General features: G+C 44.1%; 3 protein-coding genes, 1 long non-coding RNA gene and 1 other non-coding gene across 8 annotated transcripts; 1 reads left to right on the plus strand and 4 right to left on the minus strand.

The window, feature by feature from the left end:
• Nucleotides 1–9,928: 9,928 nt before the first annotated feature.
• MAPK1 (mitogen-activated protein kinase 1) lies at nucleotides 9,929–116,668 on the minus strand. The gene is made up of 9 exons (XM_019437396.2): nucleotides 116,327–116,668; nucleotides 51,557–51,739; nucleotides 49,679–49,868; nucleotides 38,674–38,790; nucleotides 32,338–32,452; nucleotides 31,902–32,033; nucleotides 19,369–19,478; nucleotides 16,959–17,084; nucleotides 9,929–11,607 (listed from the first exon to the last, which is right to left on the minus strand). Exons 1-8 carry the CDS (start codon nucleotides 116,443–116,445, stop codon nucleotides 16,968–16,970), a joined length of 1,083 nt encoding a protein of 360 aa, XP_019292941.1. The 5' UTR covers nucleotides 116,446–116,668; the 3' UTR covers nucleotides 9,929–11,607; nucleotides 16,959–16,967.
• LOC128777045 (uncharacterized) lies at nucleotides 112,243–116,315 on the minus strand. The gene is made up of 2 exons (XR_008422197.1): nucleotides 114,126–116,315; nucleotides 112,243–114,045 (listed from the first exon to the last, which is right to left on the minus strand). It is a non-coding gene; the product is annotated as an uncharacterized LOC128777045 (long non-coding RNA).
• A 35,354-nt stretch (nucleotides 116,669–152,022) lies between the features above and the next one.
• PPM1F (protein phosphatase, Mg2+/Mn2+ dependent 1F) lies at nucleotides 152,023–175,442 on the minus strand. The gene is made up of 8 exons (XM_019437431.2): nucleotides 175,248–175,442; nucleotides 173,407–173,653; nucleotides 169,025–169,173; nucleotides 163,675–163,877; nucleotides 162,822–163,010; nucleotides 159,707–159,850; nucleotides 155,415–155,508; nucleotides 152,023–154,241 (listed from the first exon to the last, which is right to left on the minus strand). The coding sequence occupies exons 2-8, from the start codon at nucleotides 173,601–173,603 to the stop codon at nucleotides 153,889–153,891; spliced, it is 1,329 nt and encodes a 442-aa protein (XP_019292976.1). The 5' UTR covers nucleotides 173,604–173,653; nucleotides 175,248–175,442; the 3' UTR covers nucleotides 152,023–153,888.
• Nucleotides 175,443–185,330: 9,888 nt separating this feature from the next.
• Nucleotides 185,331–207,173, minus strand: TOP3B (DNA topoisomerase III beta). Of its 4 annotated transcripts, XM_053902333.1 has the most exons (19): nucleotides 206,847–206,865; nucleotides 202,386–202,575; nucleotides 202,207–202,295; nucleotides 201,082–201,213; nucleotides 199,450–199,556; nucleotides 198,780–198,854; nucleotides 197,180–197,376; nucleotides 196,522–196,678; nucleotides 195,634–195,747; nucleotides 194,056–194,146; nucleotides 192,415–192,569; nucleotides 192,186–192,291; nucleotides 191,311–191,457; nucleotides 190,992–191,165; nucleotides 189,651–189,779; nucleotides 188,693–188,842; nucleotides 187,973–188,073; nucleotides 186,933–187,134; nucleotides 185,331–185,894 (listed from the first exon to the last, which is right to left on the minus strand). In XM_053902333.1, the coding sequence occupies exons 4-19, from the start codon at nucleotides 201,206–201,208 to the stop codon at nucleotides 185,413–185,415; spliced, it is 2,514 nt and encodes an 837-aa protein (XP_053758308.1). In that variant the 5' UTR covers nucleotides 201,209–201,213; nucleotides 202,207–202,295; nucleotides 202,386–202,575; nucleotides 206,847–206,865; the 3' UTR covers nucleotides 185,331–185,412. The 4 variants fall into 4 exon arrangements, with proteins under 4 accessions (XP_053758308.1, XP_019292979.1, XP_019292980.1 ...); XM_019437434.2 differs by lacking the exons at nucleotides 202,207–202,295; nucleotides 206,847–206,865 and adding an exon at nucleotides 207,114–207,173; XM_019437435.2 differs by lacking the exon at nucleotides 202,207–202,295.
• On the plus strand, nucleotides 202,820–202,892 carry TRNAK-CUU (transfer RNA lysine (anticodon CUU)). Its single transcript has one exon. It is a non-coding gene; the product is annotated as a tRNA-Lys (tRNA).
• Nucleotides 207,174–288,358: the final 81,185 nt, after the last annotated feature.

The raw sequence follows: 288,358 nt of genomic DNA on the forward strand, positions 1-288,358 counted from the left end.
ACTGAGACACTCATCCGCCCCAATTTTTTTTTAAGTAACCTCTATATCCAACGTGGGGCTCAAACTCATGACCCTGAGATCAAAAGTAGCATGCTCTACTGGCAGCCAGTCTGATGCCCTGAATTCCTTTAGCTTTTGCCTAAGAAAGTATTTCTCTATTTTTGAAGGATACTTTCACTAGATACAAAATTCTAGATTGGTGTTTTTTTTTCTCTTTCAATATGTTTAATAGGAGTAGTGTGAGGAGACACCCTTGCCTTGTGCTTGGGGACACATGTAGCTTCTCATCATTAACAATGTTACCTATAGGTTTTGTTGTTCTTGTTGATCATTTAATTGAAGTATAGTAGACACATACCTACAGGTTTTTTGTAGATATTCTTTGTCAAGTTGGGAAAGGTCCCCTTTATTCCTACTTTGCTGAGTCTTTATGATGAAAGGTGTTGGATTTTGTTAAATGTTTCTTCTGCATCTATTGATATGATCATGTGATTTTTCTTTTTTAGCTTGTTGATATGATGGATTACATTAATTGATTTACTAATGTTGAACCAGCCTTGCATGCCTGAAATATATCCCACCTGGTCATGAGTATGCAATTCTTTTTTTTTAAGATTTATTAAAATTTTTCTTCATGTTTATTTTGAGGGAGGGAGGGAGGGAGGGAGAGAGAGAGAGAGAGAATGAATGAGTGGGGAAAGGGCAGAGAAAGAGGGAGAGAATCCCAAGCAGGCCCCATGCCGTCAGCGCAGAGCCCAGCATAGGGCTCCAACCCATGAACTGTGACATCATGACCTGAGCTGAAACCAAGAGTTGGATGCTTACCCGATTGAACTGCTCAGCTGCTCCTATTTTTTAATTTAGAGACAGACAGAGCATGAACAGGGGTAAGGGGCAAAAGGAGAGAGAGAGGGAGGGGCACCTAGGTGGCTCAGTTGGTTAAGCGTCTGACTTCGGCTCAGGTCATGATCTCAGTTTGTGAGTTCGAGCCCTGCCTCGGGCTCTGTGCTGACAGCTCAGAGCCTGGAGCCTGCTTCAGATTCTGTGTCTCACTCTCTCTCTGCCCCTCCCCTGCTCATGCTCTCTCTCTGTCTCAAAAAAAAAAAAAAAAAAAAAAAAAAAAAAAAAGGAGAGAGAGAGAGAGAGAGGGAATCGCAAGCAGGCTCCACACTTATCATGGAGCCTGACATGGGGCTTGATCCCATGACCCTGGGATCATGGCCTGAGTCAAAATCAAGACTCGGACGTTCAACTGACTGAGCCACCCAGGTGCCTTTAAATATTTTATTTTTATAATTTTTTTAATGTTTATTTTTGAAAGAGAGAGAGAGACAGAGTGTGAGCAGGGGAGGGCAGAGGGGGAGACACAGAACCCGAAGCAGGCCCAAGGCTCCAAGCTGTCAGCAGAGCCCAACGTGGAGCTTGAACCCACAAACCATGAGATCGTGATCTAGAGCCGAAGTCTGACACTTTCCGATTGAGCCACCCAGGCACTCCTTAAAGATTTTAAGTCATCTCTATACCCAACGTGGGACTTGAACTCACAACCCTGAGATCAAGAGTTGCATTCTCCACCAAGCCAGCTTGGCGACCCTATAATATTGTAGGATTTGATCTAATATTTTGTTGAATATTTCTGCATCTATGGCCATGGAAGATATTGGTTTGTAGTTTCTTCTTTTGCAGTATCTTTATCTGATTTTGGTACATTAGGATAATGCTGGCCTCAATAGAATCAGGTGCATTCCCTCTATTTTCTGAAGAGACTGTAATAGAGAATTCCTATCATTTCTTCCTTAAAATATGTGTCTGGTGCAATCATACACCACTGGATAGGTACTATCCAAATGAGTTGCAACTTATGTCCACACAAAACCCTGCACATGACATTTTATAGCAACTTTATTCATAGTTGCCCCAAACGGGAAGCAACCAAGATGCTCTTCATAGGTGAATGGGCAAACTATGGTATATCCATACAATGGAATATTATTTGGTGATGAAAAGAAATGTGCTGTTGTAAACAGGACAGTGGTGGTTACCAAGGGCTAGGAGGTGAGAGAAATGGGGAGATGCTCGTCAAAAGGTACAAGCCCTCACTTATAAGATGAAGGAGCTCCGGGGATGTAGTACACAGCATGATGACTATAGTTACTCTGTTGTATACTTGAGACTAAGAGTAGATTTTAAGTGTTTCCATCACACACACACACACACACACACACACACACACACACAAATTTTGCCAATTAAATCTCAATAAAGCTGGAGGAAGAATGAGCTATCAAGCCATAAACAGACATTAAGTGGACTTAAATGCACATTGCTAAATGAAAGAGGCCAATTCTTTATATTTTCAATTACATGATATTCTGGAAAAAGCAGAACTATGGAGATTACACAGCAAAAAGATCTGTGGTTGCCAGCAGTGAGGGGGAGGGGAAAGGGGAATAGGTATACTGAAGGGAGAGAGGGTACATGGAGCTGTGTGTGCTAGCTACAGTTATTCTGTCCATCCAAAACGAATAAAAACAATAAAGTCTACTAAAAAAAAAAATAAGGAAAAGAGCAAGAGGGACTGAGTGGCCAGATTTGAAGGAGACAAGCTCTCAGGAGATGCAGGGGTCAGGAAGTGACTAAGCTGGTTTGAGAACCATCAGCGAGAGATACAGGTGCCCCATGACCCAAGAGGATTCTGGCAGTGGTAAATTAACTGCTTTCCAGATTTAATGCATGGATTAGAGTCCTGGGGAGCAAAATGCAGTTGTAAATAAAGCCCAAGTTCTACTTTTTGCACAGAGTAAACATAAGTAAGCAGCACTGTCTGCAGCCTTCCCAGTCATGGATATGGCATCTTCCACGCAATGTTTTCTAATTGTAATGGTTGCCCTTCTCCAGCTGCCAGAGTAACACAAAGTATTAAACCTCTTGAGACCTGTCAACTGCATTTTAGAAATTCCTCTATGTACCAGGAGTGCTACGTGAATCTGGTGGACAGGACTATCAGCCTGAGTGGTGAGATGCTTTACGGGAAGGACTTCACGTCTCTGCTGTGAGGCCTTGGGCCTGTGGTCTCAGGCCTTTCCTCTATCCTCCAGTTTGTAATAACACCAGGTGGGCACACACAGCAAATTCACCCTTGGGGCTGGGTGCAGAGGGCCGAGCCTGGAAGGGTGTGGGGTCAGTGGGCTGGAGCAGTTCGCAGGGAGCAAGATCAGGGCCTTCTGCACAAGGGAGATCACTGTGACCGGATTCCTGAGGCCTATGGCTTCTGTCAAGGTGTGATGGAGGCAGGGACATGGTATCAAGGACCAGAGTGGAGGGGGCTCCCTTAGGGGCCTGGTGAGGCCCCCCAGAACCAGAAATGGATACCTGTTACCTCCAAGGAAAAACAAACCCAAAGCCCAACCAACAAAAAAGGAAAAGGGGAAGGAGAGCACTGGTGCAGAACCTGCTGCAGGCACAGGACACCTGAGTCCTGGGAGTCACTGGGAGGCAGGTGCTGCCACCCCAGTTCTACCAGCAGAGACTGAGAGCCCACATGGCTTTGCCTGAAGCCCCTTGGCTACCCAGCAGTGGGGTTGAGTTCAGGGCATTTCTGATAGCGGCCACTTGGGTGGTGGTAGGCACATCTGCCTTCCTTTGGGGAGCTCCTTTTGCTGGGGGAGACCTGTATTCTCCCATCTCAGGTGGGGCATGCCACTTTGATGACAGCATGCACTTACATTCAGACAGGGGAGCTTTCACACACATGCAGCCTCATCTATAGCACATGGGAAACACAGGGGGGTGTGAGGGGGTGTTTGGGCTGGCTTGGTGGGCTCCCTGCAGCCCCAGGCCAGTGCAGCCGCACACCACACTTGGGGAGGGAGTCAGCTATCAAATGGCGTCTCCACTGTCTGCTGAGTCTCATGGCCACATCTGAGAAAGGGGAAGACATGCTTGGAGTCTGACTTGTTCTTACAGACAAAATTAAATTGGGGGCACCTGGGTGGCTCAGTTGGTTAAGGAACTGACTCCTGGTTTTGGCTCAGGTCATGATCTCATGGTTCATGAGTTTGAGCCCTGGGTGGGGCTCTGTTCTGGCAGCGAAGAGCCTGCTTGGGATTCTCTGCCCCTTCCCCCACTTGTGCATATGCACACACACACATTCTCTCCCAAAATAAACAAACATTAAAAAAAAATCTTAAATTGGATAGAATTCAACCAGGGGTGGCCCCTGCCCCTCCCTTGCAGAGTTCTGGTTCACAGTCCTGGGAGTAGCCCCAGAAATGAATGCACATGTGCCCGTGTTCACCTTTGAGAGAAAACAGTACAGAACAGGGGCTGAGGCATCCTGTTTCCTCTTCTGTCATGACATCATCTGCCTTTTTTGTCCTTCTGATTTCACTAAAATACTTGGCCTCACTCATCTGCATATTGCTGGCAGTAGCTACTTGTCTTTTTGGGGACTAAACTCTGGCAGCCTGGGTCCTCCTGTGACTCCTCCTGGTCCTGTGCTCCCCGCCAGGCACCGTCCTGGCCTTCCAGGGGCCCAAAGGGGAAACACTGTCCCCGTGGTACTATTCTAAGGCAAGTAATCACTGATGTGCGACTCCCTCCTTTTTGAAACCTGCTTTGGTCCAGCATCTCCCTTCTAACCAAGACATATTAAGAGCCAACGCAGCTCATTACAGCTTTAGGGACTTTTCCATCTAGCAATAATAGTGCCTCTTCTAATGCTGCGCGACTTGGCGCCTCTCATTCTTGTTTGCTCTCCTTTAAGCACTTGGCACGTTTGTAGTTTTTACTTTAGAAATAATTTAATGCCTGTCTTCACTGCCATGGGATGGGCACCATGAGGGCAGCTCTGCTTGTTTTGTTCTCTGCAATACTCACTGCGCGCAGTGAGTGCCTGACACTCGCCCGAGCTGAGCCCAGCACCAGCCCTGGCTTTGTTCCCTGCTGCCTTACAAGCTCATCTTTCTTATCTACTGCCCCACCCCAACCTTATTTGTACTTCCACCGTGATCTTAATTTTCCTACACTTCCAAACCAGGGTAGTCTTACCGAACCCACCTGCTGGACACTTCTGCTGGAAACTCTTAAGCTGTGGGTCCACCCCTGACCACTGTGACGTGCTGTCACCCAGGGCCTTGTTCTATTTCTTTGGTTCCGGCCTTTTGCAGTACTTGCTCCATTTTTGAATCCTCTAGGGCAGAAGCATGATGCTACTCATGGCAGGGTGACAGGTAAGGTGCTGGGTAGCCCCACCCTTGCTTACTTATAGGCGAATTGTACTGATTTCACAAAATGGCTCTGGTGATTAAGATATTTGAAACTCACTGCTGTGTGGGATGTGTGCACACAGCAAAAATTCAAAAGCAATTAAAAAACCAATCCCCATTCCCATCCCTGCCTTGCTTGCACTAGTGCCCTTCCCCCCCCCCCCCCCCCCCCCGGTAGTTGGTTCAATCTCAGAAACTCCACATTTTCTAGGCTATAGAGCCAGCTGGCTCCCCAAGGAATGGGAATACTTTAGTGTGGAAGTAGTGGCAAAGAAGGAAGTAAAGGCACTGTCTGGGGTTTAGAAGGGAAAAAAGGGGAGCAGAGATTTCTGGGGGTGGCAATGGGGCCACTGGTCTCTGACTCTCCAAGGCAGTTTGTCATCCTGGTGGCCCTCTGCGAGCAGACAGTCAGCTTATGTGCCCATGCTGCAAGTCTGCAGCAGAACTCCCACCAGTGCTTGGGCCCCAAACCTTTGGCCTTGGTGTTCCATGTGCCCCAGGGCCCCTGCACATCTCCTTGTCCCTCCTTCCCACCTGAGATGTGCCCTCCCAGTCCTCCCACCATTTCCACAGCTGATAAGAGGCTTTGTCACCTTTTGGTCTTACTAAAAAAGGGGCGATGGCTTCCCTGCTCCTCTGGCCAAGAAATGAAAAGAGAAAAGCATCTTTATACCCAACACGTGATGCATCTTGTGTTCCTATCACCTCCTTGGGCCTCTGTTTTGCCCAACCCTGCAAACCCAGCTAACGACACCACTGCACAGGGAAGAACATCCAAGCCCCATGGATCGGTACTTCACGACAGACTTATGGGCATCATCTCAATCAGGGCCTCGCAGAGATAGGCATTCTGCTCATTTCCACTTCTCATGCTGGCTCTCCTTTATTCTTGGCAGAGACCGTTTCCTACTTTACCTGAAAAAGACCTGTGGGGCACAACCTCATTACATTTCCTCCTCTCTACCTTTTCTTCAAAGGACTTTTGTCTTCAGCTTTTGTTGTGCCAGGCTCAGAGAAAGAGCCCCTTGTGCTGTGTCCTACTTGACCCACCCCTTACCTGGCTCTCAGCCCTGTGAAGTCCAGCAACATTGTCTGTCTATCCCTCCTCAGACTCAAATATGGTCAAGCCCGTCACCTATGAAAACCCTTCTCCTCACACTCCCCTGTGGACACACCCAATCCCTCTCCCTCCTGAACACTTGAGGTTTCAGGTGGGTCTGCACCTGCCTCCACCTGCTCTGTAACTCTGACCTGAGCTTGGCTTCTGCTCTTCTCAGAGAGCTGCTTGCTCTGTGGCCACTGGTCAGCTCTAAATGCTCTGGTTCTGATTAAATACAGAGAACCAACCAAGATGTAAGTCTGTGCTGCCAACTGGAATGGCTGCACTACTGTTAAGGTAAGGAGCTCATCATAATTAATGCGGAAAAAAACATGATTATTAATAACGTGCTGAATAAGAAAGATGATAATAATTGATTTCTGTAGGATGTGGACAACAACAAAGGGTGTTAATCTCTCAAAGGCAAAATGAATGTGACAATTCTATAAGCGTTTCAAATACCTATCAATTTAGGTGAGATCAGCTCACTTCCCTGAAGAAAATTTCAGACAGGTGATCCCCTCTCAGGTGAATAGAAAGCAGTTAGTTTGGTTAGCAGACATCTTAGTGCTACCTTACAACAAACAAACAAACAAACAAACAAACAAACACACAATTAAATAAATAAAGCATTTAGGAAGATCTTCCATTTACTGTTTGTTTTGAGGTACTGGGCTAGAAACTTAAAATATATTTGTATAATCTTTACAACATGCAAGGTTCCACTTTACAGTCAAAGGTCTGAGCATACAGGCTGAAGCACAGAGCAGCACAATGACTGGCCCAAAGTCAGCTGCAGTTATAAGCAGAGGGCAGGTTTTGAACCCAGATTTACGGGCCCAAAGCCTGTGTTCCTTCTATACCACCAATCCAGAAAAATTTCCAGTGTTTCTGTCCTGTAAATAAGTCACTGTATGATGCCCCAAATTGAGAAGAACCAAATGTCCGAGAGTCCCTAATACACTCATGACATCTTGATCTGAAAAAAGAGGCTGTCAAGGACACCTGCCGTGGCGGCAGTGGCTGAAGTGCAGGAAGACGAGAAGAGATGCACATGGGTGCTGTGTCAGGACTCCCAGCACTGCCTTCTTACCCCCTCTATAGCCAAGTGTCTGAAGAAGAATCTGGAAAACCCGATACAGTGCTAAAATCCCACTGACCTCCAGAGCACCAGCTTATGGTTCTATCACTGATTACTGTAAGCAAAGTCAAAATATGAACACACTTACTTGGGAGGCATTGTAATAAAGGCCTAGACGACTTCATATTTTCACACATGAAATTCCAAGTAAACTATACATGCACAGTACTATGTTATTTTGGTAACACAGGGACAAATTTAATGATTCTAATTTTTTTTGTAGTTTTTTTTTTTTTACAAGTCAGGTGCCATAAACATTCAAATAATCCATCTTTTAAAAAGTACGTTTACAACATCAAAAGAATTAAGATGAAATATAAACCTTTCTACTTACAATTTTTATACAGATTAACCAAATCACAAATACCACAAATAAATGTTAAACTGTAACAATATAATGAATAAACATTCAGATTCTTAATAAAATCTTCCTTTAACATTTTTTTTTAACTTACCATTATACTAAATAATCTATGCAGAGTTTTGGGGTACAATACCAAGAAGGCACCAACAGTACAAAGCAGATACAAAGCAGTTTCAGAACTTTCTCGAGTGCTCTACACGCATAAACAGCACAAAAAAGGCAACGAGCTTCAGGTAAACCTGGTGCAACCCCAGAGAATTCCTTCTGGATTCTCAGTCGTTTCCAATCCATGATGCTGAGCTGGATTACAGTGAGAGAAACCACATATCTACTGTTACATGCTTCTCATCCGCACTATAGGAGTTATCATATTTCAAACACCAGCAGGACAATTTTAAAGCATAAATGCTTTAAAAATGTATAAGCAAAAGGATTACTCAGATTTTCAAAACCACTACATTTACAAAAATATTTCCCTTAAACTTGGGATTGCTCCAAAACATTGATTTACAAATATAAAAGTATTATGGAAGGACCCAAAGCATGTGTGCATATGTATGTGTGTATTAACATACCGTTTACCATACTATATAAAAGTTACCAATTTAAAAACCATATTAACATATAAGCAAATAAAGGTAAAACAGTCTCCTCTGAATGGTCTGAACATTATGTGGCATGTGGTGTGGGCAGTATACCTGGGTGACTCCTTACGTAGATCGAACCACTGACGAGCCATGTGGGGCTCCAAAAGCTGACAGGACCCTACACGCCCATCACCTATGCCTGCAGCAGCAGAACTGTGGACATACCACACACTGTGTACTGCACACAAACACCACGATATTCTTCTACCCATGCATCAAAATGGTCTGCATGTCTCCATTAGCTCTGAAGACGTGTCAGCGGAGTCATGAGTTCCCTCAAATTCATTCCACTGGCTTAGTTATTTTGTTTCCTACTAAATGAAAAGATTGGAATGTTTCAACAGGAATTTTTTGCTTGCTTTTTAGACACCAAAAAAAAGCCCTAAGTCTGAAAGTTTATTTGAGCTTACTAAGAATGGAGGCATTCAGTGTCACCAGTATGAATTTGGATACCTAATCAGGACATTTTTAGAGATGTTAAGAGGATCCAAATGATGAGCCTATCACACATAATAGCTAGTACTTTTCACAGGTACCTTGATTAGGACAATTTTCTGACCTGTTAAGCCAAGCTTGGCATGATTAAAAAAGCACACAACTTACGGCTACAGTGTTGCTGGAACGCAGTTAGTGGTTTCATGCCAATATGACTCCACAGTACCGTGGAGGGGATGGGAAAGCCCACAGTCCTCAAGTATTAGTAACCAAGGCTATGGCTTTCTGGTTAGAGGACTGCAGATTTACCTCCTAAAAATATTAACATTCCATTTAAAAAGTACAAAGAAAAAGAGTAGGAAAACTGTCAATGCTCCTTTTAAAATGGAAACTGACTCATCAATGTCTCAAGTAACAGTCAAACCTCTATCCTCTCAGTGCCCTGCAGACCTTTCCATGGCAGCTCTGAGCATGAAGTGAAAAACCACGTACTTTTGGGCAAGAATCTAGATGCGGTTCTGATCTCTGAGGCGGAGTCTGCCATCCTTCGTTAGCCCGTGAGGTGTGAGCACCAGCACCCTGGGCCAGGTGGTGTGGGCCAAGTGACACCGGGCAAAGCTTCCCAGCACCCGGCTGTGCCCAGCTGGAGGCTTGGGGCACACAGGCAGGCCCTCTTTAGAAAGAACCAGAGATTCCAAACTGAGATGTCTGGGCTTCTTCATCAGAGTTTGACAGTATTTTAGACCTATGATTTGAGTAAAGAAACATGTCAGAGTTGATTCTCTGCTGTGCAAAGGGAAACTAGGACCCTACAGAAATGCCTTCTAAATCATTTTATGTAAACCAGTGTCGGGGCAGTGCCCGCATGGGAAGGGGAGGCCCACAAGCATTTCTGCTCCAAGCACAAACTGAAGCTGACTGTCCATTTGGACACGCTGATCCAGAGGAAATCAACACTGAATCTTAACATGAATATGAAGATCGAAGATGTACATTTATTTCCATGAATTACAAGTGCATTTCTGTTCATATTAGCAGGCAGTCTTTATATAACCCATTCTCCATTGCTGTCAAAAATCAAACAAGAAAAAAAGGACAGCTGAGAAATAAGAAGCTAAAAATAGAATTAGTTTTCCTAAGTGATCTGCTGGATAGCATTTTCCGTGGAACACAAACTCAGAGGTAACAATAAATTTTTCGTTTCAATCATAGGCATGTGGCACTTGGACAGTCATCTCTGCACAGAAAGCTGTAACAGTCATGCGAGGGTACAGTAATTATTGAACAAGGCAAATTTCTCACCACAGAGAGCAGTGGGGGAGTCAAGAGGAGGCACCGCACTGGGACAGAACACCAAGTCAACGCCACAGTGTGCAGTGGCAGGAACAAATACTTAAAGAGATCAATATAATATGGGATAGAGCTCCAAACATGATTTAGTGCTAGCTTTTTCTCATGGTCTTAGCTCAGCAGTATCAGAAACATTTGAGAGTACTTGATGACAGAACAGTGCTTCACATCATGAGCTCATGAAGGCTTTATTACAAATTGTTATATCGTAGGTTGAAAAATGAACTTGAGATGCTGACATGCTGTAGGAGGAAAAAGAATTGTACACTTTCTCATTTAAAGACGCAGGGCTCCTCTCTAAATCCTGAGGCATTGAATGTGGTTACACTGGATGTGGCACACCACTTGACGTAGCTTGGGGTATACGTACACCTGTGTGTGGAGCTCTGCCCCGTGACAGAGACTGGTGTGGCCTGCTGGCTGCTTCTCCAGACACTTTCCTTAGCACCCTGCTGTGACCTGTGTACATCTCTCACTAAATCCTGAGTGCAGCTGCCACTTTAAATCGTTCTGCATAAACCTTGGAAACAGTACTGCAGATAACACATTTTGGCAAGTGTTATACCTCTGTAAATGGTACAAGTAACCACAATAAATCTACAGAGTGAGGCAACTGGATGCAGTACTTCTTTCTTTAATTTAGAAAAATGATTGAGTTTCCTAAAAGCTGGGCAAATAGCACAGACCTTAAATATGTTAGCGACTAACATGATATGAGAAAAGACACGGGCAAGCGCCCCCAAAGATTCCCGAGACGGGAGCACTCACCGCAGGCTGCAACGTCATCCCAGGTGTTTCCACACATTCCTGCTCTGGGGACACGCTTACGGTGAAAAGTGCAAATAAGGGGCTGTCACTGACTTAAAGTGCCCTAGGTAGTAGCCTTCCCTATCATAAAGTGAGATGCCAGTGACGAGAGCCAATTTGGAAAGAACTATCTCTGGTGTGACTGCATGGGTCAGCAGGGCGTCACCTAGGAAGGATTCAGAAGAGGGAGGAACCACTGCATCTTTCAAACCAGAAAGCGATTAGTGACTAAAGCAACGGTAAGCAGTAGGTGCACTGAAAGTACATACTGCCACAGGTCACCGGTGGGTGACACACACAGGGATGCCAGGAACAGTTCTCTGGACTGAAGGAATTCTTTGAAAGCATAAAAGCCACAACTACCAGAAACCGCCCCTCCGAACGGCTCAAAGGAGTCAAGGTGGATAAGCCAAGACGGGCTGGAGACAGGACCGGGGTCAAGAACTGGGAAGAACAACACCGATGTCTGAGCACATCCAGTCCTCTGAGCCCTTGTCCTGTTGAAAAACAAACAAGCAAGTCTATGAGTTAAGAATGACTCACATTAAAACAACATTAGCAGCAGCATTAGGAAAATGGAGAAGTGAAAAGAATGAACCAACATCATTACAAAAACTGGAAAAGTGAAGAAAAAGAAAAAGAAAAAAAAAAAAAGCAAAGGAAAAAGCACTCCTGCAATAAGGTCGTTTCACCTGGAACCACTCAGCCTATGCACCACAGGGCAGCTCCTAAAGGGCAGGCTCTGCCTTCAGTCTGTGGGCGTCTCTTCTCGGACACTTCAGAGGACGTTTCTGTGACACTCACAGGGAACACACACGCATCCACCCCATGTTCCCAAGATGCCTTTTATTAACATGATACCCACCACTCCTATGGTCAAAACCAGAATCTGAAGATCTTTTTAAAGAACACACATTTATGCAAAATGCTTGTCTGCTGCCTCCTATTCTATTTTTTTTTTTTTAAAGTAATCTCTATGCCTAAAGTGGGACTCAAACTCACAACTGTGAGATCAAGAGTTAAGTGCTTCACTGACTAAGCCAGCCAGGCACGCCTGCTGCCTCCTATTCTTACCAAGTTTCTTTTCCTCTCTAGATGACCAACCAGGTAGGACAGAATCAACCACACAGCGTCAAGTGTGTTGTTTTAATGCTCAAGTTTCCGCTGACTGTTGACAAAACAAGACTAAAATGAAGTGCTGGTTGAAGTATGAAAGTTGGCGGGCCTAAATGCCGGTGAGGCAGGGAACTGTGGCTTGGTTCCCACGGGCAAGAGATGGTTCTCATTGCCCAGGTCAGAGATGATCTGACAGCTATTTCCCCACCAGGTCTCCAGGACAGCACCCTGAAAGGCAGCAGGTGGCACCTGAAGATAGCCTTAGCTCATTTACTACACTTGACAGGGCCCACCTGGCTCGCCAGATGTCTGCATATGGGTCTCCTGCAAGAGGTCCACTAGGATCGTCACACCATCAAAGTGCAAGTAGCACGCATCTGCCCTCATTATTGTGGTATCTCTATTTTCCTTGAAGAGGTCACATTACAAATCAAACCTACCTTAACCCTTTATAGACTAGCAGTTCTCAAGGGTGAGCATCAGGATCCTCTGCAGAGCTTGTTAAAATACAGATTGCTAGGGGGTAGGGCACAGATGGGCCACACTTTTGAGAACCACTGCCTAAGACATCCATATGTAATGAATTAAGTTCATCCCCAGGTCTCCATTAGTTTTGTATCACCCCAGGGAGAAGTGAAAATATTACCACCCCAGTCATGTTCTGTGCTCTTGGTTCTGATGAAGCAGCCTGCTTGAGATGGCTGGGAAGGTAACTAAGTGTGTCAAAAGGCAAACAAAATATACCTTTTCTTTGGAGAGACCCTTGTTGTTGTGAAATGTTTGCTAGTATGATCCAGCAGAATGTCACTTTGGTATTTCACAAAGCACTTTTGGACAAGATGGCTTTTACCTACCATTCAAGAGTCAGGGCAGGAAGGATGGGTCTTATAACCCAAATCTGTGATGGGGAGACGGGCTCAGAGATGGGAAATGACCCCTCTCTAGAGGTACGCTGTTCTGAACTGCAGCCAAACCTATCGGCTGGGAGAAAATTAATCAATCTACCTGAGAAAATTCACCAACAGGCAGATGAGGGAGAAAGGCAGGTACCAGCCTCTGAGAACAGGAGGCCTGTCACAAAGTTAACCACATACACATTCTTAACTTTAGTGGACACATTTCTAAAACTGACCCACTTCAACAAAATATAATGAACATACTTTGATTCTTTAAGACCACTCAGGGCATCAGTAAAGCCTGTGAGCTTTATCCAGCAAGCAGGGGCTTCCTCTGGAGTAGTCTTTGTCATCCCCGCCCCCATAGGGGTCCCTATGGCTGTGCTCTGAGGTCCTGTGTGGGCATGTTTTTCAGCTCTTTCCTACGTAGCTGGGCAGTCAACATCACCCTTCTCTAATGTTCCTGTATGCTCCCAACACCTGCATCTCCCTGACTCTCCAGTTTGTAGCTTCTCATCTCAGTGTTATAGGCTGGGAACTCAGTGACACTGCTGCACAGTATTATGAACGAGTGCCTTGACCTTTTCCAGGGCACAGAACTACCCCAAGGCAGTGTGGAACGCTTATAAGAAAATGGGATTCTTGGTCCAAAAGACCTGGGCCTAATTTTGCCACCAGGATACAATCTTCAGGAAAATGCTTAAACATGTACATCTTCGGTTTCCTCGATCATAAACATGGGCTGTATGCTGACTTGCTACTGTAATCGAGAAAGCATGCACAGCAAAGTGTTAATCACAGAATCTAGGTGGTGGGAATGTGGGTTTTTATTGTAAAACTCAAATTTTCAGAATAAAAATTGTAATTTAAAAAACAGTGGAAGTAATGTATAAAAATCAAATTATGCTTACACCTGAAGTTAAAGATTGTTATGTCAATTATAATTCAGTAACAAAAAGTTGGGGGAAAAATTAGGCTATAAAGCAAACTAAACACACAGTGACTGTCTTTGCCACCCCTTTCCCTGGTAACAAGTCCCAGTCCTGGGCTTGTAGAACTGGGGTGGACCTTGGCAGCTGCCTGAACCTCAGCCTGTTAATTTGGACTTCAGGAGGCAACAGGCTAGCACCCATGCCCTGAAGCTCCAGGAGCATCCTTGCCTTTGTCTTGGCCCCCCGCCCGTGGCTGTTGCACTGCCCTTTTCCTCCAGTAGCTGGGCCGGTGATCCCAAGAGTGCTTGTTTTCTGAGGTCGCCCAACATCCTTACTGCCCTAGAGTCACCTGCCCTGATGCTTTATGACAGGAAGCAGCCTGGGAGAGGAGGGCTCCTTCGCAAGCCTGGGCTTCAGTCTCCCATGCGGGCTTGACTCCCTGGCCCCACACTGCTGAGTGCCTCCCCACGCAGCAGAGTATTCCCTTCCCAGCACCCTGATGCTGGCCCTCCTCAATCTCTGGGGCCCACACCTATCCTGGTACAGCACCCACAACACTGTGTCTGACTCCTTGTTGTCTACCTGTGTCCTGCCATCAAGCTGCTAGAAAGCAAAGCCTGGGTCTTACTCATCTTTGCTGTCTTCCTACCTGGAACTAGGAATGCTCAATGGTGAGCAAATGAATGATGAAAAACTGCTAACTATGTCAGTCCTGGGTACTCTTTTACACTAAAAACACGCATGGCAGTTCTGTGTGTCTTTGTTCCTTACTAGACTGTGTGGCCTTTGAGGCCGGTTTCAGGTTTGTTTGTTCTGCTCACCCATGCGCCTGGCTCAGAGGAAGCATGCGGTATGTGTGAACTCAAACAAGAACAAGATGGGTAAAAACAGAGGCCATCAAGAGGCTATTTCAGGAACACGAGCTGTTAAAGGGATTGTGAAGGAAGAAAAGCAACTGAATGAAGCAGCTCAGCTCAATATTCTAGGTCAGGGGTCAGCGAACCTCTTCATGTAAAGGGCCTGATAAAACTTTATCTACCAAACCTGGAGGCAGATGATCTGACCTTGTGCAGACACAGGGAAAGGAGAGCAGGCTCTGGGAGAGGGAAGATCGTTTCCACCGTGAGCAAAGAGACTAGGAAGGAGACTCAAGGGGTAAAAATGGCTGGGTCCTGGGGATGGATTTCTGTCAATGAGTACCCTTGCAGATTGTTGTACATAACAAATACTTTAACAGACGGTCATGCCATGAGGTATGGAAGGATAAATGAATCCAACCCTTGCAAGACTCTGTCCTCCTTAGCTCCCTGCTAAGACCTTCCCACCTTCCCTCTCTCCTTCAGACACTTCCCCAAGGGCTTGTTTACCAGCACGCTCCTAATGTCCTGTGAGCACATGCTCCTTCCACACTTCACTTACTTTGAGTTTGTTTTTTAGGACACGTCCAGTGCTAGGCTAAGCTCCCCTGACCCCTGGATGCTAGGGTTAGGAAATGTGAAGTCTTTCAGATTTTGTGTTCCCTCCATTTTCCTGAATGCACTGTTTCTTGCCTCCACAGCCCTCATCCAAGCCTCTAGCCCTCGGTCTGGAAGCTTACAGATCTGTTTTGAACTCATCTCCCACCCAGTCTTCTCCAACACTCCCTGTCAGACTTCTTCTGAAAACCACATTTTCTGTCCCCCACACTTCAGAAGAGTGTACCCCCTACTGGTTCCCAACCCTTACTCTGCCTGGCTTCCACAGCTCTCTGAGGCTGATCTGGCCACGTCTGTTCTCAGATCCATTCTACCTTTCCCCTGTCCTCTGTTCTTAATGACAGGGCTGGAGCTTGTGAACTGCACTGCTGAACTTCATTGGAGACTGGCTTCTGATGAGATTCTGCCAATAGCTGGCACACAGGAAAAGCCAGGTTTCCTTTTTTCTGCTTCTTAGTGACACAGGACTTTTTAGGAGGAGGAGGGCTCCTGGCTTCAGAGGCAATGGATGGTGATGGTGGCTTCAGGCTCCAGAGATCCCCCACATCAGTGGCAGTAGAGGCTCCTGACCCCTCTTCAGTGAGGGTGATGCTCTAACAGCTGCAGTTAAAGCAGGTGCCCAGCACCCTCATTGTGTGACGATCAAGGACCCTGGCTAACACGGTTTTTCTTTTGCTCCTTTAGGTGGAGACTAGGAACGACTTCCTGCTGTTTAATCTGCAGGTAACTCCACCTGCTTTGCTCTCTAGACCTTCTAATGCCCTCTGATCAGTCATATGTCCTCTTGTGAAACACCCCAAGTAGCTTCTGCTTTTGAGCCTTGTACTGCCAACTCTCAGCCTGAACCATCATCTCCAGATCCCAATACATGAAAACAGAATGGACAGAGCAGAGAAGAATGGAGCAGAGAAAGCAGTTATACTAGACTGTCACAGAACCCACTCTTCCCTACGTGCCCCCAGAAAGCCTCCAGTTCTGGTGCAAGCGCAGCAGCCCCATGGCCACTAGTAGGAATACTGCACATGACACAGGTGCCTGTAGAAAAACACCTCCAGCCCCTCCCATGCTGGTCCGTCCAAAGCATTTCCCCAGCAAATGCTTCAGGCCCTGGGTCATAATTCTTTACTTTATTGCTCATTTCTACAGGGTTCAACACAATTCTCACTCCTCTGCGCACTCCGGAGTTCTCACACAATTCCTTCTCTTCTTTCTGTATGTTCTCTAAAAGCAAGTTCTGTGTTTCCTTTTTTCTTGGAACACCCAGTTTTTAAAAACCTATTGATATCACTACATTGTCCACCACCCTTTCTGTTAAGCACATGAAGCTGCCACGTGGAGCTCAAGGAAATTCCTTTTTCTTTTTAGTAATACTTAATTTATATTCTCTCTCCATAGCCAGGGTTTATCATATGGCTAAAGCTCTAGGTACCTGACAAGTTTAAGACCTGTATCCCGGCTGGAACCTGGCCGTCTCTTCGAAGATGAGCTCTTTGAGCTTTTCCTTGGGCAGGTCGTCTAGCTCCATGTCAAACTTGAACGGTGCCTCAGCGACGGGCTGCAGGAGAGCACAGGACACGAGGTAGGCAGGAGTGGCTACGGTTGACGTAGTCATGCACTGACTCATAAACGGCTGTGGCTTAGACTCTGAAATGCATACAGTGGCGCTGACATCTATGAAAACCCAGGAGCTTCGACAGGCACCTATGTACAGTGTCCTGCCTACGTGCTCCATGAGGCGCACTTCATAGGAGCATGCAGTAAATCGAAGGGGAGCAACTAAACCCACTTTGAGCACTCTTCTGAAATTATCACTAATCCCAGAACCATTTTCAAACTTTTAAGGCACTAAGTGTCGAAAAATAATAGAAGTTTACTGTTGTGGGGGTGGTGGTGGTACATTTATACAATCAAAACTGATGATACTCAAATAAATGTACTTGATTAAATACATCATAGTATCTTCATATGAAGAAATATTATGGAGCCATTAAAAATGAAGCTGTAAGGAAGATTAATATCATGGGGAAATACGCATGTTTGTTAAACAAAATGAACCCTATTTTTAAAAAAAAATTTAGATACAGAAATATAAGACTGGGAAGAAAATACTCCAAAATCTTAGTAACTGTCACAAGACTACAAAGTGATCTGTGCTGTAGTTTCCTTTAAGTTTTCATTTTTCAGCACACCCTATAAATAATCAGAAGGCTACTTAAGTACATATTTAAAATGTCTATATCAAAGAATCCCCATACATAATGATGAAAAGGGAAATTAGTCAATTGATATTATTTAAATTTTGATTTTTAAGTACCCCCAAACTAATGCCACGTTAACAGAACTAATCTGATGAGGATACCAGCTGTCACCAGGCACTCCTAGATTTTTATCCACGTGATCCTCACACCAGGCCTTTAGGGTAGGGAAACATGGACCCCAAATTCTGCACTAAGCTTTGTTCTCTTGAAAGGGGGGAAAGGATTCATGTCCATTAGAAAAAAACAAGTAGAGGGGGGCCTGGGTGGCTCAGTTGGTTAAGCATCTGACGTTGGCTCAGGTCATGATCTCACAGTTTGTGAGTTTGAGCCCTGTGTCAGGCTGTGTGCTGACAGCTCAGAGCCTGGAGCCTGCTTCAGATTCTGTGTCTCCCTTTCTCTCTAACCCCTCCCCCACTGGTATTCTCTCCCTCCCCAAAATAAGTAAACCTTAAAAAAAAAAAAACAAAAAATCAAGTAGCTAGCCCTCTCTGAAGGACAGCTCTATGTGTGGGGTCACACTGGTGTCCTATATATGTCCTGCTGGGTTTGGGGTACTGCCCAGGGTCACAATTAGGACATGGGGGGCTCAAAGGGCTAGTCAGAACCCAAGCCTTACACTCTCACCTATTTCCCTGTTATTTACTATGTTGTAGGTATCTTTGCAAGCTGCCTCCATTATTTCTGAGGGGAGGGGACAGAGATGGAAGGGGGCTGATTGAGAAATACTCTCTTTTTGGTTTCTCCTTTCTCTCTCATTTATCAGCTTTTAACTTTTATACTTTTTCCCTTTCTTCTTCCATTTTCCCCTTTAATATTAACACATTCTGCTTGGTTCTCCCCCATACCCCCCATTTAAAACAAGTGTGCAGAGTCTTGTTTATGTATGATTCTCAACTAGAAAGATCCAAAGGTTAGTTCATATTGCATTTTTCTTCATTACTGCCCAGAAAATAAAGTTAAAACTGAAGCCCCAGAAGAATCAAAGAAACCAAGGAACTGGGACTTTCCTGGAGAGAACATGATACATTACCTGGATGTCCAACATGCTATAGAGGCTTGCCACATCCACCTCCAGACTCACCACAGCAGGTTCTTGTGTGCCCATCCCAAGGAGGCACACCAGACATGATGTCATCAAGCCACAGTGGGAACTGTCCAAGCTGACCTCCTCACTTTGCAAAGCCCCTCCCCAAGCAGACAGCTGACCTCCTTTCCACCCTCAGGGCAGGCACTTTGATTCAGGTGGCTCTTCCTGCCACAGACCACTACAATGGTCTCTAGTCTTTGGACCCCTTCTTTATCCATGCTCCCCATTATCCATCCATTTCCCCTGCCCCACCCCTGCTGTAGGTGGCCTGGAGGAAGTTTTCTAAGATAGAAGAGGCTTGGGGGTGGGGAAGGGTTTCAAGCTGTGCCGACAACAGCACTAGACCTCAAAACAGACAATATGGGCTGTTGAGAAGACGAAGTGTGGTACCATGCACCTCTCAGGACAATCTAAGTATGACATCTGGGCCCTTCCTGGTTGGGCCTGCTGCTGGCTGATATTCCTGCAGGAGCAACCAGGAGCACGGGTCTTACCTCATCACTTGGGTCGTAATACTGCTCCAGATATGGATGGGCCAGAGCCTGTTCTACTTCAATCCTCTTGTGAGGGTTGAACGTCAACATTTTGTCCAGTAAATCCAGAGCTACAAAGAGAAGGGTTTTGCAGTGGTGAGATGGCAAAGAACAGTCACTGCATTACTTTCCATTTTCTGTTTAAGTAAACTGACCCACAAAACAATAGAGCTAAGCATCACCATGGGGAGAAGATATGATACACTGGGTGCCTATCATCTCTCTGACCTTCTTGAGACGGACCATCTGACAATCGCAGACCCAGACGCAGAAAGGTAATGGGATAGTTAAAGGCTGAAAGCAGAACACCAGGGTTCAAACCCAAGTCTGCCTAAAAAACCTGGACTTTTCCTAAATTACTACTCTGCTTTGCAGGCATCTGAAACAAAGGTGTTGTATATGTACTTCTCTTAAGTCGACTCCAAAGTCAGCTCTGCAATGATCAATTTATTTTTCAACACATAGAGAAGGCCTCCAAGGTCACAGAAGAAGACAACAGTCATTTGTCCTGTGTGGTTTCCAGGTCCTGGGTGAGATCCACGTGTGAAGCACAGGCCCTCTGGCTCAATGTGCAGCTTGGCATCTTTCTCCAAGGCCTAAAACAAAGCATTCTCTCTTTTTTAAAAAAAAGTTATCATGCCCACAAGGTACTCTGTGGATATCCCCTTGGACAAAACTGTTGTCAATAAGGATGTCTTCAGAGACCCTGCTCTTAAATGCAAGGCCCGACAAGAGGCCAAGGTCAAGTTCGAGGAGAGGTACAAGACCGGTAAGAACAAATGGTTCTTCTAGAAGCTGCGGTTTTAAATCTGTTTTGTTTCAGTCATTAAAAATACCAAAAAAACACAAAAAACAAAAAACAAAACCAACCCACATACACACACACACAAACACACACACACACACACACACACACACACACACACACACACACACACACATTTATTTAAGTAATCTCTATACCCAATGTGGGGCACAAACTCACAACCCCTATATCAAAAGTCACAAGCTCTCCCAACTGAGCCAGCCAGGTACCCCATAAGTATTCTCTTGATCTGGCCAGTAGTCAGCACCTGAACATTTCTTTCATGTGGAGAGTGCAGGAATAGAAAATAGAATAGAATAGAAAATAGAAAATAGAGTGTGGGATCAACAGGACCAAGATGGAGGGACAGCTAATGAATAGCTGTCCCTAGTGGCCTCCATGGCTAGTATCCAGGCACCACTTCAAGCCATGAGGAAAGCCAAAGGTCATGGCTGACAGCAACTGGAACACAGGTTAAGGGAAATGTGACCAAACAGTTCCTGCACTTACTATCAGGAGCAGGTTTCAATGAGAAAGAACACATGCTAGAAAAGACATTATTGCTCTGGTAAAGTAGCAGCAAAGGGGGCTTTAAAAAAATGTCTTTTATTTAATGATGCTTAGAACAGCGTTTCCAATTTATGTAGCAGGTCCTTTTCTCAAATTAAAGCTCCTGAGAGGGAGTAGGTAAGGAGCTACCCAGCTCTCTTAAGTCTTAGCTCATAGCCCTGTGGAAACCCTGAAAAATTCAAGGACTCCATGGAACAAGTCTGATAATTTACTCCAAGTCTGAAATACTATTAGGCAATATAAAGAACGCTGTTTTGGAGAATGTAGTGATCAATAAACAAAACCAAAAATAAAAACACTGCCATCTACTCAATGAAGCCTTGTTTCTTAGTGATAACTGATTAGTTCAACCTCATCTATCTGCAAATTAGCATACATCACTAAGTCATGAGAGAATGGTAAAAGAAAACCATTTTAGTCATTTACTCACTAAAAAAATGTGTTCAACCCTTGAGAGCAGCAGGCCAGTACACAGTCTGAATGTGAAATGACCAACTGCTTATGTGCCAGGAAGTCAGCCTTGAGAGAGCACATGGAGGCTGGGGAAGCACTTAGAGCTGGAGGTGACTGAAAGGGTAAGTATGAGAGTATGTGTATGTACATGCACGCATGCGGGTGCATGCCTGTGTGTGCATGCTCAGCTCTGGCTCCTACTTGTGACTTCTCTTGTTGCATGTTACCCGCCCTTTATCTTCAAGGCAACTGGGAGATAATAAATGTGGTAAACCACATACCAGATGTCATGAGAAATTTCACATAATACAGAACTTTTCTCATGTCCACAAGGTTGCATTTCTACAAACAGTACATTTTCAAATTTATTTCTGCCTCTATAATCTTTTCAATACACACAAGGGTACCTTAGGAAATTAGGAAACTAACATTTTGCTTTATAGGTTAGAAAACTTTTTGGAGCAGAGGAGGCTCTTAGGAATTTAGAGTGTTGGCTTTTGACTAAAGCACTGTCTGGGCAGGACAGGTATTCACTCCTGAGGCTGTGGACATGGGTTTCAGGGGCCCATGAATGGGCTAGGTTTCAGAGGCAACTCTCTCATGGGTCAGGACAGTACAGTATAATGGTCAAGAACTCAGGCATCTCTGGCCCCAATGCAAGTCCCACAGAACACCAGGTAGATGTGGGAACACATGACACACCACTTACTAGGCATTAGAGTCTAACTATCTGTAATACAAGTAACAAATCTATCCATTTACCATTCCCAACCACCACCTGCTCCCCCTCACCACTGCAAAAGAACTCATAGACATTTCCGCAAGAAGTTTCTTTTTAAAAAATTTTTTTTAATGTTTATTTTTGAGACAGAGAGAGACAGAGCATGAACGGGGGAGGGTCAGAGAGAGAGGGAGACACAGAATCCAAAGCAGGCTCTAGGCTCTGAGCACAGAGCCCAACGCGGGGCTTGAACTCACAGACCGTGAGATCATGACCTGAGCCAAAGTTGGGCGCTTAACCGACTGAGCCACCCAGGTGCCCCTCTGCAAGAAGTTTCTTGAGCGATTAGAAGTCATTTGGCCTTTTGCCCAATTAGACATTGTCTGTCAGGAAAAGTCCAGGAGGGTCTGGCCACAGATTCTAACAGCATTATTTCTAAGCTGTTGGGGGATACTTTTCCCCTCCAAACCCTGCTGGTACTAAGCTGGGAGTGCTTCAAGGCAGCTGGTATTTGGCAGCTTAAGCAGCTCTAAAATAAACCTTTTATAGTTCCTTCAAGTTATATTCTAGGCCCTTAAACCTACAGGCAAAAATCACAAAGTAGCTTTTTTTGCTACTTGAAAAATAACTGGATCTCCAGCTTTCTTTTATTGCTAGTGCTATTTCTGCATTATTCACAGCTACAGAAGGGGAAAAGGAGAGAAACGGGAAGCAGCTGGCAGGTCTGATCCCACAGTCAGAGTGCGTGGCCTCCCTTCTCCCACGCCACACAGAAATCCAGTGGCACCCCTCAGATGGCATGAATCACTATGCCTGTGCATATGCTTCCCTGGATGCAGGTTTTATTTCCCCTAAAAGACTGAAGTCCTTTCGAGGCTGGGATTGATTACATCTGACCACGATCCCTGACTCTCCCTGGTATCCTCTTAGAACCCCATACCTTCTCTTTAATTTCAGTGGGTACATAGCAACATGACCCTGCCCTTCTGGTCCCTCAGCCTTTTTTCCTTTCCTCCTTGGCCCAGACTCTGGGGTGAGTCATGCGACTGAGTGAGACATGCACCACTGAGGGTCCATCTCACCTACCCAACAAAACTCTCATTCGAGATCAAGGCTGCAACCTGTCACATCCATCCTTAACTAGAATTTCTGAGCAAGGCCAGAGAAAAAGATCTAGCTGCTCAAACTGTGCAACTGCAACAATGCTTCTCACACTTTTTTTTTTTTAAGTTTATTTATTTTGAAAGAGTGAATGGGGGGTGGGGCAGAGAGAGGGGGAGACAGAGAAAATCTCAAGCAGAGTTTGCACTGCCAGTGTGGAGGCTGATGCAGGGCTCGAACTCACGAACCGTGAAATCATCATGACCTGAGCCGAAATCAAGAGTCAGATGCTTAACTGACCGAGCCACCCAGGTGCCCCTCAGAACCTTAATCTTAAAACCAACTGATGATTGATCTTAAAAAGCAGTTAATTCAGCCATAGTTCAAACTATACAAGCACTTTTCTTTGAGAAAAAAACCCTTCAGTATGTGGCAGACAGGCTCTATGTATCTATATTTTCATTCTGTCATGGAGAATATGGAAAAGACATGTGTGCAGGGTGGGATATAACAAAGCAAGTACTTTTAACTGCTCCACCAGAGACATTCTTATGTGCACTCGGCATTGGTTTTTAGCTGTGAGGGCACGGCTCTGCCACTGCCTTATCCTGGGCCAAGGTGCTAGCCATCTTGCTCACCAGCAGTTGTGTACCAAGAGTGCACAGGGCAGCACAGAGAAAGTGTGAGAAGACTTTAGTGTTACTATGAAAATAGTTTTAACCCCATGGACACCCTGAAAGGACTTTTGGGACCTCAGAAGTCTAAGGAGCACACTATTGAGAACTGTTGTACCACAAAAACTCAAGATTTTTTTTTAAAGTGTATTTATTGGGGGGGAAGGAAGGGAGGAGGGGAAGGGAGAGGGGAGGGGTAGAGAGAGGGAGAGAGAGAATCCCAAGCAGGCTCTGTGCTGTCATCACAAAACCTGACATGGGGATTGATCTCCCGAACCGTGAGATCATGACCTATGACAAGATCAAGACTTGGACGCTCAACCAAGCCACCCAGGTACCCCAAAACTCAAGATTTTTAATCTCATCAAAGCCCCTAAAAGTTCTGGGAAATCTATGCTCGGTTGCTGCTCTAGTCTAAGATTCTTCTCAACTCACACAGCTTTAATCATGCCCTTCCTGCCAACTGAGCCTTACTACTCTGTGCAGGTCTAAGGGTGCTACCGAGAAAACTGAGGCCCCCAGGATCGACCTTCCTGAGCAAAGACACCCTCTCCCTGTTCAAAGCCAAACCTCCACAATGTGTGGCCACACCCAGCTCCCCCTCATCTGGACCAGTTGTTTCTGTCTGCATGTTCCATTTCAAACTTCCTATTCACACTCAGTGCTTCAACTATACTTATGTGGTCACTAATGACCGCTTAATTGGAAGCCTGTCTGTTCCATGGAGACTGCTGAACAGAACATGTCTATTTTCTTATGATGCCACCTCCTGCTTCTGTGAAATAGGCACTAGTTATTTTTTGTCCATTCTTTACAGTTTTCAAGAGTTTCTACTCCTGTTCCACTGGCCATTGAAGGTTTGTGTTATTTAGCTCTGACACAGGTCATTCTTCTTACCATCTCAACCTCCTGCATGATTTCAATGCCATTTGTGAAAAAATTGCTAAATCTTTCTTTAGCCTTGAGCACTGACCCAAACTTTAGAATGATAAATACAACTCTCTGTAGGCAATAAAAAAGTATATAGCTTATGACTCCATTTACAGTTAATATATGTATTTATAGGAGTAACTACAGAGTCTGGAAGCTTTTCAAACAACAGGTTATCTGGGAAATGGAGACAGACTTCTTACAGGAATTGTACTTTTCTTAATTAAAAAAAAATAAAAGCAGGAAGAAAAGAACTGTTGGTTTTCCTGCCAGTGTCCACTGCCCCTCTAATCCCATGACGCTGTGCTTGCCATGGGGGAGTTCTCAGACCACCCACACCCCTGGTTGTGCCATGGGAATGGTGACACTGGCCTAGCCACATTCACCTGGATTCCCTTAGCCACAGAGACTGGTCAGGGATGGGGACAAAGGAGCAATGAGCCCCACAGTAGGGTTGAAGCTATCAAGAAACAGGTCAGTGTGACCTGGAGTTGCTGGTGGCCATCTTGTCACCACAAGACAAGAGCTAATTAATATGAAAAGCACAGAGGAAGGCAACACTGAACAACAAAGAGGTCCAGATTCTGTGCCCTGGAATCCAAACACTACTGGACTTGTTCGCTATGAGAGCCAGTACAGTCCTTCTTCAGGCCTAACCTGTTGGCAGTAGGATCTCATGAGGTGGAACCAAGAAAGCCTCAAACAGCTGACCCTCTAGTCTGTGTGAATGACTCACCTAAGATCCCACCTCTCACCCCAGCAACACAACCCCCTCATTCAATGTAACCACTACTAATTTTTTGACCTATCTTGTAGAATTTTTCCCTGCATTTTCTTTTATGTGATTGAGATATTATATATATGAAAAATGCTGTATGACTTCCCCAGTAAATATTGCTATTAGTATTCTCCCATGCTATAAAAACTTTGTAAAAATCACTTTTAGTGACTTTATGACACTCTTTTTAAATAGAAGCATTAGTTTCCTTAACCATTCAATTAACATTTAGCATTTAGGTTGTTTCTGAATGGGTGTCCTTAAATTTATTATGCCCAAACTAAAGTCTCAATTGTCACTCCCCAAAATATTCTTCCTTCTTTTCCTCATCTATTTCTCCATGTAAATTGTGTGTTCTTATCCTTTGCTCATTTATTTATCCACTGAGGTCTTAGATTTCTCTCTGTTCTTTACACACTAATAATATATTAATCACGAGTCTAACACTAATAAACTAATAATTCATGTAAGTCTCCAAACAACCCTATGAAGTGGGAAATACAATTTGTTCCAATTTTGAGATGAGGAAATTGTGAATCAGACAGGTTAAATAATTTGTCCAAAGTCAAAGATCTGAGGAGGTGGGGCCCATCTGAATTCAGGAGGCTGATTCTGAAGCACACAGCCTAAACCATGGTGCTATGTTGCCTTAACATAATAGTTAAGAAAGGGATCCTTCAAATGTTATTCAATTTGGAACATTTTATACCTATTGCTTACACTTCTAGTTTATTTTAAGTTTTAAATTTTTATGTGATAAAATCTATCTTTCTTTTGTTTGTTTTCTTGGTTTGTTTTTACAGCTTAGGAAGATAGTTTTTCTCCACGCAGATCAGAAAAATACTGAACACTCCATCGTTTTTAAAAAAAAAATTTTTTTTGTGTTTATTTTTGAGAGTGAGAGAGAGCATGAGTGGGAGAGGGGCAAAGAGAGAGTGAGACACAGAATTCGAAGCAGGCTCCAGGCTCTAGGTGTCAGCACAGAGCCCAATGCGGGGCTCGAACTCATGGACTATGAGATCATGACCTAAGCCAAAGTTGAATGCTCAACTGACTGAGCCACCCAGGTGCCCCAAAATATTGCTGGGTTTTAATGGTGTGATTTTTTTTTTTTTTTTTGAGAGAGAGAGAGAGAGAGAGAGAGCGAGCGAGCGCGTGTGTGTGTGTGTGAGGGAGCACACGTCTGAGCATGGAGAGAGGGAGAGAGAATCTTAAGCAGGCTCTATGCTCAGTGAGGAGGCCAATGCCGGGCTCAGTCCCACAACCTGGGGATCATGACCTGAGCCAAAATCAAGAGTTGGATGCTCAACCAATGGAGACATCTAGGTGCCCCCTAGTATGATTTTTTAAAATGTATTTAATTATCAATTTTTTGAATTCACTTTGAAGTGTGAGTAATGATTTAAACTGATTTTCTTCCAAATAGTTATTCAACTAGCCCAGCACCATCTGCTGAATAATAATCATTTCTTCCCCCTAACTGGAGTAATTTTGGAGAGAATCCTAAGCTAGACTCCTTTAAAGAAAAATCTACAATACTACTGGTTCAAAGGATTCAGATTTCAGAAATCTCCAACAAACATGTGAAAAATATTCTATCTCAAACTTTTTTTTTTTCTCCTTAAAGTAAGCTCTATGTCCACTGTGGGGCTTGAACTAACCACCTTGAGATCAAGAGTCACATGGCTCTATTGACTGAACCAGCCAGGTGCCCCCATCAGTCTAATTAAAGAAAAACAAATTAAAATGCCACTTCTCCCCCATTTGCTTGGCAGATCCAAAAGTTCAACACCCAAAATTGCTGGAACAAAAGATGTGTGACAGAACTGCCAAACTGCCCTCCAGAGAGACTCAACCAATTTACACACCATTAGCTGTCTCTGAACAAACATTCATTTGCCCCACAGCCTTGACCACATGGTGGATCATCAAACTTTTAATGCTTTCTACTGTTATGAGTGGGGAAAAAGAAAATAATTACTGATCTTTCAAACTATTAGCTCCCTGCAGGCAGGTAATCAGTCTGATGGCTGTTCTAAGTCCAGGGCCATAGAACCCTTGATGGCACAGTACACGCAGATCTATTTGTTAAATAAATGAATTTATGTACATTACAGTAGAATACTAGAAACAGGCAGGTGGCAGATTAACTATGGCCACAAATTATTTGCAGTTCCTCACATCAATGGGTGGATTTATTTCTCGACCACCTGAATCTGGGCTGACCTTGCAATTTGCTTCGACCAATAGATTGTGGCAGAAGTGTCTCCTATTTTGTGACTGTGCAGCTTTTCTGTTGTTTATCTTTTGGAATATTTCTGTCATCCTAAGAAGCCCAGTCTGGTCTACTGTAGGATGATAGGCAATGGCACAAAGGAGAACCAACTGTAAGATGTGGTGAGGTCACCTTAGACCATGCTACTTGTGGGACCCACAAAAGCAGACCCACGGAGCTGCATCCAGTCCAATGGACTTATGAACAAATACGTGGTGGTCGTTACAAGGCCCCAAACTGTGGAGTGGTTGTTATGCAGCAACAGATAAGTGAAGTGCACTTCAATGTCCAATACATGACTGGTTAAAGACACTCTGGGTCATCCCTACAAAGGAATAATAAATACTATGTAGCCACCCTTCATAACTATAGATACGGAAATATCTCCAAGATGTATAAATGAAAAAAATTCAGTCTTGAGATCTCAGAATCCAGACCTACAAATGCCAGTGATCTGGACTTGCATACAACCCTGTGATGCATGTACTATTACTAACTCTATTTTATAAATGGGAAAAATGAGATAAGGCTCAGAGAGGTTAAGTAGTTTGTCTGAGATTTAGTAAGTGGCTGAAAACAGGAGGTCTGGCTGGAAAGTGCATGTTCCTAACACATGATACTATCCTGCTTGCTCCAGCACTACCAACTCCCATTTTTCCATTTTATTTATTCTGTTTGTAGTCCTTCCTGCTTCATTATTTTCATCCAAAGTTTACCTTTCAAAATTAACTTTCTGGATTTTAGTAATGTTAATTGTTATCTAAATGAATCAATCTCAAAGTTCATAGCTTTAACCTAGGGACAATAAGCTAAATAAAAACCTCACATAATTTGATATAAATCACAACTAACAATAAAAAAGAATGAAGAAATAAATAGGAGGGAAGCCTGGAGGTCTAGATATTATAAAGTCTTAATTATGCAGTTTTGGCAACTTAGAATATAAGATTTAGGTAAGATGCTTGGGACATTCCAGTATACAAACCCATTCTAGTATACAAACCAAATCTCATCAGTAACATACACAATGTTTATGAGGGTATAATTTTAAAAACATCTTATACTTACAATAACATTATAATATATAATTACATATATAATTATATAATTACAAATAAATAAGTAAAAGCTATGCACACACTGGCGCAGCAAAATAAAAGTTATTTTGGGATTCTGGTAATTAAGAGCATTTCTTCTTCTCTTACCTATTCTTTCTTTTTTTCCTATATTACTAAACTGTCTCCCAGGATAACATACTACTTTTATATCAGAAAATTTAAAAGACAGTTCCTCCTACATCCAAAAAGAATTCAATTTTAAACCACCAAATGTTTCTGAACCTTAACTCAGGTCAGTATATAATAACAAATTCAACATCTAAGTTGACAGTTATTAAACTAAACACACAAAGATATACACACACAAAAGAACAAAAGTCAGAAAAAGCTGAATTTGTAAGAGAAGACTGGATGAGATGTTTTAAAATCATTAAAGACAAGTCAGTTCTATGCACTGACATGGAAAGATACTCAGACACAATTACATTAACGTGACCTTTAGGGAATAATTACAAAAGAATTTCACCTTTTTAGATGAATATTCCCAAGACTTTTGAATTTTTACCAAAAATGTTAGCTTATATTAATAATAATTTATAAAAAGTAAATTTTAGGTAAAAATATGTATATGTATGGAGATAAAGCTATGGAAGAACAAGCACCAAGGTGCTGGCAACCTGTTCTCTCTCTCTGGTTTCCTATTCTGATTCCTTCTTCCACTTTTAAGGATCCTTGTGATTACAGTGGGCTCACTAAGATAATCCACAATTATCTCCCCGTCTTAAAATCAGGTGATGAGCAACCTCAATTCCATCTGCAACCTTAATTCCTCTTTGTCATGTCACCTAACAAGTTCATAGATCCTGGGGATTAGGATGTGGACATCTTTGGCAATGGGGTCATTATCTTGCCTACCACAATTCTATAATAGTATGAAAATTTTAAAAACATCTACCTATTAAAAAACAAGCAAAGAAATTAGCCACCTAATATATTTAACAGATACACAGTACATGGGAATAAAGGATAACATAATTGTTAAACAAAGTTAACTTAAAATACAAAAGGGCAAAATGAAATCTATCACCTTTTTTCTTTTATGGATGAGTGCTCTTGGTGTTTTATCTAAGAAATCTTTGCCTAACCTAGGGTCATGAAGGTTCTGTTCTGTTTTCTTCTCAAAGTTTTATAGTTTTAGGCCTTATGTTTAGGGCTATGCTCCATTTTTAGGTTTCTATTGGGGGGGGGGCATACAAATGTCTAATTATTCCAACACCATTGGATGAAGAGATTGATACAAGCAATAATGCTGATAACTCTCGAATGCATTACGCTGAGTGGAAGAATCCAGACATAAGAAGCTATATAACCGGATGACTACATTTCTATGACACACTAGAAAAGGCAAAACTATAGGGAGAGAAATGAGATCGGGATTGCCAGGGACTAGGGAAGAGAAATGAGTACAAAGGGGCATGAGGGAACTTCTGGGGACAATGAGAATACTCCATCATATCTTGACTGTGGTGGCACTTAATGTGACTACATACATTTGTTAAAATTCAAAGACCCACACAACTAAAAAGGGTGAATTTTACTCTGTAAATTATTCTTCAAAAAAACCTGATTTGAAAAATTATTAAATGACAAGATGAAAAATGTGTAATCTGTTTTGCAGGCTCCTCAACTTTCTGAATTCTAAAAATGTGAACTTTATCCAAGTTAAAAAGTAGCAAAGAGTGGGTGCCTGGATGGCTCAGTCAGGTTAAGCATCTGACTTCAGCTCAGGTCATAAACTCGTGATTCATGAGTTTGAGCCTGGGGCTACCTGCTGTCAGCACAGAGCCCACTTCGAATCCTTTGTCCCCTTCTCTCTCTGTGCCCCTCTGGTCACATACTCTTTCTCCAAAAAAAAAAAAGACAAAGAGGGGGGTTAGGGGATATGCAAAATGGGTGAAGAGGATTAAGAGGTACAAACTTCCAGTTCTAAATAAGTAAGTCACGGGAATGAAAAGCACAGTATAGGGAATATGGTCAATAATACTGTAATGCATTTATTGTGGTGAGCATTTTATAATGTATATAATTATGGAATCACTATGTTGTATACCTGAAACTAATTTATTATTACATGTCAACTACAATTAAAAATCAGGGGGACCTGGGTGGCTCAGTCGGTTAAGTATTGAATTCTTGATTTCAGCTCAGGTCATGATCTTGCAGTTCATGAGATCAAGTCCCGTGTCAGGCTTTGTGTTGACAGTGCAGAGCTTGCTTGGGATTCTTGCTCTTTTTCTCTTGCTCTCTGTCCCTCCCCCACTCGCACACATGTGCCCTCTCTCTCAAAATAAATAAGTAAACATAAGAGCATGCAACTCTTGATCTCAGGGTGGTAAGTTCGAGTCCCACATTGGGCATAGAGCCTACTTAAAAAAATAAAGTAAGGGGGGCGGTGCCTGGGTGGCTCAGTCGGCTAAGTGTCCCACTTCAGCTCAGGTCATAATCTCACAGTTAGTGAGTTCAAGCCCCACGTTGGGCTCTGTGCTGACAGCTTGGAGCCTGCTTTGGATTCTGTGTCTCCCTCTCTCTCTGCCCCTCCCCCACTCACACTCTGTCTCTCAAGAAATAAAAAAAACATTAAAAAAAATTTTTTTTATATTTAAAAAATAATAAATAAAGTAAGGGGCACCTGGGTGGCTCAGTCTGTTAAGCAGCCGACGTCCACTTTAGGTCAGGATCTTGCAGTTTGTTAGCTGGAGCTTCACATCGGGCTCTCTGCTGTCAGCACCGAATCTACTTTGGATCCTCTGTCCCTTTGCTCTCTGCCCCTCCCCCACTTGTGCTTTTTCTCTTTCTCAAAAATAAATAAGCATTAAAAAAATAAATAAAAAATAAAAAAGCAAAGAAATGAAAAGGTGGAAAACTAGACGGTCATTCCCACACTCCCTTACCCTACCGCCACTGCTTGAAAATAAAAGGAAAAAAGCAACAGAATGAGCACTAAATAAGGCATTATCCAATTGCCACAGGCTAACTTTTCAGGCTAGTGACCTAACAATTTAACCAATAAAACAAAGAAATAAACAAAAAGTGAAGTCTAAGAAAAATAATCAATAAAATAATATTTACCTTTGGAATCAGCATTTGGGAACAGCCTGTTCCATGGCACCTTATTTTTGTGTGGAAGAGAAAGCAAGTAGTTTCTAGCTTTTAAATTTATTATACAATTCAGGTCTTCCTGTGATGGGGATCCAAGAATACCTAACAGATAAAATAATTAGCTGTTAATTATCAAGACCCACAGAGGCTGATCACACACTATTAGGTATGGGGCAGAATAGATCCTACTAATTGTTTCCTCACCACGTCCCCCCATGCTTACCATTCTATTTTACAAGTTTTTATAAGGATCCTTAACATTTGAAGTCAAGCAAGATTTAAAACTCATATCTATCTTGGATTAAAGAGTTGTCAAAACTATTCTTCGTTTCCTGATGTGCCTCTGATGTAAACGAGGGCAGGTGAACACAGTAAATCTAGCCCCTAAAATGTTCAGTAATCTTACCCAGAATGTGGTTCAGCTGGTCGAGATAATGCTTCCCCGGGAAGATGGGCCTGTTGGACAGCATCTCTGCCAGAATGCAGCCTACAGACCAAATATCAATGGACTTGGTATAGCCCTGCAGTGGGAAGAGAGAAAAGACTAAGAAGGATATGTAATGTTACATGACAAGTGAGATCCTCCAACAGCACAGGTACATGGCTCATGGGAATTTTACCTTCTCCTTTGGTTCTATAATTCAGAAATAAAAGAGAGCATGCAGATACAAACAGTAATCTAGCTTTCTTATAAGCTGTTGAACAACCAAGATTACTTGATTTTATTACTCTCTTCAAAGTTGATTAACTTATTATTAGGTGAGAATTTCCAAAGTATATTTCATTCCTTTTTTCAAATAATTTGAGAGGAACAATCCTTGTAAGTTAAAGCTGGAAAAAGGAAAAAGCAGTAACATCCCTTGCTTTAGGACATCTATGGCCCATTTATTCATTTTGAAAACCTGGAAACCAACTCAAAAGAAGAGTCACTGCTACACCTCCAGAATATTTTTATACATTTTCAAGTGACTGCTACAAAATCATTTTCAAAAAAGTCAGGCTGAAAACCCTTGACCTCTGTTGGGGGGTGGGTGGGTGGAGTATGTGCTGGTTCCATCATATTTTACCAATCCGTATTTCTTGTTTTATTTTTCTATTCAATTTTCAGGTATAATTTTTTTTAAGTTTATTCATTTTGAGAGAGAGAGGGAGAGAGAGGGAGAGAGAGGGAGAGAGAGGGAGGGAGAGGGAGGGAGAGGGAGAGGGAGAGCGAGCAGAGGAGGGGCAGAGAGAGAGAATCCCAAGCAGGCTCTGCACTGCCAGCACAGAGCTCGATGTAGGGCTCGATGTCACAAACCATGAAATCATGACCTGAGCCAAAACCAAGAGTTGAACCCTTAACCAACTGAGCCACCCAGGTGCCCCAGGTATAAATTTTCTTTTAAAGGAACTCTGTAAAAAGACTTGGAATAATTATGTCTAAATCATACAACAGTGCAAAAAAGATAGCTTGGTATAGTGGTAAATGAATAGAGAAAAAAACTTTCCGAAAATCAAACAATGGTCAGATCTACAGCTATGATAAAATGGGGTTGAATTTCAAGGTCATTATTCCCAAAATTCTTGTAATCCAAAATAACTTTTGCTTTGGGCCAAAACTAAATGAAGAGGAACACTTAAAAACTTACAAAAAATAAGCAACTAAAAGGAACCAGGGCTCCCTGGAGAAATGGCTACTCCAAGTCTGGGACAGAGAAAGTACTAGGAGGTAAGCCTGGAGCATCTAGTGCCAAAAAACAAAGCAAGGAAATGCTCAACATTAGTGGGACCATGTCAAAGTGACTCCCATTAGAAAATCTGGGACAATTTAAACATCAAATACAGAATGGCAACTATGGAATAGCCACTGAATAATATAAACATGAATTAATAAATGGAAAGAACTAAAACAAAGGAAGAATGATAGAGCTACAAAATCATCAATGGATGGTAAAAACTAGTGGTTACAAGTATGATGAAGAGAACTTACACAACTTACAGTATTCCCCACAAATTCCTATTGACCTAATAATAATTGTCATAATTAGCCACAATTATCACCATTATATGGTGGAGAACGAGAGGATACCATTTAACCAAAAGATCAACATGAACTTCACCAATACAGACATAAACCAGATATGCCTCCTGATACGATACACTGAGAACAAAACACTGTTTTCTGAGGTATTCGTGCCCGGAATACATGACACAAAATTGGGGTGCATCTACAAAACAGTCAACCAACCTGTACCCTTCAAAAGGCTTCAAAAAAGGCTGAGGAACTATTATAGATTAAAAGAAACTAGAGAGGGGTGCTTGAGTGGCTCAGTTGGTTGAGCATCCAGGGTCATGGGAGCCTGTGTCAGGCTCTGCACTAAGTGTGGAGCCTGTGTGAGATTCTCTCTCTCCCTCCCTCTCCCCCTCCTCTGCTTGTGCATGTGCGCGCGCTCTCTCTCTCTCTCTCTCTCTAAAAAAAAACAAACACCACACACAACAACAACAAAAAAACATTAAAAAATAAAAGAGACTAGAGAAACAATGCAATGTGTGAGCCTACAGTAGGGGGAGAAAAGCTATAAAGGTGATTATTGAGACAATATCCAAAATTTGAATATATACAGTGCAGTAGATATTGGACCAGTGTTAAATTTCCCATTAAAAAAAAAAATTTCTCACTTTTGATCATTATACTATGGTCATATTAGGGAACATCCTTCTATGGCAGGGTTTCTCAACCTTGGCACTACTGACACTTTAGGCTGGATAAGCCTTTGCTGTGAGGGCTGTCCTGCACACTGCAGGATGTTTAACAGCATCTCTCACCTCTAACTAGTTGATGGACAGTAGGTAGCATTCTTCTCCCAGTTGTGACAACCGAAAATGTCTCCAAACACTGCCAAATGTCCTCAGGAACATGAGAATTGCTGTTCTAAGGAAATACACACTGAAATGCTTAGGGGTAAAGGTGCACATCTACAACTTACTCTCAAATGACTCAGAGGGGAAAAAACACACATGTATAGAGAGAGAATGAGAAAACAAATGGGACAAAGGGTAAAGAACTGGTGAGTCTGAATCTGAGGTGGATCTGAAGTATTACAGAAGTTTATCCAGTTCTCGCAAGTGGCCTGGGTTCCATGTGGCTTCCCTCTAAGGATCTGAAGAGTGACGTTATTTTGTACTTCTAAGGTGTTTTCCTTTTCATTCATTCTCTCACAAGTGTACAAAAAATTTTTCCAGATGCTACATGACATGAGAGGATACCATTCACGAAATAGGACATCTGGAAGATCTGGATAACCCAGTGAACTAGTATTTTCCAAATGCTTGATTCCAAAGCATGCATCAGTGAGTGTAAGGTAGACCAATGGATTTTAGTAAGACAGTACAAAAAGTTCGGTGGCATGGTTTTAGATTCCACAATTAACTTTTCATTTTGTTGAGTTTCAGTGTAGTATCAAAAAGGAACAGCCACAGCAGCTGAAAAGACTAACATACATACCCCCTTTCCCAACTACATATCTGTGTGAAGCCTCTTCTTCTTGGACTTAAACCAAATCAACCTACTGGACAGATAGAGTGCAGAACCAGGTGAGATTCCAGCAATGGTCTATTAGGCCACATGAAATTTGCAAAAATGAAAAGAACGCCCCTCTTCTAACTAAAATGTTTTTGTGGTGGAAAGTAAACACACTTTTTATAAATAAAACTTATGTTAACAAGCAGTAGGTTTATTATTATTTAGAAATTAATACTTTTTAAAAGTCTTAGTGTTAATTTCTATATAGCACATACTGATGGAGAGACTCCACATAGACAAATCTTGCTTAGGATCTTTGACACTTTTTAAGAAAGTGAAGGGGTCTTGGGGCTTGAATGTTTGAGAACTACTGCCTTATACTTTTCTTGCAAGTGGGAAACTATGAAAATAAAATGTTACACACACACACACACACACACAGAGCACTCTAGCCTGTCAAAATGGAGACGATAGAAGTATAAAAATAAAAAGGTGATAATGGACAGCACATATTTCATGAATCCATAATAATGGCTTTTTTAAAAGTTTATTTTGAGAGAGACTGAGTGACTGTGAGAGAAAGAGGGAGAATCTCAAGTAGGCTCCAAACTCACAAAACTGCGAGATCATGACCTGAGCTGAAATCAAGAGTCAGACGCTTGACTGAGCCACCCACCCAGGTGCCCCTATAATAATGTTTTAAAAACAAAGGTGGGAGACATAGGAAGAGAAAGAAAAAAAGAGAAAGCTCTTCAAAGAAAAATGGCAGCAAATTAGTGTAGAAGGAACAATACATTTGGAAAATTACCATTTTGCCACCCCCAATATGATAAGTGATAGAGACCAGGAGTCACCAAGGGAAACACCACCCTGGTAAGCCTGCTGGGAAACATGAGCTCCAAGAACCTGCGGGGTTCTCGCCAGAAAAGTGTGACCTAAACTGAATCATAAGGAACCAGTCTGTACTCTGCAAAGCATTGAAGTTCATGAAGAAGACAGAAAGGGTGGGAGGAATGTTCTAGAGTGAGCACAACGCACAAAACTTGACTAGATCACAGAGTGAAAATAAGACAAAAACAGCTGTAAAGAACTTTTGGGTGGGATAACTGGGATATCACTGAATTAATGCTGGTTGTCTCAGTGTGCTAGGGGTACTATGACTGTGGGGAAAGAACACTCTCCCCCTTTAATGAGTATCAGTATGTCCCACAGGGTCTAGTAGTAAAGTAGTTTATGTTGTGAAGTGCCAAAAAGTTGACAAAGGAAACAGAGAAGAAGGGAGGGAGGCAGGCAGAGACAAAAGCTAGCAAGGGAGTAGTAAGATGTTAATAGCTGGTGAACCTAGGGAAGGGGTATATGGGTGTTCACTGTACTCTCAATTCTTGTAAGGGTTTGAAAATTGTTCTAAATTAATAATAATAAAAAAATGAATACAGCACTAGAAGTAACATTCTCAGTCTAGAGGTGCTATAAATAAAAAATAATTCACACTCAGTTTTGATTATAGTTAACTCTACAAGCAGGAAGTGCATGCTGGGCACCTTGTGGAACAGAGGCCACATTGTTTGGTTATTTCCCTCTGGAGGGTGAAGACAGTAGAGTCATCTCAAGTTGGAATGGAGGCTGCAAGACCATGAAGGCACCAGAATAAAAAGTACACCAACAGCTCTCCCTTACAACCAGCAGGCACTGCACATGTGCATGCAAATGCTTCTGGTTTGGAATGGCTGTCACATGGCCAGTCCAAAGAAAAAACCTACTATTTGGGATTATGTGTAATACAGAATTATAAGAATCAACACGACATTTTCTTCTCTGAAACATCTGTTACACTAAATCTTTCTTTATAATGGAATTTATTTTAATGCAATTTTACTTTTATAACTTAACTGAACAAATGTATATCAAGAATAACTAACTGCTTTAAACAAATTCCATTTCCTCACAAAGCAACTTAGTGTTCATCTCAAGCCCTTCTATTTATAAACGATGGAGGAAGACAGTAAACCCCATGGGCTAATTTAATTAATTCCCTTTAAGCTTCCTGGGTGGATTTCTGGTTCCTAGAGCTGAAACACAAGGCCCAATGTCTACTTTTATTGCTTTTTTTCATGTATCTTAACATTACATTAACGGTAGACGGTGCTGAAGGAGGTCATCAAGACAATGTGACTAACAGCTGACCCTTGAGCTGAAACCTGGACAACAGGAGGCTCCTCGCTCCCTCCCCTATCCTTGGGATACATGCTCTGCCCACTGTTACCACAGTGGCGCCATTTTCAAGGATGTAGCTGGGAGAGAATAGCTATTGTTCGGACCATCTGGGCAGCATATGTGACACAGCCAGTTAAGGCCTGGACATAAACTTTTAAGTTTTGGTAGGTGAGTGCGGAGATCTATTCACCTTGCAGCTAGCTGCCCAAGACAAGACTTGTAATAAGTTCCTTTACTTCTTAAAACTGCCATGACCAATTTGGAGTGCTCTGCCTCTTCAGTTTCTCCTTGCCCACCTTGTACTGGGGCAGTTTGCAAACCAATGGAGGAATTAAGTTCAAAATCTCCTAATTTGAAGTATTGGATGTAGAAGTATGTTGGGCCCACTTACTTTCTCAAATCTGATACTTCATTCATATATTATTTGCAAATGATATATTAAAAATACTGAATCTCAATCTCCACAGCAGCCTTCAATGCTTGCCACCTGGTTTATAAACCTAACAAAGATATACTTCACTTTTTCTTACTTTTTTAAGAATCCATAGTAGTTCCTATTCTTTCCACACCTTTCTTCAAACTATGGTATAATTTTGCTGAAGAGACATTCTTCGTTAGACAAATCTGACCTGTACAGGACAGCACTGGTCCACCTTCGGAAAACTACATACTATAGGAGAACCTCTAACATAGCCAGCCTAGCCTGTACTCAGCAGTGGCAGGAGCAACTGTAAAAGCTGCCATAGGGAGGACTTCAGGAGAGCTGACCAAAGGCTAGGACAAAGATCATTTATTGTTAACAGTGACCAGACAGGCACACACACCTTCCAACTCTCTAACACATCAGCACTACTTCAGCTGAGGTAGAGAGGTCAAAATCCAGGGCCCAGAAGTTCAATGCTGACCTAGAGATTAAGACAGCACCTTCATTCTGGGCCAGACAGGCCAAGCCTCAACCTAAGTAGACACAGGCTTCCAAAATTCTTTTGCTTCCTGGTTTTCTTTCTATGCAAACCTGATCCTTACCTTGGAATTCAACATAATTTCTGGAGCCCGGTACCAACGTGTGGCTACGTACTCCGTCAGGAACCCTGTGTGATCATGGTCTGGATCTGCAACGCGGGCCAAACCAAAGTCACAGATCTAAGAGAGAAAAAAATGGGACGCCTTAGAGATTCTAATGAAATTAATATCAAAAGATCAGACAACAGCAATAATGATGATGGTAAGTAGTTGCTGCCACTCCTATGTGGCAGATACTTTGTTGGGAATTCTATATATTCATTCTTATTTAATCCTTACAACAACCTGAGAGGCAGTGATGACTATCCAAAGTTGGAGATGAGGAACAGGTTACAGGAATCTGTCCTCACCTTTCATTATCTGCTGATCCTACAGTAATCTTGCTTATGTCACTTGACAAAAACTGTTCTGAAGTTACCAGAAACTGTCCAGGGTCCTTTCTCTGGCCATCTCCTGCTGGCATTTCCAGGATCATCACACTGTCAGATCACCTTGACTCACATTTGTCTTGTTTCTTAGATTTCACTTCCTGCTATTCTTCTACCTGTTCCACAAATGCAGATCCTTCCAAAGATTTTTTCCACTTCTTTCCCTTCCATGTATTCAAATCCACTCCCAAAGCCTTAAAAGATGTCTCATATACAAAAGATGAATCTTTTTTTAGGTAAATATCCAGCTTCTAATTTCTCCTGACTCACAAAAGTACCTTCATCATCTGGTCATCCAATACTTTAGTGCTACTCCAAACTCCAACATATAAAATATCTGTAAAGTACTATACAGATAGTATAGTATTCTACTATATAACTATAGAATACAGTTGACCCTTGAACAGCATGGGTTTGAACTGTGCAAGTCTGTTCACATACATGGAATTTTTTTCAATAAATATATTGGAAAACTTTTTGCAGATGTGCAGCAATTTGAAAAAACTCATAGATGAAACCACATAGCCTAGAAATATCGAAAAAATTAAGTTAGGTATTATTACAGGAATACAGTATATAATACATATAACACAAAGTATATGTTTAATTGACTGTTGATGTAATCAGTTAAAGCTTCCTTCTGGTCAACAGAAGGCTATTAAATTTTGGAGGAGTCAATAGTTATATGCAGATTTTTGACTATGTGTGTGTGTGTGTGTGTTGGGGGGGGTGCAAATCGGTGCCCCTAATCCCTGTGTTGTTCAAGGGCCAACTATACTTAGACCCATATAATTGCAGGATATTTTAATTCCTTGACATCTGGGGAACTAACCTGAGAAAGAGACATATTAATAAAGACAGGCCAGAGTACAGTACAAGGCAGCCTGGAAAACAGATTGCTTTGGAGGCTTACTGCTTTAATTTGGCTAAGAAATTATAAGGGCCTGAGCTCAGGCCATAAAAATGGAAATGAGGAGGAAAGGACATGCTTGAGATACTCATAGGACTTAAATGGATGGACAACAATCTCTGCTCAAATATCCCATAGTTTAGTGTTTCAATAATTAGGAAAGGTTCAGAAAGCTTCCATCTACTTCACAGATGCCTTCCTCTAGCTTTGGACACTGGTATCACCACATGGTATCTCTGATAAGAGTTAGGTATCTGTGCTGCATAATCTCCATCAACATGTATCTTCAAAAGGAACAACTATCGTAATTGCTTCTCTATTTGCTCTTCCATAGGCCATTTTCTAGGTGTACTCTCAGAGTTGCATAGTGAGGAAATCCTGGGTCCTACTCCATTGCTGACAGCCAACTCTGGCCATTGTACACTCATTAACTTCAGTTGAGGTGACTTTCACCGTAAGTACCAACCTTACCTTTCAAAGATGGCTTGCTTGTCAATCAATGCCATTACACTCCTAATAGTTATGGGCCTGTCAGAGAATCTGGATGAGGTATGGCCATAAGCTTGTATGTGGGATCACAGGAAATTGTAACTTTGGCCTGGCTGTTCTTAGGCTTTCAATGTACCTGGCAACCGGTTTGTTTCTTTCCAGCATTTTCTACCAATTCCAGTGACATGAACTGCAGGAGGGCTTCCCAGTAACCATGCACAGGAGGTTCTCACTAGCAACATGGTCCTATTTGTGGCATGATTTCCAACTCAGAGAAGCAACTAATGACTGATTTCTTCTTACATCCAGAGGCGAGTCCTCTAAGCCATTTAGAGCCATCACTTGCCATGTTACCCACCACCAACCCATTTCAATTCTGTGGCTTGAATTTTTGAACCTATCTATGACCCATAGTTTCTCTTTTTTTCAAGGCTAACACTTCATCTGATTTAAATTCAACCAAAGCTCACCAGTCTGCTTTCTGCTGTATAGATGGGACACCTAAAAGCCACATTTTGAATTGTGCAGAGTATATGCATCTTGTCAGCAGAACAAAACCAGCATAGGCTCCAGACCATGGCCACAGATCCTTCACCGCCTCCTATGACTGGTGTCACACAGATTAGATGGGTTCAGACTTGATACATGGCTTTTCACTGGCTAGTTGAATCAAAAAATAAGTCCCAAATAGATTCAAAAAGCCAGAATATAAAAAATTCATAGATAAGGCAGATTTATTTTCTAAAGAGGACCATACCACTAAAACCCATCCTCCATGTTCTTCTTATAAGGTCTTTGAACTTGTATCAAGAGGGTAGGGTCCATCTTCCCTCCTCTTGAATCTGGGCAAACCTTTCTAACAGCCTGAACCAAGAAAAGTGATACTATGTGACTTCTGAGGCTATATCATAAAATGCAACATGGTTTCCATCTGGCGCTCTTTCTACTGGGGAATTTGGAACCCTCTGGCCACCTCAGGAAGAAACCTAGGACATGTGGGCTACATGTGGGTGATCCAGGTGACAGCCAGTATCAATTGCCAGGTATGCAAGAGGATTCCAGCCCTTACCTTTGTGTCTTCTAGCTGAGGTCCATATATGAAAGCAGAAAGCAGCCATCACTGCTACCCCTTGGCTAAATTCCTGACCCACAGAAACTAGAAGCTAACACATGATTATTGTTTTAGACCACTTTCTCTAGGTTATTTGTTACAAAGCAAAAACAGCTAACAGAGTGGTAGTGGACACAGTGCTTGTGATGGGATAGGCACCCTTTAAGGAGGCCCTGTTGAAGCGATACTGGGACACCAAAGAGATGCTAACCATGGAAAGACCTGGGGAAAGCCAGAGCAACACTGTAAAGAATCTAGCTGGGCAAATGTGAAATGGCAACTGAACCTGAAACCTCATAAAGTGGCTCTCGAATTGGCTGCTTCTACATCTTGACTGCCATGGCCTTAGTTGAGATTCAGTTTAATTTGTCTGGAAATTAGGGAAACTAGACTTTACCCACCTGTAAGCTAATTCATCCTCTAAATTCCTGCCTAAATGTTGTTTCTAAAATATAAGTCACCTTTCTGGCTCAAAAATCTTGAACCAATCCCTTCTGTCTATTGAACGAAACCCAAATTCTTTAAGTGTGACTTTTAAGACCATTCATATGCTGCCACCAAACTACCTTCCTGATCTCATCTCTCTCACCATATTCTCCTGCCCACACCTGCTCCTATAGACTCCAGACTACACCTGCTTCTATGACCTGACTATGCAATGACCACTCCTGAGTGCCCTATCCATGCCATTCCTTTACCCTAAACCCTCAGCTTGAAAGCTCTTCTGAGAAGTTTCCCAAAAATCAACACCAAACCCGCCCAAGAGCTGACTGCTCACTCTTCTGAACTCCTCTAATACTGTTAGAGGTATATTAAAATACATCATAAAGTCTATGATAGTTAGCTTTGCATACGCCCATCTCTCCAGCTAAAACAGAATTAAGTCCCTAGAGAAAGGCAACACTTAACTTACTTGTTGACTTAATTGTTAATGGAGGACTCTCGACATTTGATCAATAAATGCCTTAAATGTTTATAGGAAGCACAACTGGGATGGATTGACAGATACTCTAGGAGTGACTTTTTTTTTTTTTTTTTTTTAACAATATCTGAATTACTGATAATCTCTTAAAAAATAAAAATCAAGGGGTGCCCAGGTGACTCTGTTGGCTAAGCATCCAACTTCAGCTCAGGTCACAATGATCTTACTGTTCATGGGTTTGAGCCCTGCATCGGGTTCTCCACTGTCAGCACAAAGCCTGCTTCCGATTCTCTGTCTCCATCTCTCTGCCCCTCCCCTGCCCTCTCTCTCAAAAATAAACAAACATTAAAAATTTTTAATAAAAAAATCAAGGTTCAGTTACCAGCGTTAAATCTTATGTTAAATAATTAATGTTAGTAAAATTACACCATTCAAAGTGGCAATATTAAGGAAGGGAAGGGTTGCCTGGGTGGCTCAATTAAGTGACTGATTCTTGATTTTGGCTCAGGTCATGCATGGTTCTGAGATACAGCCCTGTGTTGGGCTCCATGCTGGGCATCAAGCCTGCTTAAGATTCTCTCTCTCCCTTTTCCCCTCCCCACTCATATTCTCTCCCCACCCCTAAAAGAGGGATAATTAAAAACTGGAATTACAAGCATTCCTTTACTAGGAAAGACAAAATAAGCCTATCATGCTGAATGCTGCAATATGCAATACATTTATTTTCTTAGAATTAAAACTAAAGGTGCAGTTGTTCTTCCTCATCTTCCTCGAGGAAATCCAGTCCTAAACTTTTTTTTTTTTGGTGGGGGGTCATGTGACATTAAGGGTCTCTGTGGTGTTGGGAGAACCTTAGCAGCCCAGTGGGGTAGGTAGGATCCAGGAAGAGTTAAAAGGGAGCCCCAGATCAGGACATGGTCTGTGTGTGAGGTGAAGAGGGTGTTCATGCGGGGAGGCAGCAGCAGTCTGCCCAGGGTGTTCAGAGTCTGAGCAAGGTGAGCATATAAGCCATGGGTTATATTGCACAAACCAATTATTTCATTGCAAGTTGCAAAATGGGGACTTTTCTGATTTTATTATTTCTTCTGCATTTATTATCTGGCATTCTCAACTGGAACTGTGTACCCTGGGTGCACAAATCCCAGTGGAAAGACAGGAAAAATGTTTAATCCCTTTACTTTAGTTACAAATTTTCAGATTAGTGAGTTGGTGTTAAGGGTAATTTTGTTGTATTATTTGCATCCCCCACACCTAGCACAGGGCATAGAACCAGCAGGCTCTCAAAAAATTACTGGTTACAATTTAAAAAATAAAGAGAGAGATGTGGGGTTTAGAGCTCTAAAAGATGCCACAACTACATTCACGGTCATCTATGAAATGTTCATACGATTAAAAAAAAAAAAAAAAGTTAATGCCACAACACTGAAGACTAGCCAAATTTACATGGCATTAACCAAAAAATTACCAAGGCTATTAAAAAATTTTTTTTGTAATTCCATACAAAGGAAGATATAGACCAGTAGGATATGGTACAAGAAACAAAATGACCTATAGCACTCCTACTACCTGGCTACTTTTTGGGCTGTTTAAACAGAGATTTTCATTAAGCAAAGGAAGCCCCAAGGATAGATTTCATTTCATATGTTCCAGAGTCCTCTTTCCGAAGCATACCCAGAACCACAAACACTGTGATCCTGGGACTCTTAACTAGGATTTCTGTGGGCTCAGTCTAGCAAACATCAAGGACAGAGACTGCTAGAGACCTCATACCCCTGGAAATTCCATTAGAAATATGTTAGCAGAATCTCCAAACAGGATCTATGACCCTTGTGTTTCTGTGGCCCTGAGAAATAAAGAGGGAGTCTATAAGAGAGGCTTCCAGAAGGGTTCTAAGAGGTCAACATCTTCTTGTCTCAAGGTTTTAGATAACAAGTGTAAAGTATGTTTATGGAAGCAGAAAAAGAAGTCTTAACTGCTGTTGCCCTTGACTGGTAGGAGTCAAAAGTTAAAGGTCTAAGACATTGATAATAGCTGATATCCTGAGGGCTCAAGAGTAGAGAATACTTTAGTAACAGAGAAGCCAATGGAAAAAGGAAGAAATGACATATATAACTGTCCACTTGAAATTTCAGAAAACCCTAAATAACAAGAGATGAGTAAGATCACAGGTTACAGGGGCGCCTGGGTGGCTCAGTCGGTTAAGCGTCCAGCTTCGGCTCAGGTCATGATCTCACAGTCCGTGGGTTTGAGCCCTGCGTCCGGCTCTGTGCTGGCAGCTTGGAGACTGGAGCCTGCTTCGGATTCTGTGTCTCCCTCTCTCTCTGCCCCTCCCCTGCTCTCGTTCTGTCTCTCTCTGTCTCAAAAATAAATAAAACATTAAAAAAATTTAAAAAAAAATTTTTAAAAAAAGATCACAGGTTACAAACTTTCTAAGCACAGGAGCTTGTGGTATAGGCAACATGATTACTGGAAGGTACTGAGGATGTGATGGATATACAGTGATTTCAGAACTCAAGCAGAAAAGACCCTCTTCCCCACTTGTGCTCTTTCAACCCTCATGTATGCACCTGAACTGCCACTGTGCCCTACCCTGCCCTTTGGACATGTTCAACAGGACAAAACGGAGGACATATCGTACTCATCTTTACAAATGAGATTCTCTCCTGAATATTTATACCTATGTGAATGAATCAAACCCCATATGAACATTTCAAAATGTGGGTGAACTGTACTGCTGTAAATACCTTAATTATCCTATTGTATTTCTGAGTCTCTGTGTTACACTGGGTTTTGAAAACAATACTTGGGTTGTGCAGATGGTCAACAACACAGATATATTAATGTGGGTGTAAATTTTGGTGAGCAGAGAATAAAATGGCCCTAGGTAAAGACAAGCCCACAAACAATGAATAGACAACAAAGTAGTCTGATTCTGTTTGTTTCTGTCTTAACTTTTTTCCCCAGAAATATTATATACTGAAAATACTGGAGAATGTTTCTCCCAAAACAAAAATAATCTGTCATAACAGAGTTGTGATGGTAAGAAATAGAAAGAAAAAAAGAAAAGTAGGAAGAGACATAAAAATACTATTTTTCAAGAAAATCACTAAGAGCCAACGAAGTGTGGCCATTCCTACAAGCAGTTTCATTCCTTTTGTGCCCACCTGGCTTTTAGTTACATACATAGATCCATGGAAAGGATCTGGTTACACCCCATGTAAGAAGTATATTAATCTAACTGTAGGATCCCAAGAGATGACAGAGTCTAACCCAACTGTATCTAATGTAGGAAGCTACCCTCTACCACATCTCACAGAATGTTGGGCACCCTGTTTTAAACACTCAATGATAGCAAATAAGCTATCTGACCACCTAGTAACAGAATCCACTGCCCTTTTTCAGACAGTTCCAGAAGGTTCTCCATGATCTACTTCCAACCAATATCACCAGCTAGCATCCAATGACTTTCTACGATACCCTATACTGAAGATAGCCACTACCTTACTGAAAGCCTGCTCATCTTTGGAAGGCCAGCATGGATGCCACCTTCTTCCAGATACCTCTCAAAGCCCCAGACAGAACCCACCTCTCTCCTTTGTATCTGTATACTATTCTTTTCAGTATCTCAGTTACAGCAGATATTATTACAATCATCTATTGTTTATCAGACTTCTCACCTATCAGGTCTGAGATTGCAAAAACAGACATTCCCCCCTCTCCCTTGCTAGTTACACCTTAAGGGCTTCTCACAGGAATGTCTATTAAACTGAAGTACAAGAAATGATCATTGCTCTACATCTAAATGCACTTTTTAAACAGCTTTATTGAGATATAATTCACATACCATATGATTCACCCATAACTTAAGGCATACAATTCAATAGTTTTTGGGGCGCCTGGGTGGCTTGGTCGGTTAAGCGTCCGACTTCGGCTCAGGTCGTGATCTTGCGGCCCGTGAGTTCGAGCCCCGCGTCGGGCTCTGTGCTGACCACTCAGAGCCTGGAGTCTGTTTCAGATTCTGTGTCTCCCTCTCTCTCTGCCCCTCCCCTGTTCATGCTCTGTCTCTGTCTCAAAAATAAATAAACGTTAAAAAAAAAAAAATTAAAAAAAAAAAAAGCTTTTGGTGTTAAAATCACAGGGTTACACAACTGTTACCACCAATCAATTTTAGAACATTTCTGTAACCACAAGAAGAAATCTTGTACACATTAGTCTGCCTATTCCTCCCCAATCCCACCAGCCCTAGGCAACCACTAATCCACTTCCTGTTGCTGTATATTTGTCTATTCTAGACACTTCACATAAATAGAACCAAACAGTATGTGGCCTTTTATGACTGGCTTCTTTCATTTACATAACAATTTTCCAAGATTCATCCACATTGTAGCATGTATCAGCACTCTATTCCTTTTTATTCCATTGTATGGATCTACCACATTTTTTAAAAACTTTTTTTGAGAGAGAAAGAGAGAGCAGGGGAGAGAGAATCCTAAGTAGGCCCCAGGCTGTCAGTGTGAAGCCTGACTTGGGGCTCAATCTCACAAACAGGGACATGACCTGAACCAAAATCAAGGGCTGGAGGTTTGACCAGCCAAGTCACCCAGGTCCCCCTGAATCTATCACATTTTATTTATTCATCATCATATGGACATTCAAATTATTTCCACTTTTGGACTATTATGCCACTTTAAATATTTGTATGCTTTTTGGGTGGACACATTTTCATTTTACTTAGGTATACACCTACAAGTGGAATCCTCACCAACACTTACCATCTGACTTTTTGATTACAGCCATCCTAGTGTGCATAAATGGTTATCTCATTGTGGTTTTGACTTGCATTTCCCTACTGACTCAGGATTCCAAGCATCTTTTCATGTACTTATTGGCCATATGTACAACTTCTTTAGAGAAATGTCTATTCAAATCCTTTGCCCTATATTAAACTGGGCTATTTATCTTTTATTGTTGAGTTGTAAGAGCTTTTCATATATTATAGATAAAAGTGTCTTATCAGACACATGATTTACAAATATTTTCTCTCATTTTGTGGGTTGTCTTTTCATTTTCTTAGTGGTTTACTTTTTAAAAATTATATTATTTACTGGGGTGCCTAGGTGGCTCAGGTGGTTGAGCGTCCGACTTCAGCTCAGGTCATGATCTCAGTTTGCGGGTTTGAGCCCTGCATCAGGCTCTGTGCTGACCGCTTGCTCAGAGCCTGGAGCCTGCTTCGGATTCTGTGTCTCCTTCTCTCTCTGCCCCTCCCCCACTCATGCTTTGTTTCACTCTGTTTCTCAAAAATAAATAAATGTAAAAAAAAATTTTTTTTTAAATAAAATTTTATTATTTATTTATTTAATGTTTATTTATTTTTGAGAGGTGGGAAGGGGCAGAGAGGGAGACATAGAATCCAAAGCACGCTCCGGGATTTGAGCTGTCAGCACAGAGCCCAACACAGGGCTCAAACTCAAGAACTGTGACACCTTGACCTGAGTCAAAGTCGGATGTTTAACCGACTGAGGCATCCAGGTGCCCCTCCTGATGGTTTACTTTGTAAAACAGGTTCCTAATCTAGGTGAAATCTAATTTTCCCCCTTTTGTTGCCTTTGCTTTTGGTGTCATGTCTAATAGGATTTGCCTAATGCAAGACTGTGAAAACTCACTCCTATGTTTTCCAAGCCTATTCCAGTTTAGCTCTTAAATTTAGGTCTTTGATCTGTTTTGTGTTAGTTTTTGTACATGGTAGGAGTATATATCCAATTGTCCCAGTACCGTTTTTTTGAAAAAAATGATCTTGGCACTCTCACCAAAAACCATCACAAACATATGGGTTTATTTATTAACTCTCAATCTTATTCCATTGATCTATAATGCCCATTCTTATGCCAAATATCACAGGGTCTTGAATACAAAAGCTTTGTAGTAAGTTTTGAAAGCAAGAAATGTGACCTCTCCAACTTTGCTCTTTCATTAAGATTATTTTGGCTATTTTGGGTCTCTCAAACTTCTATACACATTTCAGGACCAGCCTGCCCATTTCTGCAAAAAAGCCACCTGGAGCTTTGACACAGTCACCCTATGTAGACCAATTTGGGAAGCACTGCCATCTAAACAAGATTAAGTCTTGCAATCAATCCATAAACATGGCATATCCTTCCATTTATCTAGGTCTTCTTGAATTCACATGCCTTTTTATCATATCTAATGCATCTGTAGATTTCCCTCCTTATTTATTAGTTCTACTATTAAAATAGAAATATATGTACACAAATGTTGCCCATTTTTAAGAGAATTCTGAGGACTGTAAGGATCTAGGGCTTCCCTATTTGTTGGGAATACCTTATTTAGGTATTAAAGTTATTAAGGTTAAGTTTGGTGCTGTTTTTTGAGTGTGGGGTTTTTTCTGTTGTTTCTGTTTTGTTTTGTTTTGAGAGAAGATGCAAGTGAGTGAGGGATAGAGAGAAAGAGAGAGAGGGGGAGGAAGGGAGGGAGGTGGGGCTCACCCGAAGTGGGGCTAATGTTTTACCCAAAGCAGGGCTCATGTTCACCAGAAGCAAGGCTTGAGCTCATCCAAGGGAGGGGAGGAAGGGAGGGAGGTGGGGCTCACCCGAAGTGGGGCTAATGTTTTACCCAAAGCAGGGCTCATGTTCACCAGAAGCAAGGCTTGAGCTCATCCAATGAGGGACTCAAACTTGTGAAACATGAGAGCATGACCTGAGTTGAAGTCAGATGCTTAACGACTGAGCCACCCAGACATCCCTTTCTGAGCATTCTTTGTATATAACTTACCGAATAAAAAGATTACCAATGAAATGGATGATTTTTAAACTTACACATAATGCACATGATCCTGCTTTTATATATGTAAGCATAAACATACACATACATGTAAGAGCATAGCAAAAACTTTGGAAGAAAACACACCAATGTGTTATAGTGGTTACCTCTGGAACACTGGAACAGTGGAACAATGGAATGAAGAAGAGGACCAGCACTCTTTATTTGCATTATTTTTTTTGCTTTTAAGCTATAAAAATGTTTTCATTTAATTTCTGGTATGATTTTAAGTACGAATGACAACATAAATATGCCCCGGTGAAAGAGTTTTTCCAACATATATCACCCGAAGAGTAAATAACCTAGCTGACCTTGAGATCACAGGTGGTGTTGAGCAGCAGGTTGGAAGGTTTGAGGTCACGGTGCAGTACATTAGCTGAATGGATATATTTTAACCCTCTGAGGATCTGGTAAAGAAAATAGCAGATATGGTCGTTGCTGAGGTGTTGTGTCTTCAAGAGCTTGTAGAGATCTGTTTCCATGAGGTCCTGTACGATATATCTGTTTAGACAGGTTAAGGTAACACACCAATATCTGGTTACATGTAGCAAAACACTGAAAACAAAATGAACCCTCTCCCCAAATGGTCATTATATCATGAGGCCTTACAAGGGATAGGAGAATCTGATGAAAACTTGGTATACCTCTATGGATGGAATCTAAAGTAGTTAACTCTTTCTTAGGTCCTGTGACACAACAGGCATTAATATCTGCCTGATGTGCCCAACAATGGGCCTAGACTGAGCTGAGACAGTCTGTTATGGAAATACTGGCCAATCGAGATGTATCAGTCTCCTAGTACTGCAAGGTGTCTACCATCAACAAACCCTCTCCAAGGATTACTGGAAAGGGTTAGGAGAGGAAGGTGGCCAGCAGGCATCATACACTCCCTCCTCTCTTTGGCCCAGCAATGATCTGTAATACTCTTTATAATGTTCTTTTACCTTCTTGTCCCCCCTCCTTCTCCTTAAGAATCAACCATAAAATCTTTGGAAATACAGACCTAGAACACACTGCTACTAAATTCAGTCCTCTGTGTGCCTGACTCTTCAATTAACATTAAGATCCTAAACACAAGAGAGTATTGGGAAGTCATGCTAAGGAGCTCATGCTGGTTTTGCTCCTTTTGCTTTCTTGACTATCCATGTATCCAAGCCATCTAGAATGTTATCTATGGCTGACATCTTTCTTACAGAAATTATAGAACGCTTTGGCTTTTAACTTCACCATATTATTATTTCATTAGCAGTGTTGTTGCATTTCTCATATTCATTTGTGTAAGTACTGTACATATTATTGTATGTCCCCTACAGATTCATGGGATTCAAAGAAAACAGGATTTGAAAACTTGTCATCTTGAAAGAGACTTGATTTTCCAAGCAAAGCCCTTAAAGCAGGACAACAGGTGGTAGCAGCAGGAGGCATTTCACTTAAAATAGCACCACAACTTGATAATAGAACAGTTTAAAAATGAAAAGGTAGAGGTGAGGTGGGGTGGGGGTGGGGGTGTGTGCACAATGCAAATTGGAAAAACTGGCAGGAATGCTATACTAGCCTGAACAGTAACTCTTTTTTGGCAGACCCTCTTCGGTATACTTAACACTTCTATTTTTCAAATACAGTCTTTACCCAGGCAGTATCATCCTCTGGACCTGTTTAGTCCAGATTTCTAAATGTTGGTCATAATTAATAACATAAATTCAGAGCTGAGTCAGCTTTAAAGATCATGAAGGCTAGGTACCTTAATTCTAAAGATGAGAAAACAGACTTGGAGGTGAATGACATTATCTAAGATCAGAACAGTCTAGATTTGAGGTGATATCCAGGGCACCCACTTTCTTAGTCTACTGTTCATTTCTTGTTACCATAACAAACCATACCTTGAATGGAAAAAAAAAAAAATGACTAAAATGGTGTTAAGATTCTCCATAACTGCACTTAAACAAAGTTTTTGCTGAAACAGAAAAAATATTTGATTTGCCAAAAGACTCTAAAAATAGTTACAACTGATAAAATGAATCAAAGATAAAAATTACACAAATTTTATATTAAATAGCAAGCAGATTATAATTTCCCCTTTAATGTGCTTTATATATACTTTTCCTTTACTCTGACAAGTCCAGGCATTTCAAGTTAACTTTACTCAACAAGGTGACTAATCAGTGGAGTCAGTTGCCTGAAAAGGATACACATCTTTCATTTGCTCGATGGTTGGCGCTCTAATAATATCATTGATTCCAATGATGTTCTCATGTCTGAAGCGCAGTAAGATTTTTATCTCCCTCAGGGTTCTCTGGCAGTAGGTCTGGTGCTCAAAAGGACTGATTTTCTTGATAGCTACTCGAACTTTGTTGACATTATCATAAGCAGAGCTAAAAAAAAAAAAAAAAATGGGGGGAGAGATGGCATTTAAAATAGTTCTCAAAATATCTTGGCAGAAAGAATGAAAATTGGTAAATATTAAATATTAGCACACAGGGTAAATACTTATTTCATACATATGAAGTTGTTATGTATATTATCCACAAAAAAAAGACTCAAGTTAGGAAGGATGCAGCTGGCACAATATAGCACATATTCGATCTCAAACTTATTAGAGGGCCCAGCCCTGGCAAATGTGTAGATGCCCACAGTCATAAGCCCAGGCACATGGGTTTATGCCACACATGCACACACAAAACATCTTCCCTCTGATTTTAACAGCAATTGCATTCTGGTGAGAGTAATCATTTGTCCTCCAAAACAACTTCCTATTGTTGCATCACATTCCTCTGACTCAGCAGAAACATCCAAATGACCATCAAACACATCTTTATCCCAAACAGAAATGGACCCAAGAGGATGCCTTGATTGCTTGCATCTACTTGTCTTACTTGCAAAATGACAGGACCGTTCTTTCTTTTTTTTAAGGGAACTGTTTCAAGTAATCAATTTGTGTAGGCTTATACAGTTTCAGGACTGACCTTCATATAAATGATAAGCAAATTATTCTTATTGAAGAAAAATGATGATTCTATGTGTATTAAAATGGTATTTAACCATAAAACACAAAAGCCATTGAGGGGGGAAATCACATTTTAAATATAGTATTAACAATACTACATAATTTTAAAATTTATTATAACATCTTAATTACAAAACAACCTTTGCCCTTCAAAGCTCTTCATATACTTAACTACATTTTGTCTTCACAATACCTTTTTAAAAAAAAATTTTTTTAACGTTTATTTATTTTTGAGACACACACACACACACACACACACACACACACACACACACACACACACAGAGTGAGAGTGGGGAAGGGTCAGAGAGGGGGAGACACAGAGTCTGAAGCAGGCTCCAGGCTCTGAGCTGTCAGCACAGAGCCTGACTCAGGGCTCAAACTCACAAACGGTGAGATCAGACCCGAGCCAAAGTCAGACACTCAACCGACTGAGCCACCCAGGCGCCCCCACAATACCTTTAAAAGTGGAGGACAACAGTGTTTTTATATATATTGTCCAGGTTAGATCCCCATAATTTATATACAGAGGATAACTCATTTATGCAAAAGATTAATCTCCCTAGGCCCACTTTTTCCAAAGTATCTTAGGCTTACATCCTTTCTCAGGTCAGTTCTCTTTGTATTTCTCTACCTGGGTACAATGCTGCACTGATAGGTTGCCATCAATAGTTGAGCCTGATAGCTCAACTAAAGCGCTGCTCAAATTGTGGTTCCCAGATCCCTGCATCAGGAACACCTTACATTCTTGTTAAAAACGCTAGTTCCTGGGCCTCATCCTAGGCTTTCCTTTAAAAAAAAAATTCCAGTAAAATTAGCATAGTTATATTAGTTTCAGGTGTACAATAGACTAGTTCAACAATTCTATATATTACTACTGTGTGCCCATCATAGTAAGTGCCCCTTCACCCATCGCCCCATCCACCTCCCCTCTGGTACCACCAGTTTTTTCTCTATGTTTAAACAGAGTCTGGGGGTGGGGGGGAAGAGCTCTATTTTTTTGCTGGTCTCTTCTTTCTTTGTTCATTTGTTTTGTTTCTTAAATTCCACCTATGAATGAAATCATGGTATTTGTCTTCTCTGGCTTATTTCACTTAGTGGCATACCCTCTAGATCCATCCATGTTGTTGCAAATGGCAAGATTTCATTCTTTTTTATGGCTACTTGAGTAATATTCCATTGTGGAATTCCATTCCACATCTTCATCCATTCATCTACTATTGATGGACACTTGGGTTGCTTCCATACGTTGGCTATTGTAAATAATGCTGCAATAAACATAGGGGTGCATGTATTTTTTCAAATTAGTGTTTTCATATTCTTTGGTTAAATACCCAGTAGTGGAATTACTGGATCACATGGTAATTCTATTTTTCATTTTTTGAGGAACCTCCATACTGTTTTCCACAGTGGCTTGCTTTTTTTCTTTTTCTGTCTTTTTTTTTTTTTTAAAGAAATTTAACCAAAATATTTGGGTAATCTTATAACAAAACCTATAAAGTATTTTTCAAAAGAGTTCCAGGGGAGTCTGGCTAGCTCAGTCGGAAGAGTGTGTGACTCTTGATCTCGGGGTCATTAGTTCAAGCCCTACGTTAGGTGTAGAGATTACTAAAAAATAAATAAACTTAAAAAAAAAAAAAAAAAGAAAAAAAAAAAAAGAGTTCCACAGCTGCTACACAGGGCTTTCAGTTCTTTCCAAGCTGACCTCAAGGTCTGACTCTAAATAGAATTCCAAGTAGAAGCAGTAATAATTATGCTTTCAATTTTATGATGATTTTTAATCTTGAGTGTTACTATCTTGTGATCAATAATCTATTTAATCTTTTATATAAGAGCTTTTCATTTTAATAAATATCAATATCTGGGGGCACCTAGATGGCTCAGTCAGTTAAGTGTCTGACTCTCAGTTTTGGCTCAGGTCATGATCTCACGATCTGTGAGCTGGTGTCTTATGTTGAGCTTTGAGCTGACAGCACAGAGCCTGCTTGGGTTTCTGTCTCACTCTCTCTTTGTCCCTCCCCTGCTCACACATGCTCTCTCTCACAAAATAAATTAAAAACATAATAAATAAATAAATAAATAAATAAATAAATAAATGAATGAATCTGGTCCGCTGACTGAAGCAATGAAGTAACACTAGCAGGCAATAAGACATTGCTTTTTGTTTCTTCAAGTAAATGCTACAAATCTAAAATAGTTAAATGGGTTTATTCTCAAGTTTGTGCTCCTATAATGGTATTTGTCAGTCTACTTATTCTGAGAATTACTAATGCATTTGTATGACTCCAGCACAAAACTATGCTGTAGGAGGCCCCTTATTTTACTCAACTTCAATTCTCCCACATTACCATTAATAATGGACTCTGGGGTGCCTGGGTGGCTCAGTTGGTTAAGTGTCTGACTTCGGCTCAGGTCATGATCCTGTGGTTCATGGGTTCAAGTCATGCACTGGGCTCTGCTGATGGTGTGGAGCCTGCTTGGGAGTTTCTCTCCCCCCACTCTATCTCTGCCCTTCCCCCACTCACACTTTTTCTTTCTCTCAAAATACATAAATTATGTTAAAAAAATATATATATATATGGGCACCTGGGTGGCTCAGTTGGTTAAGTGTCCAGCTCTTGATCTCAGTTTGGGTCATGGTCTCATGGTTTGCGGGTTGGAGCCCCACATCAGGCTATGCACTGTTAGTGTGGAGCCTGCTTGGGATTCTCTCTCTCCTTCTCTCTCTATCCCTCCCCGGCTCATTCTCTCTCTCTCTCTCTCACAGAATAGATAAATAAACTTAAAAAAAAATTAAGGAGGGGGCACCTGGGTGGCTCAGTCAGTTAAGCCTCCGACTTCAGCTCAGGTTGTGATCTCACAGTTCGTGAGTTTGAGCCCTACGTTGGGCTCTATGCTGACAGCTCAGAGCCTGGAGCCTCCTTTAGATTCTGTGTCTCCCTCTCTCTCTGCCCTTCCCCCACTTACATACTCTCTCTCTCTCTCAAAAATAAACAAACATTAAAAAAATTGTTTTTTTAAATTTAAGGGGTTCCTGAGTGGCTCAGTAAGTTAAGCATCTGACTCTTGATTTTGGCTCAGGTCACGATCTCATGGTTCATGGGTTCAAGCCCCACATTGGGCTCTGTGCTGACAGCATGGAGCCTGCTTGGGATTCTCTCTCTCCCCTTCCCCTACTTTCTCTCTCAAATAAATAAATAAGCAAACAAAGAAACCTTGAAAAATAATTTTTGACAATATATGTATATTATTCTCTGGTGCCCCCAATACTTTGAAATGAAATGTATTTCCTTTTTTCCCCAAGGAGTTTATTTTTTCAAATGTTTATTTATTTTTGACAGAAAGAGCAAGCACAAGCAGGTGAGGGGTAGAGAGAGTCAGAGAGAGAGAATCCCAAGCAGGCTCCACACTGTCAGCACAAAGCCTGACATAGGGCTCAAACCTACAAACTGTGAGATCATGACCTGAGCCAAAATCAAGAACTGGACACTTAACTGACTGAGTCACCCAGGTGCCCCTTATTTTATTTCGTATTTTGAGAGAGCGCACATGCATGCATGGCCATGAAGGCGAGTGGGAGTAGGGGAAGGGGTGGGGGGAGACAGAGAGAGGGAATGAATGAATAAATCTTAGCAGATTCCATGCTCAGTGAGGTTCCCAGCATGGGGCTCAATCCCAGGACTCTGGGATCATGACCTGAGCTGAAATCAGGAGTTGGGTGCTCAAATGACCGAGCAACCCAGGGGCCTCTCAAAGATTTTATTTTAAAGTAATCTCTGCACCCAACATGGAGGCTTGAACCCACAACCCTAAGTTCAAGAGTTGCATGCTCTACTGACTGAGCCAGCCAGATGCCTGGAAATATATTTTCTTAAATAAAAGAATCACTACTCAAATCTTATTTTGCTTTGGTTTGCTGCATGAAGGCCTAAACCACTGATTTTCAGTTCAGCAGGCAGAAGGATACGTCATTCAAACAAGCTTATTCAATACTGAGAGTATTTTCAGAACTTAAAACTCTTTTTGGGTAATTAAAACCAAGAACATGAGTCCAACAGAAGAGAACACAGGTGTAAAACAGTTATAAAACACTGGTTTAAATTCAACATTATAAATTTCTAGTTTTACTCAAACAGGGTAAACACAGCCATAAATTTGCTTTCAAGCACAAGATTGCCAGGGAGAGTGCTTATGGTCAATGTGCCCCTCCAACTGTATCAACACTAGACACCAGATGATGAAATAACCCCTTTTACTACGTGAGAAGGCATGAGATCCTCCCCACTGGTTCTTACTAGAAAATAAGGTATGACCTGTCCATGGTGTTGCGTCCTTTTCTAGCTCCTTTTTGGTGCCACAGAACTGATCACAAATAATTCTCCCCTTTTCCATAACAATTCTATATTTGCTCATTTCTCCTTAGATTTCTCAGTTTTGTTTTATATATTTTATTTTGCTTTACCTTCTACCATGGACTTTTTGGTATCTCTTACTAGTTTTTGCTTTAAAATCACTTTGGCATTACCAATTCTTTTCCTCCCTCACCCAAGAACTTAATCTTTGCTCATCTCCATTTCCCCCACAACTAACACAATGCTTTTGCCTTAAATGTGTCTCTGTAAACAATGTATGGTTGCAGTTTAGGATCTTAATTGTATTTTTTTCTTTGAACTCATAAACTTGCTGTTCTCAAAAACAAAAATTCAAAGTTAAATAAATTGTTCAACGTTAAGAAAAGGAAAAGCTTCCTAACTCATCTCTATAAGGTCAACAATCTTTAAGAATAAAAACTGATGATGACGAGAAAGAAGTAAAACTCAGACTAAAAACTAATCTCTTTTGGGGCACCTGGGTGGCTCAGTCAGTTGAGCATCCAACTTCAGCTCAGGTCATGATCTCACAGTTTGTGGGTTCAAGCCCCGCATCAGGCTCTGGGCTGACTGCTTGCTCAGAGCCTGGAGCCTGCTTCAGATTCTGTCTCCTTCTCTCTCTGCCCCTCTCCCGCTCATGCTTTGTCTCATTCTATTTCTCAAAAATAAATAAAATGTAAAAAAAATAAAAAATAATCTCTTTTCTAAGCACAAGCTTGAAAATCAACAACAAAAAAGAGTAATTTGACACTACATTAAAAATCCATTATGTCCAAGCCATAATTTAACCTTAGGAATTTAAGAATGGTTCAATTAAAAAAAAACAGGGGCACCTGGGTGGCTCAGTTGGTTAAGCGTCTGACTTCGGCTCAGGTCATGATCTCACAGTTCGTGGGTTCGAGCCCCGCATCGGGCTCTGTGCTGACAGCTCAGAGCCTGAAGCCTGCTTCAGATTCTGTGTACCCGCCCCCTCTCTGCCCCACCCCTGCTTGTGCTCTGTCTCTGTCTTTCAAAAGTGAATAAACTTTAAAAAAAAAAAAAAAAATTAAAAAAAAACCCACTAAAATAAGACATCATGTCAGCCAGACATTTCTCCAAACAAGATACATAAATGGCCAACAAGCATATAAGAAGTTGTTAAACATCACTAATTATTAAGGAAATTGAAATAAAAACTGCAACAAGATATCATCTAATACCCATTATGATTGCCAATATCCAAAAATAAAAATAAAAAATAAGTGTTGGAGAGAACATGCATAAACTGGAACTTCTGTGCACTCTTGGGAATGTAAAATGGCATAGTCACTATGGAAAACAGCATGGAAGTTCCTAAAAAAAGTTCCTAAAAAAACCTAGATTACCATATAACCCAGCAATCCCACTTCTGGGTATATATCCAAAAGAACCAAAATAGGATCTCAAAGAGATATTGGCTTACCCATGTTCACTACAGCATTATTCATAATAGACAATTGGAAGCAACACAAATGTCCACTGATGTGTGAATGGATTGAGAAAATGTGATGTATACATATACTGGAATATTATTCAACCTTAAAAAGGAAATTCTATCACATGCTACAACATGGATGAATCTTGAGGATATTAACTGAAATAAGCCAGTCACAAGGTATTATATATGATTCCACTCATATATAGTATCTAAAGTTGTCAAATTCATAAAATCAAAATTTAGAATAGTGGTTACCAAGGGAAGGGAGGAGATGAGAAGATAGGTGTTCAAGGGTACAGAGTTTTTTTTTGAAAGATGAAAACGCTCTACAGATCTGTTGCACAATGATGGGAATATATACTTAACATTCCTGAACTCTATGCTTAAAAATGCTTAAAATGTTAAATTTTACATTGTGTTTTTTATTACAGTTAATTTTTTTTTAATTTTAAAAGGGTACAAGGTACAACCACTATGGAAAACAATATAAAGGTTCCTCAAAAAATCAAACATAGAACTACCACACAATCCAGCAATTCCACTCAAGGTATCTATCCAAAAAAAAATAAAAACACTAATATGAAAAGAGACACGCACTCCATTGTTCACTGCAGCATTATTTACCAATAGTGAAGATAAGTAAACAACCTAAGCGTCCACTGATGAATGGATAAAGAAGATGGGTGATATATGTGTATTTATATGTTATGTATGTGTATATACTCATTTCACTTGTAAGTGGAATCTAAAACACAGCAAAACAAAACCTAGATTCATAGATACTGAGTACAGAGTGGTGACTCCCCAAGGGGAAGGGGCTGAGGGTGGGGTGAAATGGGTAATGGGGATCAAGAGATACAAAGTTCCAGTTTTAAAATAAGTAAGTCATGGGGATATAATGTATAATGGGGAATATAGCCAATGATATTGTATTAACTCTATATGGTAACACATGGTAACTAGACTTATCATGGTAATCAGCAATGTATACAAATGTTGACTCACTATACTGTACACATGAAACAGAATATTGTATGTTAATTATAGTTCAATAAAATATTTTTTTTAATTTTTAATGTTTGTTTATTTTTGAGAGAGAGCATGAGTGGGGGAAGGGCAGAGAGAGAGGGAGACACAGAATCTGAAGCAGGCTCCAGGCTCTGAGCAGTCAACACAGAGCCTAACATGGGACTCAAACTCACAAACTGTGAGATCATGACCCGAGCTGAAGTCGGATGCTTAAGACTGAGTCACCCAGGTGCCCCAATAAAAAAAATTTCAAGGGAAAAACAAGGCATGTTAACAACGAAAATATTACACATTTCAATAGATGTCAAAAAAGAATGGCAGTGACTACATGAACCAACATATGTGATAAAATTGCACAGAACATACACACACAAGTAAGTGCATATAAAATCAGTGACATATAAATGAGCTCTATAGACTGTATCAATGCCAATCTTCCAGCTGTATGCTATAATTTATACTGTAATTTATGACTGCAATATAAGATGTATCCCTGAGAGAAATTGAGATTTCTGTATTATTTCTGACAAATACAAATGATTCTATAATTATCTCAAGATAAAGAGTTTAATTAAAAAAGCGTCCATCAATGGGGCACCTGGGTGGCTCAGACGGTTGAGCATCCAACTTCAACTCAGGTCATGATCTCATGGTTCGTGAGTTCGAGCCCCACATCGGGCTCTGTGCTGATAGTTCAGAGCCTGTAGCCTGCTTCAGATTCTGTATCTCCCTCTCTCTCTGCCCCTCCCCCGTTCACGCTCTCTCTCTCAAAAATAATTAAAAAAAAAAAAAAAGCTCCCATCAATAGGGGAGTAATTATCCATACGGTGAAATACTTTGCAGCTGATAAAAGGAATGATGTGGAAAGAGCTTCAAGATCTATTCAGTGGGGGAAAAAAGCATGGTCTAACACTGGAAAATATGCTATCTTTTTCTAGTAAATAATAAAAGATATATATTAACATTTGCTTCTGTATGCATAAAGAAGTCTGAAAGGATACACAGGAAGTAAAGGAGGGATGGTGCAGGGTCAGAATGCCAAGCCAGAGTGGGACAAGATAGGAGAGCAAAACCCTTCACTGTATACCTCTTTATGTATTATCTTGATTGAAGAGCCATGTGAACCTCTTCAAAATATAAAAAAAAGTTCTTCTTGATTAGGGGGAAAAAACATACAGGAGAAATACTAGTGGAATACTGACTAGAATACCTACCCTTTAAAGGAGGAAGCACAATTATTTTGAAATTCTTGAAATTAAATTTAATAAAAATACTTGAAAAATAATTAATGGAAAGAAATGCAAAATATCTTTATTTAACCTTGTTCCCACCTGAGAGAACAGAATAATCTTTAAAACCGGAATTGGGTAGGGGCACCTGGGTGCCTCAGTCCATAAGCAGCAAACGGGCCAACTTCAGCTCAGGTTCTCATCATTCATGCGTTTGTGCCCGGCACTGGGCATTGGGCTCACTGCTGTCAGCACAGAGCCTGCTTCAGATTATCTGTCCTCTCTCTCTCTCTCTCTCTCTCTCTCTCTCTGCCCCTCCCCCACTTGCACTCTCACTCACTCTCTTAAAAATAAACATTAAAAAAATCTTTAAAGGGGTGCCTGGGTGGCTCAGTCGGTTGAGCGTCCGACTTCAGCTCAGGTCACGATCTCACGGCCCGTGAGTTCGAGCCCCGCGTCGGGCTCTGGGCTGATGGCTCAGAGCCTGGAGCCTGCTTCTGATTCTGTGTCTCCCTCTCTCTCTGCCCCTCCCCCGTTCATGCTCTGTCTCTCTCTGTCCCAAAAATAAATAAACGTTAAAAAAAAAAAAATTAAAATCTTTAAAAAAATTGGAATTGGTATATTATTTCTCTCTCTCACTCCCCCCCACCCCCCGAATAAAGGGGGGTTTTATATTCAGTCTTGGGTTAGTATTTGCTATGTACCAAGGACTATTCTAACAGGATACAAAGACTATAAATAGTACCCTCCTCTTGAGGAACTCAAGCTATTGACAGCCAGTCATCTTACATAAATCTAGCCTCAAGTTCCAGATGAATCCTGACATCCATAAATCGTGGGGGATGGGAGTAAATCAAGGCTGGAGGTGAGCTCAAGGCTGGAGCTCACTCAATACTCAAAACAGAATCCTAGTATTCAGCAATAAGAGGGAATGAAGTTGATATAAACAACACAGAGGAATCTCAATTATGCTGAATAAAGCCAGACCATCAGAAAAGTACTTCCATTCATATAAAATGCAAACTAAAATGGGATAGACACCAGATCATAGGGTTGCTTAGGGCTGGGGAGGAGAGGGAGCTGGTGGGCCAGAAGGACTACACAAATGGAAACTAGATACTTTGGAGGTGATGTATATGTTATCTTGGTTGACAGATTCATTGATGTACAATGTACTGTACACTTTAAATATGTGCAGTATATTGCTGATCAATTGCTCTTAAGAGAACAGTTCCTAAAAAAAGGAACCAAAGCTCTTTGAATGAATATGTAGTCAATTCCGGAGGCAGGGTGGGTGGGAAAAGACAGATTCCAGAAACATATTTGATCAGTAAACATGGAAGGAGAAGCCCACAAAATTCTGGAGATTATTTAACAGAGGTTTTGTGATCACTTAGGGAAGAAAAGGGAACCAGCATGAGTCAATTATGAACAAGTCATGCTAAAACTAACTTCATTTCCTGTTTTGACAGGGTTACCACAACAACATGAGAATGACACCAGAGCTGTGGTGGACTCAAGCCGCACTTGTCAAGCACTTCCCATCTGTAAGACTTTATGTCAGGACTGGTGATGAAAACACTTAACAATCCTGCCCTTAAGAAGCTAAGAAGTTTATAATTTAGTGAGGGAAGGAGACAGGAAAAGACAACATATAATGCCTTTACCACAGTAAAGCACTTCTGAAACCCAAAGAGAAGCTGGATTTGGATTAAGTCCAAGTAAGGATATTAGGAGAAGATTAAAAGAAGAGACCTATAGAAACCATATCCTGAAGGATGAGCAGACTTCTGAAAGAGGAGCAAGGGCACCAAGAAAAGCAAGAGGTTGTAACATGTGGAAAGGAAAACGAGCAGGACATCTATGGGAACTGCGGCCCTCACCCAGCCAGGCCCCTCTCCATAGAAGTATTTATGGGGTCTGGAGAACGTGCCCATCAAGAGCCCCAGTATTCCCCATCGCCTGAATCTGCTTCTGAGGCTGTGCAGGCCTCTTCCAAGGCAGCTCTGCTGAGAGAATGCTCCTCTAGTGTGTAATACCCCACAGAGTGGCCAAAGGGCAGCTGTTTACGGGGTGTGCACTGCACCTGGTCTGTCATGTCAAGCTGGGTGTCCATACACACAAGCTCAAGCTCACGGCAGGGCATAGCCCTAGGGCTGGGAAGAGAAGAGGCCTATGCTGGAGGCCTGCTTTCCTGGAACTGCTGGCACCGAACTCCAAGAAGTCCACAAATGTGTGATTTAAAGCTGACCTTACAGTCTTTAATAAGGTTAATCTGTGTGGTAAAAGGATAGAATATATTATATTTAAGGTTTCTTAATTTGATTTATATGGTACGTGGGGTTCCATATTAATTCTCCCCCGCCCCCATTTGTATTCTTGACACAGGACTGGCACACATTAGGGCTGGGTTTGAGAAGTACAAAATAAAGATGGGGCATTGGGAAGGACAAGGACTGTCTTCAACTCCTGATTTTAAAGATCTAAGGATGTCGGTGGGTGATTCAAATGGAGGAAGTGAAGGTTCTCTGCTTCTAAGAGCATTAAGGAGAGATCAAGGTTGGGAATAAGATATCAGAATTGTTAACAGAAGCCAACTGGGTAGCACTGCTGAGGAGAGATCATGTTAAGAAAAGAGGTCTGAGAATAGAACTCAGGAGCAGTCAGAGGAAGAGTAACTGGCTTAAGAGAGAAAGTAATAAGTAATAACGGAATGAGAAGAGAACTCTTGTTGTCCAACTCCAAGGCTACATGCTAAACCACATACCAGAACCCGGAGAGGGTGGGGTTTCAGAAACCAAAGAAGGAAAGAGTTCCAAATAGAAGACACTAACAAAGATAAAAGCTGCAAAACATGCACTGAATCTGCAATGAGATGAAAAGTGGTAACGTGGGTGTAAGTAAGTAAACGGAGGGGAATGAGAATAGCAGTGGAAAGAGTACAGCTGACTATTTTTTAAAGGCAAGGAGGAGGAGAATGACCGGCAAATCCAGGTGAACTGAGAGGCACAGGGTATTATGAAAGCAGTGGGTGGTGTGAAAGAAAAGGCTCCCCAGAGCTAGCCAGGGGGGAAAAGAGAGCGTGAATTATAAGCAAAGCAAGTGCAAAGGTGCAGAGGCCTGAGGGAACATGGGGCAATGGAGTGTGGGGCACAGGGATGGACATGTTGGGGTTAAGGCTGGAGGAGTAAGACTAGAATAGAATTTGCTAAGGGAGAAACGGTAACTTTACAATGAAGAAATCCAGCAGATCACAGTTCATACCATCAGTGGTATCACATGAATATTGTGAATTCCTTGACAGGATGATATAAGAAGGTCATTTCACCTCTATGATATTCTTTCCCCAAACCTGTAACCCCAGTCTAATAATGAGAACCTCAGACAAATCCAAATTGAGGGATGTTCTATAAAATACTTGAGCAGTACTCCTTAAAACTGTCAAGGTCATGAAAACAAAGGATGAGGAATAGTCACAGACCGGAGGAGACATGACAACAAAATGCAAGTGGTATCTTGGGGACAGAAAAAGGCAATCAGTGAAAAAGCGAAATGTGAATAAAGTCTAGAGTTTAGCTATACTAATGTTGGTTTCTTAATTTTGATAAGCTTACTACAGAAATGTAAGATGTCAACATCAGGAGAAACAAACTGGGTGGGGGCATATGGGAACCCTCTGTATGATCTTTGCAACTTCTGTAAACCTAAAGTTATTCCAACATAAAAGTTTATCTGACAAGGGAATTCCACTAAATGGTACCTCCAAAACTGATGAAATAATTAGCATGCAAATAACATGGGCTAAATTTAATAAGTAGAGAAGGAAACATAAGCATTCCATTAATAGCTATTTCAATCTCCCATTAAAATAAAGGTGAATGTTTGATGGAATAAAAATATTCCTAAAAAAGTAAACTGAAAACTTTACCTAACTGAACTTTAACTCAGTCCCCCTTTGCCCCTCCCCCGCTCACTCTCTCTCAAAAATAAATATTTTTTAAAAAGACAAAAAAAAAAAGAATATGGATGATAAATGAAGAGAATTACTGCAGCACAATGTAAAAGAACAAAATTTGTATTGCCAAAAATAAGAATACATTATGGAATATTAATGTAACAGGTCACTGTGCAACCATTAAATGAAGTATGAAGATCACGTTAACTAAAGGTAAGATTCAAAATAAAATCAAAGACTGAAGATTAAAAATATCTATCTAGAGGAAGCAATTTATGAAACAAGCTACGATGATGGGATCATGACTGATTTAAGACATAATTTAAACCATCTTTTGTCTCATATCTGTCTACTCCAGTGGGAGAAAAAAATAACCAATCAAGTGTAAGTTGTAAGTTATATAAAACAAGACAGCCTAGGGGCGCCTGGATGGCTCAGTCGGTTGAGCGTCTGACTCTTGATTTTGGCTCAGGTCATTATCTCATGGTCTGTGGGGTCGAGCCCCGCATGAGGCGCCACACTAACGTGGGGCTCCAAAACGTGGAGCCTGCTTGGGATTTTCTCTCTCCTCTCTCTCTCTCTCTCTCTCTCTCTCTCTCTCTCTCTCTCTGCTATTCCCTCTCCCACTTGCATGTGCTGTCTCAAAATAAAACAAAAAACAAACAAAAACAAGACAGCTTTAAAATAAGGCAATAAACTGAGAGTTCCTGAAGTTCTAAATACCTTCGCAGGCTTTTCCTTCTAGCCATGATGAAAGAACACGAGCTCATGTATTCTCCTACCTTCAACAAAAAAATCCAGACAATATGTATGTGAAACAAATTTTTAGAACTCCAACAATGGGCAAGATTAGTCCTATGACTACCCTGGCTAACTGTCTGGAGTTTCCTGGCTGCAATGAAGAGAAAGGAAACCCAAATGGAGCCTGACTATCTCCACGAGTGTAGGACAATTCAAATTTCAAGAATCAAGTTAAGAATCTGCTGGGCAATCTACAGGACAGGAGAGAATTTCAGAGAAGTTTGAGGAGATCAGCAGAAGGTTTTGAGTCTTCAGCTGAATAATGATCAGAAGCACATGCATAATGAAACTCCAAGGCTGGGGAAGGAGCCATTAGAAAGGAGCTGATGGAGGGGCGCCTGGGTGGCTCGGTCGGTTGGGCGTCCGACTTCGGCCTAGGTCATGATCTCACGGTTCGTGGGTTCGAGCCCCGCATCGGGCTCTGTGCTGACAGCTCAGAGCCTGGAGCCTGCTTCGGATTCTGTGTCTCCCTCTCTCTCTGACCCTCCCCCGTTCAGCTCTGTCTCTCTCTGTCTCAAAAATAAATAAACATTAAAAAAAAAAAAAAATTTAGAAAGGAGCTGATGGACTAATTAAATTCACGTGGAACAGGGCTGGGACTAGTTCCTGTCCTATCACCAGGAGGGGGAAAGACCGCCTACCACATAGGCAAATAGATGAGTCTTCAGAAAGATACTGACTCAGTGCTGTCTTTGATTAAAGGCTATTCTGAACCTGCCCCAAAATGCTTAAAAGTAGGGGCACCTGGGTGGCTCAGTCAGTTAAGCGTTCGACTTCAGCTCAGGTCATGGTCTCACAGTTTGTGAGTTCGAGCCCTGCATTGGGCTCTATGCTGACAGCTCAAAGCCTGGAGCCTGCTTTGGATTCTGTGTCTCCCTCTCTCTGCCCCTCCCCTGCTCATGGTCTGTCTCTGTCTCTCAATAATAAATAAATGGTAAAAAAAAAAAAAAAAAAATTTAATGCTTAAAAGTAAGCTTTGAAAGAATTGAACTGTACCTTAATTGCATCCCAGAGAAAAGGCCCCAAAATATTTAAAGGAATACCAAAAAAACCTAGCACTCCAGTAATGTAAAATCCATGATGTTTTACATCTAATCAAAACTTTACCAATATTCAAGAAAGCAAATATAATCCATAATGAAGAGAAAGCTAATAAGACCCAGAAATTACAGAGATGATAGAATTAGTAGACAAGAATGTTATAACAATTATAAATATAAAAAGAAAAAAGAAAGTAGAGCACGACAAAGAGAGAAATGGAAAGTATAAGAAAGACTCGAATTGGGGCACCTGGGAAGCTCAGTGTCCAACTCTTGAATTCTGCTCAGGTCCACGATCCCTGGGTCATGGGATGGAGCCCCTTGTCTATTTTCTCTCTCTTTCTGGTCCTCCTCCACCCCCAGCTTATACACGCATGCGTACGTGCATGCTCTCAAATTAAAAAAAAGAGAGGGGGGGGGGCGCCTGGGTGGCTCAGTCGGTTGAGCATCTGACTTCAGCTCAGGTCATGATCTCGTGGTCCGTGGGGTCGAGCCCCGTGTTGGGCTCTGTGCTGACAGCTCAGAGCCTGGAGCCTATTTTGGATTCTGTGTCTCCCTCCCTCTCTCTGACCCTCCCCCGTTCATGCTCTGTGTCTGTCTCAAAAATAAATAAACGTTTAAAAAAATTAAAAAAATAAAAAAGAGAGAGAGAGAGATTTGAATTTCTAGAGATGAAAAAATACAATGGTTGGAATTAGTAATCACACTGAAGAAAAAGTTGGGTGAACTAGCAGACACTGCAATAGAAACTAGTCCGAATGTAATACAAAGAGAAAAAAGATTGGGCATGAAGGGAAAAACAGAGCATCAGCGAGCTGTGGAACAAGATAAGTGGCTTCACATATATTTAATTGGAATCTAACACCTTTACATGTACAAAATCTGAGAGGAAGTAAATACCTGCATCTATAAAGTATTAATATAAAGAAAAAAAAAGAAACATACAAGTGCTCTCTCAACACTGGTTTTAAAACTAAGCAATAGGCACTAGTTAAGAGAGGAAAGAGACTGTCACTACAACAGAGTGAAAACTTACACTGATGTCTGAGTAAAAGCCCACAGTGATTACAGTTGGATACTTAAAATATTTATCTCTTAGACTATAAAAGCAAGCAATTATTTCCAGATTCCCACTTGGAAACATAGGAATAGTTTCATATATTCTGGACTCTGGGAAACAGAAAACACTTCAACTCTGTTTGCCAAATAGGACTGACAGCAGCAGTCTTGTTTGAGGGGAGATATGTGTGGAGGGGAAAAAAAGGACCTCCAAATTGCTGTATGAACTTTTTATACTTTAAAAAGCCATTACTGCAAAATTTCAGAGTTCTAATACTTATTTGGTTCTTAGAGGTTAGGAAATAAATTTTATTCTTAAGACTTTATTCATTTGAACAGCTTTACCTTTGTGGTATAGTTCCTTCCACTGATAGTATTCCTTTGATTGTTTGTCATAACGGTGTCTCCCCTTGCTATCTTGAATGTACTTGCTTTTTTCTAGATACATTTGGGTCTATCCACGAGCCTGAAAGTAGAGCACTTCACACTATTAGCTTTCTCCAATGCTGCTAGTGCCCACAGAAGCTCAGCAAGCAGAGAGCCAACTTGATCGCTGCAGCTGCAGTTCCAATCCTGTATTTTTGTATAAGGTAAGTTCTGAACTGCTCCACATCGCTGGCTTATACTGGGAACTTTTCATACCGTTTGGCTTCTGATCACATCTCCTCCTTTCTAGTTCATATTTACTAAAGTGTAAAAAGCCACAAAGTTAATTAACACAGTTGGTAAAGTACTTTCAAGTCTTGTCTGCCTCATGTCAAGACTTGTTTTTGGTGTATGTTACATATGAGGCAGGTAAGTACTGGGTAGCAATTAAAGCACATTAAAGATGTGGGAAAAAATACAATTCTTATGAATTTGAGGGTTTTGTTTCATAAAAAATGATTGAGAGTACTCTAAATCTACCATACCTCCAAGGATTTGATGGGTTTAGGGGTGACCAAGTATAAAGGATAAGAAATATCCAAATCTATTAAATCATTTTCTCATTGTGCTCTGATGTAATACTGATAAACATTCAAACTAAGATCAAAACAAAATTCTAAGTATTAATCACTTATGCACTCACTTTATATTATGCTTGCTTACACTTACTGAAACATTGCTTTGCCTTGTTTCCTATATGTACATCACTCAAAATGTTTATAGTTTACTTACTAGGAACTAAGTGGTGGTGATAATGAAAAGTTTTATGAACTATTCTTATTTAATAATAGCTACAATTTATTGAGTATTTATTATGTGTCAGGCACTGCTCTGTGTTACTATCTGTGGATCTTTTTCAGAAGGTGGCATTTAAAAAAAAACAGGCAATTTATAAAAAGGCTTGTAGGAAGAAGGAGCTGCAGGAGCTAAAGCATGGAAAGCTGAGTAGAAGTGCTGAGTCCTTCCATACGGCTGGAGTTTAGACCCCATCTAGGGAAAGACCGAAAGGTGATGTAAGACTGAGAAAGCTGAGAAATCTTTGCTTTATTCTGATAATAGAAAAAAATCCTTGGGCTTTAAGAGTGACACTATCAAAAGTACAGGTATAAAACTGATGAAGGAGGCTAAAACTAGAAACAGGAAGACTAGTGAGAAGACTACAACTGAAATTCTGGAAATATTTATACTCCTCACTACTTTGAAGTTATACTAGTTGTTATACTTGCTGCTTGATATTATTTATGGCATTAATAAAGAAGCATGTATAACAAGATTAAAAGTACCCTTATTGGGGTGCCTAGGTGGCTCAGTCAGTGGTTAGGCGTCCGACTCTTGATTTCGGCTCAGGTCATGATCTCACAGTTCAGGGTTCTTCACTCTCCTTCAGATCCTCTGTCTCCCTCTCTCTCCCCCTCCCCCAAGCTCGTTCATTCTCTCAAAAATAAAATAAATGTTAGGACACCTGGTGGCTCAGTCAGTTAAGCATCCTATTTCAGCTCAGGTCATGATCTCACAGTTTGTGGGTTTGAGCCCCACGTCAGGCTCTGTGCTGATAGCCTGGAGCCTGCTTCAGATTCTGTGTCTTCCTCTCTCTGCCTCTTCCCAACTTGCACTCTCTCTCTCTTTCAAAAATAAGCATTAAAAATTTTTTTTAAAAATAAATGTTAGGGGCGCCTGGGTGGCTCAGTCGGTTAAGCGTCCGACGTCGGCTCAGGTCATGATCTCGCGGTCCGTGAGTTCGAGCCCCGCGTCGGGCTCTGTGCTGACAGCTCAGAGCCTGGAGCCTGTTTCAGATTCTGTGTCTCCCTCTCTCTCTGCCCCTCCCCTGTTCATGCTCTGTCTCTCTCTGTCTCAAAAATAAATAAACGTTAAAAAAAATTTTTTTTGAAACTAAAAAAAATAATAATAAATGTTAAAAAAAAAAGCACATTTATCATAATGAGCACTGAGTAATGGATAGAATTGTTGAATCACTATACTGTATGCCTGAAACTAATATAACACTGTATGTTAACTATACTGGAATTAAAATAAAATCTTACATAGTTTCACTGTCTAAAAGATCCACAGCACAAAATGATTAAGAACTCTCGTTACTATAGCAATTTACAGATTCACTGGATGTGACAGAGATAGAAAACTAATATAGAAGTTTATATTCAAGAGAAAGATATGATAGTTTAGGATCTTGAAGGAGGCACCTTTAAAACATTCAATTGTTTAACATTCGAACGTTAAAATTAATTTTATTTATTCATCAGGTATCTATTAACCATCTACACTGCATTAAGTGCTGTGGAAACAGCAGTGAAAATAGAAAGCTCTTTGCTCTCATTAACTTTATACAATGTGGGGAAATAAAAAGAGACATGTATTAATATAGATTTACCTATAAGAGGATATATATTACATGACTAAAAGGATACAAATTATGGTGGATGCCAAGAAAAAATGCAAATAATATAATTAATATCATCACGGACAACTAGAGAACTTGGTTTAAATGGTTCAATTCTAGAAGGTTCTTCCTTCTAAGGAAGTGGCATTTACACAGACCTAAAGCGGTACCTGGGTGGCTCAATAGGTTAAGTGTAGGACTCTTTTTTTCTTTTAAGTTTATTTATTTTGAAAGAGAGAAGAGAGAGTGCCCGCCTGCACACTCTATTAGTGCAGAGCCCCACGTGGGGTTCGAACACTTAACTGACTGAGCCACCCAGGCGCCCCAAGCATCCGACTCTTGATTTCAGCTCAGGTCATGATCTCATGGTCATGAGGTGGAGCCCCAGGTCCGGCTCCACTGGGCTTGGAGTCTGCTTAAGATTCTCTCTCATCCTCCCCCTCTACCCCTCCCTTGCTCTAGCATGCGTGTGCATGCTCTCTCTCAAAAATAATAATTAAAAAAATAATAAACCAGACCTGAAGGATGAACAGGAATTAGGAAAGCTGAGGAAAGGCAGAGAAGGCAAGTATTCTACAAGCAAGGAGTTAGGCTTGGGTATTTGTGGACCCAAAAGAAAGCCACTGTGGCTACAGCTTTCCAAGCAAAGGCAGTATGGTTTAGAATGAGTCTGCAAAAATAGACAGTAACCTGGCAGTTCTGCTAAAGATTCAAGATTTAACTTAAGTGCTCATCCACTTTTAATTTTTTTAATGTTTATTTATTTTTGAGAGACAGAGACAGAGCGTCAGTGGGGGAGGAGCAGACAGGGAGACACAGAATCCAAAGCAGGTTCTAGGCTCTGAGCTGTCAGCGCAGAGCCCGATGCGGGGCTCAAACTTACAAACTGTGATCATGACCCGAGCCAGAGTCGGAAGCTTAACCAACTGATCCACCCAGGCTCCCCAGTGCCCTTCTACTTTAAGATGGGAACTAAAAGTGCCCAATTTACATTTTTAAATAATCTCTCCAACTGTAATATGAAGAATGAATTGTAAAAAGGAAAAATTAAAAAAGAAACCATTTGAAGCACTGCAGTGGTACCAGTGAAAGAGAACAGCAGCTTGGACTAAGCAACAAGCATAGAAGTGACACTTTAAGCAGGCCAGTTACTGTGTTAAACCGTGCTACCCACTGCAGGACATTCCCAAATCAGGAAAATAATTTGAAAAAGAAAAAAGAAAAACTACCACACCTCTGAGGACAGTGGTAAAGCCCTGGAGTATACAACAGTGATGGCAGCAGAGACAGGACGAAGTTAGCAAGACTAAAAAGGAAAGGCTGCCAAGTATAATCTGGTCAATGAGATGGGTGAGCAAGCCAGATAATAATACCACTGGGGTACAAAAGGAGCTGGGCCGACGGGAGAAGAAACGTTGCAACATTTAGGACTTGTACTTAGAATATATAAAGAACTCTTGCAACTTCAAAACAAAAAGACAAACAATCAGTATTAAAAATAAAAGATAGGGGTGCTGGGTAGCTCAGCTGATTGAGCATCCAACTCTTAAATTTGGCTCAGGTCATGATCCCAGGGTCCTGGGACTGAGCCCCGTGTCAGGCTCTGAGCTGAGTGTGAAGCCTGCTTAAGATTCTCTCTCTTTCCCTCTGCCCCTCTCCCCTGCTGGTGCTCTTTTTAATAATAAAAAAAAAAAAAAAAAAAAAAAAAAAATAGGGGCGCCTGGGTGGCTCAGTCAGTTAAGTGCCCGACTCTTGGTTTTGGCTCAGGTCATGACTTCATGCATGGTTCATGAGTTTGAGCCTGGCAATGAGCTCTGCGCTGACAGCGTGGAGCCTGTTGGGATTGTTTCACTCTCTCTCTGCCCCTCTCTCTCACACATGCACTCTGCACTCTCTCAAAAATAAACATTAAAAAAAAACAAATACCAAAAATATTTAAGTAAAATTTAAAAATTATAAAATATAAGACATTTTTGGTGTGGCAATAAACACAGGAAAAGATGACTGATGAATCATAAGGAAAAAAGCAAATTAAAACCACTATACCCATTAGAATGGCTAAAATAAAAAATACTGATCACACCAAGTGCTGATGAAGATGCAGAAAAGCTAGAATTCTCACACTGCAGGTGGAACTGCAACTGTATAACCACTATGGAAAACAGTTTGGCAGTTTCTGGAAAGTTAAATGTACACTGATCATATAACCCAGCAATTCCACTGTTAAGTATTTACTCAGAGAAATGAAAATATATGTCCACAAAGACTTGTATAAAAATGTTTGTAGGAGCTTTATGTACAGCAGCCACAAACTTGAAATAACACACATGTCCATCACCAAGGAAAGGGTAAACAAATCGCACCACAGTGCACCATCTGTATACAATGGAAAATTACTGCAACAAAAAAGAAGCAACTACAGCACTGACACATGCAACAAGATGAATCTGAAAAACACCATGGGAAGTGAAAGTAGCCAGACACAAAGAGTACAGACTTTTAAAATTCCATTTACATGAACTTCTAGAAAAGCTGAAGCTGAGCGACAGTGATAGAAAGCTGATCTGTGGTTGCCTGAGTTGAAGACTGACTGCAAAGGGGCACAAGGGTGCTTTCTAGGGTTGTGTAATATTCTGTATCTTTGCTGTGGTGGTAGTTATGCAAGTATATCCACTTGCCAAGATTCTTTGACCTATACACACGGAAAAGGTGCATTTTACTCTATACAAATTATACCTCAAAGGTGATTTTAAAAATTGAGCTGTGCTATAAAATTATAGGGTTGGTTTTCTTTCACAGTTCATGTGCTCATATTGAAGGCAATTCCAAGGGAAATGTTCTAAACAGACTTTGAGCAATGGCAGGATCATTAGAATAAACGCCCAGCCTTCCACAGTCATTTCTGAGGCTTTAATATAATATAAAATTTCTGGTATATTCAGGTTTCTCATCCTCCCCAGGCCCTGTCATTATACTTATTTCTTAGCAGAAGCTCAATAATATTTGTGGACAATAATGTTTGTCTAAATAAAATATCTTATGCACAAGCACCACATACTGTACACATTGTTAAGCAACTAAAATGCTACCTATCAACTGTGAATGGGTTATTTTTAGAGAAAGCTATTAAATTGTTCTCCAAGCTACCCATTTTGGTGAACTTTAATTATCTAAACAAAACTACAGTACTTTGTTTCACAGATAAAAATTAACTTGTCTTCAGATGCTAAGGAAGTTAGACTGATCCAAATTAATGTTCCAAAAATAAGTAGATACATAATACAATGACTGCTTTAAAAGAAAATGTATTCCTTACCTCAGCTTGATTCTCTCATAATTTACTGACCAAGAAAGCCAGTGCAAAGGTTTTTAACAGTGTGCAGACCATTAAGTGAGCAAGTAAAGCTAAAGGTATTTCAGCTATAAAACCTTTAAAAAAAAAAAAAGAATCAGTGCTCCAGTATACTATAGATATCACAGCATAAGATCTGATGTCATTAATACATATGCAACCTCACAAGAAAAGGTGCTCTGGACAGCCCAGAGCTTAAAACAAGTTTGGCTGTCTACATATACATATTTCAATCTCTTCAGTAATAAAACAGGAGCCAAGAGTCAAAGAGTTCCAATTCCAGCCTTATCCCTTCCTTACTAGCTGAGACATCACTGAATTACCTAACACCCATCTCTAAGCAACCGTTTGTTTGGATCAAAAATGAGGAAAACCCAAGGGTTATAAAGATTGCAGAAATAGCAGATGGAAAGCCTCAAAGATATCAGATCTTCCAAGAAAAAAAAAAAAAAAAAAAAAAGCCTAGTCATTCCTGCTACTTTATTATTTATTATATTTATCCCATGAATCCTAAAAAGGAAGTAACATTAGAAAAGAACATTACACGGGGCACCTGGGTGGCTCAGTTGGTTGGGTGTCTAACTTAGGCTCAGGTCACGATCTTACAGTTTGTATCGGGCTCTGTGCTGACAGCTCAGAGTCGGAAGCCTGCTCCGGATTTTGTGTGTGTGTGTGTGTGTGTTTTTCTCTCTCTCTCTCTCTCTCTCTTCCCCTCCCGCACTTGTGTGTGTTCTCTCTTGTTCTCTCTCTCAAAAATAAACATAAAAAAAAAAAAAACCAAAAAACAACAAAACACCACGAAGTGACTGGGTGACTCACTCAGTTAAGTGTCCCTTGATTTCAGCTCAGGTCATAATCTCAGCGTTTGTTGGTTCGAGCCCCGCACTGGGTTCTGCATTGACAGTACACAGCCTGCTTGGGATTCTCTCCCAAAATAAACTTAAAGAAAGAAAGAAAAGAAAAAGAAAAAAAAGAACACCAGACTTCAAATCAAGAGGTCTGAGTTTTAGTCCTAACTTGGCTATGTCCTACATATGTGTTGTCCAAGTTACAAAAAAGTTATTCCGTGTTCAGGCTTCTGTGGGAAAAAACTAATATACATGCAGGAGAATGGGGGGGGGGGGGGGGAGAACTCACACCTAACAACATGAATGTAAATACACACATTTATGCATAGATATAAACATAGAAAGATGGAGATTTGTCTAAATAATCTCTTGTAGTGACTTCTACTCAGTAAAGGTTCTGCAAATTTTTGGTGGACTGAAGTATACAAATTATCAAAAGAAAGAGAATGAAAAACTAACATTTCTCTCCTCATGAATAGGAAAAATGAATTTTTATTACTAGATCTAAGATACCTTATAAAAGGATTTAGCACTGTGACTATCACCATCCTAAAAACCCACAACCAAGAAATCTTCTTTAAGCTAAAGCATGCTAGGGTAACACAAAATCAGTTACTCTTCCTTACAATCGATACTCTAATCCAAAGTAGTGTTATTTAGAAGTGATCTTTGTAATTCCACTGTGCGCCACTCACTTTTTGACTACTGTCTTACATTTCCTTCCTCCTCAGTTACTCTCCCTCCCACCTTCTCTGGGCAAGAATTTTGTAGTGGTTCAGGTCAAGCCGGCTAGCTGTGAGCTATAATAGCTAGAAGTCATCAACAAAGACTAAGAAGAGGAACAAGTCTCTTTCAATGTCAAGCATTCAATGGTACCAGCACAGGCAGCTCCATGTGCCTCTGGACCTGAAGTAAACTAAGAAAATGGGAAAGGACCTCATTACTCATAATGACCAGGGTTTACTGAGCACTTAGCACAATGCTAAGAGCTTTAAAAAAAATCCTTACAGGGGTGCCTGGGGGGCTCAGTCAGTTGAGGATCTGACTCTTGATTTTGGCTCAGGTCATGACCCCAGGGTTGTGGGATGGAGCCCCCACATCAGGCTCTGTGCTAAGCATGGAGGCTGCAGGAGATTCTCTCTCCCTCTCCCCCCTCCCTCCCTCTGCCCTTCTCCCCTACTTGTACTCTCTCTCTCTCAAAACAAACACAGACACACACACACACACACACAGACACACACACACATACACACACACACACAAATTCTTACAGAGTGTTCATTACAACCCTATGAAGTAACCCCTTTTTTATTTTATGGATGATGAAACTGAGGCAGAGGGGAAGAGTCAAGTAACTTGCCTATGATTACTTAACCAACAGCTAACAGAACTGGACTGAAACCCAGCTGTGCTGACCTCTCATGTTCTCAGCCACTATACCAAATGAGAACCAATAGTCTTCCACTAGCCATGCCCTCTTGGTGGCAACAAGCCAAACTTTCGCTCATAATTGAGCCAGATTTCGAAAGGTCAACTGAAAAAAAGGCAGACAATGAAGACAAAAATAATGATGAATGTGATGATGATACACAAAATGTTCTGCTTCCCCAAGTAGGCTACCTGTTTTGAAGGTTCTGGCTATTGAGATCTTTTTCTTCAGGATGAGCCAAAATCTGTCTCCAAAACAATACACAAATATGTGCTGAAAATGAGGTATGGGAGTGGGAGAGTAGACTTAAAGGCAGAAGACAGAAAGGTAAACCAGACACAAGGGAGGTGAGAAAGGAGCCTGAATGGGGACAAGTAAAAAGATCACATTGCAAACCTGCAGCAATTAGAATCCAGTGATTTTAGTGGTGCCAATCATGACAATTAAGTGATTGTCTCCAGCATCTATCACCAGCCCACGAACAAGATCAGGCAAATAAACAAGTAGGTTCTTGTAAAATAGGAATGGAGAGATAAGAAGTGAGAATCTGGTTAGAGAGTGGTCAGCAGACAGAATCAAGACCAAGGCTAGACCAGACTAATATACTCAGAAAACTATAAAGACCTCAAGCCAAAGAGCACAGGGGAAAGAAGGCATGATATGGAGCTAAGGGGTCTACAAGAGGATGACCTACCTCACAAGGGCGACCCCTGCACACCTTTGCAAGTTGTACCCTGATGAGTCAAGTCAAAGAGAGAGAAGGGACTTTCCCCATCACTAAAACATAAAGAAATTGTTACCCTTAAAAATAAAACTGTGAATTATTTTACCAGCAAAAATGGGTTTATTCAGGAATATCAGAAAATTGTAATTTGGGACATGAAAGCTATAGAAGACCACAGGCAAACTGAACAAAAGAGAGAAACTTTATTTTGTGGAGCAGGAAGTTAGAAGGGTTTATCTTAAACAAAAGTCCACTGGAGAAAGCAAGAGTTCAAGGATGAGGATGGCTAAATTACAGAAGTAGTCGATTTCTTACAAGAGATGCGATGTAGATCTTTCCCTGCTGGAACCTATAAGTGATTCTTTCCTGTTGACATTCTTCTGCTGGGATCTATAATTGACATCCAGTGGTATGGTTCCCTGCTCTAGCCTCCCAACTCCATTTTGGCTGAGGTTTCCCTTTATTAATTTTCAGAGTCAAGAAATACAAGTCTCTTATGAACTGTCACTGTCAGAAATATCAAACACCTGCCTCAGACATGTGGAAAATGACTAAGATGGAGAATATGTTTAAGCTTGAAGTATACAGTATTATTACTAAACTGAAAAGTGCTGCCTGCACAACTAAGCTGGTGGTGAGATGTTACATAACAGATGCTAAAACTAGGTAAAGTAGAAAAATGTAACATATAATTATAACTAAAATGCCAGTAAGAAAATCTCCAATCAGCTATGGAAAACAAATTTACTTCTTTCCATTATAAAAGTTTCTTTCCATTATAAAAGTAGTTAAAAGTTTGTTTTGCAATCCATCATGATAGAAGCAGCAGACAAGGAAAGGAATACCCTGAGGAAAATTTGGTAACTTCTCATATGACTAGTTATAAAATGTATGCAATTAACTCATATATTGCTGATGGGAATGCAAACTGTATACCTTTCTGGAGTGGAATTTGGCAATACTGACAAAATTATATATCTACACCTATCTTTTGATTCAGCAATCCCACTCCTAATAATCTACCTTGAAGATACACCTCTAATGATATGAAAATATGTATGTGCAAGGTTATTTCTGGCAGCATTATTTGCAGTTTCAAAATACTGGAAACAACCTAAATACCCATATATACTGGAGGGAAGCTGAATTAACTATGGTACATCCACACAAGAGAGTACTACACAGCTTTTAAAATGAGTAAGAGCCCTAAGAACGGATACAGAACGGTTTCCAAGATATGTTTAAAACAATTAGGGGGGGAAAAAAAAGCAAGTAGGGGCACCTGGTGGCTCAGTTGGTTAGGTGTCTGACTTCAGCTCAGGTCATGATCTCACTGCTTGTGAGTTCAAGCTGGACAATAGGCTCTGTGCTGACAGCTCGGAGCCTGGAGCCCGCTTCAGATTCTGTCTCCATCTTTCTGCTCTTCCCCTGCTCATGCTCTGTCTCTCTCTCTCTCAAATATAAAATAAAACATAAAAATAATAATAATAATAATCAAGTACAAAACAATCTAAACTATACTATGCTACTCCTCATAAGAGATGGATTATAAGAAAATATACATATATCTGATTAGTACAAGAAATATAAGAAGGATAAACCAGAAACTACAGAGACAGGCTATCTATAGGGAGGGTGGGTGGGAAAGAGACAAAACAGAGAATGGAAACAGGATGGTATAGATGAGGAAAGAATGATCCCTCTCTCTCTTGAGCATACCTTTATGTATAGCTCTGACTCTTAGAACAATAGCAATGTATAACATACCCCCCCAAAAAAAATCGAGCAAAAAATTAAAATTAGGATGCAAGAAGAATCCAAAAAGGAACACAACAGTAACAAATGAAGCTAACTATGTTACAGATGAATAATATAATCACATTAAAGGGCATGAGGAAGAAACCAATTAGACTAACTTTGGAAAACAGAATTTTGCATTTTAGGGTGTTTTCTGTTTGTTTATTTTTGCATGAAGCCCAACACAGTACTGCAACTCACAACCCTGAGCTGAGATCAAGACCCGAGCTGAGATCAAGAGTCAGACACTTAATGGAAAACAGTATTTTGACTGTAGTGTGAGAAACAACTGTATACAAATCTGTAATCTATCTTGTAATTTATTTCTCAGAAGGATATGGGCTAGCAATTCTGAAATTACTTTATGTATACAGAGAATGGAACTGAACAAATAAGTAAACAAATGGAAGATAATGAACCAGGTTAGCAAAATGACAAGAGAAGGCTAAGTAAACTACACAGTTTTAGATTAGAATCAAGAGGTATCAGTATGAACTCACAGTTTTTAATATCTACACAGAGAGACAGATACAGAAATAAATACAGATATGTGTGTAAATGTGGGCTGGTATACACACATGAGTTTTCCTAGCTGTTTGCTGAGAAGACCTAAAAACAACAAGACCCAGTAGCAATGATCAAACTTTGCATCTAAGAAGAACCCAAAAAGGGTGGTGGGACTTATAGAAAGAACCTACCAGTCAATCTGAAGGAGCCAATAAAGGTCAAAGTTGCAACAATTTCAACAACAAAATGACAGTATAGGATTATAACCCACAGAATAAAACTAATATTGAGTTTATACTGAAATAGTAACTGAACAAACAAACAGGGAGAAGAGACAGCTCTTTCCTACAGAAGCACTCCAATTAATACATTAAAAGGAATGAGGGAAGCAGAGAAATCATTAGGCAAATTCCAAAATAATTTTTTTCAGAGAAGATCCATGGATGGATGCCTAAATTGATGAACAAAAATATGAGGAAAAACAGGGTATCTGCATAGTCTCAGAAGTGTATCACCCAAGATATTTATTAATTACAAAGGGAGAAACAGTAACTCATTCTTGTCAAAACTGCTTAATCTCATTCCTCTCATGAGAAAACATCAAAAATAAATCGAGGGACAGTCTACAAGGTAACAATCTAGTACACTTCAAAAGTGTTGCGGACATGAAAGATAGGGACAGACTGAAGAAATGGCACAGAGGAGACGAAGAAGAGATGACAATTAAATGCAAATGGAATCCTGGAAGGAAAAAATGACATTAGTGGGAAAATGGGGAAATATGAATGAGATCTGCGACTAGTAAATAGCTCTGCACCAGTTTTAAATTCCTGGTTTTGATAATTTCAGCATAGATACAGAAGATGTTACATTAGGAAAAAGTGGGTGCATAGAAACTCTGGGGCCTATTTTTGGCACTTTTTCTAACCTTTTGAAAATAGCTTATAATAATCTATTACCCCAAAACAAATAGTTTAAAAAATTACATGCTTATATTAAAAATCATTTGTGCGTGCGTGTGTGTGTAAAAAGATTTTAATAAAAGAATAAGAAAGAGAAGGAAGAATGTGAAAATAAAGAGAAACTAAGACTTGAAGGGAACAAAGTTAACTTGTGAGAAAAAGAGATAACAGTGAGACAAAATATGGAAGTATAAGTAAAGGACTGAATAGTTTGCACAAAATAAATGTTCAGTAGTGCTTTTGATTCATACATTAAAAAGAGAAGAGAAATAAAAAGGGAAATGGGCAAAGCCATGATAGCAACTTTATTGTTGCAATGGCCCAGTGGTTCCCAACCTTGGCCATACACTGGAATCACCTGTGGAATTTTTTTTCTTAATGCTTGGTTTCACACCCAGAAATCGACTGACTTGGTCTAGGGTACAGTTCTGGGCACTGGGACTTTTTTAAAAGGACCCCAAGTGGGGCACCTTGGTGGCTCAGTCAGCTAAGTGTCTGACTCCTGATTTCAGCTCAGGTCATGATCTTGCGGTTCATGGGATCAAGCTCTACATAAGGCTCTGTGCTGGCAGCATGGAGCCTGCTTGGGATTCTCTCTCTCCTTGCTCTCTGCCTGTCCACCCCCATGCAGGTGTGCACCAGCATGCTCACTCTCTCTCTCTCTCAAAAATATACATTAAAAAAAAAAAATACATATATATATATATATATATATATATATATATATATATAGTGGCACCTGGGTGGCTCAGTCGGTTAAGCATCTGGCTCTTGACTTCAGCTCAGGTCATGATCTCCTAGTTCATGGGATCAAGTCCCACATCAGGCTCTGTGCTGGGTCTGTGGAGCCTGCTTAGAATATTCTCTCTCTCTCTCTCTCTCTCTCTCTCTCTCTCCCCTCTCTCTGTCTCTGTCTCTCCCCCACTTGTGCTCTGTCTCTCAAAATAAATACACTTAAATAAATAAATATTAAAAAATAAAAAAATAAAAAGGACTCCAAATGATTCTAATGTATAACTAAGGCTTAGTTAGAATCATTGCTCTAACCTTTTTCTTCTAAGCCCATTTTGTCCCAGACAGGTTATCTCACAATTTTAGATCGCTGTGGGAGAGATCTCCCTACAGAATAGAAATAAGGCAAGAGAACACAGGTTCTCCCACTATTCCTTTCTTCTCCAAACCTACCAGTATTAATTTCTATGATTATGCTCATGAGGAAAAATGAATTTAAATAATTAGTACCAAAAATTGGCATTACTTCGCAGATGAGAAAACTGGCCATAGAAACACCTTCTGGTCCTCAGTATCTTCAATTTTATTTTTTTTAATGAGGGTTTTTTGAGGTTTTGTTTTCTAAATATTCCTATCCCTGTCTTTATTCACCCCACCCCGTAAACATTTTGAGTTTTCTGTTTATCTTTCCATTATTTCCTTACACAAATACATATTGATTTATTTACATGTATCCAAGTGATTTCGAAACCTAAGTATATATTAGAGTCATCCAGGGAGCTTTTAAAAGTGTGGGCAACCAGTTTCTATTCCATACCTATTCACTGAACAAAACCTCTGGGAAGTGGAGCCTGGAACTCTTTGCAAAGTTCTCCCAGGTAACTTTCTGTGAGACTCTTTTAGGGTATCTGCCCAGCCCACATTCCCCTCACCCACGGAGATTTGCCCCACTGTCATGGATGACAAAGTAATAGTACCCAGCACAGAGAGAACGCACCCAAAGGCTGAGCTGGGCCATGCATACCCACGCTTCTTTCTGCAGAGAGGACTATGAAACGGAGCCATAGAGAAAGGGCCTGCTGCTCCAGAGAGAATGACAAGCACATTGTTTTAATTCTTGATGACTTCCCAATTCCTCAATCTAGTCCTCCATCCATCAGATCCTGGCCTGAGTTTCTGTGTTTCAATAATCTGGGAGTCTACACAGAGGATCCCCTGAGGGCTTCAGAGACCTAAAAGAATTCGGTAAGATACTGGTCAGCAAAATTATGAACTTTTGTGAAATTACTCAAATTCTTCAATGCTCAACTTACTGTGGAAATCTTATTCTGAAATCAGTTCCTTTTCTCTCCATATTATCTTATCACTTTCACCTTTGAGCCATGAATATATCTGTATCCAAACACAATCAAAGATCAAGGCAGGGAAATAACTGCCAAAGAGAATGGCTGCTCCCATATAACTCATAACACTGACCACAGCACATACAAAATAACTGATGATCTCTAGGACAAGTGCTGGAATTCTTGCCTTTACACTCTCCAGAAAACCTACTGACGTGACAGGGTGGCATGTATTTGAAGAAATAACCTTAAAATTACTCAAGTTTTATTTCGAGTCAAGTTACAAATGCTGGCCTCGGAAGTCCTGGAATCTGAATTCAAGTTCTCGCACTGTCACAACTTCACACCTGTAACACTGGCCAAGTCTCTTAACCTTGCTGAACCTCAGTATCTTCCCTTGAAAAATGGAAAGAAAACTTACCTCTCACATACTGTATAGGGTTATTTGGAAGAAAAGGTATCTGTGAACTCACTTCCTAAATTCTGTACATATGCAAACAATACCACTGCCACCTAGAAGACAATAATTTTTTTTCCCCTCCCCCCTAGAAGACAATAATTTTTATTAGAGTCCTAGCCCTAACAATCTCAGTTTTTATATTATTTTAAGTTAACCATGAAATCACCTAATAATATAAATTTTCTGTATCACTGTAAACTCTGAATAATATTCCTTATATTTTCATTAAACATAAAAATTATGCTCGGGCGTCTGGGTGGCTTAGTCAGTTAAGTGTCTGACTCTTGATCTCAGTTTTTTTTTTTTAAGTGTTTACATATTTTTGAGAGAGAGAGAGAGAGAGAGAGAGAGAGAGAGAGAGAGAGCGCGAGCAGGGGAGAGGCAGAGAGAGGGGAATGGACAGAGGGTCTAAAAGTGGGCTCTGCGCTGACAGCAGAGAGGCCAGTGTGGGGCTTGAACCCACAAACTTTAAGATCATGACCTGAACCAAAGTCGGGTGCTTAACCAACTGAGCCACCCAGGTGCCCTCAGCTCAGGTTTTGATCTCAGGGTCATGAATTCAAGCCCTACATTGGGTTCCTCTGTTGGGCGTGGAGTCTACTTAAAAAAATTATGCTAATTTTAAAGAACATAACAACAATACTTTAAAACTTTAGAAGAGTTAAAATCCTATTGTAAAGTCTAAGTGACTTAACCAAAGCCACCCAAGGAGAGGGCTAGAATCAACCCTTGGTCTTTTCTCTGAATTCTGTGTTCTTTCCATTATACAAGAATGTGTTCAGTCTTTCACAACAGAACTTTGTGAAGCACTAAGTGAGAAATGGTACAGAATGCCTCCTTCAAAACCCAACAAAATAAATAAGCATGTTACAAACAGAGAACAAAGATGAGACTCAACTGAAGCAACACAGCAAGCAAATTTTAAAGGGCAAGCCAGGAGCTGGGAGTGGTAATTGCATACAAACCATAAAGGCCCAGGAGAAAAGGAGGTTTGGCAGAATCAAATTTACAAAAACAGAGATAGAGAAAGACAGAATGGGGTTTACTAACAACATTTAAAGTGTTACATATAAGGGGGATATTAAATAAAAACAGATCAGAATACATACTGCAGAACTATAACATATTACAAAAGAATTTAAAACACCTCTGAAGGGGCGCCTGGGTGGCTCAGTCGGTTAAGCGTCTGACTTCGGCTCAGGTCACGATCTCACAGTCTGTGAGTTCGAGCCCCGCGTCGGGCTCCGGGCTGACGGCTCAGAGCCTGGAGCCTGCTTCCGATTCTGTGCCTCCCTCTCTCTCTGCCCCTCCCCCATTCATGCTCTGTCTCTCTCTGTCTCAAAAATAAATAAAAAATGTTAAAAAAATAAAAAAAATTAAAATAAATAAATAAATAAATAAAATAAAACACCTCTGAAGGCAGCAAATAGCAGAAATGGGATTAAAATAAAAAATTTAAAAAAAAGGAATGAGCCAAGTAGAATGTAAATTATAAGATGACAATTTATAAGACAATGACAGAAAACAGGCAACAAAGCAGGTGAAACCATTAGAGCTGGAAATCATTTAAAAATAATTAACCTACAATAATGAGGTCCATACAAAGAATTAAGATTAACTGTTTAGAATCACAAAGAAAATCATCAAATATTTTTTGAATTTGAAAACAAAGGACATAATTGGCAAGAATGAAATAGAACTTGCCTACCAATCAAGGTTAAACCTAAGAGGAAGAGGTTCAAAAAGGGGGGGAAATAACAAAGTTTAAATAGAAAAAAGAAAGATCTGAGGATGTAGAAAAAGAATGAGAAGACAACACACCTGGGCCCAACTAAAGAAAATTAAAAGTAATATGATAATTATTCTCCAAGTTGATTTTATGGAGTCATTGCCAAAGAATAACTAATGACTCTGAAAAGTAAATCTTAACAAGGTAACAAAAAAATAAAATGCATGTGGAAGAAAAAAGAAGCAAGAAAGCAAAAGGACACTCAAAGAGCTCCACAGCAGCAGGGCAGGCTCTGTACTATGAAGGAAAAGAGGTGGCTGCTAGGGGAGAAAGGGAGAGTGACCACTAATGGTACAGGGTTTCTTTTTGGGCTGATGAAATTGTTCTGTAATTAGATAGATCCCCCCACTCCACAAAAGCACAGTCTTTTTTTTTTTTTTTTTTTTTAACTTTTTTCAGATCACTGTATCAGGTGCCAACACTTCAATGTTCAATGTGAGAGATCTCTTCTCTCTGGAAAGCTAACAGCAACCCAGGCAGGTCACAAGACTCTGGAGCAAGGAGACAACCCAGCTCTGAATTTGGAGGGTAGGAAAAAGGAAAACAACGGCCATCTTCATGCTACTTTTTTATCTTGGCAGACCACTTCACTGGAGCAGGGAAGTTGGCAAGGACTCAAGGTAGAAGCCCTGCTAGGAAATTTAAAAGTAGACATCTGGGGGGTGAGGGGGTGGTGGCACCTGGGTGGCTCAGTCGGTTAAGCGTCTGACTTCAGCCTAGGTCATGATCTGGCTGTTCCCAAGTTTGAGCCCTGCGTTGGGCTGTGTGCTGACAGCTCAGAGCCTGGAGCTTGTTTCAGATTCTGTGTGTGTGTGTGTGTGTGTGTGTGTGTGTGTGTGTGCGCGCGTGCGTGTGTCTCTCTGCCCCTTCCCCACTCACACTCTGTCTCTCTCAAAAATAAACATTAAAAAAAAAAAAAAAGGTAGACATTTGGGGAAAATAAGAGTAAAAAGCCATATAATGTCAGGTATAGTTCAAAATAATAAACTAGACCAATAGAACAGATTCCAGAAAGACAGAAGCAAATGGTATCTATAAGTTTAATATGAAAACACGTGAAAGTAGACTATGTTGAAAGCAATCAATAAATACTGATAAAACTTAAATTATTTAATACAATAAATAAAATGAAGCATCTAAATGAAGCACTTTTCTCTACAGTAATTTCTTCACGGTAAAAAGGTTAAAAGTTAAAAGCCTTAGTGTAATTCACTAATTCTGAAGCAATAAAAGAACATATCAAAGAATTAGTTGATGGGGTACCCGGGTAGCTCGGTCGGTTAAGTGTGTGACTTTGGCTCAGGTCATGATCTTACAGTTTGTGAGTTCAAGCCCCGCATTGGGCTTGTGCTGACAGCTCAGAGCCTGGAGCCTGTTTCAGATTCTGTGTCTCTCTTTCTCTCTGTCCATCCCCTGCTGTGCTCTCTCAAAAATAAATAAACATTTTTAAAAATTAAAAAAAAATAAGTTGATGAATTTGATTATATAAATTTTTTAAACCTTTCAGAAAATAAAGATCAATAACCCGCTTGTACTGCATAAATATTCCAATAATTTGAATATAGCTGAAACACTAGAACTAAAACTTAGAAGAAAGTTTATTTACCTTAGAAATCAACCAAACACAAAGCACCTATAAGGTTCTACCTTACTTCTATCCAATTATAAGTAAAAAACAAAACAAGCAGAACAATACCATGCTCTGACTGCAAGAGGGAAGCGGGGGAGGGGGACAAAGAAGGACGGTTAGAAGATTAACAGTAAAAGCATTAATTTAAATGCTGTTTCTACAGAACAATCAAGCCACATACTACAAAACAGTCCTATTTTTGACCTGGTCATGGCATTTTTGAGAAATAGGTTCCAAGAAAATTACTCAAAGGAGGTTTGCATTAAAAATGTTTATAAGCTCCATCACTTAAAAATAGTGAAAAACCGAAGCAATCCAAAGCCCACTGAATAAAGTAACAGTTACATAAACTACCTGTTTTTACTAAAATTTAATGTTATGTTGTCATTACATGTTGGATTCAGACACATAAAAGAGTTTTCAGTAAAACAGCACACAATCATATAGTATAAGGCAGGCTTAAAAAAAAAAAAAAAACAAAAAAACACCTTATTGAGAACACATCCAGCAGAGCAGGTGGAGCTGACTCCCAATATGGGAGGGAGAGGGCAGAACCAGCAGGCAGGACCTGGAAAAGAGAGGATGGCAGTGCCTGGAAGGGTAGTGAGAGTTTGTTCCCCCACCCCCACCCCCACCCCCCCCCCCCCACCCCCGTCTCTTTTGTTAAGGAGCTGAGTCATCAGTACTTAGGAATTTGGATGAAATTACCCAGACAGATTGTATGGAATGTGTGAGAGCCCAAAAATGAAGAACAAAGGGTCAAAGACTGAAAAACAGGTGTATTTCAGCAAAGAGTGAAGGTAACTTTTTAAAAAGGAAATGGTTTACAACATCAAATCTCTAGAAAGATAAAAATCTTGGCGGGGGAATGTGGGAACCTTCAGGAAAAAGCCACCAAATCCAGAAGGATCAAAATTGAGAAAGACTGCACATTTCTTAATGTGCACAGCATCAGTTCTGAGTGAAGTGCTGGGTCTGAAGTCTGGCTATATAGTAAGCACATGATATAGACTCAGAAATATCAGAAAGTAGAGGAAGCAAAAGACCATTCCTGAGAGAATCTGAGTGTAACAAAAGCAAAAGGTTCTTTTAGTTCCTCTTTCAGATTCTGGGGCAGAGTAAAGGAAAGTTCAAGACTAAATTAAACAAAAAAATACTGGATAGAATAACAAAAACTGATGTTTTCAATAAGTGTTTTACAGCAAAAGATCTGTTGATTTAAAATTTTTTTCACCATAAAACTGCCTAACACAACTTCAGAAAAAGAATAATTATCTTAAATAAAAAAGAAATATTGTACAAATCCCTAGTCAGTTTAGAGGAGGCCTCTAAGATCAGGAACAAGACAAGGATGTCAGGGGCGCCTGGCTGGCTCAGTCCCAAGAGCATGCAACTCTTGATCTCAGGGTTGTGAGTTTGAGCCCCATGCCAGGTGCAGACATAATTTAAATGAATGAATGAATGAATGAAATGAATGAATGAGTAAATAAGTAAATAATTAAATAAGTCTGGCCTCACCATCTCTCTTCAACATTATACTTGAGGCTCTAGCCAGGGCAATCAGGCAAGAAAAAAAGAAATAAAAGGCATCCACAGTAGAAAAGAAGAAGTAAAATTATCTCTATTTGTAGATGACACAATCTTGTATACAGAAAATCCCAAGGAACCCAAATAAAAAAAAAACAACAACAACAAAACACCTTAGAATTGATAAACAAGTTCGGCAAGATAGCAGAATACAAGATCAATATACAAAATATACAACATACAAAATCAATTGTATAAAGTTCCAATGAGCAATCCAAAAACAAAATCAAGAAAACCATTCCATTCACATTTATCATCAAAATACATACAATACTTAGGAATAAATTTAACAAAAGAAGTATAGAACACTCTAAAAACTATGAAATATTGCTGAAAGAAATTAAAGATTTATTTTTATTTTAGAGAGAGAGTATGTGCAAGTGGGGGGGATGGGCAGAGAGGGAGAGGGAGAGGGAGAGGGAGAGGGAGAGGGAGAGGGGGAGAGGGAGAGGGAGAGAGGGAGAGAGGGAGAGAGGGAGAGGGAGAGAGAGGGAGAGAGAGAGAGAGAGAGAGAGAGAGAAAGGGAGAGAATCTTAAGCAGGCTCCACACTCAGCATTGAGCCCAAAGTAGGGCTCAATCCCACAACCCTGAGTCGGAATCAAGGGTTGGACGCTCAACTGACTGAGCCACCCAGGCGTCTCTAAAGATTTAAATAAACGGAAAAACAACCCATATTCATGGATCAGGAGACAGATTATTATTAAAATAGCAATACTCCCGAAATTAATCTACAGATTCAACACTATCTAAATCCCAGCTAGCTTCTTTGTAGTAGTTAACAAGCTGATCCTAAAATTATATGGAAATTCAAGGGAACCAGAATAACCAAAACAATCCTGCAAAGGAAGAACAAAGGTACAGACCTCACAATGTCCAATTTCAATACTTATTAAAGAGTAATCAAGATGGTGTGGTACTGGCAAAAGGACAAAGATATAGATCAGTGAAAGAGAATGGAGAGTGAGTGCCAAGACCACTCAGTGGGGAAAGGACAGTCTTTTCCACAAATGATGCTGGGACAATGGGGTGGCCACATGCAAAAGAATGAAGTTGGACCCTAACCTCACATCATACACAAAAATTAACTCAAAATAGATTAAAGACCTAAATCTAAGAGCTAAAATTAGAAAACTCTCAAAATAAAACAGGGGTTCTCTTAGTCTAGTTGGGCTGCTAAAACAAAATACCACAGATTGGGTACCTTATAAACAGAAAGTTGTTTCTTACAGTTCTGGAAGCTGAAAATATGAGATCAGGGTGAGGGCCTTCTTCCTGGTTTCCAGAGTTCTCATTTTATCCTTGCATGGTAGAAGGGACTAGGGAGCTCTACGGGGGGTCTCTTTGATAAGAGCACTATCCCAGTCATTAGAGTTCAGGGCTCCACCCTCACAACCTAATCACCTCCCAAAGGCCCTACCTCTGAATACCATTACAACTGGCATTAGGATTTCAGCAAAAAAATTTTTTTTAATTTTTTAATGTTTATATATTTTTAAGAGACAGAGAGAGAGAGAGATCGTGAGCGGGGAAGGGGCAGAGAGAGAGAGGGGGAGACACAGAATCCAAGGCAGGCTCCAGGTTCTGAGCTGTCAGCACAGAGCAGGGCTTGAACTCATGAACTGTGAGCTCAAGACCTGAGTGGAAACCAAATGCTTAACCAAATGAGCCACCCAGGTGCCCCACAGCAAATAAATTTTTATTGGGGGTGAAGGAGGACACAAAAATTCAGACAATAGCAGGAGTAAATCTTCATGACCCTAGACTTGGCAAAAAATTCTTAGACATGGTACCAAAAGTACAAGCAACAAAAGAAAAAAAACAGCTACATTTGATTTGGTCAAAATTAAAAGCCTTTGTGCTTCAGAGGACACTATCAAGAGAATAAAAAGATGGCAGTGCCTACCTGGCTAGCTCAGCAGTAGAGCATGCAACTCTTGATCTTGGGGTCATGAGTTTGATCTCCATGTTAGGGGCAGAATTTACTTTAAAGTAAGTAAGTAAGGGGTGCCTGGGTGACTCAGTCAGTTAAGCGTTCGACATCGGCTCAGGTCATGATCTCACGGTTGATGAGTTCGAGTCCCATGTCTGGCTCTGTGCTGACAGTTCAGAGCCTGGATCCTGCTTCAGATTCTGTGTCTCCCTCTCTCTCTGCCTCTCCCCCATTCACGCTCTGTCTCTCAAAAATGAATAAATGTTGGGGCGCCTGGGTGGCGCAGTCGGTTAAGCGTCCGACTTCAGCCAGGTCACGATCTCGCGGTCCGTGAGTTCGAGCCCCGCGTCGGGCTCTGGGCTGATGGCTCGGAGCCTGGAGCCTGTTTCCGATTCTGTGTCTCCCTCTCTCTCTGCCCCTCCCCCGTTCATGCTCTGTCTCTCTCTGTCCCAAAAATAAATAAAAAACGTTGAAAAAAAAAAAATTTAAAAAAAAAAATGAATAAATGTTAAAAAAAGGTTTTTTTTAATTAAGCAAATAAATAAATAGATGTAAAAAGGCATTTACAGAATGGGACAAAATATTTGCAAATCATATATCTGATAAGGAATTTGTATCTAGAGTGTATAAATAACACAACTCAAAAATAAAAAGACAAACACTCCAATTTAAAAATGGGCAAAAGATCTAAACAGACATTTCTCACTCCCCCCAAAATAAGAACTGCCAATAAACACATGAAAAAATGTTCAACATCATTAGTCATTAGAGAAATGCAAAACAAAACCACAATGGGATACCACTTCATACCCACTAGGACAGCTTTTTAAATAAAAGGAAAATAACAAGTATTAGTGAAGATATGAAGAAATTGGAACCCTACACGCTCCTATACACTGCTGGTAAGACTGCAAAATAGTGCAGTCACTTTGGAAAACAGTCTGGTGGTTCCTCAAATGGTTAAACATCAAGTTACCATGTGATCTAGCCAATGAAAACCATGTCTACAAAAACCTGTACAGAAATGTTCATGGCAGTATTATTTATAATAGCCAAAACAACCCAAAAAACCCACCAACAGATAAATAAACAGAGCATGGTACATATTCATACAATGGAAAATCATTTGACCTGAAATGTAATGAAGTACTGATAAATGCTACAATATGGATGGATGAACCTTGAAAACATGCAAAGTGAAAGAAGCCAGTCACAAAAGACCACATACTATATGATACTGTTTATAGAAAATGTTTAGAATATGCAAATCTATAGAGATAAAAAGCACATGAGTAGCTGCCTACAGTTAGGACAAGGGGGAGATAGTAGAGAGGTGACAGCTAGAGGGTACAGTTTCTTTTTGAGAGGATAGAGACATTCTAAAACTGATTCTCATGATAGTACATATCTGTGAATACACTAAAAAAATCAAATTATTGTACAGTATGTGAATTATATTTCAAAAAAGTGTTTGTTTGTTTTAAAGTTAAAGTTTCTGGGGCGCCTGGGTGGCTCAGTCGGTTGAGCATCTGACTTCGGCTCAGGTCATGATCTCGCGGTCCGTGAGTTTGAGCCCCGCGTCGGGTTCTGTGCTGACAGCTCAGAGTCTGGAGCCTGTTTCAGATTCTCTGTCTCCCTCTCTCTCTGACCCTCCCCCATTCATGCTCTGTCTCTCTCTGTCTCAAAAATAAATAAATGTTAAAAAAAAAAAAATTAAGTTCAAGTTTCTGCCTTAAAGTCCCTAAGGCAGAAAATGTACTAAACAAGCTTGGAGCATCTCATAGTTAAGAAAGTAAGGTGCTTAAAAAAAAAAAAAAAAGAAATATGTCAAAGGGAAATAGGAACCAACTGAAAGAGATTCCCATGCCCAAAGCTGCCAACAATATGAGAACAAAATAAGCAAAGTAGCATTACATTATAACCCAAAATGTGAAACAGCCATGAGCCCATACTGATATAAATGGGGAGAATAGACAAACCTCTTAAGCAGAATTCCAAATAATTTATGTAAATATCCCACTTTAAAAAAAAAAAAATTTTTTTTAACGTTTATTTATTTTTGAGACAGAGAGAGACAGAGTATGAACGGGGGAGGGTCAAAGAGAGAGAGAGACACAGAATCTGAAACAGGCTCCAGGCTCCGAGCTGTCAGCACAGAGCCCGATGCAGGGCTTGAACTCACAGACTGCAAGATCATGACCTGAGCCGAAGTCGGCCGCTTAACTGACTGAGCCACCCAGGTGCCCCTAAATATCCCACTTTCAATGAGGTAGAGCAATACTTCCACTCCTTAAGTGTGAGATACACTTAATGACTTGCTCCCAAGGAGTATATTATAGAAAGGAGGGAAAAATAATTTTATGATGGAGACCCTTGACAATACCTCAGTCGAACATGGCACTTTATTTTTGTGGTCTTCCTCCCCAAAATCCATTACCCCAGTCTAATCATGACAAAAACATCAGATAAATCCCAACTGAAGGAGAGTTTACAAAATATCTGACCAGAGGGAAGCTGGCTGGCTCAGTCAGTGCAGCATGTGACTAACTCTTCATCTCAGGGTTGTAAATTCAAGCCCCATGTTGGGTGTAGAGAGTACTCAAAAATAAAATCTTAAAAAAAAAAAAATACAAAAACATCTGACCAGTACTCCCCTAAACAGTCATGGTCATCAAAAACAAAGAAAAGTCTAAGAAACTGTCACAACCCAGAGAAACCTAAGGAGACATGACAAATATACTGTGGTGCCCTGATGGGATCCTGGAACAGAAAAAGAACCTTAGGTAAAAACTCAGGGAAAATGAATGAAAGAAGAGCTTTAGTTAACATATCAGTATAGATTCTTTTTTTTTTTTTTTAATGTTTATTTTTGAGAGACAGAGAGACAGAGACAGAAACAGAGAGCTAGCCAGGGAGGGGCAGACAGAGGGAGACACAGAATCTGAAGCAGGCTCCAGGCTCTGAGCTGTCCACACAGAGCCCGACGCGGGGCTTGAACCCATGAACTGTGAGATCATGGCCTGAGCCGAAGTCAGACGCTTAACCGACTGAGCCACCCAGGCACCCCTTGATTCTTTTAACTGTAACAAAAGTACCATACAAATATGAAATGTTAATAAAACGGGGAACTGAGTGTCGTGGAGTATATGGGAAAATTCTGTACGATCTTCATAATTTTTCTGTAATTCTAAAACTATCTTTTTAAAAAGTTCAGTCCTTGGGGCGCCTGGGTGGCTCAGTCGGTTTAATGTCCGACTTCAACTCAGGTCATGATCTCGCGGTCCGTGAGTTCGAGCCCTGCGTCGGGCTCTGGGCTGATGGCTTGGAGCCTGCAGCCTGCTTTGCATTCTGTGTCTCCCTCTCTCTCTGCCCCTCCCCCGTTCATGCTCTGTCTCTCTCTGTCTCAAAAATAAATAAACGTTAAAAAGTCCTTTTTATTTAATATTTAAACATATTGCTTTGTAATGCATGAATGATATGGTTTTAAAATTTTGACCGTTTTCAAAGAATGTTTAGTGGCTTAGAAAATACATCATGTTGGGGCCCCTGGATGGCTCAGTCAGTTAAGTGTCTGATTCTTGATTTCAGCTCAGGTCAAAATCTCATGATACATGAGTTCGAGCCCCAAATTGGGCTCTGCGCTGACAGTGTGGAGTCTGCTTGGGATTTTCTCTCTCCCTCTCCCCTGCTCACATACTCTCTCTCTCTCTCTCTCAAAATAAATAAACTTGAAGAGAAGAGAAGAGAAGAGAAGAGAAGAGAAGAGAAGAGAAGAGAAGAGAAGAGAAGAGGGAAGAGAAAAGAAAAGAGAAAAGAAAAGAAAAGAGAACAGAAAAGAAAGGAATATCACATTGTGTGGAAGAGTCAGGACACCAAACTATATACAACTGACCCTTGAACATGGATTTGAACTGCATGGCTCCATTTACTTGTAAAATTTTTAAATGTTTATTTACTTTTGAGAGAGAGAAAAAGAGAGAAAGAGAGAGAGAGAGAGAGAGAGAGAGAGAGAGAAGAGGGGGAGGGGGGGAGGGGCAAAAAGAGGGGGACAGAGGATCTGAAGCAGGCTCTGTGCTGACACAAGAGAACTCACAAACCGTGAGATCATGACCTGAGCTGAAGTTAAATACTTAATCTATTGAGCCACTCAGGTGCCCCCATATGAATTTTTTTAATGCAGTATAGTACCGTACATGTATTTTCTCTTATTTATGACTTTAACATTCTTTTCTCCAGCTTACTTTATTGTAAGTATACAGTATATAATACGTATAATATACAAAATATGTATTAACTTTATATTATTGGCAAGGGGACCAGTCAACAGTAAAATTACTAATTAAAAGTTTTGGGGAAGTCAAAAGTTATATGCAGATTTGACTATGTGAAAGATTGGTAATCCTAACCCCCATATTGTTCAAAAGTCAACTGTAACATAATCCCAATTTTAATAGGAAAAAAGGTGTGAAGATGTTGACAGCAGGTATCTCTGGATGGTAGCATTACAGGTGAAATTTTTTGGGTGTATGTGCCTTTCTGTATTTTGAGATTTTCTATAATAAAGAGCTGACACAATCCTCAAATCATATTATTTGGGAATAACAAATTGTACTAAGTTCTGAAGACGTGAACATTCATTAGTTCTTAGCTAAAATCCCCAGAATCAGAGGGGTTTTAGAATTCAGTACTTTTCGGAATTTACAAAGGTAATAGAGTGCATATAGATGCAGCATACGAAACCCCTGGCAAGGTCTGGTGTCACATCCAGCAGTCCAATACTGATATTTCTGCAGCATACTATATGAACAATTACACTGAATGGGAAAAATAAATAAATAGCCTCATGATAGTTCAGTTCAGGTTTTACACTGAAGGAGTTACAAAAGAAATCCACAAGGTGCCTGGGTGGCTCTGTCAGTTAAGTATCCAACTCTTGATTTCAGCTCAGGTCATGATCTCATGGTTTGTGAATTTGAGCCCTGCATCAGGCTCTGCGCTGCTGGTGAGGAGCCTGCTTGGGATTCTCTCTCTGCCCCTCCCCCTCTCACAAGTAGGCGCGTGCGCACATGCACGCGCACTCTCTCAAAATGAATAAATTAACATTTTTTAAGAATTAAAAAAAAATTAGGGTGTCTGGGTGGCTCAGTCAGTTAAGCGTCTGACTTCAGCTCAGGTCATAATCTCGCAGTTCTTGAGTTTGAGCCCCGCATGGGGCTCTGTGCTGACAGCTCAGAGCCTGGAGCCTGCTTCAGATTCTGTGTGTGTGTGTGTGTGTGTGTGTGTGTGTGTGTGTGTGTGTGTGTGTCTGCCCCTCCCCCGCTCACACTCTCTCTCTCTCAAAAATAAATGTTAAAAAAAATTTTTTAAAAAGGAAAAAAGGAAGAAAGGAAGGAAGGAAGGAGAGATGGAAGGTAGGAAGGAAGGAAAGGAAAGGAAAGGAAAGGAAAGGAAAGGAAAGGAAAGGAAAGGAAAGGAAAGGAAAGGAAAGGAAAGGAAGGAGGAGGTGGGTAGAGTGCTGCTATGCCTTCCCAGGCTACATCATAAAAAGGTACTCTCTCTGGGGAGGGCCTGGCCAACTACAATGCAGTGAGGACACTCAAGCAACCTATAAAGAGGCCTCCCCGAGGAGAAACTGAGGCCTAACTCCCTGTCCCCCTACAAGTAACAACTTGTCAGCCTTGTGAATCAGAAGCAGATCCCCTAGCCCCAAGGCAAGCCTTCAGATATCTGTAGCCCCAGCTAAGATCTTGGGTGCAAAGTCATGAATCCCTGAGCCAGAAATGTCCAGCGAGGCCCACTCCTCAATCCCTGATCCACAGAAAATGTGTAGTAACAAATATTTGCTGTTTTAAGTCACTAAATTATAGGGCATTTATCACATAGCATTAGATTAGCAATACAGCAATGGAATGAGAACAAGATAATGGAAAACTTTGTAAGTGTCATGTGGTCTGGAAAAGGAATGGAATATGAAAACTACCCAAAAACTTCTTCCCTCCAGAAATAGAGCATTAACAGCACTGCAAAGCCACAGGATCAATTACAGAAAAATGACGAAAGTTCTTTCCTAGGTTGTCAGTAGTATGCTTCAAAAAGTAAAATAATATTGGGGCACCTGGGTGGCTCTGTCAGTTAAGCATCTGACTTTGGCTCAGGTCATGATCTCGTGGTTCGTGGGTTTGAGCCCCGCATCAGGCTCTGTGTTGACAGCTCAGAGCCTGGAGCCTGTTTCAGATTCTGTGTCTCCCTCTCTCTCTCTGCCCCTCCTCCTCTTATGCTCTGTCTCTCAAAAATAAATATACATTTAGAAAGAATTTTTTAAGTAAAATATTAAACTACAGACATGCACAATATGGATGATTCTTACAATGCTGAATTAAAGAAACTAAACACGGGGCACCTGGGTGGCTCAGTCGGTTAAGCGGCCGACTTCGGCTCAGGTCATGATCTCGCGGTCCGTGAGTTCGAGCCCCGCGTCGGGCTCTGTGCTGACAGCTCGGAGCCTGGAGCCTGTTTCAGATTCTGTGTCTCCCTCTCTCTGACCCTCCCCTGTTCATGCTCTGTCTCTCCCTGTCTCAAAAATAAATAAAACGTTTAAAAAAAAAATTTTTTTTTAAATAAAAAAAAATAAAGAAACTAAACATAAAAGAAAACATGCTGTAAGATTCATTTACATAAAGTACAAAACCAGGCAAACTCATCTACATGTTAGAAGTCAGGATAATGGCCATGCTGGTGAGTGAGGAGTGGGTAGTGACTGAAAGGAAGAACAAGGCAGGCCTCTGCTTGTTGTTTCCTGATCTGAGTACTAATTACCTAGGTGTGTTCAGTTTGCAAAAACTCATTGGGCTGAACAATTAAGATACATGCAGCACTTGGCTAACTGTGTATTTTAATAAACCATCTTTGGGGAAAAAAAAACACCTCTGACCAGATATTATTTATTATTGCTACTAGGAATAATAACTGAACCCGTAATTAATGCTCTTCTTCAGCTACAGGCTTCTCCTAAAAAGCCTGACTACAAAGAAATTTGATAGTTTCATCATATGCATTAAAACCATTAAAAAAAAAAATCAAGTTCATACTCCAGGAACAAGAAGAATCTGAGACAATTTAGGGAAGAAAGTAGTACCTCTCTCCACCTCCACCCCAATGCCTGCTCCCCACCCCCACGAATAAAGCAGGCTGGGCTTTCCCCTACCCTCTCAATGCATACGATCCTCTGGGTACTTACTACCCTCTCCCTCTACCCCATTAAGCGATAATAAAGAACTTGAGGGTGATGCCCACCTCCTCCATGCTCAGGGAGACTGTAAGTCCTGAAGGCTCCATCACAAGACTGAGGAAAATGGAAAATTCTAGGATTTATGAGTATCAGAGTATTTATGAAGATGGTCTGAATAATTGGAAAATTTATCATGAGGTCTTTTAAAATTCCATTAAAAACCTAAGGAATAAAAATAAAATATTCCTGGGGCACCTGGGTGGCTCAGCTGGTTAAGTGTGTGACTTCAGCTCAGCTCATAATCTCACAGTTCTTGAGTTCGAGCCCCATGATTGGCTCTGTGCTGACAGCTCAGAGCCTGGAGCCTGCTTCAGATTCTGTGTCTCCCTCTCTCTCTCCCCTCCCCTGCTCATGCCTTGTCTGTCTCTCAAAAATAAATACGCATTAAAAAAAAATTTTAATAGGGGCGCCTGGGTGGCTCAGTCGGTTAAGCGTCTGACTTCAGCTCAGGTCATGATCTCACAGTCCGTGAGTTCGAGCCCCGCGTCGGGCTCTGGGCTGATGGCTCAGAGCCTGGAGCCTGCTTCCGAGTCTCCCTCTCTCTCTTCCCCTCCCCTGTTCATGCTCTCTCTCTCTCAAAAATAAATAACGTTAAAAAAAAATTTAATAAATAAAATAGTCTTTATCTTTCAATGTAGAATATCATCAATTAATTAACAACGGTGATACTGTATGACCATTAGTTTAAGAAGTACTTTTATAATTGTCTATGAACAAAGGGCGTACTAGGGAACACACACACTCATACACACAGACTTCAAATTGTAAGCTCCCTACTTTATTTACTAAAGGCCCCTCTGAGGTAAGGGTTGTGCCTGACCCCTATTTTTAGCCCAGCAAATGCTTACCACTATTTACCGGAAGAGCCACTCCCACTTAGCTGTCAAATATCCACTGCTCACTGAAAACACACCACACATACAGGGTACAAACCCATCAAAACAAGCTCCCCAGCTCACACCAATTAGGATGGCTACTCTCAAAAAAAAAAACAAATACAAAAACAAAAACAAAACAGAAAATAAGTGATGGTGAAAATGTGGAGAAATCAGAACCCTTGGATGGGAATGTAAAATGGTGCAAGATGCTCTGAAAAACAGTACAGTGGTTCCTCAAACATTAAACCTAGAAGTATGGTATGATGTGGCAATTCCCACTTCTGGCTACACATCCAAGAAAAACTGAAAGCAGGGTCTTACAGAGATACCTGTACATCCATGTTAAAAGTAGCATTATTGATGCACGACAGCCAAAAGTGTGCAATCCAAGTGTGCATGAATGGATGAAATGGATAACAAAGAAGGAAATCCTGCCATCTGCAACAACATGGAAGAACCTTGAGGACATCTCACTTCTATGAGGTAACCAGAGTAGTAAAATTCATTGAGACAGAAATTTAGAATGGTGGTTGCCAGGGGCTAGGAGAAGGGGAGAATGGAGTTGTTTAATGGGCAGAGTTTCAGTTTTGCAAGATGAGAAAGTTCTACAGATCTGTTCCTACAACAATGGGAATACACTTGCACTGAATTGTACACTCAAAATGGTTAAGACGGTAAATTATATCATGTGCGTTTTACCACAGTTAAAAAAATTTATTTTAAATCCTCCAAACCAACCTTATAAGATTATCTACTTATACAGATGCCCAATCTGTACCCCCTAGTCTTCATCTCAATGCTTTATTCTCTAGTCTCATATTGGGATGCAAGAAAAACTGCTCTTAGGATTACACAGTGACTTAGTTGATGTAGTCATTTCAGCACTCATAAGACAGGATCTCTGTTTCACTAAAAAGTGAAATGAGACTCTGAGAAGTTAAATGCTGTGCTCTAAGTCATCCAACTATTAGTACCAGAGCTGAGATTTTAAATGAAGTTCCTAAACTGATAAATGAGACATGTTCCTGCTGCTCTTAAAGAGGCTTATAGTTTAGTGAGGAATTTATTTCTTCCATCAATTCAGGTATTCAAATAATATAGGGAAATGAAGAGAAATGGAGAAGGTGGAAAATATGAGGGCAGCACAGAGCAGAGCTAGTCAGCCTCAATGTTCCATCACTGGTACTGTTACATCTGGCTGATTCAACAAATATTTGCTGAGCACCTACTACGTGCAATGTTTTAGGTGCTGGGGATATATCAGGGAACAAAGGCCTAAATCTCAAGGAGTAGAGCAAGTCCACTGAGTCATCTCTAGCTGACTTTCCAGCACAAAACAGCTGTCTCAAATGTTCTTCACACTTTCGAAGCCTCTGACCCTCATGTGTCGCACCCTTGACGGGCACCAACCTTACATCCTACTTGACTAAGAAGCTAAGGCCACCTGGCAAAAAATCCCCTACATATACTCAATTTGGCATGGTTTTACAGTGATGTCTGTTCCCATAGTATCCTTCTCTTAAGCTAAGAAGACCTCCTCTAACCTTCCCATCTGTGATCTCACAACATGCACAACTGCACCAGAGACAATGGAGGTGCAATACCAATTAAAGGCCTGCTCCTTCTTCCTTCCCTGGGGCCTTCTTCCCACAAATATCCCTTCTTCTAACACTGCCAAACTAGCTAGCAGAAAATAGATGACAAGATGATGTTCACTACAGAATTTAAATCTGTGAAAGAGAATCAAAAAGACTCCATCAAGAGCATGAAAAGGCAACTCTCGGAATGGAGAAGGTATCTGCAATACATAATTCTAAAAAGACTCATGTCCATGACCTATAAAGAACTCCTATTATTTATTAAAGACTGAAATCTCACCTGAACACTTCACAAGAAGACTGTCAAAAGTTTTGCTAATATAGTCATAAAGTAATATGAAGAGCTAAAATCATCCAGGGAAATGGCAAACAAAATCCACAATTCACACCCACCAGAATGGCTAAAACTAAGGTAGAAAATATCAAATGTTTTTGAAGATATGGAGCAGTCTGAACTGTAATACACTGCTAGTGGGTGTGAATATGATTTAACCCCTTTGGAAAATTGTATGGCAACATCCACTAAAGTGGAACCTATGTATACATACCCTGTGCACAGCCATTCTGCTCTTAGGTATACACCCAACAGAAATGTACACACATGCTCATCAAAACATACTGCACTAGAATGCTTATGATAGCACCACTAATAATGGTCAAAAACTGGGAACAATCCAAATGAGTATTAACCAGTACTTAGGATGAGTTACTATGGTATAAGTCATACCATGGAATACTAATACTAATGAGAATGAACAATTCACAACTACAAAAACATGACACTGAATAAAAGAAGCCAGATACAAAAGAAAACAAATATGTTGTATGATTCATGTGAGGTACGAAATAAACTGAATCTACGCTACACATCAGAATAGACGTTACTATGGAGAATGATGGGAAGGGAGTTCAAGGGGGAGCTTCTGAGTTGCTGGGGTTCTGACTGTTGATCTGGGCACTAGTTATTTACATGAGTGTAGTTTGTGAAAATTTACCAAGCTATAAGCTTATGATATGTACACTTTTCTAAATGTTTATTATACTTCAATTGAAGTAAAAAATATAAAGGGGGGAAATGCTGAAAAGAATAATTATCACAAAACTGAGGATAGTGGTGAACTTCAGAATGGGATTTGATAAGTCACTTCTAAGGTACCGATGATGTTTGGGGCACCTGTGTGGCTCAGCCGATTAAGCATCTGACTTCAACTCAGGTCATGATTTCATGGTTCATCAGTTTGAGTCCCAAGTCGGGCTCTGTGCTGACAGCTTGGAGCCTGGGGCCTGCTTCAGATTCTGTGTCTCCCTCTCTCTCTGCCCCTCCCCTGCAGGCACGCATGCACATGTGTGCTCTCTCTCTCCCTCAAAAATAAATTAACATTTTAAAAATTTTTTAAAAAGAAAAGAAAGGTAAAGTAATCCCAATGCTATCTCAGAACACAGAAAAAACTTCCAAATTCACTTTATGAAGAAAGTATAAGAGTAAACCCTACACCTGTCAAAAGATTGCACAAATATATAGACTAGTATCATTTATGAATATCAACACAAAATCTTCAAACATTAGCAAACAAAATCCAACAGCATATTATACAAAATAATACAATATAACCAAGTACAATTTATTCCAAGAATGTAAGGAAGGTTCAATATAAGGAAATCTATTAATATGATCCTCATATTAGTAATGGTAATGAGAAAAAAATCATATGATCATCTTCATGGGAGGCAGAAAATACATTTGACAAAATTCACTCATTTACGTTAAAAAAATCAACCAAAATAGGAAGTGACAGATACTTTCTTAACGTAAATGAAATACACCTCAGTCCAATGCTAGCATCTTACTTAGTAGGGAAACATGAGGCTTTCCTGCTCTAGTCAGAAACCATGAAAGGCCAAAATATTATCCAATTTACATTTTTATAGATTAGCATTAAATTCTAGGATGCTACACAAATTTACCAGTTCTTGGTAACATTCTGCTACATTCTGCCTGCTGGGGTAACCAGAAACAATTCTTGAAGTTTCTCTAAAACTTCGGCCTTTTTATGAATATTTCTGTCTTACACTTTCTTGGTGGCAGGAAATAAATGGCTCTTCCTAGCAGTTATGTCAGAGTGACAATCACAAATGTTCTTTCTTTCCAGCTCCTTCTGGACTAAAGAAAGAATTTACAACACTTCCAAAGAATATCACTTTTATCATCATGTGGATGGTAAGTAATCAGAGTTGTCCTGAAAGGATGCTCAAAAACATCAGCAAAATATATGACAGGTGGAATGGCCCAACAAGAGGATGAATGCTTCTCACGACAGCTCTAGATAGATGAATCTAGTGTTGCTGTCAACTGGTTTTTCACTGATCTGAAACATAACATCAAATATTTTTATATGCCTCTATGGTATTGCAAAACTTACAGGAAAAGATTACATTGATCTTTAAAAAAAAATCTGCTTCGGGGAGACTGGGTGGCTCAGTCACTTAAGCATCAGACTCCTGATTTCAGACCAGGACATAATCTCACGGTGGTGGGATCATGGAGTCAAGCCCTGCACTGGACTCTGTGCTGAGCATGAAGCCTGCCTGGAATTCTCTCTCTCCCTCTCTCTCTCTGCCACTCCCCTGTTCACATGCATGGACACTTTCTCTCTCTCAAAATAAATAAATAAACTTAAAAAAATAAAAATAAAATAAAAACACATGTGAAAAATCTAATCACTTGAGGTAAACCAGTACTTTGGTACAGTGTAGGAAGTTCCAACTTAAGAGCACAGAACAGGGGTGCCTGGGTGGCTCAGTCATCAGTTGGGCGTCTGACTTCGGCTCGTGGGTTCGAGTCCTGTGTCGGGCTCTGTGCTGACAGCTTGGAGCCTGCTTCAGAATCTGTGTCTCCTCCTCTCTGCCCCTCATGCTCATACTCTGTCTCTCAATAATAAACGCTATTTTTTTTTTTAAAGCACAGAACATAATCATTTCCTCAAGCGTTTGTGAGCTTTTAATATTAAATTATTTTGTTAGTTTTTAATAGGAAGTTCCCCCAGTTTTTTTTTTAATTTTTAATGCTTATTTTTGAGAGAGAGTGCAAGTGGAGGAGGGGCAGAGAAAGAGGGAGACACAGAATCCGAAGCAGGCTCCAGACTCTGAGCTGTCAGTATAGAGCCCAACACATGAACTCACGAGACGTGAGATCATGACCTGACGACCTGAGCCAAAGTTGGATGCCCAACAGACTGAGTCACCCAAGGCCCCCCCTCCCCGGTTTTTGTTTTTAAGTTTATTTATTCTGAGAGAGAATGCATGTGAGCATGCGCACACACAAGCATGAGCGTGCACTTAGGGGAGGGGCAGAGAGACAGAGACAGAGACAGAGACAGAGACAGAGAGAATCCCAAGCAGGCTCTGCCCTGCCAGCACCAGCATGGATGCAGGGCTCAAACTCACAAATGCACAAACCACAGGATCATGACCTGAGCCAAAACCAGAGTCAGACGCTTAACCAAATGAACCCCCAGGCACCCCTCCCCATTGTTTTAGATCTCAGTAATGACTACCCAGAGGTTTCTCAGGTAAGCCACACTAAAATGGATAGCTTTCCAGTAACGGAAATAAATAATCCATACACGATACCTCTTTATATATGTGTACATATGTATGCATATATACACATGACCATACACATGTGCACACACGCTAATTTCATGTAATGTCTCTGCGGGCAATGACAACATTAGAGCTGGAAGGGACTTTAGAGATTTTACCTAAGCACTTAATTTTCAGATAACAAAAACCAAAACCCGCAGAAGCAAAGTGACCAGCATAAGCCCATGAAACATGTCAACAATGGCAGGGATGGAGGGAGTCTCAGGTCCCCTGACACCCAGGCCAATGTTCTTTCACTTGCCTCAAAGATGCCTTTTGTGACTTCTCCCAAATTTCAACACACCCTCGTACAAGCACCTTTCTGGGACCCAAAAACAACTCTTTAGTGAAAAGGAACTAAATCTTAAACTACAGAAAAATTGTAAACATAGTTCATCAAACTTTTACTCTCTGAAGCATCTGAAAGTCTGTTAATAATATGATGCCTCATTACCCCCTTATTAGGGGGTATTTAGTGTGTATTTCCTACAAACAAAACGAGACCATTTTCCCACATAATCATAATGCAAATACCAAAATTGTTAACACTGGCACATTATTACAATCTAGTCTTCAGGCCCCCATTCAATTGTGCCAACTGAGACTCATGAATCACATTTAGCTGTCACACCTCGACTCCATCAGTCTGGAACAATTCCTCAGTTTTTTCTTGACTTTCATGACCTTGACATGAAAATTACAGGCAGTTATTTTGTAGAATATCCCTAACCTAGGGTTTTTCTGGTGTTGCCTCATGATTAGATTTGGATTATGCTTCAAATTCTTGGCTGTTCCTATTCTGAAGGAAAACATGGAGGGTGCTGAGCTCTATATCTCAAAACCAAGTCAGAGATGGGTTTTTTTTTTTAATGGGCAAAAGTTAAGACAAGACACTTCACCAAAGAATAGATATAACTGGTTGGTTGATATGCACAGGAAAAAAATCATCATTAATCATGAGGAAAATGCAAATTAAAATTATTATGCAATACCACTTATAAACTCACTAGATGGGATACAATCAAAAAAGATGGACTAAACCAAGTGTTGGTAAGGCTGTGAAGAACTGGAATGCCTCATATATCACTGATGGAAATGTAAAATGGTATAGATGCTTTGGAAAATAGTCTGGTGGTTTCTTAAAAAATAAAAACACTATTTTCAAAAGTGTCAAGGCATTGGAGCCAAAGGAAGTCCGAGGAAATGCTCCAGCCTTAAGACGACCAAAGAGACAGGACAACTAAATGAAACACAGATTGCTGAATAGCGTTTGAAGAGGAGGAAGTAATAATGTGTCATTGTTAATTTCCTGATGGTGGTGACTGGCTATGTTACAGTTATGTAGGAGATATTTCATTTGGTAAAAATACACATTGAAGTGTTCTGGTGACATGAGGCACTGTATGCATCAACAATTTACTCTCAAATAGGGCAGGGAAAAGGCTTTTTTGTATTGTCTTCATAATATTTCTATACATTTCATATTGTTAAAAAAGTTGTTAAGGGGCACCTGGGTCGCTCAGTTGGTTAAGCATCTGACTTCGGCTCAGGTCATAATCTTGCAGTTCATGAGTTCGAGCCCTGCATCGGCTCTGTGCTGACAGCTCAGAGCCTGGAGCTGGCTTTGGATCCTGTGTCTCCCTCTCTCTCTGCCCCTAACCCACTTGCAGTCTGTCTCTCTCAAAAATAAATAAACATTTAAAAAAATTAGGGGCACCTGGGTGGCTCAGTTCATTGGGTGTCCGACTTCGGCTCAGGTCATGATCTCAGGGCTTGTGAGTTTGAGCCCTGCATCAGGATCTGTGCTGACAGCTCAGAGCCTGGACCCTGCTTCAGATTCTGTGTCCCTCTCTCACTCTGCCCCTCCCCTGCTCATGCTCTGTATCTCTTTTAAGAATAAATAAAACATTTTTAAAAATTTAATTAAAAAATAAAATTAAAAAGTTGTTAAATGTAAAAAATTGTGTTAAATGTGTAGCATTAAAAATGCTCAAAATTATTCTGTTACAGAAAAAAAATGCCTTCCTCTTTCCATTCTATACTCTTTAAAGACTTTTTTTTTTGAAATGTTTGTTTATTTTTCAAAGAGAGAGACGGAGCATGAAAGGGAGAGGGGCAGGGAGAGAAAGACACACAGAATCTGAAGCAAAGTCCAGGCTCCGAGTTGTCAGCAGACAGAGCCCAATGCAGGGCCCCAAGCCCTAGAGCCAGGAGATCATGACCTGAGCCGAAGTCTGATGCCCAACCGTCTGAGCCACCCAGGCACCCTCCACTCTATACTCTTAACCCATTTTATAAAAGTTTTCTTCATACTACTCACCAGTAAGTGAAACATTATGCGCTTGTGACAGTCTACCTTCTCTACTAAAAAGCAAACTCAAGATCAGGGACTAAGTTTTGTTCACCACACTATTCTCAGTACCTAGAATAGTGACGAGTACACAGGGTATTCATATTTGTTCAATGATTTAATTTGTAATTTTATTATGGTTTAAAATAAAATCACTATTATCCCCTCCCCTACATATACACATTGCTTGCCCTATGGCCCATCAGCTCCACTTCTAAGTAACCAAGAGAAATAAAAGCCAAATGTCCACACAGAAACACAGATGAATGTATAGCAGCATTATCCATAATAGACAAAACCCAAAAACATTCCACATTTCCATAATCTAGTATATCCATCCAATTAATTACTATTTAATGACAAAAGGCAATCAACTACAGATTCTGGGAAGGACATGGATGAATTTCAAAACCTGTTTAAGAAAACACCAGATACAAAAAACTGTATCTTGCATGATTCCATTTTCATGAAAGTTCAAGGACAGGCAAAACAGAAAGCAGATCAGGAATTGTCTGGAGGTGGTAGTAGGAGTGGGAACTGACTGCAAATGACAAGAGGGAACTTTTTGTAATGATGGAAATGTTCTAAAGCTGGATTGCAGTGATGGCTGTACAACTTAGTTAATTTACTAAAAATTATTGAACTGAACACTTAATTTTAGGATATGTTGATATAGCTATTTTAAAATAAAAGGCAGACAGCTAGAGAAGCTTCCTTTTGCTTGCTATTTGGACAATTTTTAAAAAATCAATGTCATATTAAGTGATGGATAAGGCTATGTGCTGTAAGGAGGGATATAAGCATTTTAAAAGAGCTTGTTGGGGTGCCTGGATGGCTCAGCTGGTTAAGTGTTCAACTCTTGGTCTCAATTCAGGTCACGATTTTCCAGTTTGTGAGATCGAGCCCCAAGCTGAGCTCTGCACTAACAGTACGGAACCTGTTTGGGATTCTCTCTCTGCTACTCCCATGCTCATGCTCACTCTCTCACACACGCTCTCAGAGTAAATAAACTTTAAAAAATAGATGAGAGCTTGTTTAGCCAAATTAAGGTCCAAACTACAAAATGTAAGACCCTGATAATTAGTAGGAGCTGCAATTTTCATTTTCTGTCCATTTGTTTGACTCTTCAGGTTGTCCTTAAAGGGAATTCTCAATATCTGTATTAGACTCATACCTGGCCACCCTTCCAGCACACTAGCAGGAGGCTCTAAGGGTACTTAGGCTTGGAAAAACCACCTCATTAATGCTAGTAATTGAAATAACCTTACAAATTACAACTACAGAGTTTGAATTTGTGTAGATGATCCTGACTGGTTAAGAAACTATTAATATTCTTGGTTAGGATACCCCACCAACTTTTTAGTTGTCACTCAGTTTTATTTCTTACAACAAAATATGATTCTTAAATAGAACAATTATGCTATGGCTTCAAATTCTCAAAAATTATTTTAGGGGACATATGTAATAAGAAACACTTATGTTCTGCTTAGTATAGAAAAGAAGCACTTAGTATAGAAAGTGCTTTCTTTTCATTTAATAGAAAGAATAACCCACTTAAAAAATTGGTTTGTGCATTCAGCTTCCCAAATGCAGAAAAACAGGAAGGCCATTTAAAATTAAATGACATATGGGGCGCCTGGGTGGCTCAGTCGGTTAAGCGTCCGACTTCAGCTCAGGTCACGATCTCGCGGTCTGTGGGTTCGAGCCCCGCATCAGGCTCTGGGCTGATGGCTCAGAGCCTGGAGCCCGCTTCCAATTCTGTGTCTCCCTCTCTCTCTCTGCCCCTCCCCCGTTCATTCTCTGTCTCTCTCTGTCTCAAAAATAAATAAACGTTAAAAAAAAAAAAATTAAAAAGAAAATAAAATTAAATGACATATCTAGTGACTTAAAAAAAAGTATTTTAGACTTGTGTTGGGGATAAATGCTATAAAAAGAAATTAAGGAAAACTCACTGGAAAGAAGTTAACACCAAGGCCCTGACCAGGCCTCTCTTGTAACCCTCTCTTCAAGCCACTCCCATTCCACCAGGCATCCCACACACTGTAAGCTCCCTGGGCCACATGTTTATTTCACTGATGTACCCACAAAACTACAACATGTCTAGTGCATATGTTATTTGTTGAGTTAATTATAACTAGGAAGCCTAGATGGGAGTTAGCTGCTCAGCACAGAATGATTTTATAACAGTACTTTTACTATATTACTCAGTAATTTATTTCCTTACCTGCCTGCCCCAAACACTAGTATAACATTTTTGAGGGAGATCAAGGAACATGGCTCAGGGCCTGGCACATAAGATGCTCTCTGGTCATTCAATCAAACAGGACAGGAGAGGCATATGCCCAAGATCACACAACTGGAACCTGATAGACCCAAAGTCTAACCATTTTATTTCTGCATGAGTTGCTTTATACTCCACGAGACTGAGTGAGGTGAGAGAGGATCCAGGTCTTACCAGGTCCATTTACTTCAAGGGAATAACAATTAGAGCATTAACCAGGTATGAGCACTCAGCATTTCACCTACATACTTCATTTAATCCTCATGACACTGAGGAATACAACACTACCCCCTTTCTACAGATAAGGAAAACAAGACTCAAGTTGGATAACCTACAGCAGTCACATATCTAAGTAGTAAAACCCATGCTCTTACATGCTCCATCATACAGCCTTCCAGAAAAAAAGTTAAACCTTGGGAGGAAGCCTGTGGCCAAAGATCAGAATGCTGGCCTCAGACAATCTGGTCAAGAAGTCACTCAGCAGATGTTGTTTCTTAGCTGTTTACTTTATTGTTAGGCTGCATAACTCATACATGTGTTACATGTTATATATGTATCAAATATTAAATAAATTTTAAAGATACCACCCAGTTTAGGGGCCACCCCTATAATGCCAGATATAGAAAAATAAAAGAACTCTAAAAGCAACCCAAAGCCCTCCTTCTGCTTCAACTACTTCTCCCTCTCCTCTCTTCCCTTCCTTCCCCACAGGCTCCAAAAAGCAGGGAAAAATTCCAGCCTGGAGAAGAGCAGGGGAAACAGCACCAAGAACTAACCTGGCAAGTTAGCACTCAATAAGAGGCATCTTTTGACTACCCCCACCTCATACCTCATACCTTAGAGAAGTCCAGCCTTTTCAAATGATTCCACCAGCTGACTGGACCAGAGGTGGACACCATCCCAAACTGGATCAGATTCTCTACCCCAGGAATTAGATTTAGAGTGCTCTCACCCTCTAGTTGTCAATGTACTAAAGACACATACCTTGGGGGGCGCCTGGGTGGCTCAGTCGGTTAAGCGGCCGACTTCGGCTCAGGTCATGATCTCGTGGTCTGTGAGTTTGAGCCCCGCGTCAGGCTCTGTGCTGACAGCTCAGAGCCTGGAGACTGTTTCAGATTCTGTGTCTCCCTCTCTCTGACCCTCCCCATTCATGCTCTGTCTCTCTCTGTCTCAAAAATAAATAAACGTTAAAAAAAAAAATTAAAAAATAATAAAAAATAAAAAAATAAAGACACATACCTTGGGGAACCAAGGGTAAGCTCTCTTCTGCCAAATGCATGGGGATGTGTTGAAAAAGGAAAAAAAAATCTCTGTGCAGAGACGAAGGGTGCAAGTTGATTTTGTAAATGTCAAGAGAGAAGGAGGTAGGTACGCTGGTCTATTTTCTAGTTCCTGGTTACAACCATACTTGAAGCTTTAACTGCACTTCCTATCCCTGAAATACCATAAGAAAGAGCCCTGAATCTTAATCACAAGTTCCATTTCTACAGTCATTTTCTATGAGACAGTGCATGAAACACTCCAGCACCTTACACTACCTTTCAATTAGCTAGCTCCAAGTTGTTCTTCAGGTCCCAACTTAAACACCACTTCTTCCAGGAAATCTTCCCAGACTATTCAAAACATTTTAGCTCCACCTTTTATACACCCCGGTGGCACTGTGCACCTCATCATACTCGGTGTTATTCCTTTCCTGTGGGACTATAAACACCACAGAGTAAAACCACCTCTTCTGTTCAACACTTTGATCCTAATGCCTAGCACATAGGCCAGGTACACACTTAATAACATCATTAAGTGAATGGAAATCAAGAAACTGGTAGACGTAGGTAGAAAGGGTGAGAAGAAATCAACACTAACCTCCTGATAAAAAAGTTTGACCCCACCTCCCTCATCCTTTCCAAGTATCCAGTTTTTCCCTTTTCTACCTCCCTACAGCCCCAAGTTAGCTCTGACAATTACCATTTTATACTTCGGTGCCAATGCATTCAGGAACCGGGGCTGTAGGAAGTATGTTTCCAGATAGCTTGGTATAACAGAGTAAAATCTATCAAAAAAAAACAAAAACAAAAAACAAAAAAAGTCACAGATTTGGGGGTCTAGATAAATCTCAATTCCACTATATATATATTGGCTGTGAACCCTGGACAAGTTACATGAAATCTGGTTTCTTCATCTATAAAATAAAAAAAATATCTATTACCTCAAAGATGAGAAAGAAAATGAACTTGAAACCACAGTACCTAAAACAAGGCAGGCTTGTGCAGGTCCCTACCCCCACACCCTACTTCCCAGCTCCTACTGGCCATGGGTTCAAAACACATACACTGTCCTAAGAATCTGAAAAGTGCCTTGGAGAATCCCTGCTGGCTTTCCAATGCGAGGGAGGCCCAAGTAGTGAAAGAGAAACAAAAGGGAAGAAATAGCATCTCAGGGTTAGGTAGGTGGGTACAGTGAACTGGATACAGGGTGAAGTAGCTCTGGATGTTTGTTGGGGAATCAGTTCTTTTTTAATTAGTAGGTACCTTATTGTGAACAAAATGGAAAATATTATATGGTTCCTGGGAAAACTGGGACGCTTTTTGTAAAAATGTTCTCATAAATACTTGATAATGAAAAACAAATTAAATTCATGGAAATGGTTTATCAGTTATAGCTAACCACAGGAATTCTACACTTTTTTTTTTCTTTTTTAAAGAGAGAGAGGGTGAGAGAGAATCCCAAGCAGGCTCCAAACAGCAGCACTTGATGCGGGACTCAAACTCCCAAATCATGAGATCATGACCTGAGCCAAAACCGAGTCAGAAGCTCAACCAACTGAACCACCAAGGCACCTGAAGAATTCTACACAATAGGGATGCTATTAATATCAAAATCAATTTTGTTGAATAGCTTGGAAGTACTCAAAACTTTCAAAAACACTGAATTTTCTGTTGCTCATGTAAACTGGTGTACTCAGATATTTGAGCTCCCAAAAGTATCCAAGAGATTTCTTCATTAAAAGTTAACAGATTAGCATCCCAGTGGCTCAGTAAGTTGAGCATCCAACTTCAGCTCAGGTCATGATCTCATGGCTCATGAGTTCAAGCCCTGCATCAGGCTCTGTGCTGATGGCATGGAGCCTGCTTTGGTTCTTCTGTCCCCCTCTCTCTGCCCTTCCCTGCTTGCTCACTCTCTCTCAAAATAAATAAATAAATAAATAAATAGATAAATAAATAAATCTTTAAAGAAAAAAAAGAAGGTTAACAGAGGCTGCTGGCTGACTCAGTTGGTAGAGCATGTGACTCCTGATTTTGGGGTCGTGAGTTCAAGCCCCATGTTGGGTGCAGAGATTACTTAAAAATAAAATTAAAAAAAAAATTAACAATTGAGGTACCAGGGTGGCCCAGTCAGTTAAGTGTCCAACTTCAGCTCAGGTCATGATCTCACAGTTTTTGGGTTCAAGCCCCACGTTGGTCGGGTTCTGTGCTAACAGCTCAAAGCCAGGAACCTGCTTTGGATTCTGTGTCTCCCTTTCTTTCTGCCCCTCCCCTGCTCATGCTCTGTCTGTCTCTCTCCCTCTCAAAAATAAACACTTAAAAAAAATTAACAATTAACAAGCAAAACTAAGAATCTGATCCCAGATCCATTTGTCTTGAGCTTCAATAAATGATATACACTACTGCTAGTCTTGCCTTTCAAACAGGTAGTACAAGTGACCTACCAGAGTTTTAGGAAGGGAGGGAGTGCTAACAGCAGACAGCAGTAAGGGTATGTTTATGGAGGAGATGAGCCTTAGAGGAAGTCAGGACTTGAACAGGGCCCGATGTTTTGCAAAGGTTGGAGGGATATACTGCTAGCATCCTGACAGGACAATTCTCCTGCACAGGGACTGTACCACGCACTGTAGGTCGTTTAGCATACCTGCCTCCACCACTACAAATGGAAGGCCTATAACACTCCCCAATCAATGTAACAACCAAAAAAAAAACCAAAGCAAAACAAAACCCAAAGACATTTCAAAATACCCCTGGAAAGGGGATAAAAGTCATACCCACTGAGTAACCCTAGATAAGCAGAAAGAAAAGAGAGTAAGCAGAGCAGGTAGAAAGCATAAAAAAGACAAAGAGGGGAACATAATTCACAAAATTTGAGGAGGAACTGGCAGAGACAAGACTATCCTTTAATGACTCTCACTTAACAAATGAAACTGAACTCCTCAGTAAACAATGTCCTTCAGGACTTGACCCTGCCCATCCCACTGTCTCAACTTCAGCTTTCTCCTTAAGGCACCCTATACTCCTGCCATCCCAAACAACTTGTGGTTTTCCTGACCTAATGTGCTGCTTTTGCATGTACATTTTCCTTTACCTAGAATGCACATTCAAGGCGAAATCCTAATCATACATCAACACCCAGCTCAAAAGTCTGTGAAGCCATAGAAACAGCCCAACAGCTCCACATCACTCAGGCCTCCTTTTTCTCAAATCGTTACACATATTCTTTCTGAATGGACTGGTATACTCTGTATTACTGTTCAATTCCATACAACTATTTGGACTAAAAAGTACTACAGGGCAGAGACCATGGGAATCCTGGCACATAACAGGTGCTCAATAAATATTTTCTGAATTACCTTATGTGAAAGTTTTTAGAAAGGCTAAAAAGTGATACAAGCAAGGAGACAACAGGTATTTCCTGTTATTAAAAGCATATATTTTCTCATCTTTGATCTTTGGTGGCACATCATTTAGGAACCATACAGGCTGGAATGCTCTATCATTTCCTAGCTTTGTGTCCTTGGGCAAGTTAACTAACATCTCTCTGTCTCAAGTTTCCTCACTTTCATACAGAGCAACCACATTTGCAGTGTGGTTATGAGGATTAATTAATGTATACAAAACAAACAGAAAGTGCTGATTTAAACGGTGGTTCTACTAGTCTGCCATAATCAACAAGTTTTAGTAACACAGGATGTTAAACCATTAGATGATCACACTGAAATTTTGCTTGAATCTTTTTTTTTTTTTTTTAGGAGAGTAGAAAAATCAACAAGTCTAATAGCTTGTCTTCAAGCTGCATTGTTTGTCCTCTACAGTATTCAATGCCAATCCCTTATGACTACAGTCTCCCTTGGTTCCTGTGATGATGTGAATTCCTGGTTGTCCTGTCTCTGTAGCACACTTCCTCTGTCCTCTTCTGCAACTTGTCCTCTATTGACACCTAAAGTGAGGCACTTCTTTGACTCAGTTCTGACATATTTTTCTCATCTTATCCACTCTTAAAGTATCTCTATTTCAACTAGTATCTCTATGGAGGTGACCAGTATGATGTCTCAATCATATTCAGGAAGTATTTCAAACTCAACTTACTCAAAATACTTATCTTAGTTAATAAATGAACAAGCATGCACAGCTTCAATTTCTCCTCTGTCATACATTTTTTTTTTCTTTTTTTCTGATTCTTCTACGTCTCACCAGTCCTCAGATTCCTATTCCTTTGCCTATCTCTTAGTAATATTTGTCTGGGTTATCTTTGTCCTCAGTAGTTCTTCAACCTTTCTGGGACAACGGACCCCTTTGAAAACCTATTGAATGTAATGGATTGTTTACTAAAACGATGAATATACACATCTGCTTGCAATTTCACTTAATCAATGACCTCAAATAAGAATCTGTACTCATCCATGCAAGATTACTACTTACATAATTTTCACCTCCAGTTTCAACTTCCCTCTTCTAAATTTCAAGATGCCTTCTGGATATAGCCTAAATGGCCTACAGTCATCACAACTTAACAAGTCTGAACTCACTATTTCTCCCTAATAAGCCTGCTCTACCTCCAGTATTTCTCCTCTGATAATAGCACCACTATCCTCCCAGGCTCCCAGCCTAGAAGTCTTAGAATTAACAAATATGCCCATATGCAATCTCAGAAATCCTGGTCTCAGAAATCCCTCTTAAATCCAAAACCCATCTCTAAGACTCTTACCCTTTAAGACTGCATTATCCTTTACTTCTTCCCACACTTGCCATAATTCAGTCTTTCTATCTTACTTCAGAGAAGAGCCCACTATGGATTTTTTTTTTTTTGAAAGATTTTATTTTTAAGGAATCTCTACACCCAACATGGGGCTCAAACTTACAATCCTGAGATCAAGAGTTGCATGCTCTACCAACTGAGCCAGCTAGGCGCCCCATGGACTCAATCTTAATAAGGTCTCTCAACACCTCTGTTACCCTCCAATGCCACTTTATCACTTCACACCCAGGCAGTTACAATAGCCTAATTGATTCCCCCCACCAAATTTTTTTCTATCATTTCCATCAGTGTTGATCTATCTTCCCCAAAAAAATCTAAGAATTGACCATGTGACTGCCTGTTTTCAAAATCACTGATGCTTCTTCATTGCACAAATATACAAACTCAGTTTTGCCTTTAGAGTCCTCTACAGCTTGCCACCTAAATACTTTCCCAAGATTAGATTCCACAACTCAAACTGTCACTTGAGCCAATTATCCATCAAAATCATACCCACTCTTAAAGACCCAACTCAAACTCCACTCTGCATCTTTATACCCTCCATATAATGATTAGGAAAGGGCTCTGCACAAAAAAGGCAAAATTCCTAACTGCCTGAAAATCTTTAACTCTGTCGGGAAGTGTCACATTTTTTAAAATATCACTATTTAAATATTAACATTTCATTCAAGAAGCCCCCCATAAACAATCAACATTTATTAAATGCTAAGAATGTGCAATGCAGATTAAATTCTTATTTAGATGAGGATAAAAAGCTATAACCTGGACCCAGAATTATAATTCCAATTATACTTATATTTGGATTTTACTCAGGAAAGGAAAATTACAGTAAAAGCTATAACCTGGACCCAGAATTATAATTCCAATTATACTTATATTTGGATCTTACTCAGGAAAGGAAAATTACAGTAAAAAAATTACTTGGCATTAGGGGTGCCTGAGTGGTTCAGTCAGTTAAGAGTACAACTTCGGCTCAGGTCACAATCTCACAGTTTGTAGGTTCGAGCCCCACGTCCAGCTCTGTGCTGACATTTCAGAGTCTGAAGCCTGCTTAGGATACTATGTCTCCTCTCTCTCTGCCTTTCTCCTAGTTGCTCACGCATGCATGCTCGCTCTCTCTCTCTCTCTCAAAAATAAACAAACATCAAACAAATTTTTCAAAAAAAGTACTTGGCATCTCCTCTGACAGAAAGTCAAGTAAGTCTATGACAATGACAGAAATACTTACTATATGTAAGTTATCTTCAGACTGGTAAAAATCTTATCAAGAAAAAACAAAAAACAAAAAACCTTTCAAGTGAAGTGTCCTAAACCTAGATTTTTTCAGTCCATATTTTACATGTAGGATTTTTTAAAAGAGCCCAAGGACTTGATGGAAAATTCTGAGCTTCTCATGAGATGTGTTTACCAGCATACGTACCAGCAGGTGCAATAGCAATCAGATGTATGATAGAGAAGTGATGCTGTGGGCAGTACTTTGTTACCTTCTAGGGCATTATTTCTTTTGACCTGACCTAATTTAAATTCTCTTTTGGCTGCTAACTCTCTGAGTTCACTACTTTTCACAGGTGTATATGTGAAGCACTTTGATCCTCAAGAAAATGAAAACGGTCAAGATTCAATTAGACTTTTTTTTTTTAAGTCTTTCTAAGATACTTGTTAAAACATGCCCTTTATGGCATTTCTAAAATCACAATCACTCAAATTTGAATACAGTTCAAAAATATATTTACTTACAACAGTAATATATGCTAAAATTCTGAAGTTATTAATAACACCACTTAAGGACAGTAGGGTATAATAGAGCTGCAGCATTTGAAATAGGACCTCAGTCTACAATCTCAAGTCTGGACTCTACTTGTATGACCTAAGAATCTGCTTCACTTACAAATACTTTCTCACCTGAAAGAGGGATATCACCACCTTTTCCTCCTTCGAGGTGGCTGTTCAAATAAAATGAAATAATATACCTAGAAAAGCACTTGCCAAGTGTTCAATATATATTAGTTTACTTTTTCATTCAAAACAAAACACACTCACAAGAAGATTTAGGTGTAAGGGAGTCTACACTTCCATTAAGTCCTCATCACAAAACAATACAGCTAGTTCGAAGAACTACAAACGTTTCTGAGGGATATGGATCAAGATAAGGGAGGCTGCAAGTGATTCTACAAGAATTCCATTACGGGTGCATACATATTGACCACTAAAACATTAATAGGAAAAGTCCACAGCAATTGTGCTAAAACGTCTGAATACATTTCTGCTGGCAAGAGAACTCACTCGGGGTCAAGAAAAAAAAAAAAAAAGAGTCAGATCAGGCCCAACTCCAAACAACTCTAATAAATTAAGAGAGCGGAACTGGCTTATTCTTCATGAAACGCAAACAGTATGGGTATTAAAATCCATTTAAAAACTTCAAACTTAAAATATTTCATAACTAACACTGCTGCCACGAATGCTTTTTATAGAAAGCCTGCGCAGGAGAGCACCGTTAGCATCACCGAAAAAAAAAATTAACGAAAGTCGAGGGAAACGGGAGAGGGAAGATCATTACTTCGGCGTTCGGCACACATGCCGAGGCGAACCCCTTTCAAGACCGCGGCCAACACCACCGTCGACAAGCCTCTGAAGGAATTCCTGGCTTTACAATCGGATGTCAAAAAGAAGGCCACGATGCTAGCAAACTGGGAGGTGGAAGGGGATGAGGGACCGCTTCCGTTCCCTTCCCGGGGATCCTGGCTCTAAACTCGGCGCTGCGCCCGGATCTGGGGGTCCCCGGGTGCTGGCCTCCGCCCCCTACGCCCCTCCCCGCGACAATCGAAGGCCGGCCCGCGAACCGCCGCGAGCAACACCCAAACCTCGACAGTCTCGCGGGCCCCGCCTGAGGCCCCCGGCGCAGCGACCACAGTGAAGTCATGGATTGGGGTCGCAGCGGCGCCGGAGGCCGGGGCGCGGACGAGGCCGCGGCTGCGTCCGCTGCGTCCCCAGGCGGTGGGGTGGGCGGGCGTGGCCCGGCCTGCGAGCGGGCGTGGACACTCACCACACCATGCCGTAGGCGCCCTCGCCGATATACGAGAGGTTGGTGTAGCGCGGCCCCACGTCGAACACCTGCCCGCGGACCATCTCCGGGCCCGCGCCCGCCGCCGACGCCGCCGCCATGTTGGCTGCCGGGCCGCCGCCGCCGCCGCCTCCGCCGCGAAAGGCTCGACGTTCCGCGGCCGCCGCTCGGCCCACGCCGCGCCTCTCGGAGGGACCGCGCCGCTGCGGGTGCAGCTGCCGACGCTAACCGGGAAAGAGCAAGGAGGGAACCGTTTAGGAGAGCAACAGGGCCTACGGCCACTCGGACCGACTGCCTGCCTGACTGACTGACGGGCGGGCCGGCGGGCGGAGGGAGGGGCGAGCGCCGAGGAGGGCGCCGGGGCGGAGCGAAGAAACGTGTACGAGGATTGGCTCCCCCCGCCTCGGGGCGGGGCTGCAATGGCCAGCGGAAGCGGCGAGGTCTGGGCGGAGCACTGCGGCGGCAGAGTCACCGCCCTGCGTGGTCACGTGCGTTCGCGGGGGAGTTGGCGCGGGAGGCGGCCCTGGAGAAGCAGAAGGACACCGAGGCGTCAGGTTGGGGTGTATATCGCTGAACCGGAGAGACTGTCAGGGAAGGGAAAGCCCCGGAGCGGGGTACTGACTGAGTCAGGGAACGACCTAGGACAGCGCATGAGGGACGCCAGCGCACCACACACCGGCCACAGGCCTGCAGCAGGCCTGCGCCAGTCAGTGGCCCGCACACAAACTTAGAAGCCTTGAGACAAGGACAGAAACCGAAAGGCTTGACCGACCGAGACCACAAAAGACATTTGAATACTGAGAAAGTGTGAAACACAAAGGTGGAGACTAACGTGAGAGATTTCGGATACGCTAATCAGACAGGTTCGTTCAACCAATGTTTGTTGAACATCTATATTATTCTGGGCATCAACATTCTAGTGGGAGATGATAGATAAGAAAGAAAGAAAAGAGGTAAAAAAAAAAATACTCAAGTTGTAATAAGTACTATGAAGAAATATAAAGCAGGGTAAAGGGTTAGAAGGTAATGGAGAAAGACATTGAGATTCAGGGACTGAGGCCCAGATAGGTACAGACTGACAGAAGCTTAGGACATACTGAAACAAATGCAAGGATGGAAACGCTAAAACCCAAACAAGATGTAGAGAAAACGAGACAAACAAACTGAAGCCTTGGAAGTACTCACAAGCACCAGAGGCTGAAAAATAAATATCAGAATCCTAAAGCAAGTGAAAACCAAGAATAGCTAAGACAATGAAACAAATGATGCAGCCACTGCTTCAGAGCCATTTCCCAGGCCATCTGTGGAGAGGGAGGGAGTAAGGATGTAAGATCCTGCATCCCAGTTGTCCAACACTAATCTTGAAAGCCTTCAACTCATGACTTCTACACATCAGCAAATTTCAATTAGTCTCAAAAGTGAATAGGCAAACTCTTTAAAAACCTTGTAGGGAAGTAAATATATGGCACATGAGATAAGAAATGAAGTGCCAGAGGGGCGCCTGGATGGCTCCATTGGTTGAGTGACCAGCTCAGGTCATGATCTCTCTGTTTTTGAGTTCTAGCCCCGCATTGGGCTCGCTGCTGTCAGCACAGAGCCCACTTGGAATCCTCTGTCCCCCTTTCTCTCTGCCCCTCCCCTGTTCGCTCTCTCTCTCTCTCTCTCTCTCTCTCAAAAATAAACATTAAGAAAGAAAGAAAGAAAGTGCTGGAGCCAAAACTTACTCCTTGAAACATACTTAGTCCACTAAGCAGAACCCAGTTTTAGAATACACCTCACTTTTATTCTTTATTAAGAAAAGATTGTATCTTTTAAAGAACAGGCCAGTACGGGCTCCTGGGTAGCTCAGTCGGTTAAGCAGCTGACTCTTGATTTCAGCTCATGTCGTGATCTCACTGTTGTGAGATCAAGCCCTGCATTAGGCTCTGCGCTGATGGCAAAGAGCCTGCTTGGGATTCTCTCCCTCTCTCTCTCTCTCTCCGTGCCTCCCACTGTCTCTCTCTCGCTCACTCTCAAAATAAACTTAAAAAAATAAGAATAAATAATTAATTAACATTAAAAAATATTATTTAAAGAACAGGCCAAGATAAATGGAGTGTACTGTGAAATGAAAACCGTAGTAACTGAAGTAAAATTCAATAGTGCAGTAAAAAGCAGATTTGACAATGCAAAAGAACAAATCATCAATACAGAAGATAAATGTGAGAAAAATTCAAAGTGATGGAATTCTTTAAGAAAAATTGAGTAGGAGAACATCAAGCTATAGGCATTGCTCAAGAGAAGACAGAGAAAATCAATTACAGGCAATAATTTAAATTATAATAAAACTTTCCTTAGTTCTGAAAACATCTGAGGTGCAGGTGGAAAACTGAGGGAATTCCCTGGGATCCAGAAAAATTAAGCATAAATCAACTTCAAGATGTAATCTGGAAAAATTTGTAAATCTCAGCGATAAAGAACAAATACAGTCTCCAATAAGGAAAAAAAATTATTTATTAAAAAAAAAAACACTTGTTGGGGTGCCTGGGTGGCTTAGTCAGTTAAGTGTCCAACTCTTGATTTCAGCTCAGGTCATTATCTCATGGTTCATGGGGTTGAGCCCCAAGTCAGGCTCCATGGTGACAGTGTGGAGCCTGCTTGGGATTCTCTCTCCCTCTCCCTCTGTTTCTCTCCTGTTCGCCTGCCCTCGCTTTTTGTCAAAATAAATAAATAAACATTAAAAAAAAAAAACACTTGTTTTTTTTTTCAGATTCCTCCTTTGTAATAATCAAATGCAAAAGGAAGATGGAAAAGATTGACAGCACTCTGAGGAGGTAAATTGTAACCTTCCTTGGATGGTTTTATTCCCTCCAATCCTGAGTTCCTCCCAGCTCCTAAACCATTACTCAGAATCTCTTTCCTGAACGCCAGGTCAGCTTGTCTATCTACCCAACCTATACCTACCTACACAACCTATACCTACGTACACAACCTATGCAACCTACATAACACTATATGACATCCCCACAGATGCTTCACCTCCACATGTCCAAATTGCTGATAGCTAGAGCAGGAGTTCTGCACTCAGAGTGCTAGAGGGTTTCAGTTTTGCTGCTCCACTTACTACCTGCATGACCTTGGCCTCAGTTTCCTCACTCTTGAAGTGAAGATCATAATAGTACCTACCTCATAAGTGTGTTTTTTGTACAGAATAAGACAACATATGTAAAGAGCCTGGCACATAGCAAGTACTCAATAAATGTTATCTTTTATTATTATCTACTCCACCCAAACCTGTTCCTCCTCTTGTATCTGTGGATAGCATCACCACCTGGATACTCAAACTGGAATTACCAACTCCTTACCATTTTCCCTTGTTGCCAACTCTCACCTCCCCCACTCCCTGCATTGAACCAGTCACAAACTCCTGTAAATTCTGTTTCTTTAACATTTCTGAAATCCTGGGGCACCTGGCTGGCTCAGTTGGTGAAACATGAGCCCCATTTTGGGCATAAAGTTTACTTAAAAATAAAATCTTTAAAAAATTTTTTAATGATAGTTCTAAAATCCTTGTTACTCGAAGTATGGTGTCCAAACGAGCAGTGTCAGCATTGTGTGGGAGTTTGTTAGGAATGTGGCATCTCAGGCCCTCACCCAGACATACTGAATCCAGATCTGTATTTTAACAAGATCCCCAGGTGGTTTGTGTGCATATTAAAGTTTGAAAAGCACTATTTATTTTTTATTGAGGTATAATCAACATATGACATTACATTACTTTCAGATGTACAATATAATGATTCAATATGTGTAAATATTGTGAAATGATCACCATAAGTCTAGCTAGCATCCGCCAATCACACAGAGTTATACAGTTTTGAAAAGCACTGTTTTAAACATATCTACTTCATCCCCACTGCCATTCTGCTACTGATCAACTCTCTCACCTAGAGGACCACAGTAACCTTAATCCTTCTGCTTTCAGTGTAGCCCATCTCCAGTTGCTTCTCCTTGTACCCAGATCAATCTTCCCATAACAAATTTGACCATGTCTTTTCCCTTCTTAAAGCAATTCAGGGGCTCCCTATGGCACTCTCTTGTCTTCTATTCATACCACATACCTATCTCTCGCCCTGTGACATGTTCTCTCTTCACTCTTCCAGCATTGGTGGACATTTTAAAGCCACCACACTATCATGGCCACTAATTTTTTTCCAGAGAACTTCTCTCGCTTGGTTCCATGGGTGCTAAATAACCTTATGATTAGAGTTTGGCTTCACTTGTGGTTTTCAGCAGGGAAAGTTCACTAACCAGAGGACAGCCCTGTTCAGGTCCTTTGGCAATTACTATTTATCCTAAGATGGGAATTACATATACATCAGTCTCTGCTGAGTCAAGTTAGCATGAGTCAGGCCCAAAGGGAACAACCATCTAGCTACACTGACAGCAACAAATATTTGGAAACACAAAGCAGAGAACTAGGTTCTGGAACACTATGAGACCATGTGAAACCACTATCTAAGCATAAAACCCTGCTTAGATGGGCAACTGGCCACCTGGATGTCTTCCTTATTATCCTTCTAGAGTGGTGACAGTTCATAGATCTGTAAAATCTTCGAAAACAATGGACATCTTCTGTTTTTGCCTGCCCATCATTAAGTCCTCCTTCTGGAAGCAATAACCCAATTTTTCTTTGGCAAACTGACTGTTGTATGTTCTTAAGTGGTTTGGAGCACTGGCCCCACCCCCATGTCATAAGTAAGCATGTGACCCAGTCAGTGTCACAGACACTGGTTCAAAGGATGGGCATGTTACCTGATACAGGCCAATTAAACTTGGCCCAGACTTTTATAGGAACAATCAGAAAAAGAGTGCTCCCTTTCTGCTGGGGTCCTAGGGGAGTGAGTATGAGTTGGGGCAAAACATGCCATGATGTGAGAAATGCCCTCTGAGAATGAAGGCAGGATAGGGAAAGCAGAGTCCAGATATAGAGACAATTTCCTGATGACACATTTTGAGGCCGAAATCAGCTGAATCTGGACTTTACAGGTTCATGAGCCAATATATTCTCTTTTTTAGTAAAGTCAGTTTGAGGTAGGTTTCTGTCTCTTGAAACTACAAGAGTTTCTGACTAATACACTACCCAACTAACTCCCTTTTCTGCAAAAATTGCTCAGAATTGTATAATAAGCCACCAAGACATGAATCAGAAACTCATGAATGATTAAATGAGGGAAAAGAACTGGCAATAAGCCTTGAAACTAGCTAAAGATAGAGAGATAACTGAATAAAAACACCACTCAGTAGAGACTGTTTGATGCTGATAAGTTGAAATGATTGTTGTTGCTATGGTAACAAACAAAAAGCAAAAGAAAAAAGTGAGAAAAAGGATTTTTTTAATTGGATTTTTAACCTTAGATTAATGCAGTGAAAAACCAGAAAGGAAGAAAGAGGGCAGAAAAAGCCAGGCATTAAGTCTTTGTTTTACATAAAATGAAGACAAAAGTTATTTTTAAAAATAGTATAATTTCATATGTTTTTTCATTGTAGGAAGCTTTATGTCTATTGTATAAACTATTACAAGAGAAAAAAGGGAAAATGTAATTCACGCAGCAAAAATCAAGAGCCTTGTACCAAGAAGTGTACCAGACACTTTGTCACGTTGTAAATGGAAAAGAAACAGCAAGGAATCATAAAAAATGACATCAAGGCAAAGAAAAGAAAAGAAAAATTAAATTATTGGGACTACACCAATAAAAAGCTTTTGCACAGCGAAGGAAACTATCAATAAAACGAAAAGGCATCCTACCTAGTGGGAGAAGATATTTACAAATGATATATCCAATAAGGAGTTAATATCCAAAATATAAGAACTTATATAACTCAACATCAATATAATAATAGTAATAATAATAATAATAATAATCTGATTTAAAAATGGGCAGAGGACGTGAACAAACACTTTTCTAAAGAAGACATACAGATGGCCAACAGACACATGAAAAGATACTCAACATCACTAATCATCAGGGAAATGCAAATCAAAACTACAATAAGATAATTACCTTACACCCATCAGAATGGCTAAAATAAAGAACACAAGAAATAACAAGCATTGCCAGGGATGTAGAGAAAAAGGAAACTTTGTTGGGAATGCAAATTGGTGCAGCAATGATGGAAACAGTATAGAGGTTCTTCAAAAAATTAAAAAGAGGTGTGCCTACCTGGCTCAGTTGGTACGGCATGTGACTCCTGACCTTGAGGTTATGGGTTTGAGCCCCATGTTGTGTATAGAGATCACTTAAAAATAAAATCTTGGGCCACCTGTGTGGCTCAGTCAGTTAAGCATCCGACTCTTGATTTTGGCTTAGGTTATGATCTCGTGTTTCGTGGGTTCAAGCCCTGCATTGGGCTCTGTGCTGACAGCATTGGAGCCTGGTTAGGATTCTCTGTCTCCCTCTCTCTGTCCCTCCCCTGCTTGCATAAATGCTCTCCCTCTCTCTCTCTCAAAAATAAATAAACATTTAAAAGTAGTAAAAATAAAATCTTAAGTAGCACCGGGTGACTCAGTCAGTTGAGTGTCCAACTCTTGATGTTGTCTCAGGTCACAATCCCAAGGTTGTGGGATCGAGCCCTGCATTGGGCTCTGTGCTGAGTATGGAGCCTGCTTAAGACTCTTTCTCTCTCTCTCTCTCTCTTTCTCTCTCTCTCTCTCTCTCTCTCTCCCTCTCGCCCTCTCCCCCACTCATACACACACACTCTCTCTAAAAAATTAAAAATTAAAAAAATCAATAAAATCAATAAATAAAATCTTTTTAAAAATAAAGAGAGGGTGCCTGGGTGGCTCAGTCAGTTAAGCGTCCGACTTTGGCTCAGGTCATGATTTCATGGTTTGTGGGTTCGAGCCCTGTGTCTGTGCTGACAGCTCAGAGCCTGGGGCTGCTTCAGATTCTGTGTCTCGCTCTCTCTCTGCCCCTCTCCTGCTCATGCTGTCTCTCAAAAATAAGTAAACATTGGGTGCCTGGGTGGCTCAGTCGGTTAAGCGTCTGACTTCGCCTCAGGTCACGATCTCGCGGTCCGCGGGTTCGAGCCCCGCGTTGGGCTCTGGGCTGATGGCTCAGAGCCTGGAGCCTGCTTCCGATTCTGTGTTTCCCTCTCTCTCTGCCCCTCCCCCGTTCATGCTGTGTTTCTCTCTGTCTCAAAAATAAATAAACGTTAAAAAAATTTAAAAAAAATAAGTAAACATTAAAAAAAATTTTTTAATTAAAAAGAGAATTACCATATAGTTCAGTAATTCCACTACTGAGTATTTACCCAAAGAAAATGAAAACACTAATTTGAAAAGATACATGCACTCCTCTGTTTATTGCAGCATTATTTGCAATAACTAAGATATGGAACCTGAGTGTCCTTCCACAGATGAATGATTAAAAAGATGTGGTATATATACAATGGAATATTCAGCCATAAAAATGAAAGAAAATTTATCATTTGTAGCAACATGATAGACCTAGAGGATATAATGCTAAGTGAAGTAAGTCAGTCACTCACATGTGGAATTTAAGAACCAAAACAAATGAAAGAAGAAAGAAAAAAAGAGGCCAAAAAACAGACTCTTAAATACGGAGAATGAACTGTTGGTTACCAGAGGGGAGGGGGTTGGGGGAATGAGTGAGGTAGATACAGGGGATTAACAGTACATTTATCTTATTGAGCACTGAGAACTGTATAGAATTATTGAATAATTATATTGTACACCTGAAACTAATATAACTGTTAATTTTACTTGAATAAAAAAATTCTTTTAATTAAAAAATTTTTTTTAATGTTTATTTTTTGAGAGAGAGACAGAGTGTAAGTGAGGAAGGGGAAGAAAGAGAGGGAGACACAGAATCTGAAGCCGGCTCCAGGCACTGAGCTGTCAGCACAGAACCTGATGTGGGACCTGAACTCATGAACCATGAGATCATGACCTGAGCCGAAGTCAGACAATTAACTGACTGAACCACCTAGGTGCCCCCAAAAGTTTTTAATTTTTTAAATCACTAAAGACAGAATTTTACCACAGAATGAAAAGAAAAAAAAAATCAAAACACCAGAATATTAGATGATGAAAGTTAGACTAGTAACGAATAAGGCAAATGTAAATAAATAGGAAAAATGTAAATAGGAAAATCTCAGATCAGATCAAAAGACAAACTCTGAATATGTACTGTTGTTAAAAAAACAAGGTGCCAAAAAATGCATATAGTATAAAAAGGCATTGTGAAACCAAATGTACCAAAAAATTGCAATGTAAAATAGGAAACAAAAGTCTTTAGAAATACACGTAATAGAAACTCAGTTATAGTGAACTATATTACACACCATTATCAGACTATGATATATAAAATAAAAATAAATATGAATTCAACAACAGAATTAATAAGTCATAAAAAATACAGGTTGAATTCTACACCTGCATGAAATACAAAAAAGTATCCTACACTGGGCCACAAGAGGTTTTATAAATTCAAATAAGCAAATATTGTTCAGGTCAATCCTGAACAAATCCTCTGATCACAGCACAACTTAAATTTCAAAATCCCCAACCAGTGGGAAATTAACAAACCTTCTACTAAATAATGTTTCAGTGAGGGAAGAAATATGATCACAGTCACAGGGTCAAGAAAATTATGAAAATAAGATGGCTACTACTGAAATCTTGGAGGGCAGTCTCTTTAATATTAGGCTGAAGGCTGGGCTGGCCATTGGCAGCACTATTATATAACATCACTCTGGCCCAAATAGAGCAGCTATTTTTCATCTCCTTTTCCTTAAATTTCAGTGTCCTCTGCTTGCCAGATAGAAGCTTTAAGCTGTAGGTTCAGAAAACTTTGAATCAAACAGAGCCAGGATTAGGTTTGTGAGTTACTTAGGGTGCCATATTTAAGGAGGTAATCAGTCCCAAGGTCAACAGCAGCATCTGAGAGAGGGCACCTCCTTAAGTGTTGCATCTTGGGTGTCTCAATTGCCTCACTCCAGACCTGGCCCTACCAACCCAAATTGGTATAAACATTAAGGACTCGTACTTTCTCACCTAACAGGAATCCCACAGGTAAGATTCTTGCTTCTCTTCTCTGCCCTTTTCTAGTCTCTGCCCAATTCTGTGCATTGGCATCATCCTCAGGCAGACAGGGAGATGGCTGTAGCATTTCCAGACTGCATAAGGTGCTACACTATTCAAGGGCAGGAAGGAATTGTGTCTTTGGAGTCTCCTTCTTATGAGTGAGGAAACCACCTAGCCACTCAGCGGGCTTCTGCTCATGCCTCATTGACAGGTGGGGTCATGTGTCTGCCACACCTAATCATCATCAAGAAGAAAGAGGCCATGAGTGCCTTAGGCCAATCAAGGTTTACCCTTGGAACCTAGGAGAAGGTGACTCTTCCCTAGTCATATGGGGAATGGTAGACACCCAATCAAATCAGGGCGGCAGCACTCAGAAAGAAAGAGGAGGGCACCTGGGTAGCTGAATTGGTTAAGCATCTGGCAGCTCTTGATTTCTTCACTGGGGTCATGATGACAGTTTGTGGGATCGAGCCTTGCAACAGGCTCTGTGTTCACGACACTGAGCCTCTTTGGGATTCTCTTTCTCCCACATCTCTCTGCCCCTCCCCTGCTCCTAAGTACGAGCACACTCTTTCTCTCTTTCTCAAAATAAATAAAAAATAAATTTAAAAAAAGATAAAAAAAAGAAGGAATAGATAGGCCACCAAAAGGGCTGTCCCATTGCTCTCACATGACATATTCCTCCCAGTCTTCACCCAAGTCTCCCTGTCTAGCTCAAATCACATACATCAGTTCTACGTTCAATCCTACAGCCCCTCATTACAAATCTCTCCTTGAACTTCCCACCTGCCCACTATGTCTTTCCAGCTCACTCAAAAGCTTTCTCAGTTCCCCAAGCCAAAAGTAAACACCTTCTTCAACCTCATTCTTTTTTTTTTTTTTTTATGAGAGAGAGAGACAGAGCACAAGTGGGGGAGGGTCAAAGAGAGAAGGAGACACAGAATCCAAAGTAGGCTCCAGGCTCTGAGCAAGCTGTCAGCACAGAGCCCGATGTGGGGCTTGAACCCACGAACCATGAGATCATGACCTGAGCCAAAGTCGGACTCTCAACCAACTGAGCCACCCAGGTGCTCCTCAACCTCATTCTTTACCACCCCTAACATCCAACTGATACCCAAATCCTCCTCATTGGACTGCCTAAATATTGCTTGTTTTTTTAAAACAAACTTTATTTTTTAGATTTACAGAAAAATTGCAAAGATAGTACAGAGTTCCCAATACCCCACACTGAGTTTCTCCTATTAGTAACTTGTATTGGTATGGTACATTTGGTACAATTAATGAACTAGTATTGATACACTGTTATTAACTAAAGTCCATAGTGTATTAAGATATCCTTAATTTTTACCTAAGGTCTTTTTTCTGTTCCAGGATCTCACATTACATTTATTCATTGTGTAGTTGTGATGGTTTCTCAGACTTTCCATGTTTTTGATGACCTTGACAGTTTTGAGGAGGTCAAGTATTTTGTAGACTATCCCGCAACTGGGATTTGCCTAATGGTTTTCTTATTATACCTCTGGCTATGTGCATTTTGGGGAGGAAGACAAGAGTTAAAGTGCCAATTTCATCACAATATCAAGGCTATATGCTACCAACATGACATCACTGTTGGTGTTTACTTTGATCACCTGGCTGAGTTAGTGTTTGTCAGATTTCTCCCCTATAAAGTGATTATTTTTTCTCCCTTTCCCAGACTGTGCACTGGAAAGAAGTCACTATGCCCAGCTAATACTTAAGGAGTGGGGAGTTATGCTTCATCTCCTTGTAGATGGAATTTTTCTGCATGGGAGAGTCATCTCAACATTCTTTGACTTTTATAATTTGAAATAATTTCAAACTTAGAAGTTACAAGAACAGTATAAGAATTTCCATATCCCCAGGGTGCCTGGGTAGCTCAGTTGGTTAAGTGTCCAACTTTGGCTCAGGTCATGATTTCACAGTTCATGAGTTTGAGCCCTGCATCAGGCTCTGTGATGACACCTCAGAGCCTGGAGCCTGCTTCCCAATTCTGTGTCTCCTTCTCTCTATGCACATCCCCCACTCACACTCTGACTCTCTCTCTCAAAAACAAATAAACGTTAAAAAAAAAAAAAGAACTTCCATATCCCTTTTTTTCTCCTCTCTCCATATATATAATTTATGCATATAATAATATATGTATATATTAATATAGAGATATAATTATACTTTAAACATTATATATAATTATTGCCATAGTTCTTTCATGGACCATTTGAGAGACAGTTAAAGAGTTGATGACCTCATCATCCCTAAATGCCTCTGAGTGTATTTCCCCAAACAAGAAAGCTCCTACATAGCCACAGTACAATCATCTGAATCAGGAACTCAACGCCAATACAGGCATCCAGTCCTGACTCTATTCAGATTGTACCAATGGCTGCACAACATCTCTTATTTTTCTGGTCTAAGATTCAATCCAGGATCATAAGTTGCGTTTAGTTGTTATGCCTTTTTTGTTTTCAGTATATAACGGTTCCTTGGTCTTTCTCTACCATTCATGACCATGTGTTTTTGTTTTGTTTGTATGTTTAGGGAATATTTTTTAATTTTTTAATCTTTTAACATACAGCAAAATTGACTTTTAAAATATATAGCTCTATGGATTTTTAAACATATATAGATTTGTGTATCTACCACCACCATAAAGCTATGGAACCCTTCCTAATAAACTCACTTGTGCTATCCCTTTATAGTGAAACTCCCCCTTCCCTAACCCTCACAACCTACTGATCTATTTTCCTTCACTGTAGTTTCATCTTTTTGAGAATGCCATTTAAATGGAATCATAAAATATGTAACCTTTTCCAAATGATTTCTTTCATTTGGCATAATGCCTTTGAAATTCATCTAAATTGCTGTATCAATAGTTTGTTCATTTTGTAGTATTCCATACCACTGTGTAGATGTACCACTGCTTATTTATCTGCTCACCAGTTGAAGGACATTTTTTCCCCTAGTTTTGTGTGATTATGAATAGAGCTACTATAAATACTTGTATATAGGTTTTTGTGTGAATATAAGTTTTCACTTCCCTGGAGTAAATGCACAACAGCAGAATTGCTGTGTTGTATGGTAAGTGTATATTTAACTTTATAAGAAACTGCCAAATTGTTTTCCAGAATGACCATGTTTTACATTCCCACCAGCAATATATGAGAGTGCTAGTAACTATATTCTTGCCAGTACATGATATAGTCAATATTTTTTATTTTGCCTATTTTAATAGGTATATAGTAGTATATTTTATGTTTTATTCTGTAAGTTTTATAGTTTTACATTTCACATTTAGATCTATGGTCCATTTTGAGTTAAGTATGGCATAATGTGTGAGGCTTATATTGAAGTTTTTTTGTTTGTGTTGTTTTTTGGGTTTGTTTGTTTTGCCTATGGAGGTTCAATTTTTCCAATACCATTGTGGAAAGGACTGTCCTTTTTCCACTAAATTGCCTTTGCAGCTTTGTCAAAAATCAATTGGCAAAAGGTAACACTAAAGAAGATAGCAGAGCAGGGAGTTTCAGGATTCCATCTATTTACAGAAACAATTAAAGTGGCAGAACTGCCTGAAGCAACTATTTTGGAACTGGAGTCTAACAGAATGCTTGCAGTAAAAAGGAGAGAGGTTGACAAGGAGGCTGGTAAATTTCAATTTAAGTTTTTCACGTGATAGCAGATGTCATGCCAATCCCTCATCCTGGTAGCAGGCAGCTGCAGGGACTGAGTCTGTATAACTGGCAGTCTTTTGGACCCAAGGTGATCAACAACCACATAGTCCCCCAAAAACTGTGATTGTGGGTTTTGATTGCTAATTGCTGCTTTTGATTGCTGACAGGAGCTCAGAGGTTGGCCATGTTTCAACCCCCACAGGCTGCCAACTGTGAGAGTATTTAAAGAGATAGGACCTACTTGGGGCACCTGGGTGGTTCAGTTTGTTATGCATTCGACTTTTGATTTTGGCTCAGGTCATGATCTCATGGTTTGTGAGATTGAGCCCTGCATCTGGCTCTGTACTGACAGCACGGTTTCTCTCTCTCCCTCTCTCTGCTTCTCCCCGGCTCGCATGTGCGTGCTCTCACAAAAATAAATAAATGAACATTAAAAAAAAAGAGAGAGAGAAATGGGACCTATTTATTTTTCCTCTTTTAGGAGCAAGACATTTATTGAAATTTCATCATATTATTAGCTGACCTTAGAAACAATGAAAGAGAAACATCAGTGAATACCACAAGGAATACACACTTTGCAAAAATAGTTTGGAAAAGTCATAAAAGGATGGCTCCAGCCATCAACTAGAAAAACCAAAAAACTCTAAAGAGTAAGAGAATTAGATCTCCAGAATTACCACCAAACTCAGAATGTACTCAGAATGACCAGTTCTGGATAAAAAGTTACAAAACATACAAAGAAACAGGAAAATGGCTCATTCACAGGAAAAAAGTAATTTGACAGAAATCATCCCAAAGGAAGTCCAAACATTGGAATTATAAGTCAAAGATTTTAATATTAAATTAAATTAAATATAAAAAGAGAGAAAGTATGAGCAGGGGAGAGGGCAGAGGGAGAGAGAGAATCTTAAGCAGGCTCCATGCTCAGTGTGTAGCCTGGAAGGATGCCATCCATGACCCTGTGATCATGACTTAAGCCAAAACCAAGAGTCAGATGCTCAACTGACTGAGCCACCCAGATGCCCCTAAGTCCAAGATTTTATTAAAAAAAATTTTTTTAATGTTTATTTCTTTCTGGGAGAGAGAGAAAATGCACCAGTGGGGGAGGGGCAGAGAGAGAGGTGGACAGAGGATCTGAAGCAGGCTCCACGCTGACAGCAGAGAGCCAGATGCAGGGCTCAAACTCAGGAACTGTGAGGTCATGAACTAAGTTGGATGCTTAATCGACTGAGCCACCCAGGAACCCCTAAGTCAAAGATTTTAAATCAGCTGTCTTAAATATGTTCAATGAGCTAAAGGGAACCATGGAAAAGAACAAAAGGAAATTGGGAAAATTACATCTGAACAAAATGTCAATATCAATAAAGAGATCGAAATTATAAAAGGGGCACCTAGTTGGCTCAGTTGGAAGAGCATGCAACTCTTGAACTCGGGGTTGTGAGTCTGAGCCCCATGTTGGGTGTACAGATTACTTAAAAAAATAAATAAACTTTAAAAAAATTATTAAAAAGTTTCCAAACAGAAATTCTGGAACTGTAAATTACAATGATTCAGGAACAGACTTGGGCAGGTGGAAGAAAGGATCAGTGAACATGAGGAGAAGACATTTGAAATTATCTAGTCTGAGAAACAGTAAGAAAAAAAAAATGAAGAAACATAACAGGCTTAGAGACTTGTGGGATACCATCAAGCACACTAACATATGCATTATAGGAATTCAAGGAGGAAAATAGAAAGGGTCAGAAAAAATATTTGAGAGATAATTACTTAAAACTTCCCAAATCTGATGAAAGACATGAATATATACATCCAAGAAGCTCCATGAATTCCGAGCAGGGTAAATTCAAAGGGTTTCACACTGAGACACATTATAGTCAAACTGTGGAAACTCAAAGATTAAAAAACAAGAAAAAAATTTTTAAAAAACACCCTTTTTTTTTGAAAGCAGGAAGAAGTGATGCATCATGTAAAAAAGTTTCTTAATAAGATTAATGGCTCATTTCTCATCAGAAATCATGCAGGCCAGAAGGCCATGGAAGGACAAATTTAAAACCTTGAATGAAAAATACTGTCAGCTAAGGGGCACCTGGAGTTAAGCATCCAACTACAGCTCAGGTCACGATCTCACAGTTTGTAGACTTGAGCCCCGCGTCAGGCTCTGTGCTGACAGCTCGGAGCCTGGAGCCTTTTCAGATTCTGTGTCTCCCTCTCTATCTGCCCCGCCCCTGCTTGTGCTCTGTCTCTCTCTCAAAAATAAATAAACATTTAAAAAAAGAAAAGAAAAATACTGTCAGCTAAGAATTCTATTTCCAGCAAAATTATCCTTAAAGAATAAGGAGAAATTGAGGTATTTCCAGATAAACAACAACTGAGGGAGTTCATTACCAGTAGACCTACCCTACAAGAAATGGTAGATGGAGTCCTTAAGGCTGAAATGAAAAGACATTAGATAGTTACTTGAAGACATATGAAAAAAAATTTAGAACACTAGTAAAAATAATTTCATAAGCAAATATAAAAGCCAATATTGTACTTTTGGTTTGGCTTATAACTTATCTCTTTTCCTTATATATTTAAGAAGTAGGGGCGCCTGGGTGGCGCAGTCGGTTAAGCGTCCGACTTCAGCCAGGTCACGATCTCACGGCCTGTGAGTTCGAGCCCCGCGTCAGGCTCTGGGCTGATGGCTCGGAGCCTGGAGCCTGTTTCCGATTCTGTGTCTCCCTCTCTCTCTGCCCCTCCCCCGTTCATGCTCTGTCTCTCTCTGTCCCCAAAATAAATAAAAAACGTTGAAAAAAAAAAATTAAAAAGAAGTAAATGCATAAAGCAATCACTATAAATTTATGTTAAGGGGCATAAAATGTATAAAGAGTAATCTGTGCAAAAATATAGAGGAGGAAGGTTGGAGATGTAATACAATTAATATACTATTGAAAATAAGTTGGTATAATTCAAACTGTTTTATTTTATAATTGTTTTTAATTGTTACTTAATCATTTGTAACTTTTATAATTGTTTTAAGATGTTAATTGTAATTCCCAAGATAATCACTAAGAAAATAACTTAAGAATATATAAAAAAGGAAAAAAGACAGGGATTAAAATGGTACACTCCAAAAGAATCACCTTAATTTTTTTAAGGTGGTGGTAATGGGATAATTGAGGGGTATATATATATATATATATATATATATCCAACACACAGAAAACAAATAGCTAAGTGACAAAAATAAACCCTTCTTGACTGGCAAAAGGAAATTCCAGGACATTTGTGTACCAAGTTTAGTGAGGAACCAGTCCAAACTAGAGCACTAAGACAGAATTCTATGGAATAGGGTCTGCAGGGAAAAGATAGAATTGATCAGTGATGTATTGAACATTTGGAAAAATTTTTGGTATGTGTTTGGAATATTTGGAAGAAAATAGCTCTAGGTACTTAGAAAACTAAACAATTGAAAAAAGATACAAGTATAAACTCCAGATAAACTCTTTGTAAAGGAAAGAAAATAAAAATTTATAGCTTGAGTGAAGAATGTTTATTTGGTCAATAATGTAAACACAGACTATTGATTTAACTATAAACTATGGAAAACAATATTGTGAAAATAAGGGGAGAAAAGATAAGGGTTAGAGTGGTGCAAGAAAGCTAATTCCTCACTGCCAGAATAAGAAATATATATTGACTAAAACTGATAAATAAAAAAATAAATCTATGTTTTCTTAGTAATCATATTACATGTAAGTGAATTAAACTATTATAGTAAAAGACAGAGATTGGCAGAATGGGTAAAAAAATAGGACATGTCTTTATGATGTCTACAAGGCATTCACATTAGATATAAAGATACAAAGAGATTGAAAGCAAAAGGATGGGGAAAGGTATTCCATGCAAATAGTAAACAAAAGAGCTGGGGTGGCTGTATCATTATCAGACAAAATAGACTTTCAATCGAAAAAGTTTACAAGAAGCGTGCCTGGGTGGCTCAGTCAGTTAAGCATCCAATTGTTGACTTTGGCTCAGGTCATGATCTCATGCAGTTCACGAATTCGAGCCCTGAATCAGGCTATGTGCTGACAGCGAGGACTTGGGATTCTGTCTCCCTCTCTCTCTGCCCCTCCCCCTCTTGCTCTCTATCTCTCTCAAAATAAATAAAAATAAACTTTAAAAAAAGTTTACAAGAGGGGTGCCTGGGTGGCTCAGTTGGTTGAGCATCCGACTTCAGCTCAGGTCATGATCTCACGGTTTGTGGGTTTGAGCCCTGCATCGGGCTCTGTGCTGATGGCTCGGGGCCTGGAGCCTGCTTCGGATTCTGTGTCTCCCTCTGTCTCTGCTCCTTCCCTGCTCACACTCTGTTTCTCTCTCAAAAATGAATAAAGATTAAAAATTAAAAAAAAAAAGTTTACAAGAGAAAAAGAAGTACATTTTATATTCATAAAAAGTTAAATCAAGAACATATAACATTTATAATAAATATATATACACTTAACTAAGGAGTCACAAAATATATGAAACAAAAATTGACAGAATTTTAAAAAATTGACAGTAACAGAATTGATAAAAATAGCTAGTACTCCAATAATGTTGGGAGACTTCAATACCCACACTCAGTAATGGATAGAACAATCAGACAAAGAACAATAAGGAAACAGAGAACTTGAACAACACTATAAACCTATTTGACCTGACATAAACAGAATACTACACAACAGCAGAATACATATTATTCTCAAGTGTTCATGGAACATTCTCCTGCATAGATCATGTGTTTGGCTACAAACAAGTCTTAATACATTTTGAAAGATTGAAATCACTTAGAACATCTTTTCCAACCACTATGAAGTACAACTAGAAATGAAAGGAAAACTGGAAGACTTATAAATATGTGGAAATTAAACAATATACCCTTAAACAACCAATGGGTCAAAGAAGAAATCACAAGGGAAATTAGAAAATACCATGAAATGAATATGAAACACAACATACCAAAACTTAAGAGATGCAGTGAAAATAGTGTTCAGAGGGTAATTTATAGCTATAAATGTCTACCGTAAAAAAAGAAAGATCTCAAATCAACCTTCAAGAGTTATAAAAGGAAGAACAAACTAAACTTAAAGCTAGAAGGAAATAAATAATAGCAATTAGAATGAGGATAGAGATAAAGATAGAGATAGAGATAGAGATATATAGAGAGAATAGAAAAAAATAAAGAAAACAATAAAACCAAAAGTTGGTTCTTTGAAAAAAGTCAACAGAATCAACAAATCTTTAGCTAGACTGACAAAGGGGAAAAAAAGGCAGCAGATGTAAATAAAACCAGAAATGGAACTGGGGAAATTACTACTGACTTTAAAGAAACAAAAAGAATTAGAATCCTATGAACAATTATATGTTGACAAATTAGATAACCTAGAAGGAATGGACAAATTCCTTCAAACATACAAATAACCTAAATTAACTCAAGAGGAAATAGCAGATCTCAATAAACCTATGATGAGTAAAGAGATTGAATCAACAATCAAAACCTCCCAATAAACAGGGATGCCTGGCTAGCTCAGTTGGTAGAGCATACAACTCTTAATCTCAGCATCATGAGTTCAAGCCCCATGGTGGACATGGAGCTTACATGGAGCTTAAAAGCAAATAAACAAAAAAACCCCAAACCTACCAATAAACAAAACTTCTGAACCAGATGGCTTTGCTAGTGAATTATACCAAATATTTAAACAAGTTAACACCAATCCTTCTCAAACTCTTCCCAAAAATTAAAGAGGGGGGAACACTTCCTAATTATTTTTTTTTAAATGTTTATTTATTTATTTATTTTGAGAGAGAGAGACAAAGACTGTGAGATCATGACTGACCTGAGCCAAAATCAAGAGCCAGATGCTTAAGCTACTGAGCTGTCCAGGTGCCCCAACACTTCCTAATTCTATGAGGCCAGCATTACTGTAATGCCAAAACCAAATAAAGATATCACAAAAAAAGATAATCACAGACCAGTATTCCTTATGAATATATAGGCAAAAATCACCAACAAAATATTAGTACATAGGTAGGGTGTGCCTGGGCAGTTCATTTGGTTAAGTATCTGACTCTTGACTTCAGCTCAGGTCATGATCTCATGGTTCATGAGATCAAGCCCTGCATCAGGCTTTGTGCTGACAGTTTGGAGCCTGCTTGGGATTCTCCCTCTCCCTCTCTCTCTGCCCTTCCCCCAGTGTGTGTGTGTGTCTCTCTCTCTCTCAAAATAAATAAATAAACTTTTAATAAACATACAAAATATTAGTACATAAAATCCAACAGCATTTTTTTTCAAGATTTTTTAAAGTGTTTATTTTATTTTATTTTTTTTTAATGTTTATTTATTTTTGTGAGAGACAAAGAGACAGAGCTGAGCAGGGGAGGGGCAGAGAAAGAGGGAGACACAGAATCCAAAGCAGGCTCTAGCTTCTGAGCTGTCAGCACAGAGCCTGACATGGGGCTTGAACTCACAGACTGCAAGATCATGACCTGAGCTGAAGCCGGACACTTAACTGATTGAGCTCCCCAGGTGCCTTATTTATTTATTTTAGAGGCGGTAGTCGGGGTGAGGGGGGGGGGGGGGTGGAGAGGGGATCTCTGCTGACAGCACAGAGCCTTATGAAGGGCTCAAACCCACAAACCATGAGATTTTGACCTGAGCCAAAGTCGGAAGCTTAACTCACTGAGCCATCCAGGTGCCCTCCAACAGCATTTTAAAGGATGATTAACCATGATTGAGTGGGAATATCCCTGAAATGAAGGAGTAGTTCAACACAAGGAAATCAATCAATGTAATACATCACATTAATACAATGAAAGAAAAAAACTACGTGATCATGTGATGCCCCTCATGATTAAAAAAAAAACAAAAAAAAAACAAAAAAAAAAAAACCAACTCACCAAAGGGCTCCTGGGTAGCTCAGTCTGTTAAGTGCAGGACTCTTGATTTTGGCTCAAGTCATGATCTCATGGTTTGTGGGATTGAGTCCCATGTTGCGCTCTGGTCTGGCAGCACGAAGCCTGCTTGGAGTTTTCTCTCTGTCCCTTTTCTTCCCCTGCACAAGCTAGCACTCTCTCTCTCTCTCAAAATAAATGAATAAACGTTGTTTATTATTTTTGAGAGAGAGAGAGGGTGCAAGTGGGGAGGGGCAGAAAGAGACAGAGACAGAGGATCTGAAGCGGGCTTTGCCCCGGCAGCAGAGAGCCCAATGTGGGACTTGAACTCATGGGCCATGGAATCATGACCTGAGCTGAAGTCAGATGCTTAGCTGACTGAGCCACCCAGACCCTCCTAAATGAATAAACTTTTTTTTTTTTTTTAAAGCACTTCAACAAACTAGGAATAGAAGAAACCTCAATATAATAAAAGCCATGTATTAACCCATGGCTACTTCATACTTAATGCTGAAAGACTAAAAGCTTTGTTTTTTCCTAAAATCAAAAACGATACCAGGATGTGAGCTTCCAACACTTCATTCAACATACTATTGGAAGTTTCTGGCCAGAGTTCTCGCAAGAAAAATAAAAGGGGCACATGGGTAGCTCAGTTGGTTAAGCAACCCACCCCAGCTCAGGTCATGATCTCATGGTTCGTGGGTTCAAACCCCACATCGGGTTCTGTGCTGACAGTTAAGAGCCTGGAGACTGCTTTGGACTCTGTGTCTCCCTCTCTCTGTGCCCCTCCCCCACTCACACTCTTTCTTTCTCTCACTTTGAAAAATAAACATTTAAAAAATGTTTGAAAAAAGAAAAAAATAAAAAGCAATTCAAATTGAAAAGGAAAGAAGAAAATTATTTCTGTTTGCACATGGCATGATCTTATAAGTACAAGACCCTAAAGATTCTACAAAATACTGTTAGAACTGGGGTGCCTGGGTGGCTCAATCGGTTGAGCGTCCAACTTTGGCTCAGGTCACAATCTCACAGTTTGTGGGTTGGGCCCCATGTTGGGCTCTGTATTGACAGTTCTTAGCCTGGCATGTGCTTCAGATTCTGTGTGTGTGTGTGTGTGTGTGTCTCTCTCTCTCTGTCCCTCCCCTGCTGTGCTCTGTCTCTCTCTCAAAAATAAATTAAAAATTTTTTTAAATAAAAAAAAGAGTGTTCGAACCAATAAACAAATTGAGTACAGTTGCAGGATACAAAACCAACACACACAAATCAATTGCACATTTATACAAAAACAATGAATGATTCAAAAAGAAAATTAAGAAAACAATTCCATCTATAATAGCATCAGATAGTATAAAATAGTTAGGAAAAACTTAACCAAGGAGACCAAAGGTTTGTATGCTGGAAACTATGAAACATTGCTGCAAGAAATTAAAGAAGACAAATAAGTGGAAAGACATCCTATGTTAGTGGATTGGAAGACAATATTGTTAAGATGTCATTGCTACCCAAAATGATATACTGATTCAACACAATCCCCACCAAAATTCCAATGATGTCTTTTGCAGAAATAGATAAATCCATCCTAAAATTCATATGGAATTCCAAGGTACCTCAAATAGTCAAAACAATCTTGAAAATGAAAAAAATTGTATGACTCACACATCTTGATTTTTTTTTTTTTTTTTTTAGAGAGAGAGAGAGACAGTGCATGTATGATCAGGGAGGGAGCAGAGAGAAAGGGAGAGAGAGAGAAATTCACAAGCAGGCTCCATGTTCAACACAGAGCCCAACTAGGGGCTCAATCTCACAACTGTGAGATCTTGACCTGAGCTGAAATCAAGAGTCAGACGCTCAACCAACTGAGCCACCCAGGCACCCCCTCACACATCCTGATTTTAAAGCTTACTAAAGGGGTGCCTGGGTGGCTCAGTCGTTTAACTGTCCAACTTTGGCTCAGGTCATGATCTCTCAGTTCGTGAGTTAGAGCCTCACATCAGGCTCTGTGCTGTCAGCACGGAGCCTGCTTTGAATCCTCTGTCCCCCTCTCTCTTTGCCCTCCCCCACTCGTTCTCTCTCTCTCTCTCTCTCTCTAAATAAATAAATAAATAAATAAACTTAAAAAAACTTATTACAAAGCTACAGTAATCAAAACAACATAAACACATACTGGCATAAAGACAGACATATACTGACATACAGACACACATAGCAGCTGCTTTAAAGTCTTTGTCTTGGGGCGCCTGGGTGGCTCAGTCGGTTAAGCGTCCGACTTCGCTCAGGTCACGATCTCACAGTCCGTGAGTTCGAGCCCCGCGTCGGGCTCTGGGCTGATGGCTCAGAGCCTGGAGCCTGCTTCCGATTCTGTGTCTCCCTCTCTCTCTGCCCCTCCCCCGTTCATGCTCTGTCTCTCTCTGTCTCAAAAATAAATAAACGTTAAAAAAAAAAAAAAAAAGTCTTTGTCAGACAATTCCAACATCTGTGTCATATCAGTGTTGACATCTATTGATTGTCTCTTGCCAGGTGAATTGAGATTTTCCTGGCTCTCTGTAGGCTGAGTAATACATGGTCATTGTTATAAAATCATTGGATTGTATCCATTTTGAATATTATGTCATGGGACTTTGTGTTCTGTCTAAATCCTATGAGAATGTTGATATTTTTGTTTAAATAGGCAATTGACTTGCTTGAATTCAGGCTGCAAGTTTTATCCAGTCTTCCATGGGTTGTGGTTTGGTGTCAGTTCCATTTGCAAAGCCTTTGAAGTGCTTTTCAGCTCTGTCTTCCAGGATGTACCATCCAGTGGCCGGTTTGGAACCTGGGTGGTGTCTGTCCTAATTTACTTTTCAAAAGCTATGGTGTGCTGTTTAGAGTCAGACCCATACAGTTAATAAACAACTTTGCAATCTTCCTGGTCCTTTCTAGTTCCTTGGGGTTCCCCTTTGTGGTCTTCTGGCCAGAAAGGTATGGCTTTATTTCCCCCATTTTGCCACATTCTCCCATGACTGGTCCCATATCTGGAGCCAAGTATTGGAGGAGAGAGAGAGAGAGAGAGAGAGAGAGGCCCACCCTTTTGGGAATCATAGCCTCTCTGATCAGGGGTGAAGGTTCTCCTCACTCAGAATTTTAGGCTCCCGAAGTGGCCCCCGTTGCCACTGTTGTTTCTGCTGCTGCCACCACCAGCACAAAATTGTTTAGGGGGTGAGAAAAGAAAGTGCAGAAAAAAGAAAAAAAGAAAAATGGGATCTTCCTGTATTTCTCTCCATGTTTAGAGTCCCCCTTCCCACTCCTCTAGCCAGAGAAAGTGAGCTCCTCCTGAAGCTCTCTCATTCATGCTATATGCATTTCCAGGTTTCAGACTGCATTGACTCTAAACTGGGGGATACTTGAGGGGGAAAAGGAGAAAATTCACTAGTCATTCAGTAATACTTTGAATTCTGGCATTCTTCCCCAGTGTGCCCATTATTGTTTACTTTTTTGCTCCAGGTTTTTTTTTTTTTTTTTATATTTATTATTTTTGAGAGAGAGAGAATGAGCGGGGGAGAAGCAGAGGGAGGGAGACACAGACTCTGAAGTAGGCTCCAGGCTCTGAGCTGTCAGCACAAAGCCCCACGCGGGGCTCGAATTCACGAGCTGTGAGATTGTGACCTGAGCTGAAGTCGGGCACTTAACCAACCGAGCCACCCAGGCACCCCTCTTTCCAAGTTTGATATCTGCATTCAGTGGGAGAGATAGGGTGGAGTGTGTTGATTCCCTTTCATCTGGCACATTTCATTCTGTAGGATGTCCTCAACCCAGGCACGCATTATGACTCTGGTTGGTCCTAGGCACTTTTGCATTTGTGGGTTCCTTCCTGCATAAAAAAGTTAAAATATACTTTATATTGCTTTGGTATAAAGATGAATATAATGCAGACTGGATTCATACTATTGACATTTTTCCTTCTGATTTCAAAATAAATTAAGATTAAAATATTTTTTTGAGTCTCTAAAAATACCATGGATAAATTGGTGCTGTCTCAATCTGAGTCTGTTCAAAGTTTCCTTGAGACTAGCCCCAGGACATGTTAGAGTACTGCTGAAACGATACTGTGTTGTTCTCAGCATATCATGATGATGACTGGATCATCATGGGAACCTTGATCGGTCATAGGAACCATGGTTCCATTGTCAGATTGCTGTCTGCCAGGTTTCTCCTCCATAAAGCTACCATTTTCTTCTTTGTGCTGGATAAGTATTTTGTGAGGAGATATCTGAGACTATGCTAATTCTCCAGTTGTCTATATTTGCCTAATAAACTACCCCCAAATTTAGTGCCATTACAAAGGCCACTTTATCATGCTTATGGATTCTGTGGGTCAGGAATTCAGACAAGGCATGGTAGGTCTGGCTTATTTCTGCTCCTCCATGATCTGGGGCCTCAGCTGAAATGACTTGAACTGCTGGAAGTGTCTTAAATGGCTGCTGGCTGGAGGATCCACTTCCAAGATGGGCTGGGGTGACTGACAGGCTCACTGGAGATTATTGTCAGTGGAGCCACCAATGTGTGGCTTCTTGTTGTGGCTTGGGCTTTTCATAGTATGACTGTGCGGTTCTGAGAGGCAGCGTTCCAAGAAAGAGTGCTCTAAGAGACAAGGATAAAACTTGCAGGGTTCTTCTGGTCTGGCCTTAGAATTTACAGTGTCATTCCTGCCATGTTCTGTTGGTTGTGAGTGAAAATGCTCCGGCCAGACTCAAGGAGAGGGAAACTATTCACTTCATGATGGGGGTGTGGCAGAAGAGCATGTAGGGTGGGAGATTTTGTTGACACCAATTTTAGTTTTGGGAAATACGCTCCATATTTTGCAATATTCTGTTCCTCATCAAACCTCGACCTAGAAGCCTTAGAACATCCATGAAGTCTCCGGCCTGAATCAGTCCATCATTATGATGGTTTCTCTATTTCCATCACTCCCTCTACTTTTATTAGTTGGCTTTGTACTGTAAGGAAGAGCTTTTCCTTCTCCTTAATCAATATGACTCATAGATTCCTAGGTTATTCAGTGGGTTGTAGTTGGTTATTATCATGTTTATTTATTTGTTTGTTTGTTTATTTATAAAGGTTTATTTCTTTTGTTTTGAGACAAGGAGAGTGTGAGTGGGGGAGGGGCAGAGAGAGTGGGAGAGACTCCCAAGCAGGCTCCAAGCTCAGCATGGAGCCCAAATCGGGGCTGGATCCCACAACTGTGAGATCATGACCTGAGTCTAAATCAAGAGTTGGATGCTCAACTGGCTGAGCCACCCAGGTGCCCCCTTATTTTTATTTTGATGCTCTAATTGTCCCAGACTTGGTGGGTGGGAGCCCCTTACTGTCCTTTTGACATGTCACTATTCTTTGAATACTTTATTTTCCAGTTGCCCCACTGACACTGGAATCAACTATTTCTTCAAGGAGTCCTTTTCTTTTTAAAGAATTTTTAATGTTTATTTATTTTTGAGAGAGAGAGAGCACGAGCCAGAGAGGGGCAGAGAGAGAAGGGGGCAGAGGATCCAAAGCAGGCTCTGCATTAACAGCCTGATGTGGGGCTTGAACTCACAAACTGTGAGATCATGACCTAAGCTGAAGTCAGACGCTTAACCGACTGAGCCACCCAGGCACCCCAAGGGAGTCCTAATTCGTTTTGGTGAAGGATAATGTTTAGAAATCAAGATCTGGGTGCCTGATGTGCTTGTTGCTATCTAGGCCTTCTCAGCGGGCAGTGCTAGGGAAAAAGTATGCACACACAAACATGTATTTGTATATCTATCCATCTATACATACACACACATACATAAACACACACATATATACATATACATACATATGCATATACAAATATATGTGTATATTATACAATATATAATACATATTTTTTGTATATATGTATATATATACTTATATATACATATATACAATACACACACACACACATACAGTTCACCCTGATAGCTCCAGTTCTTCAGGCCTGCCCCCTTTCCACATTTGTAATTCTCCTCCAACAGTGAGAAAAACCTGGCTCCCATTATCCTCAATATATTTGTTCAATCCCCTTGTGTGTAACTGATTTTCCAACCATACCAGCTGCCTCCTTGGCTTCCAGCCATGTTGCCATCTCCAAGGGAAAGGAAGGGAGAGGGAGGGAGGAGAGGGAAGAGGAGGAGGGTTTCAAGCACTTTGCAAGCCAGCCTTCCACTCCATCCCTACTTCCACTGCTTCAGTTGGTCCTGACCACTGTTGGCCTGGCCTCTCTGTGGCTAGTGGCCCTCAGTTTCTCCCTGCCTCAGCCTCTTCAGCCCATTCACTCTTTCTGGCTTCCAAGAGTTTCTTTCCTTTCTTTCTATTTTATGATTTTTTAAAATTACAAAAACATTTCACACTCATGTTTACGAATTCAAATAATGCAAAGCATGTAAAGCAAGGCATGAAGGTTTATAGATACCCGCCTGCACTCCACCTCCAAGAGGTAACCAGACTTCTTTTCTGTGCTTATAAGAGCACACTCATGTTGGGGCACCTGGGTGGCTCAGTTGGTTAAGTGCCTGACTTAGGCTCAGGTCATGGTCTCACAATTTGTGGGTTTGAGCCCCACATCGGGCTCTGTGCTGGCAGCTCAGAGCCTGGAGCCTGCTTCAGATTCTGTCTCTCTCTCTGCCCCTCCCCCTCACACTCTCTCAAAAATGAATAAACGTTAAAAAAAATGTTTAAAAGAGCACACTCATGTATATTTATACAGTTTTAAATATTGAAGTAGGATAGTTTGATATATTTTCATTGCTTGTTTTCTTGGTCTGAGCATAAGAAATCTTCCACAATCTTTTAAACTGACACATTGGAATCCATTAAAAGAATGTACAATAATTTATCCTTTTACCTACAGAGTATGTTTTTTTTTTTTAATTTTTTTTTTTCAACGTTTTTTATTTATTTTTGGGACAGAGAGAGACAGAGCATGAACGGGGGAGGGGCAGAGAGAGAGGGAGACACAGAATCAGAAACAGGCTCCAGGCTCCGAGCCATCAGCCCAGAGCCTGACGCGGGGCTCGAACTCACAGACCGCGAGATCGTGACCTGGCTGAAGTCGGACGCTTAACCGACTGCGCCACCCAGGCGCCCCCAGAGTATGTTTTTAAGGGTAACTTTTGAGGGTAACTATGTTTTTAAGGTATGTTTTAATTGGTGCCGGATGCCCTTCATAACCACTGCCCGTCTCCCTTGGAACCTGTTGGGCATCCGCAGGCAGGTTTTTGCTTGAGTTTGGTTAGGGGACGCTGGAATTTGGAAGAGGAAGAAGAATTGAGTTCTGGGTGTTTACTCCCTAGCTCCTCGACAGGGTTGCACCAGGCTGGCCCTTCTCCTCACAGCTCCTGCAGGGGGCGCTCTCCACACAGCTCCTCCTCTCATCCCTCCAGGCCCAGAAAGGGCGACAGCCCCTGCGCTAGCTGGCGCCCCGCCGCCACTCTGTGCTTTCCGGTTTCCCCACACCTTTCCCACACTTTGGTAAATAATCCCTTTATCAAACTTAGATTGCCCTACTTACATGTGCAGTACGTTTACACGCGGGGCAAGCACAGCATGGTCTCAAGGACCGTTTGCAAAGCGGTCACACACACCAACTCAGGCAGTTCCACCCACCACAGAGGGCTGGCTAAAATGTGAATGCAATTACTGCCCCGCCCCCACCCTCAGAGACAATTGAGGGCTTGTTACTACTGAAGAATAGAGAAACCTCCGTGCCGCACTGGAGGCCCCTAGTCCGCCAAGGATCTGCTCACACCACACCCTCTTCTCCTCCAGCCACACCGGGGTGGGGGTGGGAGCACAGGCTCCCACCCCTGCTGACTCTGTATTTATCTTCTAAATGAAGCAACCGGTCAGCTCTTGAGAGGAGAAATTTCGGTAAAGCATGTTTGAGAGTAATTACCAGCATACGCAGAATTCTAACAGATTTATTCTATTCTGACTCAGCCACATGGGCAGCTACACAGCGCGCTGTCTTTCTAACACCACACCACACGCTATCCCGCAGTTTCCCTCGGCACAGCCACATCAGGTGATGACCAGAGGTGGGGAGCCCGGTGCTGATTCTAGGAGAAGGCAACCTGAGTTCTGCTGCACACTGGCAATGACCTTGGGTTGGCTGCACTGAGCCTCTAGGCAGAGATGGCAAAGACCTTCAGGGCCTCAGTTATAACTGAATGAGGCATGCACAGCGTCTCAAGCTCAGGACCCTCAGGAAGTGCTAACTCCCTCCTCAGCTCCTCAGGGCTTGCTCACTCAGGTTCCTTTTGGCTCTCCTGGCCCAGTGGTCATCTCTCAGCACAGACCACGGTGTAACCACCACTGTACCCTTGGCCACTAGCCTACTGAATGGTATTGATCACCAACACCTGTGGCCACTTTACAACTCCACCCACAGCCCTGATGCCCACTCTTCCCTTCCAGGGAGGCCTGCCTTCTCAGCTTTCTCCATTCCCCCAACCACACTGCCCCTGGGGAACCCAGAGTCTGGCCTGAGCCTTTTTCTTTTTATCAAGGTGGCACCCCAGAGAAAGGGCCTCTCCCTGGATCCTGGAAAGTCTAGACCAGTGGGCTCAGGAAGCACTTGTGAAGAAATGAACTGTTTTGGTGTCTTGAAGTGATATTAAATATATTTTTTTTCCAGGGCACCTGGGTGGCTTAGTCCGTTGAGTGTCCAACTCTTGATTTCGGCTCAGGTCATCATCTCACGGTTCATGGAATCGAGCCCTGTGTGGGATCAAACTCTGAGTCAGGCTCTGCACTGTCAGTGCTTGGGATTCTCTTTCCCCCTCTCCCTATACCTCCCCCACTCATGCTCAATGTCTCTCTCTGAAAATAAATTAAAAAAATTTTTAAAAACCTTTTTTTCCTTCTGATCTAAAAAGTAAAACATTCATGGGGCACCTGAGTGACTCAGTTGGTTAAGCATCAGACTTCAGCTTAGGTCATGATCTCATGGTTTGTGAGTTTGAGCCCCACATCGATCAGGCTCTGTGCTGACACCTCAGAGCCTGGAGCCTACTCCTAATTCTGGGTCTCCCTCTCTCTCTGACCCTCCCCCACTTGCACTCTGTCTCTCTCACTGTCAAAAATAAATAAAGATTAAAAAAAAATTTTTTTTAAGTAAAACATTCTTACCAAAAATATGGAAAATACAAAAATAGTACTACAAAATCAAAATAGAAATTCAATCACCCAGAGGTAATTATGATTCCAATTGTGGTAGTTCCTTTGGGTCCTATTAATTAATTAAGTAAGTAAGTAAGCTCTATGCCCAAAGCAGGGCTTGAACTCACAACCCTGAGATCAAGAGTTGCATGCTGTACTGACTGAGCTGTCCCTGGACCCTTTTCTATGTGTGTGTAGAATATACACATTTCTTTGTATATTTATACAGTTATGTACATAGTTAGCACATACTTTCATATGCTTTGTATTTTGCTTTTGTCATTTTACATTTTTCTCAAGAGTTTCTCCTAATTTTCATATTTTTCTAATTATTTAAATTTCCTTTTTTTTTTCTTTTTGTTTAAGCCTCCTAAAATCCAGGAGCAGCATTTCAAATGCTGAGTAAGATTGCACCCTATGAACAACTCCAGCTGGTGGAGATCTAGGCTGTGTTCCATCGTTGGCTACAGCAGCAGTGCCCTGGTAATTACATTACTCATTGTCCACGTCTACTTTTATACACAGTTATGCACCGAGACATCCAAGTGTTTGCTGTTGTCCCAGTTCAATCATTAATAGGGTCCTCGCTCACTCTCAGAGGTGTCACCTTGTGGATAATAGATTACATGGACCTCCTTACATGGCTCCCTTCAGAGCTACCAGAGGGGAGGAGGGGTTGGCAGGGTGGGGGGAGGTGGGTGGAGGTGGTTCCTGAGTTCTGTTGTGGGCACTAGGGTGGAGGATGGTGACACCAATCCCTAAGATGAGGTGGAGCTTGTGGAGAGTGTGGTGAGTTTTGGACACACTGAGTCAGAAGTGTCCAGGAGACTTTCCAGGACATTGTCTAGGAGCAGCCCGAGACCCAGTCCTTGCCCACCAGTGGTCACTCGGCACAGGTGGGGTGCACTGGCAATCCTGTATTTGCTCTCCATGGATTGCTCAGCAGCTCAGTGGAAGGACACATGTGTTAGGGCACCAGTGAATGGGGGATGAGAAGGGACATCGAAGTTTCCAGCAATATATCATGACCTTCCCCTAAGCTTATCACACAGGTCTCAGATGGTCAACACTGAAAGGCTTTGTTGTTATAAACTGTATCTCAGTCCAAAACAAGGGGGCACATGTTGACCCATCTCAGCTGGAGCCCTAGCTTGGTCAGATTTACTTTCCAACTTTGAACCTCTGCCTCTGTAACTCAGTGGCCCGTTGGTGGGGAATCAATGATGGCCCACTCCCCTCATTGACAGAAGAAAGATCTGGTGCCCAGAGAGAAGAGCGACCCCTTCAGGTCAGGTGTGGGGGATGCATCCTAGAACTCCAGGGGCGAGGTGAAAAGAGTAACCACTGATTCCACCATCTAAATCAATCCTCACTGCAACCCTAGGAGGGATCTGTCATCATCCCGATTTGCAGGTGAGGAAACAGAGGCTCAGAGAAGTGATGTTCCCTTGGTTGCAGAGACTGGCAGAGGCTGGCTTTGAACCAGGTCTCTGCTTTCTGCCCCTCTGCTTGCCTCTCTTGCTTCCAGAGGGAGGCTCCCTCACCTGTCTGCCTTTGTTGATATTACAGAACTACCTGGTGAATTTTAGCCTTCATTCAGCAGAAGTGACAGTCTGTAACACCATCCTGGGGCCAGGCCTTGAGCCGAAGATACAAAGATGAAGAGAATACAGCTCCTGACTTAAGGATTGTATCTAATGGCAGAACTGCAAAGCAGCATCTCTGTTGCTCAGGTAAGAAAAAGAAATCCCCAGGAAGGGGAGTAACCTACCCAAGCCGTGTGGTCACTGAGGGGCGAGAACAGAACAAGGCAACAACTCTGTCCCCTGTTCCTTAAAAAAAAAAAGTTACCCAGGAACTCCTGGGTGGCCCAATGAGTTAAGCATCTGACTTTGGCTCAGGTCATGATCTCATGGTTGGTGGGTTTGAGCCCCACATCAGGCTCTGTGCTGACAGCTTGGAGCCTGGAGCCTGCTTAGGATTGTGTGTGTGTGTCTCTCTCTGCACCCCCCACCCCCCAAATAAATAAACATTAAAAAATAATTTTAAAAAGTCACCCGTCAATACACACATAAGTTGCTCACCCTCTCGGGTAACCAAGGAAATGCAATCTGAAACCACAAGGAGATGCCATTTCATGTACCACTGACAAAAATTAAAAACTCTGATGGAAACAAGGAAGTGCTGGTGAGGATGTGGAACAGTGGACTCTCAGTGTATTGCCATCTGTATGGCACAAGCCCTTGTCGTGAGCCTTTTGGGTGGGTGAAGAGGCAGTGGCAGAGTGGCCTCCTGGCCACACGCCTGTGTAATCACATGGGCCACGCCTGCCTTACTGCTCTACTGCCGCTGTGTTGAAATTCCTAATAATTTATCAAGGGGTCTGTGTTTTGATTTGCACTGGGTCCTGCAAATTCTGTGGCCAGTCCTACCCAATGGTTTCACTCCTGGGTATATGCCCTAGAGCAACTCTTGCATATGGGTACTAGGAGGCCCACTGAGAATGTTCATAGCAGCTGTTTCTGCAAAAGGCCAGAGACCCACACAGCATGGATGAAATCGGAGAAACAATGCTGAGTGACAAAAATGTGAAGAATGTGTACAGCAATGTCCCATTTTCATAAAAAGGCCAGATGAACAGTGTAATGGTGTGTGGGGAGATATGCATATGTGGTAAATCTTTGACACCGATTCTCAAGGTGTTTATGTTGTATACTCCTTATTTTGAACAGGGAACGACCCACCTGGGCATGCTGCACTGTCAGAATCAGGCATGGAGAGATGGACAGCACGCGGTGGCCTATGTGTGGCACCCTGGCTGAGCCCCGAGGCTGAGGAGAGGCTGCCATGAAAGGGAATGTCGCTGGCTGCGGCCCAGGCCTCCCAAACGTTAGCAGAAGCTGCCAAGAAACAGCTTCACAAAGTGAGGCCTCGGTTCACGGAGAACAAAATGCTGCAAACAGACATTAAATGTCCCATGTTGCATCATGTGTACGTACAGCTTGGACTCTAAGATTTATAGCTCTTGGATTTTATCTGTTTCATCTCCAGTGACTCTATATTGTTTTCTTTTGTCTCTCTGGGCAAAAAGGTGCCTTTCCTTTCAGGAGGTTTTCTTTTTTAAGCTGCAGTTCTAAATGTTTCTTACCTTGGTTATCTTGTTATATCTTTTTTCCCAAGTTTTGTCATGTTGTCATATTACTTTTATAATTTCAGGAAGGAACAGGGGAGGGGGAGGAAGAGAGGGAAGAGGAGGGGAAGGGGGGGGAGGTGGTCTCTGATGCCACAGCCATAATGACTAAGGGGCCTGCCTGGGATGGGCAGTGGGGCCACCAAAGCCCCCTGCGCTGTGGCCAGATCTGGCATTTGTCCAGGACCGTCTGCCCAGGTTGGAGCAATCCCAGGGCTGCTCTGAGGTTATACCCACCGCTTGGCCTTGGACACGCAGATGTCTGGGACTTCTTTGGCCCAAGTCCCCAGAAGCAGACCCAAGATGAAGTGTGGCTTTGAGTGTGAGCCTGACGCCCTGACCTCGATTGGTTTAGAAGCTTTCTCTGCCCCAGTCCAGCCTGGCAAGAATGGGAGGGCCATGTGGGACCAGAAGGAAGTAGCTAGGAGTTCTGGGACCCTCTAAGGGGAACTCTTGGGGCAAGGTAGTCATCAGCCCTCCTAGATGGCTTCCAGTTTCTGTCTCCCTGGCTCTGCTGGCTGTTGGACTTGCTTCTCCAGGTTGAGGTCTCTACCCACTGGGCACAAGACCCAGTCTTGACCACCTTGCTCTCATCGTTCCTGGAGGCAGACAGTTGTCTGTGCCAGACTTGGCTTCTGGGTATAGGTCTGTCTCCCTGCTGGCAGAGAGCCTGGCTGATATCCCCAGCCCCTACCTGCCACCATGATGGCCTGGTCTGGCAGGTGAATGACACCCAGTTGCCCCAGAGGCCGTTCAATCCCTGCCTGCCTGGTGCTCAGTCCTTCAGGTCTCCCCCACCATTACCCTGTGGCTCCAGAGAGGGTGCTATCCCAGGCCCCAAGCTCAGTGACAGTGGGGTGGGGGGTGGTGTGGAGCCACCATCTGGCTATAGCAATGAGATATAGAACTGTGAAGCAATTTGTTTGTGAACAATCAAGACAGCATATACTTAAGAACGAGGTTCTGCTGGGCAGATTCTGCAGGGAGCTTCCAAGGAGGCGGAGGGGACCGGGCAGGGGGAAGACAGATGGATGAGTAGGTGGGGCTGGGGGGTGGGGCTCAGGGCCTGGTTGGGAGCCCCAGCCCCCTCTCAGTGACATGATTGAGACAGATAAAGCTGCCTCCCTTGCAATGGGGCTGGGAGCCGGAGGGGCATGGAAAGCTCTCAGGGTGATTTGGGAAGGGACTAGAAGCTAGTCTGGCAAGGCCTAAATGGGGACAAAGGCTCGGCATCCAAGGCCGGGCTGGAGGGGAGGAAGGGGATACAGCAATCCAACTAGTTGGCCCCAACTAACCCCGAAGCACAAGTGCCCCCTCACATTTTGGGGAGTTCAGGCAGCATTTTGGGGCCATGGCTCAGCAGTGGCTGCATGGAGGCATTTTGGAATGTTTTCCTATTCCTTGGGGGTCTAAGTTCAGCCGGGAGCACAAGAGACCTGGCAGATGCTGACCTGCTTTCTCCCTTCTGAGTGTTTTCGCAGGGGGGTCCTCATCCTCAGTGTCCCTGGGCCACTTCAGGCATCTGGGGGCTCCCCAATCATGTGAGGTCCCCTGTGGGGGGGGGGGCGTGGGCTAGCAGGGCTTTCTCCTGAATTAGTTTGCTGGCTTTGTGGGGAGACTAGTAGATGGTCTCTCAGCACCCCAGCAGCTCCTAAACATACTCTGGATACTCAGGCACCAGCTGCTGAGCGGTGAGAAAAGAAGGCAGGACTCAGGTGACAGGGTTTCAAAACTCGTGGTTTATTGACACTTGAGCACAGTGACCCCTGGGAAGAGACTGTGTTTCTGGGCCTCTCCTCCTGGGACTTGCCCCTGCACACAGGGGAAATAGTAGTCCCATCTTGGAACAAGATGCCCCTTGCAGAGAACACCTCTCCCAGGAGCCCTGCTGAGACGCGCACAAATAAACCCTTGGCAAGGCTGGCATGGCATGTGAATGGCAAAGCTCGGCGCATTTGGCAAAGCTGTGGAGCCTCGGCGAAAAGCGTGGGCCTCCTGGGGCTGCCTCCTTTGGGCTACAGGCAGAATTAAACCAAAAACAGCTTATTTTGCACAGGCCCTTAGGTGCCCATTTGGCTCTTGTCGGGGCCAGGCCTAGGAACTGCCAGAGCTGTGACCCAAGCCCTGGGACTACTGCTGAGGTGGCCAGACACCCAAGCTGGAACTCAGAACTGGCATTATAAGGGTAGGGACGAGGGCCACATGCTGGTTTCAAAGGGTAGGGGGAGATAGGACTGTGGCCAAAGGCTGGCTCAGGACCTCAGAGGGCCTGTGCTTCCCCAGTGAGGCCTGCCCCCATCGCTGTCCCCAGTAAAGCACACCCCTTTCCTAGTCCTGGGTGCTGAGGACAAGCTGGGTCAGGGAGGCCATGCATCTGCCTCTGGATTTCAGCAGGTTGGGAGCTTGACTAAAAGGCAAGGGAGACCCTGGCTGTGCCCTGCCCTTCAGCCTCACACCTGCAGAAGGAGGCAGCTGAGCCTGTCTGCCTCTCCTCCTCCTGCTGGCTTGGGATCAGCTCTACCTGTAAAAGCAGGGCTCCCTCTCTCCGGCTTCTGTGTTCCTTATACGGCTAGCAACTGTAGCTCCATTCCTTTCCAACCCACTTAATTGTAAGAATAGACACTAATGATACTTAACCACCCCTCCCACTAGCAGAAGGGGAGGGTTCCTTAGCACTGGCAGCAGCTCTCCAGGATGTGCCAGGCTTGCCCTCGATGGGCCCCGAACCTCCAAAATTCCAAGATCTGCTGCACAGATTCCGTGCAACCCTGTGTCCTATAAAGGAGAAAAGGGGGCCCAAGGAGGCTCACGACTTGCTCAGCTCATATAATGAGCTAGTGGCAAAGTGGGGATTTGAGAAGGGGACTGAGGCTTCTAGACTTGGGGTCCTGGCTAGAGGCCTTCTTGGGACTGTGGCCTGACAAGGTGGGCCAGGACTTTCAGAGGCTGAAGATGCCCAGTGGCTCCCAGTCCTCCCTGGTCAAGAGGGAAGAGACCTCTATGCCTAGATGCTTGCACAAAGCCAGCATCTGTGCAGTGGGAACAAGGGCTCCCTCCGCCTCAAGGCAAGGCTGAGCAGCACCAGATGGCAAGGGCCTCTCACAGACAAGAGGGGTGGGCACTGGGACGAGCCTGGAGAGATCTCCCGGTGGAGCCTTGAGTCTGGGCAGGAATCAGACCACCACGTGGGGAGTCCAGACTCCACAGGTGAAACCCCACTCTTGATGGCAATCCCAGAATAAGATTAGCAAAGAAATGAGAAAAACAAGCCCACACCTCTTTCCTCTGTTAAGGTCATGCTCAGGGGCAGCCAGGCTGGTAGGGGCCACATGCCATCTCTTGCCGGCCCTGCGCTGGGAAGGGCCAAAGAGGGGGCTTCTGGCCCCCAGAAAGCAGCAGGGCCTTCAGATTAAGTGCGGCAATACCAGGTCATTGTTGGCTCCCACCAAACCTTCTCTGAACTGCGGTGACTACATTTAAGATACTTTTTCTGTCACGAGCCCTTGAGCATGGCACTGACCACATCATCTTGGCTTCTTCATCCCTGAGGTGAGAGTAGGGTAAGTGCTGAACCTGTGGGTGGCATCCCCCACTGCCCCCCTGCCCCTTACCAAGTCTGCCCTTCCCTGGGCTGATGAGTGCTGCTCTCCCAGCTCCCACCTTCCTGGAGCCTTGCTACTGCAGGTGGATTCTGGCCTGGGGGACGCAGTGCCAAGCTTCCTCCTGCTGCCCACCTCCCAGTGACATTCTCCACGAGCCTCCAAAGCCACCCACTGCTCTTCCCAGACCCGTAGGCCTGGGTCCTCCCACAGAGACCCCTCTCTGCTGGACTCTTCACCCAGCCCTGCCACTTCTAGCTCAACACACATGCTATATCTGCCTCACTGGATGTGAGTAGTCTGAGTCACCCAAGCTTCGTGGCTTCTGAGCCTCACCTGCCCAGGGCATGCTAGGGAACGTAGAGCTCTCCCCCAGGTGGTCAGGCTGTGGGCAAAGCAAGGTAGCAGAGGGTGCCGTCATGGTGGGCAAGAAACAGGAGGAGGGGTTTGGGGAGCTGTGGGGCAGGTGGATGGACAGACTCCAAACAGAGCCAGAACCCCCCAGGCTGCCTCCAGACTTGCCAAGGCCTCATAAGTGTGTTTCCCAAGGAAACCAATTCGATTACCAACACGAGACGTTCTAGGACATTCCAGTCAAATGAGAAGTCTGCTCATGGAGCTCAGTTCCTCAGCCTGGGGACCAGCCAGAGACATGGGCAGCAGGACTGAGGTGCGTAGGGAGGCTGGGGGAGGTGCCATGGTCACCCCGAACTCCCAGAGCCCCTAGGTCTGGCCCAGGCTGTGCAGCATAGCTCATGCTCTTTCAGCTGCTTTGCTGACTGTCAGCAGCAAATCGCATCACAAAGGGGCAGAAAGGAGGTGGAGTGGGAAGAATTCTAGCTGAAATCATGCCACTATAACAAAATAAATCCTGCTCTTGTAAAAACTTAAACATGCCTAGTAGAATCCATCCCAGGCCTGGCGGTTCTAGCCTCACATAAAGCTGTTTAAGGCACTTGAATGGCTTATTAACACCACCTGGAAAAGTGTTTGCTTCAATCCTGATTTAGGAAAAAAAAATCAGTAATACTGCAAAAGAAGTTTCTTCCAAAAAAAAAAAAAAAAATCAATACTTAAGGTTTCCAAGAATAAAATAAATGCTAAGCTCTGCTTAAGTTACATGACACAACAGGTCACCTTGGCACTGACAAAACAAAGACAAAAACCTGAAATACTGCTTCTGAGTTCAACTGTCCTGGAAAAAAAAAAAAGACCACAAACTGAAGACACACACCTCATCGTCATTCTGACCTTCCTCTCACTGGGTGTGTGTGGGACGGGAGGGACCCAGGGAGGCTGGGGGCTGTGAGCATTCACTGCAGACCAGGTCCCTGGTGCTCCATTCTCCCCAATTTGGGAAGCTGGCTCGGGAGGCCAGGTGCGTCAGCGGAGACAAGCCTCCCAGTGGCGGCCAGTGAGGAGCAAGTGAGAAACCTGTGCTGGACACCCATGTCGCACTTGGAAATGTCCGTGGCTCCTGGGTCTGCCTGGGGACTCATGCAGCATCCTGCTGCCCCATGCACATGCCCAGCATCTTTGGTCTGGCTGTGGTCCCCACCTGAGCCCCCTACCTGATGGGGCTGGGAGCAAGAGCTGCTCCACTTCTTGGGTCGTCTTTTCTTTGGTGAGGTCTCTTCCCTAGGCCTCCTTCAGAGAACAAGGCCATCCCACTGCCTGTCTGAGCAGGGCACATCCCCCACCACCCAGTCCAGTTCCACAGCCACCAGGATGGGCCAATGCAAGCAGCACGGGAGACTTGGGACCCTGGGAAAGCACTGTGAGGGTGGCACCCACCTGTCCACCATCACCTGTTGGGTCCTAAGGCATCTGAGGGGGAGGGTTACGGGGTAGGGGCAGGGAGCCTGCACCTCCTAGCGTCTCTGTGGAGCATCAGTCCCTGGCTCTGCGAGGCCAGCGGGCATGTCTCCTACCCCCTGGGCCCTGCCCTTCAGCAGGTCTCGGGGGTCCCTGAGGAAGACCACCATGACTGTGATGTTATCGTGGGAGCCCCGCTCCCGGGCTGCAGCCACCAGCTCCTCAGCAACCTGCAGCCCGCTGCCCTGCTCCCTGACCAAGTGGCTCTGGACGAGGCCCGCGACCTCCTGGTGGGGGACGACATCGAAGAAGCCATCACAGGCCAGCAGCAGGTAGTCCTCGGAGCCTGTCAGCTCCCGGGAGGCTGAGTCGGCCTCTCCTGACACGTAGGGCTTCTGAAAGACGTCCCCTGGGCACAGGAGAGAAAGGCCTCCTGTTGCCAAGTCCAGCCAGGCCCGGGGCCTCACTGTGGCCACCCTCTTCCGACGCCCGTGTTCACCAGTGAAATTGGATAATTTCATGTGGTGCTAAGGGCAATGTGGCAGACCTATTGGGTGCAGAGTTAGAACCCAGCCAGACCAAAGGTCAGCTCTACAAAACAGCCTTTTCACTTCCAGTGGAGCTGGGCCCGAGAGAGGGGATGACTGAGGTAAAGGACCTCACTTTTCCTCCCTTATACTCAGGTCTGCAGGTTCCCTTCCCCCCAGGTCCCTCTCCCTGAGGGCCCACATCCAATTCGTTAGCAAGTCCTGGTGGCTTTACCTTTAAAGTGCGACTCGAAACCACCTCTGTCTCCTCACAAACTGCCCAGGCCCACTGATCCCCCTCCTTCTGCTCCTGCCCAGGGGTGTGCACCAGACCACACCGCTGACACAGAACTGCCTAGGGTGTCCCCCTCCTTTGAAGGTGCCTCCACTTTTGGAGAAGCCCATCCTGCTGCCTCCGCACCCGGATGTGCCAGAGACCCAATAGGCAGCAGCAGCAGGGGGAAGGGCTATAAGGCAGGCACCGCAGGCGGCCTTAAGGATAGGATGGCGTGTGTCCGGAGGCTGGGAGGAGACATGTCACCTTGAGGGGGTTAGCAGGAATGGAGTGTTGCCTAGGTACCTGGAGGCAGCGCTGTGGCTGCGGAGCCCAGAGTGAGGCCCAGCAGCTGTAGGATGCTGAGAAAACAGGATTGTGGGGAGAGGGGGCTGCTTTTCTTTTTTTTTTTAAAGATAGAAAAAGGAATCATCAGCATGAATGGGGGAGGGGAGGACAATCCTCATTTATGACCTTTCAGCACATACAGTAGCTAGCCAAGGACCTCCTGGTAGGTTTTTCTGGGGAACTGTTATTAATGAGGAGATAATCACGTAAAGGTTAACTTCTGTGATTATTTGTGTGAGATGGAAGTTTCTAAGGTGTCTGCACCTGTACTCTCTCAATTTACCAGATTGAGGAATCTCAGTCTGATTCCATGGCCCCACAGACCATAGGTGCTTTATCAGCACAGGACGCTGCTGTCCCCAACAGCTATGTGAGCCCCTGGGCCTCAGGCATGAGGCCTTTGTCTCCTGCCCCCTGTCTCCCGTCTCCTTACCGATGGCTCTAGACACGGCCAGGGTCCCGTTGACTCTCCAGCAGTCCATGTGAGACACAAAGCCGCCCAGAGCTTCAATACGCTCCTTCTCATCCTGTGGGGGACAGCCAGAGTGGGGGCTGGGGTGCACCCATGGGGAAGGGTGCCAGGTGCTGCTGCCTGAGTGGAGCTGAGCTGGTTTCTTCTTTTTTAATGTTTATTTATTTTTGAGAGAGAGAGAGAGACAGACAGCGCAAGCAGGGGAGAGAGGCAGAGAGAGAGGGAGACACAGAATCTGAAGCAGGCTCCAGGCTCCCAGCTGTCAGCACAGAACCCAATGCGGGGCTCGAAGCCATGAACCGTGAAATCATAACCCAAGCCAAAGTCAGATGCTAAACTGACTGAGCCACCCAAGTGCCCTGAGCTGAGCTGGTTTCTAAGCGCTGGGGGCTGCGATTCTCAAACAACGCCCAGATGAGGCGTTAGTGGAACTGCAGGAAACCATGAATAACCTAGACGTCCTTCAGTTACAGCAAGGGCTACCTCAGTTATAGGGTGAACACAGCCAGACCATCCATAGTCACCGACCCCCCGAACCCCCCTCTAGCTGTCTCACCTTTCACTTGGGAATACTTTCTTCCTTGCAAGCTGCTGGGACGAGCCCAAGCCTGTGTTACACGTGGCCACCTGGCAGGATTGGATGAAACCTGAACCAGGCCCCTCAGCTGTCCTCCTACCTTATCCTCTCCACCAGCCTGAACAGCTTCTCCAAGGTTGAGCCCAGAGCCGGTGGCCAAGTGGGTTCCCATCAACGGCCATTTCCTACTCGACCTGGAATACAAGGCTCTGCATAGCTGGGCCCCTGGGCCCCCACTTCCGTGAGGCTGCCCTGTCCAGCCATTTCCCCTCATGGCCCTCCGGCCTCCCTTCTGCCCCCTGACTGAGTGGCCTCGCTCACCTGCGCATTGCCCAGGCAGTGGTCAGTTCCTCCTGGGCTTGGCTGGCACCGAGGTCAGCTGCAGAGGTATCGTGCCCTGCACTGTGCTTCGGCCACCCCTAGGCTCTCCTGCTGGGTTTCCCTCTGCTGTGTTCCCCACCTCCCTACTTCTGATAGGATAGGGCCACTCTCCTGCCACATGCTCGCTCCCACACACGTCTCAGCTCTGTGAGCATGCAGCCCCCAGGCCCATGTCCCCGGTCCTGCCTGTCATCACAGGATATCCTACCCGCCCCTCCAGACTCTGCACTCACAGGGCCTGCCTGTCATCACAGGATATCCTACCCACCCCTCCAGACTCTGCACTCACAGGGAACACCCCACCCTGTCCTCCCTGGCCCCCGGCGCCCCTGGCTAATGGCATCGCCAACCTCTTAGAAGCGTAAGGCCCTTTCCCCATCCTCAAAAGCCTGGATTCTTCTCCATCCCTCCTGATGCTGCCTTGCCAGGCAGGTCCTCCTCCCCATAGCTGGCCAGGTGACTGCAGCGGCCTCTTTTGTGACCCAGCTCTCACCTTGCCCTCTGGTGGTCTGACCATTCTAGAAGCTTCTAGTAATTCCTTGTGAAGTTCCTCCTGACACAGAAGCAGGAGCCCTCGGTCTCTCAGTGGCTGGTCCTGGCTAAACCTGCCCTTTTCTCCTGGACTCCACCCCTGGCCTGCTGGGGTCCCACCTGCCATCAGGATTGGGCTCTATGCCTCCTTCCTGCTCATTTCCCTCTTCCACATCTCCCAACACTTTGCCCAAGTACTATGGCTTGCAGCTGCCCATTAGTCTGAGAGGTGCTGGAAGGCTCACTGCCTCAGCAAAGTGTCCTGTGCACAGTAGGTGCTAACTGTTCATTGGCCTGAACTGAATCCAGTGGCAGCAAGGCTCTGTCCAGACAGCAGCAGAACAAGGCAGAGTGCCACGCGGTCCCCACATGTGCCTCAGAGCCGGTTTCAGCAGCTGCCAGACCCTTACTGCCCTTCACTGTGGCTCACTAGGTTGTTACTAGTTTCCCACTCTCGTGACCAGTGTGATGGTGGTTATTTTTCGTGGGAGACCTTTGAGCCGGTCTTTGATGACTTCTCAAAGGGTGTAGGTGACAGGCTAAGCTTGGGATCACAGGGCTCATTAGCCGGGAGTGGCTGGCAGGGGCCAAGAGGGCCCTGGAATCTAGTCTCTGTAGCCATGTAGGGTGCAGATCAATGAAAGAACAGACACTTTGGCAGGCTTTTCCCATGCCAGCTGTGGTCCCAGCACCCCATGTGCACCAGGACACTCCATTCTTATCTCCTGGGAACCCCATTTCACAGACAAGGCACTCAAGGCTTGGAAAGGGTGGAGCCAGGACTGAGCATGGCTGTCAGTCTGTGATCTTTGCTGTGGTGTCATTCTGCAGGGCTCAGGCAGTGCTGGGGAGACACTGCCAGAAAAGTCCTCACCGGGCTGCAGAGGAGGCACAGGATGCCAAGCTTGTAGGGATGAGGGTGGGCAGGAGCAGGCCAGGCACCCTGAGCAGAGGCTTGCAGCTAGTCCTCACTTAGGCAGCATTTCACCTGACTGCCCATCTCAGGGAAGGAGGGTCCACCAGGGAGCAGGGCCGAATGCCCCAGTGCTGCAGTGGCAGTGGAGTGACACAGGACACCTGCCACTTCCTGGCGGTATGCTCTGGGCAAGTTACTTAACCTCTCTGAGCCTCAGTTCTCTCCTCTATATAACAGGGAGGGCGTATGTAGGAGGTTTAGCACAGACAGTGCTGCAGTGAGGCCAAGGAATGCTGTCATTCCTGGCTGTTTTGGTGATCACGGCCTGACACTCCTTTGCAGTGCTTTCCAAATCTAGAAGCCACAAAAGGACAGCTCCGTTCAGTTACATAAAAACCAACATGTCTACAAGGCAGAAGCCCATAAACAAAGACAAAGCAGGGGGCAACTTGCAAATCACCCTGCAGACAAGGAGCTGACCTCCCTGGTGTATAACAGATGCCTACAAATTGATAAGAAAAATAGCAACAGGTCAGGAGACAAATGGGCAAAGGACAAGAATGAAGGGTTCTCACAGAAGGCAACGTAAATGATCTTAAGTGTTTGAGAAGATGCTTGGCCTCATACTGTAAGAGAAATGCAAACTGAATAACCACTTTCCTTCCTCTCAGACTGGTCAGTGGGGCTATGGCCAGAGGACATGCAGCCTGAGGAGGGCAGTGTGGCAAAAGTGCCAAGACTGTAAATGGGAGTGCCCTGACTCATCCCTCCATTCCTAGGAACCGTTCTATTAACATACTTGACCCAGAACAATGCAACACTATGCAAAGTCATCTAGTGCCCTGTGGACTTTAGCATGAAAAAGACTGAGGAAATCTCGGGGCACCTGGGTGGCTCAGTCAGTTAAGCGTCCGACTTTGGCACGGGTCATGATCTCATGGCTCATGAGTTTGAGTCCCACATTGCACTCTGTGCTGACAGCTAGGAGCCTGGAGCCTGCTTCAGATTCTGTATCTCCCTCTCTCTGCTCCTCCCCTGCTCTCTCTCAAAGATAAATAAATGTTAAAAAAAAAAAAAAGAAAAAGACTGAAGAAATCTCAACGTCCATGCACAGGATGGCGGACAGATGGGGCTCTGCACAGCCCTGTGGAAGGTGGGGGCGTTTTCTGTGCTGATGTGGAAGCCTGTACATGTGGGGAAAGCAGAGCAGGGACAGGGCTCCCGGGCATTTCCCAGTATGCAAACTCCCACCATCCTACAGAGACAGACAGACTGGACACCTCTGTGAGATGTGGTCCAAGGAGGAATGTCAGCCTTACATCCAGATGAGGACCCTGAGGCTCAGACAGTTGAGTGACTTCAGGGTCCCAGTGTAGCCTCTACCCAGTGAAGCCCCAAGCCTGCTTCCTTCTGACCTTGGCTTAGCATCACCTCCTCCCTGGAGACCTCCACCCCCACAGCCCAGGTGGCCAGCCGCCCCTTGCCCACATGCACAAAGTGCACGACCCTGCACTTTGACCCCACTTCCTGGGCTGCCTCTCCTCTGCAGCTCTGGGCTCCATGTCACTGTGGTGAGAAGGGCTTACGTGGGACTCTTGGCTATTAATGCCCCAACTTTAGGGAGGGGACCCCTCCGCCAACAGACAAATCCTGTTTGCCAACAGACAAACCCCTGGCCACTTGAATCAGGCAGAAGGACCCTCCCTCTGGAGGAACACCAGGATCTCCCTACGAAGATGGTGCAGGGCCCCTCTTGCTTCCTTGCCTACCTGACCATCCACTAACCCGTGCAGTCCAGCATGATCGGGGCCGGGGATGACCCAGGCATGGAGGGAGGGAGCCCCTTACCTGTCGCTCAGGTCTGTGCGGCTCCATCAGCTTCACCACCTGTCCCTGTTGCACCAAGATGACCTGGGAGTCCCCGAGCCAGGCGACGTGCAGGGTCGTTCCCGCAATGAAAGCGCACACACCCGTGGTGCCACTCTGCAGCCGCTGAAGGGAGAGAGGGCTAAGGGTGAGCCATGTGCTGGCACTGTGGGCCCAATCCTGTCCAGACTGAACGACTCCTGCAATAGTGCTCAGCCAGATAAAAGGAACAGACTCCAGAAGTACACAGGGCACAGTCAGTCTCCTAAGGGTTACGCTGCATGACAGGAGAGCACATCCTGTGTGGTCCTGCTTATCTACAACTCTGGAAAACACAAGCTCTATCGTCTATTACGTCTGAAAGCAGAGTGGTTGTCTGGGGAGGGTGGGGTGACAAAGGCCGGGAAGAAATTCTTTGGGGGTGATGGGTACTTCTGTTATTGTAGACAAATGCTAAAACCTATCCAATTGTACACTTTATTTTTATTGAACCAACTGTACACTGTATATTTGTAATATATGCAATTTATTATGTGTCAATTTCATCCCAATTCAGCTATCTTAAATTAATAATACACTTAATTTAGGGGCGCCTGGGTGGTGCAGTCGGTTAAGCGTCCGACTTCAGCCAGGTCACGATCTCGCGGTCCGTGAGTTCGAGCCCTGCGTCAGGCTCTGGGCTGATGGCTCAGAGCCTGGAGCCTGTTTCCGATACTGTGTCTCCCTCTCTCTCTCTGCCCCTCCCCCATTCATGCTCTGTCTCTCTCTGTCCCAAAAATAAATAAAAAACGTTGAAAAAAAAATTAAAAAAAAAAAATACACTTAATTTAAATACTTGCTTCAGTGAATCGTTATTTTGGGAGGTGGCCCAGAGCTCCAGGGCCTTCTTCACCTCCCAAGGGTGACAGTGACCAGGAGGTCTGAGGCATGTCAGCTTTGCACCAGGCTCCCACTTTGTAGTTTTAGATGCTGTATGGTTTTCTGTTAAGATGCAAAGTCTGGGGGCTCCTGGGTGGCTCAGTCGGTTAAGTGTCCAACTTCTGCTCAGGTCATGAATTCACGGGGTGTGAGTTTGAGCCCCACGTCGGGCTCTGTGCTGACAGCTCAGAGCCTAGAGCCTGCTTTGGATTCTGTGTCTCCCTCTCACTCTGCCCCTCCCCCACTCACGCTCTGTGTCTCTCTCTCTCAAAAATAAATAAACATTAAAAAACTGAAAAAAGGGGGGGCCTGGGTGGCTCAGTTGGTTGAGCATCAGATTTCGGCTCAGGTCATGATCTCACGGTTCGTGAGTTCGAGCCCCACGTCAGGCTCTGTGCTGACAGCTTAGAGCTTGGAGCCTGCTTCAGATTCTGTGTCTCCCCCCCCCCCCCCCAACCTCTCTCTGCCCCAATCCTCCTTGTGCTCTGTCTCTCTCTTTCAAAAATGAATAAACATAAAAAAATTAAAAAAAAAATTAATTAAAAAAAAAAAAGATGTAAAGTATGGCTTTGCTGATTTCCATTGAGGCCCGTGCTTAGAGTGTCTGAGGACAGTATACCCCCTTCTAAGTCTCCTTACGAGCCATGTCAACTGGGGCACATCCTTTAAGCTCTCTCAGCCTCAGTTTCTCCAAGTCTAAAATGGACAAAATTTTAGTAGCTACCTCACGGGGCTGCTAGGAGGGCCCCACAGAAGTTCTGCATTCTGCATGCAAGGTTCAGTGGGTGGTTAAGTTCACAGAGGAGGGGCTGGATGGCTTCTTTCAGAAACAAGTGCCTCACCCCTACACGGTTCTAATTCCTAAAGAAAGAATATACCCAGTGGACACCAGCAGCTTGCCAAGACTCTGCTTGGGTGAGCAAGGGAAGGTATTAATCATGGGCTTTATTTTTTGTATTTTCCTTTCTTTTTAATTTTTAAAAAATGTTTATTTTTGTGAGAGAGAGCGCACATGCGCGCGCACACACACGTACACGCAAGCGGGGGAAGGGCAGAGACAGAGGGAGACCAAGGATCTGAAGCAGGCTCTTCAGGCTCTTTGCTGGCTCTTTGCTGGCAGCTCTTCAGGCTCTTTGCTGGCTCTTTGCTAACCATGAGATCATGACCTGAGCCAAAGTCAGATGCTCAACAGACTGAGCCACCCAGGCACCCCATATTGTATTTTCTCATGCTTTGACAAACTGGGGTACTTGCTAATTCTAAAGAGTGCCTGTCCCAGGACAGGAAATGTCTTCCCCCAGGGATGCAACCTTCATGTATGAGCCAGCTGGTCTGAACCCACTTCCTCAACCATCTCCTCTGTTTCTCCCATCAGGCTGCTTCCCCTGGCCTGGATGGCTGGGGACTGCCCCTGTCTGTAGTCCAGAGCCCATCAGGTTATTCAAACCATCCAAACTTGTGACTTGCCTGCTCTGCCTCATCCAGGCCCTCCTGTGAGGCCAGAGCAAAGGCTCCAGTCATGCTGTGCTCTCTCCCTCTGCCTCCTGACCAACCCTGGTGCCCCCCCATATGGCCTTGCATGGTGTGATATCTCCTCTTGGGCACTGTAAATAATAAAACTCTTCTTCCAAGGCAGGTGTTTGTGCCTGTCACCTTGCCATCCCTGATTAAAAGAGAATCCTTGGCACATTTTAAAATAGACTGACCTTCCCTGTGAGGCCTGCATACCCACCAGTGGGGCCAGGCATGCAAGACCAGATGCATGCTTTATGTGACTTTTATTCAAATGGAAAACAAGCCCCCTTTTACCATAAGAATGAAGTGATTTGATTGCCAACAGAGTTTAGTGAGGACCTTCTTTTTTTTTTTATAATTTTTAAAAATGTTTTATTTATATTTGAGAGAGAGAGAGAGTGTGAGCAGGGGAGGGGCAGAGAGAGGGAGACACAGAATCTGAAGCAAGCTCAGCTGTCAGCAGAGCCCAATGTGGGGCTCGAACTCACGAACCATGAGATCCTGACCTGAGCAGAAGCTGGATGCCCAACCCAGGCGCCCCTAGTGAGGACCTTCTGACACCACCAATCGCTTTGATTTCCTTCCTTCGGCAAGGGCTGGGCCTCTCTGATGCTAATGGCTATTGGCCCCAAACTGCACATGAGGCCCATTCACTGGTTCTCACCTCTCGCTTGGCTTTCCAGAGGAACATCTCATCTGTGTGCCGGAAGGCTTCTCTGAGGGCTCCCGCGGGGTCTGTGGGGAGCTCCGGCCGGTGGGCCACGTTGGTGTGCACGTGTACAGCAGCATACCTTGCAGCGTCCACCCCTCCATGGCCATCAAACACAGCAAAGTAGGCTCGGTCCACGGGGTCCTGGTAGGGAATGCAGTGGGAATCACACTGACTTCGCCCTGACCAAGGCTGTGACCTGGCCAGAGGCTTTGTCTGGGGGTAGAGTCCAGGTGCTGACTGGGGTGGGTCTGGAAGAATCAGCATGGACTCTGCCATCAGATAGGTCAACCTGACTCAAGCATTAGGAACTGGAAGATTTGGAAAAGGACAACTCTCTGGAGTTGGTTTCACCTTCTACACTGAGTTGCTGGAGCATAAAATGAGGTGCGATGTACCAGCGGCTCCCAGTGCTGGAGATAGAGCAGAGCCCAGTAACTGTGAGTCTGGGGCAAATGAGAGAATCCTGGGGCCTCCCCTTATAACAGATTTGGGCAGACCATTCCCCTTCCTCAGTCCTTTAGCTGGGAAAGCAAGGTGGCCACGGTTGGTCTGGCCCAGAAGCCAGACGATGGGACAATGAATAGGACTGATGGGATGATGAATCGGGTCTCTCAGACCTCCTGGGAAGTGCTCTGCCTCACCTAGCACCTTGGCCTTCAGATGACAGCTACAGCCGTTACTCCTGCTTCGGCTCTGGCTAGCAGCTCTGATGGGAACCCCAGGTGGCCCCCACCCCCTGCACAAGGCCTCCTAGGCTGTTCTGCTTGGGGGCCAGGAGGTGGAAGACTAGAGGTGGAGCACTCACAGACAGGCCAAAGAGCTGGTTGAAGGCAGGAAGGCACACGTGCCGGTCCTCCATTTTGCGGCGAGTATTCCGGATGGCATGGATGGAGACCAGCCACTGCCGCTGAGGAACCTGGGCATTCGAGGGCACCTGCTTCTGCCACTGGCTGCATACTTCCCAGAGCTGGTTAAAGAAACTTCGCGCCAGGCCCTTGGCATCCAGCACTGATGGGTATAACAGAAGACTGTCAGGGAAGCACCAACCAGACCAGCTGGGCTCCACTCGCTCTCCCTGCCACCCCTTCCCTGTGGCCCCTTTGGCTTAGCAGACAGCTCCCACCACAGGCCTGCACAGGCCCCATGAGCCCATGAACCCCCGGAGCATTCCGGCCTAGTAACAGGCACACCAGCCTAATAAACTATGTGTGACAGCCTGTGTCATCAGCAGTGAGCAGTGTCTGGTTTGGCAATATGCACAGGAAGGAACCTCCTGTCCCACAGTGAGCAACTCCACTCGTGGGAGCCCACCCCAAGGAAATAGCTGGAAATGCAAGGATAATTTAAGGATGAAGTAAAGAATCATTTATAATTGCGTGTTAATTAGAAACACTATGTATCCAGTGACAGAATAAATTACATTCTATTCTCTTGATGAAGAATTAAGCTGCTATTAATCATGATTTTCACAACTAAACATGCAACTGCCACATGGCCCAGCCACTGCAGCCCTGGGCTTTTATCCCAGAGAAATTAAAGCTACGCTCACACAAAAACCTGTGAGCCCCAGTCAGTGTTCCCAGCAGCTTCACCTGTAATAGGTGAAAACTGGAAATGGCCCAGATGTTTTTCACCATGTGAGTGGGTAAATTTCAGGACATCATGCCATGGGATACTGCTCGCAGCAGGAAAGAAAGGAAGGAGCTATTGGCAGGTCACAGAAACCCGGATGGATCTCCAGAGAAGTATGTGGAGTGAAAAAAGCCTATCCCCAAACTTACGTATTCTATGATTCCATTCATAGGCATTCTTGAAATGACAAAATTATAGAAATAGAGAAGATTAATGGTTGTCAGGACTAGGGACAGGGCATGGGGTATTAGGGTGGCCATAAAGGGTAATGTGGGATCCTCATAGGATGAAACTGTTCTGTATCTTGGCTATGTCAAGATCTTGGTCATGATATTTAAATATAGTTTTTCAAGATGTTACCATTGTGGAGGGACTGGGTAAAGGATGCATGGAATCCCTCTGTGTTCTTTTTTTTTTCTTTTAATAATGATGGCTTGATGGTTATTCTTTTATTTATTTTGAGAGAGAGAGAGAGAGAGAGAGTGTGAGTGAGCACAAGCCGGGGAGGGACAGAGAGAGAAGGAAAGAGAGGATCCTAGGCAGGCTCTGTGTTGACAGCGCAGAGCCTAACGCAGGGCTCGAACCTACGAATAGTGAGATCATGACTTGAGCCAAAATCTAGAGTTGGATGCTTAACTGACTGAGCCACCCAGTCGATTCCCTCTGTATTATTTCTTACAACTGCATGTGAGGCTATGGTTATCTCAAAATAAAGTTTAATGGAAAAAAATTACAGTGTAAAACAAAAATGGCCTTTTAGAGTGTGTGAGCACGTAAAATGCTTATGTCATGATATTAAGGAAATGAGAAAAAGAGAACAGAAAATCCCACATACAGTTTGATTGTGAGGACATGAAAAAGCCTTTAGCTGCTTGGACTCGGAAAATAAAATGCAGGAAAGGCATACAATCAAAATGTCAGCAGTGGTTGTCTGCAGGTGGTAGCTCTGCCTGTGAGGTTTTTTTCTTAAGAATACTTTCTTAGTACCTTTTCAATTTTCCATGACAAGTGTTAGCCCTAGTAATCGTTTCAAAATATGCCCATAAATTCATTGATGCTTTGATTGGGAGTCCGGTTTCCTTTCCCTCAAGCATGGGCCTTAGTGACCTGCTCCTAGTAAACAGAATAAAATGGAAGTGACCATGACAGCTTCCTAAGAGACACTGTGGCTCCCACCTTGCATGCTCTCCTTCTCCCTGTCTGTCTGTGTCTCTCTCTCTCTGTCCTGGTGAATCACTGGCCCTGAGGGAAGCCGGCTGCCATACTGTGAGGATGCTCAAGAAGCCCTGTGGAGGGTCCACGTGGTAAGGAACTGAGGCCTCCTGCCAATAGCCAAGTGACTGAACCACCTTGGAAATGGAACTTCTGCCCCCACTGGTTGTAAGCTCGTGACCACAATCTCCTGAGAGACCCTGGGCCAGAACTACCAGCTCAGCTGCTCCCAAATTCCAGACCCACAGAAACCATGGGATAATAAATGTTTAAGCCACTAAATTTTGGGAGAATTTGTTATGCAGCAACAGGTAACAGCTTCTACAACATGGCTTAAAAAAAAAGTGGGGGCGGAGGCTCAGTGGCTGACTTGGTTGGGTGCTCAACTTGGTTCAGGTCATGATCTCATGGTTCATGGTATTGAGCCCCTTGTTGGGCTCTTCCCTCACAACGCAGGGATTCTATCTCTGCCCCTCCTGCTTTCTCTCTCAAAGTAAATAAATAAACATTTAAAAAAATCCTATCTAAACCTGTTTTCTAAAGAAAAGATTAACAAGGAACAGGTCCCAAGGAAACCTCAGGTGACATGCCTCAGAGACTCTGTTCATTTCCACCTGTAAAGCCCTCCTGGGACTCCTGCTGGCCCAGGTACATGCAGCAGAGCCAGAGTCAGAGCCAGTCAGAGCCAGTCACCTGGGGGGGGGGGGGATTTGAGGGCAGACTGAGGAGTGTCGCAGGTCACACGTATAGGACTTGGGGTGTTGGAGAAGAGCTCCTGCCCAAAGGCAGTGGCTATAGAAGAAAAAGAGAGGCAGAGACAAGGTGGGGGGGGGGGCAGAGAGGGTCTGAGAACACAAGAGGCTATGGGAAGACACATCTGAGGGAATCCATGCACCAAGGCGGGGGTGTCTAGAACTGGCCACTGCCACCATACCCAGGACACAAGGGCCATTCAGGTGTCTGGCAAGAAACGGGAGACCATCAGGACTGGCCTGAGGGGCTGTGGGTACAGGAAGGCTCAGCTCAGGGAAGACAGGTCCACATGCACTTGGCCCAGTGAACCAACCCCCTGCCAACAAGTCAGGACCGTCATTCAGCTGGACTGCACAGTGCCGCCTCCCCCAGTCTCCTCCTTCTCTCCTCTGCAGATGGCTATGCTCATATGACTACCTGAGCTGTTGGGCTCCTTTCTTCCCCCTCTGGGCTCTGCTTTTATTAGGCCTGAGACACCCAGGGAGGCACAGGGCACCGTGTACCCTCTTGCCTTAGGTTGTCCTACCATTTCCGTCACCGTGTTTGAACTTGAATCTCGGCTTAAGCAAAGGCAATTACCACTGACAACGATAAGCAATGGATAAGCAATGGGAGGTTCGGCTGGCTCACAGACTCCCGATGCCACTGGCAGGAGATGCCTGCTTGTCTGGCTGAGGGCCTCATCCGGGCGTCCACAGGACCTGCTCACTGGGGAGGGGCTGGCTGGCGTTCCCACCTGACACAGCTACAGAGGTCTTAATCATATCTCTGTCCTTGAGCAGTGATGCTTATAACACCTGCCATGATGCCAATTTTGCATGAATGGCTTCGAAATGATAGACTTAACTATGTTCTGCTCCAGTGACAGGGATAGCTGATAAAGACCACAGGCCCAGGCCTGCGTGGAGGGCGGGGGCAGGCTGTGATTTCCTCCTACATGGGCCCCTCCCTCCTTCACTGGCCTGCGGGAACCCCCAGGTGTAGGGCACTGCGGGTGCCAGCCACCGCCTGGGGCCTTCCTGCCAGCAGGTGGCGCTGGTTTCCCGCCGGGACTCTTGGGTGGGGCGCTCCCTTTGTGGGGCTGTGTGCCTGCAGGCTTTGCAGAGGACAATGGCTGCCTGTCACTGTGGGCCTGGGTCTCCCCCAGCTCCCAGGCAGGAATGCGAGGCCGTGCTGGGATGGAACGTGGGCAGGGAGCCAGGGAAAAGGCAGGGCACACGGCTTAGGAGGGCTTGGCACCTGCTGAAGCGAGAGGCCACATGTTTTTCCTCTTTCTCCCCGGCCTGTTCTTGGTTTGTCCTCAATGCTTGTGCTAATGCTAAGCTTAAAGTAACATAGATAATAAATACGTGACCTGATGGAAGTAATTATATGCAATATATAAAGAGACAGAATCAGCAAATTGGACAGTAGTCTCCCCCTCCCATCTGCTTGCCTTCCGCGGTCTCAGTACAGGCAGTCAACTGTGGTCTGGAAGATGATCCTCTTCCTGATGTATCGTCAGAAGGTCGACAGTGACCTAACGCTACCCTGTAATGCCAGGTCATTCACCTACTTCATCTCATCATGTAGGCATTTAATTATCTCACACCAACACCAAGAAGGCGAGTATAGTACAGTAAGATATTCAGAGAGAGACCACACTCATACCACTTTTATGACAGCATATCGTTATAACTGTTCTATTTGAGTATCAGCTATTGTTGTTAATCTCTTACTGTGCTTAGTTTATAAATTCAAGTTGCTCATAGGTATGTGTGTATAGGAAAAAATGCAGAATGTATAGGGTTTGGTACCATTTGAGGTTTCAGGCCTCCCCTGGCGGTCTTGGAATATATCCCCCTTGGGTGAGAGGGGGGATCCTACTGTATTAGGAAAGTGAAAGAAAGACATGCAAAATAAGAGCCATGCCTGTTTCTGGGTTCCTCAGGCTGGGCGGTGTGGCTTGGGGCCCACCCTGCTAGCCAGTCTCCCAGGAGGAGGCAGACAGACAAGGCCCATCGGCCCATCCCCAAGCCAGCTTTCAGACACTGCAGAGTCTCCACCTGACTGTGTCCTGAGTTGGATCGGCCCAGGCAATGGGCCCAAGCTCTGGCATTTTCTACCAGCTGGACCCTGAGGCCGCCCCCAGCAATGGCTCACGTCACCCTCCTGACTCCCACGCCACCCTGGGGCAATGTCAGCTGAGGCAGAAGAGCAAGTGGGTGGCTGAGTTACCACCTCAGTCTCCTCCCATGTAAAACGGGAAAAGCGTTATTCATCTCCTGAGCTGTTCTGAAGCTCAGCTGCCCTCCCTCTGCTGACCTTGTGCTGGTGTGTTTTCTCTGCACCTCCATTCTGCCACACTGTCATGAACACATGTGGCTGGCGCTGCCCTTTTGTGGCCCTCAGCCACATGTTGCCTGAGACCACCCCTCTAGCAGCAAAATAGGAAAGGCTGTGGAGCCCAGGTGAGCCCTGACATCTCCCAAACTGGCACTCCCTGAGGCCTTTCCCTTGTCTGGCTGGTGAGTCTGTCATGGGCTAAGCCTCCAGGCCAGGGAGGGAGGAGAACTCACGGGTCACAGGGGCCTTCTCTTCCTCGTTGTCATCTTCCTCCTCCTCCTCCTCCTGTCTGGGCAATTTCCTGAATTCAGAAAGGTCCATCTGCAGCAGCTGGGAAACCGCCTCGTGGGCCAGACATGAAGCAAGTGGTGGGGGAGCATTCCTGGGGACAGGAACAAGAAGTGAAGTGGGGCTGGCACTTCAGCAGAAGCTAATACCCCAGTGCCTACCCGAATGTTCCAGATGAGAGACCTCCTTTCCACTCAGGGGGCCCTGCCGGAGGTAGTGATAACTGCTCGCACCACAATGTGCAGCCACAAGGAGCAGGTCAGCCTCCGGGCCTCGAGGAGCTGGATGGGACATCCACTCAATGCCATTCATCAGGTCCCAAGCTACACCAAACATGGGTAGGGCTGGTGGGGAAGAGATGTGTCTGCTGGCCCCTGTGACCGGGCCGGACAACTGCCCAGTATCCAGACTGTTGACAGCTCATGGTCACCAATACCACCTGGGGACCTCTAGGGTTTTGAGTCTTATGGGTTGAATTGTGTCCCCCCCAAATTCATATGTTGAAGTTCGAACTACCAATGCCTCAGAATGTGAGCTTATTTAGAAACAGATGCAATTAGGTCACACTGGAGTAGGGTGGGTCCCTAATCCAGTAACATACAGGAAATTCAGACACAGATGCACAAAGGGAGAACTCTATGCGGAGATGAAGGCAGAGGCTGGGGTAATGAGCCAGAAATCACCAGAAGGAACCAGCCCTGCTGATTCCCTGATCTTGGACTACAGCTTCCAGAACTCTGAGACAACACATTTTTTGTGTTTAAATTGCTTGGCCTGTGGTGCTTCTCACACCATGTCCATGGAAAGCCTCCCATGGCTCCCCCATGTGTAGGGGTCAATCCCCTTGGTGTCCCTATACCTCTAGATGCATCCTGACCCCAGAATTTGCCTCCCCACCAGTGGGAGCCCTTCACAGGCCAGAGGATGTGTGCTCATCCTTGTGTGTCTGTTCTTCAGGGCTGGGGGGCAATGCCCAGGGTAGCCAGCAATTCTCTGCTGGGCAGATGCAACTGGCTTTCCCCTAAGGGCAACCACTTCCCAACAGCCAGACAAATGGGTCACTTCTCTTTGGGGGCTGGGTGTCCATGGTGTGTCTATAGACGGTCTTAGGAATCTACTGGGATGAATTTGTGATTTAAAAGGAGAAGGTGACTCAGGGCAGAAGCCTCTGGAACTGCCTTTAGAAAACAACCAGCCAAGACATGAGAAATGAGTTCCTCTGCTGTTTGGGGATTTCCTGCTAACCACTGGTTTTCCTTGTTCAAGCAGGGAGAAGGGGTGTTGCTCCCGGGGAGGTGGTACTGTGACTTCCTGCAGGCCTACAGAGGCCACCAGGGTCAGGGAAGCAGCTTCCAGCAGTGGTGACTCAGACAATGCTTGGCCTCAGGCCACAGGCCTCACTTCCTGGATGCACTGTCCACCCCCATTCAGGGGTCATCCGCCTGTGCACCCTCCAGGCCCGTGGGCCCTGCAGCAGTCAGAGCTCCTAAAGATTCCAGAAGATTCTACAATGAACAGAAGGTGTGTGCAAGACCTAGGTACCCAAGAAATGCTCTAGTCCCACTTGCCTGCCTCAGGATTTTCAAGTTTGCAGTCTAGTAGCAAAGACAGAAATGCAGATGAATAATTATAGTGTAAGGTACAAACTGCTTGGGGACCTGAGACAGGACACAGAACCACTAACAAGGGGGAAGACAGGATATAAATCATTGCACCCTTGAACTTGGTGATCTGACTTCCTAACAGTCTCATGAATGACACCATTTACAATCTGGAAAAATGCCATGCGCCACTATGCTTAGAGCCCCTTACACCCAGGGGCCTGCACACCAGTGACAGGAACAGGAAACAGACGGACAGGAGCCCACCAGGAAGCTGCCAGGAACGTGCTGTGGGGTGTTACTGACAGACACAGTGTAGACAACACGTGACCACATGTGTGACTATAGGGTCTACACAGGGAAGAAATACTAGAAAAGGATGAAGATAACTGAAGATAAATCCCTTAAGATGACTGGAAAATACATGCCTTTACAATATTACGTTTTTGTTTTAAGTAGGTTTCGCGGAGCCCAACGCTGGGGCTTGAACTCATAATCCTGAGAGCAAGGCCTGACCTGACATCAAGAGTCAGATGCTTAACCGACTGAGCCACCCAGGCATCCCCACAATATTATGTTTTAAAAGTGTTTTAAGATGGATTTATTGGGGGGTTTACAGGGGCCATGACCCTTGGCCTCTCCCTCATGGCTAATGATCTCAGGCCTACTCCACCATCCTGCTAATTAACAGGGTGCCTGTTCAACACCTGAGCCCAGGCACTGCCACTAGGGCCTCATGAGGTCCCATGTCACCTCAAGCAAGTCCTGCTTTTCTTCTCCATGTAGCCTGAGACACATGGCCTCTGACATAACTAAAACTCCCTCACCCCCATGGCCCTGCACTCTGCAGACCCCTCCAACTGTCCCCTGACTTCTCCAGCTCAGGCCCATCCCTAGGCAGGAGGGCTGGTCACCTGCTCCTGCCACTGCCTGGCTGCCCTCCTCTTCCTCACCCCCTTGCATCTCCATCACCACAGAGCAAAACCAGCCCTACCTTCCGGGATACCCGCCCCCTCTGGGCATGTCCCTCCTCTGTGTCCTTCCCTCCACATACCGGCAGCTGACTGACTGTTCACACTGGTAGCTTGTCCTTCTTCTGACTCTGAGCTACTAGCCTGGGGCTCTCTCCCACCTCCATCCCCAGGTCACTTTCTCTTTATCCCTGTGGACGTGTCTTCATCCCTGGCATAGCAGGCACTATGCTGGTGCTCTCACTCTACCCAGGCTCTTGGCTCTCATGCAGGGGCAGCCAGGGTACCAATCCTCCCCGGCTTGCATTTCCCCCCCCCACAGTCCCTAAGCCCTCACAGAAGTCCCAACGGCTGCTGTGGGGACAGACCTTGTGGCCCTGGGCCCTGAGGGAGGCAGAGCCCTGGGAGCCCTCCTCTCCCCTCTCCAGAATCTAGCAACTTTGGCCTACTACGTTTCACCAACTTGCTTTATGCCACCTGCCTCTAAAATATTTCCTCAAAGCAGAACAGAACAAGCCAGTAACACCCTTTGCACATGCCACATCCTAAAAGGACATGGTCACCGGGCATGTCTTCCTGAGCTCTGTGGGCTGTGGGACTGTCAGGGTAGACATGGGCCAGCTCACACTGACCTTCACGCTCATTGACTCAGGCTCCCACCCCATATGCGGTGAGCAAGAGTCCTGAACTCTGCTGGATCCCACCAAGCAGGCCCTCAGGGCAGGGTGTGTGTGCAGGGATAGAGCTGACCTGCCACAAAGGAAACATGCTTGGGGACACTAAAATAAAATGCCAGTATGCTGAGGCCAGGTGTGTGTCCCACTTTAGGGGTGACACAGTGACTAGGGACTGTGGGCCCAGCCCCTGGGGAGGAAGGAGGTTCACACAGATGCTGCATGGCCTACTAGCCCTTACGATCTGTTTCTTTCTCCCTTCAAATCTGCTAAGCTTGCTGTGTCTCATCTCTGTGCCTCAGCTGCCACCTGTGAACAGCAGACAAAACAACCTGGTCATTGTGGCCACGGGCAGAGTGGTAGGCACATGGCCTGGCCCTTGCCCACCCTGAGGCCTTGGCCAGTCTCTTAACTCACCTGGCCTTTGCCTCCCCATCTGTGAAATGGGACAGAAACAGGATCTGCTGCACCTGTCATGGGTTCAACTGTGTCCCCCCCCCCCCCCCAAAAGATATGTTGAAGTCCTAACCTGCAGTGGCTCAGAATGTCACCTTATTTGGATTTAGGGTCTCTGCAGGTGTAAGATGAGGCCATACTGGAGCAAGGTGGGCCCTAAATCTAATAAGACCGGTGTCCTTATGAGAAGAAACCCAGACAGAAAGAGAATGCCACATGAAGACAGACACACGGGGGGAATGCCATGTCATGATGAAGGCCAGACTGCTGTGATGCATCTACAGGCAAAAGAATACTAAGGCCTGCTGGCAAGAAGCTAAGAGAAAGGCCTGGAACTAATTCTCCACAGTCTTTGTTTGAGAGAGCATGACCCCGCTGACACCTTGATCCCTGACTTTTGGCTTCCAGGACCATGAGACAATACATTTCTGTTGTTCTAAGCCACCCAGCCTATGAGTTTATGATAAAAGCCCTGGGAAAGCAATGCAGCACGGTTATGGGGATGGAAGAGGAGGCAGGACGTGTGGGGTGAGTGGCAGCTGAGGTCAAGTTCAACACATGGCACATGCCAAGCCCCTTGCTCCCATCCCGTGTGGTCCCCTCCTGGCTGGTACACACCGCTTACCTGCTGCTCAGGAAGCCCATCGCCAGCTCGGCCAGCTCACCCTCCACCTCCTCCTGACTCAGCACTGTTCCTGGGACCTTCCATGGCAAAGGGGTGTCTAGGCTCAGTGGGGCTGGGAAGTCACAGAGGAAGGCGTCCAGGAAGCCCGGGATCTCCTCTGCCATTTGGCTGCTCTGCTGTGGGTCTCCAGAGGCCATGTCCACAGCATCCCGGGGGAGCTCTGCCGGGGTTCTGGGTGATCTTCACTCTGAGGAGAGACGTGAGGGTCAGCAAACAGCGCCCTGCTCTTGGGGTAACTGTGCCCTCACCCCACAGTGTTGAGTGTGTGGTGCCTTGCTTTCTCTCCTTTACCTCGAAACATCATATGGCAGGTACTACACCAAGCCCAGGGCCTCAAGGCAGAAGGGCAGGGCTACTGGCTTCACATATAGTTCAGAACACCCAAGTAAGTGGGAGCAACGACGCTGATCAGTGTCCTGACATGGGTCCAAGAGGGGATACTTGGGAGCCCAAGAGAAGTGGCCCAAGAGAAGGAGACAGAGCTGAGATCAGAGGCCACATGGGTGCCCTGAAGGAGAAGTGACAGAGAAGGAAGGTGTGTTCCTGGTGGAGGATGGCTGGCATGGCCAAGGGCGGGCAGGAGAGGGACTCCAGGGCCAGGCCATTGAGGCAAAAAAACACAACAGGTAATTCAACCTGACCCTGGGACCTCGGGAGCCAGAAGGTGAGGAAGTGATACCATCAGGTCTGTGAGCATAGAAGAGAGAAGGGACATCAGTTGGGGGAAGAAAAAAAAGAGTCTGGACAGTGCCAGGGCCGACCCTGGGCTGTTTTTGGACATGGACAAGAGGGGGAGTAGGAAGGGGCCCCAGAGGCTGCAGGGCACCCCAGGGGTGTGGGCAGGACAGAAGCCAGGAAAGTTGGGGACATCTGTGATGTGTTTTCTCCAACAGGAGCAGTCCTGGGCCTCCTAAGCCCTGGCTGAAGGAGAAGCACCAGGGAGAGCCCAGGCTGCTGGGCACTGGGCACTGGCTCCCACCTGTCAGGCTCTTCCTCCCTCATCCTCAGGAAGGCCAAGGGCTTACTAGCTGCCAAGCCATAACAACCTTGGGAGCCAGGACGAGCCCCCATTTCATAGAAGGGAACAGTGAGGCTTGGAGAGGGGCAGCCCTTTGACAATGGACGGTAGGGTCCAGGAGGGATTCTGGAGCCCACAGTCATCACCACCCTGCCCAGCTCTTCTCCCACGAGGGCCTCACTCACTCATGACTCCTGCCCTATTATCCTCCCCAAAGTGGGCCTCCAGCTCCTCTCTCCCAGCTCAGGACCTCCATGTACTGCCAGCCCATCTTCTTCCCTTACCCTGCCCCCTTGGGCCAGCAAAGGCCTGTCTGTCAGACTCCTGCGTGGCCCGCCTGGACTGCTGCTTCTCATGTTCAGCCCTCCAGACCCAAATAGGTCTGGAGCCTGTCTTCTGGCATACACCCTTCCCTGTTCGCTCTCAAAGCCCCACTTCCTACCCCACATCCAGGTGTGCCACACCCTGGCCACCAAGCACAGGCGCCTGAGCCCACCTGAGCATAGGCGCCTGATCTCCAGGTTTGTGAGTTTGAGCCCCACGTCAGGTCCTGCACTGACAATGCAGAGCCTACTTGGGATTCTTGGTCTCCCTCTCTCTCTCTCTGCCCCTCCTCTGCTCTCTCAAAATAAATAAACTTAAGAAAAAAACCCCAAAAAGCAGAAAAGCACAGGGTGAAAAGGAGAGGGAAAGTTCAACGTCTAATCTGGGAGAAATTTGGAGGGACATGGGAGGTAAACAAAAAACAAACAAACAGGGGCACCTGGGTGGCTCAGTCAGTTCGGTGTCTGACTTCTGCTCAGGTCATCATCTCCCAGTTTGTGAGTTCGAGCCCTGCGTCGGGCTCTGTGCTGATAGCTCGGAGCCTGGAGCCTGCTTCGGTTTCTGTGTCTCTCTCTCTCTCTCTCTCCTCTCCTCAGCTCATGCTCTGTCTCTGTCTCAAAAAGAAATAAACATTAAAAAAAAAATTAAAAAAAAACAACAAACAAAAAACAGAAAACCTCTCTCTTTCGGAGACTTGTCAAAAGTTGACTTTTTAAAGTTGCCACAGAAATAATATAGAAATGAGGGCACTTATGATGGAAGGTAACAGGGACAGATTTAAAATCACTGCCATTCTTCACGTTTACTTACAAATAGATGTAAGTACAATGTGACCCCAGGTTACAAAAGGCAAACAGGTAAAAAAAAAAAAAAAAAAAAAAAAAAAAAAAGATGGTCAAAGAGAAGCAGAAATCAGGACAAGAGCAGGTCGGAAAACTGTATTCTAACCATAAAGGTGAGACTTTGTGAACTGGGAAGATCAGAAAGGGCTGGGAGCCTTGTGGGGGGCGGTGAGGGTCAACTGGGGAGAAGGCAGGCTGGCAGAGCCACACAGCACAGCAGAGCACAGAGAACCAAGCCAGAGAAAAATAAGAAGACTGTGAATTTCCTAGCAGCCTCTGACACCCTCAGGCAGAGAAGGAGGCCAAGCCACTTCTGCCAGCGAACAGCTCTGGCCTGTTGCTTAGGGGGGAGACAAATGTGAGTACCGCAGAGCTGCCCTCAAGCAACAGCCTGCACCCCCACTCCTCCTTCATGAAATGCCTTCTGCCTCCCAGCAATTCCGAGCCCAGAAACAATACTCTTACAGGCACTGGAATCTTAGGCGGCACAAAGAGAGAGCCTCTTAAGTGTATGATTAAGACCAAAATGAGAGGAGAGCTTGCTTGCTAACCTCCCCAAAATGCACAGGAGGGCCCTAGTTTGAGACACTCCCTCCTCCCCGCCCCCCCCCCCCCCCCCCCCCCCGTGTAAATAAAGCACAGAATTCAAGACCCTTCACCTGCCACCTCACTTGCCAGGGGGCATTTGCTCAATGTTCTGGAATGCGGGAACCTCCTTGGGATGCTGTTTTCTGTGCCTGAAGTCCCCTTCCCCAGAGCCTGCCCCTTTCCCTGGGGGTTGGTGACCCCTCCTCTCTGTCTCTGCCCCATGCCCACTGCCCCAAGCCCAGGGTCAGGCACAGGCCCTGGATGACAGCCTGTGACATGCCTGCTGAGTTGGGTAAGGGTCAGGGGTGAGTGGGGACGGCAGCACGGGCGTGACAGTCCTTGTGTGCATGCTTGGCCTGTATTTGCCAGGGTGTGGACTGGCTTATTCCCAGGGCCTGCGCCAGCTGCCTTCCTTTGTTAGACAAGCGGGTGGCCCAGAGCCATCCTCCCTGCTGAGGACCAACCAGGCTTGTCTCTGTATCACCTGGCTGAGGCAAGAGGCCAGGAGAGGAACCAGGACACGGCTTTCCTTCCCTGGGGCCCAGCTGGGGTAAAAGTCAAGAGTAATTTCCTTCCTTGTCCTTTTTTTCAACAAACTCCAAATCTGTGATGTCTGCCATACAGTTATAAGCAAAACAATCCCTGCCTCCAGGAGCCTAGGGCTGAAAGATAAAGGCATGAAGAGGGCAGGAGGGAGAGATTCCGAAAGTAAAGGGGGCCCCAGAGAAAGCCCCAGTGCTAGGAGGGGCAGGGGACGGAGCTGTGGCCCTGAGCTCTTGCAGGACCACCTGGAGGGGACAGTCTCAGCAGCCAGCTGGCAGGTGGCGCAACATGAGCCAGAGCTCCGTTGGGGGGCACTGACTGCGTGCACTGGTGAGGGGTTCTGAGGAGGGGAGCTTGTGTGTAACGTCTGTGCAAATCATTAAGGCCCAGGGGTGGGCATGGGAGGAACACTGGGCTACCAACCCCCTTGTCACCTGCCTCAACCAGACTGGGCACATTTGGCCCATGGCCGGGTCCTCGGGGCTCCGGGAATGACGCTGCTCGTCGGCTGGCCAGCCGCGGGAGGCCGGCATAACGGTGCCGCCAGCCTACATCTGCCAGGGGCCCGAGGCTGCCAGCAACAATGGCAGTCTTCCTGCATCTCCGTCTTTTCACCCTCCCGGCAACCTGTTGTCATTAATCCCCCTTTACAGGTAGTCTTCCTGCATCTCCGTCTTTTCACCTCCCGGCAACCTGTTGTCATTAATCCCCCTTTACAGGTGGGGGTTGCAGCAAAAGAACCAAGTGAGTTGTTGGAAGTCCCTCAGTGGGGTTCACACCCGGGAGTCTGTGGAGCCTGGCCCCTAACTGCAACAGAAAACCCTGCCCCACCCATCATTGGTCACCAGCCTGGGAATTCAGTCCCTCTTGGCTTCCCTTCTTTCATTTCTGTGCTCATCACCCTGGTCCAGCCCCTCACCTCCGAGTTCCTGTGCCTTGCCTCGTGGCATACCCTTTTGCCCTTCAGACCTCTTTGATCCAAGCTCTGCTGAAACTGTCACACCTTTGGGTCTAGCACACGGTCTTCCATGTGCTAGACCCCAAATAAAAAATACTTATTTTCCTCTAGTTTATCAGTTTTGACTCATAAGCTCAACTAATGCATATGTGTACAACTGCATTTTTCTAGATCGTGTGGACAAAATACTTGAGAGTCCTGCTTGACTTCAGGAGGTAGGAGTAATGCAAAAAATAGCAATCCTTAAGAACGGAAACTGCATCGTTACAAAGTATCGCCTTCATCTTTAAAAACTTGTCCATAAATGGAGAATTTTCTTTCTTTATTCCTAAGCAACCATGGGGAAGAACATGGTGTTAATTTTCCAGATCCTTTTCTACATACGTGACATTTTTCTCTTTAAAAAACGTGTAAGGGGCGCCTGGGTGGCTCAGTTGGTTAGGCGTCCGACTTTGGCTCAAGTCATGATCTCATGGTTTGTGAGTTTGAGACCCGCGTTGCGCTCTGTGCTGACAGCTCAGAGCCTGGAGCCTGCTTCGGATTCTGTGTCTCCTTCTCTCTCTGCCCCTCCCCAACTTGTGCTCTGTCTATGACTCTCAAAAAATAAATAAATGTAAAAAAAAATGTGATGAAATATACATGACCTACAATTTATCATTCTACCTCAATTCTTAGGTCTATGGTTCTATGACATCAAGAACATTAACACTGTTGTGCAACCACCACTTTTTATAGGTGTTACTTTCTCTGTACTGAAGTCAGGAAGCCCACCCCTGTCTTCTTGGGTGTTATCATGGCCCTTTGTGCAGGGAACCTGGTAAGTGTGATGGCAGAAGCCAAGATGCTGGCTGCCTTCTGCCACTGCCAGTGGGTGGTGTAGGCTGAGATAAGCAGCCTGAGGACTGGCACCTTCAAAGAGGAAGTTAAAATATTCTTCGGAGAACAGGGATCAGCAGAGAAAGGTTTTTAAAGACAGGGTTGGCCTCAGGCAATATCTCAAAAGGAATTCTACAAATGAACTTGTATAGAGGTTTACAACTTTCAAAGTGGTATTCACATTGGTATTTGTTTTGTTACCTCTTGCACAACTAGGCTGCGAAGTACATGCTGTCAGGCCACACCGCGAATTAAGAAATAGGCTTGCGGAGGGTAACAACCCGCCTAAGTTCACACATGAGGAAATGGCAAAGCCGGACTCCCATGAGGTCTTCTGATGCCTTTTGTCACTTTCAGCTCAGTTGTAGGAAGAAAAGAGTGAGATTTGACAACAGGCCAGATATGGGCATAAAGGGCAGAAGTGAGCTAGAGATGCCTCAGAGTGTTGGCCCTACATTCTATCTCCCATGGTGGGAGTACAGCTCGGCCCACAGAACTTGTCCAGGAAATACCATGAGGACCCTGTGTTCCGCTGGATGGAAGGCTGTGGGGGAGGAGTCCATCACCATCAACCGGTCCTCACTATGTGTTAGGTCCTGCATTAAAATCTCTACAATCAGGTGTCATTTCTCCCTATTGCACAGAGGTTGGGAAGCTTGGGTGAGGTCACACAGCTACCAGTGGTGGTGGAGTCCATCACCTCCCTGCCTGAGATTTAGATTTCACACATCTGGGGCTAAAGTTGCAGCAGCCAAGGATTCCCTTTTATTAAAACACTCACTTTAAATACACTTGGAAGAGGGCCATGGGTGGAGGCAGGCCTTGGGGTAGGGGCACGTGGGCAGAGGTGTGGTCTGGCAAAGGTGCAGGGACTGGTGGGGTAGGGGTCAGGGCAGTGGGTCCAGGCCAGATGGACCTAGGAATGGGAGCTCGGCCCGGGCAAATAGGGGGCACGTCACCCCTCAGCATCCATTCCGCTTCACCGCCCCCAGTTCCCACCTGGCCTTCGGCTCGGCCACACCCCCGTCGGCCCAATGGCCCCCCAACTCTACATCCTTGGCTCCCCTGCCCTCCAATTCCCTGCCTCGAGTTCCTCAGGCCCCCAAGTGTTCCCTCCGCTCTTCAGCTTCCCCACTCGGCCCCTGAACCCCTTGGGTCTTCCCATCTCGGCCTCCCTGCCTCCCCAGCCCCCTATTCCGCACCCTCTGGTTCCTCAGCGCCTCGTTTCACTCCTATATGCCTCAGGTCCCCACCTGAGCCTCACACCAGCGCGGTCAGCCCTCCGGTCCCACGCCTACCTCCACCCCGCCCCCCGGGCTCCTCATTCCCCAGACCCCAAGGTCCTCACCTGCTACTACCGCCACTCCGGACCCCCGCGAGCCGCTCCTGGCCGGCCCCGCCCACTTCCCGTCCCCGGCCGCCGCGGGCTCCGCGCAGGCGCAGTCGGACGGCGGGCGGGCGGGGTCAGGCCTCTGCTGCCCCCTGGTGGCCTCGCGGGCCTTTCATTACAAGTGGTGAAGAGCAGCGCCGCACCCAGAGGGTCGTGCGGCCACGCAGCGCGCCCCCCCCCCCCCCCCCACTTCCTGGATTCTGGAGCAAAAAACGCTCACTAGCGAATTGTTTCACTTCTCAAGCCTTGGGTTGCTGGGTAGACGGGGGAAAGCAACACCTACGTCACAGCGCCCAGACATTAAGCAGCACGTGTTGTTGGCGGCTGGTGAGTGGCAGAGCAGGGTCCGAGACTGCCCCGGGGTCCGCGGACCACCCAGGCCAGGGGGCACAGTGCCTGGGGCCCAGCATACTTTTAGCGGTTGTGTTAGTTTCTTATTGCTGCTGTGACAATTACCACAAACTTACACAAATTTATTTATTTATGATTCTGGAGATCAGAAGTCCGCAGAGCTCTCAATGGGCCTTAAGCTCCTAGTGTCGGCAAGCATGCGTGCCTGAATTTCTGGGTGCTCTGGGGGGAATCCGTTCCTTAGCCTTACCGATTGTAAGACTGCCCATTCCTTGGCTGGCAGCCTCTTCCATCTTCAAAGCCAGGAACATTAGGACGAGTTCTCACGCTGCCACCTCTCCGACTGCCTCCTCTGATTCCGTCCATTTTTTTTTTTTTTAATTTTTTTTTTCAACGTTTTTTTAATTTTTATTTTGGGACAGAGAGAGACAGAGCATGAATGGGGGAGGGGCAGAGAGAGAGGGAGACACAGAGTCAGAAACAGGCTCCAGGCTCCGAGCCATCAGCCCAGAGCCTGACGCGGGGCTCGAACTCACGGACCGCGAGATCGTGACCTGGCTGAAGTCGGACGCTTAACCGACTGCGCCACCCAGGCGCCCCCCGTTCCATTTTTAAAGATCCTGTGATGACTTTGGGCTGCCCAGATGATACATGGGTAATCTCCCTATTTTTTTTTAATTAAAAAAAATTTTTTTTTTAATGTGTATTCATTTCTTGAGAGATACAGACAGAGCACGAATGGGGGAGGGGCAGAGAGAGAGGGAGACACAGAATCCGAAGCAGGCTCCGGGTTCTGAGCTGTCAGCACAGAGCCCGACACAGGGCTCGAACTTGAGAGCTGCGAGATACCTGAACCGAAGTCTGATGCTTAGCCACCCAGGTGCCCCTCCCTATTTTAAAGTTAGATGACGTGAAACCTTCATTCTGTCTGCAACCCTGATTCTCCTTTGCCATGTACTCTAACATCAACACAGATTCCAGGTATGAAAAGAAAACATGGACATCTTTGGGGGTGGGGCATTTTTCTGCTACCAAGAGAGGCCCATGAAAATGTTTTCTTTTAAAGCTAGAATAAATAAACTTTAGATCAAAGAAATGTTTTAATATATGATATTAATATATTCATCTTTATATCAATGCATTTGTAAAGTATAATTTAAAAAATTTAATGGGGGCGCCTGGGTGGCTCAGTCGGTTAAGGGTCCGGACTTCAGCTCAGGTCACGATCTCCCGGTCTGTGAGTTTGAGCCCCGCGTCGGGCTCTGGGCTGATGGCTCAGAGCCTGGAGCCTGCTTCCAATTCTGTGTCTCCCTCTCTCTCTGCCCCTCCCCCATTCAGGCTCTGTCTGTCTCTGTCTCAAAAAATAAATAAACATTAGAAAAAAAATTAAAAAAAAAAATTTAATGGAGCAAGGACTCTCAAGAGTCATACTGCAGCCCCACCTCCTTGACTTCCTGGTCCACATACGGGCCTGTATCCTTCCCAGGAATTAGGGTCTCTGGGATGCTTCACTAATAGGAGGGGTTCAGTGATAGGGTCTCTGGGATGCTTCACTAACAGGAGGGGTTCAGTGAAGCAAGGAACCTTGAGAACTAGCAGTTGGCTGACATGAAAGGAAGCCATTTTGGGTGGGGGTGAGTCTGAAAAGCAGGGTGTGTTTAGGTGAGAAAGCAGGGTGGGAGAGGGGCGCTGGCTCATCCCATTCTCCTACTTAGACCCTCCTAGATCCCTATAACCCCCTGTTAGTGTGGTGACCCCAAGAAAGCTTGAGGTTACTTTTATAACTTAAGACCGTAGACATGTTCCTTAGCTCAGCTGAGCCTGTTTACTTACCAGAAAAGTGGGGACTACAGCAATATAGCAACCACACGATCTGATGGGGTCATTGTGAATTGTGAAACCCTGAATCGATGTTTCTCATAGTGTGTCCAGACCACTGACATCAGAATGACCATGGGGGGAAGTTTGAGAACCATGGCACAGGTGAAGTGGTGCATGGGACAGGACCTCCTGCACTGTGAAGTGGTGTGCCTGTGAAAGCTGGTTTACCTGCAATCCTCTTCAGCTGGGGCCCATGTTAGACTCTTTGGAGCACTAATTCTATTCAAGGTCAGCGGCTTAGAGATTACAGAGAAGTGAGGTAGTGCCCCTTGCACTATGGAGCTGGCCCCATAGGGGCACGAAACCAAGGCATTGCCTGTGAGATTACCTGTGCCCTGTGGCTTCTGTCAAACCTCTCCCTGTCTGCATTCCATCACGCCTCAGCTTCTGGCTCTTGGCTTTCAATCTCTTGAAAGCAATCTTTCAATGTCACCCACCCCACCTAGCCAGTGAGTTTGAGCTCTGCTTCTCCTACAAGGCTGCACCCCTGGCTTAGGTGAGCAGACCCACACGGATCTCCCGAAGCGTTCAGCCTGGGTGTTCCTCCCACCTCTGCCCCCTGTGACCTGAACCCTCTCTTGGTCCCCAAATGACCATTATTCTGGAACCTCACCCTGAACCCTCTACTCCCCTGCTATAGGACCTCATGTGTCTACAGGTGGTTATACCTAACCCCTCCTCCTATCTTCCTGCCCTGTCCCTTCACACATTGCCAGACTCATCGTAGAGATTGGGTGACATTGCTCTTGGGTTTTCAAACATTAGTGATGACGTGACCTTGGAAAGAAGTTACAAACCCTTACCCCTGACTGCCTAGGGACCCCCACTTGGCTTCCTATTTCCAGCAGTGCTGCTTTCTCAAAGGGGGCTCTCAGAGCTCCCTTGGTTGCTGGTATCTTCAGGTCTTTGAGGGCCTGACTGACGATGGAGGGTAGAGGGGGAGTGGGTTCACATCTGCAAGTCTGTGGTGCCTTCTCCTGTCTAGCAGCCCTGGAAGGGATGCCACACTCAACTGAGCAAATGCTCATGGTGCACCTCATGACAATGTGTACTGGTCTCAAAAGTGACAGGAATGGGTGTTGTCAAGGCAATGGTCTGCGTCTAACCAATTCAGCCAGACAACCAGGCCCTGCTTCTGTGAGCCATACACAAAGGCCTGGTCTACAGGAGTTCTGCTCCCTGCAGCCCCAGAGCAGGTCAGCCTGAAGCCACTGAAGCAGGTCAGCCACCTCCCTGACCTCAAGGGCAGGAGGTGCAGTCTCAAGGAGCACATTAGGCTGTTCTGGACGGAGTGGGGCCTCATCTCTTCCCGTCCTCCTCGCTCCTGCAGCCACCTTGGAAGTAGCAGGAGGCTTGGATGCTGTTGGTTGGTATGAGATGAAGAGACCCAGAAGGCAGACTTGTTTCGAATGCCAAGGAGATTCATACACAACGGACAATTGCAGAGAAAAATGAATGAACCTTTTATGATTAGCCCTGTTGGGGCTGAAACCTTAGTGCAGAATTCTAGTAAGGAAGGAACAGGTGGTTTGGGCTTAAAGCCGAAGGTACAGTTTCTGTCCCCCTAAGTCCCTCTGGCCATCTACCTGGGCTGCTTGTGTGTGTGTGTGTGGGGGGGGGGGCTCCTAGAGCAGAAGGGAGTTGGGTCACCTTCCCATGGAGAAGGCCCTGGGTCCGCTCACTATTGACAAGGTGGCAGAGCAGTCAGAGCCCTGTGCCAGGGACACTATCCACTAGCAGATGTGGCCTTGTGAGTGCCCCAGAATCTGACCACAGCAAGAGGGGAGGGAGGAGGAACACCAGCATTCTGGAAGCACCTCTTTCCTGTGACACTCCCAGCAGCCGTACTACACCTTCCTGGGAGCCTGCCTCCAGGGGCAGCCTTCCGGATGATGATGTGTCACCACGTCACTGCCTATTCTCTTTGAACTTCTTGAATGGTTTCCCAGTGTTCCAGGGACACGAGGAGTGGCTCTTTGGGATCTCCCCAAAGAGGGAGGCTGGAGGGTGCAGCATTTGCTTGGAATGCTGGGTGAAGTCACAGGTTTATTCACGGAAGCTCTGCTCAGAGCCTTGTTATATTCTAGTGTGAACTGTGAATCTAGTACCCAGATAGACAACGTGCAAAATAGTTCTGACCCGCCCTTCATGAAGGTGTTCCACCACACAGCTTGGAAAGCTATTTTTCCGAGCTCCCCGTGTGGTGGAGCATGGGCAGGAGTGGCATATTCAACCACGTGGTTGCCTAATGTGAGTGCTCCTCTGTGGGGACTGGGGTGGTGGTGATGGGGCACGGGAAGGACATTAGGCGGAGGGCAGCCCACAGGGCTGTTTGGTTTATGGATTATCTTCTAAATCACGCAGATGGGGGCGCCTAGGTGGCTCAGTCGGTTGAGTGTCCGACTTCGGCTCAGGTCATGATCTTGCTGTCTGTGAGTTTGAGCCCCCGCATCGGGCTCTGTGCTGACAGCTCAGAGCCTGGAGCCTGCTTTGGATTCTGTGTCTCCCTCTCTCTCTGCCCCTCCCCCGCTCATACTCTGTCTCTCTGTCAAAAATAAATAAACATTAAATCACGCAGATGGCTTTAGTGGGCTCCCTGCAGTTCACCCTGGGAAGTGACTGGCCTGCCTCTGTTTGAGACAGTAAAGGCTTGAGAACAGGAATTGGAAGAGGCCCTGGAGGCTGCCAGGGTCGCATACACCACACACAGACCTGCTCAGAGCCACCGTGTGACCCCAAAAAAATGGGCTGCAGGGAAGGCCAAGGTCCAGTGAGGACTTCTTTCAGCCCTGTCTCCTCCACCAGGGCCTCCCTCCTATGACACCTGCCTGGGATAACAGGCAGTTGGTGCCTTCCTTTCTTCCTTGCAGACATCAGGGACGCTACCTACTTGTGCTACCTTGCTGTCTGTTACACATACTGAATTATGACGTGAGCCTCAGACTGAGCTTGATCCCCCTTTCCACACTTGGTGGCCTCCCTACAGGCACCACCGTGGTGTGTGCAGAAGGAAGAGGAGGGGCGGGGAGACCAGGAAGGGCAGTGAGGACGCCATAACCCTCTGATACCAGGGAAAGGTCCTGAGCTGCTTGCTCTGGAGAAGGCAAAATACATTTTAATGATTTCTGTGGCCCCAAGGGCAACTGTGTGAGCCTGGCAAGGGATGGCGGGGCTGTCATACAAAGTAGGCAGCCAGGGCTGACATCTTGTCCTTTGGCCGCCTGGCACTGGGCTTCACTGTGGGCCGACGGCCCCGGGCCCGCCCCCGGCCCTGCCTCCTTCCTGGCCCGCCACGGTGCATGGGGTGGCAGGAGGCCGCGTGCTTCAGCTCCACTAGCTCTTGGAAGATGGGGTCGCAGAAGACGCAGCCCGTGTGCTGTGTCTCGTCGCCTGGGAGCGGGGACTTGGCCTTGTTGAAGTCCACAGCCAGCAGGGCAGCCTCACAGGTGCTGCAGGTGTCGACGGACACTCGCACGCGGTAGGCGTTCTCGAAGCAGTGTGCCACCACATTGCACTTGTTGCAGGCCACCTTCCACTTGGGGCCTGAGGTGGGGTCCAGCACCAGCACGCCGCTCTCGCATTCCACGCACTGGCCGATGCCCAGCATGCTAAGCGAGTGTTGGCAGGTGGGGTGTGTGCACTCGTTGCAGCCCATGCCTGGTGGGGAGGGGGCAGCCCTTGATGCACACCAACCCCCACCCTGTGCTGTGTCCCCCCCCCCCAACCCCCTGGCTGCCACCTCCCAGGGGGTCTTCTCCTAGGGCCTCATGGTCCAGATCCGTCATCCCAGCAAAAAGTGTTCCTTGCTCACCCTGGGTCTGGATTCCCCCACTGCCCTTGCCCCTGCTTCTCTGCTTATCTAAAACCTCCTCAACCTGTGAGTGTCACTCCCCCTCCCCCCATCATTTCCAGAAGGCCTTCCTGGTGGCCTCCGGCCAGGTCCATTCCCCCTCTTCACTTTGCTTCCACAGCCAATTCCCATCAGCTCCATGTGGCTCCTGTGCTGCTGGGTCACACGGAGCCATTGGCTGCCCTGAAAGATGCTGGAGGGCAGGGAAGGGCCTCAGTAACCCTAGTAGCCCAAATGCAGGCTGTCCCTGCCTCACAGGTGAGGCTTGAGTCAGGAAGGGTGAATTGAGACCCCTGAGGGTTCCCTAGACCCCTTGATGAATGTGGGTAGATGCCTTTTGCTGTACCTCATTCCTGTCTGTAGCATGGGGTGAACACGCTGGGCCCTGTACCTCCTCTAGACTCTTGGCTCAGTGCTGTTGGTGCCTCCCACTACTCACCCCTACCCATGCACATGTCTCTCCTTTCCCCAGTAATGACTGTAAGGATAGAGAACGGAGGTAGACGCTGACTGAGAGTGCACCCCTTGCCAGGTGGGGCCCCCCAACCTGCTGCATCTTCTCACTCAACCTATCCCAGGAGAGGGCACGGCATGCCTACTGCCCAGATCCCGAGTGAGTGGATTACAGTTGCCCTCTCAATTATGACCAGGACAGAGAGTGGCAGACTGGCTGGCTCCGCCTCAGCAGTGCCCAAGTACACCTCAGGTCTCCTGTTCCTGAGCCGGTGAGTCCAGCCACAGTGTGGGGGCAGGGCAGGGGCTGGACAGGCACCACAGACATCCAGGGGGGACGGGGCAGCCTGTCTTGGGAGGGAGCGATTGAGGCCAAGAGACGGGGCACTCACCTTTCTTCATGTCTCGGAAGGGCGGGTGATTGGCGCAATAGGGGCACAGTGGGTAGCTCTTGCCCCTAGAGCCTGAGGACCACAGGACCAGCTCGAAGTCATCCAGTGGGCACCGGAGCTCCTTGTAGAGCTTGATGGTGCCATTCTGGGGGAGGGTGTAGGTCTCGTCGCAGTGGGAGCAGTGCAGGCGGCTGGGCTTGGCCTGCAGAAACACCAGGGAAGAGGCTCAGGGTCACTGAGGCCACCCTGCTCTCTGGCCTGGCCTCACTCTCCTAATACAGAAGTAACAGGTGACATGTAGTATATAATGTATATAACATGATACATAAGACAGAATATGCAGCACTGTAATGTGTATGTAGTACATAATATATGATACACACAGAAAATCTAACGTGTATAGAAAACACATAATGTGTTACGTATGTCACACATGTAGAATACATTATGTTTACATATTAATTATGTATTATGTATGCATAACACATAATACATATGTATACTTATGTACACAACAGAGACATATGTAGTAATATATGTGCAATACGTAATACATAATATGTAACCCATAACACACGATGCATAATGTGTAACACACGGAATATGCATATAATGTGTAACTTGTAACATGTAACACAATACGTAATGCATAATGTGTAGCATGTTGCCAGGCAAGGACCTCTCAGGCAAGGACCCATAGCCATGAGTCTTAGGACACTTGCTCCAGGCATGGAGAAAGGTAGTTCTAGAACCCCTGCATGCGTATTAATGCCCAGGATAGCAAATAATGTGTTGTTAGGAAAAAATGGACAATGTGTTTAAGAGCCCCCACAGCTCACATGTTCCTGGGGTCAAGGGGAAACTGTGGGTGTCTGTTGGCAAGGCTGCAGTAGGCCTCTCATTCTTGTGTGGCAGCCAGAACAATGATTTATGACTAAGGATAAGGCAGAGGTCTACAGTGGTGACAGGACTTGCCCAGGTCTGTACACAAGGGTGCTGTAGGCCAGATGGGGTGGTCACAGCCCTTCACCCTCATTTACCTGAATGTACTTCATGAACCGGTGGCACTTCCCACAGCGGGAGAGGGGCTTGCCCGTGGCCGCCAGGGGCGAAAAAGACACCTCCATCAGTTCGTCCATGCCTGAAAGCAAGCAGCGCAGGGAAGAGTCACATCCTCCTAGCCTCTGGCAGCCCACCTCAGACACGTGCACGGAGGGGGAGGCCACAGCAAGCATCTGAGTAAATGCGTCTCTATCCCTGAGGTGCTAGGGTAACAGGAACAGCAGGGCTGCGGCCTCATGTGTCACATGAGCCGGGTGCCTCGTGTATGGTGTTAAGATGAGTGCTCTTGGGTCAACTGAGTGACTCAGTTGGTTAAGTGTCCAGCTCTTGGTTTCGGCTCAGGTCATGATCTCAATAGTTTGTGGTTTTGAGCCCTGCGTCGGGCTCTGCGCTGACAATGTGGAATCAGCTTAGGATTCTTTCTCCCTGTCTCTCTGCCCCTCCCCTGCTCGTGCTTTCTCTCTCAAAAATAACTTATTAAAAAATATCTTGTTAAAACACAACTTATTAAAAAATACTATTAAAAAAAAAAGCCCGCTCTTTAACCCCAACGATGGTCCAGCAATGAGATGTTATTGCCCTGTCCTCCCAAAGGAGCCCCGGAGCCCGGAGCCCAAATCTGGACACTGGTCCCACACGGCTGGGGCAGCCCTGGCCCAGGGGCCTCTGGCACAGGGGTAGGGAAGAGGTGGGCTCACCGGCAATGGAGTCCACGAAGTAGTGGAACTTCCTCTTGAAGACATCCAGGGTGTGGCCCAGGACTTGGCGGTAGTCAGCTTTGCCCTGGGCGATCAGGTTCAGCTGCTTCTCGACTGCACTGCGGATGGTGGGGAGCACCAGCTCTGCGTCTGCAAGTGGGGGAGTGCTGCTGTGAGCACTCGCACTGGGGAGCTGTGGCTGCTCCCACCAGCTCAGGCTGCAGTCCTGTGGTCCCACGCCTTTCCTGATCTCCTACCCGGAAAATCCAATGTCGAGTGGCCAGGGGCCACTGTCTCCAAGACAGGAGCATCCTGTCTCCAAGACTGTGTCACAGTTCCTGGAAGTCCTCAGGCCAGGTCTGTGCCCTGCCATCTCCCCTAAGACCCTAGGAACCTCTCTGGGACAGAGCAAAGAGCTCTGCAAGGAGGACCCAGACCCCATCTGGAGCTGGTCTGTTGGGAAAAGCCCCTCGAGCCTCCTCTCTTGGAACCTTTGCACTTGTCCATTCATCCATCCACCACACAGAGACCCTGCTGGGGCACATCCGGGGCCGGGCGGGGGGGGGTGACAATGTAGCACTGTTTCAGTGGGAGTTGACCTGCCACAGGGCCATGGCCTGTCAGAGGCTGGGGGCTGATGAATGCAGAGCTGCAGCCCAGGCCAAAGTCAGGGAGCAACAGCCAGCCAGACTCATCAATCTCTTTTCTTTTTAAAAATTTTTTTTGAATGTTTATTCATTTTTGAGAGAGAGAGAGAGAGAGAGAGAGACACACACACACACACACACACACACAGAGTATGAGCAGGGTAGGGGCAGAGAGAAGAAGCAGGCTCCAGGCTCTGAGCTGTCAGCATAGAGCCCGACATGGGGCTTGAACTCACGAACCGTGAGATCATGACCTGAGCTGAAGTCTGACACTCAACCGACTGAGCCACCCAGGTGCCCCACGGACTCACCAATCTTGTAGTAGCCATGCACCAGGACGATGCCAAGGTTGGTGGGTTTGAGTCGGCGCCCGCTCTCCACAGTGACGTAGTTGCGCTGGCAGATGTTGTTGATGTGCACGGGGATGCTGGCGTCTGTCCCTGAAACACATAGTAACACATATCAAGTGTTCCATAGCAGGCTCCCCATCAGACCGTAGGCTCCACCTTTGCTCCCACTCACCATGGGGACCCTGGTTCTCAGCCCCCTCACCTCTGTTTTTGGCTAGCACTGTGCTGGACACCACACCATGCGTTTTGAGAATGGTCTTGTGAATCCAAAAATGTCCCTCCCAGCGCCGGGCGCTTAATTCCCCTCTACAAACAACAGAGGCTCACGGAGGTTAAGGAACTCTTCTGCCAAGGTCATGGGAGCTCAGTCTGCCTGCCCCTCACATTTGGTAAATGCGGTCCTTGACCTCTCCCTGCCTCAATTCTGAGACATCTACCCCTTCCAGAAACAGGGCTCAAGACCCCTGAACACGGAGGAACTCCCATGCTCGCTGCCAAATCGTCCCCTCTGAAACCTGCTCAGAACTGCCCACTTTCCAGCTCCCAGGTCCCTTGTGATTAGTTTCCAGGATGGCATCTCCCCTAGAGACTTCAGGGTCACCTGGCACTGCCAGATGCTGCCTTTACTGCTCCCCCGTGCTGAGGAGCCTCCTCAGATGGTGCTTAGAGGCTATGGAGGCCATTGAGGTACTGCACTGGAAGGACAATGCTGGGATTAGGATCTAAGCCCCAGCACACTCCCCGCTGTGCCCACTGCATTCTTGCCACTGCCAGAGCGGCAGCCCTTGCCAGTTCCTTTTCACACAGCCCTGGGGGCTCCTGGTTAACAGGGCTGCCCAGGGCCGCTGTCTTGTTCAGAAGGTCACAGGAGCCCTTTTCACGGGCTCATTTTGGTTATGGGATCTGGGCTGCTGTCCAGTATGTGGCTGCAGGGAGCCATGGATGTCTTGTCAATGGGGAAGGACAGAGGATGCTGGGGGAGCAGCACCCACACACCACTGTCACCAAACCCAGGTGAGACGTTCCCTGACAGTCACCTGTCACAACTGTTAGTGACAGAACAAGACTCAGGCACAGCACCCTGGATTGTTCTGGCCCTCCAGAGCTGGGTCAGCTGGTGCAGCACATCAAACAACAGGCAGTTCCCATTAGAGTGAACATTGCCTGGGGAGCTGGCCACACCCTGGGCTGCAGTTACTAGGTGCTGGGCACGGAAGAGTCACTGAGCAGGTCTGGACCTGCTCCTGGGATGGAAACCCTCAGGCCCGGGGCCTGGGTGGGCAAGAGGGTGGGTGCACCCACCTATGCCGTGCTTCTCCATGAGTGTGATGAGCTCGGCCTCTGTCAGGTAGTCGGGCGGGTTCGTCTGCTTCTCCAGCATCTTTATTTCACTCACAGCAAAAGTGTCGCCCCTCTGGCAGGTGGGCAGGCTCTCCTCCAGAGGCACACTCTGCCAGGGCATGATCTCCGTGAAGCCTGGAGGGACAGGGTGCTGCCACTTAGGGTCCCGTCCCAGGCAGCCCAGGCCCAAGACCCTGGGCCTCCCTCCCCAGGTTCAATGGAGAATGTTCCGTCTGTCTGTGGAGGTGAGGGAGGAGCCAGTCTGGCCCTGCAGTTTTACCTGGAGAGATGACGGTCTTCCCTGTGCAGGTGAAGTGCTCAGGCCCAATACGGAAGGAAATGGTGCTCTGGAGGTACTTGCAGTCGTAGCTAACTGTGGCGATGAAATGCCTGGTGATGTACTCATAGAGCCGCCACGCCTCACTGCCTGCAGCAGGCAAGGAAGTTGGTTACTGTCCAGAAGCTCTGGCTCTAAAGACCCCCAGCACTCTCATTCAGGCGGCAGGGCCCTGGCCATCAGCACAGAATGCCAGGGCTAGCCTGCACTGAAGCTGGAGAGAGGAGTAGGAAATGCGCAGGAAGGGAAAGTGAGTATCCTGTGCTGTGGTGGTTCCTACACAGTTACAGCTCCGACCTCTGCTTCCAGGTGGGACTGCTCTTCAGGGCCTGGTATGTTCTTAGTTGGTGACTGCAAGCTTGGGTGGTGCACAGTGGCTCCTGTCTCTACCTGCACGGTTCTCCCTTTCCCTGCCTCCTCCCAGTACACAGGCCCTCACACTGCCTTGGTCGGGTGGGAAGCAGGAGGCACACCCAGTGGTTGGGCCCCAGCACTCCCTGTCTTGGTCCCGTCCTGTCCCCTCCTTGCCCATCTGCCTCACCCTCCTGCCTCCTACGAGCAGCCACCTGCACCTGCACTCAGGCATACCACCCCACACTTGCTGCCACCACTTCTCCTCTGTCTTGCCCCATGGTAACAGAACACAACCTTCAGGTGACCCTCTGTGCCACAGCTGGGGGCAGGTGGGGGAGGGAGCCCCCACACTGCCAACGGGGCCCGACACTGTCCTAAGGTGCCACATGACTATAGCTTCCCACCCAGAAACTTGGTGTGTGTGTTTGAGTGAGTGTGCGAGTGTTGGGGGGAGTGCCTGATACCTAATTCAGCCTCTGTGGCAGACCTCATGGGGGTGATGGGGGGATGGTCACCAGCATCATGGCCTTTCCGTGGGCGGTTGATACCTTCTGTTAACAACCGCTTCACCTGAGGGAGAAAAGACAAAGCAGTGAGTATGGGCATAGCTGACTTCCCACAGGGAGGAGCCAGCACTAGTTCTGGGTTTGGCCAAAGTGCCTGGGAACAAGGGTGTGCGGTGGCTCTGCTCACCGTGTCGGCCCAGTAGGGGTGGTTGGCCTGCTGCCGCAGAGGGCCCTTCAGGTCAAAGTTCTCAGGGTAGTGCGTGGTCTCAGTCCGCGGGTAGCTGATGTAGCCTTGTGTGTAGAGCCGCTCGGCGGTCTGCATGGCATGTTGTGGCCCCATGCCTGTGAGGGATGGGAGGCTCAGTGGGCCAGAATGTTGGGGATGGCTGGGTCCCTGCTAATGGGCCTGGGCACTCAGCCTCCCCATCAAAGGCGGCCAGGGCCTCCTGGCAGGTGGAGGTGGTTCTGAGTGGGCACAGCTAGAGCACAGAGCTGCTGGCCAGGCCACTGTGCCCATACAGCCTTACCTGAGGCCGAGGTCCTGAACCTGTAAAGGTGGGCCCAGGACAGGGATGCTCCACAGTGTCACCCTCATAACACTAGTGGCTATGCTGATTAAATGTGGCCTGCAAAGTGCTGCTCTCTCACATTCTGGCCATGGAGTGCAACTGTGCCTCAGCATCTGCTGATGTCCCACTATGACTGCAGAATTAGCACACTCCCCCTGTTCTGAGCTCCGTGGGTGTTTCTGTCCTCGTGGCACTCCAGGACTACTGAGGGAAGGCAGCAGAGGCTGCTACTCAGCTATTAGCCACTCAATGTCATCACTGCCCTCCGAGGATCCCTGAAGGTGCTGTTCTGAGGACACTGGCTAAGGTTTCCCCAGGCTGCAGAGGCACCAGTGCCTTGAGGCCAACAGCTGTCAGAGACAGCCAACTTTCCAGTCAAAACCCCTTCTTCCTCCTGGGGCAACAAGGCTCAGAGACATTACATCAACACTGGTCACACTGGCCCCTGCAGGACATTAGCCTGGGGCATTAACCTCCCACCCCTGGCCTCTCTCCCTACACCAGGGAAGCTACTCTGGGGTGCTAAAGTCAGGACATCTCTCTTGGGTAGTGGCAGTCATTACCACTGCTGCTGTTATGATACACCATTACAATAATTTAATCCTTTTAGAACAATCAGCCCTGAGAGATGGTCACAATGGCTGCTGTTTTCTTGTGAGAAAACCAAGGCTCCAGGACAAGAAAGAAAGTAGCCAAGCTGACACTGGACCAGAGTTTGGGTCCAGGGCTGGAATTCCATGGTCTAATGCCTCTGAGGGGACTCCACTGTGCCAGTGACACACAGGCCTGCCCTATAGGTGGTCCCTGACCATGGCCTTCCATGTGTTTGGCCCTGGCAGCAGCTGCATGGATGTTCAATAATATGGTCTGTTTTCCCCACATAAGTCCAAAGGGGCTGTTGCATATTAACCAATAATCTTCCAAAATGGAATCCTCTCTCGTGTTTGTCAGTTTGTTATTACTTATTTCCACTCTGGAAATGAAATCCGCATGAGGCATAGATTCCCACTAAGCCTCGAATGACACTGCAGGTGACCTGTGGCTTGACATAGGTGAGCATGAGGCACTCAGCACAGGTGCACACGGTGGGGGTGTGGGGGGGGGGGGAGGAGGGGAAGGGGGCACTCAGCACAAGCGCGCATGAAGGGAGTGTGAGAGTCAGCATCACCCTGGAAGCCCAGGCACTGCACCAGGGCTGAATGGTCACCGCATGCCTGCTCCAAGGCCTTCGGGGGCTTTAGAGGAATGCCCCTACGTACCCAGAGAAGAGCTAGCTACTCGCAGCATCTCCACAGTGTTCAGGGCAAGGGGCCTCTGCTTGGCCTTCTCTTTCCGGCTTGTGGCCTCCACCTAGAAGACAGAACAGATTCCGGGATTTGGGGTAGTGGGGAAAAGAGGCCATAATAGAGAATCAGGAGGTATGGGCAAAGGGTCTGGTTTCATTCATTTGGTCTCCCTGCTTCTCAATTTCACTTATCACAGTGGTCTCAAGACTTGAATATTTATTTAGGCCAAGGAAGGGAAAAAGAAAGAAAATTCTTTCCGAGAGAACTTTCTAGGGAAAGAGAAAACTTGGAGAAACGGGGAAGAGCCAAGAGGAAGGGCTGCAAATTCAAACTCCTACGGGAGCCAGTGGCAGCCAGGCCATGGGGATGGCAGGTGAGGGCTGGAGCAGGCCACGGAGTGCAGGCCTGTCTCGGGGGCAGTCAGGTGCCCTCACTGCACCTGAGTGCTTCCACCAGGGCCTACCAGTATTGCTGCATCTTCCAGTTCATCAGCAAAAGCTGCAAATCAGGACTTTCATGCGAAATCTCGTGACTTTCAAATGTTGGTGACCATTTGAAACGTTTATAAACGTTGAGGCAGTTTAGATAAAATACTAGGCAGCTTCCAACTCTGGGCAGAACAGTTGTTAGAAAAGAGGACTCTGTCTTGCCTGGGACAAAAACAATCCAAACTCAACTCCAATGCCTCGTCTCTCCCAATCCCATGGAGACCTGGCCAAGGCAGTGCCTTCTGAATTCCAGACAGACCAATGTGGGGGGTTAATTTGGGACAAAATGGGTACATGCTTCAGTGGAGGCTTAGGATCACTAGGGTCGAGATCTGGAGATGATGGCAGTGAGTCTCTTGAGGAACATGGTCAAGGATAAAAGCATGAGGCAGCTTTGGAGGAAGTTCTAGAAGCCTGAGTCAACTGCATGGGTGAGTAGAGAGCACCCAAGGAAGGCTGGAAAAGGACAAGAGAAGGTGATTGAAGGAGGCCAGGCTGTGCCTCCATGACTCTGGTAGCTGTTACTGCTGTGGACCTCTGTAATGGCGGCAGAACTACCTCCATCCCAGGTAGGCAGCCCCTTGCCAGGTGGTGTCACCCTTTTCCTAAAGGTCAAGCACATGTCCCTCAAATTCATAAAAACCCTGAGTAGGAAACACAGCACCATAAAGGCCATGAAAGCTGACTGAGGTTGGGATCCCATGTTAGCTGTGTGACCTTGGGCAGGTTCACTGACGTGCACACAGGTCCCTCCAGAGTTGTTAGCATTTAGAGATCACAGAAAGGGGACATCTGTGTGAAATGGAATCCTGACAAAAGGGGATAATGCCTGTGGGGCCTGGCAGGTCATGGGCATGGGGCGGTGCCCGGAACAGGGTAGGTATGCGGCACACTGGTTACTGCAAGCAGTTCTGTAACCTTTCTTCTTTCCAAAAGATGTCTGTGTTTCAAAGAGGGACAGAAAGATGGGACCCTGGGCCACAAGCTACTCTTCCGGCCAGAGGCTTCCAAGGTCTACTCCCAGCCAGAGCGAACGTGACAGATGTGGGTGGGGCAGGCCCACCTGGGCTTCCTTCTCCAGCTTTGTCATGTTTAAAAACATCTGTGCGATTTCCCGGTCAAACACTCGCACTCGGTCCCAGTCCAAAAGAAGAGATCTGTCTTTATCGGCATTAACCTGGAGGAAAAAGTATAAAAGGACAAAACAAGAGAGAAAAAATCCAGGTAAGCCCACTGCCAGGAGTGAGAATCAAGATAGATGAAGCTGGTCCTTGTCTGGGAGCAAAATGATCCCAGCCCTAAGGTCTCACAGTCATACCTGTACAGGTGTGCAGGTGTATAGATATGTAGGCTGAGACCCAGCCCCATCCCAAGGGAAGACTGCTCTGACTCCAGGCCTCTCCCCGGAGACCAGGCAGGTGGGAGAGGAGCCGAAAGTCAAGGCTGTATCCTTAAGAAGTGTTAGAAACTCTGTCTTGAATGCCATCCCTGCCCACTAGGTGCAGTTGGTCCATGGGCCCCTAGTCCTACGTCAACCAGACCAGCTCTGTATTATGTTTTAAACCTTATAAGAAGCTCACATGGAGAATTTTATTTGGAGAAAGGGTTCTAAGACTTTAAAAAATTTGAAAGTCAGTGGCCTATAGCCCTCAGTCCAGTCCTTGGACCTGACCATCACAGCTGATGGCCCTAGGGGTGACCTTGCCCCACACTGCCAAAGTGGAGTTCATTCCTGCTTACCCAAATTCAATGCATCCAGGCCTAACCTTATCCTGCCTCTCTATGAAGGCTGGGGTCTCTTCCCTGGACACCCCGCAGACCACTCTCTGGCTTCTCTCCTCTGTGTCCTTGGCCTCAGGCCCTTGCATGGCTATGATGATGATGGAAAACTCTCAGAGTCCACAGCCCAAACCTGGAAAGACCCAGTGTGCATAGGGAAAGGAAATCAAACCTTGGCCTGTAGCACCCAGTAGGTCTCTGGTTTGAAGGACTGGATTTTATCATGTCTCTCCACACAGAAGCCCAGGGTAGGGGTTTGACATGGTCCAAAGGAGATAAGGGAGCTGTCTAGATTGCCATATTTTCCCTGGAAGTATTTAGTCTGAAACCTATAAGGAGGAGGAGGCAGAGAAAGATATTCCGGTTATGTATTCACTCCAGACACCATTGTTAACCACCCATGTGAATCCAGCATGGGGCTACTAGTGAGTGCAGGGAGGGGACCAAGGTGGCTTCCCTGCTCAGAAGACAGGGGACAGGGTGAGGTCATGCTCAGCATGGGGGCTGGGAAGGGTGTGTGCAGGCAGAGAGGAATCATGTGTGTGCACACGTGACACAAAACGCAAGAGAGAAGAGCAGAGGTTCTACCCATCACAGGTCTGGGAAGCCCTTCTACTATATTCTATCCCCTCCACCCTCTCCTGAAGACCCACACACTGTAGACAAACACTCTGCTTATCAAGTAGTGGCCTGTGTGGTCTCGTCAGCTAGACAGACAGTTCTTCAGGGGTTTTAGAATGTGGACGTTGGCCTAGTGCTAACCAGGTCCTGGGGTGGCAAACAGGGACCAGAAAGACAGGGGCTCTGGCCAAAGGGAGGGCAGCCAGCACCTGGTGAACGCGCAGCCGATGCGCAGGTCCAGCTCTTGCCGGGCATCCACCGACAGTGCCTCGTTATGGTCGGGCTCGCCCAGGCGGGCCATGGCGGCACAGATGTCTGTGTCCGTGATGGAGCTGAATCTGGCCCGGAACACCGTCTTTTCGCCACCGTGGGTTGGATTCATGATGGGCAGCACGGCATCCAGTACCTGGGGGAGGCAGCCCAGCTGTAACCCACCACTGAGGTCTTTACCTCCTGCTCCATATTTTGCCTGTGAGGCCCGGGGCTGACCCTCAATGTATGTGACTCCTTCTCCATCCTGCCAGACCCTCCTCTGTCTCCTTCCCTGTCCAAAAGTCTCAGTCTCTCCACAGAATTCCTGCTACATGGCTGCTCTTCCACCCACTGACAAATCTGTTCAAACATCCCCCTTTTTACTACCACCCTTTCTCTCATCCTCTGCTCTCATCCCCGCCCAACCAGCAAATGCTATTGCCATGGGTGCAAGGGAGCTCAGTCACCAAGTCCATCCCACTTGACCCACTTCCCTTCTTTCTAGAGGGCAGAGTGCCAGGAGGGGTAGGTGGAACTTTTGAGAGACTGGAGAAAAGCCAGGGAAGGAAAACAGAGATGAGGTGGAAAAGGCAAACGACAGGAGGGGTAAGGGCGCAGAGGACCCCCATGGTATGGGGCTTAAGAGTGGCGGGGTGGGGGCGGTGGCCCTCTTAGGGCTAAAGCACAGCAGGGGCTTGGAGCCAGACTCACTAAGAAGGCTGTGCTGTGGGAGGGGAGTCACACTGGAGCCTGGCCATGCAGCTTCTTTACAGGGAAGAGGTGCCTTTGTTTCTGAGGGGAGAGAGCCTGGTGAGCTTGCACTCCTCGATGCAAAGGCCCCCCAGGGGAGGAGCAGCCCTGCCGGGGAGGGTCCAGGAGAGGAGTGTCTGGGAAGGGACATAGCGTGTTTCCTGAGGGTGCTACGCTGGAACTTGGGGTGCCCTGAGCACCCTCTGCCATGCGGGAAGCATTTCCTGAGCCCCAGGGTGTGCCAGGCCCCAGGTAAGAGCTGGGGACACAGAGGCAGGAGGGTGAGCCTCACTAGGGGACACCTCCAGCCAGGACCAGCGTGGGGGCACCACAGCCATAGATGAGGCAGGCACCTGCTTCCCTGCAGGGAGGGTGGAGACAGGAGGTGGGAGGGTATCTTGGGTGGGGAGAGGACAGTGAAGGCTGGAGGTGAGAAAAGGAGTGAGGAATGTTGTTGAGTGTCAACCAGCCTTGGCCAAAGGTCCCTGAAAGGTGCCCAGTGGCCAGGATGCTGGAAACCAACCCTCTCCTTGAGGCAGATTGATTGGGAAACTCCCATCCACCCAGAAAATTCTGCCCTTTCTGTTTGCTCTCACAGTGTGCCCCAGCAGGGGAAGTAACACTCCTTCACCCTTGGTAGAGTCCATGCATTTGAAAGTGTCTATGGAATTTTCAAAATAGAGGAGGAAAAAAGGCTATTTCTAAGGCAACATGGCTGATTCCCCACTGCAGCCCCAGAATGGGATGACTGCGAGTGAGGTCGGTGGGAAGGTTGGCAGTGAGGACCTCAGTGGGCACCCCTCTTACCTCAAAGCAGATGTTCTCCCCTTCCTTGTCACAGTCCAGCCACAGCACGATGTAGTCGCAGCCTTTGCCTTCCACCTGCCACATAGCACACAGAGACTGGCACCTCCACAGCCCAGCCCTGCAATGCCCACCCATAGTGCTCCTGCCTGGCCCCTGAGCCACAAGCAGGAGGGCCAGTGCTGAGTGGGACCCAGGCTGAGCAGAGGAGCTGGCTGCACTTAGGCTGCCTTAGCCACTTATAGAACTTAGCTTAGAACTCAGTTTTTTGGGCACAAAAAGGTCATTAATGCAATGCTGCACAGAAAAAGGGTTGCAATAAGACTCAATGTTAATAGTGGTTGTCTTAGTGGGATCATAAATGATTTGTTCTTCCTTCTACTTTTTAATATTTTCCATGTGTATGCATTTGTTTTAAAATTAGGAAAACCACCACCAGTGCCAAACAATCTAAAAAACAGAATTTCTGCTCCCCAGGGCTGAGTGACAGGGCTGTCCAGGAGGGCCAGCAAGGGGCGCTCTCAGAAAGGGTTGCAAGGCCAGCCTGGGCATCCAGCAAAGGCCGCCAGGTTCAAAAAAGGGGGAAGGATTCAGGAGGCTTCCTGCAGTGCAGGGGTGGACCTCACCCCTCCCCCCCCCCCCAGGTGCCTGTGCTCTCGCACGCCCCACGCACCTGCAGGAACTTCACCATGTTCAGCTTGGGGTTAGCTTCCTTCTTCTCTGTTGGGGCTTGGCTGAACAGCTCTGCAGGGTCCACCTTGTCCCACTTGTTGTACTTTCCTACAAACCACAGCCACAGTGACATCTGAATCACACTTCCTGGCTCACAGGGCTTGACCTCTCCAATCGTCATAACCTCAGGAGGATGGTGGTGGTCTCGCCTCAAAAACGGGGAAAAGGAGGCTTGGAGAACACTTTACCCAGGGCAATCCCAAAATTGGAGGCAGCGCTGCGCCTTCGTTCTCCTAGGCTGGTGAGGTGACACCACACCTTGGCCACCCACAGGAGCCACCACTGGGCCGGGCTGCTGCTGCTCCAACCTCACTTCAGCACAGGCCCTGTGGCTGGAAGTGCCATTCCTGGGCTGGCTCACTTTGCCAGAGCACTGAACTATACCACTCATACCTCTGTCTTCTCTTCCAGCCTGAATTTTTGTAACTTTCCCCCTACATGGCACTGACAGGTGCTCAGGTGATCCCTGTGGGGAATCAATCTTTTGGGCCTCTTATCTGGTACATCCACCTACTTCTCTATTCAGGGCTCAGTGCTTGCATGCTTAGCCCTCCAGCTTTCTTTTAGTCTCCATTTTGTGTAGCCTGGGAGAATAGGGTCAGATAGAGTCAAGTTAAAATTTTTTTTTTATATGTTTTTATTTACTTTTGAGAAAGAGACAGAGTATGAGCAGGGGAGGGTCAGAGAGAGAGAGAGAGCGAGAGAGAGAGAGAGCGAGCGAGAGGGAAAATCTCAAGCAGGCTCCAGGCTCTGAGGTGTCAGCACAGAGCCTGACGTGTGGCTCAAACTCACGAACCACAAGATCAAGACCTGAGCCGGTCAGATGCTTAACTGACTGAGCCACCCAGGTGCCTCACGTCAAGTTTAAATCCTAGCTCCCCAACTGCCAGCTGGTGATAAAACTCAGTCCAAATGCTTGGTGACACAACTGAATTGATGTCATTGTTGTCACTGAGCAATAGGAAGGAGACCTCGCTGTGTGCTAAGCTCTTTACCTTCACTGTCACACTTAGTCCTCAAACAATCCTGGGAAGTGGATGGCACTGTTGTAAGACCCACTTCACATCTGTGGAACAGAAACTTGTAGAAGCCCCAGTCCCAGCCGACTCTTTGTCAACCACAGGGCCCTGCACCTAGCTCTGTTGGGTACTAATGCTGGCTCTTCCAAGGTGACACAACAATGATACAAGGATGACAATGACAGCCACTGAATGACCACTGGACAATAGTCGCACTCAGCAGGAACCACCTCCCAAATGCCTGCAGAGGCCAGGCCCCCTAAGGTGGGCATTCTCTGCCTCCAGGAAGCACAGGAAGGAGCATAGGGCATGCAGTGACTAAGGGGTGCCTCTGGGATGGGGACCCAGGGGCACTGAGCTCCAAAGCCTGGGTTCTGTGCATGTCACCCAGAGACCCTGTGTCAACCCTCCACAATCTGCTGGCCTTAGGACTCACAGGTTCTGCACAAACTCCTTGCCTGGAGCCCTCCCCTGGCTCCAAATAGACCCACGGGAGCACTTCGCAGGGCTTCCCTTAGCAGGGTGGAGGGTGGGCAGGGGCATGGGGGGCTTACCCAGGAAATCCAAGGTCATCACATGACCACAGACAGATGTCATCTTGAAGCGGACGGGCTGGCCAGCGAAAGTCCCTGTGTACTCGTGCACTGAGCATGTTCCGTTCAGCCCTTTGCGTGAGGACATGTTTCCTACAGGGCAGAAGTGCAGTGACGGCTGCTCCAGCAAGCCACAACTGCCGTGGAGGCCCCAGGCCCTGGTGCTGCCTCTCGGAGGGCCAGAGTACCCCTTCCCCAGAGTGGTCAGTGATGTTACTGCGGGTAACGGAGTGCTGAGAGGTCATGGATCTCACGGAAAACACCGCTGCTGACCAACCAGTATGGTGTGCTCTCAATGCAGAGCCCTGTGTCTCTGAAGGCCAGGAGCACCCTCTCTGAACACTCTTAAGAGCAGACATTCTTGGGTCCTTTCTCTGCATTTCAGCCTCATTTCTTTCAAACTTTACTCAAAGGTATCCAGGGACCTCATTATCAAATTCCACAATATTCTCATGCTCCCCCCGGACAGCCCCTTGGCTGACCTTTCTTAGCCTCTGGGAAGTGGGCATGTCTTAGCTCTCCCCTCCCTTCTGGAGGGATGCTAGCCCACTGTCCTAGCCAAGGGGAGGTCATGGTGGACATCTGCCATTTCTGGGTACCCAGCATGCAAACACCCTTCCTTTCTGGAGGGAATTCAGAGATGGGAGGGGAAGTAGCACCCCACCAACTATCCCAGTGGCCAGAGTTAGGGTAAGGAACACATGTTCCCTTTCTTAGTGTCCTGGTGTCTCAGGAGGACCGCAGCCAAGGGTCTGCCTAGTGGCTACTCTTGAGTGACATAAGCACACAGGCTGCAGCTGTAGCAGTCATGGGTTGAGGGCAGTGGCAAGGGTCCTGTGGTGACGATGTCCGCGGCATGGCCTCAGACTTAGACTGGGGTCTCAGACTGGAGTCAAATTTAGACAAGGGTGGGGTCTTGGCTCTGTCTTCTTCCTTCCGATGAATTCTCTTTCTGGGTAAGTTACCAGGGCTGGTTGCTATTTATGACCAACAACATGAGAGGCACAGCACTTTGACAGCAGCCTGCCTGGTGTTACGCTGTGAAGAGTGCCTGTACCTTTTTGGAGTCCCAGCCCTGGCTCATACTGGGTACGGCAGTAAATGCATCCCCCAGTGACTGATACCAAGGTACCTCATTAGCACTTGCTATCTTGAACCAAGTCAACTCCAGAGAGCTGGAAAAAGAAAGAAATGACCACGCTCATAGATTCAACCCGCCCCCCCGCCCCCCCCCCCCCCCCCCCCCACGTGTTGGTCTTCCCTACCTCGAGAGAGGATTTTAGCAATAGATTGGGCCAAGGATGGCTTTTCTGCAACCATGAGCACGGTCCTCATCTTGTCTTAAAGCTGCCAAGGGCTTTGGCCCTTCCCACTCCAGTTTCAGAGAGATGGCAATGAAGTTCAGAAACTGCTCTGCTCTTCTTTTTGGCTCAACACTGCTGTCAGCGCTGACTCCTGAAGAGAAGAAAAGACACGTAGAAAATAGTAATGCTTCTAATGGAATCTATACCCCTAAGAAGGAAATTCACTTTAAAAAACAAAAAACAGGGGTGCCTGGGTGGCTCAGTCAATCAAGTGCCTGACTCTTGGTCTCAGCTCAGGTCTTGATCTCAGGGTCATAAGTCAAGGCTCTGCACTGGGCACAAAACCTACTTAAAAACAACAACAACAACAACAACAACAACCAAAACACAGGGGTGCCTGGCTGGCTCAGTTGGTAGAGCATGTGACTCTTGATCTCGAGGTCATGAGTTCGAGCCCCGTGTTGGGCATAGTTTACTTAAAAAAACAAATAAATAAGCAAAAAGAAACCTGAGGTAAGAAAAAGAAGTTAGGGAAACTTGAAGACACTGAACAAATCAGGGCAATGGAATTGGCTCGGAGATGACCTTGGGGATTTAGGTTCCTTTGGGAGACAGTGACATGGCTCCATGACCTCGGGTCTGTCTTGTCCCCAGATCCATGCTACAAAGGCTTCGGGGCCTTTGGACCTGGGCTGATGGGCTGGAATAGGGCAGATGGCCCTCCTCCCAGGCCATGGTTCTGTTTACTCCTCAGGGCTGAGGGCAGCACCTCCACCTCAGCTGAGCATCAGGATGCCCTGGGACATTTTATAAAATGCAGATGCCCAGGCCACATTCTTCAGGTCTTTCTGATCCACAGCTGGGCGCTGGACCTGAGATCCACTGGCTAGGGAATCCAGTCCCCAGAACTTAATAGCCCCTTGCAATGGGCTCCAATCTACCTTCCTGCCTGCCCCACATAACCTCTAGCATTGCAGACCGTGCTTTTGGCCAATTAAATTGGACACCACTGTCTAAAGAAAAACATATTCTTAAGCCTCTGTTCCCGTGCTTGGAATGTACTGCCAAGGCTGGAGAATGCAGCCTGGCCGCATAATGGCTGGGGCTCTAGTGCTAACTCTAAAGAGCTCTTCTAACACCCATGACAGTATGAGTCATTTTCTGCTGTCCCCAGTCCATTACAATGGACTGTGCACTGTGCCACAGTTAGTTACTGCCTCATCTCCCCACCAGCACAGGAGCAGCCTGAGGTCTAGATCACTGCTGGCAACTGTAATAGCTAGTTCCATGACTGATACAGGACATCTAATACCTGCTGGCTAAATAAAAGAAACATGGGCCCTTTCTTTTTTTTAAGCTTATTTACTTATTTTGAGAGAGAGAGGGAGAGAGAGAGAGAGAGCGAGCACATACGCGCACAGGGGAGGGGCAGGGAGGGAGAGAATCCCAAGCAGGCCCATCCTGTCAGCTCAGAGCCCAACGTGGGGCTCGAACTTACCAACTGTGAGATCATGACCCGAACCAAAATCAAGAGTCGAATGCTTAACTGACTGAGCCACCCAGGTGCCTTTGTCTTTTTGATCATTATAGATATGGCCTTGACATTGACAAGTATGACACTGTATTAAAAAAAGCAAAACAAAACACCAAAACCTGTCTTCTACTGAGACAACTGAGCCACCTTCTGGGAGGAAAATTAAAGCTAGACTTCTACTTTATAATTTCCACCAAAACATAGTCTAGATCTAGCAGAAATTTAAGCAAAAAGATGAAACTAGAAAAATACTAGAAGAAAACAACTTTGGTATGAAAGATACCTAAGGATTTCAGAAGCTCAGAAGCACACCTCTTCACGTTTAAAATCATTTGATTTCCTTTCCTGTGAATGGTCTATTCATATTTTTTATCCTTTTTCACCCTAGCTGGATTGCTGTTTTCTTATTTTTAGGAACTGTTAATATAATGAGGAAATTAGCCCTTTGTAGTAGGAGGGCCAGCAACACCCATCACGGCAAATTAGGGGTAAAATGTTTACTGTTTACTCTAACAGTAAGTAGTAGACACTAAGCAAATACTGATTGAATAAATGGCTGCATGTATGAACAATAATTTTACCTGCAAAGTGAATAATAAAAATACTCTTAGATGTCTAAATTTTAGAACTTTATTTTTTTAGTTTTATTGTTTTTTTGCAAAATTTTCAATGTTTATTTTTGAGAGAGAGAGAGAGAGACAGAATGCAAGCAGGGGAGGGGCAGAGAGAGAGGGGGACACAGAATCTAAAGCAGGCTCCAGGCTCTGAGCTGTCAGCACAGAGCCTGACCCGGGGCCTGAACTCATGAATTGCAAGATCATAACCAGAGCTGAAGTCAGAGGCTTAACCACCTGAGCCACCCAGGCGCCCCTTAGATGTCTAAGTTTTAAAAACGGACTTTAAATCTGTATGAGTATTACAAGCACTTCTCACTGTTCTTTTTTCCTATGGTGTCAGTTTCTAGAAGTTTCATATTTCTACTATTTCTCTTCACACCTAAGGATCCTAAATACCTTTTCAGTAAATAATTAACAGATTCTTCTCTAAAGATCCCTTTAGAGAGAAGGCACCTGGGTGGCTCAGTTGGGTAAGCATCTGAGTCTTGATCTCTGCTCACATGATCTCACGGTTCGTGAGATCTCACTGTCAGCACAGAGCCTGCTTGGGATTCTCTCTCTCCCTCTGTCTTTGCCTCTCCCCTGCTCATGCTCTCTCTCTCAAAATAAATAAATAAATAAAAACTTAAAAAAAAAAGATCACTTTAGAGAAAAATGTTTTACCCTAGCATCTTCAAAGGGATTACCTCATTCATCCACGGCTAGACAATTGGATGGTGCCAGACAATTGGATGGTGCCCACAAAGGGCTGTCAACATCTGTTCTGATTTCTGGTCACCCGTCCACAGGACAGACTAGTTGTTACTCCCCACTAATACGTGTTGGTCTTTGGTAGTAGTGGCTCTAAAGAAACACACGTTCTAGTTCAACAGTTTATATTTCAGTTCTGCACGAGTACTTTGTGGAAAAAATATGACTTCCTTTAAGGATTCAGAATCATAGAATCCTGGGAAAGGGACCTTGGTGATGATCTGGTACAACCGTCTCAAGGAAGAACAAACTAAGACTCAGAGAAAGGGATTTTCCAAAGGTTACCTGGGAAATTTGAGTTGGGGCTGAAACTCATGCTTCCTTACTTCCAGCCGGGTACCTTTTTTTTTTTTAATGGCACCAGGGTTCACCTCTTAAAAGCATTCTCCAGTTTTAACTGTGATTAATTTTCTGTGATTATTTGGGACCTATTTTTCCATTAAGGCACACTCAGATTTCAAAAGGGAAGTCAGTAATAGCTGAAAGCAATGGTTTGCAACCTTCATTATACCATTGTTGTGTCATATACCGTCTTAACCTTTCTGCTTTACCAACATTATTATTCACTTAAGTTTTTGCTTTTTTAAAAAACCTTAAATGTACATTTTTAAAAAGGGAAATTGTATAGCCTTGTAGGAACTGAAAGCCTGTAATCAATGGCCAGAACCAGGTTCTTTCCGTAACCTATGTCGTGTATCGGGTTTGGTCTTGTTTTCTGGTAAAGCTGAGCCTAAAGTTCGTTCTCTTATTTCAAAAGGGGAGATCAGCAAGTGCTAAGGCAGTGTTGACAGCAAATACGCAGGTTAGCCTGTTACTACCCTGTCAACTATCAACAGCAATACCACCAATGGTGTGTGTCCTTTGGGAGACGCTGTACATAATAAGGTCCTTTCTGCCAGTCTTATAAACAAGTGAACTTGGCTTGGGAGTGGAGGCCTCGCAGGGGTCCAAACAGGTCCTAGGATTTCCCACCTTAGCAACTTAACCCAATACCCATGGAGTCAGGAAAAGAGGGAAAGAAGACTCCTCCTTTGGAGGCAAACAATTGCTACAAACTGCTACTTTGTTTAATCTTGCAACAGCTTGACAAGGCTGGTTTTGTAATTTTTAAACCACGATTAAACGGAGGTTCAGAACAATCCAGACTAGTGCCAGGTGACCTTTGCCAAGGCTCTGGGGGAACCCAGGGCTAAGTGGCCATCAAGCCCACGTCGGGCTGACTTCTCCACGTCCTGTTCCCTAAGGCTTTGTGCTTTAACACAAATCTTTCGAGGCAAGATTAGGTCACAGTCTTCTTTTTTACCTGTAAGAAATTAGTGCCTCCGGATTCTAGCTGTTTTGTTCACAAAAGGACCTTCCCTCATCTCCATCAACAACTCAGAGAAACACCCGGTTGCCCTCACGACTGAGCCAGGGCCCAGGTAGCGGCGAGTGGAGCGTGCCCTGACTTGGCCCCGACCTCTGCACGGCCTCCCCGACCCTCAGTTTCCCTACTCGTGACAACAGATTCAGACAACAGACCCCACTTAAAAGAACCGCGGACCAGGTTGACGAACGAGAGTATCAACTGCAGCGCCTATTCCTTCCAGGCACCGGACTAAGCACTGGCCTATCATCACCTCCCCGAACCGCTAATGCAAGCTCCGGGGCGGGAAAGAGGCGGCGAGAATGCAAGGAGGTCCTCTCCCAAGCCCCGGGCTTGGGACCCCTGGGCGCCCGGCCAGCATTCGGGAAACGTGCCCCCAAAAGGCCGGCGCTTCCCGCTGCCCTGCGCCGCCCACCGCTCACCCGCCGCGGCTTCCGCCTCAGCTCCCGCTTCAGTTTTCGCTCGGGGGGGGGGGGGGGGGGGGGGGGTGCGGGGAACTCGGCAACCTTTACTTCCGGGTCCGGCCGCTGCTGGCGTACCTTCGTCTGAATCCCGGTGCGCGCACGTCGGCGTCCGAGAGTTCCGTGGCTCCCACGTTCCGGGAGCATGGTCTCCAGCCAGTCCCTGCTCGCCGCGGTCGGTTGGGGTCCCCAAACTCTTCGACCCAGATCCCTCCTCGCAGCAGTCGTTGGGGGGGTTAATCCCCAAGCCTCCATCCTGACCCCTCCCGGAGGCCTCCCCAAATCCTCCACCTTATTCTTCTCCGCTATTGCTGATGCAAAAATGTCAGTTGTTATAATGATTATGAAAACCGGATAAGCATGCAAATATATATGCTGTTGATAATTAAAATAATTAAAACTGCAGATGTGTGTATAGCAGGCTTCTTTCGATGCTATGCACCTTTGTGGAACGAACGAATGCACTGTGTAAAATATATCTGCAAGATGAATTGGGCAATAAAAGCAGTTTTTTTTGTGTGTTAAAGCATTAGGATTATGGAAGACTTAAAATAATTTTCATGACCTTATTTTAAAATATCTTTTAAATAATAGCATATACACATTTCCCTTGCACCCCGCAGACACTTTCCCCAACCTGCCTTTATTGGAATACTAGTCCTGATAGATGCTCTGGAAAAAGAAAAGTTTTATGGTCAAATTAAGTTTGGGAAGTGCCAAAATTTAAAAGCCACAGTGAGATTCATTTTCTTTCTTTTTTTTTTTTTAATTTTTTTTTTTAAACGTTTATTTATTTTTGAGACAGAGAGAGACAGAGCATGAACGGGGGAGGGTCACAGAGAGAGGGAGATACAGAATCTGAAACAGGCTCCAGGCTCTGAGCTGTCGCACAGAGCCCGACGCCGGGCTCGAACTCACGGACCGCGAGATCGTGACCTGAGCCGAAGTCAGACGCTTAACCGACCAAGCCACCCAGGCGCCCCGAGATTCATTTTCAAAAGAGACCTCCTGATTCCAAACCCACTCTTTGGCAGGGTCTCCATCTCCAAAATGACATCTTCCTGCTTGCTCAAGCCCAGTGCCTTGAAAGCATCCTGGATTTCTCTCTTTTTCTCACTTGTTGCCCTTCCAAAAAATCCTGCCATCCCCGTCTTCAAAATATGTTTGAGATCCAATCAATCCTCCCAGCTTCCACTGCCACCATCCTGATCCAAGCTCCATCTCCCTGGACTCCACCCTGCACCCTAAGGTCTGTTCTCCACACTGTTATAGCAGTCAGTACTAAAATTGGATCTAAGGAATGTGGCCAGTTGGCAGAGAGGCAACACCTGAGCCCCTCTGCTGTTTTAATCCAATTTGGGTTCATTCGCCCACCAGGAGGTAAGACCTGAGGCCAGCAGGGGGCGCTGAGTAGCTGCCTCCCCCCACCCCCGCCCCCACGCCCCTCGGCCTGGAGAGCCTTGCAGCCTTCCCACAGATCTCCCAGGAAACTGCAGGTCAGGCCTTCCTGTGGACCCTCAGGTTGACAAATGACCCATATTCAGAGAGGAACCCTTTGATCTTCCTTCCTTACTGCACAGGTGCCTGGTAGTGGTGGATGGGATACCTGAGAATTCCTGGATCTCTCTTCTCTCTCCTTGGTTATAGGCTTGATGGGGTTTTGGAGTGATGGGAGTCCCAAGCTGACCGCCAAGAAAGAATTCTTAAGACGTCTTTCGTGCAAAAGAAGGTGAATTTATTAAAGCGCAGGGACAGGACCCGTGGGCAGAACGTGCTGCCCGGGGGTTGTGGCTGGTGACTGATTGTACACCTTCAGGTTGGGAGGGGGTTAGGGATAGTGTTTAGTCTCTAAGGAATTTTGGAAGCAAGTTTTCCAGGACCTTGAGGGGTTAGCTGCTGTTAGAAAGAGGTCATTTATTACTGTTTAGTAAAAACTCAGGCATGAGACCCTTTAGATGTATATCAGTGGGTCATAAACTTGGAGTTTGATTGTCAACATATATCTTGGGGGTGGGGGTGAGATAAGGAAGTTTCCAAAGGAATTTTTGGTTCAGGTTTATTTATTATTATTATTAAATGTTTTATTTTATTTTTGAGAGAGAGAGAGAGAGAGAGAGAGAGAGAGACCGAGCACAAACAGTGGAGGGACAGAGAGAGAGAGGGAGACACAGAATCCCAAGCAGGCTCCAGGCTCTGAGCTGTCAGCACAGAGCCCAACATGGGGCTCAAACTCACAAACTGTGAGACCATGACCCGAGTTGAAGTTGGACGCTCAACCGACTGAGCCACCCAGGCCCCCCTCTAAAGAAATGTTTATATGTTAAAGTAGACTTACAAGATCCTGGGGTTCAGGATAATGTTAACCTAAGATTGCCTTTTGCCCTTAGCAAAGCGTCACCATCGAGGCAGCTGAGCTCCCAGAAGAAGGTCACTCTGCCTGTCTCAAGGATGTGTCAATGAGCTGTAAACAGTAAGAAATTTTCATTTTTCATTTGCCTTTGTTGGTCACATCAGGCTGAGCCACGGTTTCAATAATGTTGTTAATAGTTAACACCCACTCAGTGCTTATTCTGTTCCAGACAGTTTTCTATTATTAGTGTATTTCATTCTCATTGCTATTAATAAGACAATTATTAACAATTATTGATATCACTATTATCCTTATTTTACACATGAAGAAATAGGTCACACAGATGTAAATGGCAGAGCCAGCTTTCAAGAGTAAGCAGCTCCGTTCCAGAAGCCAAGTTCTCAACCACTGGCTGTGGGACTTCTCACTGCCTTCTCATTCTCTTTATCTTTTCAGGCTTCAGTCTGTGCTGACTCAGCTGGCCTCAGTGTTGGGATCCCTGAGAGACAAGGTCACCATATCCTGCACCGGAAGTGGCAGCAACATTGTGGGATATACCTCAAACTGCCAGCAGCTGCCAGTTCCTCAAAGTCCTCCTTTACAAGAAAAACAATCAGCCCTTGGGATTCCTGACTCGTACTCTGGCTCCAAGTTGGGCACATGGTCCTCCTGACTATTGCTGGGCTCCAGGCTGAGACAAAGCTAGTTATTCCTGTCACTCCTATGACATCTCAGTTAAGCCTGCATGGCTCATAGCTCCAGACCCCAAGTGAGACACAAACCTTTCGTCTCCTCCAGCACATTCATGACACCTGCTGGGTAAATTTTACTGTTTCTTGTTACCAAGATGGTTTAAGTCCATTCTGGCATTTTTGTGTTTTTAGTACTCATATCTTATGTATGCCGGTTCTACACGCATCTCTGCCTTCATGGCTGACTGTGGCGTATTGATAACACTGACCTTTGTACTTGGAAGTCAGTTTGGCTAGACCAGTTTTCCTTCCTCGAATATCTTAAATATGTGACTCCAGTTTCTTCTGGTATAAAACATTGCCTTCAATAAGTAAGGGTAGAAAGAGAGGGAAGACAGAATCTGAAGCAGTCTCCAGGCTCCGAGCTGTCAGCACAGAGCCTGACTTGGGGCACAAACTCACAAATGTGAGATCATGATCTGAGCTGAAGTCGGACGCTTAACTGACTGAGCCGCCCAGGCACCCCTGATTTTTCTTTCTCTTGTAAGTTATTATTATTATTACTTTGCCTCGATGCCCAAAGTATATTTCTTTTTATTTTAAGTTTATTGATTTTACTAGAATACATCCTGTGTTGGTCATTGGGATCAGTTTTCTCAGGTGTACAGTTTCCCTTGGAATATACGGTTTCAAAAATGTTTTTTTTCAAATTTAAGGAAAGTTTCTTCGTTCTGTACTATTTGTACTTGACTTTGTACTGTTCTCTTGTTTTGGCTTTCCTTTTCAGGATCTCCTAATATACAGGTGTTGGATTCTTTTTGTGTGTACCTGTCTTTTAAACTTGTAAATTTTTCTTGAATTTGTTTTGTCAGTCTATTTTATATACTTGAAAGAGAAGAACACAGGTGGGAAACTTACATGAACTGATGTCAACCCTTTCCATAAGGCAGTCATCAAACATCACGGTACTGGTTTAAGGAGAAAGACAGATCAATGAAATGTAATAGAGCTTCCAGTCAAGGACAAACATCAATTGATTTTTTTGACAAGGGCACCAGAGCAATTCAATAGGAGAAAGGAAAGTCTTTTCAATAAGTGGTGCTTGAAGTAAATAAACCTCAACTCCCATGGGCTAAAAAAAGTTAATGTAAAACTTAACAGTTAATGTAAAAAAAAAGTTACTGTAAAAGACAATAAAGGGCAGTCATCATAAATGTACACTTGATGATTCCATTCATATGCAAACACCTGTGTTACCACCATCCAGATGAAGATAAGGAAAACTCCCAACACCCCAGAAGGCACTCTTATTGCCTGCCCAGTCAGTACTTCCTCTTACATTCTGCTATTAAGGTTTGAATTTGCCCTGTGCTTTGTGTGTGCATGAGTGAATATGTGTATTTAGTGTGGATTCAGGCTCTAGTCAGGAAGCAGTGCCTGTAGGGGCGTCTGGGTGGCTCAGTCAGTTAAGCATCTGACTTCAGCTCAGGTCATGATCTCACACTGAGCTGAAGCTCGGAGCCTGGAGCCTGCGTCAGATTCTGTGCCTCCCCTCCCCTCTATCCCTTGTGCACGCTGTCTCTCTCTTTCTCAAAATTAAATAAATAAACATTAAAAAACATAAAAAAAAAAAAAAAAGCAGCTCCTGTAATCTCTTCCCACAAGCAGCAGGGGGCGCTGTGGGCACATCTCTGATTGTTGGCCAGGGTGTTGCAAGAGGACCAATTTCTGGCTACTTATTTATTTAAGTCCCTTCCTCCCCAGGAATGGGTAGTTCTCTATCTTTTCCTATTCCCAGCCTAACTCCATTTCCATCTGAGGATACCATTGGGTGTTATTCTTTGGGGGTGGGATGGGACACAGGGCAGTGGTGGAGTCAGGGCCCAGGCCCTGAGGCAGCAGGGGCTTGTGGGACTGTCCCTTGGGTCTGCTTTTGGCTGGGCAACTAGCCCTCTGGTTTCCTGTCTGCCAACTTCTGCTCAGGCTCCCTGGGGATGAGGGGCACCAGAGGGATCCCTAATGTGCAGAAAGGATGCCCTCCTGCCAGGATGCTGGGGAGGAAAGAGCAGGGAGGAAGGAACAGAGTTTCCCTGCAGGGGGTGGGGGCCTGTGGGACCCAGGACAGGGGATGGGGAGGTACTTCAGCTAGCTTTAGATTGTTCTTCTTTTCCTCATTACTCAAGTGTAAAGTTAGGTTATTGATTTGAGATCTTTCTTCTTTTTTTAAATGTTTATTTATTTTGAGAGAGAGAGAAAGCATGAGCAGGGAAGGGGCAGAGAGAGAGGGAGACAGAGAATCCCAAGCTGCCTGGCGCCCTCAGCACAGAGCCTGATGGGGGACTCGAACTCACAGACCATGAGATCATGACCTGAGCCGAAAATCAAGAGTTGGTCGCTTAACCTGCTGAGCCACCCAGGCACCCCTCTTTCTTATTAATACAGGCATTGATAGCTCTACCTTTCCCTCTAAGCGCTGTCTTTGTTGCATCCCATACCTTTTGGTATGATGTGCTTTCATTTTCATTCCTCTTCCACTATTTTCTCATTTCCCTTGTAACTTCTTTCTTTGATGTATTGACTAAGAGTGTGTTGTTTGATTTCCACGTATTTGTAAATTTTGCTTTTTCTTGTAAATTTTACTTTACATACTCATTCCATTATGAGCTAGAAAAGATATTTTGAGTGATCATGGTCCTTGCAAATTTATGAAGATTTGTTTTGTGACCTAACATATGGTCAATTCAGAGAATGTGCATGTGTACTGGAGAAGAAAGTGTGTTCTGTTGTTGGGCGGCATGTGCTGTATATGTCTGTTAGGTCTAATTGGTTTACAGCATTGTGCACAGCCTCTATTTCTTTATTGATCTTCTGTCCAGATATTTTATCCATTATTGAAAAGGGCATATCTAAGTCTCCATTATTGCAGAACTGTCTGTTTCTCCCTTGTCAGTGTTTGCTTCATATATTTGGGGTTCTGTTGTCAAGAGACAATGTCTTTCTTTGTCTCTTGTGACTGTTTTTGACTTAAAATTCACTTTGTCTGATATTAGTATAGCTACGTCAGCTACTTCACTCTTTGGTTACTATTTGCATGGAGTGAATTTTTCCATCCCTTTATGCATATGTATGATTCATATATAATCATTTTTGAATCATATATGAATCACTTTTATTTTTAAAATATAATTTATTGTAAAGTTAGCTAACAAACAGTGTGCTCTTGGTTTTGGGGGTAGATTCCTGTGATTCATCGCTTACATACAACATCTAGTGCTCATCTCAACAAGTGCCTTCCTCAATGCCCATCACCCATTTTCCCCTTTCCCCGCCCCCATCAACCGTCAGTTTGTTCTCTGTATTTAAGTCTCTTACAGTTTGCCTCCCTTTCTATTTGAAACTACTTTTACCTCTTCTCTTCCCTCATGGTCTTCTGTTAAGTTTCTCAAGTTCCACATAGGAGTGAAAATATATGTCTTTCTCTGATTGACTTATTTCACTTAGCATAATACCTTCCAGTTCCATCCACATTGTTGCAAATGACCAGATTTCATTCTTTCTCATTGCCAAGTAGTTACATGAATCATTTAAAAATGCATTCTGATTATCTCTGCCTTTTGATTAGAAAATTTAATCTATTTACATTTAAAGTAATTACTGATGGGGTGCCTGGGTGGCTCAGTCAGTTGGGCGTCTGACTTCGGCTCAGGTTATGATCTCGCGGTCTGTGAGTTCGAGCCCTGCGTCGGGCTCTGTGCTGACAGCTTGGAGCCTGGAGCCTGCTTAGGATTCTGTGTCTCCCTCTCTCTCTGCCCCTCCACTATTCATGCTCTGTCTCTCTCTATCCTTCAATAATGAATAAACGACAAAAAATAAAAAAAAATAAAGTAATTACTGATAAGGCAGGACTTCTGCCATTTGGCTATTTGTTCTTTCACCTTCCCTTGAAGAGACTGTACCCTCCAGAAGGGCAGGGCCTTGGCTGCCACCAGCACCTCTGAAACCTTCATACCTAGCATGGTCTTTGGCAGAAGATGTTCACTGAAAGAATAATGAATGAAGCATTGCTTTTTGATATAACTTTCTCCTCCCCATAGGTTACTACCCCCAACTAATCCAGGATAGTAACTTCCCAGTTATGACCACAAGTCTGTGAACAATCCCTTCCTGGCTTGGGCCTTAAATTGATAATATTCAGGGGGTTCATGGCCTCTGTGTCTAAAAGGATGCTTCTCACTTGTTCCCTGCTCACCTGAAGAAACATTTTGGCTTTAAAATCATCCAGACTCCTGAGGTGGGCAAGAAAATTACTGAGATTGTATTCTACCACTCTTTCTCAGAGAGATGCCAGTGGAATCATGGCCCTGTTCAGTTTGGCCAAGAGTCCCAGGCCTGGGGAAGCCTTCTCATAGCAACAGGGGAAAGTCCCACTCCAGCATCTCTGCCTCCCAGAGAGAGTCTGGCTCCAGCACCCACAACACCATCTTGATGAAGTATCTGATGCTATCTTGATCACACTGTCTGGCAGCAGAGGAGTAGAGAGCCTACTCTTAGCTTGATCTCATCTAGGAGATAGAGAAGCACTTGTCCATCTTGCAGAAACAGCTCAGTACAAGGTCTTTGCATATTTCTTTTTTATTTAATTTGCTTTTATTTTATTTTATTTTATTTTATTTTGTTTTATTTTGAGAGAAAGAGAGAGGGTGCAAGTGAGTGAGGAGGCAGAGAGATACAGAGGGAGAGAGAGGGAGAGAGAGAGAGAGAGACAGAGAGACAGAGAGAGAAAGTGGGGCTTACCCAGAGTGGGGCTAGAGATCCCTCGATGTGGGACTCAAACTCACACAATGTGAGATTATGACCAGAGCTGAAGTCAGATGTTTAATAACTGAGCCACCCAGGTGCCCGGTCTGTGCATATTTCTATTGCCTTGTGCTGCATCAGGCTCTGTGCTGACAGCTCTGGCTGTCACCCAAGCTGCCTTGGGCTCACCTCCTCTCTGGCTGGGTCACTGGCTGGACTGCACATTTATGGCTGCTGCTTGGGAACAGAATGAGCATGTGTTCTATAGATCCTGTTCCAAGTCTAGAATCAGGTCAAATTCTTCAGCTTTGGCTTCCTAGGGGGATGGGAGAGGTTGGTTTCGAGAGGCTGACTTTCAGGATGGTGTACCACCACATAATAAACCCTGAGGCCAGAGACCTCAAGCAAGGGCAGGACTCCTGGTCCTCAGGCCTATTTCCCTGCTGCCAGCCTGTCCCTCCTTCCCCTCATCCATCCTTATTCCCTCTCAGATCTTTCCTCATTCCCATCCTTAGTACGTATCCATATCACTCCTACACTTGATCTTAGCCAAAAGGCTGAGAAGCGATGTATCCATATCACTCCTACAGGAGGTACACACCTCTCACTAACCAACCTCATCTGCATCAACCTTGACCAAATCAGCTTTGTACCATCCGAGCCTCTCCTTCCTCACCTGACTGTAACTCTCTGACTCTCCTCTACCTGCCTCCAGTCCTGATGTTATGGAAACAAGCCCCATCTTGGGAAAGGTCAGATCTGCACCATGGCTTTCACTGCCTCTTCAGTCAACTAGAAAAAGCAGAAAGAATCAGAAGTGAGAAGAGGCTCTTGGGGAACTCTTCCAGGCAGCCAAGAACTGAGGCCTTGCCTCTCACCGTGTTTCAGGCTGCAACTACCAAGAGCATAGAAGGGGCTGGGTTCCTTACCTGGATGGAATTTGCTGCAGGATTTTTTTTAATGTTTATTTATTATGGAGAGAGAGACACACACACAGAGTGTGAGCAGGGGAGGGGCAGAGAGAGAGAGGGAGACACAGAATCTGAAGCAGGCTCCAGGTTCTGAGCTGTCAGCACAGATGCACAGATGACAGCTGTCATACACACAAATGCAGCTGTCTGCATTTCTCCAGGTTCTGAGCTGTCAGCACAGAGCCCGAAGCGGGGCTCAAATTCATGAGCTGTGAGATCATGACCTGAACCGATGTTGGACATTTAACCAATTGAGCCACCCAGGTGCCCCATTGTGGCAGGATTCCGGAGAGCACATTTAGGGGGCATGCTCTCCCTCATGGAACAGACAAGGAAAACCAAAGCCTCTTCAGCAGCTGCCTCTGGAGAAGCCAGAGTTATGCTAACTTTGTTCTAAGTCTCCATTTAGCACCTGAAATCCTCAACTCTGCTTCTGCCTAGTGAGAGAGACCCACAATACAAGAACCCCAGCAAAGTGCCCTGTATGATTTCAGGAAAATTGCAGCTGCCAAGCCTGGGCACATGAGGCTAGAAGGGCCCTCACTGGGCAAATTTAGCTGAGGCTCACTGGCCGTAGGAGGAGGTGAACCTGACTTGGCCCCAGTGGGCAACACGGGCAATTGTCTCGGAAAGGCTTCTGACTGGCTCCCCTGGAGTAGGTGCCTTGCTTTTGATCATCAGGTAGGAGCCAAGAGGCAAGGGTCACCCCTAGAGTAGGACCATCCCAATCCCTTGGGTCCTCATTCGCAGTACTGAGACTGATCCCAACTGGAAACAGTCCAAGTCCTCAAGGCTTGGTGGGGCAAGGTAGAGGAGAGTCATTCAGACTCTGTCCCCTCTTTCCCAGGCATGCAGGAATAACTGCTTTATGACCCTTAGAACAGAACTATCTAGGAAGGGTAGGTCAATTTACTGACAATATAATAATTCTTTTTAAAAAGTTTTAAAAAAATGTTTATTTATTTTTGAGAGAGAGAATGTGAGCTGGGGAGGGGTGGAGAGAGAGGGGGACAGAAGATGCAAAGCAGGCTCTATGCTGGCAGCAGAGATTTCGATGCAGGGCTGGAACTCACAAACCATGAGATCATCACCTGAGTCAAAGTCGGATGCTTAACTGACTGAGCCACCCACGTGCCACAGCAATATAATAATTCTAAACATGTATGCACATAATAAAATGTTCTCAAAATATATAAAACATAAATTGATAGAACTATAGGGAGGAATTAATAAACCCCCATCACGGTGGGTGATTAATACATCTATGTTGATTAACTATATGACCTGATATATACATATTATATATACAAAATATGTATATATATATATATATATATATATATATATATATATACAAAATTCCAAACTAAACTTTAGCAAACAAGACCCAAAAGAGTGTTAATAGCCCAGGTAGAGGAGAGTCAGAAAGTTACATGTCAGGGGCGCCTGGGCGGCTCAGTTGGTTAAGTGTCTTACTTTGGCTCTGATCATGATCTTGCAGTTTGTGAGTTCAAGCCCCATGTCAGGCTCTATGCTGACAGCTCAGAGCCTGGAGCCTGATTTGGATTCTGTGTCTCCCTCTCTCTGCCCCTCCCACGGTTGCTATCCTCTCTCTCTCTCAAAGATAAATAAACATTAAAAAATTAAAAAAAAGAAGGACAACATGTCATAATCAGGTTAGGTTCACCCCAGCAATGGTTGAACTAAATGAAATTGTGTTTGGTCAAAAATAAATGAAAGAAGAAAATCATGCTATCATCTTGAAAGAGGTAGAAAAAGCATCTGGTAAAATTCTGTAAACGAAGAAATAAGAAATATTTATGCTGTAAAAGAAGAAATAAGAAATCAAATGCATAAGGTTTGGAAAGGAAGAAAAAAACCACAATTATTTGCAGATAATATGAACTTCTATTTAGAATGTTGAGGAGAATCAATTGACAAATTAATAGAAATTACAGGAGAGATTTATAAGGTGACTTGTAAAATCAATGCATGAAAGCCAATTACATTTCTATATACTAGCAATAATTAGAAAATTTAATAATAGGGGTGCCTGGCTGGCTCAGTCAGAAGAGCGTGTGACTCTTAATCTTGGGGTTGTTAGTTTGAGTCCCACACTGGGTGTAGAGATTACTAAAAAAAATAATAATAAACTTAAAAAAAAAGAAAATGTGATAAGAAAAAGCATATATCACACCAAAAAAATTATAAGATATCTAGGGATAAATCTATAAAAGTTTTTGGAGATCTATATAGGGCTACTTATAAAACTTTAAAAAATAAATTTAAAAAGGGGTGCTTGGGTGGTTCAGTCGGTTGAGTGTCTGACTCTTGATTTTGGCTCAGATCATGATCTCACAGTTCATGAGTTCCAGCCCCGCGTTGGGGTCTGCGCTGAGAGTGCGGAGCCTGCTTGGAATTCTCTCTCTCCCCTTCTCTCTCTCTCTCAAAATAAATAAACTTAAAAAAATAAATTTAAAAAGGCATAAATAAATAGCCCATGTTTATGGATAAGAAAACAATATCAGAAGGATGTCAGTTCTCTCTATATTGACCTTTAGATGCAATGCAATTAAAATAAAAACCCCAGTAAAGTCTTCTGTGGATCTTAACAAAGTGATTCTAAAATTTACAGTAAAGAGTAAAGGGACAATAATTGCCTAGAGACTTCCAAAGAAGATGATTGGATTGGGGGTGATCTTTAGGGAGGGAGACTTGGTCTACCAGATACTGACCAATGTGAACAGACAACACAGAAATAGACCCATAGAAATAGACCCATATGTGTGACTCTGAATTATGATACAGGTAGCATGTCACATCAGTGGAAATTGATATTATAATAAATGGCTATTTATGCATACACACAAAAAAAGACACCGGATTCTTACTTCAGACAAATAAGCGCAGAAAAACAAACTTCAGATGAATTCAAAACTTGTAGGTTAAAAGTAAAACTTTAAGCCTTTTACTTGAAAATATAGGTGAATATCTTTCTGACTTAAGGTAGGATATGATTTCTTAAGACACAAAAAGTGATAACTATAAAAGGATTGATATATTTGATTATATTACAATTAAGTGGGTGGAGCTTAAAGAGTCACGGAAGCCCATATGGTTCTCAGGGTTTCTGGAGAAAGAGCTCTTGGGACCCTCCCCTGTGACCTGGACTGAGCAAGTCCTCACATTCCCTTCTACACAAAACAAATAATTGAAGGGGTACCTGGATGGCTCAGTTGGTTAAGCATCTGATTTTGGCTCAGGTCATGATCTCACAGCTCTTAGGAGAGCCCTGGATTGGGCTCTGTGCTGTCAGCAAAGAGCCCACTTTGGATCCTCTGTCCTCCTCTCTCTGACCCTTCCCTTCTCTCTCTGTCTCTCAAAAATTAATAAACATTAAAAAAACCAACAACAAATAATTGAAGAACCACTACAATGTGCAGGTATATTCTGTGAAAACCAGAAAAACCCTCATATAAACAAATGGTTCAAATATGAATTTTCTGCACAAGAGAAGCTACTTCCCTGTCTCCCCTAAAATATCTAAGGAGGGACACCTGGCTGACGGAGTTGATGGGGTCAACTTGATCTTGGGGTCGTGAGTTTGAGCACCACATGTGGCATAGAGTTTACTTAAAATTTTTTTTTACAGTTTATTTATTTATAATGAGAGAGAGAGGGAGAGGGAGAGAGAGGGAGAGAGAAAATCCCAAGCAGGCTATGCGCTGTCCACACAGAGTCCAACACAGGGCTCGATCCCATGAACCATGAAATTATGACCTGAGCCGATATCAAGAGTCGGACACTCAGCAGACTGAGCCACCCAAGTGCCCATGTTTACTTAAAAAAAAGTTAAAATATTTAAGGATATCTTAGTGATAAAAGTGGGGGGGGGCAATATAAATAGTAGTTCTTTTAACCTAGTGAAATAAAAAGAAAAGCAAACCATATTATTGTATGGAATGATGAATAATGTAGATTTATAATTCTTAATAATTTTTCTTTTGTATTTTTATTGAAGGGATCTACAGAAAATGATGGGATTTCACTGCACCCTGGGAATAATGCGTGGATCAGCTGAGTACGTCTGCATGGCCACATCCAGACAGGAGTAAGTCATGTGGAATCAGAGGCTATTTGGGGAAGCATTTGGACTCTCAGCACAGCTGTGCATTAGCCCCTAGTCTCTTTTTCTATATCAGAAATGATCCTCTAACCAGTACTTTTCTGCTCTCCCACCTGGAGGGTTTGCCCCCACTCAGGTGTCTGCTCAAATGCGCAGGCTGGGCAGATTGTCGTGTTCTCACTCTCTGCCCAGGGAGAACTTGCTTGGTACTTTTATTTCAAATAGTCCCTTTAGGGGCGGCTGGGTGGCTCAGTTCGTTAAGTGTCCGACTTCAGGTCAGGTCATGATCTTGAGGTTCGAGAGTTCGGGTCCCGCATCTGGCTCTGTGCTGACAGCTCAGATTCTGTGTCTCCCTCTCTCTCTGCCCCTCCCCCATCAAAAAAAAAAACAAGCATTAACAAAAAAATCAAATAGTCCCTTTGGTGCCCACCTCATCAGTACCCCCAACAGCTTTCACATGAAATCAATGCCATTCATTTGTGAGCCTGTTTACACCAGGGCAGGGACATAGTGTTATTTTTGCTCTATTCTCAGTTCTTGCAAAATATCTGTCCCTGGCAAGTACTTAGCAAGCACTGTATTTATCATATAAGTGGATAATGCAAAAATCACCACTGCTGGTTGGTAGGCTTTGGGAGGTGATGCATGGTATCCAAGCAGGGCCTCTACTTGTGAAGAGAAGGTGGAACAAGTGTAGCTGCTGGGTCTGGGGCAGAGGCCCTCTCCTGCTCTGTGCAGGAATTGTGTGAGGAATCTCCTGGGTTCAGGGGAGCTGGGGACCAGGGAGCGGGACGGAGCTCCTGGGCCTGGGCAGAAGAAGCGTGGAGCAAGTGAGGCACTGAGGCCTTTTCCACTGCACTTGGCTTCTTTCCCATACAACTTTGGCTCTGGGAGTTGCATGGGCTGTGCCAGAATGCTCAAATGGAACTTCAATGAGGCAAGGAGAACAGAAGGTAACAAGCGGGCCAGCGGTGTGGCCTGAAGGTCCAGTCTCTGCCGGCTTACTGGGGAGTGGGCTGTGTGGCTCACTGGGTGCTCTGTGAGCCTTTCCCACCTGGCTGATTCTCTGGCTCTCTCTGGCTCTGTGTCAGTTTGATCCCGGTCTTCTAGTGCACCTCCTGCATTTGCGTCAGTCACTCATAAGTCCCCCTGCCTCCTCCTTGTGCCTCCACCTGCATAAGCCTTGATTGCATTCCAGCCGCGTGGTGCTGGGGGCCGCCTGAGTGGCTCAGTCGGTTGTGTGTCCGACTTCTGGTCAGGTCATGATCTTGCAGTTCAGTTTGTGAGTTCAAGACCCACATTGGCTCTCTGCTGTCCACCTGTCAGCACAGAGCCTCTTTAGATCCTCTGTTCCCCTCTCTCTGCCCCTACCCAACTTGAGCTCTCCCCTACCAATAAATAAATAAATAAATAAATAAATAAATAAAAAACTACAGACCAACCTCACTTATACCAATGCAATGGCACTGAGCAGCACATGAAAATAAGAACAGCACATGAGTGACTAAGTGAGAAATACTAGAAATGCAAGGATAGTACATTATGAGGAAATCTTTAAAATTCATCATATTAATGACACAAAAGAGGGGGAAAATCCCATATAATCATCTCCATAAAGAAGAAAAAATGTAAAGGAGTCATACACTCAATAATCTGAAATTTGGATACAGGTGTCTTAACAAAATTCATTTCTGGGTAATTTATAGTTTGAAAATAAAAAATAACTGTCAATAAGAATTATGATGGGATAAGTATTTAAGATGATAATTAATGTATTTTATGTAAAATGAAATAATTTAGGCAGGCTATTAATTTTTATTTATTTATTTATTTATTTATTTATTTATTATTTTTTTAATATGAAATTTATTGTAAAATTGGAGTCTATTAATTTTTTTAAGCATAAAAGATTTTACTGTGTAGTGTGTTTTACTGTATTAAGATATATATGCTCCAGGTAATTCTTAAAGGAAGATGTTACAGCAAGATGTTACTGTGGCTGGTTTTCACTCTCCTCTTTACACAGCTTTGTAAACATTCTTATCTGCTCACACATTTCTTTCAACTGACTTGTGTATACTTCCCTTTGGCTTCAGAGATTGGAGGGGATGGTTAGAAGTGTACATGAGGCTCTTTTTGTGATCAATTGTAAGCAGACACACATCAAGTCAGAAGACTACCAGACTGGTTGAAGAATTATATAAAAACATGGAGAGCAAAAAGAAAATGGAATGAATGGCTACCAAATCTTTACCTGGTATAGCACATTTTAGACTTAACAGTAACTCTAAAAGCTCACATTAAACACATTTGATTACAATACCAGTTTATAACCAATAACTCATTTAATCTTTACACACACACACACACACACACACACAATTTACAAGGTATGTAGTACCTTATTCCCATTTTTGAGCTGAGGAATTCTTTGCTTGAGGTCATGCGGCTAGTAATTGGAGCCACACGATCTTAACATTGCATACTCTTCTCCCCCCGTGGAAGGTACTCAGCTCAGAGGACAGTTGTGAGGATGAGGTGTGCTGAGTCATGTTTGTTTCCTCAACCCAGTGCCTGCCATGTTGTAAGTAGTCATTAAATGATAGCTATTACTAGTATTATTATTAAATTATTAATATTAGTGTTTACTTGTGCATAGCTGGGGTCCCATGTGAGAGGCTTTCCAACCATTTTGTTGAATCCATGTACTTCAATATGGCACACACGTGAGAATATCCCCCCACTCTGTGATTACATAAATTAATAAAGAGTTAAGACCAGGAAAATAGAGGCAATGACAGTTGAAAATTTTTACACCAGTTAGTGAAATTGTGGATCAGGATGATGTTGTAAGAGACTGATGAGCTAATGGGGCTGTCCTAGTTGCTGGACAATGTTCTAGTCAGGAGTCCATGAGTGGCAGTACTTTGGGATGAGCACCACATTCTGGAGTCTGGCTCTCAACACTTGCATCCAGAAATTAGATACAGAGAATTATTTAGGCTCTTAGAAATTACTAAAATGAGCCAGACTAACCAAATAACTAATCTTTACATCATATTGTCAATTATGTATGTATAATTAGAGACATGCCTCTCCTAGAGGAGAGGGGATATTCTGTCCCCTTATTGCCCTGGCAATGAGAACTCATTCTTGCTCCCAGTTGCCCATTGGAAATCACTCCAACGAGATTTCTTCTTTCCCAAATCCCACCAAAGCCGATAATGTGCTTTACTTTTCTGTAGCATTTACCACTATCTAAAATGATCTTATTTCCTCCTAGATTGTCTGCTTTCTTCCACTAGAATGGCAGGTTCTTGGATGTTTGTTCATTGCCATATCCCTAACTTCTAGAACAGAGCTTGATGCATAGCAGGAACTCAAATATATGTTTGAATGAGTAAATGTAATCTGGAGGTTGTAAATCTGAATTAGATGAATGTCAATTGAAACGTCTTTCCCTCAACAGAGAAGAGTTTCTTGGTAACTGAAGTCTGTTTCTGAGTCAGTTTGTGCTCTCAGGAATCCTCCCTTAAAATACAATTTATTAGGTTTAAGCTGAGTTACAGAATAATGTGTTTTTTTTTGGTTCTCATTTCCATTCATTAGAAAGAAGACATGAGAAAATCAAAACCATGATGAGATACCACCTCACACCTGTCAGAATGGCTAACATTAAGAACTCAGGCTACAACAGGTGTTGGTGAGGATATAGACAAAGAGGAGCTCTTTTGCACTGCTGGTGGGAACGCAAACTGGTGCAGCCACTCTGGAAAACAGGTTGGGGGGGGGGGGTCCTCAAAAAATTAAAAATAGAACTACTCTATGACCCAGCAATTGCACTACTAGGTATTTATCCAAGGGATACAGGTATGCTGTTTCAAAGGGGGCACACACACCCCAATGTTTATAGCAGTGCTATCAACCATAGCCAAAGTATGGAAAGAGCTCAAATGTCTATCAATGGATGAATGGATAAAGAAGAGGTGATATATATATATCATATATATATACATATATATACATAAATATGTATATGTGTATATATACACATACATATGTATATGTATATGTATGTACATATATATGTATGTACATATGTACATATACATATGTACATATACATATATATATACGTATATGTGGATGGAACTAGAGGGTACTATGATGAGCAAAATTAGTCCGAGAAAGACAAGTATCATATGACTTCACTCATGAGGAATTTAAGATACAAAACAGATGAACATAAGGGAAGGGAAGCAAAAATAATATAAAAACAGGGAGGGGGACAAAACATAAGAGACTCTTAAATATAGAGAACAGAGGGTTGCTGGAGGGCTTGTGGGAGAGGGAATGGGCTAAATGGGTAAGGGTCATTAAGGAATCTACTCCTGAAATCAGTGATGCACTATATGCTAACCAACTTGGATATAAATTTAAAAATAAATTAATTAAAAAAAAGAAGGCATGAGAGATAGGGGAGGGTTGGCTATGCAATAGGGTGTGAAATCCATTAATTCCTTATCCTTTTAACACATAAATTTCTTAAGCTCTTATCATGTTAGATGTTGGATAAGGGGGATTCTTTTGCCTCATTACTCAGTAATTAAAAAACAAAAAAGCAAAATTTGAATAGTTTTTCCAGCCAAAAGAAAATGCCATTGAATGATGTGTCAAAATAAAGAAATAATCTCTATAAAGTATTGGATTTACCCTAAGTACAAAGCAGATACTCATATAAGGTAGTGGGAATTCTGCCCAGAAACATCTAAGTCAGATGTGGGAAGTCCAGAAATGCTTTGCAGAGCAAGAAGCACAAAAGATGAGACCAGGATGTGTGGGAATAAGCCTGGAGAAGGGGGAGAACAAGTTTGTGAAGCTAACAGAAGAGCAAAGATAAAGGCACAGAAGCAAGGCAGAGTTGGGTCTGCTTGAAGAATCAAAAGAAGTTCCACCTGCTGGGAGCTTAGATTTTTATAAGGAACTTAATCTATTTCTTGCTTTAAGTCCCATTTCAAAGTATGGCTGGAAATTGTCCAGATATGCCTGACTCTCTGCTGTTCATTTTTCTGTAGGATCTGTCAGTATTTCCAGTTCTGTCTTATTTATTCTTTCTTGCATTTTTCCTTGTCCCAATACTGTTCCTGTATCTATCCTTATTTCTTCTTAACACACAACCTTATTATTTTTTACTTACTCTATTTTAAATAGTCCTTATTTTTAACTGGAAGCAAATAAAGCTTGTTATATTCATATTTTTTAAATGTTAATTGATTTCAATAGAGAGACAGAGAACGTGATGAGTAGGGGAGGGTCAGAGAGAGAGAGAGAATCCCAAGCAGGCTCCCTGTTGTCAGTGCAGAGCCTGATGTGGGGCTCAATCTCATGAACTATGAGATCATGACCTAAGCCAAAATCAAGAATGAGCCACCTAGGGACCCCAGGAACTATATTCATATTTTTAAAGTGTAAGACAAAAGTTAGACACTCATGACTTTAAGAAGTGACTCAGATGGGCCCTGACGTTTTATGTTCTGCAGTACAGATCTGGTTAAATGGATGGGGCTTTTGGAATAGTTTGGCAATGGAACTTTACCTCTACCAGTTACCTGCTGAGTGACACTGTACATTTTACTTATGCTAAGCTTCAGTTTCTGCATCCATAAAATGAGTATATAAATAGAATGGGGGAGACAGTGTTGAGGAGAACGTCTTGTCCATCATTATTATTAGTATCTCAGGATGAGAACTCCTAGATCTCTAATTCAGAGAGGACTATCAGAAACACAGTGCTTACCCTAGGGATATTTTAGGAAGGCAATGAGCCAGCATTAAGAATGTAAAGCACCATGCAAAGGGAGAAACCATTTTCTAAGAGTATGTGGGAAGGAAGAGCTGCTAGAGGGACCTATCTCAACAGACAGAGGGTTCCAGCAAAGGATGAGACTCTGAAACAACTTAAGTAATATTACATTGGCAAAGGGCTTCTAGGAACCTCCATGAAAAGCCTCACTTAGGGACCAGCTGGATCCACTTCCACTCACATCTGAGCATGCAGGGTCACAGAAGACCCCTCTGGGAACTCTGCGTGATGAGCCCAAAATGGCGGGTGGCGGTTGCTCTTATGGCGTCGGGGCACAGGTGTGGAGCGGGAAGTTCGTCCCTGCTCCCACTCTGTGGGCTACTAGTGGTGTGTTGTTTTTTAGTTCCTAGGGATTGACCAAGGCTGAGGCTCTTAAGGCCCAGATTGTGCCCTGTATTGGATCTCCATGAAGGATCTCTGCAGGCAGGGATGTGTTGGTTCTGAAAGGTCCAGAAGGCTGGTGAGCCAGAGAATGACACAATGTGGTAAGCCAGGGCGAGAAAAGTCTCTTTTTTCTCCTAGGACTGGAGGTAAAGAATTTGCATAAAGCCCCTTACTAATTAGAGTCTTGATTAAAGCAAAAGAAAAAGATTAAAGAAAGCTCAAAGGGGCGGTGGGGCCAAGCCTCTCCATTATGGCATTGTTCCCAGCCTTTCCTCGTGAGGTTTTCTTACTGCTTAGGAGAGTTATAGCAACATAGGCTGTGATGTAAAGTCATGCGATCTTGGCTTAAATCCTGGCTTTGTCTCACTTCCTGTGTGATTTTGGTAAGCTACTTAAGTTCTCTAAAGCTCATATTTTTATCTTTAAAAGGGGGATTATAATTATACTTGTTTTAGAGTTACTGTGAGAAAATATATACATCACACAGCACTGAGCCTTATAGATAATGGGTACTCAATTTACAATTGTGCTTTTAACCTTATGTGAATTGATGAAAACGCTTGCCTATTTTGCTTCATCTTGTCCCAGGGGCCTTATGGCACTCTCTTGGCAAACTAGTGAGGCCAAAACAAAGAGTCATTACGTGTTGAAAACTTTAGCAAAGAATGAAGTGGGTTCACATTGCTTTAAAAAGGGAAAAAGAACATTGAAAGGTAGGTTGTCACCATAGTTTACAATCTTTAGGTTCATGAAAGGATTCTCAGAGGAAGAGACAATAGAAGGGAGGAAAGAATGAATAAACATTCTGGACAAGTGGAATAGCATGTGAGAAGGCCCTGAAATGAGCTGGAGCATGGTAGGTGTGGAGAACTGAAGTTAGCCTCTAACTGAGATATTAAAGCAAAGCATAGGTAAAGAGAAAAGCAGGGCCACATCTTGTATGGCCTTATAAGTCTTGTTAAACAGTGGTCATTCAAAGTATACTTCCTGATCATGTATTTGTAATATATGCATTAAATTAATAATCTTAGGATATGGACAGTGTGGAATTGGCAAACTACTGCTATCCCATATGGTAACAGAAGCTAACTTTCTTCCATGAATGCTCTACTTCAAGTGGTTGATTTTCAGGGAGTCCTCTTAGAGAGGATCCTGGAGTTATCTGAATAAAAGACCAGCCTAAAGCTGTCACTGCCAATTCAGCCCCATCCAGCCATGGTTTTGAAGATGAAGATTCCTAAATGGGGCACTGAAGGAAGAGGAGACTAAAAGAGATATATGGCCTTGCTTTGTGAGAGAATCTTTCCATTGTCTTCAGATATTGGCAGCAAGATCTAAACAACTGAAATTTCCCAAGGATGAGAAGGAAACTCTACCAAATCTACCAGAGAAACAGTGCTTGAGTGGGGCTTCTGCATGGACTCAAATGGTCCGGGGTGAAACTTCACTCTCTGACTGAGTTATTTGACTACGTAATCTTTTTGAACCTTGGTCATGAAATTATTGGCGGGAGCAAGCCAAATATTTCATGGAGAGCTCTACCCTAATGCCTGGCATGTACTAAGGCCTCAATAAATCCTAGTCACTATGCGAGGCACATGCGTGGCTTAGTCAGTTAAGTGACTCAAAAAAATTTAAAAAATTTTTTTCTTTGCTTTTATTTTTTAAAAATTTACATCCAAATTAGTTAGCATGTAGTGCAACAATGATTTCAGGAGTAGATTCCTTAATGTCCCTTACCCATTTAGCCCATCCCCCCTCCCACAACCACTCCAGTAACCCTCTGTTCTCCATATTTAAGAGTCTCTTATGTTTTGTCCCCCTCCCTGTTTTTATATTATTTTTGTTTCCCTTCCCTTTTGTTCATCTGTTCTGTGTCTTAAAGTCCTCATATGAATGAAGTCATATGATATTTGTCTTTCTCTGACTAATTTCGCTTAGCATAATACCCTCTAGTTCCATCCACCTAGTTGCAAATGGCAAGAGTTCATTCTTTTTGATTGCTGAGTAATACTCCATTGTGTATCTAGATACCACCTCTTCTTTATCCATTCATCCATTGATGGACATTTGGACTCTTTCCATACTTTGGCTATTGTTGATAGTGCTGCTATGAACATTGGGGTGCATGTGCCCCTTGGAAACAGCATCCTTGTATCCCTTGGATAAATACCTAGTAGTGCTGAGTCATAAGGTATTTCTATTTTTAATTTTTTGAGGAAACTCCATCCTGTTTTCCAGAATGGCTGCACCAGTTGGCATTTTAACCAGAAATGCAAAAGAGATCCTCTTTCTCTGCATCCTCACCAACATCTGTTGTTGCCTGAGCTGTTAATGCTAGCCATTCTGACGGGTGTGAGGTGGTATCTCATTGCAGTTTTGATTTGTATTTCCCTGATGATGAGTGATGTTGAGCATTTTTTCATGTGTCGGTTGGCCATCTGGATGTCTTCCTTGGAGAAGTGTCTATTCATGTCTTTTGCCCATTTCTTCACTGGATTATTTGTTTTGTGGGTGTTGAGTTTGATAAGTTCTTTATAGATTTTGGATACTAACCCTTTATCTGATATGTTGTTTGCAAATATCTTCTCCCATTCCATCGGTTGCCTTTCAGTTTTTTTGATTGTTTCCTTTGCTGTGCAGAAGCTTTTTATTTTGATGAGGTCCCAATAGTTCATTTTTGCTTTTGTTTCCCTTGTCTCTGGAGATGTGTTGAGTAAGAAGTTGCTGTGGCCAAGATCAAAGAGGTTTTTGCCTGCTTTATTCTCAAGGATTTTGATGGCGTCCTGTCTTACATTTAGGTATTTCATCCATTTTGAGTTTATTTTTGTGTATGATGTAAGAAAGTGGTCCAGGTTCATTTTTCTGCATGTTGCTGTCCAGTTTTCCTAGCACCACTTGCTGAAGAGACTGTCTTTATTCCACTGGATATTTTTTCTTGCTTTGTCAAAGATTAGTTGGCCATATGTTTGTGGGTCCATTTCTGGGTTCTCTATTCTGTTCCATTAATCTGAATGTCTGTTTTTGTGCCATAATTTTTTTTAATGCTTATTAATTTTTGAGAGACAGACACAGAGAAAGAGAGAGAGAGAGAGAGAGAGAGAGAGAGAGAGAGACAGAGCGTGAGTGGGGAGGGGCAGAGGGAGAAGGAGACACAGAATCCGAAGCAGGCTCCGGGCTCTGAGCTGTCAGCACAGAGCCCAATGCCGGGCTCAAACTCGTAACAGCAAGATCATGACCTGAGCCAAAGTTGGGCACTCAACCAGCTGACCACCCAGGCACCCCTAAGTGGCTGACTCTTGATTTCGGCTTAGGTTATGATCTCATGGTTTGTGAGTTTGAGCCCCACATTAGCACAGAGCCTACTTGGGATTCTCTCTTTCCTTCTTTCTCTGCCTCTCCCCTGCGCTCTCTCTCTCTCTCTCTCTCTCACACACACACACACACACACACACAATAAATAAACATTTAAAAAATTCTATTCATGGGATACCTGGGTGGTTCAGTCAGTTGAGCATCCAACTCTGGCTCAGGTCATGATCTCCCAGTTCATGGGTTTAAGCCCCACATTAGGCTCACTGCTGTTGGCGCAGAGCCCACTTTGGATCCTCTGTCTCTCTCTCTGACCCTTCCCTGCTCACACTCTCTCTCAAAAATAAATATTTAAAAAATCTATTCATTTATGATTATTAGTATTTTTCATCTTTCACATTTTTGCAAGCATGTGATCATTTGAATTTCACAACTTTGTTAAAGTGAGTGTTGTAGAATCAGAAAGCTGTACTTGGCCAACTTGCCAGGCATTACTTTAAATTCTCTAGTTTCTTTCTTGAAGTCGTTTGTGTTAGTTCACGAGGGCATCCATACATAACAAAATAACCCACATTGGGTGGCTTACACAACAGATTTATTATCTGACAGTTCTGGAGGCTAGAAGTCTAAGATCAAGGTGTTGACAGAGTTGGTTTCTTCTGGCGCCTCTCTCCTTGGCCTGCAGATGGCCACCTCCTCACCTCACATGGGTTCCCTGTGTGTGTGCATGTCTGCGTCACAATCTCCTCTTCTTATAAAGACACCAGTCACATTGGACCCATATGACCTCATGTTACTTACGTCTTTCAAGGCCCATCTCCAGATACAGTCACATTCTGAGGAACTGGCGATTAGGACTTCAATAAATGAATTTTGGAAGCAGGGTGAGGGGCACAATTCAGGCCATTACAGCAGTTTTTTAAAAAGTCTTTTTTGGGGTACCTGGGTGGCTCAGTCAGTTAAGCGTCTGACTTCAACTTAGGTCATGATCTCATGGTTCATGAATTTGAGCCCCGTGTTGGGCTCTGTGCTGACAGCTCGGAGCCTGGAGACTGCTTCAGATTCTGTATCTCCGTCTCTCTCTGCCCCTTCCTTGCTTGAGCTCTGTCTCTGTTTCTCTCAAAAATAAATAAACATTAAAAAAAATTTAAAAAGCCTTTTTCAATGGAAATGCAAAAGTAGAAAAAGAAATAGTACGATAAATCCCATGTACCCCTCACTCCACTTCAATAATCATCAATACCAATCCTTTTACATTACATGCACAGCTTCTTCTTTCCTTCTGTATTTCTTGGAAGCAAATCCCCAACATCACATCACTCCATCTGTGAATGTTTAGCATTTATCTCCAAAGTATAAAAAATAACCACGTCATTTCATCGCATGCAAAGAACTTAATTTTGTATATATCAAATATCTAGCCTGTGCTCAATTGTGTTCAAATTTTCAGTCATCCCATCAGCTGTTTATGTCAGTCAGGATCCAAATAAAGTCCACATGCTGATTGGTGACAGATCTTTTCAACCTTTTTTTTTTAATAAAAATTTTTAAATGTTTTTAAAGTTATTTTTGAGACAGAGAGAGACAGAGCATGAAGAGGGAAGGGGCAGAGAGAGAGGGAGACACAGAATATGAAGCAGGCCTCAGGCTCTGAGCTGTTAACACAGAGCCCGACATGGGGCTCGAAATCATGGACCGTGAGATCATGACCTGAGCTGAAGTCAGACGCTCAACCAACTGAGCCACCCAGGCGCCCCAACCTTTTTTTAATCCATAGATTGAGTCTTTAAAAAAGGTAGTGTGTAGGTTTAGTGTCAGCCTGACTACAGACACGATCACTTCCCCTTTCCCATTTTCCTTCATTATATTTAATACCTGTCATGTTACATATTTGTGTATCTGGTGTACTGTCTCTCCACCTGCCCATAATTAGAATAAAAGCTTCATGAGGGCATGGGAAACTTTTCTGGGAGCAAAAATTCGAATGTGTTCACCCATGGGCCCTTCTAACAGTGATTTTCGGAAATTTTCTCAAGACAGGGAGGCTGAGAGACAGGTATTGCATTTATTTTTAATGATCATTCTCTTCTAAACTGATTTATTCAGGGGGCACCTAGGTGGCTCAGTTGGTTAAGTGTCCAACTTCGGCTCAGGTCATGATCTTGCAGTTCGTGAGTTTAAGCCCCGCATTGGGCTCTGTGCTGATAGGTCAGAGCCTGGAGCCTGCTTTGGATTCTGTGCGTGTCTCTCTCTGCCCCTCCCCTGCTCATGCCCTATCTCTCTCTTTCAAAAATAAACAAACATTAAAAAAAAAACATAAACTGATTTATTCAGGGTGATCAGCTCAGCAAGAGTTGGTACGGTGACTAGATGTTTGTTTGAGATGGTACTAATAAAGATGCTAACCTCCAAGATCAGCCTGGTAGGGTTAGAGAAGGAAAATGGAGAAAAAGATGGCAATGGGATAGAGGGGGTTGTTTGGATAAGAATGTGCGGAATGGTGGCTTTGGCTTGGAGCAGGAGGTAGCCTAGTGTCAGACAAAATGCACTGGACAATTAAGGAGATTTTATTTGGGTAATTGCAATAAGGAGAGCACCCTGGATCCAAAAATCTGAGTGTCTGGGCAGAATGGTTCTGCTTCACACTTTTATAGCGAGGGGTAAACCAGTTGCGGATGGGATTGTTTGCAAGTGGGTGAAGTCTCAAGTCAGTTATCTGAACAGCAAAAATTTTTGTTTGTGATTAGTTTCAGGGAGACAAACATTTCCAATCTCAACAGGTTCAGGGTCTGTGTCTGGCCTTGCCACAGGTAAACAAGAGTCATGAGAAAGTGTGGGGAGTGAATCTTACCTAATGGGGAAAGGTAATTCTTTGAGGCAAGCTGTTTCCTAGAACACAACTTTTCAGAAAACAAAAGGCTGGGGATAGATTTCTTAACCATAGCTGTTTTCTGGGCACACAGGGCTCAGGTAAATTTCAATATTGTCACTAGTTTGCCTGTTAGAAGACAAAATAGATATGGAACTGCTGGAGTTTCATTGCCTTAAGAGAAGCTACCCACAAACCCACCCTCTGCACCATGGGTATTCAGGTCTAGAACCAGGGGGGTTGCCCAGGGCCTAGCTTGTGCTGAGCTGAGAACAAGTGGAGATGGTCTGATCTCAGGGAAGTTGCCTTCCTATCCTTCCACCTCCAAACCCACAGATCTGGGTAGTTACAGTCTGAGAGTCTCCCCCCCCCGCCAATTCTACTTCTCCTAAGAGGCAAAAGGTGAAGGTCAGACCCGAGTAATTGTTTATTAGGGTTTTTTCTGGTGCTTTCTGGCCCTAGGGTTCATCCACTTTCTACCCCCTTAGCTATTTGGAGCTGACAGGATCCCAATCTGGTCTTCATCTGTTCTTTTGCCCTATAGTGAGCATGTTATATTTATGTTCAGGAAATAATTTACTATCAGTTGTATAATAGTCTCAAGCAAATGAATGGGAGAGAATCCACCAAAGCACTGACCCTTTCTTTGGGCAGTGGTATCATAAGTGGTCACTGATTTATTCACTTTTAAAATTTCTGAAATATGTGCACCAGGGTGGCTTAGTCTGTTAAGTGCCCAACTCTTGGTTTCGGCTCAGGTCATAATCTCATGGTTCATGAGTCCGAGCCCTGCATCTGGCTCTGCACTGACAGTGCGGAGTCCGCTGGGGATTCTCTGTCTCCCTCTTTCTCTGCCCCCCCTCACTCCCAAAAATAAATTTAAAAAATGAAATTTCTGAAATAACTATTGGCATACACAGCCCTCTCAGCCCCCTCTCCCTACAGATTCTCAGCTCAGGCCTAAAGCAGAGCTCAGGGACGGACTGGAGAAGGCATTGAGTGGGGACTAGTTTATGTGAGCAACTCCCCCTCTGTAGGTCAGTAAAGGGGAAGAAAGACCTAGGGTAGCCCAGCCCCACTGCATCTCCCACAGCCTGCTTGGTCTTCTGTGCTCCTCTCCTTGTGTGAGTGGGGATAGTTCTCAGAGATCTGGGGGCTGCTCCCCAGCATGGGTCAGACCCCAGAGCAGGTACAACTTGGCCCCCTGCTGAGTGATCCATGTATCTGTTCTCTCAGCCCATTCTAAGTCAGCTGCTTTCCCTCTCCATGTCCCAGGGGTCAACTGGCCACACTCACCAGAGCGACTGCTTCTGGGTTGGAGGCTACAGGGTGTTCTAGTATAAGCAGAAACCAGGTAGCCCTCCCAGTTTCTCCTGTCCCTTTCTTCAGACTCAAGGAAGCCTTCAGCTCTGGGTCCCCAATTGCTGTTCTGGCACCTAAAGGTGGTGCCAGGCATCTGCTTTTATCTGACTCTAACCAGGTCTAGCTCTATAATCTCCTCACTGAAACAAAGAAGGACTGGGATTCACAGACTCTGAGTAATGTGATCCTTCGTGGTTGTTAAAAATCTTTTAAGTTGTTATGGTATTGGGGCACCTGGGTGGCTCAGTCAGTTAAGCATTTGACTCTTGATTTAGGCTCAGGTCATGATCTTACGGTTTCTGAGTTCAAGACCAGCACTGCACTCTGCACTGACTGCACGGAGCCTGCTTGGGATTCTCTCTCTCTGCCCCTCCCCTGCTCACATGTGCACTAAGATAAATAAAAATAAGTTTAAAAAAAAGGAGTTATAGTACTAATCTATAGAGACAGCAATTGAAAGTGAGTTTGTGCTTATGGTCCCTAATTCTCCTTCTCCCAACTTCCCATTAAATATGTTTGAGAGCTCAAAAAGGCTAACGCTCAAGACCACCCCAAAATAGAGTCCTTCAGTCTTATTTCAACTCTGTGGTATTGAGATGAAGCTCACCAACACTGGTGACACAGAGCTGACCCTTCAGAGGCCAGTCTTTGAGAGTGACAGGCAGGCAACAGAGCCCTCCTGTCTCCATCACACTTGGCATCTTAGAGGCCTGGGAGACTCACAGGCAGTCCCACAACTGGGTGATTCCTGTCTTTGCAGGAGGCAGATGGAGAGCTTCCTTCTGAGCCTGAAACAGCCTCAGAGAGGCTGCAGACACTGCATTCCAGGAGTAGTGCTTTGTATGGGGCTGGGGAAATGCTCCTATGTGACTTTAAAGGGAAGCCAGAAGCTTGGGAAGTCCTGCTGCTGTTGAGGGTCAGAAGGAGCTTAGGGTGAGAGAGAAACAGGGATGGTGTGGACCTTGATGACTCTGATCCCACCACAGAACGTATTTGTGTCCTGGGGGTGGCATGGGGAAGGTCTCATGCAGGACTGGGGCACTTTATTCAGCTTTGTCAGGGCATGGTGGCACTATATGTCCAGTTGTTTTCTGGGAGTCATCCATTACTGTCATAAAAGTGAGGGGAAGTGAGGGGCGCATGAGTGGCTCAATTGGTTAAGCATCTGACTTCGGCTCAGGTCACGATCTCATGGTCCGTGAGTTCAGGCTCTGCATCCAGCTCTGTGATGACAGCTTAGATCCTGGAGCCTGCTTCAGATTCTATGTCTCCCTCTCTCTCTTTCCCTCCCCGACTTGCACTCTGTCTCTCTGTCTCTTTCTCTCAGAAATAAACATTAAAAAAACAGTGAGGGGAAGTGATTCTTTGAGTTGGTTTTATAAGATCAACTGAAGTACTTTTTTTCTTTTTAATTTTTAAATGTTTATTTTTGAGAGAGAAAGAGAGAGACAGAGCATGAGCAGGGAAGGGGAAGAGAGGGAGACACAGAATCCAAAACAGGCTCCAGGCTCTGAGCTGCCAGCACAGAGTCTGACGCAGGGCTCGAACTCACGAACTGCGAGATCATGACCTGAGCCAAAGTCGGATGCTTAACCTATGGAGCCACCCAGGCACCCCCAAAGTCCTTTCAATGGACTGAATTCACAAGCCAGATCAGAGACCATCTTAGTTCAGGAAACAATTATCCTCAATGCACATGTAACCTCTTATCCACCAAGTCCATCATTCACCCCTAGCCACGTGCCCTTTCACTCTGGACATCACCCAAATTTGGTGTGGTTAATAAGGTTCCTTGTTTTCAAAGGATCACCCCCTCCCTTCATGGTTCTACTTCCTGTTTCTTCTGCATCCTGTTCAGTGCTGTTCCCAGCGGCTCTGATTCTGTGTGATCCTTTTAGGAGAATGTGCTGACCTCAAGATGCTCCTGGCATCAGGGTGGTAGGTAATGGCATCTAAAACCTGGTTCAAACTTCCATGCTATCCCATGATGTCATAGGAGCTAAGTAAGGCCTGTCTACACAGTGACCTACTTCACAACCCCCATAAATAGCCCATATTCTATAAAATGCAGGGGACTGGTCATTACCAGGAGATTGGGATGAACATAAACCTCAAAAATAACTCCATTAATCCAAATAGGATGGCCTGCCCTCAGCATGATTTTCTTTTGGCTCTGTTAAGACAGAGATCTTATGCATAAATGAGCAGTAGGTGGATGAATTGGCGGCACTATCAAAAACCAATGGGGCTCACAGTGGGGTCATCTGTCCTCAGTGGTGCTGGGAGCAGGTCTCTGTAGACTTAACACCCCCAGTGTATCACAGGTAGATGGTTACTTACAGGTCAAGTCCTCAAAAAATGTTAATCCAGTCAGAGGTAGTGCTTTCTAGAAATTGAATTTAAATATACCTGTTGGGGGAAGAAATGCCTCTAGGGATTGTTCAGAATGAGGAGGTTCATGGAATCAGAAGGTCTGAGGAACTCAACAGAAGAGGTTACAATGTGCAGCACCACAGGGAGAAGGGGTCTGAGATGGTGGGGAAGTGGGGCAGGATCTAAGGAGCCTGAACAGGGAAATCAGCTTTTCTGCGGCCTGAGACCTCAGCCAACATCACTCCTCTGGTTCCTTCCCCATCCTGGGCAGGTATTGCCTGTAACAGTGAACCCAGGAAAGGAAAATAAGGCAGGAAAGGGAAAACAGGAATAGAAAAATGGAGGGAACAAACAGAAGAAAAATAAGATGAAAGGAATGTGTGTTTTTCTCATACCAAATATGTGTTGTTTTCCATACCAACAAATTCTGACACTGTGTGTCTAAAAATTCAATTCAATAATGACACTGCCTAGAGTTAACATTAGATTCCACAAGTTAAATGGCTCAGTCTCACAAGACTATGTCCACTTCAGATGCCAGCCACAAATGGGGTACCCAGGCTACTCATACTTCTGCCTGGCTGATTACAAATTTGGGGGTTCCCATCACCCTCTCAGGTTTATGACTCAGAACTCAGGAATGCACTTTACTTACTATTACTGGTTATAAAGGATAAACCTCAGTAACAGCCAAATGGAAGTGATATGTAGGACATGGTATAGAGGTTGGGTGACACAGAACTTCCATGCCCTCTCCAGTATGACACCCTGCCAACACATCCATGTGTTCACCAACCCAGAAGCTCTCCAGAACTCATTTTCAGGTTTCAAATTTTTTTAATGTTTATTTTTATTTTTGAGAAAGAGAGAGAGGCAGAGCGTGAGTGGAGGAGGGACAGAAAGAGAAGGAAACACAGAATCTAAAATAGGCTCCAGGCTCTGAGCTATTAGCACAGAGCCCTATGCAGGACTCAAACCCAGGAGCCTTGAGATCATGACCTGAAGTCAGACACTTAACTGACTGAGCCACCCAGGTGCCCCATTTAAATTTTTTTTTTTATGGAGGTTTTCATTACATAGGCATGATTGATTGAATCATTGGCCATGGTGATTGAGCTAAGTCTCTGATCCCTCTTCCCTCCCAGAAGGTTGGGGGTGAGGCTAAAAGTTTTAAAACTCTCTAATTGTGTGGTTGGTTTTTCTGGACATCAGCCCACATCCTAAAGCTATCTAGGCCCCTATTCCCCTAAGGAGTTATCTCACTAGCATATAAAACACAGTAAATTCCAAGAGTTTTAGGAATTCTGCAGCAAGGAACCAGATAAATACTGAATGTTTATTTCTTATTATATCACAGACATCAATCCCACCATATTGATAATTACATTAAATACATATGGCTTAAACACATCAAAAGGCAGAGACTCTCAGATTTTATTTAAAAAAATTTAATGTTTATTTATCTTTCAGAGATAGAGCGTGAGTGGGGTGGGATAGCGTGAGAGAGGGAGACACAGAATCTGAAACAGGTTCCAGGATCTGAGCTGTCAGCACAGAACTCAGAACGGCGAGATCCTGACCTAGGCCAAAGTCAGACGCTGAATGGACTGAGCCACCCAGGCACCCCTCTCAGATTTTATTTAAAAAAAAAAAAAAGACCCAGCTATACACTACCTATAAGAGACCTACTTTATAGTGATATGTAACACACTTGACCTGACATTTATAGAACTCTCCACCCAACAATAGCAGTATACACATTCTTTCTAAGCACCAAGAGAGACTGTATCCTAGGTTATAAAACAAATTGAAGAAAACTGAAATTATACAAAGTAGGTTTTTGAACAAAATAAAACTGGAAATCAATTAGAGAAGGATATCTTTAAAATCTTCAACTATCTTAAGATTAAGGAAAGTCAACAAAAAGTCAGGAGGGAAATTTTAAAATATTATGAGTAGAAGGAAAATAAAAATACAGATGACCCTTGAACAATGCAGGGATTAGGGGCACCAAACCCTCACAGAGGCAAAAATCTGTGTATAACTTTTGACTCCCTCCAAAATTAACTACTAATAGCCTACTGTTGACCAGAAGCCTTACCAATAACATAAATAGTCAATGAACACACATTTTATATGTTATATGTATTATACACTGTATTCTTACAATAAAGCCAGAGAAAATATAATCATAAGGAAAAAACATTTATAGTATTATATTTGTAAAAAAAAAATCCACGTACAAGTGGACCCTTGCAGTTTAAATGTTCAAGAGTCTACTGTGCTATGTATCACCATTCATGGGCTGCAGCTACAGCAGTGCTTAGAAAGAAATTAATAGCATTAAACACTTATGTAAATATGCCACAGACAAAATGATCTTACTGGATGTGTACCCCAATCTGGGGAGACTGACTGGTGCTCCCTTGAGGAGGAGATAGTCACTTATGAGCCAGGCCATTAGGTTCCTGAACTTTTCCCATAACTACCCAAAAGGCCTGCAGAAGGAATGATTGGACGGAGATAGAAACTGAAAGTTATGACCTTATTGTGGCTAGAAACCCAACATATTCTTTGTACAAAGAAAAGAGAAGAAAAAGCATGGCAGAAAAGGTAGGATTACAGCACAGGATGGTTTTGATCCATTGACCTTTTGGATTATGAGTCCAGCACCCTTTTGCTGCGTGTGCCTCTACTGTAACAAAAATCCCTATTTTTAGGGCTATAGGGGCAAACATTTGTGACATCCCTGTAGCACAGTGAAGAGGTTAATTCAAACTAAACTTAAACCCAGGGTCCTTAAATCCTATAAAGCAACCATGCCATGAGGGAGGCCTCTAACCCTAATGGTGCTGATTGGAGGATCTCTGGAGGAAGAAATTTATACAGATGAGGAAGAATGTAGGGGAATCCACTGAAGCATACCCAGTGCCTGGAAGAGGAAAGAAAGAAACCTGGACATAGTGAGGGAACAACTGTAACAAGGGCTGAAATAAGGGTCCACAATTTGACCCAACTGGGAATTCAAAATCTCCTAAAAATTTTTATACAACAAAAAAGCACAGATTGATTGGCTTCATGCCTCTACAACATAGGTTCTGAATTAACTTTAATATCTGCTGAAATGTACCAGGTGGTAAAACTTCATGGCTTTAATACTGAGGTCCAAATTATAGTTGTATCCTTATAAATTTAAACAAGGTCCTCCTTATAATCCTTTAAGGGAGTTACTGAATATAAAGTAGAGAACAAATAGGTAGGCTTTACCTTAGCCATCAGAACTCTTGCCTAAATCTTCATGGCCATAGCACCCATTGCCCAAACATATCCCATGGTGGGTAGGAAAGTTCTGCCCAAATAAGTAATAAATTAAAATTAAGACTCTGGCAGTGGCTAAAATGAACAAATTAGGAGACTACAGGTGCTGGCGAGGATGTGGAGAAACGGGAACCCTCTTGCACTGCTGGTGGGAATGCAAACTGGTGCAGCCACTCTGGAAAACAGTGTGGAGGTTCCTCAAAAAATTAAAAATAGAACTACCCTATGACCCAGCAATAGCACTGCTAGGAATCTACCCAAAGGCTACAGGAGTGTTGATGCATAGGGGCACATGTACCCCAATGTTTATAGCAGCACTTTCAATAATAGCCAAATTATGGAAAGAGCCTAAATGTCCATCAACTGACAAATGGATAAAGAAGATGTGGTTTATATATACAATGGAATACTACTTGGCAATGAGAAAGAATGAAATCTGGCCATTTGCAGCGATTTTGATGGAACTGGAGGGTATTATGATAAGTGAAATAAGCCAGGCAGAGAAAGACAGATACCATATGATTTCACTCACTCTGTTGAGAAACTTAACAGAAGACCATGGGGGAGGGGAAGGGGAAAAAAAAAGTTACAGAGAGGGAGGGAAGCAAACCATAAGAGACTCTTAAGGACTGAGAATAAACTGAGGGTACATGGGGGGTGGGGAAGAGGGGAAAGTGGGTGATGGGCAGGAAGGAGGGCACTTGTTGGGATGAGCACTGGGTGTTGTATGGAAACCAATTTGACAATAAATTATATTTAAAAAAATTAAGACTCTGGCAATTACAGGGGTTCCTGGCTGGTTCAGTCAGTAGATCATGTGACTCTTGATCTCAGGGTCGTGAGTTTTGGTGTTTTTTAATTTTTTTTTAATTTATTTTTGAGAGACAGAGAGAGTGAAAGCTGGGGAGGGGCAGAGAGAGGGGAACAGAAGATCCCAAGCAGGTTCTGAACCACAAGATCATGACCTGAGCTGAAGCTGGATGCTTAACTGACTGGGCCACCCAGGCACCCCTCAGGGTAGTGAGTTTGAGCCCGATGTTGGACATGAAGGCTACTTAAAAAAAAAGACTTTGTCAATTACAAATTGGCTTGACAAAACTGAACCCCCATGGACACCCCTCCTCCACTAAAATAGTTACTATAGCCCAATGTAAATTAAAATAGTCCTTCTTTCAAAGGTTGAAACTTAGGACCTAATGAGTGAAGAAGTGATTATCCCCACTACTTCTCCATTGAAAAGCCCAATTTTGCCTGTTCTTAAACTTGGAAAGAAGGCAGGTACCTCATGGCAGATTACTGCAACCTTAATTCCGTGATCACATCACTTAAGGCCCCAATATCCAATATTATTGAAATTACTGACTCCATCCGATCAGTAATCAATAAATATTCTGCTATTACAGATTTGGCTAATACTTCTGTTCATCGCCTATTTCAATGCCTCTCAACCATAGTTTGTCTTCATCTTCCAAGGGATACGATATATCTTTACCAGGCTATCTATCCATGGGCTACCTTCAACAGCTTTGCCATCCATCACATAAAATCTTTGAGGGCAAGCCCTTAACCGCACCCAATTTTCTCAAGAAGCACACAAATAACATTGTATTGATGATATCCTCCCTCCAAAGAGATTCACTTGACACACTCATTAAGGAGATACAAATACTAGAGCTCACAAAAGGAGGATGGGTTGCCAATGTCCCACACATAATGCAATGTCACACCACCTCATTTAAAAATCCTGAAAACTGGGGTGCCTTGGTGGCTCAATCAGTTAAGCATCTGACTTTGGCTCAGGTCATGATCTCACAGTTCGTGAGTTTGAGCCCCACATCGGGCTCTGTGTTGACAGCTCAGAGCCTGGAGCCTGCTTCGGATTCTGTGTCTCCCTCTCTCTCCCTGCTTCTCCCCCACTCACCCTCTCTCTCTGTCTCTCAAAAAATAAATGTTAAAAAAATTAAAAAAAATAAAAATCTTGAAAATTATTTGGCAAACCATCCCTGACACTGTCAGGAAACAGTTGTTAATGTTCTCAGCATCCATGGTATTAATACAGCTCCAAAATCTTTTTTTTTTAATTTTTTTTAACGTTTATTTATTTTTGAGACAGAGAGAGACAGAGCATGAACAGGGGAGGGGCAGAGAGAGACGGAGACACAGAATCTGAAACGGGCTCCAGGCTCTGAGCTGTCAGCACAGAGCCCGACGCGGGGCTCGAACTCACGGACCGCGAGATCATGACCTGAGCCGAAGTCGGACGCTTAACCGACCAAGCCACCCAGGCGCCCCCCCCTTTTTTTTTTTTTAATTTTTAATACAGCTCCAAAATTTTTTAATTCTTTTGGGCCCTCAGAAGTCAACACATTCCCTATTTACAAATTTTACTTAATCTTATTGACGCTTATTGCAAATCGACCCACATGGAATGGCAATTCCACTAACAAAAGGCTGTAGAATCTGTCCAAATTAGAATCATCAGGCAATCCTGTTAGGGCCTTCAAGGATTCCTTTACTGTAGAGGCTTTAGCAATCTCCTCTTATGCCTCCTGGAGTTTCTAGACCATCTATGATGCCCATAAGCTTACAAAGGGATTCTTTATTTTTTTTAATTTTTAATGTTTATTTTTGAAAGAGAGGGTGCAAATGAGTGGGGGAGGGGCAGAGAGAGGGAGACAGGATCTGAAGTGGGCTTCGTTTACAGCAGAGAGCCTGATGCAGGGCTCAAACCCGTGAACTGTGAGATCATGACCTGAGCTGAAGTTGGACACTCAACCAACTGACCCACCCAGGCACCCCACAAAGGTCTTCGAAATTGTTTTTAGTGTCCATTCATTTTTGAGAGAGAGACAGAGAGCGAGTGGAGACATAGAATCTGAAGCAGGCTCCAGGCTCTGAGCTGTCAGCACAGAGCTCAATGCAGGGCTCAAACTTGTGAATCAGGAAATCATGACCTGAGCCAAAGTCGGACACTCAACCGACTGAGCCACCCAAGCGCCGCCACAAAGGGCTTCTAATGCAAAAAACTGGCTTCCTTGGTCCTGCATTATACATTATAAGGGTGGCAAATGCTGACTACTTACTGGGCCAGAAGGCAGTGGGTTAATGTGTTTAAAAGCTGAATGAAAATAAATGTCAACCCCAAATCCTATATCCAGCAAAACTGTCCTTCAAAAGAGAGAGAAATTAAGACAATCCCAGATAAATGAAATTGTAGGGAATTTGTTACCACTAGACCTGTCCTAACTCAAAGCTGTGTGAAGAAATAAAGGTCTCAGTAAAGGTAAAAAAAAGTATTATAAAGTATTACTGTAACTTTAGTTCATAACTCGACATTTTGTTTTCTATGTGATTTAAGAGACTAATGCAAGAAAAAAAGTATTGGTCTATTTTTTAATGGTATATACAGATGTAATTTTGCAAAATCAAGATTGAAAAAGGGTTATAGAAGCAGAGTTTTTACATCATAAAAGTTAAACTGGTATAAATTCAAATTAGGATTTGTAACCTTAAAATGTTAAACATAATCCGTATCATAACATCACAACAAATAGCTATAGAACATACACAAAAGGAAATGCTAAGATAATTAAAACATTTCACTACAAAAACAAACTGAACATGAAAGAAAACAGTAACGCAGAAAATAAGGAGAAAAAGTTAGGAAGCATATAGAAAAGAAATAGCAAAATGACTGAAGTAACTCCTTATCAATAATTATAGTAAAACCTTGGATTGCATGTAACTTGTTCTGTGAGTGTTCTGGGAGATGAGCAAACATTTCTAATAAATTTTAACTTGATAAGTGAGTGATGTCTTGCAATATAAGTATGAGACGCCAAACATCACATGATCACAACAGAGCCAACAGTTCTTCTCTCTCTCGCTCTTGCTCTCACTCTCTCACTCTTGCTGTGGGATTGTGGGTGATCATCTCCTATGCATGGATGCTCAGTCTCAGGCTTCAGTATTTTGCAGAAATCAGTGATTTTTCAGAAAGTTAGAAGGTGCCCACAACTGGCACTAGTGTATTTTTTGTCACTTCAAAGCACCTATGGACAGTCTTTGCTTTTCCGTACAAGAGCAAGCTTAGGAATGCTTTGCTTCATTCTAGGTCAGGCTGCCTGCAGGTATAGACCTTTTCCTCTGCTGCCTTATTGCCAGATACATTAAATGCAGTATATGACAAGATTTTGTTAATATTGTAGTCAACATCCATGAGAGTATACACAATGGCCCCCCATGCAGAAAAAGGTTGAAAAGAAAGGCAGTAAGAAGGAAGAGATGATTATGGTGGAAGTTAAGAAGGAAATCATTGAGAAGTATGAATGAGGTATGTGAGTGGCTGAAATTGCAAGATTTTACAAGAAGTCTATGTTGACCATTTGTACAATATATATATTAAAATTTTTTAAATGTTTATTTTTGAGAGACAGAGCGTGAGCAGGGGAGGGGCAGAAAGAAGGGGAGACACAGAATCAAGAGCAGACACGAGGCTCTGGGCTGACAGCACAGATCCTGATGCAGGGCTTTGCACCCATGAATCGTGAGATCATGACCTGAGCTGAAGTTGCACGTTTAACTGACTGAGCCACTCAGGCACCCTGGCCATTTGTACAATAAAAAGAAGAAGGAAAAGAAGGAGGCTAGATGTAGCAAAAGGAGTCATGAGAATATCAAAGCAATAGCCATATGTTCTGGACGATGTAGAAAAGCTGCTTCTGGTTTGGATAAACAAGAAGCAACTGCAGGTAGTACTGTAACTGAGAACTTTATCTGCAAGAAGGCAAAGGCCTTGTACACTGACCTGGGATAAGGTCACCAAGAGAACCCTCAATTCTGCTTGGAGAAAACTGTGGCGTGATTGCGTTCTTGGACATGACCTAGAGGGGCCACCAGTTGTCGATGAAATTGTGTCCTTGGGGAAGACCACGGGTCTGGAGGTGAATGAGGATGACATTCAAGAGCTGGTAGAGGAACATGGCCAGGAGCTGACCACTGATGAACTGATGGATCTGCATCACGAGCAACAGCAAGAGGTTATGGAGGAGATATCATCTGCAGAGGAGGAGGAGAACAAGGCAGAGGAATCCCTCACTTCAAATGAGATTGTGGAGATGTGTAAAATGTGGGAAACTGCAAAATTCTGTAGAAAAGCACCACCCAAATAAGGCTGTAGCAGTGCAAGCAATGAATCTGTTTAATGACCATGCAATGTCCCATTTCTGGGAAATCCTCAAAAGGAGGCAAAAGGAAGTGTCATTGGATAGGTTCCTTGTTAAAGTTGCATGAAAAGAAAAAGATTCCATTGAATCATATGATTCATAAAGTGCCTAACAGCTTCATTGTATGTTAAAATCCCTGGGAGGGACATAAAACTCATTAGTGTGACATACAATGTATGTATGAGCATGTTTTCTTTTTTTTCTTTTCTTTTCTTTTCTTTTCTTTTCTTTTCTTTTCTTTTCTTTTCTTTTCTTTTCTTTTCTTTTTTTTTAAGTTTATTTTGAGAGAGAGAGAGAGAGAGAGCAAGCAGGGAAGGGGCAGAGAGAGAGGGTGAGAGAATCCCAAGCAGGCTGTGCACTGTCAGCGCAGAGCCTGAGGTGGGGCTCAAACTCATCAACTGTGAGAATATGACCTGAGCTGAAAAAAGAGTCAGATGCTTAACCAACTGAACCACCACCCAGGCTCCCTTAGGATGTTTTCTGAGTGTGCGTGTCCACGTTTATGCCTATAATGATGAGTCCTCCCCCTCTGAATATTCATCCCAACCCTAATAAAAGGACCATGCTTACCCCTGCTTGGGGAGTTACAGCTTTAGAAATGAGTCCCTGTGATTTCCTTATGTACTGCAAATAAACATGCCGTTGTGAGGCACCTCCACCTGGTGTAGTCTCTGTCTATAATTCACCAAAGAGCAATCTGCATTGGTTGGGTGATAAGGATCAGAATGGGCAATAAAGACTTTGTCTTAAAAAAATCAGGGATCTGTGTTCTGATGGCTTTTGTGGATAATATAGGGGCAGTCAGAAGCAGGCTGCCATTGTTATAACTCCCACAGGCTAAGCAGATTCCAGGGAATTTGAAAAGACAGCAGCAGTTTTCTCCCCATTTCTCCCTTTTCCCTTTTGGGATCTAGACATTGAAGGATTTAGATATCCTACATCAACAGCTTCAGAAACTTTAGAAAATCACTGCACATATCCTGGAAAGATGCAGGCTCAAAGAAGAACAAAGAAGACCTTAAATTTACATCTCAGGTGATCCCCAGCAAAGAGATTCCCTACAACTACAAAAAAACCTAAGCCAGCAAACCTTAGAGAAAGGGAAGAATCTGATTTATGGAGTCACCACATTGTGAGATTCAAATATCTAGTTTTCAAAAACAACCCAAAATCCCAAGACATAGTAGGGTACCTGGGTGGCTCAGTCAGTTAAGGGCCTGACTTCGACTCAGGTCATGATCTTGCATTTCTTGAGTTCAAACTCCTCATCGGGCTTGCTGCTGGTTAGTGTAGAGCTCACTTTGGATCCTCTGTCCCCATCCCCTGTCCCTCACCCTTTCACACTCTATCTCTCAAAAATAAACATCAAAAAAATCAAAAGACATATCTCTGTCCCTCCCCCCGCTCACTCACTTTCTCTCAAAAATAAATAAAAACATTTAAAAAAGAAAATATAGAATGTACACAAAAGGAAATGAGAAAGGAGTCCCGTTGCACTGCAAAAATGTCAATTAAACACAAAAGAAGTGTGGCAAGAAATGAAGAAGAAAAAATACTATAAGGCATATAGGAACCAAAGAGCAAAATGGCAGGCCTTTACTTCTTATTAATTACTGTAAATATGAATGGATTACAGTCTCATCAAAAGATTGAGATTGGCAAAAAGGACAAAAAACACACGATCTAACCATTGTTGTCTATGAGGGCTTCAGTGGCTATATTAATATCAGACGAAATAGAATTTAAACTTAAAAAGTTAAAAGAGACAGAAAACATTATATATTAATTAGAGATTCAATACAATAAGATGTAACAAGTATAAACATTTACACATTTAATAAGGGACACTCAAGATACATGAAGAAAAAACTGACAGAACTAAAGGGAGAAATACATAGTTTTACAATAATAGTTGGAGAATTCAATAACAATCAGATAAAAGATAGGAAACAGAGGACTTGAAGCACACAATAAACCAACCTGATCTAACACACACATGGGACATTCATCAGGACTGACCACAAAGCAAGACTCAACAAACGTAAAAAGATAGATATTATAGAAGATATCTTCTCTGACCACAGTGAGATGAAGTTAGAAATCGGTAAGATGGAGGATTAGGAGATCCCAAGCCCAGTGACCCCACAAAACTAAGGATTTAACTACCCAAGCATGAAAATAGCTCTGGAAGAGATACAGAATACAGCTAATGAGTTGCAACAACCCAGCAAAGCACAAAAACTGAGGATAATCACATAGAAAAGGGTAGGAAGAATTATATCTGTGTCACCACATCCTCCAGACTGGAACATCTCAGTATCAAGGGGAATTACCAGGACTGCTAGTTCCCTTGTGGGGAAGATGAGAGCAGGAGGACCCCAGCAATCTTTATCACTACTATAAATCCCCTCAGTCTTCAAAGATGTGGTTCCCAGCTGCTGGAGTAGCTAGGAGCTAGAGTTGTTGTGTATCACCCAGAATGCATGCTGCCATGCGACCTGACCCCTAGCCACCATCACTGTGCTAGCTCTTTCCCTCACTGCTGGTGCCAGCTTAAGCCTGCCATGAATCTTGCACCACATTATTCCCTATACCAGTGATAATGTGCACCCCACTCAGCCAGCGGCCTCACACTCACTCACAGATGGTCTTTCCCTAACAAAGCCAGCCTGGAAAATCTAGAAGAGGTGACTGCTGCTCCTGCTTCTTCTTCTTCTTCTTCTTCTTCTTCTTCTTCTTCTTCGATAATATCATTTTTTAAAATATTTACTCTGAGAGAAAGAGAGAGAGAGAGAGAGCACACACATGCACGTGCACAAACAGGGGAGGGGCAGAGAGGGAGAGAGAATCCTAAGCAGCCTCCACTGTGTTGGCACGGAGCCTGGCATGGGGTTTGATCCCATGAACCCTAAGACCATGACCTGAGCTGAAATCAAGGGTCAGACACTTAACTGACTGAGCCACCCAGGCGCCCCAAGAGGTGACTGCTTCTCAAAATGCACAAACCAATAAAAGATCACAGGATAAAATCAAGGAAACATGACACCACAAAAAGAACATAATAAATTTCTAGCAATCATTTCCAAAGAATAGGGATCTATGAAGTGCCTGACAAAGAATTAAAACGGTTTTGGGGTACTTGGGTGGCTCAGTCAGTTGAGCACTGGACTTTGGCTCAGGTCATGGTGTCATGGTTCATGAGCATGAGCCCTGCTTCTGGTGAGCCCTGTTTCCATCTCTCTCCCAATCTCTGCCCCTCGTGGGATTCTCTCCCTCTCCCTCTGTCTGCCCCTTGCTCACTTGTGCCCTCTGTCTCTCTCTCAAAAAAATTGTTTTATTTATTTATTTACTTATGACATAGAGTGTGCATGCACAGGTTGGGGGAGGTGGAGAGAGAGAGAGAGAGAGAGAGAGAGAGAGAGAGAATTTTTTTTTACTGGCTTTTTCCTCACCTTGAGAGAGAGAGAATCTTAAGCAAGCTCCATGCTCAGTGTAGAGCCCGATGCAGGGCTTGATCCCATGACCCTGGCTGGGATCATGACTTAAGCAGAAACCAACAGTTGGATGCTGAACTGACTGAGCCATCCAGGTTTAAATAAGCTCAGCAGGCTTCTTGGGAATCCAGACAACTCAACAAAAACAGGAAAATATGTGAACAAAATAACATGTTTGATTAAGACATAAAAATCATAAAAAAACAATCAAACAAATTCTGGGGCAAAAGAGTATAATGATATATTGAAAACTGCAATAAAGAGTTTCAACAGCAAGCTGCATCAAGTAGAAGAAAGAATCTGTGAACTTGAAGACAGATCATTTTAAATTATCAATTTAGAAGAGAAAAAAGGAAAAGATGACAAAGAATGATGAAAGCCCACAGGATTTATGAGATTCTATCAAATAAAGCAATATACACACTACAGGAATACTGAAAGGAGAAAAGAAAAAGAGGCGAAAAGATTAACTTAAATAAGAAATGAAAACTTTCCAAATCTAGGGAAGGAAATAGACATCCAGACTCTAGAAGCTCCAAGGATCTCAAATAGTTGAACATATAGAAGTCTACACTGAGACATATTACAGAATAGTCCCCCTTTATCCACAGATTTGCTTTCTGCAGTTTCAGTTACCTGTGGTCAACTGCAGTCTGGAAGCAGATGATCCTCCTCCTGATTATTGTCAGAAGGTCAACAGTAGCCTAACACTACCATCACAATGCTTATATCATTCACCTCATTTTATCTCATCACATGGTCATTTTATCATCTCACATCATCACAAGAAAAAGGATGAGTACAGTACAATAAGATATTTTGAGACGAGAGACTACATTCATTTTCTTATTCCAATATATTGTTATAATTGTTCTATTTATTATTAGTTGTTTTTAACCTCTTAGTATGACTTATTTGTAAATTAAAATCTATCATAGATATGTATGTATAGGGAAAAACATAGTACATATAGAGTTTGGTACTATCCATGGTTTCATGCACCAGTGGGGTTCTTGAAATGTACACCCTACAGATAAAGGAGGATTACTGTAAACTTTCAAAGAAGCAATCAGACAGAATTTTAAAAGCAGCAAGAGGAAAGCATCTCATCACCTATAAGGGACTGACCCCCCCCCCCCAATAAGACTATAGCTGAATTTCTCAACAGAAACTTCGCAGGCCAGGAGAGAGTAGGTTGATATTTAACGAACTAAAAGAAAGACTGACAACTGACGACCAAAAACACTATACTTGGCATAACTGTTCTTTAGCAATAAAGGGGAGACAAAAAAATGAAAGGGAGACAGTGGAGGGGGATTCAAGATGGCAGCAGAGAAGGAGCCTGAGTTCACCTCCTCCCAGGGACACAACAAATGTATGGCTACATATGAAATAATTTCCATACAAAAAGACCTGAAAATTAGATGAACAGAACCTCCAAAATGAAAGCCAAGGGACAGCAATGAGATGGGTAGGACTGGCAGAGACAAGGTTTCACCAAACAAACAAACAAAACCCACCCCAGGTGTGGCTACCCACAATTAGGAGTGATATCAAAAACACAGAAAGTCTCTCTGAGGAGGAGTTGGGGGTTCCATATCATGAACTACAACTGTTAGATCCTTCATAGGAAAAATGAGCCCCCAGAAAGCTGGACTTTGAAAACTAACAGATTAGAGGAAAACCATAGAGCTATAGAGAATGGAGAACCCATTCTCTTAAAGGGTTCATGAGATGAGATGCTGGGGCCCTGCAATAAGACATCAGTTGGAAAAGTGCCTAGAACACAGGTGAAGGAAACCCACTTACTAGTCCTGAAGCATCTGCTACAGAGGCAGAAATCTGCTAATATACGCCCTAGGGATGGAGACACTGTTGGGCGCCATTTTTGCTGTCAAATTCTACTTTGGTAGTGCCAATACTGGCAGGTGCCATCTTGGAACTTTCACTCCAACCTGCTAATGCTGGTACGCATGCACTGCTTTAGAATCCTGCTCACCACTGCAGCCAGGGCAGTAGCCACAAAAGCCACTTCAGCACCTCAGCCAACTGGGCCAGTAGGAAAGCACTGCCCATGACCACAGCCATATCAGCAACCACAGTGCCCCAGTCAGCCAGGCCAGGGGGAGAGCCCTGTCCACCTCTGCAGCCATGGCACCACCAGCCATTGCAGCCCCACCCATCTGTGCAGGCAAAGAGTCCTGCCCACCAGAGTGCCACAGCCACTCTCCTGCCAAAACAGGTGAGCACATACAGCCCACACGGGAGCATTCTTGAGGCCCTGGCTCTGGTGATGAGGGGGGATTGTGCTTCTGGGCCCTATAGTATATCTCCTACAAAAGCCCACTCCTTCAAGACTGGGAGAGGTAGTCAATTTGCCTAACATGTAAAAACAGAGTCAGGCAAAATGAGGACTCAAAAAAAAATATTCCAGATGAAAGAACAAGACAAGACCTCGGGGGTGGGGGAACCCTCAATGAAACAGAGATAAGTAATCTGCCTGATAACAGGTTCAAAGTAACACTCATAAGGATGCTCACTGTACTTGGGAGAAGAATGGAGGAACACAGTGAGGCCTTCAAGAAAGAGTTAGAAAACACTCAAGTACCAAACAGAGCTTAAGAACACAATAACTGAAAAGAAAAATACACTAGAGGGAATCAATGGCAGATGAGATAACACAGAAGAATGGATCAGCAATCTGGAAGAATAGTGGAAACTACCCAAAGAGGTTTCTTTTTTTTTTTTTCAAGAGAGAGTGAGAATGGGGGAGAGGGGCAGAGGATCAGAGACAGAGAATGTTAAGCAGGCTTCATGCTAAGTGTGGAGCCCTACGCAGGGCTCGATCCCACCACCCTGGGATCATGACCTGAGCCAAAATCATGAGTTGGACATTCAACCAACTGAGCCACCCAAGCACCCCAGGAAAAAAATTTAAAAAAATTTTTTTAAATGTTTACTTATTTTTGAAGGAGAGAGAGACAGAGTGTGAGTGGGGCAGGGGCAGAGAGAGAGGGAGACACAGAATCCAAAGCAGGCTCCAGGCTCTGTGGTGTTAGCACAGAGCCTGATGCGGGGCTCGAACTCACAAACCGTGAGAACTCACATGACCTGAGCCAAAGTCGGACGCTTAACCGACTGAACCACCCAGGCGCCCCCCCCCCCAAATTTTTTTATTTGAAAGAGAGAAAGACAAAGTGAAAGTGTGAGAGGGGGAGAGTGGCAGAGGGAGAGAAAGAGAGCATGTTAAGCAGGTTCCACACTGAGTCTGTACAGAGCCCTATGCAGGCTCCTCATCCTACCACCCTGGGATCCTGACCTGAACCAAAATCAAGAGTTAGATGCTCAGTGAAACTGAGCCATACAGGTGCCACAAGAACAGAAAAAAAAATTATATATTGTTTTAATTTTAGAGAGAGAGAGTGTGCATGAGCAGGGGAGAGGAGCACAGAGAGAATTTTAAGCAGGCTCCACGATCAGCATGGAGCCTTACACAGGGCTTAATTCCATGACCCTGGGGTCAATCTGAGCCGAGCGTCGGATGCTCTACCAACTGAGCCACCCAGGTGCTTTGAGAAAAAATTGTTTTTTTTTTTTTAGTGTTTGTTTATTTTGAGAGAGAGAAAGAGTGTGCACGTGGGATTGGGGGAGGGGCAGACAGAGAGGAAGACAGAGAATTCCAAGCAGGCTCTGTGCTGATAGCACAGATGTAGGGCTTGAGCTCATGAACTGTGAGATCATGACCTGAGCCAAAATCAAGAGTCAGATGCTTAACTACTGAGCCACCCAGGTGCCCCCCAAAATTATTTTTTAATTCAATATAATTTTTTAAAGTTTATTTATTTATTTTGAAAGGGAGAGAGACAGAGAACTAGGGAGGGGTAGAGAGACAGAGAATCCCAAGCAGGCTCTGCACTGTCACCACAGCACCCAACACAGGGCTCCAACTCACAAAGCGTGAGATCAGGATCTGAACGAAAATCAAGAGTCAGATGCTCTACCAATGGAGCCGCCTAGGGGCCCTGAGGAAAAAAAAATTTTTTTTAATTTTAGAAAGAGAGAGGGCACAGGAGTAGAGGAGAGGGGCAGAAAGAGAGAGAAGAAGAATCTTAAACAGGCTCCATGCTGAGCACAGAGTCCTATACAGGGCTCCATCCCATGACCCTGGGATCATGACCTGAGCCAAAATCAAGAGTTGTATGTTTAGCAAAACTGAGCCACCCAGACACACCAAGAATAGAAAAAAAAAAACAAAACCCTATTATTATTTTTTTTAATTTGAGAGAGAGAGAGCGTGCACCCCCATGAATGGGGAAGGGCAGACAGCAAGGGAGAGAGAATCCCAAGCAGGCTTTGCAATGTTAGTGTGGAGTCTGAAACAGGGTTCATGCTCACCTGAGGCAGGGTTCGAGCTCACGAACTGTGAGATCATGATGTGAGCTGAAGTAGATGCTTAACCAACTGGGCCATCCAGGTGCCCCAAGAGAGAGAAAACCTTTTTTTAAAAGAAATATTTATTTTTGAGAGAGTGCAAGTGAGGGAAGGGCAGAGAGAGGGGGACAGAAGATAGGAAGCGGGCTCTGTGCTGACAGCCTGACAGCAGTGAGCCCCATGTGGGGCCTGAACTCATGAACCATGAGATCATGACCTAAGCTGAAGTCGGAGGCTCAACTGACTAAGCCACCCAGGAACCCCACTAAGAGAGAGAAAATCTTTTATTAAAAAAATTTTTTTAACGTTTATTTATTTTTGAGACAGAGAGAGACAGAGCATGAACGGGAGAGGGGCAGAGAGAGAGGGAGACACATAATCGGAAGCAGGCTCCAGGCTCTGAGCCATCAACCCAGAGCCTGATGCGGGGCTCAAACTCATGGACCGTGAGATCTTGACCTGAGCTGAAGTCTGACGCTTAACCGACTGAGCCACCTAGGCGCCCCAAGAGAGAAAATCTTAATCAGGCTCCACACTTAGCATGGAGCCCTATTCAGGGCTTGATCCCATGACCCTGGGATCATGACCTGAGCCAAAATCAAGAGTTGGATGCTCAACCAACTGAGCCACCCAGGTGCACTAAATAAAGTTTTATTATTTTTTTTGGTCTTTAGAAAAAAGGAGGGAAGAGGTGCACGGGGAGAGAGAGGAAAATCTAAAGCAGGCTCCACACTGAGTGCAGAGCCCTATTCAAGGCTTGATTCCACAACCCAGGATCGTGGCCTGAGCCGAAATCAAGAGTCAGATGCTCAACTGGCTGAGCCACCCAACCGCCCCAAGACAAAATTATTTTTTTTTAATTTACAGTGAAAGCATGAGCAGAGGAGGGGGACGAGGGAAAGAGAGAATCTTAAGCAGGCCAAACACTCAGTGAGGAGCCTATATAGGGCTTCATCCCATGACTCTGGGATCATGACCTGAGCTGAAATCAAGACTTAGATGCTCAACCGACTGAGCCACCCAACCACCCATAGAAAAAAATATTTTTTAAGATTTAATTTTTAAGTTTATTTATTTTGAGAGAGCGAGCAAGCAAGCATGGGGGAGGGGCAGAGAGAGAGAGGGAGAGAATCCCAAGCACGCTGTCAGTGCAGAGCCTGATGTGGGGCTCAAACTCACAAAATGTGAGGTCATGACCTGAGCTAAAATCAAGAATTGGATGCTTAACAGACTGAGCCACCCAGGCGCCCTGAGAAGAATTTATGTTTTTAGTTTTAGAGAGAGACAGCAAGCAAGCGGGGGAGTGGGACAGAAGGAGAGAGAGTGTTTAAGCAGACTCCACACTCAGCATGGAGCCCTACACAAGGCTCCTTCTCATGACCCTGGGATCACCTTGAGCCAAAATCAATAGTTGGTTGTTCTACTGACTCAGTCACTCAGGTACCCTGAGAAAAAATTATTTTTTAAATTAAATTTAATTGTTTTAAATTTATTGAAAGGGAGAGAGCAGGTGTGCAGTGGAGGGGCATAGAGACTGGTAGGGAGAGAATCCCAAGCAAGCTCCCCACTGTCTGCACAGAGCCCAACATGGGATTCAAACTCACAACCCATGAGATCATGAGCTGAGCTGAAATCAAGAGTTGGATGCTTAACTGACTGAGCCACCCAGGTACCCTGAGAAAAAAATTATTTATTTTTTAATTTTAGAGAGGGAGAGAGAGAGCAGGAGTGGAGGAGTGGGGCAGAGGGAGAGAGAGAGAGAGTCTTTAGCAGGCTCCACACTCAGTGTAGAGCCCTATGCAGGGCTCCATCCCACACCCCTGGGATGATAACCTGAGACGAAATCAAGAGTCGGATGCTCAATGGACTGAGCCATCCAGGTGCCCCACAACAAATTTTCAATGTAAAGGAAATAGACTTATTTTGGAAGAAAATGCCATCTTGGATTTCATGGCTACAAAGAGAAGTCAGTCAATAAACTGGCTCCAAAGCTTCAAAGGATGGGATGCCTGGGTGGTTCAGTTGGTTGAGAGTCTGAGATCATGACTCCAGCTCAGGTCATGATCTCATGGTTTGCGAGTTCAGGACCCACATTGGGCTTGCTGCTATCAACACAGAGCCTGCTAGGATCCTTTGTCCTCCTCTTTGCCCCTCCCTGGCTTGCTCTCTCTCTCTCAAAAATAAACATTAAAAACATTAAAAAAATTTATTTTTCAAAGGTCAGGCTGACTACCTTGTTAGGGGCGAGTGCAGCTGGTGACCTGAAGTTGAAACCAATGCTCATTTGCCATTCCAAAAATCCTAGTGCCCTTGAGAATTATGCAAAATCTACTCTATAAATGAAACAACAAAGCCTGGGTGATAGCACATCTATTTACAACACAGTTTACTGAATATTTTACACCCACTGTTGAGACCTATTGCTCAGAAAAAAAAGATTATTTTCAAAATATCACTACTCACTGACAATGCACCTGGTCACCCAACAGCTCTGATGGGGATATACAATGAGATTAATGTTTTCATGCCTGCCAACACATCTGTTCTGCAGCCCATGGATCAAGGAGCAATTTTGATTTTCAAGTCTTATTACTTAAGAAATATATTTTGTAAAGCTATAGCTGCCATAGTTATTCCTCTGATGGATATGGGGCAACTAAACTGAAAACCTCTGCAAAGGATTCACCATTCTAGGTGCCATTAAGAACATTTTCATGGTAGCCATGAAGAAAAAAATCTGTAATAGATACATAAAAGATAAAGAGAAAGCAAATTACTACCAAAAAAATTATCAAATAACAAAAATAGCAAGAGAGGAAGAGGAGAACAGAACTGCAAAATAGAAAACAGTGAAAAATATGGCAATAGTAAGTCCTCATCCATCAGTAATTACTTGAAATGTAAGGATTACACTCTTTATTCAAAAGGCATAGAGTGACTGAATGGATAAGTAAAACAAGAACCAGTGACATGCTGTAAGGCACTCATGGTACATCTAAGAATACACAAGACCAAAAGTGAAGGAATGGAAAAAGATATTCCATGCAAATGGTAACTAAAAGAAGGAGTGGCTATGCTTATGTCAGGCAAAACAGACTTTAAGTCAAAAACTGTCTGTAGAAACAAGGAATGTCATTATGTAATGATAAAAGGGTTAACTCGATAGTAAAAGAATTGTACATGTATATGCACCCAGCATTCCAGTGAATATACAGTAGTCAATTTTATCCACAGTTTTGCTTTCCACAGTTTCAATTACCCATGATCAACTGTGATCCAGAAGCAGATGATCCTCCTTCTGTGGTAACGTCGAAAGGTCAATAGCAGCTTAACATCAAATCACAATGCCTATGTCATTCACCTACTTTATCTCATCACGTAGATACTTTAACATCTCACATCATCACAAGAAGATGACACAATACGATAAGAGAGAAAGACCACATTTACATAACTTCTATTAGGGTATACTGTTAAAAATGTTTTATTAGCTACTGTTGTTAATTTCTCATTGTACCTAATTTATAAAGTAAACTTTACCATAGGTATGTTTGCATAAGAAAAAGCACAGGATATACAGCTGGTCCTTGAACAACACAGGTTTGAATTGTATAGGTCCATTTATATGTGGCTTTTTGAAGAGCTGACAGCAAAAGCCACAAAGCATTTATTTACAATTGCACAGGACCAAACTGAAGTCACTAGCACAGATGTCATGCCTGTTGCCGAGTACCTGGAAAGGCTCAATGAGGCTGTCAGCATACCCCCAGGGAACCCAGGACTGGGAAGGGTGCAGGTCAATCTCATGTGCCAACGGGGTGGTTGGGTTGAGCTCCTGGGGACGGCAGGCAGGAGACTAGTCTAGGAGAATGTGCCCAGAGGGCAGGAATAGCACACCCTTGGTGCCTCCAACACCCCGCAAGGCCTCCATGCACTGGGCTTTGGGGATGTGCTGAGATGACTGCAGGCCTTGGGCTCCTCCTGGGCTGGGTACGGACTCCTTCCTACAGAGATGCCCTGGTGCCAACGGCCTCCTAGATGCCAGCACACTCAAGTTTGGCAACAGCAGCTGTTGACCATGGTTGGTGGTACACCTGCAGGCAGATGGGGCAGCTATACTATACCTCCGGGTTACTGTTGCCGCCTGTGGGCCCACCCAGCATTGCCACTGCTGAGCCAAGGCTTCCAGGCTGCGGAACATTGCCATTGTGGGGCCAGGCCTGCCACTGCCGCCATCACTGTCCTGGCGCAGTGCACCTATATACAAATTGTTTTCAGTAATTAGATATACAGTTCTGTAAATGTATTTCTCTTCTTCATGATTTTCTTAATGCTTTCTTTTCTACGGCTTACTATATTGTATGGATACAATATATAACACATATAACATAAAATATGCGTTAATTGGCTATTATTGGTAAGGTTTCTGATCAACAATAGGCTATTAGAAGTTAAGTTTTGGGGGAGTGAAAAATATACACGGGGGGTGGTTCAGTCAGTTAAGCATCCAATTCTTGATTTTGGCTCAGGTGATGATCTGCAGTTCTTTGAGTTTGAGCCCTACACCAGGCTCTGCAGAGCCTGCTCTTGGGACTCTCTCTCTCTACCTCTTCACCACTCCTGCGCATGCGTGCACTTTCTCTCCCTCTCAAAACAAAATAAACTTAGAAAATAAATAAAAGATAATTTCTTTAAAAAATTATACATAGATTTTTTTTTATCATGTCGGGGGTTGGTGTTCCTAACCCCCATGCTATTCAAGGGTCAACTTACTAGCAAACAATTCAACAGCATAGCCAAAGTGGCATATACCATAACCAAGTAGGATTTATCCTTGGGATGCAAGGTTGGTCTAATAATATATGCAGATCAAATGATGTGATACACAAAATAAACAGAATGAAAGTCAAATATTACATCATCATCTCAGTAGATGCAGGAAAATCATTTGACAGAATTCAACATCCAGTCATGATAAATAAAACCTCTCAAACCTCAACATAATAAAGACCATCTATGTAAAGTCTACAGCTAATATCGTAACCAATGAGTTAAAACTGTAAGATTTTCCTCTAAGATCCAGAACAAAGCAAGGATTCCCACCCTCACTACTGCTATTCAACACTGTCCTGGAAGTCCTAGCCAGAGAAATCAGGCAAGAAACAGAAATAGAAATCATGAAGAAAAAAGTAAAATTATCTCTTTGCAGACAGAATGATCATATATGTGGAAAACCATAAAGACTCCATAAAAAACTACTAGAGGGGCACCTGGCTGGTTCAGTCAGTGGAGCATATGACTCTTGATCTCAGGGTTGGAAGTTCAAGCCCCACGTTGGGCATAGATATTACTTAAAAATAAAAATTTTAAAAACCAACCAACCAACCACTACAACAAATTCAGTAAGCTAGCAAGATACAGAATCAACCTACAAAAATTTAATATGTTTCTAAAGACTAACAATGAAATCAAGAAAACAATTCCATTTACAATAGCAACAAAAAGAATAAAATACTTAGAAATAACAAAAGAGGTACGAAACTTAAATGTTGAAAATTATAAAACAGTGCTGAAGGAAACTTTCAAAGACACAAATAAATGGAAAAACATCCCATGTTCATGGATTAGAATACTGTTAATATGTTCATACTACTCAAAGTAATGTACAGATTCAATGCTACCCCTATCAAAATCTTTACAGCGACACCTTTTACACAAATAGAAAAACTAAAATAGAATGCATATGGAACCATAAAAATACCACAAATAGCCAATCTTGAGAAAAACAAAGCTGGAGTCCTCACACTTTCTGGTTTGAAATTATATTACACAGCAACCAAACCAAATAAAAACAGACATATAAACCAATGGAACAGAAGAGATAATCCAGAAATAAACACACACATTTATGGCCAACTGATTTTCCACAAGGGTACCAAGAACACCACATATGGTTTTGGGAACCTGGATATCCACATTCAAAAGAATGAGATTATACCCCTTGTCTCACACCATACACAACAATCAACTGAAAATGTATTAAAGAATTAAACCTCAGGTCTGAAACTACAAAACTCCTAGGAAAAAAAACATAGGGAAAAGTCTTGATATTGGTCTTGGCAATAACTTCTTGGATATAACACAAAAGCACAGGCAACAAGAGCAAAAATAGACAAATGTGGGACTACATGAAATCAAAAATATTTGGCTTATCAAAGGGAAGAAGAAAGCGAAAAGGCAACCCACGGAATGGGAAAAAATGTTTGCAAAGCATATATCCTAATAAGGCATTAAATATCCAAAATATAGAAAGAACTCCTACAACTCAATACTAAAAGTATCAATAACCTTATTTAAAATGGGCAAAAAACCTAAATAGCATTTTTTTATTTAAAGAAAATTTTAATGTATTTATTTTTGAGAGAGAGGGAGGGAGATACAGAGTGTAAGCAGGAAAGGGGCAGACAGAGGAGACACAGAATCCAAAGCAGGCTCCAGGCTCTGAGCTGACAGCACAGAGCCTGACATGGGGCTCAAACTCATGAACCCCGAGATCATGACCTGAGCCAAAGTCAGATGCTTAACTGACTGAGCCACCCAGATATTCCCTAAATAGCATTTCTTAAAAGAAGAAATTCAAATGGCTAATAGGGACATGAAAAGGTTCTCAACATCTCTCATCAGAGATATGTAAATCAAAACCACAATAAAGTATCACTTCATACCTGCTAATTTGGGGTTATCAAAAAGACAAAAGATAACTAGTGTTGGTGAAGATGCAGAAAAAGGGAACCCTCATACACTCCTTGTGGGAATACAAATCAATACAAATGTGAAAAAAAAAAGTATGGAGATTCCTCAAAAAATTAAAAGCCGAGCTATCAAATGATACAGTAATCCTACTTCTGGGTAAATATTTCAAAGAAATTGAAAGCAGGATAGCCAAGAGATATCTGCACTCCCATGTTCTTTGCATCATTTTTAAGATATGGAAATAAACTAAATGTCTGTCAATGGATGAATGAATGGATAAAGAGTATCATATTTTCTTTATTTATTCTTCTGTCATTATATATATATATATATATATATATATATATATATATATATATTTATGATCCTGCCATTTGTGACAGCATGGATGGAGCTGGGGGACAGTATGCTAAGCAAAATAAACAAGACACAGAAAAGAGGCATACTGAATGATCTCACATGTGGAATCTAAAATATTCAAATTCACAGAAGCAAAGAGTAGAATGGTGGTGGTCAGGGGTGGGGACAGGGGGAAATGTGGTGATGATGGTCAGAATACAGTTTCAAGTATGTAAGATGAATAATTTCTAGCGATCTAATATATGCACCTTATGGTGCCAAACATTCACAATACTGTTATTTTATGCATGTAATTTGCTGAGAGGACACATCTTAAATGTTCTCACTACACACACACACACACACACACACACACACACATGCCCCATATCTATGTAGAACTAATATATATATTAATAAGCTTGACTCTGGTGATCATCCACAATATATATACATGCAGCAAAACACCAAATGCATAACTTCAATATATACAATTTTTATATGTCAATGATATCTTAGTAAGTCTATTTTAGGAAAATTATTATGAGAAAGTACTATGAATAACTATATGCCAACAAATTAGATAACCTAGAAAAAGTGGACAAATTCCTGGAAACAAAGTCTACTAAGACTGAATCACAAAGAAATTGAATTTCTGTATAGATCTACAACTTTTAAGGAGATTGAAACAATCAAAAAGCTTCCAGCAAAGAAAAACCCAGGACCAGATGCTTTCATTGGTAAATTCTACCAAACATTTAAAGACTTAACACCACTGTTTCACAAATGCTTCCAAAAAACTGAAGAGGAAGGAAAACTTCCTAACTCAAGCTATGAGGTAAGCATTAACCTGACACCTAAGCATTACCCAGACACTACAAGAAATGAACTACATGTCTTTCACAAATACAAATTCTAAAATCCTCAACAAAATATTACCAAGTGCAATTTAACAACATTTAAAAATTATTATACATCATAACCAAGTGAATTTTATTCCCAGAAAGCAACATTCAAAAATCAATCAGGGCGCCTGGGTGGCTCAGTCGGTTGAGCGTCTGACTTCAGCTCAGGTCATGATCTCACTCTCCATGAGCTCGAGCCCCTCGTTGGGCTCTGTGCTGACAGCTCAGAGCCTGGAGCCTGCTTCAGATTCTGTGTCTCCCTCTCTCTCTGCCCCTCCCCTGCTCAAACTTTGCCTCTCTCTCTCTCTCAAAAATAAACAAAAATTAAAAAAAAATCAGTCAACACAATTATACAATTATATTAATTATAAAATTAGTATAATGAAGGGGAAAAGCCCCCATGATCATCTCAACTGATGCCTATTTGACAAAAATCCAACATCCTTTCATGATAAAAAGAAACAGTCAATATACCAGAAATAGAAACAAGCCACCTCAATGTAATAAAGGCCCATAATGAAATACCACAGGTAATGCTATACTCAATGGTGAAAGACTGAAAACAAGCATGTCGGCTTTCAACACTTCTATTCAACATAGCACTAGAAGTTCTAGATAGTGCAGTTAGGCAAGTAAAAGAAATAAAGCATTTAAATCTGAAAAGAAGAAATAAAATTATATGTTTGCAAAGTTGTAGGATACAAAAATCAACAAATAAAAATCTGTTGTATTTACATATACTAGCAATGAACCATCCAAAAAATGAAGAAAACAACTCTATTTACAATAGCAACAAAAATAACAAAATATTTAGGAATAAACTGAACCATGGAGATGACAGATCTGCACACTGGAGACTACAAAATTATAAAATGGAAATAAATTAAAGAAGACCTAAAGAAATAGATATCCCATGTTCATGGATTGGAGGACTTCATACTGTTATGACAATACTAGATTAGGGGTTGAATTGTATCCCCTCAAAAAGATTACTTGACATCCCAATTCCTGGTACTTGTGAATATGACTCTATTTTGAAACAGAGTCTTTGCAGATGCAATCCGTTAATATGAGGTCATACTTGATTAGGTTGGCCCCTAATCCAATAAGACTGGTGTTCTTATAAGGAAAATTTGGACACAGACACAGAGGGAAGACAGCCAGGTGAAGATGAAGGTAAAAGACTGTAATTATGCTGCTACAAGACATGGAATTCCTGGCTTAGATCAGAAGGTCTAAGAGGCAAGGAAGGATCATATGCTAGATATTTCAGAGAGAGCATGGCCCTGCCAACACCTTGATTTCATACTTCTAGCCTCCAGAACTGTGATGGAATAAATTTGTTTTAAGCCACCCACACTGTGGTACTTTGTTATGGTGGTGGAGAGAGGAGGATGGGAAGTTATTGTGTAAATGTACAGAGACTTTTTGGGGTGAAGAAATTTTGGAAAATAGTGGTTATGGTTGCAAAACATTGCGAATGTAACTCATGCCACTAAATTATACACTTAGAGGGGCGCCTGGGTGGCGCAGTCGGTTGGGCGTCCGACTTCAGCCAGGTCACGATCTCACGGTCCGTGAGTTCGAGCCCCGCGTCGGGCTCTGGGCTGATGGCTCGGAGCCTGGGGCCTGTTTCCGATTCTGTGTCTCCCTCTCTCTCTGACCCTCCCCCGTTCATGCTCTGTCTCTCTCTGTCCCAAAAATAAAATAAACGTTGAAAAAAAAATTATACACTTAGATTAATTTCCATAGAAGGAACAGAGAAAGCTATCAGGATCTATTGTGCAGGAAATACCACACCTAGATGGCTTCACTTGGAATTTTACTAAACTTTTAGACTTTTAGAGACTATAGATTTCCCCTGGAAGTAGAGCATTCTTATGTAAGCTTTCATAAACTGAAACTGCATAAAGCAAAGCAATTGCCATTAATTTATATGGAAAATACTTTAGTGTTACCAGACCCAAAAAATAACCTCTTCTAGGCTTGTCTGATACCTTAGCACACACCCTGCTAACAAATGCACAAAATAAATCAAGATAAAGCACAGATGCTCACAGACACAGTCCAAAGCTACCATGGCTTGACGCTGAGATGCTGAGTGGAGTTCCCAGGGAAGAAACTTGGCAGGACCACTGTTGCTGCTTGGGGTACTGCTTGGGGTGTGCATTGCTTGCTGCAAAACAAATGCTGAATGCTATCTTCCCTTTTTGCCTTTCTTCATAAAAGTGAAAATCCTCCTCGGATTTCTTTCGCTTAGGGACAAAAGGTACTAACGTAGGTCTTTCGTAAAAAATGAAGTAGCATAACGCAAATTTTCAAAAAAGCAGGGGACACCTGTGTCTAGGAAGAAAACAAACAGCAAAAGTGAGACATACTGAAACATCGTTCCTGAATAAGCATCATTCTAGACTGACATATGTTGGAGGTATATCTTACAAAATCAGGAATGAGACAAGGATACCCACTGTTTATTAGAGATCCTAGCCTGGGTGATAAGGAATGAAAATTATATTGGAGACATAAAATTGGAAATAAGTAAATAAAACTGCTGCTATTGCAGATGATAGACAAAATACAAAAGTATAAATTATTAGAGATAACAGAGGGAAGTGTAATGGACCTAGAAAATAAGAGTAGTTCTTGGGAAGTAGTGCAGAATAGGGAGCAGGTTCGGAAAAGACATGCATTTAGGTATCAGAATTTCTTATGAAGCAAAAATAACTAAAACTACTCTGTTCCATTAGCCTGCCCTCCACCTTAATCACTTTTGTTCCATATCAGTTGCTTTTTCTCCAGAGGACTCTATGTAAAGGGCCACTCCATGAAAAACAATTCTCTATTTCACCATCAAAGGATGTGACACATCCTTCATCCTCCATCTTCTTGATTCCTTCTCACCTTACCTCTCATTTCTCTGCCTGGGAGGGCTCTCCCCAACTCTCTGGATGTCTCTCAACACTCACCTATCAGTCATTGGTATGTTTACAGAGAAGACATGATTCCCTCACCTCCCCCAAGCCCCTCAAAAAGAGTAGTCGCTATAAAGGAAAACCCCAGTTCTGTCTACCTCCTTCATAAGGAAAAACCCAGCTTTTCCCTACTGGGAGTCTTTCTCCTGTGTCTCCTTTACTACTCACACAAAATACTTCACTTCTGACACTTTTGGTCACCAAATGTGTGGGGATTTTTTCCCTGCAGCAAAAATTAAGTCATACCACATCTCTGACACCAGAGATTCTGACACCATCCCCCTGGAGATAGTGGCAGATCCCAGTTTATGGGCTCAGTCCCACAAGACTACCCCCACTATACTTGAGCAATAGCAAGAGGAGGTCCCCACATTACCCACAACTTGTCTGATTTGGCTACAAATCAGAGGCTCCCATGACCCCCACCTGAGGTTCAATTATTTTGCTAGAGTTGCTCACAGACCTCAGGGAAACACATTTATCACTTTATGAAAGGGTGATAGACAATATGGAGGAATAGGCAGATGAAGAGAGACACAGAAGTTGGTGTCGGGGGGGGGGGGACAAGTGCAGGAGCTTCTGTCCTCCTGCAGTTGGGGTGCATCACCCTCCCAGCTTCCCAGTGGAAGCTCTCCAAACCTCCTTCTATTGGGGTTTTACGGAGGTTTCCTCATGTAGGCATGACCAATTCATTCCATTGCCAGCCCCTCTTCCCCTCTCTAGAAGATGAGGGGTGGGGCTGAAAATTCCAAGCTCCTAATTATGGCTTGGTCCTTCTGGGGATGAGCACCATCTGGAAGCCATCCAGGAGCCCACCTAGAATCACCTCATTAGAACAAAAGATGCTCCTAGTGTTATCACTTAGGAATTTATAAGAGTTTCAAGAACCCAGCATCAGGGATGGGGTCAAAGACCAAATGTTGGAACAAAAGATGTGCCTAATGTTCTTATCACTTAGGAAAGGACAAGTGTTTCAGGAGCTCTTTGCCAGGAACTAGACCAATACATATTTTCAATGATCTCATAGTCCTCCAACTCCAGTAACTCCTCATCGTGCTGGTGGCCTGTTGTTCTCATGGTGCTCCTCTGAAACTAGCTTTCTTATTGGTTTGCTCACTTGTTTGGTGCTCTAACCCCGTTCAAAGTTAAGTCCTTTGAAAGTAGAAACGTTGAATATTTACCTCTGTTTCCCTCAGTGAGACCAGTTCAGTTCTGAACAAAGCAGGAAGCCAACAAATATCTGAATACATGGCTGAACGAAAGCTCTGTGAACACCTTATATTCATCTATTCCCTTGATGAACATTTCCTTTATCCCACTCTATAAACAAATGTTTTGAGAAGAAACTCACCCAACTGCTTGTTGTTCAAAGTGGGAATACTGAAGCAAAATGAAAGGGAAATTGAGGAAACAGACCAGAAGGACAAGTGCTTGGAGAAGCTGTCTTTTTATATCCGGCATTAGAACCACACTTGCATGGTGCAGATTTTTGACCAGTGCTTGTCAGTTTCATGAAATCATTGAGCCCCAGCTGGATCCAGAAACAGCAGTCCCCACCAGAATGTTCATCATGTTTTTTTCTCATTTTGGTAGGTTTCTTTCAAGCCACACCATCCATTGAGGAAATCCCCCTCCACAGCTCCAGGACTAATTGCTGCTTCTCTTTCCCATCTCAGCTGTACGTTTTAACTCAGGCCACGGAGGTAGAACAAAAGATGCTCCTAGTGTTCTTATCACTTAGGAATTTATAATGGTTCCAAGAGCCCAGCATCAGGGATGGGGTCAAAGACCAAATGTTGGAAGGAGGCCACAGAGGTAGAATTAGTCAACATCAGGTCAGCCCACCCCAGTGCTTGTAACATGTGCTGCAACCTGGTGTGCACCCGGGATAGTTCCACTCTGTTGAAGCTCCCTCACCCATATTTTTCCAAGTATACAACATGTTCGTCAGGGACAGGGTATTACACACACTTCAGCTCCTTCAGCCCTGATAAGTGCTGCAGCACGTTCATGATACCTGATGTGGAGATGATGTTATCATAGAACACAAGAGAGTGGAGGTGGGAGCAGCAGCAAAGGGCAGACAGCAGGGCTCAGAGCTGGGCTTCCTTCAGCCGGCAGCTTCTCAAGTTCTGGTGCTGCAGAGTGCCTGACACTTCACCCAACAGAGCCTTGAGGGGCCCAGGGACCATTTGGGACAGATTATTGCCACGGAGGACCAACTCCTTCAGGTGGGTGGCATGAATGCTCTGGGACAAGTAGGTGATGTCATTCTCAGTAAGCCTACATCCGTTGATCACCAGAGTCTCCAGTGATTTTTGCAGGCCACTGTGGAGAGACAGACAGTTACTTCTTGGAAACTGGAATGCAGCACTAGATAAATTTGGGCAAGATCCAGAAATCTGGCCTGAAAAAGTTGCACTATGCCTACCCCAGTCTGGATGCAAATGGGGGGAGCCAGGCTTCTGTGGTGGTTAAGAACATAAAGCTTGGAGTGCAACATTTCCCCATTCCTAACAGGACCTCTCTATTTTTTAGAGTATGGTGTTGGGCATACCTCTTAGTCTCAGCTGCCTAATGAGTCACATAAACACAGTTATCACTCAGACTCCATAAGTTGCTGTAAGAATTAATGACTTTTAGATATAGCTCTTACACATGGTAAGGCCTAAGTTTTACTGGTTGGAAGATTCACGAAGATGGTTCCCCATGCTTCTATTTGCTCAAAGACCAGACCCCTGGAAAACAACTCCCTATTCTAGGGTGTGCCACAGACAGATCTGTGAGACATAAATGAGGGCAATGAGTTTACCAACTTAGGTGTTGTGGGGGCAATTCCCTCCCTCAAATACCACCCGCAAAACTTAACATCCTTATTTACCCTTCTCTAAGCTCCATGAATATGAGACCCTGATTTTGTTCAGCGTTTCATATCCATTCTTAGCTGTTTGCTTGGCACGGACTAAGTGCATGAATGAATGAGCAAATAAATGAGTGGATGAGATGCAAATTTCAGACATAAATCTTTCTCTTCTATAGCAGCCAATAGCCACTGGCTGGCCCAGGACCCCAGCCTTGGAGTCTGTGTCTATCAGTGACTCCACAAACTCACAGAAGGGGGAAGTCCAGGCTTGTCTCTGCTCCGACAGAGCAATGCTCAGAGACGTGTTCAGGGATCTCGGCCTCTGTACCTTCAGAGGGACCTTTCACACATTCACCTAAGCATCTTATGAACTGGCCCAAGAGACAGCCAAAGATGAGGTGGAGCTTCTGGAGGTGGCCCAGCAGACTCAGCAAAGAGAAATAGTCCGCAGGGAAATCCCAGGGGATGTTGTTCATGATGAGGTTGCCCAGGTTGTACATCTGCCCTACCCGGGTGAAGATTAGGTCCGACTGGGAGAAGAATATACTTCTGTGATGAAGCCTCACCTCTTGGATGGCCTCCAGCTCCAGCATTCCCAGGATCTCTACGAGGCTGTGGAACAGCCCTTGGTTAATGACCAGTGTCCGACAGTGGAGGCACAGCCAGCCATGGCTCTTCTCAACTCTCTGCAACAAGTATAAGGGGAACACAGACAGATGGAAGAAGCCAAACAAACAACCTAGGAAAAGGTCTGTGTGTATTTCCACAGGTTCTTGGTCATGCCAAGGCTGTTCTCTGGAGCTGGGTGTGAGCTGGTCTGCCTCTGGTTCTTCTAGCATGTGCGTGATGACAAAGGGTACGGGAGTGGTCTCAGAGCAGTGCTCAAAGTCATGGATAAAATCCAGCACCTTTAGCTTTGATCTCCTGTAGGGAAAGAGAAGGAGAGCAGAGATTTTGACTTTCAGGACAGTATAGCAGAGCTGGTATGAGACCAGCAGCAGCAGACCCTGGGAAGGGGCCTCTGTGCCCGCCAGCCCTGCCCACTGCCATCTACCATGCCTTCCAAGTGTTCTCCTCCAGCCTCATCCACCCTCAGATCCTCCTCATCCCAACCTCTTATATGGTCCAGGGATATCACCCAGGAACCTAACCACACTCTTAACCACCTCAGCACGATCAGCTCTGAACTACACGAGGGTTTACTTTTCAGAGGGACTCTGAACAGCGGCCTCAAGGCCTCCCCATGATTGATGTACCGCCAGGAGAGTCTGGCATATCCATGGGCCCCACATTTCTGAATCCAGCTCCTGCTTCCTCAGTTCTATGTGCCCCTACCACACCCTGTCTCTACAGTTACTGGGGCAAGCAACACTGGTAGGAGCGTTGGTTGGTAGCCGATCTAGTACAGCTTCTAACAGGTCTTGAGTCATTGACTGATCTATTAACGATCCCAGATGGAGGCAGGGGAAGTGCTAGGCCCATACCATTGCTGTCACAGTCTTCGTGTGTTCCCCCATCAAAGGCCGCTGTGGACAGTGTTGGGAAAAGGCCCACAGGGAGCTCTTTCACGGCACATACAGTTGAGTCCTCATCATTCAGCAGGCTCTGTGCTGCAAGATCCAAGAGACTGAGAGGGTCTTGTCTGTCTATCTCCACTGACCTGGTGCAAGGGAAGGGAAAATCCTGAATGGATTTTCACGGTGCTCAGCCTCCTTCTGTTGGGCCAGGACAACCCAGCGTCAACCACCCTTCTCAGCAGGAAGTGAGCCCCCAGATGGCCCCCACTCTTCCTTCTGTCCTACAACTTCTAGTCCTAAATCTTCAGCTATTTTGCTGCTGATGTCACCTGGTGTCCTTCACCCTGATACCAGCTGGATGAAATGAGAATAATTAGGGTTTTACCTTTGTTCCTTATTGGGCTTCAGAGAGTATAAATTGTCCCAAACTTAATTTCTTGAGCTTTCCCCAAGACTGTCACCATCTTCAAGGTGATTTTAAGAGCAGGACTGAACAACCTATCTCTTACACTAATCCCATGGTTTTGTTTGCCTTCTCCAGCAAACAGGGCTTCTGAAACAGTAATGGCAACTTTGCACATGTTCAGATCTATCATCCTTCCTGCTCTATGGAGTGCATTCCTACTCACATCCCACCAGGCTTCAATGCAATTCAGAGACCAAAAACTTATTCCAAGAAATAAAAAAGATATAAAACTCCTCTTATGGAGCTAGTAAAATTTTGACACAGAATGTCAGAAAAAAAAAAGAAAAAGGAAAATTAAAGCACCGTCTCATGTATAAATAGATACAAAGGTCCTGAATAAAGTGTTATGAGGTAGAACTAAGCCGAGTCTTATAAAGGAGTAGAATCACAAAGCATTTCTTTCAGGAACAAAAGGAGAACACATAAGAGAATCCCTCAGTGAACTTCTGATTACACTTGGATAACGAAACATGAGTGCTCTGAGCTGCCACCTGAAAACCCAAATGAAGTAAAGAAGATCTAAAACCAGAAAGTCAAAAGAGAGTGAATTAGACATCCCTGCTCTTCAAGAAAAAGGCAAGCTTTGGAATCTGGAAAAGGGTGGATTAAGGGAACCATTGTGCACACTACGGAAGCCAAAACCTAAGCCCACGTGGGTGGCAAAGAAAGAAAAGTGCAGAGGCTTCAGGGTGGCTCAGTTGGTTCAATATCTGACTCTTAATTTTCAGCTCAGGTCATTATCTCATGATTCATGAGATGGAGCCACGTGTTGGGCTCTGTGCTGACAGTGGGGAGCCTGCTTCGGATTCTCGCTCTCCCTCTGACCCTCTCCCCCCTGCGTGTGCATGCACTCTCTCTCTCTCAAAATAAAGAAATAAACTTAAAAAAAAATCAATTGCAGAACCTGCAAAGGCCTCAGGAGTGGCTCCCACAAGTATGGCCCTGGGCAAGAGCCAGAGACCACAGCCGGCACTGTGGTACTTGTGGTGGAGTCTCTACAAACACATGCATTTACCTCCACCACCAGCACATAGCCAGCAATCCACACCTGGGCCCAACCTTTCTCTGGTTCCTGCCCTGACTCTGCTCTGCTGCTTCCTGGAGCAGCTCTCAGCCCTAATCCTACAGCAGGCTACCTGACTGTCAGGGACAAGCGGGTTGCACTAGGGCAGGTTTGGTAAATGATCATTTTAACAAATGTAACATTGGACTATGACCCGAATGAATCTTCTCTACTGGAGCATTTTCCACTTTTGTATGAGTGAGAAGAAGCACCTGCTGAGAGATCAGGCCTCATAGGCAGCCTACGGAGCAGGCAGGGCAGAAGAGTGAGCACCAGGTCCCTGTCACAATTGTTCTGAAGGCAGAGCTCCTCTGGAGCTGACAGAGCCCTTGCTGCAGAGACCGTGACAAGTTTGAGCCCTCCTCTGTGCTTCTGAAATGTCCCATTTCTCTGGAGGAACAGCCCAAGGGAAGCCACATGCCTGGGACCCTCAGGGGTGCCTCTGTCCTTGCCTCTCATGCCCCTCTCACTCAGCAAAAATTAAGTCCAAATACCAAACTCTTCATGAGGGATGTATATCCTACCGATGTCTGCACAGGACAGAGAGAAGAGGTTCCACAAAACTTGGCAGTGAGAACTCAGCACACTGAGCCAACCTCCCTGTTCCTCCCTCAGCCTGTCAGCCTTCCCGCCAAATGCCTTTTTTTTTTTTTTTTAACGTTCATTCACCCTTGGGACAGAGAGAGACGGAGCATGAATGGGGGAGGGGCAGAGAGAGAGGGAGACACAGAATCGGAAGCAGGCTCCAGGCTCTGAGCCCTCAGCCCAGAGCCCGACGCGGGGCTCGAACTCATGGAGCGCGAGATCGTGACCTGAGCTGAAGTCGGACGCTTGACCGACTGAGCCACCCAGGCGCCCCCCGCCAAATGCCTTTCTTAGGAAGAGTCATTCCCACCTCCAGCTTCTCCCAACTGAAGCCCCTAAGCATTTCCCCACCCAGCACCTGAAGGATCCTCACCAACCTCCCTCTATAACGTAAGCACATATTTTACTTGTTCCACTGATTTTCTCAGGGCCTTCTCTTAGGTCCCAATGCATCTTTTCCTCTGAATGGGTCTCTGCCCAGCAGGATATGATGAGCTGAGGCCTCTGGCTCCTGTGAGCAGTCAACAATCAGCCACTATCTTCCTTGTCCACAAAACCCAAGGTCTATTGCTAGCTTTGCACCACCACGTTTGCACCACCTGAATGCACTTCATCTGTTTGGGAAGGGGCTCCTCTGGGATTCCAGTGGCCTCTAATCTTAGGGGAAACTTAAAAGAGGAAGGCTGATAAGGTCAATTATAGTCTTGGCCATTGCAGCTGGTCTTGGGCTACAATGGCCATCTTATCTTCCTTGCATTATTCATTGTAGATTCCCCTCAAGATCACCTACCATCTCTGCTGTCCTTGGTAGCTTACCAGGTGACCTGACTCATGCCTTGTCTCTAAAGGGTCTAAGCCTCTGCTCACTCCACCTTCTCCAGTGAGGGCTGTAGCACCTGTCTTTTTACTGCCACAATGGGGCAAGGCAATACAAAGAGATAGCTAAATGGATCCCCTGGGAGTCAAACTTAGTCCTCTCTATCCTCTGGTTTAAAAGGAGCCCTACCTTCTCCTGATCTGGGTCACTTACCCCCACCAAGATGGGGCTCCTTTTCTTGCCAACTGGGTGCTGGACACAAAGATGACAAAGTGTTCAGGTGGCAGCCATAGCTTATAACTCAATGGGACTCTTCTGTTTTTAACAATGGATGGTTGCTGAGCCTAACCAACTTTATGACTCGGCGGGTCTGCCATAACTTACCTCATGACAAGCAGTCCTGGACATGCAGTCCTGTTGTGTCCAATGGTCTTCTGCCAGGGTTTGGCAGCACTATAGGAGCTGCTCTATAAAACATATCTGAGGAGTGCCTGGGTGGCTCAGTCAGTTAAGCTTCCGACTCTTGATTTAGGCTCAGGTCATGATCTCACAGTTCATAGGATTGAGCCCTGTGTCTGGCTGTGCACTGACGGCGCAGAGCCTGCTTGGGATTCTCTCTCCCTCTCTCTTTGCCCTTCCCCTGCTTGCATGCACACACATGCACTCTCCCTCTCCCAAAATAAACAAATGAACGAACGAACAAACAAATAAATAAAACATATGTGAGTCTCTACTGCAGACTTCACAACCTTGCTCCAGGTCCCTAGAAGTCAGGGTTGTGATTCTCCATGGCACCCTTTCCTGCCACTGATACCCCCCAACCCCAAAAATCTGCCAAGTCTTATGGCCCAAGCAACAGAGCTGCTTTCACTACAGGCTAAATTTTGCTGCTCTGCAGAGAACTTTCCTATTCTGGGATCTACTCAAAAGCAGCAGTCTTTTGGGTCACCCAGTATACATGCCAGAGAAGTGTTCCAAGATATGGAATATGCCGTCTCCAAAACCTGAAGAGTCCTATCAGTCACTGTGCTTCTTTGCCATAGAAGGTGAAAGTTACAAATCACCTTTTACTCTGGATGATATGACCTGGCATGTCCTCGACCACTGGGACACTCAAAATCGTTCTCATGTGCCAGATCCTTGAATCTTCATATACATTCTCTCCAACAATGCGGTGCATGTTTCTTATCAAGGCCTCCAATATGCCAGCCATTTCTTACTAATGTAACTTGATTAACATGCTATAGAAGTAGTGAGTCAATTTGATGTTATGTAGATGCTCAGGTGGTAGATGGTCCAGATCTCTGTGAACTGTGACAGAGGAAGGAAGGGTATAATCCTGGAGCAAAATTAAATGTATACAGCCTGCTTGGGATTCTCTCTCCCTCTCTCTTTGCCCTTCCCCTGCTTGCATGCACACACATGCACTCTCCCTCTCCCAAAATAAACAAATGAACGAACGAACAAACAAATAAATAAAACATATGTGAGTCTCTACTGCAGACTTCACAACCTTGCTCCAGGTCCCTTGTCTGTTCCATGTGAACGCAAATGGTATCTGCTAGGGACAGAAAGGAACACATATGCCAGTTAACATTTGTATACCATATACCTGAAACTTCATTAATCCAGTTCTAGTAAAGACAGCGCATCTGGCATAGCAGTTTCAGTTGGGGCTACTGTTTGGGTGAGTTTTAAGAAGTCTCAGCCAACCTCCAGGATAAATTTGGTTTCTGCAGGGGTAGACTGGTGAACTAAATGGAAATATGACAAGGACCACCACTCAAGTCCTTTACAGCCTTAAGAATGACAAAATTATCTGTCACTCCTCCTAGTATGTGATATTTTCTCTTTACTATCTTTTAGACAAATTTTTAAACATTTATTTATTTTTTGAGAGACAGAGTGGGAGAGGGGCAGAGAGAGAGAGGGAGACACAGAATCTGAAGCAGGCTTCAGGCTCTGAGCTGTCAGCACAGAGCCCAACACATGGGGCTTGAAGTCACGAACCATGAGATCACGATCTGAGCTGAAGTCGGATGCTTAACCCACTGAGCCACTTGCGTGCCCCATGATGCTGTGTTTTTTAAACCATTTCTATAACTCTTTGTGGGTCAGGTGCCTTGGCTGCCACTCCAACCTTTATGGCTCATAGTAAAGTGTGTAAACCTGCCTTCTGATGGTTAAATGCTACTGCCTGACCTCAATTGCTTAAGGGTCCTATCATCCCTGTTTCTATTAGTGAGTCTAATTCTGTAACACTCTTACTGTTTTTTCACTCTTCTGTTTACACTCTTACTGTAACACTCTTACTGTCAGCACTGGCCTATACAGGTACACTGCCACTGAACTGTTCAATGTCACTGTTGCCTCTCTCATCAGCATATTCCTAAGAACCCTGGTAAATTGTGTGTTTGACAGGGCTTCCTGTGGGATATACCCATTTGGTTGGGTTTTCTAACCTTACACAGTAAGTGTATTATACAACCTTACACAGCTTGACAACTTCCCCCAGTGTATTAGCTCTGAGCTGCAACCTGTCAGCAATCCAGGAATTCCAACCTCACTTAGCATGGGCCATTGTTTTCTTTCATGCTTCTAGAAGCCATCATAGTAGCAAGTCCACACAAACTCCTGGAATCCCTGGCAAGATATTAAATCTTGTATCTCAGAAGAAGGCTCCCAAATCAATAAATTCACCTTACCCAATCTTAACTCTCCCCCCTCCAAACCTTATCAAGCACCCATAATCCAGCCCCAAACATAGTCCCCAAGCTGGTACATGCTGGTTAGATCTTCCGGCTTCTTTAGGGTGTGGTACCTTTTCTCCCTTCTCAGCCTGAGCACATCTCTTGTGTTATGCTGAGACATAACCCTATTACAGGCCAGGAGGGAAACTGGGGAAGACAGCAAGAAACATGTTTTGTCTTCCTGAAAGATGTCTCTGCAATGTATTCAAATAAAAAATTTAGTTTTTAATAGGGTGGGTTGGCCCACTAACTTCTGCAGGTTCAGAGGGTCAAGGAGAATTAGTGAATTTGAGATGACAGAGACCTCAATGCAAATAACTCCATCACTATGCCAGGGTGCTATTCCTTCCCAACAGGGATGACTTTGGCATAACAGACCTATGGTGGTTGTGAGTTTAACCTTCTTCAGAACTCTACTTCTCTGAAGATTAAGTCCTGGCCAGATCCTTAGCTTTCTCTGCTGCCGACCCCCAACCCTCACCCCATCCCACCCCCAGGGTTAGATGAAGGCCTCTTTATATGCTACCAAGGAGATCCTCAGGATGGCTTTCAATTGCTGGTTGGCTCCCTGCCTTTATCCTTTATTACGGTGTCAACCCAGCCTAACACTAGCATAGTTCCTCATGCTTTCCAAAGCGCCTAATCTACTGCACTGACTACTGCATTCCCTTCTATGGGGATACCACCCCAATTCAACACCAGTGGAAGCTTTAACTATGGGGCCACCATCTTGTGCCTGGGCTACCTGAGCTCCACTACGCCTTCCACCAGGGATGGCTCCTCAATGCCAGCAGGCGGTGCGCGGTATCCCCAAGCAGGACAGGGTGAGGTGTGAGCCTCAGCCCATCCTTGTAGGTCCGCCGTGTGGGCAACGCTGGGAACCGGGTTTGTCACGTGCCCTCTGTCCCATTGTGTTGGCCGCAGCCTCCAAAGGAGGTCCGTAAGGGCACCGCCTGCTGTCTTTGGTCAAGGGTAACAAGCAGCGCAGGTGGCTACAGCAAGAAAAGACCATCTATCCTAGCACTGTAATAACGGAGTCTGTACCCACCTGGGAATCCGCCTATTTCTCCATGCCACTGGCTCGTGTGACTTTCCTTTGGGAACCTCTCTGGATCCCCCATCAATTTTCTTGGGGAGTGTCCTGCATCCGGAACGGGCCACCTGAACCGCACGAGAAAGCAGGAAGCCAAGGGCTCAGGCAGCTTCCAATCTGGTGTCCTGAGGCCTCGGTGTGCAAGCCCTGGGCTCCTGTTCCACACTTTAAGGCCCCCGGCGACCCCACAGTCCAGGGGGCAGCTGAGAATGGCACCCTCGGAGAATGAGAGCCGTCGCAAAGAGCCCGACACGGAAGACTCAGAGCCTGACTGCAGCGCTGCAGAGACTCCTAAGACGGCGGCCTCTTCCTGGGTCAAACGTGGGAGGAGCGAAGGGACTGCCGCCTTTTACACTGGTCATGAGGGCAGGGCCTGCTCCCCCCCCTCACTTTGGGTCACGTGGGAAGTGGGGGCTGGACAAGTTTACCTCCTCCCCCAACCCTCTATGGGTCACGTGGGTGGGGGAGGGGGGCTGCCTCTTACCAAGGAAAGCGTGGGAAGTGAGGTGGGGTGGGCCTGCTCTCCTCAAGGGATCTTGGGTGCGTGGGCGGGGCCTGGTCGCCTCACTTTGGTCATGTGCACAGGACCTCGTTTTTCTCACCTGGGATCACGTGGGAAGTGGCTGGGGCCCGCGCGCCTCATACCAGTCTCATGGGTGGCGACTTGGCTGGGAAGGACTGAGAAGCACCCTTGGACTGCAGTCTGCGGGTCGTGTCACTAGTGTGGGCTTGGAAACATGGGGGGCTGAGTAAGTTCCAGTCTGCAGGTTGGGCAGCCTGAGGCCTGGTGCTGGCCTCCAGCCAGCCAAGACCTGTTGGAAGGACTGAGGAGGGGTCATGGAGGACCCCCGGGGGGCACCTGGACCCTGGGAAGGTCCTCTGGGAACTGGGAGAAAGAGCCTCAGCACCTGAGAAAAGGGTCTTTGTTCGCTGAAGTCCCGGCACTGGGCCTGAGGATTAGGTCTGGAAGGCGGCCCTGCCCCTAGCATCAGTTTGAAGATCCCTTCTGGTGTTGGAAAGGGGTCCCAGAGGTCTGCAACTGGCTTGCTCTGAATCAGATTTTGTAGAGAGAGCAGGCTCTCAACCTTCTCCCCTAAGGCCATCAGAAAGCTGACAGAAGTAACTATCTCCTAATGGACGCTTGCCCTGTGGCAGGCGTCCCGGCTAGGGCTTTGTATACCTTATTTCCTCCCAAGAATCCTGCTGTGGGGTTCTGCGGACACCTTTCGTTTTCTCATGTCTGATCCATATTGTTTTCTCTTACTGGAACACTCTTCTCAACTTTATTACCTTCATTAAGGCTATCATTATATATGTTGTTCATTTCAAGACCCTGAATGTAGACTATTCGTGTACATTTCCTAGAATAATAACATTTGTCGGTGGTGCCTCTGTGGTGAACTCTGTGATGGTTCTGCACAAAATTAGATGGTGCAAGGAGCAAGATTTATCTCACAGCAGATAGTGGATGACTGTACATGAAATAAAGAGCTAAGCCCCAGGGATCTGAAGTGGGGACTGCTGACAAATAATAGACATCATCGGTATAGTGCACATTAGGGTTTTCTTTTGTTTTTCTTTTTAAGTATGGGTGGTTTCTCCTAAGCAATTCTAGGCAATTAGGAAGCCAGGAAAGTTATAGGCCCCAGGGAGGTAAAATCCTTGACCTCATCCACCATGACAATTATGACTTACAAGTGTATTGGCCCAATCTGTTTCCCTCTGAGACAGTGAATATGATTAATCTCTCTGGAGTTTCCACTAGTGTCCCAAAGTTACCCTGTAGGAATCCTGTCTCCATCATCAGCACCTTGCTCTGTATCCACTGTCTGATACCAGGCCATTCCCAAGAAAGCCCATTGGCTTGGGTTAGCTGAGGCACTTCTGGTTGTAAGTGACAGAAACAGAAATCAAATGAGCTCAGGCTAGGGAGAGAGGATTCATTGGGCAGGTTGTAGGCAGCTCACAAAATGAAGCAGAAGCCCAGGCTCTGAAGTGCCATGAGGCCGGCAGGGGCTGGAGCCTGGGTTTTTCTACCTTTTCAAGGCTGTGGCAGCTTTGGGCTCACAGTGGCACACCCTCTTCCCACCCACTACACACACAAAAAGCCCAAGAACGGCTTCCTGGATAAGTCAGGTGCCCCCAACAGAACACACAGGGTGGACAGGAACAGAGGACTACAATTGGGTTGGAGAGACAGGGTCTGGCCAGGAAAAGGAAGTGGAGGGCAAGAGCTCCATGGGCCTCTCACAGGCCTCTGTATGCCATTTAGAGTTTGGTTTTGGGAAGGAGAGTTACATACCCAACTTTCCTTCCTCTAAGGTCCCAGGCAGGAGGGTTTTTCACAATCTCTACATTCTGGCTTCTAGTGTATATTGCTCCATTGTTGGGGCTGCAGCATTAAGCTGGTAATATCAGTGGGGGGGGGGGCGGGTGATAAGTGAGACACTTCAAATTGACCCCCAAATTTATTTGCTTTTCCTGAGAAAGCAGTTACTTTGTGAAGTAGAGGAACCAGAATGTGGTGGAGGCACTCACTGCTTGCACAAAACCAACTCATCAGAGGATCCCACCATATCTACATGTTGAAATAAAATCCAAGGGTCGTTTGATGAGAGTAAGTATTCCATTGGTCTATCAACCCCCCCCCCCCATGCAGGAGTACATGCCCTCAACTTTCATTGTAACCTTTTTTGGGAACCAGGCTCCAAGCAGACAGAACCGTCTACACATACTTGGGCTCCAACTAGTTGCCTTCATCATTCCTTTGGGTTCAACTGCTGTTTCAATTCCACATCATGTCCACATCCATGTCCAGCCACAGTTACAGTGTCTTTTACACCACTAATATTTAAAACCTTATTCTAAAGATTCTGGTCAATGCATTAAACATGAGAGAAGAAGGTCCATCTTAGCCAAGAAGGGACAAAGGACTATTAGGTATGGAAAATAACGGATCTAGGAATCTACAAACTGAATGAAAAATAATTAGTAATAACAATAATTAGTGCTGCAAGTGCAAGTCTGGTATGTAGCAGCAATAACCTTTTATTCAGTAGGATACAATAAAATGTATATGAACATTAGAAACCATGCATCTGCCTCTGGCCCCATAAAATAATTATGATAAAGCTCAGTGATTAAATGTATGGGAACTCTGTGAATAAAAGAGAAGGAAATTTGTGCTGTGCTCTAGGATGGCTAGGGAAGATTCTGCTAAGAGCAAATCTTCACTAGTTTATGAGTTAGACTTTTTTTTTGTTTTTTTAAAGTTTTTTGTTATTATTAGACTAATTGTAATTGGTTTTAAAAATTAGGGAAAAAACCCCACCATGGGTCAGGAAACACAGAGTGTATTAACAGCACAGTCAGCTTACTATGTTTAAAGAATAATAGGGGGTGCCTGGCTGGTTCAGTTGGTAAAGCACTTGACTCTTGATCTCAGGGTCATGAGTTCAAGCCCCACATTGGGCATGGAGCCTACTTAAAATAACATAACATAACATAACATAAAATAAAATAAAATAAAATAAAATAAAATAAAATAAAATAAAGAATAATGGAGTGACAATGTTTTAAGTGGAGTTAACTGAAAAGGAGAGCATGAGGTCAGCATAGCATAAGCAGGGAACCCCTGCGGGGTGTCCTCCAACTCTTCTCTAGCCCAGAGGTGGATGGTGAGGGGACTAACTGGCAGGTAAGCAGATGGAGCCCAAAGTGGCATGTTCCTCACTGCCAAGTGGCCTGGAATGAAGCCGGGTGAGTACTTCCTTCTGGGTTACCAAGTGGCCAGAAGAGAAACCCGATTGGTCCAACGTGATTATGTGTTCTTCCTTGACCAATCAGCTGAGGTGGGCGGGGGCTCCTGATGAGGCCAAGGACTGGCACCACAAAGGGGACTGTGCTTGATGGGTGTACCCTGACCACACAGCTGTCCCTGACACCCAGCAACCATTGGATGACAGAACCTGCCTGCCACCATTGCGAGGCCCCAGGGTCCAGGCTGCGATTCAAGGAACAGAGTCCTCTAACAAAACTTGACACAGACCTTGGACTCCCTTGAAGTGCAGGGTGCAGCCTGCAGCAGATGTGGCTCTCCCACCCACTGTACAAGGACAGGGCAGAGCAAAGAGGACCTAATGACTGTGGTGACACCTGGTGTTGCAACTGTGATCCACTTAGTGCTGAGTTTCTAGATCCAGTCTATTTTTTTATGTGCATATCACCGTCTAATATTTCATATATTTTACTTATTCTCTTTATTATCTATGCCTGTCTCCCCTGCTAGAATGTAAACTCCTCGAGGGCAGAGACCTTTGTCTTGTTTGTTCTTTGATTAAATATTTGCAGAGTGAATGAAGGACCTCATCCTACTGCAGCCACCAGCTGCCCCTTTTTGGTCCTCCACAAGCCCTGCAGGCCCCCATGCAGGACACCAGTTGGTTTCCTGCTCCCTGAGTCCTGTGCCCAGAAACCTGTGCTGGGGCCTGTGTGCTGCTCTGTGTGCTGTCTCCTCTTCTAAGAGATCCCCCTCAATCTCCCTTTCCTGTCTGGTAATCTGCTTGGGTTTATTTCCCCATAGCACCCTGTGCCCTAGAAGTGATACTCCTCCAACCCTCTGGAGGAAATGTAGTTTAATCAAATGAAGAGGGGAGTGAGAAGTGCCCTTTTTTGTTTCTGGTGGAAGAAAGGCCAGAAGGAAGAAGTGGGAAATCACAGGGACACTTTTAAATAGATGACTTCAAGGAGAGGAAATAGGGGGGCTCCAAGGTGTCCTGGTGGGGTGCAGATGGTGGCCACTGAGATGACTAGACCAGTCCCATTGAGGCAGGGATGGGAGGGGGTCATGCTGCAGGGCCTCCTGGGGTGCTAGGTGCTGGTAATTGATGGGACTTGGTGCTGAGGTTCTCCTGGAAGTACCAGCCTGGGGGCACTCAGCGCTTACGGAAGTGTGACCTGGAGGGTAGGAAGCCTGCCTGGGATGCTTCCAGGGAGTCCTGGGAACCTGAATGATGCCCCTTAGAGTCCTCCGATGGCCTCACTGGTTCTGGGTCAGCTGGGCCTACCCTTGCCTGGCAGCTTCCCCAACATCAGGCTTAAGGCCTATAGGGCCTCAGGGGTAATTCCTTCATTTTGTGTTCCTCTACCCTGGAATTTCTTTCAATCCTGAAGAGCTCCTTCCTCTTGACATTTCTCAGAGCCACTCCCCCCCACCCCCCATGTCTCTTCTCACACCCTCTGCTCCTTTCCTGGCTTCATAGAGGGATCTCTTAGACCCTTTCTAGGTAGCAGCCACACTGGAATCTCCTGTATGTGGGACCGCAGGCCAGCCATTGTTCTGGGAGCCAGCCCCATTCCCCTCTTCCAACAAGCACATCCTGGACCTAGGGGACAGCGTGGCTGAAGATGGACTCTGTCGTGTAGCACAGGTCACTGCAGTGGAGTGAGGTTGGGGAGAAAGGTGGCTTCAAAATAGAACAGGGACTTGGAAATAACAGGGGTACACCTATGGTTATTTATTGAGAATCATGAGTGGATCACATGCTCTTCTGGGTATCCTTGATAGTGTGGTCAACAGGATAGACAAATACTAATCATTCATTCATTCATTCATTCATTCATTCATTTCTGAAGGAGAAGATGCTTTCTTTTTCTCCTCCCCTCCAGCTGTGGCATTGGCAACACAAGGAAGGACTTGGGCATGGGGCAGGATTGTAGTCAGGGATCAGAGAGCAGATTACCATGAAGGCCACTCCCCCATCCCCAGTTGGGGAGAAAAGGCAGTGGAAGCACGGTCTCAGAAATGTTTTTCTTTCTTCTCAGGGTCTAGAATTTGTCTGCACAGGCTCCTCTGCTCATGGGATCAGGGATCAGGACCAGGGCACTCCTTCCTGCCCTGTTGTGGCAGGGACCCCTCTCTTTTGTGGGTCTGAGTGTCTATGTTAGAACCATCACCTGTGGGTTTTATCTTGGTTTCTTGCTGGCCTTAGAGGTTCTGAATTACTGTGCTTCAAAGTGAACATCCCCTTTCCCACTGAACTCACCTGAGCCCCAACCATGGCATTTCAGGCCATAGAATAAGAAAATGTTTAAACATTAGGTGGTAAGAAACATCTTGGGTGAAGTTGCAGAATGATCCTTCTTCAGTACCTGTCCTGCTCTCTGCAGAACAGATGTTCCTTCCATGGGCATCCTCATGGTAACCTTCCAGAGAGCAGCCTCATGGTGACCTCTTATAGCCACACAACCTCAACGAAAATAATTTCCAGCAGTTGAGGCTCAGCACCCTCCCTTGACCATGGCTCTTGCCCAGAACTCCAACCCCCTTTCCTTTACCAAAATAAATGCAAATTCAAAAGTCTGCAGGTGTAATTTGTATTGTCTTCACAGGGGACAGAGGAGAGGTTCCCAGGGTAATGGCAGTGAAACCTCCTCCCACTTGCTATGAGCCAATCTCCTCTTCCCTCCCTCAGCCTCTCTACCTGGGCATGCTCCTTTATTAGCAGGAGCCGTTCATACCTCTAGCTTCTCTCAATAGAAACCCCAAAGTATCTCCCTGTTCACCACCTTCAGGATCCTCAGGGACCGGGGCGGGGGGGTATTGTAAGTAGCACATATTTTACCTGTCACACTGATTCTCTCAGGACTTTATCCTAAGTTCCAACGTAGCTTTTCCTCCTGCTGGGATTTTTAACCCAAAGTCTATGGGTCTCTGCCCAGCAGGATGTGGAGGACGGGGGGAACTAAGTCCTTGACTTCCCCTGGACTCACCAAATTTCAGGTACTCTTTTCCTAATCCAGGTGTCTCAGGGTTTTGGGCACTAATTGTGGCATTAAGTTGGCACAGGATCAAGGTCAGGGAGCTCCTGATAGAAAAGAGGCTTCACGTAGACACTTGGTACATAAGGCAGTAGTCTGAAAACCAGTGGGGGAAAAGTCAATCACTGATGCTATTGTTAACATTGGTTCTCTGTAGGGAGAAAAATTAAGGTGGACTCTGTACGTCACATCATTAAAAAGAAACCGAAATGCAATTAAAATAAAACCATAAAGGTAATGAGTAATATGCAGAAGCACCTTCTTTCTTAGATGTTTATTTATTTTTCAGAGAGAGAGAGAGAGAGAGCAGCAGAGGGGCAGAGAGAGGGAGACGCAGAATCCGAAGCAGGCTCTAGGCTCTGAGCTGTCAGCACAGACCCCAATGCGGGGCTCGAACTCACAAACAGGGAGATCAGGACCTGAGCTGAAGTGAGATCAGGACCTGAGCCAAAGTCGGACGCTTAACCAACTGAGCTGCCCAGGCGCCTTTTTTTTGTAACCTGAAGGTCCTGCTTAAGCATGGCACTATATAGAGGTGAAACAAATCAGTGAATATCAAACTTCAAATTTCTATTCAAAGAGATAAAAGAGGCAACTATAAATGCTGGATTACAAACTGGGAAAAGATATTTACAAGGCAGGTGATTAAGGTCTGGGAAATGAGAAAAACACTAATCAAGAGAAGGAAAGGAGGTCTCATGGAAACATACAGAGACATATACACTGGGCAATTCACAGAAGGCTAATAGGTAAAGACCACTCTTTCATGGTAATAAAAATGCTGCAAATTAGAAAGAGAAAAAAAATCTATGAAAGCGTGAAGATTTGGGAAGCCCTTATATGTGGGTAGGGATGTAATAATGTGCAACGTACTGGTCACAACCTGTCAGTGTGAGTGAAACAAGATGTCCCTCCATTCCTTCTAGCTGGCAGCTCCTCTCTCATGTGGAGCTCTGTTGGGTATGTTCTCTGGCCCCTCCCCCCTGTTCTGTGGGGGGACATGTGCGGTATATGTGACCACAGAGTTGGTCAGTCTCCAGGGCAGCAAGAATCACAGCAGAATCACTTAGGAGCTTTAGACACTATGGCAGTCTGAGCCCGCCCTCAATGGTTCTTATTCATTTGGTTTGGGATAGGTTCAGGCAATAGGCTGAAATGCTTTCCTGAAGTTTAACATACAGACAAGCACACAAACCACAAGTGTACAGCTTGATGAGCTCACACCAAGTGAACCCTCCTGTGTGACTAACACCAGATAAAGAAATAGAACATAACCATTGCTCCACTTCTTAGGCAACAGATTTTTAAAAGAACCCTTCCCCAGGTGATTCTAACAGGCGGTAAGATTTCCAGAAGTGTCACATAGGGCAGGGGTTTCCAAGCTTTGTGGCATCTTGGAATTAATGCCTGGCTCCAACCCCCAGGTTTAATAGTTATGGGTGAGATGTAGGCATCCCGATAACAGAGTACTATGCAGCCATAAGCATCTAGAGAGATCTCCACACATACTGTAGAGGAAAAAAAAAGAATGAGAAATAGGCTGGGCACTGCAGAACAAGAACACGGATGCATATTTAAAATACTCATAAAACCACTATCATTTTCTTAAGATATATATGTAAGAGAAAGGTAGCTCCTGACAGCTGGGAACCTGCCTGGTCCTATCAGGCAAGTCTTGAGATGCTGGGAGTTGGCTTGGTCCCCCAGCTCCTGAAAACACAAACAATTTCACAGAACGCCAGCCTCAGACAGGCCAGTGATGGATCAAGACAAAACAAGACTACTCCGCGGTCCCATCTGCACACAGACAAACCACAAAATGACAAATGTCCCCCACCTTGGTTGGCTCATAGGAGGGCCTGCTTCTTCTCCACCAGCTACAGCTTTAGACATGATCTAGGCTCCTACTCCTAGGTTAGAATTAGGACACTATTCACTGATAAAATCACCCTGGCTTCCTGACAGCATCCAACCACTCAGAAAAGCCCTGCTCCCTTGAATGCTGTCCAAAATTCCCTAGTGAAAACCCAAATTCTACAATTCTTTCCTAACACCTTGTTACTGAGCCACTCAGCCACCTCTCAGGATATCCAGTATCTAACATTGAAACGAGTCCATAAATCCATCCCTGTTTGCCTACAGGTGTGTCCTGGAGGTCTTTGGAGAGTGTTGACGGGTGCACAGAATTACAAATAAATCTAATTGTATTGAAGCACGGTTATCATGATATTAGAATTAACAAATCTATCAGATTGTAGCATCAGGTTGAATCTAATAACTATGAGGATTTAAATGTAGTGATAAGTATGAACATATTTAGAAGTTGGTCAATAACTATGATGTGATCTGAATAGAGCTGCGATTTCTATTGGTGACAAATAGGTATCGCCAATACTGCGGTGGTTTGATACTTATATTCGCCACTGAAGGAACTGCTAAATTTTAGTTATGGGTTAGTTGTGATAAAGGTGTAAATTTGATTCCACCCAGGTTCACAAATCACAAAATTCCACTCCAAGCCCCTGTGAAAGCCCTGTGCTGGTGCTCACGTATCTGAGACAGCAGGGGGCGCTGTGCAGCTGTCTTGAAGAGAACACCTGTGCGCACCTCCTCCCAGGGGACTCTAAGGGAGTTGAACCAACAGGATTTTTACTGGTGTGACTGACCGCAGCTGTGCCCTGCCAGGATCAACGGGATCCTATTGAGACCAGGTGTCCCTTCCTCCACAACTCTCTCTCTACCCCCTCCCCACCCCACACTGAGATGGTTCCAGGAAGCCAGTCCTTCCCCCACCCCATGCAGTCCCCCACCCCACATAGACCAGGCCCTGGGCTGGCCAATCAGGAAGCAGCTTCTTTCTGCATCTCTGCTCCCATGGAGGTGTTAGCAGGCATTAGAAGGACCTGGGACACCAGCCTCTGCTGTGGGCGGAAGATCAGAATTCTGTGGTACCTCCACCATGACCTGATCCATCCATCTTCCTCACCTTTCTCACTTTTTGCCCAGGTGACCTGCTGATGGGGTCTTCGGAAACAGCACCTGGGCTTCTCTCCTGCCTTCCCCTGCATTCAGTGTGGCTGTCAGCTCAGGGTGACTGTTCTCTGCGTCTCCTTCCCTCCAGGGTCCTGGACGCAGTCAGTGATGACCTAACCAGTGTCGGTGATAGGGGGGAGGTTCTAGATACATAGTCACTATCTCCTTAGTAAAATCAGAGTCTGACACAGAATTTGGCACAGTATTGGGCATGGAAGAGTCATCCACAACATGTAGAAAATGGAACTCGGATGGATCAAGGCCTAAATGTAAGAGCTAAAGCTGTAAACTCTTGGAAACATAGGAGCAAATCTTTGTGGCCTTAAATATGTTTCTTAAACATGACACCCAAACCACAAGCCAACAGCAACAAAACAGACAAATTAGGTTCATGAAGACTAAAGACTCTGTGCATCACAGGATAATATCAAGAAAGTGAAAATAAAATTCACAGAATGGGAGAAAATATTTGCAAATCTGGTAAGAGTCTATGTCTAGAGTACACAAAGAATTCCAATAACGGTAAAAGCAAACCACCCCTATTTTAAAATTTTTTAAACATTTATTTATTGTTAAGAGGCAGAGTGTGAGCAGGGGAGGGGCAGAGAGAGAGGGAGACAAAATCCGAAGCAGGCTCCAGGCTCCAATCTGTCAACACAGAGCCTGACTCGGGGCTCGAACTCACAAACTGTGAGATCATGACCTGAGCCGAAGTTGGACGCTTAACTGACTCAGCCATCCAGGTGCCCCTCATTTTTTTTTTAAATTTTGGTACATTTATATCTACTATTTCCTTAAATATTTATTCTTCTCCAGTTTTCCCCTCTCCTTTTATATCTAGCACTTCAGCTGCCCATCTGAGGACCTGAGATCTTGAATCCTCTTTCTTACTCAACAATCCATTCCTCACCAGATCTTACCAGTGCATTCCACAAAAGACATATATTGTTCCAGTTATTTGAAAAAAAAAAATCTTCTGGAAGACCCAGCTTTTTTTTTTTCCTTCCAACCTGACATGGGTAATTTATTTTCTAGAAAGCAACAGCAAGTGAATACCACAGACAGCCCTAGTATGTCTAAAGTACTCCATTTAAAAATGAGAATTACTTGGGGCACCTGGGTGGCTGTTGGTTGAGCGTCTGACTCTTGATTTAGGCTCAGGTCATGATCCCAGGATTGCGGGATCTAACTTCCCACTGGGGTTCGCACTGAACGTGAGACTGCTTAAGATACTCTCTCTCCCTCTCTCCCTCTCTGCCCCTCTCCCCCACTCACATGTGTGCTCTCTCTCTCTCTCTCTCTAAAATGAAACATATATATATATATATATTTAAAAGCGATAATTGCTCATAATAACAATGAAGCTCTGAAAGATACCAAAGTACTTTCTGAATCCAAGAAGTGAGATTATACTCTTTATGGTTTTAATGTCCTTATATATCTCAAAGTTCTAAAACGTTGACATTTGGTAAACCAGATAACCAGAAAATTCAACATCCAAATCTTCTGGCAATATGTCAACTTACTCATGTTCATGTGGTATATTGCCACACAAATATTTTAAAATTCCAATTCCTTGGTTAAATGATACATTGCTTGAATTTATTAAATATATTTAGGGAGGGCAGGGTGGGTGATGGGTATTGAGGAGGGCACCTTTTGGGATGAGCACTGGGTGTTGTATGGAAACCAATTTGACAGTAAATTTCATATATTAAAAAATAAAAAAAAAATAAAAAAAAAATAAATATATTTAGACCTCTCTATTAGACAAAGTTAGATGAGCAACTAAATTAGTAAAAAGTTACACTCTGCTTTTATGGGAACATTAATACTCTGACAAAAATGCTTATTAATGTACTCTGTACTTCAGTAATATTGCCTTTTTAATTTTAATGTTCTCTTTTATTTTATAATCAGTTTTGTGGGGAGTTTTGGTAAGAGACCTATGCCTTGATAATTCTCCAGATTCTTCTTTTTCTATTTCTTAGCTTAAATTCAGTGCAAGCTTTATTGGTATCTTAAGTTTTGTGTGTATCCTTACTTCTAAACAAGAGCAGTTCTTCAGAGACCCTTACTTCTAAACAAGAGCAATATTCTTTAAAAATTTTTTTTAAATTTTTTTAATGTTTATTTAGAGACAGAGAGATACAGAGTGCAAATGGGGAGGGGCAGAGAGAGAGGGAGACACAGAATCTGAAGCAGGCTCCAGGCTCTGAGCTGTCAGGACAAAGCCCAATGCGGGGCTCGAACCCACGAACTGTGAGATCATGACCTGAGCTGAAGTCAAACACTTAACTGACTGAGCCACCCAGGCACCCTCCCTCAAAATGCTTTTTTTGATATAATTGACATATCATATTAGTTTCAGGTATGCAACATACTGGTTCAATGCTTGCATATAACGTGAGGCGATCACCATAAGTCTGGTTAATATCCATCACCACACCTAGTTACAAAATTTTTTCTTATGATGAAGATTTCTAAGATCTACTCTCTTAGCAACTTGCAAATATATAATATCATCAACTATAGTCACCATGCTGTATCAGCTTTCTTAGAATTCATCACTGTTTGAAGTGATTACTTGAAGTTTTAAGTTGCAAAGTTTATAACAGTATATTAGAAACATTTTAAAAATGTTGCCAGATAATGAACTGTAATTGCGCAACATATATGAAACTTTGGCTTTAGGTATTCCCTAAAATGATCAATACTGAATAAAGAATGTCAAAGTAACTATTGTTTTTTTTAAAAAAAGCCTTGAGGCACCTGGCTGGCTCAGTCAGAAGAGCATGAGACTCTTGATCTTGGGGTTGTGAGTTCAAGCCCCACATTGGGTTTAGAGATTATTTAAAATAAGTAAATAAAAATTTAAAAAGAATAATAGATACAATTTTAAAAAGCTTTAAAAATCTTTCATTTGGGTTAAAATGCAAGAATGATGAGTACGATAAATTCTTTGAAAAATAACTATGAACATTGTAATTTCATATGAGGAGAACATAAATATATTAATATTATAAAATGTATTTTTGCTGTTTTCATAGGCTGGTGAAAAGCAAATAGAGTTTGTTATTAGTTGATTGGGATGCCTCCTTGCAGGCATCATTAGAATCAACTCAAATTACTTGTTCTGAACAAACACCCTCAGCTTCAAGGACTCAGTTGCATTCCACAGCAAGAGCTGGTGTCTCAGATTCAGTCTGGCAGCTTTGAACTTGTAAGCCCTCTTTAGAGTTTCCCCCAGCCCTTTTGAGATAGGGTCTTTTACCTGTGGACAGACAGGTGATACCTGAGTGGCAGCAGCTGGGCATGGTGTCAAGGAGGGGGTTCAAAATTCTTTTTTCTACCATAATGCCAGGAAAAGCTTCTACTGTTCCTGGTGAGGATGAGAGCTCTTGCCGAGGATCTCCTTGTTCTTCTTCCTTCTCCAAAGAGACCTTGTCAGCCTCTCTGCAAATGGCTTCTTCATGGCCAGGATTCCTTAAAAACCTTGGGTCATAATGCCAAGCAGTTGACTTTGTCCAGCACCACCACGTTGAAGCGTCTTTGTGCATCTCAGCTTCCAGATAGACTTCTGAGAGCTGTGCTCTCCATTCGCAGCATTGACAATATTCTATAAATATCTTCTGGTGCTCTGATCCCTGGGCATTCCAGGGCA

This window comes from Panthera pardus, unplaced genomic scaffold, assembly GCF_024362965.1.
Source record: "Panthera pardus isolate Hobbes unplaced genomic scaffold, ASM2436296v1 HiC_scaffold_15, whole genome shotgun sequence".
In the NCBI taxonomy this organism is placed as follows: Eukaryota; Metazoa; Chordata; class Mammalia; order Carnivora; family Felidae; genus Panthera; species Panthera pardus.

Excerpts from the sequence above, each read along its gene's own strand:
- MAPK1 (XM_019437396.2), bottom strand. The coding sequence starts at position 116,445 with ATGGCGGCGGCGTCGGCGGCGGGCGCGGGCCCGGAGATGGTCCGCGGG. Across the intron at positions 49,869-51,556 it reads ATCGAGCAAATGAAAGATGT|ATATATCGTACAGGACCTCA; the intron begins GTATCCTTTTCA and ends CTGTCTAAACAG. Across the intron at positions 32,453-38,673 it reads AAATTATGTTGAATTCCAAG|GGCTATACCAAGTCCATTGA; the intron begins GTAAGGATCAGG and ends TTCCCACTGCAG.
- PPM1F (XM_019437431.2), bottom strand. The coding sequence starts at position 173,603 with ATGGCCTCTGGAGACCCACAGCAGAGCAGCCAAATGGCAGAGGAGATC. Across the intron at positions 163,878-169,024 it reads AGAGAAGGCCCCTGTGACCC|TGCTGGATGCCAAGGGCCTG; the intron begins GTGAGTTCTCCT and ends TATACCCATCAG. Across the intron at positions 163,011-163,674 it reads ACCAGCTCTTTGGCCTGTCT|GACCCCGTGGACCGAGCCTA; the intron begins GTGAGTGCTCCA and ends ATTCCCTACCAG.
- TOP3B (XM_019437434.2), bottom strand. The coding sequence starts at position 202,455 with ATGAGGACCGTGCTCATGGTTGCAGAAAAGCCATCCTTGGCCCAATCT. Across the intron at positions 192,292-192,414 it reads ACCCCTACTGGGCCGACACG|GTGAAGCGGTTGTTAACAGA; the intron begins GTGAGCAGAGCC and ends TTTCTCCCTCAG. Across the intron at positions 185,895-186,932 it reads CTTCCGAGACATGAAGAAAG|GCATGGGCTGCAACGAGTGC; the intron begins GTGAGTGCCCCG and ends CCTCCCCACCAG.